The sequence below is a fragment of the Centropristis striata genome, chromosome 2 (assembly GCF_030273125.1).
Source record: "Centropristis striata isolate RG_2023a ecotype Rhode Island chromosome 2, C.striata_1.0, whole genome shotgun sequence".
Classification (NCBI taxonomy): domain Eukaryota; kingdom Metazoa; phylum Chordata; class Actinopteri; order Perciformes; family Serranidae; genus Centropristis; species Centropristis striata.
The window spans coordinates 22124151-22412508 of NC_081518.1; the positions used below are offsets into that span (position 1 = coordinate 22124151).

The 288358-nt window shown below is 39.3% G+C and overlaps 12 protein-coding genes and 2 long non-coding RNA genes across 16 annotated transcripts; 9 read left to right on the top strand and 5 right to left on the bottom strand.

The window, feature by feature from the left end:
* Positions 1-4391: 4391 nt before the first annotated feature.
* Positions 4392-9092, top strand: LOC131958931 (uncharacterized). The gene is made up of 3 exons (XR_009389360.1): positions 4392-4606; positions 6329-6367; positions 8042-9092. It is a non-coding gene; the product is annotated as an uncharacterized LOC131958931 (long non-coding RNA).
* A 2630-nt stretch (positions 9093-11722) lies between these two features.
* Positions 11723-60944, top strand: adamtsl5 (ADAMTS like 5). The gene is made up of 13 exons (XM_059323997.1): positions 11723-11829; positions 26135-26210; positions 36078-36247; positions 37029-37089; positions 37797-37902; positions 39521-39648; positions 43767-43890; positions 51453-51539; positions 53255-53418; positions 56259-56454; positions 59216-59338; positions 59571-59642; positions 60619-60944. The coding sequence occupies exons 1-13, from the start codon at positions 11807-11809 to the stop codon at positions 60942-60944; spliced, it is 1656 nt and encodes a 551-aa protein (XP_059179980.1). The 5' UTR covers positions 11723-11806.
* Positions 60945-66946: 6002 nt separating this feature from the next.
* Positions 66947-92340, bottom strand: serinc4 (serine incorporator 4). Its single transcript, XM_059346912.1, has 11 exons — positions 91995-92340; positions 85034-85201; positions 82843-83021; positions 80882-80961; positions 80483-80576; positions 76208-76419; positions 75398-75493; positions 69298-69424; positions 69063-69175; positions 68591-68744; positions 66947-67854 (listed from the first exon to the last, which is right to left on the bottom strand). Exons 1-11 carry the CDS (start codon positions 92112-92114, stop codon positions 67647-67649), a joined length of 1551 nt encoding a protein of 516 aa, XP_059202895.1. The 5' UTR covers positions 92115-92340; the 3' UTR covers positions 66947-67646.
* LOC131982301 (uncharacterized) lies at positions 90163-100113 on the top strand. Its single transcript, XR_009395371.1, has 3 exons — positions 90163-90209; positions 98150-98556; positions 100042-100113. It is a non-coding gene; the product is annotated as an uncharacterized LOC131982301 (long non-coding RNA).
* A 1453-nt stretch (positions 100114-101566) lies between these two features.
* Positions 101567-104296, top strand: hypk (huntingtin interacting protein K). The gene is made up of 4 exons (XM_059349670.1): positions 101567-101775; positions 102583-102638; positions 102861-102912; positions 104043-104296. The coding sequence occupies exons 1-4, from the start codon at positions 101614-101616 to the stop codon at positions 104136-104138; spliced, it is 366 nt and encodes a 121-aa protein (XP_059205653.1). The 5' UTR covers positions 101567-101613; the 3' UTR covers positions 104139-104296.
* Positions 103265-109097, bottom strand: mfap1 (microfibril associated protein 1). Its single transcript, XM_059349646.1, has 8 exons — positions 108919-109097; positions 107715-107931; positions 107477-107615; positions 107182-107369; positions 106820-107089; positions 106557-106716; positions 105292-105381; positions 103265-104963 (listed from the first exon to the last, which is right to left on the bottom strand). The coding sequence occupies exons 1-8, from the start codon at positions 108998-109000 to the stop codon at positions 104784-104786; spliced, it is 1326 nt and encodes a 441-aa protein (XP_059205629.1). The 5' UTR covers positions 109001-109097; the 3' UTR covers positions 103265-104783.
* A 1844-nt stretch (positions 109098-110941) lies between these two features.
* LOC131981804 (homeodomain-interacting protein kinase 1-like) lies at positions 110942-114037 on the top strand. Its single transcript, XM_059346284.1, has 9 exons — positions 110942-111047; positions 111560-111765; positions 111895-112086; positions 112248-112429; positions 112578-112701; positions 112797-112916; positions 113023-113106; positions 113207-113379; positions 113494-114037. The coding sequence occupies exons 1-9, from the start codon at positions 110963-110965 to the stop codon at positions 114035-114037; spliced, it is 1710 nt and encodes a 569-aa protein (XP_059202267.1). The 5' UTR covers positions 110942-110962.
* Positions 114038-116337: 2300 nt separating this feature from the next.
* On the bottom strand, positions 116338-119627 carry hddc3 (HD domain containing 3). Its single transcript, XM_059349658.1, has 4 exons — positions 119375-119627; positions 117644-117699; positions 117321-117561; positions 116338-116531 (listed from the first exon to the last, which is right to left on the bottom strand). Exons 1-4 carry the CDS (start codon positions 119484-119486, stop codon positions 116401-116403), a joined length of 540 nt encoding a protein of 179 aa, XP_059205641.1. The 5' UTR covers positions 119487-119627; the 3' UTR covers positions 116338-116400.
* On the top strand, positions 119511-133243 carry vps33b (VPS33B late endosome and lysosome associated). 2 transcript variants are annotated; one of them, XM_059349625.1, is made up of 24 exons: positions 119511-119648; positions 120006-120102; positions 121060-121140; positions 121257-121318; positions 121405-121454; positions 122406-122473; positions 122563-122608; positions 122705-122799; positions 123442-123546; positions 125365-125455; positions 125546-125623; positions 127010-127083; positions 127645-127731; positions 127812-127902; positions 127976-128050; positions 128133-128197; positions 128269-128323; positions 128418-128464; positions 129851-129983; positions 130168-130241; positions 130346-130447; positions 130540-130615; positions 132016-132135; positions 133017-133243. In XM_059349625.1, the coding sequence occupies exons 2-24, from the start codon at positions 120007-120009 to the stop codon at positions 133094-133096; spliced, it is 1851 nt and encodes a 616-aa protein (XP_059205608.1). In that variant the 5' UTR covers positions 119511-119648; position 120006; the 3' UTR covers positions 133097-133243. The 2 variants fall into 2 exon arrangements, with proteins under 2 accessions (XP_059205608.1, XP_059205616.1); XM_059349633.1 differs by lacking the exon at positions 119511-119648 and adding an exon at positions 119656-119845.
* Positions 133244-134196: 953 nt separating this feature from the next.
* prc1b (protein regulator of cytokinesis 1b) lies at positions 134197-145640 on the top strand. 2 transcript variants are annotated; one of them, XM_059352971.1, is made up of 15 exons: positions 134197-134305; positions 134527-134659; positions 135106-135228; positions 135486-135719; positions 136395-136565; positions 137267-137416; positions 137538-137685; positions 137778-137914; positions 138730-138825; positions 139894-140040; positions 140133-140243; positions 140585-140695; positions 142790-142969; positions 143094-143128; positions 144998-145640. In XM_059352971.1, exons 1-15 carry the CDS (start codon positions 134295-134297, stop codon positions 145044-145046), a joined length of 1836 nt encoding a protein of 611 aa, XP_059208954.1. In that variant the 5' UTR covers positions 134197-134294; the 3' UTR covers positions 145047-145640. The 2 variants fall into 2 exon arrangements, with proteins under 2 accessions (XP_059208954.1, XP_059208945.1); XM_059352962.1 differs by lacking the exon at positions 143094-143128.
* A 2298-nt stretch (positions 145641-147938) lies between these two features.
* Positions 147939-156721, top strand: ptpmt1 (protein tyrosine phosphatase mitochondrial 1). The gene is made up of 4 exons (XM_059359333.1): positions 147939-148281; positions 149894-149974; positions 155603-155794; positions 155953-156721. Exons 1-4 carry the CDS (start codon positions 148135-148137, stop codon positions 156079-156081), a joined length of 549 nt encoding a protein of 182 aa, XP_059215316.1. The 5' UTR covers positions 147939-148134; the 3' UTR covers positions 156082-156721.
* A 2059-nt stretch (positions 156722-158780) lies between these two features.
* ndufs3 (NADH:ubiquinone oxidoreductase core subunit S3) lies at positions 158781-164687 on the top strand. The gene is made up of 7 exons (XM_059345876.1): positions 158781-158917; positions 159323-159388; positions 160276-160373; positions 161107-161256; positions 162133-162258; positions 162360-162479; positions 164395-164687. Exons 1-7 carry the CDS (start codon positions 158863-158865, stop codon positions 164563-164565), a joined length of 786 nt encoding a protein of 261 aa, XP_059201859.1. The 5' UTR covers positions 158781-158862; the 3' UTR covers positions 164566-164687.
* Positions 164688-172897: 8210 nt separating this feature from the next.
* Positions 172898-227202, bottom strand: c1qtnf4 (C1q and TNF related 4). The gene is given in 5 exon segments (XM_059349013.1): positions 172898-175307; positions 175474-175512; positions 175515-175664; positions 178466-178827; positions 227090-227202. Coding segments are annotated over 4 exon segments (1020 nt in total). The 5' UTR covers positions 178823-178827; positions 227090-227202; the 3' UTR covers positions 172898-174833.
* LOC131984117 (general transcription factor II-I repeat domain-containing protein 2-like) lies at positions 193899-195329 on the bottom strand. Its single transcript, XM_059349002.1, has 2 exons — positions 194250-195329; positions 193899-193991 (listed from the first exon to the last, which is right to left on the bottom strand). The coding sequence occupies exon 1, from the start codon at positions 195194-195196 to the stop codon at positions 194273-194275; it is 924 nt and encodes a 307-aa protein (XP_059204985.1). The 5' UTR covers positions 195197-195329; the 3' UTR covers positions 193899-193991; positions 194250-194272.
* Positions 227203-288358: the final 61156 nt, after the last annotated feature.

The following is a 288358-nucleotide window of genomic DNA, read 5'->3' on the forward strand; positions in this document are numbered from 1 at the left end:
GCTTAAAGACGCAAAAATCTGAAACCACCCTCCAAAGTGGAAAAGTTAAATATGCTCCGCCGTATCGTGTCCGTCTACACTGCCAAGACGCAAAACTCTGCTCAGATCTGCTCACGTCACGTATGTGTTTACGTCACATACATGCTCCAGTACAGGAAAATAAACAAATGTGGGATTATTTCCATGCGTCGGACCTTCAAGCTGCTCTAGCAGCTCTAATAAACTTACAGGAGTCTTTCCACCAAATGTACAGGATATGTAGAGATAGTATTAGTGAACAGAGAAGGATCTGTAATTACCTCTATCACATTTTGGATGCAGCAATTCGTCGGAGGCGAGCCAGACGGCTGTGAACGAGACCTGGGAGATCTAGTGGATGGTGGATAACTTTGCGGAAGGAGAAGCTGAAAATGTGTGGCGTGAAAACTTCTGCATGCCCAAAGATGCTCTTATCGCTTTAAGTGATGCCGCCTGGCTGCATACAATCGAATTTCACACACTTTTGCGTCACCGTATGCAGCAGATTTCCTCCCGAAAATGCTCGTCTAAACGAGGAATAAAAAGTGAAGGCGCCACTTTTGCATCTTCTGTTCAGACCGTCCTCGTGTGAACGGGGCCATAGTATAAAAAAACATCTGTGTCTGGGAGGTCCAGTCTCTGGTTCATCACTATTCCTGCTACAACGACAACATGAAGACAAAGAACACTCCTAGCAACTCAGAGAACAGATCATTGAAATGTATAAGTCAAGAGATGGCTACAAAAAATGTCCAGCTCACTGGACATCCCACAGAGTTCAGTTAAACAATCATTCAATGAGCTGCATCAACTAGCTGGAACTGTTGAATTAGGTCAGTTACTTTAAAGGGGATGAATATGTATGCAATCATTTATTTTACCTTATATATTTTTAATTAATTTACATTATTTTGTAATCAAAATCAAGCCAACATGATTAAGTCAACTTAGGTCCTGAAATAAACAACATATGAAAGGTACATTATGCACCAATTCCAACAGTGGAAAAATCGTTTTTAAGTGAATTATTTAAAAAAAAATAGCTGCTACTGGCCCCTTATCTCACCTGAAGTCTAACCCCCATTTTGAATGTTACGATTGAATGGGTGTGATCAGAGGTTATTATTCCAATAGTTATATGGGCGATTAGCGGCCTACTGGCAGGTATAGAAGGTTGTTATCAGTCTATCACTTACTGGAAACAAAGCAATTATGTTTAGTTAAAAGGACACAGTTTCATTAGGAATCAAAACCACTTCTTTAAGGACAGTTTAAGGAGTAAATAAATGCTAAATGCCGTAAGTTAAGTCAAGTCAGTGAAGTGACATCATTATGTCGGTCATGTAAAAACGTGACACATGGATGTTAAGTGATGTTACTTTAAATCAATTTTTATTTTCACATGGGGCACAAACGTTGGTCCTTGTCCTGGTCCTGATCCTGGTCCTGGTCCTGGTCCTGTTGCTGGTGCTGGTCCTGGTGCTGGTCCTGGTGCTGGTCCTGGTCCTGGTCCTGGTGCTGGTCTTGGTCCTTGTCCTTGTCCTTGTCCTTGTCCTTGTCCTGGTCCTGGTCCTGGTCCTTGTCCTGGTCCTGGTCCTTGTCCTTGTCCTTGTCCTTGTACTGGTCCTTGTCCTTGTCCTTGTCCTGGTCCTGGTCCTGGTCCTGGTCCTGGTCCTGGTCCTTGTCCTGGTCCTTGTCCTGATCCTTGTACTGGTCCTTGTCCTTGTCCTGGTCCTGGTCCTTGTCCTGGTCCATGTCCTTGTTTGTTTGAGCCATCAACCTCCCACCCATAGAGCGACTTTTTTTCTTGCTTCCCTCGTTGCTTTTACGCTCCATAACGTAATTTCCTCCTTGGTATTGTCCATAATTACTACGGCCACTAGAGGGCGCCACTAAACAACACTCGCCCATACAGAACTTAAGGCCTGATGAGTGCCAATAAACGCCTGCTAATGAAATCTGTTCATCCTTGAGTCCAAGTGGAAAAACTGATATGCCTACTTTAACTAACTAAAGTCTAGTCCACACCTACTTTTCCCAATAGTTTTGTCTTTCCATCCACATGCAAACTGTGTTTAAAGTCACTGAAAATTAACCTTAAAACTCCTGGGTGTTGTTCAGAGACACACAGAAAAAAACTTTTCAAGGTTTTATCTTGTAACATCAGAGTGTGCTGCTGTCTCCTTTATGAGTGGTAAGAAAAGTCACAAAACAGGCAGCATCTTGAGTAATGGCGGGTGTAGCCAAAACAGTGCTGGTTGTAACCTGCACAAACTTCTTTGAAGCAACGTCCAAATTTGAACCGCAAGCTTGTAATTCCAGTTAATTTTATTTTATTGCTTTTGCTGTAATTTATTCGATTCAATTATCTGTACTTTTATTTGCTGGATTTTGTTCAATTGTGGTTTTCTTTCTGTTTTGTTTCAGTTTTTCCCTCGAAACACACATTATAACCTTGTTAAAAGGTGCTCTATGAATACATTTTATTATCATTATATTTTCATATTTCCATCCAATCATGTGATGCAGGAGATTAGCACTGTGCGGTTTGGTTTCATACTTAAAAATCCTTATAAGTATAATTATGTCATAAGTGATATCAAAACATCATGTTCACTTAACTTCACATTTCAAACAGTCAGTCCATTTTACCCACAAACCACTGCGACCACTTTGAGGTTTTCTTCACTGGGTCCAGTCCCGTCCCGTCCTGTGACTCTCCACACGCTGGTGTTGACATTGTTTTGCACAGAGCTCGCTGATTTACTGGTGCAGCAGGCTGAGAGCAGCGTGTGTCTGTTTGCTTTCTGAACATAAACTGCTGCTGCAGATGTTGAGGCTGTTTTACTGTATTCAGTAAATGCACTGCATGGTATTTACTGCAGGCTTTAAGTGGCTTTCTGCGTGTTATTTTCTGCTGTGGGAAAGCGGTTTGTAAAATGTAAATGGTGTTTGTGTAGCTCTGTGATGAGTTGGGTGACACATAGCTTCATGAGTTGTTTTGGAGGGTTTCTAACCTGCGTGTTACGCACTGTGTAATTCTCTCATACCTTCCTGCCAGCTGTAAATCAAACGTGTTGTTCTCTTTGTTCCACCTCCTTTTTTTAGTTTATGAACTTTATGAACCCCATTCATCAAACCTTCACGTCCTTTCCACACGATTCTGCTGCAGCCATTAAGCCCGGACACATCCACAACAAGTCGTAACATCACAGCGGTGATCAGGCCGCCGTGTCGCCAAGGTGACGGACCACAGCTTCACATGAGAGCAGGAAGTGCCTGCAGCACCTCCTGAAGACTTTCAGCCTCTCAGAACATAAAAGCTCATGTCATCCAGCGGGCACACACACCTCCACTTCAAATACCACCCATGATGCATGCTGGGATGCTGCCATGGTGTTGCATATGCCGACAATCAGAGAAAACTTGATTTCATACCCTTTTACTTCTTTTATCTTTTTTTTTTTGCTGAACCACATGTGTGGAATAAAATGAATTCAATCAATCTCCTCAGTCTCAGGATCCATTTTCTGCAGACACACACACATTCTGCGTTCACTAAACATGTGGCTCCAGACGATTACTATTTTCTCTGTGATGACACTTGTCCAGATTTTAATCACCCGTCTGAGCTGCCCAGACCTGCATGTTGTCTTGTTTTTAGACACTTTTCGCCTGCTGGGCAAACAGGCAAAGAGTAAAATGGCACTTAAAGAGCGCAGGTCTCTGCCAAGGATGCTCAGACTATGTTTTTGATGAATGATAGCATCTGCTTTCAGATCTGCATCAACAACAGAAAAGATAAAATCAGTTCAGAACACCTGTGAATGAAAAACACAGTATTGAAAAAGATAAAAAAATGAAATATTTCTACAGTTTACTCTTGCCAGAGAGACATAAATTAATCTTAGACATTGTGTTGGTAGACTCCATCTGTAGTTTAACCAGTAAATAAGTACAATTACTCAAGTACTGTACCTAAGTCCAATTTTGACGTACTTGTACTTAACTAGAGTATTTCCACATGTTACATTATATTCTAATTTACTACATTTTAGAGGCAAATATTGGACTTTTTACTCCATTACATTTAGCTGCCAGCTTAAGTTACTTTTCAGGTAGAGATTAAACATGAAACACCTGATACATTTAAAATGATTATGCATGTTTATAAATTAAACCACAAAGCAGTATTTCAAGTAGTTAAAATGAACCTAGTAAAATGCTGTTGAGCGGGATCATTCTGCATAAAGAGTACTTTTACTTTTGATACTTTAAGTACATTTTGATGCTTTTGTACTTTTACTTCAGTAAGTTTTGAAAGCAGGACTTTTACTGTCGTGTGTGTGTGTGTGTGTGTGTGTCTTTGTTTGTCTTTGTGTTATTTGTGAGACTTTCTCTACAGTGACCACTTCATGTCTCAGGTCTCTGCTCTTAATGAGCTTGTTAGTGTAAATGAGTGACAGCTGCTGGAGAGAGAACAGGAGTCTGAATATTCCAGTAAAACTTTGAAGCAGATCGTTAATACAGTGAAGCCTCTGAATGAGGAACAGCAGGAGCACAGCACAACAAAAAACATGCTGTCCTGGTAAGAATATTTAAAAAGTTGTTGTCCATGTTTGTCCACTAATACAACCCAGATTCCAAAGAAAATGGGTAAAAAGTGCCTCTTAAAGCCCACCTTTCAGGGTAGGGGAAGGGTTAGGATAGACCAAAACAAATGTGAGCCAAAGTTTACAACAGAAGAACTGCGAGGTCAAAACACATGAATGAGGCTGCATTTGAAAGGTCACATCGTCTAGTTTCTGCAGCTGTGTTTGTTTAGTATGTGGCTAAAATACAACAAAAATTACATCAGTTCAATAAAAACACAAAGTTGTTTTTATTCCTACTCTACCCTGACCTCTTACCTGCTGGCGGGTGAGTTTTAAGAGGTTAAATATTTTGTCTTTGTGCAGTTTTCAGTTGAATTTATGTCACAAAGGATATGCAAATGATCACATTCTGTTTCATTTACATTTAAGACAACTTTTTGTAACCAAGGTTGTTTATTTGTACCAATAACAAGCTCTCGAAGTGTGATTCGTAAGCACTGCTAATGTTATATTTTACAGAAAGTGAGTTCATATTTTCACAGAAGGTAACTGCAATATTTTATTCATAAATTTTCATATATAGGAGGTTTGGAATGCATGCTGTAAATGACCTTATCTTAATCAGTAAAAATCTATGCAGACCATACGTTTTTCTGTAGAATTTCTAATAATGAGATGAAAAACAACAGTTTTCTTCCTCATTGAGCCCACATAAACACAGAGTGAAGTACGGGGAGCTTCCTGCAGCAGCTGTGTTCAGGCTGCATGTAATGTATATGATTTTTCACACCACCACCGGCAGTCTTTCATCACTGCTGCTGTGTGAAACCCAGTCCGCCCATCAAGTTTCACCATCCACACTGGCAGGCTGCCAAGCTCAGTAAAAACCTGAGAGAGGAGGGGGAGTGGTGGACAGAACCTCCTCACTAATGTCTGAGAGGAGAGGTGAAGTGCCTCCTCAGCTCTGAAGCTTCTTATTACAGAGCTGCAGGCTGCAGCCAAACGCTCGCAGAAAGAGAGCGAGCGTACGTGCATGAATGTGCTGATTACTGTAAACACTTGGCTATCCGTTCCTCAGTAACCACACGCAGCACTCAACAGAGAAGTGTGCTCGGTAAAGATGGAGCTATAGGGAGGGCCGAGGGAAATGTCTCCACAAGCCGAGGCAAGCTCAGAGACCTCGGAGCACTTAACTAATCATTATTATATACATATATACAGAGGAGCCACTCACTGCTGACAGAAACATTTTCTATAAAATTCATGAGCTGATAGTCAGCTCACAGCTCTGTTGTTACACATCTGACTGCATTGATTTATAATAATTTCCAACTCTTGTCTAACTTTGGTGTCATAAAAAGCTGCAGCCAGACTCAACTGAACATTCCCCGTCACCCTAATGTTGATGGATCTCTTCAAAACACAACAGGGAGGTAGACGGAGAACTTTTACCTCCAAGAGCAAGAGACAATAACAAGACCAAACGTCTGACGGCTCCAAACTTTCAGTTGGACAAAACAAAAATACTTAAGTTCGCTTTAAGAAAAGTGTTTTTGTGGTGAAATTCATTTTTTTCTGTTTCACAGGATGGAGAATGGGCATCATGCAGACTGCAATATGGAAACAAATTTTGTCTTATTTGTTGTTTCTATTTTGTTAGTACCCATCGTTTTCTTTGTTTCACCAATGTTTTCTTATTTTCTCTCTTCTCTTAGGTAAGAAAAGTCTAAAAGTGGCCAAGAACACTCACCAAGGTAGACAAAAAACATCTAATTGTCATGGTCCATAAATTGTTTGTCTAATGCAAGGAAACATAAATTTTAAATGTGAGAAACACAAAAAAATGCATGAATATCATATCATATTAAAATTATATTTTATAATTATAGACTTCACTACTATAATACTTACTTACTTACGAGCTGGGTTTTGGATTTTCTTGTAAACACGCTTTAACCTCAGAGCCTGATAAGTGTAACCAAGTGTCTTAAACTTGCATTCTTTCTAATGTCCAGCAGGGGCCGACTCCACTGGCTGCACAAAGAAGTCAGATTGTATAAAAGTCAATAGGAAAATGATTCTGCTTCTCACATGATTTCTGACCTCAGTAAAGATTCTCATAATTAGTTAACAGTCTCGATCGTTAGTTTCAAGTCTTCTTCAATACAACATGATGTTCATTTAGTAAATTATGGTCCATTTAGAATGAAACAGACAATAAAGCAGGGGAGGGTTTAGAGCAGGACTACTGAATGATTGACAGGTCACTACTACAGTACACAAGTGTGTTATTTATCTAATAACTTTGACCCTTTCACAGTGTGTTTTCACTTCAGCAGTTAACTGAAACATTTTGGTTTTTACCCCTTTACCCCTTCAGACATGTACAACATATCTGTGGTTTGCAGAAATGTACAATGCCAACATTAATTCTGTCAACTGAATTGATTTACGTTATCAGTGCAAACTAATACAGGTTTGGGGTAAAGTGCCACGGATCTGCTGGGGAAATTGTGAAACAAAAATCAAGTATCTGGACATGTTGGTAACAATAAAAATATAGATATAGAATATTGCCAGCCTTATTTGTTAAAGATATGATTTGATATGAACATTTTGTCAAGCAACTATATTCAGGCGTGTCACGGTAGCTATTGTTTTTGAAATATTGACCCAGAAGTTATTATGCTGCTAATATAATGATAACATCATAGGAATATAATGCAGCCTTTCAAAGAGGAGTGAACTTTTAATTCTTAAGTATATTCACACATGAAAGTGAAAAAAAAAACCCTGAATAAATAAAAGAAGAGAGCAGAAAATATTTTGTATTTCTGTTCGCTGTTCCAGGTCATATTATAGTGGGTAAAAGCTCCTGTTTTGTCAAACATCATGTTGGATAAAGACAGTATGAAGTAAACAAACCTGCATTTAAACACAACAGGAGATATTGAGGTCTGACACAATTATTCTCATCATGTCCAGATATCAGACGATAAATCCAGAGTGTAATTACAGTGACAGGCCTTAATATACTTTATTCTAGTCTACCCTATGCCTGATAATTAACCCAAACCTGTGTGTTATTAAGCAGCCGAGGCCGCTGAGCACCTTGAGTGACACCCTGCCCTCTGTATCTCTCTGCTGAGTGCTGCTGCCTGTCTCATGCTGATTTACGGCTCTGCAGGCTCATGTTGTCTGCAACTCAACATTTGTTAGTTAGTAAATCACTTGTTTGGCATCTGTAACGGCTGAAACATCACATCCTGTGTACAGCTGAGTGGTCTGATACAGCATAATATTTACCCTAGCGACATGACCCCTGCGTGGTCACAAACAAGTTGACAAGATACTTCACAGATCAGAGGGAGACGGATCAGACTGCAGGAGAAACTAATGCTTCCTCTGTTTTGTCTGCACGGCTCCAGATGAAAGTTCAAGGTCGCGTGTTGCAGTCGGAGCATGGCTTTGGATGAATTGTCTCTGTCTTGGCTGAGCTTGAAGGGACTGTGACAGACTGAGGTGGAGACGGCACTCTGGGTTCACAGAGAGGCCATGTGGTCACTCAGTCATCCCTGTTTGTTCCGCGGCACCAGCAGAGGGAAACCGGAGATAAACCTGCATGTTACAGCCTCGTACATCACAAGATGTGCTCCAAACAAACCTGCTAAAAGAGAGGAGGTGGTACTTCAGAGACAAAAGAGAAGCCCGAGGGATACAGTTACATGTATACTGAAAAAGTAAAGCTGGTATGGAGTGATTAACACAGAAAGGTGTCCGGACATGTAGATGAAGGGGAGGTTTGTCTACTTAAAGCTTTGTTGAGTCACAGAGCAGCAGGAAGGTGAGGACAGGCTGACGGGAAGACATTAGGAAAGAGTGAGTAAGGTAGAAATAAAGGAGGGACTGAGATACAAAGAGCTATTATCATCAAGATCACCATTGTTACTGTTCTGTGCTGCACATTTCTCAAATTACTGGAAAAAAGCTGCAGTATTGCACAGAAAGAGCTGTAAACGGGGTTATTAGGGGCCCAGTGCGTCATGGACACAGAGCTCTGAGAAACCATTTAGTTTTTAATGCCTCTGCACTAAATAAGGCCCTTATAGGAATATTATAACATGACATCATAGCAAAATATGTGAGGTTTTAACTAATGTGACTGGAGGCCTACGTTATAATACACACCTTTTTACCTTTATGGAAATGTGTACAAACAAATAGAGCTGTATATGTTTCTACACTTTATTCGTCCATCTGTCGGAGCAAAGGAGACACAAACTGTCAGTATGTGAATCAATAAAAACCATTAAAGGCACATTGTGGGATGTTTGGATTCATCTAACAGACATCTGTCAGATAAGATTTCACATTCGTAGGCCTGATGGAAGATCATAAAATATTGATTCTGTCAAGTAAAAAAATGTCATATTTCCTAAATTTTAGGCGCTCCAAAACAGACATACTTCGGTCTCAAGTCTCAACCAAGTCACAAGTCATTTTGTCTTGTGCAAGTCAAAGCATAACATATAATTATACAAAGGCCACTTCATGCAGCATTAAATGCTCTATAAAACTTGTAAAAATTTGATCAACGCTGAATATACCTTTACTCAGAGTTTGAGTTTCAAGGTAAAGTAACAGTGCCAATATTTTATATTCCATTTATTGGATTGATTGGTAATATCAGTCATTATCATTATCAGCGCTAGCTACGGAGTTGTGAGAAAACACATTGTATCTGCCTAACATTAGGTAAAGAAAGAGTCTTCAAGTTTCAAGCTTGATTTTGAAATGACAGTTAACATTACACGGACACTTAATGTAATGTCAACATTAACAACATTGAAATTTTTTTTATATTTAATATTTAAACTGAAAACGTGACATTAACACTGAAAAGTAATTTGAGTTATGTCTTAAGTCAAGTCACGAGTCATTGACATCCAAGTTGGGTCTCAAGTCTTTTTTTTTTTTCTGAAGTCAAGTTGCAAGTTATCAAAACAGTGACTCAAGTCCAAGTCAATGACAATCTTCTCTGACCTAAAAATGTGAAAGCACAAAACAATGTTCAAAAAGAATCTCCTATTTTTTTTAATTCAGAGTTTATTAATTCTGGTATAAAACAATAAAGAACACAGCACGGTGTCAGTGGGGTACATGTTCTTAGAAATCATATTCAAATGTCACGGACATCCAAGTTTCCGTAGGTGCCTCTGCATCAAGATTTGCATTTTGTCCATTTTTTTTGCATTTTTTATCAAATTTTGCTTGCTGGAGTCTCACTATATGTGAGTCTGTCCGTGTTGAGTATCTCCTTGACTGTGTCCAGGCGCATCCTCATGGGAGAATCCTCTCTACACCATTTCCTGGTGATTGCCTTGGTGGCCGCAGCCAGCATAATTTTAACCACATAGCCTATCCATCTTCACATTGTACATTTTCCCCTGTCAGATTACACAAATATAACAGCCTACCTCACATGTCTTTGGTAGGTCATATCCGCGTATTGTTTTCAATTCTACACACACATCATTCCAAATACTTTCTCATTTTAGTACATTAGGGATCTCCAATATTGAGAGATTGTACTTAGATCTTGTGTACATTTTGCTATAAGGGTACAAAACACGTGGTTACTTTGAAGTTATGAATGCAGAGTTTTACTTGCACTGGACTATTAAAATAAATTAGTGATATCGTCACCCTGTTAAAATAATCGCCTAACTCATTTTTTCAAGTTTTGCAGGAAACACAAAGAAATTCACCAAAAGTGTAACATGTGACATTTATTGATCATTTCACTCAAAAAGGATGTAACAAAGGATGGCTATTGGCATAGTAATAACAATGTGTGTAAATGATGTAACTTAAGAGAAATAAATGACTTAGGCAATTTTTTGAACATGCCTTTGTGACTTAAGCAAGATATGGTAACACTTTATTTTGAAGGTGTCTACATAAGAGTCACACAAGCCTGTCAGAAACATGACATGACAAGTATCATGAGCAAAACGTGTTACCAATATTAGTGTCAACAATAAAACACTGATAAACTAAACTGATAACTAAATAATCTCCCTCTAGCTCTTCTTTGCTGGGTTCTTATCTGATGCCTATGAATGTGGCAATTTGTCAAAAAAGTGATGATCTTAAAGGGGTAAAATCACATGATCTGATCAACTGAGGATGTAGGTACCTATTTACCATAGGTGGCCGGCGTCATGACGAGATGATTTAGGCAAAGAAAACAAAACAATTTTGACAAAAAATGACTTAGGCGATTACTTTAACAGTGTGACGATATTTTAGATTGGTTTTAGAGTTTATCTAGCAGTGAGTTCAGTGCAGCAGCTTCTCTTCCCCTTTATACTCTCTGTATAAGAGCTGCTGGGCTCTGATTGGAGGAGAGAGGCGTGTTCACTGCAACGCTCAGGTGGAGAGAGAGAGAGAAAGAGAAAGAGGCGCGCGCGCGCGCGCGCACACACACACACACACACACACACACACACACACCGACTGCTCACACAGCCGGGGACGGAGGACGAGAGGAGCGCTGCCGGTGGCTCTCTGCGCTCTTTACTTTTCTGTCACACTGGAGCTGTTCGGACTGAGAGGGAGATCATAAAGAGGAGAGGAGAAACACCTCCCGGAGCTACCTGCTGAGACAGGAGTCTGATCCGTGCAGGACTGGGCACAAATGAGATCACCTGCCTGGAGGCGACGAGACTGAATACACACTCCAACGACAGAAAATTTATCTGGAATACTTTTTAGTACACGAGATTCACAGCAAAGTGATTTTTAACGCGCAGAATTGGAAACTTTTGCACCTAGACGTACAGCAGAAGATGCGCCTTTTTTTTACACTTTGAATGTCCCGAAAGACAAAAGTGATGTGATGTGTTTTGGGAGCTGAGTTACAGCTGTTTGGATGGAAGAGACCTGCAGCTGAGTGAGAGGAAAAAACAAAGTTCTTTGAAAGTTTCACCCAAAAAAATCTGAAGAATTGGAAGTTCCAGGAGAGAGAGAGAGGGGGTATGGATGGTGTTGAGTGTGAGAGCCGTGTGTCGGAGCCTGCAGCTGGGATGCACTGTGCATCTGAGCCGCGACGTTTCTCACCATGATACAGACACACAACTGCACCTGACAGCGAATGTAACAAACCTGAATCTAAGCCACAAGGATCCACCATGTCCTCCTCACTACTGACGAGGTAAGACTTTAAATTAAACGTGCTGCAGAAAGGATCGCTGAGAGCTCAGTTAAGATGATTCATAACAAGCGTTGAGCTTTGATGGGAGGTGATAAATTCCAGAGACAGGTTGACTGTTTGTGCTGTGATTGAGTTGCATTTCAGGGGAAGGAAATATGTGGTGTCCTTAAATATTTACCTTGAGTTATTTTGCTTGCAAGGAGCTGCAAAGCCTTGAACATTTCTTGCAGTACAGTGAAGGATGGGAAGTGATAAATTCCAGGGACAGTTGAGATTTATTGGAAGCTGTTTGTTTTGTGGTTGCAGGAAAAAGCGGTGGGGTTTCTTTGGTGCATATTTGCAACATGTCATGCACTATTTGATTTCTGCATGAAAGAAACTTGACTTGAAGCTGTTTAGATAATCCCTCAGTCGCCTGTGGTGTGTGAAGGTTTTCTCTGGGGGTAGAAGTCATATCTATTCTGCAGCCATATGACAAAGAAAAACTGCAGTGTTGCACAGAAAATGGAGTGAACAGGGGTTATTAGGGGCCAAGCGTATCATTTTTTGCCCCCCTAACATGTTGATGCAGAGCCATTCCTCTGCACTAAATGAGAACATGACATCATAGCAAAATAGGTGAGAATTTTGACTAAGATCTAGAGGCTGTGAAGGCACAGTTGAGGTTTTTGGAAGCTGTTTGTTTTGTTCTGCAGAAAATAGGTGGTGTTTTTTTTTGGTTGCATATTTACAACATGTCTTGCACTATTTGGTTTGTGTATGACAGAAAGTTGGCTTGAAATAGCCTGTGTGTGTTTTCTCTGGGGGCTGAAGTTATATCCATTGTGCAGCCAGGTATATGAGAAAGAAAAACTGCAATATTGCACAGAAAGTGGGGTGAACGGGGGTTATTAGGGGCCAAGTGCCTAATTGTTTGCCCCTTTAATATGTTAATCGGGCCATGGTTGCAGAGCTCTGAGAAGCCATTTAGTTTATTAATACATCTGCACTAAATAAGGCTCCTATAGGAATATTGTTACGTGACATCATTGCAAAATAGGTGAGGTTTTTGAAGTAAAGCCACAAGTTTTAGGAAGTTTGTGGTTTGTGGTTTCACTTCATCACAACAGCTGCAGGGAAAAGGTGCATATCTGAAACACATTAACAGAATTTGACTTGTGCATGAAAGACTAATAATCCTGCAGTGGCCTGTGGTGTGTGTGAAGGTTTTCAAAAGTCATATCCATTGTGCAGCCAGGTATATGGCATGGAAATGCTGCAATATTGCACAGAAAGTGGGGTAAACAGGTGTTATTAGGGACCAAGCATTATAAATATGAAGCAGCCATTTAGTTTATTTATGCCTCTGCACTAAAAAAGGCCATGCAGGAAGAAAAGTTGTGTTTTTTGGTGCATATTTGCAACATGCCATGCACTATTTGGTTTGTGCATGAGAAAAACTCGCCTTGAAGCAGTTAAGATAATCCTGCAGTCGCCTGTGGTGTGTGAAGGTTTTCTCTTGGGGCAGAAGTCATATCCATTCTGCTGTGAGCGACTTCCTGCCAGCGGGTGAGGTAATCCTGCTGCCATACAGTATCTGTGATATTGCGACTCCTGGCTCTGCATTCCACCCATCCTGCTACACTACGTTTATCTCTTAAATGTCATTGGCTATAAATACTCTGCTCATATTTATCTAATCCCATCCCTGCAGCAGAGAACACAAACACGGGGGGCCTGCAGAGGGTCTGAATCTTTCCTTTTAATCCTCTTAAATACCCCTCTTAATATCACAAACTTAAGTTTACCATGACCATGTCTGGTCCTCAGGATTACTTCTCTCATTGTAAACAATACAAGCCGACATTTCTGCACTCCGCACCCATGATGTTAAAGCGTGATTTTCCCTTTTATGGGCTGCATTCGATGTAAAGTGTCAGGAGAAATGTGTCGGCTGTCTGTCAGACGGACTTGACTGGTCTGCAGAGCGAGAGGGATTTGGCTCAGGGCACATTTTCTGTCTCTCTGATAACTCTTTGGAGGAATGTTTGTTTTTGGGAAGGAGCCCACCAGCCCCATGAACAGATTTAATCTACTTACCATGGAACACTGAGCATATAGCTTCAAAACGAGGACACTAATTTGGTGTTACATGCTATGATGTCACTCTCTCCCGCGGGGAGGAATTTCACTGCTTTTCCTTCCTGTGGGCTCTGAGCACAACACAGGGGCATCAGGATAAAAAACATTCTTCTATGTTTTACATGCAAAAAGATTATCCAAACTTGAGAAAACTATGAGAAAATAGTCTTTTTTTTCCACACTCGGTATTGAGGAAAAGTTCATTTTTTACAGATGTACCATCGCAGGCTCGCACTGTAATGGAGCCCAGATGCACACACAGCTTCTGATCCACAGTAAAGTTATAGAGCAGTAAAGTCCGCCTGGATTAAAGGTACAGTTACTGTGAGGAAAAAACTTAAGGTAGCACATTTATGGAGGGTCTTCACACATATGCCTCAAATTCAGAAAGTTCCGTTTCTGTCATTTTGGTATTTTTGAAGGCTCTAAATACAACAAAACCCCTGAGCCTCAGTTACAGTCACTGGAGTGAATTCAAAATGCTTTATTGTTTCATTTGAAGATGGCATTTAAATGTTTAAATCATTGCTAATAGATACAGTTCTGCCCCAGCAACAAGATGTTCTACACAAAAGGTTCTGAGTTTATATTCTGTGGAAGGATGCCAGTGTGTAACCCCAGATCACAGATTTCTCTCAACAGAAACAGCTTCAGGGATTGGAATCAGTAGCTTACTCATTTTTCCAATAATCCTTTCTTACAGAAGAGATTTAAGATGTCAAAATAGAAAAAGCACAGATGTAAATAGCAGGTCTGCCAATGACAACTGTTCTTGGTACAATTAGCTTCCCTCCAAGTAAACAAATTGATCATTCCATGTGGGGTAATTTTATTTTGAGAAAATGTATGTCACTGTATCATGCAGCACAAAACAATATAAACAACTCAAAGGAGAAGCTTGTCTCTACAATGACAATAGCTTTTTAAAATTTTATTTAGCAGTGTTATCGGTAATCGAGTACAGTTCACTTGTACACTAGCAAGTGTATCAACACAAGACATAGCAAACCAGCTAATAGCCCCACAGCAAGAAAACAAGCTTGGTGTCTGTCCCTCAGATTTTTATTTCACAAAGTTTTTACCACTTCTATCATAATGGCCCTGACTCTAATTAAGTAGTTTTGAAGCTTAAACCGGAAAAAAACTGCTGCCTTTTGATGTGCCCTACTTACGAAACGGAAAGTGAAATGTAACAAAACAGCAACTGGCCATTGGATGGGCTTATACCTTGTAAAGTAGACCCCTACTTGCTAATATTTAGTGCTGATAAACACACGTTCAATAGTCTGATAACTTTCAGATTGGGTTGCTTTTCCTACTGAGACGAGTCGAAACGTCTGCGGTGGAAAAGACTGATTGTTACTTTGGGTGCACACTGTAATTGTTCTATTTAAGCTAAAAATGATAAGGCTATAAACTCTTGACTTGTCCCAGCAACAACCTTTTATACTCAACAGGTGCACGTCTGCTCCACCTTTGTTTGAGTCTCTCCATCCTGGAAAGATTCCAGTCAGAGATTTACCTTTTTTTTTTAACCAAATCGGGAGTTACTCTGAGAATTGCACAACTTTTAAACAGTCGCTTCAGTTTTTTGCTCTGAAGAACATTTAGAAGAATCCCCCTCATGTCACGTCCCACTATAACATCCTGTACAGTCTTCAGGTTAGTTTGAACCAGGTCCTGAACTTGATACACTTGCACACACCAAACCCTGCTCTCTCTCAGAGAAAATAAAGAAGTCAGACAGTCTCAAGGTTCAGTCAGATAAGAGTTTACGGCTCCGTGTTTGTGTCTCTCTGCACGAACCTGATGAAAAGCCGTCCTTTACTGCTTCAGAGCAGGATTAGGGTTGTGTTTATTACACGGTTAGCGTGTTTCAGTGTCTGTCAGCAGGATGTTTAAAAGCCCTGTGATGGAATTTCCATGAAAAAATTTTGATGGACACGTCGGCGTTGTGCCAAGGAACAATTGATTTAGTTTTTGGTGGTGATCCAGATCTGGGACTTCTGCCACCGGACCATTAGTGTTTCTTAGCTGTAATTATAAAACGGATGGAGACAGAAACTCCCAGTCCTGCAGGCACATTTTCAGCTTCATGCAACTATTTGTATTTATGATTTAAGGGTTTGGATGAAGAGGTTGACAACTCTTTTTGGCATGCTCTTAGGAGAAGACATGAGTGTGTCTGCTTTTTAATTTTAAAAGTTTTTTTTTTTTTTTTACCACATTGTTCATCCTGTTATATGGTTATTCTTGGTCATATATGACTCTCATGCATCTCTGCATGTTTCCCATGTTACTACCATGACTGTAGATGACCTGTGAGGCTCTGCTTCAGTCAAAGTGGCTGTGAAAAGATAATCTCATAATCCCCGAGGTATGACAGTGTACAGAGTTTATTCTCCCCGTCATGGAAGGAGCCAGTTGAGCGCAGCTAAGCGGAGGGAAGGGAAGGGACCATAGTTGAGCAAGAAACTGAGTCTAGACATTTTGGCAACAGCAAAACCAACAACACAATCATAATGCCTGTCTTTCATTTAGTCATTTACCACAGCAGTCTCTGGGTGTTTTGTGTTGGTACACAATAGCGTTTGATTTCTTTTTGCTCAAATGTTTTACTGCGTCTTCAAGTGGAGCAGCTGCTGAGGCACAAAGACCCTCCACATGTCTTCAAAGAGGCTCGTTTTGTCAATGGCGTGCTGACCGAGGCCACTGAGTGTTCGATTGTTGCTGCCTCATTCATAGCCGACACAGATCCAGGGGTCAGAGCTGACCGCGGAGCCTCCACACTGAACATCTGTTCAGGGGTTGTGTCAATTCATTCAGCAGCGTGCTCCATATAGCCGTCAGACCCTCCACCGGGCTCGCCCACAACACTGGGTGGGTCACAGCTAAGTCTTCAGGCAGGTCAAAGGTTAAGACCGGCCCCTGATTGGAAGACGTATTGCTTTTGCAAACGTGGTGGGTGTGCGGAGGATTGTAAAAAGGGGGACACCTGCAGGTCACCATACAGAAACACTTAGAGTAAAGAGCCACACGAAGAAAACGAAGCAGCAGAGATCTTCAGTCAGGTGTCTGACACAGGTCAAAGGACACATTCTCACCTGCAACGCACTCTTAACTAGTGCACGGTAATAGCTTAAATGTAATTACATGATAACAGCATTGAGCTGCTGTTTATTTGTGCAGGGTGGGAATGTGAGAGCTACTGACTGTCAGGGTGTGTTCCAGCAAAGGTTCAGGGGAATTATCACGAGGGTGGGCAGCTTTTTACCTCTGCTGCTGAGGCTGTTAGGCCTGACACCATGACTGTTTTTGTTTGAGGATATATTGTCCCAGAAATTATTGTGATAAATGATATTGCTGTAATTTTGAGACCAATTCATGACACTGATATAATGATAATATAACAGGATTATAATGCAAGTACACCCTTTTAAAGAGCAATGAACCTGCAGGGAAACACAACGAGAGATATCGAGCTCAGACCCAATTATCACAGTCATGTCCACACATTTAGTGCTGATCTTCATCTGGGAGACTTTCATTATAAGACAACCAAAGTTTTAAAACTGACTGCTAGCATGTTCATGGGGCTGTCTTTAACGAAACAAATTCTAAGTTGACTATTGTTTTCAAGTAATTAATAATCAACCAATTATTTCACTAAGTTTTTACCAAATCTGTAATCTATTTTAAGACATATCCTGCTAACTAACAGTCAAACAGGTCTGTTAGTTATCATTATTGTACTGCATTTATGTGTGTGTGAGAAAATATGACATCTAATAAGCTTACTGCCATTATCTATTAGTCTGCTGATTCTTTTCTTGATTAACCGTTTAGGGCTGAATTCACTAAAGGATTATTCGAAGCATCCACAAAGGTTGAAAAGCATCTAACTACTGAGCAAACAATGTCTCGGTGCTCCCATGCTAGTTGCATGTATTTAAATAAGGTAATGTAGGAGCAGAATTGTCCTCTTTCTATGCAAATGAGCCTCACTGCAAAAACAGTCCAATTCACATAGGCACATCAGTGCCACAATCAGTTAGAGGACAATTATTGGTATCTTCAGAGAGCTGGTGGTAACTGAGCCCAGCTCCAGTATGCGTCCAAACTTTATGTGCCATGTTTGTGCAGTATTATCAATAGCGTAATATATTTTGTGAAAAGGTCCTTAAGACAGGGCAGATATCGCTCGCTATTCATGGTGCCTCTGGCCACTGCAACCATTCTTTTTTAATTCGCCCCTCAGTCTGTTAAATGTGAACAGGTAATTTGAAATGCCTATTGCATTTTCAGAGAGCTACACAGCAAATATGCCGGGAAAGTGTTCATATGTGTCCACTCTTTTGAGTGTTAATTTAACACTTTTCAAAGTGTCAATTATTTAACACTCAACCAGTGTTTTTCTAACACCACAAGCAGTTGAAAAGCAACACTGAGTAGTGTTGATAGTACTCAACATTGGTGTTAAGTGTTAGAAAATTAACTCTACCAGACAACACTGAACTCCAGTATATTAACACCAATAAGTGTAATAAAATTCACTCTGGAAAGTGTAGAATATTGTAGCCAACCACTGCCCCCTCCCACCCAAATATCTTCACTACATACCTCTACCTATTAATAATAAGAAATACAAGACATATGAATTGCACAAATAGTGAATTAAAAAAAGGTACACCACTTTCAACATCTTAATAGACAACAGATCAGCATGGTTTTATATTAAATTACAGCATGGAACAATGTACACCTGGTCATCAGTGTTTTCATATGAATACTGCCTATCATACGGTCTGTACTACACCAGGTCAGCTACACTGATCAAAGCGAAGACCTCTATGTTGTCCTTCATACAAAGGGCATTTAAGGGATCATCAAAATACATTGTTGAGACTTTACCAGTCAGATGATGACAGTTTTCATCTTGAACAATTACATGGATAATCCGGTTAAATATAGGCATCTCATTTCAACACCAGAACATATATACATTCCAACCTGATACAGTGTGCCAAAGCTTTTGACCCAGGAAGTTGTGGAAACATAGGACCACACATAAACTGAGAGAAAGTCAGGGAACAGACAAGGACTCAAAAAATGACTCAAACAATTATTTATTATTTAAATAGGTGCCAAATACTTTTAAAATATGTGACTTATTGATTACTTGACTCATTCTTTGAGCTCTGAGATGCTGTGAAGTCGTGCTGCATTCATGTGATGTTTACTGCGAAAAACAAACTCCGATAACAAAGAAGGACATTATTTTATGTTGAGATTTTAGGATCACCAACATGACACAGTTGGAACTTTTTATTCCACAACATATATTTAATTAGTCCTCCGTCTGCCTTTCTATAATAGCGTCATGTTTAGATGAAAGCTAATTGTCCTGATGGCTCCAGCCTCAGCCTGTTATTAGTTTAATGATAAGTGTTGTTTGTGTTGGGCGGGGCCGTCCTGTTTTCTCCTCGCTCCTGAGTCCTAATGTCAGTCAAAATAAACAACGCGTCTCGTATTGATTAAAGCCACTTCCCTCTCCTTGCCCCGGAGCTGCTCACTAATGTGCTGCTATAGTCTTAATGAGAGCAGGAGGAGGTGCTCTGACCCCTGCTCACCTCTCTGAGGGCCCCTGTAGGGAGGGGGCCAACCAGTCAGTGACCAGAGATGCTGTCTTTTCATGTTCAAAGACTGGAGCCAAAGATCAAGTGAAAGTGAGAGAAATGACTTCATCTTTGTGGATTACAGCAGTAATCATATGGATCGTTTTGCTTTTATGAAATTAAATCTCTGCTCTTTAACACTGATGTTTAACACTCAGTGGAAACATCTGCAACTATGTGCATCATTGAGAAAACAAACTTTATTAAGTGTTGGTCAACTCTGAGGGAAATATCTGTCTCTTTAGCTGCTAAATGCCTGATCAACACTTCCCCAACATATTTAGTTTGCAATGTTATAAAACAATGAGAAGCAGAAAGTTACGGTGGCCCTGAGAGTGCATAGCACTGCAACTTAAGAAAACACATGCAAATTCACAAAACACAAGCAAATTAAGAAAACATCTTCATCAATTTGACAACACAAGCGCAGCGTTTAGAAAACACGCTGCAAAAACGCGCTGCAAAAACGCGCTGCAAAAACCACAACACAACGGAAGTGTTTCCAGAGGACACGTAAAAGTGATGCACATGTCTGGACACGCATGTGATATTATCAAATTATTTAGAGATAATAATAATTTCACGTTATAACGTTATAAAGATCATCGCATGCTAACGTTAGCCAGTGATCGATAGCATGCTAGCGTGAGCGAGCTAGCAAGACCAAGAGCAACTCGGTGCCGTTGAGAGAGACCAACCAAGACGTGTATCATTCATTTATTTGATTTGTTTAACTGCAATGTGATTGATACGGGCTAGCGGGCTAACGCTATATATCACATGAAAATATCATCATGAAATAATGTGATAATATCACGTTATAACATGAAATAATCATTATCTTGAAATAATGTGATAATATCACATACGTGTCCAGACGTGCATCACTTTTAAGTGTCCTCTGGAAACTCTTCTGTTGTGTTGTGGTCTTTGCAGCGCATTTTTTAAATGCTGCGCTTGTGTTGTCTAATTGATGAAGATGTTTTCTCAATTTGCTCGTGTTTTGTGTATTTGCACATGCACATTAAAAGTCCACAGTTATTCTGGGTATGGCAGTATTCCCAGTTTCATACGGGTCATGTAAATAGCATATTCTGTTTGGATATTTCAAATTAGGCCTCATTCAGAATGGAGCATTTTCCAATGAATACATGTGGAATATGCTGATATTGTTCAGATTTTAGGAGCATTCAGAATATGCATGTCAGTTTGGGTTTTTGCAGCACTTTTGGCTGTTTACAGTCAGCTCAGTATGTTGTACACAAACCAACCAGCAAACAGTTTGCAAGGCTGGAGTAGAGATGCATGCACAAAAGAATAAAAGCCCACACCTTCTTTGAAAGGATATCAGCAGGTTTTGGATATGTGCAGATATCACAACACCAAGGTGGTTGAAGGAATGAAAGAGGGGAGCTGTGTTTGCACGGTCAAACAAGTCTGCTACCAGTGGAAAATTTTGACAAAATCCTATTTGCACAGCTTCTTGTCAATAGGAATTTAACTGTAATATTAATTTTCATTTATCATGTAAACAGCTTAGTAAGAATATTGTCTTTTTTTGCAGTAAGGGCTGAAACTGCAATATTGTGTGCATGTAAACATTTATGTTAAATAAGTTATCAATCAATGTCAAGAGATCTAACTTTATTATTTTTTAGAAATAAGACCAAGATTTACAATGCAGAGAGAGCCAAAATTTATGAGGTGTCTACATTGATGAAAAACTCTGTTGTGAATTTGTTTGTAAGAAGGTTTCAAAATCGTTGGGCATTATAAAAAGGGTTAAACACCATTTGAAAAACAGCACACTTCTAACACTGTATTACAGTTCAATTTATCCTTACATCTCTTACTGTAATATAATTTGGGCGAGCACTTACCATTCTTATTTGCAAGCAATCCATAAATTTCAGAAATCCATTGTAAAAACTGCCACCAACTCTTATTATTTAGCCCGAACTAAACCATTATTTAAACAAGTGCAGCAACTTACAATGAATGAGGTCAGTAAGTATCAAACAGGGGTTCTTGTGTATAAAGTAATTTGCCTTCCTGCATCTCTACCTATTTTTTTTCATTGAGTTTAATTCTCATTATCATGCACATCTTACAAGAAGAAAGAATGACTTACATATTCCTTTCTGTAGGACCTCTGTTGCTAAATTCTCATTTGTCTATCAAGGTGCTGTGGAATGACATAAAACCTCTAACAGAATCATTTTCCTCTTTAAATACTTTTAAGATCAAGCTCAAAAAATTCCTACAGATGTTCTAATCACCTTTGTATCGTTGTTTTGTTTGTATTTTTGTCTGTATTTTTTATTTTCATCTAGCTATGTAATTTAAGTAAAGTATAGGTATTTATAGGTTTAAGAGGGAGGTTCACTTATAAGCCCTTTGGGCTTTTTGATCTTTCCGGCACATTTTTATCTGTTTCTTGTACTGTTCTTTCTTCATGATATGAAACAACAATAAATAAACAACAAATACATGTCGTCAGTGATGGATTACAGGTTACAAATTTTTGCTAATTGTAGTAAAAATACACTCATCTGAAAATAATCAGGAGGTAAAACTACAAATACTGTGGTGCTTCAGCCGTGCAGCTAAGATGCTAGAGGTTAAATAAAGTCTGTGTGAAAATGAGACGGCCTCCTACATCCTTCAGGAGTTATGAGCCCATTACCTTTTCGGTCGAGGTGACCTTCCTCTGATATGAATTCCCCCATGTAAGGCGAAGACGGGAGCCGGGTCGCTGAAGGGAAGGGCAGCTCAGCCAAGTGTGAGGGAGATGTGTATCGTTAAATTGGACAGGGCAACTACTGACCTGGGACCGAGCCAAACGCCGACTCCAAAGAGCTCTGGAGCTGAGATAAAAAAGACAGAACAGACGGAGAGAGATAAACGACAGGCTGACTGGGAGTTAGGGAGGATGGAGTGAGATGTGGGAGAGAAGGTCAGGGAGAAAAGAGACAGATAAGTTGCTGTAACTTTCAAAATGCAACCCGTCTGATTTATTTTTCCTCTTTAAGTGTTGATGAAAATGACATGCTTCAGCACAAAGCAGATCATAAACGTATGACACACTGTCAGGAGAGCAGTGCCAGGAAGCAATCAAAGAGAGGGGCTTTCCAAGAATCTGCAGCACTTCTCAGAAAAGGCACTTGTCCTTTGATGAATCAGAGGGAGGAAAAGACGGAGAGTCACAGTTACCTCACTGTTTGCCCGGAGGTACAGAAGGAGAGGAGGCAGCTGGGAGAGCAAACACAGCACACAGGTTTTACCTGATAGCACCTCGGAAGTCTCACTGTGTCCGTATGTGTAATTGCTTTTGACTCAATGTGTAAAAATATGCTGCTTTTTTGTCTCAAAGTGAAGCCAGTGTTGTGGTGAAGCAGCAGATCACATATGAGGCATATTCTGTTGTGCAATAAGACGATTTACGAGTTACGAGATTTAAAATGGCAAATATGTGAGAAAAAAAGTAGAGTAAAGTAAAGTCTCATACTGTTGCACTTCTTCACTAACGTGTCCTTCGTGTGCCATCCCCTGCTTTCCGGGCGGCGTCTGTGGTGTGTTCAGGTTCCATGACAAAGACAAAACACAATTTTCTGACTTTTTTTTCTCATAAATCTGCTACTTTTTTTCTTGTAGATTTGCCACTTTTTTTCCTATAAATCTGCAACTTTTTTCTCGCAAAATTGCCACTTTTAATCTCGTAAATCTGCAATCTGCAATCTGCATATCATCCCCCAAAAGGTAAAACCTCATCACCTCACAGCTCTGGAGAGTCCATAAAGACAAACAATAGAAGAGAAAGTGATGAGTTGCTCCAGAGGAACGTCTTTGACTTTTAATCGAGCGTGCAGAAAGACACAGATTGTGCACAGTTAGAAGGTAATCGGAGAGAGTAAAGTATGTTACAATTATCATCATTTCAACACATTATAAAACGTTTAAACCAGTCAGTTCAAACAGAAGGGATCTGTTTTTGGAATTTCGTACCCTAGATTGGGTTGCACCAACTATATTTAAATTCATGACTAAGTTTGTGTGTAAAATCCTTCTGGTTGCACCATTAAAACCTAGAAAAAGTCAAAGCTAGTTATTGAATGTGTATCTAGCTTTTTGCATCAATGCAAACAGCAATCAGCTCCAGTATATATGCTATAGCATTAGGTAAAAAAAATACAGTTTTAATCAGACAAACCATCTAATAAATTTAAAGCTGTGGTAAACAGCAGAATTGTAAATCCCAGCCCTCCTCCAGCATCTCTCTCTGCCCTCAGCTCCTCTTAATAATCCTGATATTTCTGTGATCGTGGTGTTGTTATAAAGTGGCTAATTCTCTGATGATAGATTGTGATTCGAGACTCTAGCTTGCTTCATAAACGTGAACTTGAGAAACTTGGCTGCAGTTAACAAAAGTCTAAACTATTAGAAACATTTTCTCTCCAATACTGAAACGTTTTGGCCCAAATTGACACATTTATTTTTCGACTCATTGTCAGGTTGCTTTGCAGTGTAGACAGTTGCTGCAAGTGCAAGTTTTCTGCAGACTTTCCTGCCATTGAATCAGACTTTCACCATCTGAAGGGATGTGCAGACACATCTGCATTAGTAGAGCAACCAATAGGAACACCCTCTCTCTCAAATGACCTGTGATTGGACAAAGTCTCCTGTCACCAGCTAGATATTTTGAAGCCTGAAAACAGATCCAGGGGGAGGTATAGAAGCCTAGTTTTCTCTCAGACTGCTTAAATGAAAATTAGCAGTTTTTATAATATTATCATTATTATTATTATTATTATTATTATTATTATTATTATTATTATTATATAATTGTTATTAAGGAGGACAGAGAGGGTGGACAGGCTTTAACGAGGTTGGTAGGTAGTGGATCAAGCAGACAGGTGGATGATTTAGATTTTTGAGTTATTCTAGTAATTCATTGTAGAGGGAAACCAGTTCTTCGGGAGTGGAAAAGTTGTCTGTACTGGGGAGGTTGTCCAGTTTATTCGTGAGAGTGGGTAAATCAATGTTGTTGATGTTACGGAAGCAGATGGAACGAGGTGGGTTGGTTCTGGATGTTAAGTGGGCACCGAAAGACACCAGTTTATGATCAGAAATGGACAAATCGGATGGAACACAGTGAAGAGGATTGATACCAGAGCAGCAGATGAGATCCAGGATGTGGCCTTTGGTGTGAGTAGGAAAGTTAATGAATTGTTCTATTCCAAAACTGTCGAGGTAGGATGTGAAATCCCTTGTCAGTGGGCTGGTGGTATCGTCCAAGTGAATATTAAAATCACCAAGCAGGATAACATTAGGGGATAGGGAGCATAACACAGTTAAAAACGTTAAATTGAAATTATTTAAAAAGTTTATGTTAGCTTTGTGTGGACGGTAGACTGTGGTTCAAATAGTGGGCGTTGGCCCGTTAATTTGTAGTGAGATTGATTCAAAGGAGACATGGGGAGGTACAGTGACAGATCAGACCTTCCACTTCTCGTCGTAAATTATCGCGAGACCACTGCCCTGGCCAGCCGCACAAGGTTGACAGACAGTAAACTTACGATCGGTGATGAGATGGTACAGTAGCGGACCTTTGTTGGTGAGCGAGCTGGTGTTGAATAGCCCGAAGCTGGCGCTGACGCATTATCATGGAATTTTTTACCCAATGAACAGAAACTTCCTACCATAGCTTTAACTGCCAATCTACATAACATAGTTGATATTGTATTATTGTATATGAAAAAATATGTGTGTTGCTGAAGCTATTGGCTTATTTAGTAGCTAGCATAAAATGTTGTTTTTTGAGGCTTGTTTTTGTTATTTTTTTCTAGTATATTAGATCAGATGTGTCGAGCATGTGTGCTCTTCACCATCACAATATTTAGTACCATCTGATCACGACATGAGAACTAGTTTGTGGTTTAATCAGTGATACCTATTAAATCTCCACATAACAAACATGTTATTACAGTTTATTCTAATTGAGCTGTTGTTCAGATTATTAGTGAAATTAAAAGTCTTCATGTAAGTGCAGCAGGTGCTACAGATGCAGCAGCTTTCCTCCCATCTCTTTATATAACGCAGGTCAACAGTCTGACGGGGGGAGTGAGGGGGGAGGGGTCAGTCAGTCAGTTCCTCTCAGGCTGTGTGGGAGTTAATAAGGCCCTGTTGGGGCGGGGGCAGGGGGAATTAATGATACTTGCTGGATGGGGGGGCATTCCTGACCTTGGCTCCTGGCTGCAGGGGTTCTCAGCAGAGTGGCAGCTTATTTGTGGATATTATCAATGACCTAAAGACCTCTGTTGTTTGAAGTGTCAGTCGTGTCTTTTCTTTCTGTTTCCTCTTCTTTTTCTTCTTCTTCTTCTTGCCGCTGTAACAACTTCTGCGCCCTCGCTTCTGTGTTTGTGTGTTCTCCTGTGTGATATTTAAAAAAAAAACTGTGAAGGTGCCGTTCCCGACAGACTGACGGTGTTTGTTTCTCTCTCTGTCTGCAGGAAGCTGACTCTGTGCCAGGCCCTGACCTTTGTCCTGCTGCTGCTTGCTCCCGTCTGCCTGTCCGACCCGCAGAGTGTAAGTGCGACCCGCCCTCATCAGCACCGGTCCTCCCCTCACACTCTCACTCTACACACCTCTCACTATATCCACCCGGGATTGATTGATCAACTGCAGCTCCTCCAGTCGAAGCTTCTCAATCACAACTCACAGCTGGAATGTTGACCTGCTCATTATTTTTGGATTTTCTTCTTTCCACTCACATTAATCATCCCTCAGATTCATTATCTGTCCCTGTATACGAAACCGTATATGGCTCTACCTGCAGCAGCTCAAACACTGATGCTTCAGTATTAACCTCTTAACATTGAAGGAATTCATTGGTACAAAACATGTCTGATATCTTGTCAAAACTGGGGCTAAAAATGCTCTAAAGTTAGGCTGAAATTTAGCAAAAGAGAAAACTGGCATGTCCGTTTTCAAAGGGGTTCCTTGATGTCTGATCTTAAGATATCTGAATGAAAATTAGATTTATAGGGGTCTATAATGGCCTCCTTTTTACAGATATGCCCATTTTATGCTGAAACGAAGGGGCAGAAACCATGGAGATGCATGCACTACAAATTTGTTATTTTCGACTATTGTATTTGAACATTTCTACATCCTGGGGTCCCTAAACAGTGTGTGAGCTGCATAAATCGGGTCTGACTGGAAAGCTGAGACTCTTGAGGATTCAATGAGCCCAATGTTCTTCATGTGTGATGATGTTAGTCAGTGAAACTTGAGCTCAGTGTATAAAATGAGCTGCTGTGACCTCTAGGATAATCACAGCCTCATGAAACTTTACAACCACAATTTTTGACTGTTTTTAATAAATTCTCAAGTGTTAAATTTAGCACCAAATCGGCTTCTTTAAATGTGCTCCTAGAATTTAATTCAGCAGTCATACTATCAGCCTTTGTGTCATGTTGTGTAAAGAAACAACGGTAATAGCTGGAAGACTGTTTTATGTGCAGCACGCTGTAGTTACTCACGGGGCCCTGTAGTCCCCGTCTCTCGGGGCCTGAGGCCATTTCCCACAGCCTCCCCACTTTTCCTGCCTTTACTTCTTCTTCTCCTTACATGTGACAGAGTTAAATGTTGTGATTAAGGTAATTTGTGCAGAAAAAGACTGAGCTCTCAGGTTCCAGATAGGAAAATCCAGCTAATTTCGATAATAAACCAATCAGTGTCAGATGTGAGCAGGTCTAATGCTCGCTCAGGTCTGATTGGATTGTTTTTTCAGCGTGTTTGTCTTCTGGTAATGTTCCTGCAGCCTCTTGGTCTCTCCACGCTCTGAATGCAGCAGCACCTTTTCTCCTCAGTGTCCATCTTTCAGCAGTGTTTGTCTGGTTGTCAGACCCCCTGACCTTCAATCAGGCTGAGCTGAGTAACCAGACATCTCTGTCACATCACACACAGGAATGTAGAGGAGGGTCAACACACTGAAGATCAGCTTTTCATTTTCTGTTGTCAGGAAAAAATCCCAAGTCACTGTTTCACTGGTGTCACTTGTTGTTTTAGATGTTTTAGATTGCTGAAACGTTTTCTGCATTCAGTCATCTCTGCAGCTGCACTGGCAGCGTCTCTGCTGTCCACATTTGTCCAGTTAGAGATGAGAACAAAACAAATGGAGTAAATGGATCATGGAATGCAAAATACAAGTCTACAAGTTGGTTAAAACCAGGAGAAACTACGGGTGCAACAGAGTCAATACAAAGGTTGTAACGTGTGCACATTTTGGGCTTTGTTTTATACACTTGTCAAGTAAAGTCAGAGGTATTTATCGCCCCATTATCACAAAGCATGCCTCAAAACAGCAATGAGCAACATTACCATATCAGACAAAGTATGCAGAGTGAGATACATCCAAAGCATTATAAACTGAATATTTGACATATACAATAAAACAGGAATGAGCGGCTATAATAAAATATGCTAATGCATTTCAGAAGTAAGGCAGCACATATAAGAAGAGACATATATTTACAAAAACATGTAACAAACTATACATATACGAAACCATGTTCACATAGGCTGAGTATAAGTAGAATGACCATAGTTTAGTATTTAGGATGGAACAAGAAAAGTTGAAGGCTGACATGAAAGTAAATTTGTAATTTTGTTTGTTCTTGCAGGGAAATCAGGTTTAACCCTTTGTCGGGCGAAGAACCGTATTTGGTAACATCAGTGGATATCCAAAATGGGGTCCCCATGTCTCTCTGTGAGGTCGTAGAACCACATGGATTTCTTCCAGCTAATCAGCTTTTTTTTTCGAGAAATAAGTTGCAAATTTACTAGATTAAAGTGGCAAATCTACAAGAAAAAAAGTTGCAGATTTAAGAGATTTAAAGTGGCAAATCTGTGCAAAAAAGTCGCAGAGAAAAAAGTGGGAAAAAAACTTTTTTCTTGCAGATTCACCACTTTAAATCTCATAAATCTGTGCATTTTTTTCTCGTAGATTTGCCACTTTAATCTCATAAACTTTTTTCTCAAAAATATTACCCCCCTCCCCCGGGTCCGTATGTTTTTTTTACACATTCTGACAGTATGTAATATCCTCCAATATTCTCTAGGTTTGAGATTTGGAATTTGCAAGTATTTCAATGAGTGCCCTATTAAGGCTTAACCAGACAGATTAGAGTTTGAAGTTATGCCAGATAGGTCTGTGTTTTAAGTTTTTTAGGAGGATCCTGACGCCTGATTGATAGCATGAATGATCAGCAGTCAGTGACCACAGTGCACATGAATATAACTGCAAAAAGTGCATCACTAGTAACACTCATTCGCCACACACATTAACAAAAAGTTCTGCGACCATTATGGGCCCCATACTTCTGACTAACAGACAGGAAAACAAACAGAACTTGATACGTTTTGCAGTACAGAAAGGACAACATGTAGCGTGTTGTTCTGTGTATGATGTGGAAAATGATCATCTGACTGCAGGCACTCAAGAGTCATTTTAAGATGATAAGTCTGAGCTTTTTTGTGCACATAATTAGATCAGACTGTGGAAGTTAATGAGCTCTCTGTCTTCACCAGTTGCCCTTTTGTTGCCTTGGTGGTGGAAAGTTTTCCTAGCTGTGTGTGTCGGCTTAGACTGGGAGAACTGGTCTGCTGACAGACGGGAGGAGTGCTGGGAAAGTTCACCTGCACGTCCCTCTGTGGAGTCTGAGGCTCTTTACCTTCACCTTCATCTCTCTCACTGTCGGCAGTTTTCTTTCTCAGCTCATGTGTAGAGGAGGGGGGTGAGGGGGCGTTGTAAAGGTCAAAGGTCACTTTCATTAATCTAGAAAGCCAGCTCACCCCACCTCCAACTGTTATCAACGCTAATTTGACCGGTGGTAACACTAATGAGGGCAACCTCAGGTGACCCTGCCAGGGAAAATGATGGAGAGTCATAGCACAGGTCGCTCTCAGCTGAGTGTGTGTGTGTGTGTGTGTGTGTGTGTGTGTGTGTGTGTGTGTGTGTGAGAGAGAGAGAGAGAGAGAGAGAGAGAGAGAGAGAGAGAGAGAGAGAGAGAGAGAGAGAGTGTGTCTGACCAATCCAGGAGTCACAAAGTCAAAGAGCCTCAGGGTTTTTTGTCTCTTCCTGCTGAAACTACAGAAACAACATCATGTCGGCACATGCATGTCACTGCAGATAAACCGTTATAGAGTTTATTAGTTTTGAGGTTTTTTGGGGATGTGGAAGTTGTATCACAGACATTTATGGATATCAGCAATCAAAGCACCGCAGCCGCTGAGATACCACATGTATGGTGATGTTTTTATAAAGTGTTTCATGACGATGTTTGAATAAGCAGCATTTGGATTTGTTGAAGAACGAGAAAGAGAAACGAGTTACTGATTGAACTAAATGAAATAATTGAAGCACTCATTGTGTTTATTCTGCACAAGACTCCTTGTAGAAGGGAAACTATGCAAGGAAAACTCAACGTATGATGCTTTTTTGTCTCTTTTGTCACCACTGTAAATAAACAGACAGGCTTCTTTCCATGAGATAAACCTAAGATCAGATAGATTCTTCCATTGCAGCTATTTGTGACATAGTTTTTTATTTCCAATAACCTCTGCAGTCAGTCAGGGTGTTTTACATAAGGTTGCTATAAAAAAATTATTAGACCATTGTTTTCTTCAATTCCCTGTTCATTTTAATGCATGGTACAACTAAATGTTCATTTGTTTGGACAAATATAATGATAACAAGAAAAATAGCTGAAAAGAGTTTAATTTAAGAGCTGATATTTAGACATTTTCCATGGTTTTCTTTTTTTTTTTTAAACACACTTTATTGTTTTTAAACACATTAACAATACAAAACACAGAAACAGAAGCCCTCCCCCCCACCCCCCACCCCATCCCGACAGACAGCGCATGCTATACAAAGTTAGGCAAAAAATAAATAAATAAATACAGTTCTAGTTTGTCTCCAGTCCGCAATAGGCACTCATAATCGCCAGTCAGAAAACCGTCTACCCATCAACAGCAGATTTTTCAGATCTGCAGGTATATAATCAAGAAAGGGTGTCCAAACAATTAAAAACAATTCGTCCTTTCCCTTTACAGCAGCTTGTAACCTTTCATGAGGGAGGATATCAAAGATCTCCCTGTACCAAAGGGTGACACTAGGTGGAAGGGTTTTGATCCAATTTTTTAATATACACTTTCGAGCAACGACAAGGAGTTTATCAAGGAGCTTATGATGTGACACAGTGAGATGTAAGTCCCTAGAGGGAAGGCCTAGGAGGAAAACCCCAGGGTCTTTCTTAATTTGTATTTTAAATATCCCACTGACCACCTTTGAAATAAATGACCAAAATCTGGAGATTAGTTTACATTCCCAAAAGTAATGGAAATACGTCCCCCTTTCTAAGTTGCACTTGGTAGACAGAGGAGATATGGAGTGGTCAATTTTGTTTAAAATAACAGGAGTAATATGCAGCCTGTGAAGTATCTTGTACTGAGTTTCTCTCAGCTGGTTACAAGTAGATGTGGACCTTATCAGGCGTATAGTTGCCAGCCAATCATCTTCAATATATTCATTGTTCAAGTCTTTTTCCCATCTATAAGAGATGTCTGGTAAATGGTATGTAACGGAAGAACCCAGAAGTGAGTAAAATGATGCTATAAGATGTCCTCTGTCCTTGCGCTCCAGGAGAAATCTTTCAGCATCACTGTAAGGGGTGTTAGTAGAGAAAGAGGTGGTCAGTGAAGACACAAAATGTCTAATCTGTAAATACCCAAAAAATTGGTGCCTGGGAATATTAAATGTTTCCTGTAATTGCTGGAAGGACAGTAAAGTATGACCTCTCAATAAATCGCCAATTACATGAATTCCCTTGTCTCTCCAAGAGAGGAACGTGGGTGAGCTGACACCTGCAGGAAAGTCAGGATTTTGGGTTATGGGGGACAATGAGGACTTAACATTTTTTCTTCCAAGATATTTAGATATATCGTGCCATATCCTGACGCTGTTGTAAATAATAAGATTGCGTTTTACTTCTGGATTTATCTTCTTTGCCTCACATGTGATTAAGCTCCATGGGGAATAAGGGTGGCAGGCCCAGGAATCAATACAGTGCTTTCTCTCAACATACGAATGTAACCAAACCCAGAAGTGGCGCGCATGACAAGCCCAGTTATAAAACAACATATTAGGCATAGAAAGCCCACCCATGTCTGTAGACAATTGTAATATCTTAAGCCTCTGTCTAGGTTTTCTGCCTTGCCAAATAAATTTGGAAAATGCCTTCTCTAAGTCTAGGATGATTTCCCTTGATAAATATAACAGGAGCATTTGCAAAGGGTATAAGAGTCGAGGGAGTACATTCATCTTAACAAGACTGATTCGACCAAATAGGGAAATGGGTAAGTTCTGCCATCGATCCAAGTCTCTTTTGACTGAAGTACAGATTGGGGCAAAATTTAATTTTCGCAGATCCCTCAAGTCTCCCATGGTTTTCTTGATAATAATTTTGTTCAAAAACCATGGAAAATGTCTAGATATCAGCTCTTAAATTAAACTCTTATGAGCTATTTTTTGTTGTTATCATTATATTTGTCCAAACAAATGTACCTTTAGTTGTACCAGGCATTAAAATAAACAAGAAAGCAAGGAGAAAACAAGGGTGGTCTGATCATTTTTTCCATGACTGTAGATTTAACTGTAACCGGTGGAGTTGACCGAGGTTGCATGCAGAAACATGCAACAGTTTTGCGTCATGTAAACTACTCAGCAGTGGCAGTATAGATGTCACATAAATATAATTCTCTTTTCTTAATATTTGATCTTTCCAGCTGTTTAGAGCTCAGGTGAGACAGGTGCCCAGTGGGTGCAAACTGGCACTATTTAATAAATTATTTGCTGTTGGTTATGGACTTGTTGTGTAGCGTCTGCCTTCATTATGGTGACGAATAGTTCTGTCACGATATTCTGGATTTATCGTGTGATATGAACATGACCACGATCATTATGTCTGACCTCGATATCTCCCTTTGTGTTTCCTGCACGTTTGTTTACCTATTAATGTCATCAACACTGTAGCCAACATGATGTTTGACAAACAGCAGGTTTTACAGACTCTTATAAGAGCTGGGTGCAGCACCAAAACATGTTTCACAGTCAAGAGAAATAAAGCATAATTTCAGCTCTGTTCTTTTATTTATTTTAGTTTTTAAAAATATTTTTCTCACAGTCATGTTTAAATATTCTTAAGAATTAAAATGTAATTGAAGGGGTTTACTTTCATTATAATCCTGTTATATTATGATTATATCTGCGGTAGAATATCATCTAGTCGACCTAGTGACATCATTGCAGGACCGCTGTAGACAAAACCACCTACTATGGAAAATGTTTTTATCTTTTTTCACTTTTTTACAGACTTAAATCAATAATAACATGATTGGAAATATTCTTATGTATTCATTTGAGCTCTAGTCTTTTATTGCAAATCTAATAAATGCAAATAAAGTTCAGAACATGCCAGAAACATCCTACTCCTCTTTCTTTACAGTGTAGAATATCTGATTACACTGTGGCGAATCCTGCTGCATAAATCTGCATGATAATGAGAAAAATGGCGGGAAACAAGGACAAGAGCTTTAAGTTGTGTTTTGCACATATTTCCCATGTTCTTATTCCCCTCTGGGCTGCAGATTCTCCAGGTGACTCTGACTGGAACTCTTCTCCCTGACAGAGAGGTAGCTGCAGCACTGTGTGTGTGTGTGTGCGTGTGTGTGTGTGTGTGTGTGTGTGTGTGTGTGTGTGTGTGTGTGTGTGTGTGTGTGTGTGTGTTTGTGTGTGTGTGTGTGTGAAGAGTTAAAGAAGTGTGTGTGAGCTAGCTCCTGTATGAGAAACCGGTGGGAACGCTGCCAGTTTCTGTCCTCCTCCGGGGCGAGAACTGTGGAATGTGTTTGAGGAGCGCCATTGAGATTTCTCTAATCACTTTTATTGTTTGGCTCCGATGGTCCTGATCCTCCAGGCTCACAAGGTTGTTTTTTATTCCATCTACTCTTTCACTTTGTCTGCCTGTTGTCGGAGTCACGGCTATAAATAACGAGGGTTTTGTTCGGCGTCACACATGACTCCCCCTCACAAACTTTTCCCCTCTTACAAATGATATCCCATCATTCTGCCAACACTGTCTTTCTCACACACACACACACACACACACACACACACACACACACACACACACACACACACACATTCTTGTACTTCTATCTTTGTGAGGGCCCTCATTGGAATAGTGAATTCCCTAGCAAGGTTATAATAGTTTTGAATTTTTCATTAGTTTAGGTTTTTGTTTTCAATTTCAGTTAGTTTTAATTCGTTTTTAGAGTGAGTTTGCTAGTTTTAGTTTAGTATTTATTTTTTGAAATGCTTTAGTTTTAGTTTAGTTTTTATTATTAGTTTTAGTTTTTTGTAATGGGGTATTTGTTAGGTGGGAGATTAAAAGAGGTCACAGTAAATTTAGCCTTTATTTCCTTTGCCTTATCCATCTTCATTGTGTATGAAAAAACTTGACAAAGACGAAAATGAAAGACATTTCCACTATAATTTTAGTTAGTTTTGTAACCACACAATACAGTTTCAGTTAATTATCGTTATCATGTAACCTTAATCTTTAAAACAAAGTCTGAAATCTCAAAAAAGCCTTTAAAGAAGGCCGAAATGTCCTCACTTTGCAAAAATGTCCTCACTCTGTTAGTTAAAAACGTGTTGTAGTCCTCACTATGTAAGAAGTACAAGAACACACACACACACACACACACACACGCAGGGATTGTGAGCTGCTGACAGTTACCATTTGCCACCTGACAGCTCTGAACATGCAGGCCAACACAGCAGCTTGATGCTGCAGAGCGATCTCAGCAGAGAGCAGAGAGTCATGTTGTCTGTGCCTGCACGGCTCCACAGTGTCCCAGAGACACAAAATAAACAGAAACAAGCCGGCAGCATGATAGCAGCGTTTCCACTGGTCCTTAACAAATTCTTAAAAGTCCAAAATACAATTATCTAAATTATCTGGCCTTAAAATGTCTTATATACAATGATGTGTGGGCTAATCTCGTGTCATAAAAAAAATAGCTACTTCTAGGAATAATAAGTTACAAACATTACAATATACATAAACTGTATATACATTCATGGAAAAAAATGATTAGACCACCCTTGTTTTCTTCAATTTCTTGTTCATTTTAATGCCTGGTACAACTAAAGGTACATTTGTTTGGACAAATATAATGATACCAACAAAAATAGCTGATAAGAGTTTAATTTAAGAGCTGATATCTAGATATTTTCCATGGTTTTCTTGATAATAACCAAAATCATTATCAAGAAAACCATGGAAAATGTCTAGATATCAACTCTTAAATTAATTTCTTATGAGCGAGTTTTGTTCTTATCAATATATTTGTCCAATCAAATGTACCTTTAGTTGTACCAGGCATTAAAATGAACAAAGACATTGAAGAAAACAGGGGTGGTCTAATCATTTTTTCCATGACTGTACATAAACTGTATATATGCTTGGTTGCACCCTGTGCTTGAATTAGGAACTTTGGGTATAAAGGTATTTACGTTGTTTTGGAAGTTGAAAAACATGAAGTTGTCGTAAAAAGTCAGTAATTATTAGCAACAAAAAGTTCATAAAGTGTCAAAAGTAAAAGTACTCATTAGGAAGCAGAACGCCCCAGTCACTGTAATGTTACTGTAACTTATATTATCCAGTCGTTATTACTGTAACATTCATAGTAATGTTGTTGCTGGCTGAAGTGGAGCTTATTTTAACTACCATGCTTTGCAAACATTACTGTTTTGGTAGTTCAACTCTTAACAATAAATCATTATACAGTAGTTTTTTCTGTGTAATGTTTTATATTTTAAAAGTAACTAAATGTGTCATAGAAATGTAGTGGAGTACAACTATAAAGAAGCTTCAAATGGATCTACTAAACTAAAGTAAAGTAATACAGGTGCATCTCAATACATTAGAATATGATGGAAAAGTCCATTTCCAGTAGTTCAAGTCAAACAGCCCCAACCAAGTATTGAGACATATAGATGGACATACTTTTCAGAGGCCAACATTTATATATTAAACATACTTTTTAAAATCGGTCTTCTGTAATATTCACATTTTTTTGAGACACTGAATTTTAGGTCTTCATTAAATGTTAGCCATAATCATTATAATTTGAAGAAATTAAATAAATGAAGGCATGAAATGTTTCATTCTGGTTGTAATGGATCTATATAATGTGTTATTTCCACATTTTGAATTGAATTACTGACATAAACTTTTCTATGATATTCTAATGTTTTGAGATGCACCTGTAAGTATTTATATAAGATGTAAGTATTAATGTCTCTCTCTGTCCTTTGTGTCTCAGTCGTGGGTTTCTGCGTGGCATCCGTCCAGTGAGTCTTCATCGGGGCGTCTGGCCCGCGCCCGGCGGCAGCTGCACTTCAGGAACGAGTGGGCGGAGTGGAGCGGCTGGTCTGTCTGCTCACGCAGCTGTGGGGGCGGAGCCTCAGTGAGGACGCGCACCTGCATCACCAGGTAAACATCGGGAGTATCTTATTTAATTTAAATGCTTAAATGTATTCAAATGCTTTGCTAATAGACTTTAAAATGTATCCAAGTACAGGAATATTCTAATAAAATACCCTTTATTTTAATATCCATGTAAGGTTTAGTGCTTTACATCACAAAAACACTTTCTAAAAAAGTATCTACAGTCATGGAAAAAATGATTAAACCATTGTTTTCTCTAATATCTTGTTCATTTTAATGCCTGGTACAACTAAAGATACATTTGTACGGACAAATATAATGATAACAACAAAAATATCTCATTAGAGTTTAATTCAAGAGCTGGTGCCTTAAGTTGTACCAGGCATTAAAATGAACAAGTTATTAGAGAAAACAAGGGTGGTCTAATCATTTTTTCCATGACTTTATGTTTTTGATGAATATGTTATGCCACTATGCACCCAGAGGTTGTGAATTGGGCCTACTGTGATGTTCAACTATATTTAAATGTATTTATTTTGCACTTACTTTTGAATAGTAAGTAAGTAAATAAACTAACTACAGCATGGTTGCACTGTAAACACTATTTTTTAAATCAAATGTTCACTTGCTGTTGAGTAATCTAACTAATTATTAAAGTCCCATTTCAATAAAACAAATAATGGCACCTACATAGCTCAAATGTATGTTGTGTTTTTCGTTAAACCAGATATTACAGCAGCCTGCTACATAGTTACCATCAGATAATGAAAACTCTTTCCTGCTGTGTTTGTCGTTCATAGTCTCATAAATCTCTGTTTTTCTGCAGGAACCCAGTGGGTGGACCGTGCACAGGAGACCCCAGACAATACAAGATCTGCAACACCAAGGTCATTTCTGCATGAAGGTTTTCACACTGAATGAAAAAAAGACTTTCGATGCAAATGCTTTAGAACAATGGCTGATGTTTGCTCTGGAAGTTGGTCGTGTAGGTGTGTCCGGGGCAGGTGTTTCAGGGTGTGAGCTGGAATTTCACCAACTTATTAACTCGTCTGCACTGAACTCTGAGATTTAAAGTAACACAGTGGAGCTGCAGGTCAGAGACTGTGTGTCAGAATAGTTCCGCTGTGTGTGTGTGTGTGTGTGTGTGTGTGTGTGTGTGTGTGGGTGTGTTTGTACAGCCAGTCACTATAGTCCATATTGATTAAAGGAAAAACACACAGATGAGTTGCAGCGTGTTTAAGCACGCTTGAGTGTGTGTGTATGTGGCAGTTTGAACGCTGCGATTAGCTCATAGCTTCCAATGAATGGACACAAATCCCAGATTTCTCTCTCTGCTGCAAGTTTTCATTCCCAAACTATTCACACTGCAACATCTGGGCACTCACCACAAGGTCATTCATTTATTTAAGGGTTAAGATCAGAATAAGAACAGGATTAAAGATTAGAGCAGGAGTTGAGTTCAGGCATGAAGCTGTTATGGTCGACTTGGAGGTAAACTTTCAGGGAGTAAATACAGTGTTCTCACAGTGTGTGTGTGTGTGTGTGTGTGTGTGTGTGTGTGTGTGTGTGTGTATGTGTGCGTGCGCGTGCGCAGGAGTGTCCCCCCAGCTCGGAGGACTTCAGAGAGATGCAGTGTGCTGCCTTCAATGACCGACCGTTAGTGGCTGGAACTTCCTTCAGATGGACGACTTTTCATGGAGGTCAGTGAAGACAATTCACCTTTCAGCTACTGAGATACAAACATGACTTTTCTGGAATACAAAGTGCTTATAGTTCTTATTAATAAATTCTTATTATACATTTTAGTGGCAGTAGATATATTTAGACAGATTTAGCTGTGTAAAAGTCTGTTAAATGCCCAAAAAATTGTTTTGAGCGTCACAATTGCTGCAAAATGACTTGTTTCACTGTCAAAAGTTAATCTATTCTATTCACTAACATTTAGAAGGGCTACATCATTTGAAATATAGCATCTCTATTAAGTTAACAGAGGGCTAAACCGGAAGTTAGAAGGCTCTACTCACAGTAGTGAAACGTCCAAGAAGAAGGATGGACAAGAAAGTGTCAAAAAGTAGAGGAAGGGCTGAAAAATATAGAAAAAATGAAGCAGGTATAAGTAGCGCAGATTTGACAAACTGTTTCGGCGTCAACATCCTCAAGTGGCCAGCAACAACAACGCGGCAGTATGACTGTGGAATATACTGTACAAATGTAATCAACTCTCAACGACCCGACCGGAAAAGCTGAAAACTTGACTGTAAAGGCGCATCTTCAGTTTCTTGACGACAGGTGTGTCGGAGGAAATGTCCCCAAGCAAGAGAAGAGAAAATTCCTGCACAAATAATTGCTTATAAACTTATAGAGAGAAACAATGTTTTGGTGCTTTGGCCTTCATCACATGCAAGTAAAGAGACAGTGCTCAGTAAGTCTCTCTTCTCAAGTTTAAAAAGTAAAATCAAATCTCACTGCAGCCTGACGTTATAAATATACTCCAAAACTGATGTGGACAGTGAGATGTATCATCAGACAACACATGGGTATTTCCACACTACGTTGTATTTTTTCTATGCTGTTATGTTGCTCACATGTGTACAGTTTGCAGGCACACAGCACTTGTGTGTCCATACGGGATCAACATATAATAATAATAATAATAATAATAATAATAATAATAATAATAATAATAATAATGCATTTTATTTGATAGGCTGCCTTTCAAGGCACTCAAGGTCGCCTTACAGCATAGATAAAAGAAAACATCATACAATTTGTAAATGAAAATAAGAATAGAAATACATTAAACCAAGTACAATATACATTCAAATTTCATAGAAAACAATTACAAATAGATTACAATAAAGGGGGGTTGGTGCAGAGGATCAGATGGAGTGAGCCAGTCTGAACAGCTCTGCTCCCCATGGTAACCAGGCGGGCAAGGGGGGCAGAGAGGTGGGTGGAGGAAGATGATCTGAGTGGGTGGGTGGGTGTGGCAGTGTGGAGGAGGTCAGAGAGGTATTAATGGCCTTGAAGGTGAGCATATGGCCACTTTTCCTTGAGGCTCTGCAGACGGAGTGAAGTAAAATTTCAGTATGTGTTTCGGTTTGCTTGTTCGTCATGTGTAACTTTAGTTTCTGTGTTGTTGGCAGTCATGTGATAAACTTTCCATGCTGCCAGGTTCTCCTGTCCCCTGTGAGGCCTGCTGGGTGTTTAATATGACTTTTCTCAGCTCCTTCTCTTCACCTCCTCCTCTCTCCCTTTCTGTACTTTTTGCCTCGCCTGTTTTCCCACAATAAACGGCTGACTGATCTTCCCTGCCAGGCTCTAACCCCTGTGAGCTGAGCTGTCTGGCCCTCGGTCACAACTTCTACTACAACTTTGGCCGAGTGCTCGATGGCACCGCTTGCAACAAGGAGCCTGGAGCGGTGTGTGTCAACGGGCGCTGCCTGGTGAGTGGAGACAACACTGTGTGTGTGTGTGTGTGTGTGTGTGTGTGTGTGTGTGTGTGTGTGTGTGCGTGCATGCATGCATGCATGCATGCGTTCTTTCCATATGTGTTAGTTTATATTTCTTAGTTTTATTCATGTTTCTTCTAGTTTGGTATGGTGGCCAAAATGAATGCACCATAGTTGCTGAAATGTTCCAAAAGTGACCCACAATCTTGAAGTAAAGTGAAGGGATTTAACTCTCTGAACACCAAGCAGTTTCAGAAGTTTTTTTTTTTTTCATTTTGGCCATATTTTACTCACTGTGACACTGTTTTGTTTCTCACTGCAGTGTTGATCTCAGCTGAGTCATTCATGGATGACAGTGGTGGCATGTTATATTAAGAATTAAATTTTAGATAAGAAATGCAGAATGAAATAAGTTATTAAGTAATTGAAATATCTCTTTTTAATCTTAGATTTGTGTATTTTTTTCTAACGGAAGCGTTTGTCACACATGATTCCTTCAGGTCTGTCAGAATTGTAAAAATTCAAAGATAATTTATGTTTTTTCAGTTTCTGGCTATCATAAATTGTGTAATTTTGGAGCTATTTTAAAAAGGAAATCAAGCCTTTTAAATGTGATGGCTGGGTTCAGAGGGTTTACCTGTTGAATGTTTTACCATGTTTCTACAAAGTGTAAACTTCAGCTTCTGCTCACTGTGAGCAGCACAGTTGTTCATCTGTTGTACAGATGGTTCAGTTTCATGTCTGTCCAAGCCTTGAAAGTCCAATGCCCAGTTCACCCTATGCAATTTTAGGCCCGATTTTTCACTTGCTGACAGTTACTGGAGATCGCCAGCAAAACCCCAGACCACAGATATACCACCGCTTGCTCCAGTAAGCATTGATTGCTATGTGTACATTTTCAAATATAGAGACTCATCAATGGATCACAGAGATATCTAATAGTTTAAATATCTGAACCTGCCTGCAAGACCAGATCCTGTAAGATCGTTTTGAACGTCAATTACAGCAGCAACGACCAAAAGCCAATGAGAGGTCAAGATATGGAGTGGGAGAAATATCAGGGGGGGGAGTCAGAACACCTGCAACAGAACATCAGCAAGCAGAACAGACAATCCTTGATACTCACATTTCCCCAACCAGTTTCTTGTCTTTTTCTTTGTGGTTTTTCGCTGCCAAACAGTGCAGAACTTTGATTGCTCGCTTCTTGCAGACATCCAACTTTAGAGGAAAGAACTCATGTCTCATGCTTGATTTTGCATCTTTACCTGTAATACTTCTTACATATGTTATGTTGACAGACATGACTAGAATTCCTCCTGGTCAAACGTTGTGTCAAACGTTGTGTAAGGTGATCAGTTCAGCAATCTGACGACTCTGAAAGTGGTAAAGTGTGCAGGTGCCGTTACATCGTCTATGAGTGCATGACACTCCTCTGACTTCAGTTCTCCTGATGTTTATCGCAAATTGAGGCTTGATTTAGCTGATGTTTCTTCCTCTCCTCTCTTGATTCCTGCCCTGTTGCTGTATAAGTGATATTGACCACTCTGACTGCAGCTCTCTGCAGAACAGAACTCCATGCTGTGCGTTAGGACCACAGTGCACTCATCAGTGTGGACTGCAGCCTTCAGTTAGCATTATGGCTCTGCTTGGTCCTGAGTCCTGCTCCCACATTCCTCACCCTCTCACCCTCTCACCCTCACACAGATGGGGACGGTTGGAAATGAAGCTGTGTCCCTCTGGTCCTGCAGCACATGCAGAGTAATGAGATACACGTAATACTCAAGAGACACATCTGCTCCATGAGGTTAAACTCATAAGCAAAGTTATTTTTACACCACAGACAAAGGATTATTGCATGTCTATGTTTACATATGTCTATACATACGTGTGTGTGTGTGTGTGTGTGTGTGTGTGTGTGTGTGTGAGTGTGTGTGTATGTGTGTGTGCATACCAGCACGTGGTGTAAATAAGTGGATTTATAGGCCGCTGACTCGTCTGGCCGGGGTCAGCGCCGCACAGGGCCTGAAACAGGAAGCAGATGCAGCTGGTGTGGAGAGCTGCAGGTCACACGCTGAGATCAGACTGCAGAGCACATGGCTGCTTTGGATGCAGCACATGTGTATGTGCATGTGTGTGTGTGTGTGTGTGTGTGTGTGTGTGTGTGTGTGCGCGTGTGCGTGTGTGTATTGCATTTGTAGATGTGGTGTTAGTCTGTGTTTTTATTTGCAGTCGCTGAATTATGATCTGGGGGTTTATTTAGTTAATAATTATCTTTTGATCATCTATTTAAGTGTCAGAAAACAGTGAAAGATGCCCAGAATAAGTCTGGAAACGCCTTCCAATAGTTTGCTTTGCCCAGCCAACAGTCCAAAAAGGAAATATGGTTTTGTTTTTGCTCTGTTTACAATAATATAAAAAGTGACAGCTGCTCAAAACAACTACAATCCTACAATTCTACAATGTCATTTAGCAGATGCTTTTATCCAAAGAGATGTACAAATGACAGTTAATACAACACAAGCAAGGATGAAGTCAAGAAACATAGCAAGAGTAAGTGCCGTGGGTTAAGTTCGAGTCCATTAGGACACAAGTGCTTTATAGGTCGCAAGAGCGGTCAGTACAATGAACTAAAACTGATCAGTTAACCCTGAATGTTGCAGCCTGAATCAATCATCACTAAGTTTATTTCTGCACTCTCAAACTTACATTACCATGCGTGCTGCAGTGTTTCTGCAGGACTGCAGTTGCTCCCTTGGTGGGGCCCTCATGCACTTTGTCACCGAGGATTAATTTCCTGTTGTGCACAAAGATGCTTGGAGTGTTTTTGTGTTGGTAAGGGGCTTAGGGGGCCGATTATAGGTCCCTCAGATTGTTGCTCTCTTGCCTGGGAACCTCCCCGTTGATTGGTTTGCTCTGCAGAGCACAAGGTGACGGCCGCAGGAGAAAGAAAGCACTCACTGTAATCTGTCCACCGTAAACCATCCGGCTCGTCCTCCGTGCTCTTTGCTCTGGCATTTTAACGTTTACAGAGACAACTCGTCCTCCTCTTGAGGGCCCTGAGCTGCTATTTATCCCAAAGTCAATGTTTGTGAGAAGAGAATGACAGAATAAGAGGAGAGAGAGAGAGAAGGAGAGTTGAGGTGAATCATGCCAGAAGCTTTGACCCTCCAAACCCCAACAAGCTTTTTCAGGCCATTTTTGCTCTTTTTACATTTTACTTACTGTGGCCTTGTATCACTAAATCAAATATACACATCCTGCAATTCTATGGAATCAGCACAATCATGGCTAGAAGAACTCAAACATGTCTTTTGTGCAGGATAACACAGTTAGAATGAAAGAAATCATAACAAACAGGAAGAACACAAGTTGAATTTCTCTGATACATTTTTTAAAATTGGAATAAATGTTAGTGTCCACAAGCATCATGAATATTGGAGGGAAAGTGGCTTTCCACATGCTTTACATATCGAAGTATTTTCATGTTTCCAGGCTCTCCTGTCCGCTCCTCTTGGCTCTGTGTAAACAGCCTCTCCTGTCCTCTCCTCTCTGCTCTGTGTAAACAGATTTTCAGTGAATATTTGTCATGTGATCGTTCGTCTCATATCATGTCTTCACAGTGTCTCTGAGGAGCAGAGTTTAATGTTTTTAACAGGATCTGGTTAGTGTAAACACTTTATTTTAAATGAAACATGTAAAATAAAGAGATTCTGACACAAATATCAACATTTTTAGCTTTGTTTTGGTTTCTTTCTCCAATAGAAACTTCCGTAACCTCTGATCCTTTCAAGCACTATCAGAAAGTTCAAATTCTGACGATAATGCCTGTTTTCACTGTTTCTTGCTATGATAAACAGTGTATTTTTGGCAAAAATTGTAAAGAAAACATACTTGTCAGACTGCAGGAGTTCAGAAGGTTAAGCTGACTGTATAGCAGAGACAAAACAGAAAGAAAGGTCAGAGGTTTCCAGGGCTCACGTCAGAGAATGTGTCAAGTTTGAGTGCAAAGTCAAAACGCTGTCAGAGAAACAAGTTTCTGCAGACACTGAACCAGATCAAACTGTTTTCTAAACATCTGTGTAAGTGTGTGTGTGTGTTTGTGTGTCGTACAGAAGCCCGGCTGTGACTTCATCTTGGGTTCAAAGCAGCAGGAGGATGCCTGCATGGTGTGTGGAGGGCAAAACACCACCTGCCTGCACCACAAGAACGTGTACCAGAGCAACGGTCTGGAGGCAGGTAGGATACACACACACACACACACACACACACACACACACGCACACACACACACAATCATTGTATTATCTCCATGAGGAATCAATTTCAGACCAACACGACGTGTGGATATTTCCAGGCCCTCTTTGTGTTTTTCCCTCCTAAATGTTATTAGTCATTCAGGTTTAGTCAAGAGGTTATTGTTCTCTGTTGAAGTGAAAATTAACCATGGCAACAGTTTTGCCAAACAGAACCTGTTGGCAGCCGTCCAGAAAGAAATTCAGTTTAACAACATGTCCTGCGAAATTGCTGTTGTTAAGATTTCAGGAAGAACAGAGAGTTCTTGACTCTGGCTCCATGCCACCGAAACATTTCTACCTTCACTGATACCTGCAGTTCAGAGGCCAACACAGGGGCTGACTGTGACAACAAACATGTTGGAGGGGAGGTTTGCTTGTTTTATTCACTTTTCTCCCAATAAAAAGTGGAATATGAACACTATGTACCTGCAAATGAACAAACAAGTTTAACCAAATTGAATAAAATCGTCACCAGTAAACAATCTGACAAACAGGAGTTCATGTGATTTTCAGTTTGCTGAGAAATGTTGAGTGTAAACCAAAACAAACCAAACTAAAGAATGCAGCAAAGTAAACATCTATGAATTGTTTAGTGTTCAGGCAGTAAAGGCAAACATCCAAATAAATGGCACATATACAGTCATGGAATAAATTATCACACCACCATTGTTTTCTTTATTTTCTTGTTCATTTTAATGCCTGGTACAACTAAAAGTACATTTAGATCTGATATCTAGACATTTTCCACGTTTTTAAAATAATGATTTTGGTTATTATCAAGAAAACCATGGCAAATGTCTAGATATCAGCTCTTAAATTAAACTTTTATCAGCTATTTTTGTTGTTATCCAAACAAATGTACCTTTAGTCGTACCAGGTATTAAAATGAACAAGAAGATGAAGAAAACAAAGGTGGTTGAATAATTTTTTCCATGACTGTACATGAAAATCCCTCTGCACTGTGTGAGGATGTGATGATGCTGCAATGGTGCAATGTGTTTGTGGATCACTACGTTGGCTTCCAGTTTCTTACTTCAAAAATCGGCTTGATACCGTTTAGATGTCCTGAGGCAGCATGCACCTTCCAGACCTCTCAACAAGTTGTTAAACACTTAAGTTTGGGAGAAAAAGTGTTGTTCTTAGAGGCAGACCTGCAAACTTTCCCTCTGGACGGTGTGTGGATGCTCTGTTTTCTCCACACCTGCGTAAAACTCTTGCACAGTACTGTATTTGGACATTTTCTTTTGTCTTTTATCTACAAGTTGCATAAAACACATCATAGTAAATCACAGTGCATACAATAAATAGCACAACCTGAACAGTACAGACAACAATAACCAACATGGTTCCAGTGTGAATTGTGTTCATCACTTTAGCTTCAAAGTTATTGAAATTGGTATGGAGGACTTTTTGTTCTTGGTGGCTGCAGCGGATCTACAGCACCTGTAAAGTCTGCAGATGTGAGCTGAAAAACTGAGACAGAAGGCGATAAAGTGTTGGACCAGAATTTAGTTTTTAAGTGCTGTGAATAATATCTGAAGAGGAGAATATCAGTGTTGTTGGAGTGGAATCCATGTGTGTTATGTCCCTTTCTTCCAAGATTACAGATACAAACTGGAACAAAGTGCTTCTTGGCATGAAGTCGTGTGAATTAGGAATAATCATAGGTTGCTTATTTACACAAGCAAGCTGTTTGCTAGATTACAGAGTGTTAAAATCCCTTCAGCAGCAAGTGAGAAGTGTTGAAAAGTGATGTTGTGTGATTTGTTAACTTCAGATTGGTGTAAAATCCCACAAACCAGCAGGGTTATGACCTGTATTGGCCTGAAAGTGAAGTTACGACAGGTGAGGAGAGAGCCTACAGCCTGCAGAAACATCAAGACTTGTCTTCAGTCAACACAGTCAATAATCCCTCAGGTTGTGAACAGATAGAGGAATGTTGGCAGCGACGAAGAAGAAAGAAAATTGAATTAGGGACAAAAATGTCCTTTCGATCCTGTGTTGCCCTCTACAGAGAATTGAATCAAAGTGTGGGATTTAACACGTCACACACACACACACACACACACACACATAAAGAGAAAGTACCCAACACGTCGGGCGTGCGACTTGGCCCGGGCCTGGGCTCTGTAACAGAGGCTCCCTCTCAGCTCTGTGTGTAGGCCGAGCAGCCATGATGTCTCAGATTGAGCGAGAAGAAAACAGGCTGATAATGGACGCTTTGTTTGGGCGACTTTGCAGCCTTGGGAGGTTTTCTGCAGCTTTTCCCAACAGAGGAAGAAGTGATGCACAAAATCGCTCCACACAAGGTCAAACAGCGGCGGCCTCGGGCTCTCGCTGCCCGCCTGTAACTCTGATACGTCCTCCGTCACAGTGATACGTCTTCATGTAGCCGCAGCCCTGCAGATGAACCGTGTGCATGCTTCCTCTGTGACATGGGTAAGCAGGGGCAACCAGAGTTACGCTCTTCAGAGGTTTAATGAATGGAGTTCATCCTGCGGATACTTTTCTCTCCACAGCAGCAGGGGAACCATAGAGCTGTCCCTGCCTGCTTTTGTTTTGGCTCAGCAGTGAAATACACCTCTGTGGGGTGAATGGTTGTGGTTTGGACTGATTCATAAATCGTCTCTCTTTGTGCTCGTACACTGATCCTGTAAAACATTAATCAGAGTTAATCATTGCTCACATCATAGATTGTGATTGTTTTATAATGACAGACAATTTTACTTGCCAAAAGAACATAATTACCTGATTACTAATCCAGATTATTTGTCAGTTACTGATTACATATCAGTTAGTGATTACTTAGAAAAGGCACACACTGATTGTAGTGTGCTATTCAAAGATTAACTCTGAATATAAAGTGCACAGTACAAAGTGGAGGCCTGCAGCAATCTGTTTAAAGCACTTCTCCACTGAGCTGTAATAATGCTGCAGTAACAATGTTAAGAGGCGTGCAGCACTTGTTGGAATGTATCCACAACTCTTTAAAGGTCAACATGAGGAAGATCAGACTCTACCTGGCTGAGCATACAACACAACTGCTGGTACAGGCCCCTCAGACCAGTGTTGCAGTACTAGAGACCCGTCTTTGTCTTGAGACCACTTTTTGAAGGTCTTGGTCTCGTCTCGGAATCAACTGCATTTTTACTTGTCTCAGTCTAGGACAAAGCAGGCTCTGGATTTTATTTCAAGACCACAACTGTGCATTTTTGGATTTACTTGTTAATACCATTACTGTGATTTTGCGTAAATCACAATGCTTCGAGTACAACCAATAACATGACAACTTAAACGGCTGTCACTCCTCCCGCCTCCTTTCACACTGCCCGCTCAAAAGAGCATGTGATTGGGGTGGTCTGTAGCGTAGTGGGTTACACAGGTGCCCCATGTGCAGACGCTACAGTCCTCGCTGCGGCGGAGCCGGGTTCGAATCCAGCCTGAGCTCCCTTTGCCGCATGTCCTCCCCTCTGTCACCCCCTTTCTATCTGTCTCACTATCAATAAAGCCTTGAAAAATGGCCAAAAAAAATATCTTTAAAAAAAAAAAAAAAGAGCATGTGATTGACAGGAGAAGAGGCCGTGAGAAGATGTCAGCCAACTTGTCTGTAATAAAATTTGGTTACCTGAACCACAAAGATTTTTTGTGCACAGCTAAAAAAAAAAGAAAGAAAACACAGTAACTTGTAAATTCTGCAAAGCAACGCTAACAGAGACAGCTTGGCTGGTCTTGGTCTTGTCTCAGTCTCACCCTGCCTCGGTCTTGGTCTTGTCTTGGTCTTGATTCAACGTGGTCTTGGTATTGACTTGGTCTCGGTTTCGGTGGTCTTGACGACAACACTGCCTTAGACTACTGCAACTCTCTACTGGCAGGTCTGTCCTGCTGCACCGCCAAGCCTCTACAGATGATCCCGAACGTGGTGGAGTGTTAGGTCTTTAACCAGCCCAAGACAGCACTCCACTACTCCTCTCTCTGCAGTGGCTTCCAATTGCAGCCCGCATCAAATTCAAAACCCTGTCTCTCGCCTACAAAACAGCAACTGGCACAGCTCCTAACTACCCCGACTCTGACAGTGAAGGGCAGCTGCAGGGCTTGACGCCTCAAAGTAGACTCTTCTCCTCTGTAGTTCCCTCAAACTCCATCTTATCTGCTGAGTCCCTCTCAATTTTCATGAAAAGACTGAAGACCAGCTCTTTACTGAACACCTTCACACATAATCTAGTAAAAAGTAGTATTTGCATTGCCCTTATGCACTGTCTGACACTCAAACTGAACCCATGACACTGACTCATGTGTTGTTCTCGGACTTGATCTTTGCTTGTGTTGTATTATCTCTCAAATGTGCATCACTTCAGATAAAAGTGTCGATAAATGACATCCAACTTTTCTTAAATTATATATTATTAAATAAATATCCAGCATGTGCTGCAGGTTCTGAGCAGACCTGTCTGTTCACACCGACTGTGAACGTCTTTAAAAACATTAAAAGTAAATCTTAAAGTTCACTCAAAGAGTCTCTTAAATGCAGTGGTGGGCCGTCAGGGCCAGCAAGGCCTTCTCTGCTGGCCTAACATAACCAGAAATCATGATCATGATTATGATAAAGGTTAATTCAACTTTTCATTTACTTTCCCTAAATATCTAAAAGTATTCATATTCTCCTCATGTCATATTATGCTCCTTCCAGTGCTGTTGTTTTTACGTTAGAGTTTTTATCCAATCAGAATTCAGCTATCTCATGTTGCCAGGCTGTATGAAATCTGCCCGGGCCTTCAGAATCAACAATGCGGGCGTCTGTGCACTGTGAACGGGCAAATACAGATAGTTGCGATAGCCAATCAGATCACGAGTTGTGTCAGTAAGGCCCTCTAGCTGGCCTCAAGTTGAATGTGACATTTACGCGTCCTGTGATTGGATATGGATACTTACTAGTTTGAGCTACGGCAGTGCTATGCAGATCAACAGAGTCACACCCGGGACTGTTAACGGTATGTAAATAATCTCGCGCATTGGCGCAGCTGTGTGGTTGTACTCAAAGCAACAAGTCACAGAAAGTCGTGATACGTCACGTTTTGACATGAAAAAGTTTTTTCACAAAGAGACTTGTTTATTGTGTCGCTGTCGCCAAAGTATGACCGTCTTGTTAATGTCTTTCTGATATTATTTTATCTGATATTTATTATTATTATTATTATTTATATTATTATTTATATTATCTGATATTTGTGGACTCATTTAATAAAACTTTTTGGAAAGATAATTTTAAAGACCCTTTTATTTTTAAGTTTTGACAGTAGCATACCAGCGGTATTGTTGATTTTTAAAATGCGCCGGATAATAGCCCATTTTGTACACAACTGAGGTGATGCAATGCCTAGTAGTGCTTAAGTGTGTTTCTAACTACTGTCCAGTCCTGGTGTTATAAATGCTGGCATAATGAAAGGTATTTATTGACTAAGTTGGACATCACTGAAGGCCTAAGTGTGAAATGCACCGCCCGCCACTGCTTAAATGACATTGTAGATTAAAAAACATATACATCTAAAATATGTGCTCTTTCAGTAAAAGGTTTCTTCAGAGGTCACAATGAGCCATTTAAAACAAAAAGTTCTGTATTTTCATGCCAGAAAACTTCACATGTAAACTATAACCTTTTAAATATGTGTTTTGGTCCTGCTCATTGCATCTTTTGAATTATAATTACTGATGTTTACGTTGTGCAATCAAGTTAGCATAACATTGTAGTCATTATAGACGTATTGAACATGAGGATTCAGCTGGAAACAGCTTCACAGTCTGATGTAATCATGTAAATACAAGCCCACAAAACTTACATTTTGAAGTGGTGCTGCTGTGATTTATTACTGCAAAAGAATGGTTAATACGGATGAACTTTTTGCCACTTCACATGGCTCTGAACCAACTCATGTTTTGTAAATATTGAGTTCACATAGTGTTAAATAACATGAAGATACTTGTTGACTAATTAACTAAGTAATTATAATGTTATTCATAAATGCATGTCCTGCATCTGTAAACTCTGCAGATGTGTGCTTAGAAACTAAGAAAAAAAGTGATGTGTAGGGCTAGAAAGTTTAGTCTTTAAGTTCTGTGAATAAATGTGTGAAGAACAGAATATCAGTGTTGTCGTCCATGGGATCTCTGTGTTTTATGTGCCTTCCCTCTGAGAATACAGATACAAGCAGAAACAATGTGCTGCTCGGCATAAAGTCATGTGAATAGTTAGAAATAATCATAGGTTGCTTATTTAAACAATGTTTACTAACCAGCGAACTACCTGCCAGCTTATGAAGTGTTAAAACACATGTTAAAAATAAGTCAAAGACGGTAGAGTTCATGTTGTGGGAATTGTTAATTTTATGCCCTGATTACTGATGTTTACGTTGTGCAATCAAGTCAGCATAACATTACAGTCATTATAGACGTATTGAACACGAGGACTCAGCTGGAAACAGCTTCACAGTCTGATGTAATCACGTAAATACAAGCCCACAAAACCTCTCTTTTAAAATGTTACGTTCATAAAAGAATCTGCAATATGGATGCAGGTTTTGGTTTAGAGAGCTGTGTTAGTGCAACTTGTTGCCACTTCACATGGAACCGAAAAAAACATTTTTTTTTTAATATTAAGCACACATGAAGATACTTATCACAGTTTGTTTTGACTTATTGTGATTTAATTCAGTCAGTTATTCCGTCTGTTTTCTCTGAGCTTTTTGTTTTATCACTATTTGTTTGCCAAAGTGTCACAAACTTAGAGCCTGACGACTTCAGTGGTTGGCTGATTTTATCACCAGATTTTGGTGTATCACAGACATATCGGTATCTATTGTATCAGTGTCTATGTTTTCTGATATACACTGATTTGAAACTAATTTTCAGAACATGTGATGCAGAAAGTGATGCTTGGGGTCATTTAGAAATTGTTTCATATAGCTATTCATTGTATTTTTCAAATGTTAGCGATTGGCTTAAACTGACTGTATAGTAGTTACAGAGCAGCAGTTTAATTCTCCACAGGATGCCTTTAACAGAAGACATAATCAACCTGTAACAGGCTGTGTAGTTTACTTTGACATGTAGAATCAGTGGAGTGTCCCTTTAACAACAAAGAAATGCTTTTATTTTGCACTGTTAATATAACTTTTATTTTGTTTGACCCCTGAGTGATTTTAAGTCACATGCCAGCATCTCAGTGTAAATAAAACCCAGAGTTATCTCTACAATGCAACAGACGGTCTTAATGAATTATCTGACACTAACTTTTAATGTTATCCTTCATTTAGATTTAAATAGGTCGACTTTAAAAGCCCTCTGAGGCTTTTCTCTTCTTGGCTTCAGTTTGTTGTAAATCTGTTTTTGTGTATCCCCAGGTTGTAAAAAAAACCAACAACTTTTCTCTTTAATCATGTAAAGTAGTTAAAAAAAAGGGGAAAACTCGTATTAAAACCAAACCTCTGACTGAGTGTCTCTGTTTGCCAGGCGGACCTTTTGGATACAATGAAGTGGCCATGATACCAGCTGGAGCCACTCACATCAGAGTCACTGATAACAGCAGGAACTATCTAGGTAAGATTCACACACACACACACACACACACACACACACACACACACACACAGGGACACACACAGAACACCTGGCCTGCCGTGTATATCAGTTTCAGCTCTCTGCAGACACTTTGCGTCAGTGGCTCCATGGCTGCAGTGTAAATCAGGCAGTTAAATTAATTCCTAGAGTTGCTATCACTTCCTCTCCCCAGAGACAGGAGGGGCCCGGCGCTCCCATCTGGTCTCTGGACCCGCCGTGTGTTTTCCAGGCAACATAATAACCAAGGGCATCTATTCTCATGCTTGTTTATGGGACCAAAATAAAAACCGGCCTCGAATCGGCACACACTGTGGTCTTGAGAGGGGCGCTTGTAAAGGCTTTATCTGACCGCTGGGGCACGGCAGGTGAAGGTGCTTGTTTCCATTTCATGTCATGGAAAATCCTTCCAGTCCCACCGGCGAGCAGAGGCAGCTGCCATATATAGCCAGTCGGCATGTTTCTGTTTCTGAGCGCATCAACGTGACCCACTTATATAGAGAGATAATTGCTGGCATTTAGAAAAAAATGACCAACTTATCAACGCTGAATAACAACAAACAGGGCTGCAGGAGATATCGTTTCAGCTAATGTGTGATACTGATCGCAGGATGTGTGATGTCAGGTGGAAATTAACTCAAAAATATCATGCAACTTCTTTTTTGTCACTTGATCCAAAAAGGAAAACTCTACAGGATCTAATTTTCCAATCTAATCCAGTGTTTCCTATTAACTTCCTACCAGCCTTTCAGTGTTGGAGGATCCTCTTGTGGGACCTTTCCCTGCTGCTGACTGGCCCTCACACGGCCTTGAGCTTTACTCACCTCTTCTCTGGGCAGTAGACTTAATTTTATTTTGTAATTTTATTTATTTCAAAACAGGGACAGTGCACAATAAGACATTAATGTAGTACAACAAGAGAATATGCATTGTGCCAGGTTCTAGCAGATTGCTATTTTCCACCTGTAGTCCCTGGGCAGGTTGATGGAATAGTCCATAGAAAATGAGTATAGAAAAAGACAATTATTCAGTAAATTACAATTATATTATAATATATTATATTATTATTAATTATAAAAATATATAAAGTAGATAAATAGAAACATGACAGCAGATTCAACAGGACAGGACAGGTTCTTTTTCATGCATTGAAATCTGGAAATTGATTCAAATGACCAGCTATCTCGGAAATAATGCTGTCCTAGAAAATGTTCAATTGTATTTTAACCCCACACTTCCCTATGTAAACCAAGGTGCATAACAGAATTGCAGCAATGTTTTTGACGTCAAGTATGTCCTGTCCTGTATTGTCAAGAAAAATTCCCAGAAAATGTCATGGAAAAGTATTTCTTGGCAAGAGTTGGAACCCTGTTTAAGGATGGGACTTTTTTTTGCCATGTCTTCACCATTTATATCTATACTAGAAATGAGTTTATGATTAATTTCCAGAAAGTTCTTCCTAGATGTATCATCTTAATTTGCTGACAGAGTGCACCAAATTCATGCATTTAACTTGAAGACAAACTAAATTTTCTTCTGTGGAAGCAAGTCCTGTGAAATTCCTGCTGGCTATTTTTTCATTTTGCAATATATATTGCAGAAAAAAATTATTATTATTAGACATTATTGCAATGTAATTTTTCTCAATATTGTGCAGCTCTAACACCAATCTTCTCCTTCCTTCGTCCCTCATCCAGCCCTCCAGAACGGTCGCTCCCAGTTTGTGATCAACGGTAACTGGAAGATCAGCATTCCAGGCGAGTACAACGTAGCTGGGACGAAGCTGCTGTACCGGCGCTCTGCGGACACCTGGGAAAGCTTCGAGGTTCCCGGACCGACCCAGGAAGACCTCCATCTAATGGTGAGAGCTCCAAGATACTGGAGCAGAACAGTCCCGTCAACATCTGGTCTCAGGATCCGGGAATCTCTTTATGTTTTGTTGATTTTTACCTTCAAGTCAAGTCAGTTTTATCTATAACAACCAATATCACAAATCAAAAATTTGTCTTTGTCTTTAAAGGGTCTTTACAATCGTAGAGCCGTAAAACTCCCACAAAAAAAACTATTTTACAAGGAAATAGGGATCCCTATCCGGACATGCAATAAATTTCTTTGTTGTAAAACATCCTGAAGTTTCAGTAAAACCAGGTTTACTTTATTGAGGCTATTCTGGGATTCCTTGTTTCACTGCAATCCACATATGAAAGTATAAAACTAATGAGCCAGGCGGGCACCAAAACCAGTAAAAGACCCCTCTCTGCTTTCTTACATTGTATAATATACTGTTAAATTGAACCTGTTCTGCTCATCATTAAGTATTTCACAAGGTAAGAACAACATCTGCAGTGAATAAATAATGAATTGTTTCCATGCAGATCGTGTGCAGGTATTTCCCAACAGACCAGCTCAGCTACCAAACAGCTGTTAACTATTCCCCCTTCCTCCTGAGATGCTGTAAGAGTTCTGTTAGAGTCTGTCCTGAGTTCGGTGGTTTTAAGCATCCTCTGAACACTGGGTGCTATTTATTTCCTCTTGGCAACTTCTGCATAGCGAGTGTGAATGCAGCAGCACTCATCACTTCTTCCTGGGCGAGCGGAGCTTGGATTTATTACCTCCACCAACAATTTATGCTTTCAGTTTGGTTTGTGTGTTTGTAGGTAGAGCAGCAAAAATTATGGTCCAGTTTACTGTGAAACTGCGGAAGGGTGTAGCATGGGCCAAGTAAGAAACCATTACATATTGGAACACATCCTCGTCATGGTGTGCAAACACAAATTGTTTTACACTTTCATTAGACGTGTTTCGACTGAGTACTTTCTGAGTACTTTTTGGAAAGCGCCTAAGTGTTTTGGCCCACTAGTTACTTCCCCTCGGTCTCTGTTCCCATACAGGTACTTTTGTAGCGGCTAACCAACGGAGTCCAAATGTGATAACAGACTGACATGGCAAGCAGTGTTGCCACCTTAGCAACTTTGTCTCTATATTTAGTGATTATTCAGACCCCTCTTGAGACTTTTTTTCAAAAAAGTGACAAGCGACAAATCTAGCGACTTTTTCTGGTGTTATTGGAGACTTGTTCCTACTTTTCTTAACTAGTAGTGCCGTCCCAAAGCACTCACAAGCGGCCCAGTCCTCCTGCAGCAGTCTCTCCCAGCTGCAGTCAGAGTAGGAGATGTTAACCCCCTCAGCGTCCAGTTTGAACCAGTCTGCAAATGAATCACTGATGTATGAAATCACCTCTCAGTAGCGGTTCAGTAGCGGCTCAGAAAGTACCTGCGTCAGGTAGGTACTTTCTGAGCCGCTACCTGAGTCGCTAACCGGTGAAGTTGGGCGTATCTTGGGCATTCCTCTCTCCCAAGCCACACCAATAGCAGCTCACGAGAGGGAAACACGCTTATTGACATTATAGAACAGGGCATGGCCTTAGTGACGTCTTCATTTTCTGAGTGTCCTTACAGTTGGCTATAATTTCGCTAGACTGGTCTCCTCTCAAAAATGGTAATATAGAACGTTTGTACGGACAGCAAAATACAACTCATATTTATGTTTTTGGCTATTCTCTGTCGCCATCTTGCTGATGTAGTAGTAATGATTGATGATAATGTGGAGTTTAAATAGCGGATGCAAAACTCAGGAAGGGAGGAGAGGTGGGCAAGTCGACCAAATGGTTGACTTTCACCAGGAGAACAGGATTCATGTCACGTGTGAAACCAAAAGTAAACCATTTTTTACGTAACTTACATTTTTTATGTAACTTCCGTGGCTCACGTTTTGTGAATATAATTTTTTTTACGTAACTTACGTTGCTTACTTTCAGCATTAACCTTCTTTTATTTACTGTTTAAACTGTCTTTTATAACACCTAACCTGGAAGTTTTTTGCCCTAAACCTAGGTCAGTGGTTTTGTAACATAAATTCACAAAAACTTCACATTTTTTACAACCGCAAACTGTACGTGTATGTAAAATGACGTGTGTTATTTTTAGAACACTCCATGGTACTGTGAGCCACAAAATGCTGATATGTGCAGGGGGCATTGACAAGCAGCCTGTTCTGTTGTTTCGGTTGGAGATCTTGTACTCTTGTTACCATAAATCTAGAAGATTAACCCTAATCCGAAAGGGTTAAGACAACCTTGCTTTGTAAGGCACAAGGAAAATATATACTCCATTTAGTTGGCATGTTGTTTCATTCATCCTTGATCTACTTTAGTTTCCCTTGTAACTCTTACCCTAACCTTTAGGATTACTAGAGTTCAAGCACAAATTATGTCCTCACAAAAAGGTCTGGAGCACTGACGAAATAATTGAGATTCAAATGCAATATTAAAGGACCAACAAAAGGAAACATGAAGAACCAATTAAACTTGATGGGTTCATCCTTACCAGGGTTTAGCTCCAGTAAAAACAGGATTCTGGGAACATCCAAACTTTTCCAGTTTTTCTGAGACATATTACAGGAAAAATATAGGCACAAGCAATACGTATGACTACAGGGAAAAAAAGGAAAAAATCCTTTACAAAAGTCCTTTATGTCAACAGGAATGTAAAACTCAGCAGCACAACTGTAACTTCCTTTTTGCTCTCCACATTCATGTTTTGTCAGCTCTACCATCTATAACAACAACATGATATCAGGCAGCAGCTTTGGAAAGACTTCAGCCTAAACAATAAAGAGGTTACCATGCTGTTGTGTGTGCAGGTGCTGGCGACAGACAGAAACCCGGACATCGAGTATGAGTACTGGCTGCCCCCAGGCCAGTACGCCCTCCACCATGGGAGGAGTCCACTGCGTGAAGCCCACCACACGGCCAACTACCTCCCCTGGGACCAACCCACCACCACAACCACAACCACAACCACCCGGCCTCCTCCTGTCACCACCCGGCCACACTGGTGTAAGTCCTGTCTCCTGCTTCATTTAACCACCGTAAAGTGTATCCATAGAGGAATACTTCTCCAGATTTCACCTATCTTCATGTCCAAGTCCACTGGGGTTGGGAAGAACCTTAAGCTTGTGTTTAAAGAGATACTAGTGCCCCAAAAAAATGTAAAGGTGCCTTATTTATTTCCACTAAGCCAGTGCATTGGGTCCCCCAGGCTTCTGCAAAAAAAGAGAAAAACCCAGGGTCAACCGGCAAAAAAACGTTAAACCTGGCTCAACTTTTTGCCACAACACACACATGTTCCGGGAAGACTCTGTGTTCAATAATTAAATACACACAAACAACATTCCTGGTACATTACTGGTACTTTGTAATGAATTTCTGCTCTTGCCCCTGTTGCAGATTCTCAATGTTCCCTTAAACCCCCCTGAGGCATCTGTTTTACCAAAAACAGATACAGTTCTGCTAAAGTAGAATCATACAAACTGGATATTGTTTTCATGGCGCTGTGCATCATTTTTAGTCTACTGCTGAGATACGAGGACACCAACTTCACCACAAAACAAGTCTAACAGGTGATCAGGCAGGCCAAACTTACTTTAGCTTAATTTGCTTTTTTAAAAGAACCATATTAATAACCATTTAACCATAACCATTGTAAACATACATTACTTTTTCAGTTTTTAATTGCACTCACTTCTGCACTTTTACTGTGCAAGTAGTGGATAATTATTACAGTATTTCATAGTTTTCACTTTCAGTTTTACCTCCAAATAAAATATCTAGATGATTTCTTGCCCAATCAAACTTTATCGATGTTGTACTGATGTTGATGTGTTCCTTCCAAATGTTTTGTACCTAAACGATTGATTTTTGGTCCGAAATTCCATTTTTTAATACATTATTATGCTTAAGATGTTCCTCACTGAACTTTGTAACTGTGGCAAATATTAGGAGGTAATGAGGGAGATATTTGACTCTTGGACAAAGTGAAAAGCATGTAGTTAATGCAGCAGGATTGTGGAGAAGCTGCACTTTTATCATGAGTATTTTTGAAAAAATATTCTCAAATAACTTTCTTACAACCTTTAAAGACGTTTCAGCGGACATCAGTTTGATAGAGGATGTCTGAACCTTAATTTCAGGCTGAAAGACTCCTGTAGGAGAGAGAATATTAAGCCAAGATTAGTTTTTAATGAGGTTATTTTATTGCCTGTACATGAGCAGACATTGGCCCCGAATCCACAGCAGCAGTTTTGTGATATTTAAAGGAATTGAGTCAGGATTTTACCATCAGCATTGTATTTCTAATATTCTGCACACCCTCACAGGTGTTTTCTGTCATGCACTGATCAGAATGATTCAGAAGACTCACAGGTGCATCAAACTAACAGGCAGAGAAGGGAAGTGTCAATCAATCAGTTTGCACACGCCCCCAGAGTCCAGAGAGGAGATCCGATTGGGCACAATAAGTAGAAACACCTGTGTGGTGCATGGAAGGTTATAAATATTCCTTCTCCAGGTCACATTTGATTTAGAAGAGTGTATCTGCAGGCTGACCTGCTGGAGCAGAGGAATGCAGCTGGTTTATCTCATGATAAGCCTGCAATAAGCATGTGCTCAATCCCTACTATAAATGTTCACATTCACATGGAAATCTGCACACAGCCTGCAGGCTTCTGTCTTCTGTTAGAATCCATCCAACATGCTAATGAACCTGAGGATCCTCTCTGGAAACAGTTTCCACCCAACACAATCTGACTGCTTTTTGCCAGAAATGGTGCATTGATTATTTGTTGTGTAACAAGGTGAAATTTCCCGTCACTGGACATGATTTTTAATGTTGGGCTGGATAAAATAAGTTTAAAACAATCTAAAAGATGAGAACTGTGTGTGGTGTCCATGCAGGTTTTTCTATTTTACAAAACATTTGAATTGTGAGGACATTTTCACTGGAACAGTTTACACACCACAAGTCTGCTTTTTCATTACTATCGGACCAGTATATTTAAAAAGTATTTCCTATTTTCTATGTTCTATTGTGCAACATATTGAGCTGCTTTTTCTCCGTTTTTTAACATTTATTTTGACAGAAGGTCCACAGAGTTACTCATTAGTTCTGAAGTCAATGCACGGTCGGTAATTGAGTCCAGCTGTCTGCATTAACTGGTGATTTGCAGAACCAAAATGAGCAACAAGAAACAGGACAAAACTGACTGATACATTAAGCCAGAAAACAATTGAAAAAAAATGTTTTTTAGATTTTAACTAAGAAGTTAGAAGTTAGTTTTTTTAAAATCCAGAATTGTATATGATAATACGTCATTATTTCTGTTGAGTGTTTCATGAGGAAAAGTTCCCCACTTTCATCAATGAAATCATCACTATTTACACTCAATTTGCTCAATTTTGTACTCCATTTTCCTGCAATGGAAATGGAACAGATGCACAAAGATGAAAGAAAACAATCAAATTGTGGATGGTGTTGAGACAGCTTTAAAAACGTGAACATGATGTGTGTCAGTGCCCATGTTGCATTGCTCCTTGTTACAACAGAATAAATTAATTTGTCTCAAGACCATGTCACAGTGTCTTTCTAAATACCTAGTGGTTCCCAGACAAAGTCAGAAATGTTCAAATCCAACACAAGATGCTTTAAAATAATTAAACAGAAATCAAAGACATTAATTTCATTACAGCTTTCTTACTCAAAACTTAGCCAGCTGTTTATAATATTGTTTAAATCACCGTGTGTGTTATTTGTGTCGACTAGTTTTCAGACCTGTGAAGCCGCCACGCCAATCTCCTCATCACAACCCACGCCAGCGCCCTCACCCGCCACGCCAGGAGCGAGAGGAGAACCACAGAAACCTGCTGCCTCAGCCCTCACCTGGAAGTAAGTGTCAGTTTTCACAACTCGACCCACTTTATCCCCCCAAAACAGCAAAGCCTAGTCAATTCTTAGCCAACAAACGTTGAAGAGACGCTTTGATATTTCTGGAAATACAGTCATTTATATCAAACTTTTAATAGAACACAAGCAAACATGCATGTTTCTTAACATGTCAAACTTATTTTTTTGTACCATGACTATCTGTGAGCTTGTTTCTTCTTGATTTATCGTGCAGAGCATTGTGGGAAATGTCATCGAGTCAAAGGTCGCAGGGAACGCCAGAGACAGTACTGCAAGAAGGACTTTGGTGGGTCTCAAATTCTTCTCACTGTTAAAAATGAAGCCAAATATTTCAGATACAGGCGCTGCCATCTTGGGGTTGCAACATCATTTGGAGCCAGAGTTTGTGCATCAGAGATTGGCTTATATCGAATTACCACCCAAACACCCAATTTATTCATGCCATCACACCCCCATTTTAAAGCAAAAAAGATTTTAGAAAGATTAACATTTGTCAGACATCAGTTTAAAAAAACAACTACCTAAATTGAAAGAAGCCATCTTTGAGAAACTTTTTTTTAATGTATAATATATTATTTTTTAGTCTAACTCTATGGAGCATTGGGCTATTTTGTCCATCTTTGAATCCTTTTCGTGTCTTTTTGTGTCTTTGTAAGTCATTTTGTGTCTTTTTTGTCATTTTGTGTCTTCTGTGGGGTTTTTTTGGTCATTCTGTCTTCTCATTTTGTGTCTTTTTTGGACATTTTGTGTCTTTTTTAGTCCTTTAGTCCAACATAAAATATGATTTTGAATCTTTTTTTTAACTTTCTAAACACTATCATGCTCAATAAAAAAATGTAAATGTTGCAAATGTGAACAAAGGTTGCAAATATAACATATAAGACGGTTACATCCAGTTCTATATTTTTTTAATACATATATTTGACCTTGTCTCCAGTTTTACTTGGTTTATCATCATCAAATGAAACTGGCCTCATGGAGTTTACAGCCAGAACTTTAGCTGTAAATTTACAGTAGGGCTCCATGCTGCTTTGTTTTCTAGTCTGGATGTGATGAAGAAGTCATGCTTTGGCGCTTTTGGAAACTCCAGAGGGTTAAGGTTTAAGACCTGTACGACAGCCAGCCACCAGGGGGCGACCCAGCCGTTTTGGCTTCACTTTTCGGCTTTAGCTTTAGCTTGTAGCTTGGCTGTTTTTAAATAAAGTGTGACAGGATGCTAACACCTGCAAATTAACACATCTTACTGAACTGTTTCCTGTTAGTTTTCCGCGCCAGAGTCCTTGGGAAGCTGTACCGAGGAGAAGAGACGCGTTACGACGTCCAGATCATCCACACCTACAGGAACGCCTTCCGTCTGGAGCACCGGGAGTTCCTGTGGGCTCCCAATGTGTGCGACTGCCCCCAGCTGGAGGAGGGGAAGCAGTACATAATGATGGTGCGCCGCCACATTAACTATGAGCACACGCTGAACCGCATCCTGCTGGAGGAGGAGAGCTACGTGGTGCCGTACAGACCGAGAGAGGACGAGCAGCTGCGACCGCTTGAGAGACTCTGCAGCAACAGAGGACCCAAACAGCCGGCAGACTGACGGGATGAGACTGTGTGTGTGTGTGTGTGTGTGTGTGTGTGTGTGTGTGCAACCGAGAATGAAGCTCATACTGAAGCTTTATACACTTCCAGTGTTGAATTTCTGGACTTTTTAAAAACACCATCAGACACTCAGCGATGGCGTGATGGACTCCAGAGCGGCGTCACTGGAGGTAAAAGACACTTGGAGAATCGACGGACAGTTTCAGCCTCGTTTGAATCTCGCCACATTAAAAAAAACAAAAAGACGTTTGTTTATTTAAAAGCCTGACCAGCTAACTGTACCATATAGAGCACTTTAGGTGGGAGCCTCAGCCCACCTTTAAACACATACCAAAGAGAAGAACATTGACTGAAATGACCTTTTTGTTATTGCTGTTTTTCCACAGCTATCATTTAATTTTTTTATATTATCGTATTGTTGTTTGTGTGTGTGTGTGTGTGTGTGTGTGTGTGTAAACTTAAAGGAAAAATCCACCTCAAAACATGACGAAGAGTGACTTAAATCCCATCAAACACCATTTTCTGGAGATACTTCCCTCATTTCCTACTTTCTGGTTCAGTTGAACTAATTTTTGGTACCAGGTCTGATTTTGTTTCCACTGCAGATAGCACCTCTTCTGTGTAGGTGAGGTTCTCAACTCCTCACTATTGCAATGTCACATAAAACTGCCATGAAATCCTCTTCAATGTGACACTCGCTGGATCCTTACGACTGTGCTTGACGGTTGTACCACATCATTTTGCAGGCTGCTATTTTTTAACTTCTGGGTTACGTGATGAGAAAAGTTGCAGTTGCTATTGTCGGTAGCTTAGCTATTTAGAAATGGGCGAGCTGGTGCAATTCTTTCTGACGAACAGTGGTCTTCAGTGTTTAACTCCACCCTCTAGTATCAGCTCAGCTTGCTTGGAACCTTGATCAAGATGGTACCAAAAAAAGTACCAGGTATTATCCACTAACTTTTGCTTGTAGGTTATAAGTGGAGTTGAGTCAAGCTGTGTCATACTCTGTAGAAGAAATGGGGCGGTAGACTCCAGATGTTTCCAGCAGCTCAGTAAAGTTGTGATAACTGCAGATGTTTCAGTGATCTAACATTTTAATGGTAAGTGTTGGGTTTTGATTTCAGTCCCTCAAAATTGAAGCACAAGTCCATTTTTCAAGAGCTGCACAACAAAGCTGATAGCCATTACATAAACATAAACCTAATGTTTAATTAAATTATGCATGAGACACTGAGGATGTAATTTAAAGGAACTGTTGGAATAGCTTAAACCACTCCAGTGGAGGAAAATACACCAGAATGTAATGAATTTTCTGACTTTAACCATTTTAAATTAGATACTAACTATCACCTGTCATTAGCTGCAGTTACATTCATTTAATTTTCTTCTGATTAAACTCTTTCCAGTTCAAAACGTTGGGTTTAACTGTTTAGATGAGATACGATCTGATACAATCTGGTGTTTACATGCACTGATGCATTTAATCAAAACTGTGTTTATAAGCTCCATGGAGATGGGTGTCTTCCATGTGTTCTGCAGAGTTTTTGTCAACCAAGATTTAAAATCTAAGATGTCTCATACGACATCAAAAGTACTCTGATCACTATTTGTTATAATCTCTCTGGTCTGACTTACTTTAAGTTGCCTCTGCTTCACCTGCGTTACCAAAGCATCACTTCCAGAAGCTTTGTGATGCAGCATGGAACAGCGCGTCTTTTTAGAGACTTAGGCTACGTTCACACTGCAGGCAAATGTGACACAAATCCGATTTTTTGCTCACATGTGACTCAGATCCGATTTTTATGACAGTCTGAACAGCACTAATACGATTTTTTAAAATCTGATTGAGGCCTCTTTCATATGTGGTCCTAAATCAGATCTATATCTGATGTTTCCCGAATAATTCTGACCGCTCATGTCGCATTTCATATGGCTTTTACGTCACTCTAGCTCCTCGACTGTCAGAAAGCCCAGGGGAGATGTGTTTTCCTCCAGGGCTTACCCCCTTCACTTTTAACAACAGAAAGCAATATTACCTTATAACTGTGACTTGCACTGCACATACAGTCATGGAAAAAATTATGAGACCACCCTTGTTTTCTTCAATTTCTTGTTCATTTTAATGCCTGGTATTATAAGGCGCATTTGTTTGGACAAATATAATGATAACAACAAAAATAGATCATAAGAGTTTAATTTAAGAGCTGATATCTAGACTAGATTTTCCATGGTTTTCTTGATAATGATTTTGGTTATTATCAAGAAAACCATGAACAAGAAATTCAAGAAAACAATCGTCTAATCATTTTTCCATGACTGTAGTGTATACTGCTTCCGGCCCCGTTTACACAAAGGGAAAACGCAGATATTTCCAACCTTTTTTCTGTGATAAAAACCCAGTTTTTATCACAGAAAACGATTATGTGTTGTCGTGTCAACTGGGAGAAACATTGTTTTAGGTCCTCACGCTCATTCTATCTAGTTGTTTTGAAAGGAACAGGAAGTCACTCGTGTTATTCGTTGTTGTTGATTCTGAGGATTCTGATTGGCTTGCATGGCTTTATCTTTCTCCCTACACATAGGTTTGGCATAGTTATAATGGCGCTCGACGGCGTATTTATGCGGGTTGATGTAAATGACAACTTTTTTGAAAACGATGTTGTGTGCACGATGTTATTTTTGAAAACGGAGGGTTGGAAATATTTGTTTATCTAAATACCCTGCTATGTATAAACGTGGCCTAAGTGAGCATAGTTGTGAGGGGAACTCACCCACCATTCACTGAGTATGGATCAGTGATCTGTGCAGTGTCAGGTGTGTGTGTGTGTGTGTCTGATTGCCCTGATGTGGACCAGATGTGTGAGGTCTATATATGTAGGTGGGTTCAGTGCTCTGTGATGACTGTGTTGGCTGTATCCTAAAGTCAAGGATCCTTCCTTCTGAGTCAGGTCCTCCAGAGACGAGGCCAGAGTCCTTCCTTTCACTGTAATAACGCACAAATGGGACAGCCTTCAGTGTGCAGCTGTGCTTCATTGCATAACTGGACGTCCTGCTTAAATTCAGCGCCACAATTTCAAAACCAGTTCAGACATGGATGTGGCTTTGGCATCAGCACTTTTCCATATATTTGTGGAAATGGAAGAAGATGTTTTAAGGTTGAATCCTCATGATTTTGCAAAAAAAAAAAAACAGTCATAAAGTGGATTAAACCTGAACATTTCACTGATCCTGGATTAATTAGATTTTTCCATTTAGAAAGGAGTTGTCGTTGTCGTAGATAATCCAAACAAGACCAGACTAGATGCTATAATGGCGTCCTGCAGAGAGCATGCACAGAAGTAACGCAGCTGGAAAACTTTCATCGTTTACATGGTTCTTTTAATAATTTTATGAAAAGGTTTTAACTACCCCTCTGCAACTGATTGACATTTCAGTCGGTTTGGGCCTGTTTGTTTTCATCGAGGTGTTTATAAGGAGCATTTTGAGGCTTTTCAAAACATTTAAAATCTAAATATTTGGGCTCAATGTATACATCTTCTTTTCAAACAGCATGTAACTAGAAGCAACTACAGAATTCATGTGCATAATGCAACCAATCAGTACTTTGAGGTGGATTTTTCCTTTTTAATTTTAACTCAAGCTATAGTAACGACATATTGCTTCACAATATATTTATGTATAAAAGAAATAAGCTTAAACCATAACACATTAACGTGTGTGTCACTTGTCTTTTATAGTGTCCGTGGTATTCAGTTTTTATAGTGTGTAAAATCAGGTCTGCTTTGTGATACTTTACATGAAAGAGATTATGAAATATACAGTATTTTATTGCGTGGCACTGATTAGCTACAGATATACTAAAGTATGATTTGACTATAATTGTTTTGAGAAAACTTGCTGTTGAATAGTCAGTTAACGTCTGTGCCTTGTGTTGTACTTTTGATATATAACATTTTGTGTCATTATGTCACCTCATCTACATGTGCCAAAATGATGTCTTTGTACAGAGTGTATGAATGGTAATAATAAAGTTCTGAATATAAAGTTATTGTAGACATTCACAAACACAAACATTGTTATTGAATTTGGAATTAAAGCTGATTAAATATTAAACTTTTTTGGTTATTTATCACAAGAAACTCGACACAAGAGCTGCAGAGTTTGTATGAAAACAATTTATTTACAAAAAAAAAAGCTTCACATCTACAACAAAGGAAACACTACATTAAACTACAGATAATATAACAGTAAATATTTATTTTTTAACTGAGCCAGATTTCTGCTCATTAACTGAGAGGAAGTCATCACAGACACTGGGCTCGGTGTCCCTTCAGTGGAGAAACCAGGTTTCCAACATCAACATGAACATTTTGGGGAATAAAAAGGGGCTATTTAATATTCAAACACCTCAGCAGACTCGACTACTTCATCTGAAGGCATGAGACAGAAAGCATCCGTCCCGTCTGGAAGAGAGATTTAGTATTTTCTTGTTTTTTGAGCACTCTTGGTTTCAATTTTTTAAATAGAGTAACACATGCAAAACAAAATGTAAACAAGAATCAAGTGAATGATGTAACATAAAGCGACATGATGCGAGCAGTGAACAATGTTTCATTAGCTGTGCTGTCACTCACATGTTTTTATGCACATTTTGAAGAATCACATTAGAAAGCTGAAGGGAAATGGCAAAATCTGCTGAAACAAGTTGATGGAAACGCCTTAATTCACATTTCTTCTTCGTGACAAAAAATTGACAACTTGACAATCAAATGGAGAGAAACAACTCTTGTGAAGTATTTTTGCCTCGATTTAACAAACCTTTTGTGCTGATCTTTAAAGAACATCATATATTTGTGTTTAGCTGCCTCTCAGTCACTCCATCACGCTGTCTGTCCCGAACATTTCTGCATTAATCTTTGAGTAGAAAATCTGTTATCCTGGACCCTTCAGGTTTTTACGGCGGCATATTAGGGCCAAGAATGGGGGGTAATATTTCGAGAAAAAACATGCAGATTTCCGAGATTAAAAGTGGCAAATTTGCGAGAAAAAATCGCAGATTAAAAAAAAAAAAAAAGTGGTTCTGCTACTTTTTTCTCGTAGATTTGCCACTTTTTAAAAATAAATTTGCCACTTTAAATCTCGTAAATATACGACAATTTTCTTGTAGATTTTCCACTTTAATCTCGTAAATTTGCGACTTTTCTTTTTTTTTCATATTTGGCCCTAATACGCAACTGTAAGTTTTATTTTAACACATGAACAAATCTTTCTTTGGCTCTGGACTGGAAATAAACCAATAACCAACCCTGAAGCTGCCTCATTGGAGACAAAGTTCATTATTGACACATGGAAGGATGAAACGATGTGATTAAAGTGGTTCTATCTGTAAACACTAAAAAAAAGTGAATACCATTATTCTGGGTAACTGTTTTGTTTATTGTCATTCCAGCGGCTGATTTCAGATTTTTGAAATACTGATGCACAGTTGCATCTGTTCGTCTGTCTGCAGCTTATCTCTCACTACTGTCATTTGTTGTGCACATTTATGACTTTATGCTCAAGAACCTGGTGGTTTTGTGATAATAATTATTGAAGAAAATACATTTTTGACTGCTCTGGTGTTGATCTTCTCAGATATAAAACACTTTCATGTCTTTATATTATCTGTGGGGCTATAGCTAGGGATCAATTAGCTCTAACTTAGCTAAAAAAGCACAAAAATATGTCCAGCTGCACCTCAAAAACCTGCTTATTAGCATTTTATATCTGCAAACAAACAGAAATGTTAAATTGAGAAGTTGTTTTTTTTCTTAGGAGTTATGCGTTGAAATAATTCCTCTCCATGCACAGTGTAGTGAGTTTGAGTATTTTTATTCATGTATTTATTTTTTTAAAGATGATTTAGGTCTCTGAAAAACTTGAAAGAGAGAAAATTCCCAATCAATAACTACACAGAGACATCAGTTGTGTTTGATTAAAAAGAAGACCTTGGCTGCACAGTTATAGATGATCTGCTTTAATATTCAGTTCACTTCTTTGATTATAGTTTTAACAAAAACGTCCCCCATACAGAGCTGCTGAAACAGTCCGAGTGGAGCAATCTTTTGCATCATGTTTGAACTTTGAGAAAGATTTGTTCATGATGAAAACGGATCAGATGGGGACTGCCTGCTGAGATCAGAGGACAAACTGGACTTTCTTTCTTTCTTTTTTCGGGCAGATTCTTTTATCATAAAGAAAAAACAACATAACTGGGATGTTTGCTTCTGCAGCAATATTACAGCAAGTATCTAGAATTCTCCTCTGTTATAATATTAAAAGTCTAAATATAGCCATAAATTGAAAATAACACTAAAATTAAAGTTATAAATGTCTCCATCTTTATGCTACTTACTGTAATTCCCACATTAAACAGAGTGAGTTCACCCCGTCGGATCCCTTTGGCAATTCAAACTGTAAGTGTTTCTAGACCACAGTCCAGTCCTCGCTGCAGTGTGACATCAGGGCGTGATCCAGGTAGCGACAGGGCACAGAGCCCTTTGATTGGTCCTTCTCACCACAGTGTGAGTCTTTGACCCCTGACCCCTGTGACCTCCATTCCTAAAAGTCCCCCCCACAGGGCACGGCGGGGGGAGGCTAGGAGTCACCTGACCCGTCGTCCACACATCGCCCCGTCCGCCGCCCTCCCGCCTGGCGCCTGTCAGACAGTGACAGAGACGTGGCGGGAGGATCCCGAGCGCCGTTTGATGCGCGATCGGCGAGGTCTGGACTCGTTCTGACAGCTGCACAGAGGACCCAGCAGCAGCCAGAGGTAGAGGATCACACAGGCCCAGCAGGACGACATCTTCACCCAGAAGGTCGACCAGCAGCCGTGGGTGAACGTCGTCTCCAGCACGGCCGACTCGTAGCTGCAGGGGGACGACACGGTTCATCAAGCAGGAGAAAAGAAACTGGTCAAAATGTGCCAGGAGAGTGTGCAGACTTAGGGGAGGAGATAACTGGGCCTGAATGGCAAACTATTTGTGCCCAATCACAAACACAAACATCTAATTCAGGTTTCAGACTGTTGGTCCATGAGGCTATATATCACTCCAGAGCTTTTGAATCATTTCAGTGGTAATATTCCTCATGTATGTACTAAATGTGAAACACACAAAGGGACACTTCTCCATTGTTTATGGTCCTGTTCAAAAATACAAGAATTTTGGAGAGAGGTTGTTGAGGCACTCAAATACTTCAGAGGTGCCAAGAATGTGCGTTTTGGGACTCATACCAAAGGACATTAATCTTAGCAGAGCTATCAGGAGGATGGTTACCCTAAGCCTACTTCAAGCCAGACGGACTATTGCAAAATGTTGGAAATCTATACAGAAGCAGACAGCAAAAGGGTGGCTAGATGACATTGTACAAGTTATAGCCATGGAAAAAATAACATATTCATTGAAAGGAACTCCAAAGGTACTCCAATTTAAACCTTGCTGTGACTGGATTGTAACAAATGATGGACAGTAATATCCAATCAGTAAATCCCTTCAGCAAAATAAAAATACATAACCCTGCGCCTTTTCTGATCCCCTCTTGATCCTTATAACTTACTAACAATCCCTTAAAGATTACAAGACTGTGAATGTGTCATAAACTGACCTGAACCAGTTGGTGAGGGTCATCATGACGTACAGCGAGGCCAAGAAGAAGACGAAGTGGAAGAAGAAGTAGCTGTAGGCCACTCTCTGTGTCTCGTTGTGAATCACCTTCTGACAGCCTTTGTTCTCGTCTTCGATCTCAAACTCCTCCTCAGCTGAAAAACACACATTTATATTTAACATCTCTCATCAAAGTTCAGGCCTGCAGCCAAACTCATACAGCACTGAATTTATAGTTGCAGGGGTCAAAGCCAAATGAAGTTGAAACAATTTAAGTTTTTCATGTCTGAATTGCCTGGAAACTAAATCAGATTTCCCACCAAATACCTAATAACTGCATGCTAAACGTTGCTGCTTGTGAATACATGGCGTGTATGTTAATATTAGAGAGATGAGTGGTTTATTGCTGTAAAAACACAACTCAAAACACCTTAGAAAGACGATAATGAAATGTTAAGTGCATGAGTACAGACCTTCCTCTTCCTCGGGGCAGCAGAAGCAGCAGGTGGCTTTCTGGAACTCGTATTTGTAAACTTTGATCATCCAGAACGGGCCGAACACCTCCGCCAGGTACGAAGCCTCGTTACTGCAGGAGAGAAATACATATTAACACAGTATTCCTGCTTTTAGGGATGTAAAAGTAAAGATGATTTTGTTGATTGTAACATTTATATATATATTGTTTTAGAAGATAAAAAGTGAACTCACCATGCAAACAGGACGCAGCAGTACATGATGGCAGCTCCGATTATGGCCACAGCGTTGCCTTCGTTCTGGATGCCGTCTTGTCCCACACTGGGGTAACACACGGTCATGTTCATGCCCTGATACACAACTGACACACACACACACACACACACACACACACACACACACACACACACACACACACACACACACACACACACACACACACACACACACAACAGACACACAGAACAACACAACATGTTAACTTTCATCACAGTATCACTCTGGGAAAACATATTTTTAGTTCATCTTTCAGTGTTTCTCTATGGAAAACAATTAGTATCAGTTAGTACAAATAAAAAGTGAAACCAACAGACAATAGAAATGGAAACACAGCCCATATTATTGTTTAACACATGAGTATGATTGTGTATTATATTTTACTGACTCTGGAAAAGCTGCAAAGTGATGAAACCTCCTGACACGAGGCAAGTCATATTAGTGCTCTTTGGGGACAGGACACTGAGGCCTTTATTTGAACACCACACATGCACCACTTGTTTGTTTTTTTGAGGAGAAAATTAACCTGACAATAGACGTTAGAAAGGAATAAATAAATTAGGTGTTTTATCCCAAACCCAGTTACTGAAGTTATGTTGAAAAAAAGGCTTTGAAAAATAAATAAGTCAAGCATTCTTTAATACAGTTTTAGGAGAAGACACCACAAAATGTAGTAGACCAGAGTATGTTTTCGTGTAAAAAAAAACCCCAGAATGTCCTTCCATCCTTCTGTTTGTAATTTTGTTCAATTTTAAAGCAATTTCTGTTAAAATCTCCAAAAGCTTAATAAAAAATAAATCTGAAGATAAAATGACACAGCACTAACGCAGCAGTGCCACCACAAGCAGGTCAAGAGTCACTTTCCTCATTTCTTCTTTATTTCTCCCTCGTTTCATTTCCTGGGAAAAATTCCTTTCTTTCTTGTAAAAAAAAAAAAAAAAAAGGGTCTCTGCTGCACTTTCCCTTCTGGGACTTTCTCTGATAGACTCACCCTCTGGACACTCTCTGGGGTGAACAGAGTCCTCACAAATATGTTCTGTATGTTCACACATGTGCATGCATGTGCACAAGCTCCCACACACACACACACACACACACACACACACACACACACGCACGCACACACACACAAATCCAGGCCAACCTCCAGCCGACTGTGGATTCCTGAGAGAAGTTTTTTGTGTTTGTGTGTTCTGTGTGTGTGTGAGGAGGGGTTAAGGAACCTGAACTTAGTGAAAACACTGGCTAATTACAGGACTCAGACTGTATTATACACACACACACACACACAGTTCAAGTGTCGTCAGGGGAGAGAGAACATGTCCTGCACTTTGAGTTGTCGTTTCAATTGCTCTCCAGACTAATTCTTCCTCTCAGAAACATGAGGATTATTCTGTGTGTGTGTTCTTTTACTTCAAACATTGTGAGGACCAGGATACATTTTAAACCAACAGAGTGAGGACGTCTTTGTCTGGTCCTCACTTATTTTGTTCTTTTTTACAGTTGATTTTCTTTTATGGGGCATTTTTTAGCTTTATTAGAGAGTGACAGGGAGAATAGAAAGGGGAGACATGGAACAAAGGGACCTCAGGCTGGATTTGAAGCTGGGTCCACCACTGCAAGGACTCAGCCTCATGGTTTGCACTCTTGAGGGGTAAAACTTGGTGTCAAGGTTCAGGTTACAATCAGGTTTAGGTTAGGGTTAGAGTAAGGGCTGGGGTCAGCCATTCAGGGGTGATGGTTACGATTAGGGTAAGGGGTTACGGATTGCATTCTGTTAAGTGGGTCCCCACAAAGATAGAAGTACAAAGAGGTAGGTGTGTGTGTGTGTGTGTGTGTGTGTGTGTGTGTGTGTGTGTGTGTGTTTGTCATGGTGAGGTCATAGAGCAGAATAAGCCTTCCGGGGACAGACCAGGCAAACAAGGACCTAAGAAGACAGTAACGAGGATGGATCTCTTTGTCTAACACACACACACACACACACACACACACACACACACACACACACACAGCACGACAGGAGATGAACCCCTGAATTAAAGCAGCTGAGAAAGAAAACTCAGCAACAGTAGGTGGAAATTAAATATTACAGAGAAGTAGTGTGTGTGTGTGTGTGTGTGTGTGTGTGTGTCTGTGTGTCTATGTGTGTGTGTGTGTGTGTGCCTGTCTGTGTGTCTATGTGTGTGTGTGTGTGTGTGTGTGTGTCTGTGTGTGTGTGTGGTGAAAAGGTGTTTTTATAACAGACTCAGAGTGCATATTTTCTCAACAAGTTGCTACAATGTCCTGCACTGCCCCGGGACTCTGACACACACTACTGTACACACTCGTACTGTACACTCACATGTACAGTAACAAAGAGAATGAGGAGGCTTAAATTGCTTTCAAGATCTATTATTCATTAAAATACGCTTTACCAAAAACTGTAAGTGTGGACTACAGAGCACTAACTCTTTGTTGTGTTCCATGAAGGCCCATAAAAGTTGGTAACCTGCTCCCTCAAAGACCTTTAGTTAGCCGGCACTGGCCCCCATTCCAGCATAATTGGGCTGATTTTGGGTCTTTTTGGCTTCTCATCATCATTGGGTTGTTCCTAATTCTGAACTGATTATGCCAAATGATCCTGTAGTTTCAGGGGGTTTACAGTGATTATTTAAGGGGTAACAACTGGATTGGAGTCTCTCTAGTTTGTATCAGTTGCTCGTGCTGCAAAATATATACAGTCATGGAAAAAAATATTAGACCACCCTTGTTTTCTTCAGTTTATTGTTCATTTTTTAATGCCTGGAACAACTAAAGGTACATTTGTTTGGACAAATACAATGATAAAAACAAAAATAGCTGATAAGAGTTTAATTTAACAGCTGATATCTAGCCATTTTCTATTGTTTTCTTGATAATTATTTTGTTTATTATCAAGAAAACCATGGAAAATGTCTAGATATCAGCTCTTAAATTAAACTCTTATCAGCTATTTTGTTTTTATCATTATTTGTCCAAACAAATGTACCTTTATTTGTACCAGGCATTAAAATGAACAAGAAATTGAAAACAAGGGTGGTCTAATCCTTTTTTCCATGACTGTATAAAGGCTTTCAGAGACAACACGCCAATGGCACCACTGCTCTCTATAAAAAACATTGTTTCCAACGACTGGTGTTGCACCACAAGAAAACATAGAACACACAAATGCAACCAGCTGATGAGGACAGCCATCTGCTATCTTTGCTTTTATCTAAGTCATATTTAGAGTCAAGAGTTCCCAAGTCCCTGGAATCTCTGAAACTGTGTCTGCATCTTGACTGAATCATCCACTGTGTGCATTCTCTTCATTAAGATACTAAATATTGGTTAAACATGTTGGTACGTCTGCAGTAATTTATTTAATGGACTAAAGCTGAATGCACAGATTTGTGGCGGGCGTGGTTAGCTGTTAAGCTTTATGTTTATGTTGCAAAACTGGTTTGAGATGTTTCAAAATTTTTGCCGTGATTTTGGTTGATCAAAACAATTAACTTTTTGGAAAAACCTTTGAAGTCCAGTTGAGGGATATTCATTTATGTAATGAATTTCAATACATTTTCTCTTTTCATAGGAACAGAATCAAGATCTGATCTTCTTCAATCAGATACAACAGATGATCGTTTTTATATTCTTGGAATCTTTTGTGATTTCCTACATTGACATGAATTCTCCCAAAATGGAAATCCTCTTTAATGAATTTAGCATATGAGCATGCAAACAAGCCAGCTTCGATGTGAACACAGCCAAAGAATTTGCTCAAAACCCAACCTCATAGAAAGTAGCATTCCCTCTTTAAATCTGAATTTACAAACAAATTACTGCTTTTTTTTTTTACATCTCAGAAACATTTTTTTGCCATTGCAGCAGGTGGAAATATCTGCTCATGCCAAAAAAATCTACATTTTGTCTGTTAAAGTATCTACAAAATACACAAACAAACAATATCTGCAGCACAAACTGTTCTTCTTTAACCTCTGGTGTTTTCCTGCCTTTCCTCAGCTCTATAAAACTGACTGAGAAATCGACTTTACAGGATCCAAACAACACATCACACTTTATCAGCTCAGCATTCAACATATGTAATGACGCTGCCGGGCCGTGTTCCTGTGTTATTATGTTGTCAATGGATCCATGAGGAATGTGAAACAAATATCCTTCAGTCTGCCCTCACCACAGGCCACCGGCCCAGCAGGCAGCATGTCAGAGCACATCTCATCCCAGATTATCTGTGTGTGTGAGTGTGTGTGTGTGAGTGTGTGTGTACGTCTATATTTGCATGCGTGCCATTAAGATGTAAACCCCGGATAAGACGGGGCCTCTGACAAGCCTCTGCACTAGTGTCTCAGTCATGTGGAGGCTCTTTGTTTTACCTGGAGCCAACAGGTGAGTCATTATGAGCAAAGTAAAGGCAAATTATAGAGGATTTGAGAATACGAGAGTCTCTGTGTGTGTGGGCTTCAGTATTAAGTCGACAGGATGATGAGATGCAAACAAACACATTTTGAAACATTTCACAGTAAGAGGTAAAAATAAAGGAGAGGCTCAGATTTTTTCAAGTCTAGAACACTTGAAAACACATGTACACATCTGTCCTGACAGTGACTGGTAGCTGGTGTTATTCCTCCATTGGTTACTGGTAGTGAAAAGTCACAGTAAGAGATGGGAACAAAACCCACAGCTGTTGTTCTGTGCAGAAGTTCAAAAAGTTCAGCAAAAGCTAATTTGAGGCTTTATCAGTCTTTTCTGTTTCATTTTGTTCTTTGTGTCTTTATATCTCTACTGCAGCTCAGCAGGGAAACACTATCTGCAGATATATGAAATCAAGAAATAGAATTTTTCCTTGCAATTTGTCCTCAAACTTTTACTCTTGCAGCAAAAACAAATGTTTCAAAATTGAATTATTCATCACATCCACTGTATGAACGTCAATTTTAGTTTTAACAACAGCAATATAACATTTGCACATCCATACATTGCATAGGGAATGCGCAAAACCTGTTTTTTTGGCCACTTGATGGCAGAAAAACAAGCTGTAGACACAATATCGCCTCATTAAGTTGTTATGGTAAAATTGTTAAGGAGCAATTGACTATTTACTGTACACATCCAGCAGACACTGAGCAACAGTGACATTCATTCAGTCTTGTTTCGGTCATATCATGAATGTGTTTTCAGTATATGTGTTCTCATTGTAATGCATGTGACAACCATTACTTTAAATATGCTGCAAACATGTGACGACCACCTTAAAACACTATAAAAACACTTTTGTTTGACTTTTTAAAAAAATGCTACTTTGTGACAAATCTTACAGCAACCGGACACAAAAAATGGTCTCCTAATTTTTTGCTGGCTCTTTCTAGCTCTGTCTTTGGGCTCCACCACCTCTTAAGATATCTGATTCTTTAGCTGTTAAATTCTCGACTCTTCTTTCTCGATTCTGTTCACCAGCTAGTTGATAGATTTTTTTGTGTGTGTGTCTACTGTTTGGTGCTGGTCAGATGAATATCTGATGAATAATTTTATCATTGCATTGGATTTCCTACTGCACTTTGGCTCCAGAAACAATCAAAGCGGCAACCAAAATAATAAATGCTTTAAAAACAATATGCTATGAAAGGCTTAAACTCTCCAAAGAGCTGAGGGGAACTGCTGGGGCTGGTAGTTGGTTAATATTTATTAGTTAGTTTCTCACTATTAAGAGCCCCTTTGACATTACACATACAGTCATTTCACCCATTGTTAATATAAGAATATTAATAACTGCAGATTTAAAGAAAGAAAAACTCAGTGTTCAGTTCATTGTAATCATAAAAAGCTGTTATTAATAATATTTCAGAACAAAGAGGATTGCAAGTGAAGTTGGCTGCAGTCATTAACTGCTACATATGTTTGTCTTTTAACGGACGTATAGAAAATTACCATGAAAACTCCCTAAAAGTGTATCAGTGTTAACACTAGATAGAGACTGTGTGTTGAGTGTCTCTGCAGAGATGTGTCACTGAGCTTCTGCTCTGTGTCTCTTTAGTTAACGTACCTTTCTCTGGCGGGCGGCTGGACAGCGCAGAGAAAGTGAGGTACATGACGTAACAGCTGATGATGGAGGCCTGAAGGAGCCCCGACCGAGGCTGCTCTGCAGTGACACAGAGACAAAGGGTCAGGGTCAGAACAGTATACATACCATAATGTAAGTCATGGAAACAATTATTAGAACCTTTTTTTCTTCAATTTCTTGTTCATTTCAATGCCTGGTAACTAAAGGTACATGTGTTTGGACAAATATATATGATAACAACAAAAATAGCTCATAAGAGTTTAATTTAAGATGATATCTAGACATTTTCCATGGTTTGCTTGATAATAACCAAAATGTACCATGGACAGTGTACTCAAATCCTTTATCTTATCACAAGAAGTCCCTTCGATTTGGTCGTAACTTTTTAAGGAAAATTCAGGAATTTATCTGTATTTTTGTGAGAAAATCCAGATGAAAATCTTTACATTTTTATTTTTATTGGTTAAACCCAAAACAATTTTTCCCTCTGAGGTTTAGCGCAGTAGAAAGTGGTATAAAATATAACTTTTACTTTATATTTGAGTAAACGTATGTAGTTACTTCCACCTTCATATGCAGCTGTATGTTTTCATCATAAAACTCAGACGTGTGCAGACAGAGCAGCCTGCCATTAATGTTTGGTTCTTTCGGGGAGAAACAGATGATATTATCTTACATCTAATTATTATTATTATCTGCAGCAGCTCTGGTGTTTGCATAGCTGCGGAGGGACTAAGTGTTATTCCTCCGCTGAGAGTCGACGACAGACACACGAACGTCTCATCAACTCACTCTGCTTCACGCACGGCGTGACGGCAATGAAGGACATGAGGCCGCAGAGGCCCAGGTTGATCCACAGCAGTGCCTTGTTGAAGTGGCAGGCGATGGGGTGTGTGTAGTACTTGTACATGAAGGTGAAGGCCATGGTGGCGATAGTGTAGAAGAAGAGGGTGGCACACATCACCGCCAGATACCAACGCTTGTTCTCTGCTGCTCCAGTCAACCTGAGACACACAGAGCAGTTAGTTTCTGTCTGGATGCTGCACAGAGAAACACAGCTGGAGTGTGTATTCCTGCACAGCACACACACATCATACAACACCTCAAAACACTGTCACAGTGGCGGACTCAGACTGTTAGAAGGGCGGGGGCGAAAAAATAAAAGGGGCACATTCTGCACAACATTAGGCCCCACCAGCACGCAAAAAGCTATGATGCATCATGTATGATGAAATATTAGGATTAAGTTAAAAGGAGATCCAGATCAAAGTAATTAATGAAATGGTACTGACAATTAAAAGTATTGAACCAAACCATCTAGGGGGGTCTGGGGGCATGCCCCCCCGGTAGAAAATGTGTACATTTTTAAGTAAAACGCATCTATTTTGTGCACTTTGAGAGCTAAATGAGAGCAAACATCTCACATAACATCATTCACAGTTGGGTGATACCGTATTATAGAATCTCTAGAGGGCACATCATCATAATTTATTGTATAAAGGGGCACCCTAGAGGGCAATCAATACGTTTTTTCATGTGTAAAGGGCAGCCAATAGGGCACTTTCTCTCATTTTCACCACTCTAGAGGACACTTTCGCGCGCTTTTTCAACCACGGACGCACCAAACAGGAAAAAGGGCACTAGAGGGGCACTAGAAGGGCACTCATTAAGGCACATTATCGAATTTTCTTGCACTAGAGGGCACATCATCATAATTTATTATATGAATCAAATCATTTTTTGCACGTGTAAAGGGCAGCCAATAAGGAGCACTGGCTTTGTGAAGTTGAAGGGAAAAACTCAGATGTTCTCCAAGGGGAAAAGGTCAAGAATAAATAAAACAGCAATGACTGTCCATCTCACTTTTAGTGGAAGTCAATGGTGTTTGCAGTCTAAAGTAGAAAATGAGGCTTTATGATGGTCAATTAAAATATTTTCCTAAAATACCCTAACTTTTATTTTGAGTATTTCCAGTAGGCAACCTCAAAACCAAAAGTTGTAATAAAACTGAAGGAAAGTGAAGCAGCTCTGCAAGGTTGAAGCAGGAAATACGTTTTAATCATAAATTGATGCAGAAAATGCACAAATTAGTGCATAAATATTTCCCAGAATGCAGGAAACAAAGTGTTTGACACTCAAGATGTCTTGAGGGGTGACCCCCAAACTTCCTGCTTTATATGTCACCCCAAAAAAAAAAAAAAATAATAATAATAATAATAACCATGCCCTTTATTATTTGTGGTGTTAAAATGGGGACAGTAGAGGTTATCATTGCAGACTTTTGCAAATCTTACACCCTTTAATCTCATAACGGCTAAAATAAAGAAAAAAAAAATGATCTAATTTCACCTTTGCAACAGCCCATGCATTAAAAATTTCAAATACTTCTGCTTTGTGGGTCTAAATTTCTAGTTTTTCTCACTAAAAATGACTTCAGCATATGAAGTAACACAGTGCACAAACAGCACTGAAGCTGATGAGATGAGATGAGAAAAATGTTGCATTTTTGTTACTACATGTGGCTTCCAGCTGCAAATGTGACATTTTAGTGCTGATGCTGTGAATATTAACAGCATGTATAGAGACGTAGGAACAGGTTGTCTTCTGGCCTGCAGACCCAGCAGAGAGACACTTTGTAACCACTGCAAAGGGAATAAAAGGATTGTAATCTGTGTGTGTGTGTGTGTGTGTATGTGTGTGTGTGTGTGTGTGTGTGTGTGTGTGTGTGTGTGTGTGTGTGTGTGTGTTTGCTTTGGAAAAGGTCCTGAATGAGCAAATCCTCTTAGTTACCGCGGCTACAACTCCCTGCAGAGTTCAGAGGTGACTGTGAGAGACAGCAACAGCTGGACTCAGTAAGTAACATCTGGGACTCGCTGGCTGTCTGGGGACGAGTCTGACTGGATGGACGAGGACACGATGGGGACGAGGCAGAGACGTCAACAAACGTAAAACAAACAGCAAACAGACAATAAAGCAACAAACGATGATCGAGATCGATGAAGTCATGTTTGTTTTATCTGATTCATCAGCTGTGTGACGACCAGCTGACCAGCAACAGCCAATCAGATCCAAGCAGGTGTACACTGAGATCATTTCATTTAAAAATATTGAATAAGTGCTGCAATGACAAGTTCATTAATTGAATAGTTGATTGACATAAAATAAATGCCCTTTTTTAATTATTACAGTACAGTATTTTTTTTTCTTTTTACAGTTTTCCAATTATTTTCCAAGCAAAAATGTCAAACATCTGCATTCACCATACATTATATTAAAAGTTAACTATGATGCATGATCAAGAAAAGTGTTATCTAACTAAACTGAATCATTTTGGGGAGTTTGGACCAAAAATTTTAATTTTAAGACATTATCTTGGCCCGATTTTACTGGTTTCTAATGTTTTATAGACAAATGATTGTTCCATTCAGAGAGCAAAAGCTTTCTGCCAAATCTGTATGTTTTATACAATTTATAAAATATGTGCACAATAAAAATCACCCCAGGGTACCAAAGAATAAAACTGCAACCCAGCAAATAAAAAAATGAATTTCACAAACTAGATAAAGTAAATGAATTAGAAACAAAGTTCCAGATGTTTGGATGGAGGGACAGATGTTTGGATGATCTACAACACGAGATGTATCCATCATCAGCAGAGAAGAGCAGAGACTCTTTCCTCCAGATGTGAACCAGCCTGAGTCTGTACGTTTATATGTACAGTTACAGTATATAAGAAGCAGTGAGGGAGCTGAAACAATGTGTTATCACTGTCCTGTGAGGAATGTCAACAGTCCACCGCTCTGTTTTGTGACGATGTTTTGATTCAGATAATTAATGTGGTCATGGGATGAAACTGTGAATCAGTGTGAAAATGGATCTGGTTTCCCTTTTTTAAATGTCTGATATAGACTGCTGCCTCTAAATCACAAATTTCAGAGAATTTTTTATTCTATTTTTATCTAATACATTTGTGATTTTTTTCTCTTAAATTTACCACTTTGATCTGAATTTTTTTTTTGCAAATGTATTAATCCCAGAGAATATTTAAGTTTTTTTCTCTTATAAATGTGTGATTGGTTTCTTGTAAACTTAATAAAAAAGCTTTTTTGACATTTTTTCACCCTATTTTTTAATTTTGTAAATTTGTGAGGGGTTTTTTTCGAATAAATGTACCATTTTAATCTCTGAGAATTTTTTTTTTTTATTCCAAATGTATTACTTTATAATCTCAGAAAATATTCAAGTTTCTTCTTGTAACTTTGCCACCTCCCCCAGCTTCATGATTATTATTATTTCTCATTTTCAATGCCCCAAATACGTCATCTTTGGGGTGAGATTAAAGAAGCTTGACAGTGTAACAGATGTTACAAAACAAACACAACACTTTGTGGAGGCAAAAATCTCCCAGTCTCAACAAACAATGCTTCCTCATGCTGTTCTGTTGACAAAAAGACAAAAACTGAACATTTAAAGTATATTTGTATTGTATTTAAGTCCAGTAGTTAAATAGTTAACGTTTGTGCAGTTAGTTTAGTCTAGTTTTTTTTTTTTTTTTCAGCAAACTAAAATTCTTTTTCCACTTGTAGTTGTAGTTTTCAGTTTAGTTTTTATGAACTATAATAAGCCAGTTTACCTCTACATCTTTACCTTTAGCCTCTTTTTTATTTGAATAATTTTCTGTAAAGGCGTAAAAGTGTCAAATAACTCAGATGAGAAAAAGCAGCAAAAAGTATGATTTCTGCAGCAGTGTGATGGAGTCAGGTACACTATGGGGTCAAAAGTATGTGGACATCGGAAACATTACAGCCATATGTGGTCAGACGACATCTCATTCCAAAACTATGAGCATTAATCTGTTCCCCTAACAGCCTCCACGCTTCTGGTTTCAGTCTTTCCTCCAGATGTTGATCTGCTGCAGGATTGACTCCAGTCAGACACTGATGCTGGTGATAAAGTCTGCCTGGCTCCAGCTCAGTGTTTCATCCATCAGCAGTCTGTCTTTGCTTGGTTTCTCAATATGAAATTACACATACAAAAGTATAATATTTATACGATCCTTTCACTCACCAGTTCTTGTTCCAGGTGTGTGCGAAAGCTGTGATGAGGATGAGTTGGATGAGGATGAAGGCAAATCCTCCCACCACACCAACATAATGCCAAGCTGAGAGAGAGAGAGCGAAAAGAGAGAGAAAACAATGTAGTTTGATTTATTTCAGAGGACTCAGCCAGAAAGAAAGAAAGAAAGAAAGAACGAGAACAAGCTGTAAATCATAAATCATCTCTGATATCTGATTTGTATCAACATTAGATTAATTGTTTCCAAACAAAGTGAAATCAAGCTGCAGATTTATGGTTTGGGAGTTCAGGAGCAGATCTCTGCTGCCCTCTGGCAGGACTGAGGAGGAGGTGCACTGACTCTTTCATCACCTCCATGTATATTATTATGACAGAGTTTCAGGGTCTCACCGTGCAGGAAGGACTCTGTGGGGATGAAGAAGGCAGCGGTGCACATCCCGAGCAGAGTGATCAACTTCAGGAACCAGAAGCTGCAGGCGCACACACAAAACACAAAAATAACACAAAACACAGAATTAAAAGTTAGCAGTTTAAACCACTTTAAAATTGTCATTCTCGCTCTTTTTGGTTGCACACATTTTGACTTTAGATAATCTCTACTGTTTGACACATCTACCATAGCCAAAGAAGCATTTCATCGTTCTGCTGTAGAATAAAAAATATTATACAGTCATGGAAAAAATGATTAGACCATTTTTTTCTTCAATTTCACAGTTCATTTTAATGCCTGGTACAACTAAAAGTAAAAGGTGTGTGTGTGTGTGTGTGTGTGTGTGTGTGTGTGTGTGTGTGTGTATCAAAATAAATCTAGCAGGAAAAAAGTCATTTTTCAAGCAAAAATGACAAACATTAATTGCTTCCTGCTCCAAAAAAATGTGAATTTACTTGCATACCAGTTCAACACAATATTTGGGTATTCTACTTGTCAGAAAAATAATCTTTCACATTTTTCTGACATTTTATACATGAAACAAGTTTTTTTTTTTTTTAAAGATATTCAGCTAATCAACTATATAAATACACAGTACACTATACTTGCTTGTGAGTTTTATGTACTGCAACATGACTACTGATTTTGTCCATATTAAATCATTTTTGAAGCATCTCAAAGAATAAGTGTGTAACACTTTGAAGGTACAACCAGTGAAGTAAAATCAACAAAATGTACCAGAAGCTCGTTTCACTCATCACTGAACAACTAGATCTCTTGTGCATACTTAAATAAACTAAATATTGCATATCTTCAATGAACTTGTCAATGCCATATGAATATTTTAAAATAGAATCAGCTGAGAAATAGATAAATGGTTATTTTTCATTTCAAGAGTTCAAATACAATAACAGATCAAAGCAATTTGATTGATATTCCTCTGAGAACAGCACATAAAAAGCAACATCATTTGTGAAAGAGAGAAATATTTAATCAAAACGAACTCTTCTTTTAAATGTATGACACCTCAGTGACATATGTGAAAACTCTATAATTACAGATTAAGGCTTGGATTAAATCCCTACGTGTCTCTGTCTGGTCTCTAAGAGGTCACTGGGTCACTCCCTGACCCCTGCAGACCACTTAGAGCAGTAACCTTTGCCAAAGACCCTGAAACCTTTCACTGAGGCTCTGATAAGACTCTTGTGAGTAGATTTATACTAGCAGCGAGGAGCAGCAATCCAGGCTGTCAAATCCTAATCTGAGCGACGTCACGGCTCTAATCGACTGCAATGGAAAGTGTGTGACAACAGAGAGCTTTAAATAGACGAGCAGGGCCGGGTCAGGTGAACAATATTGAGCCCTTCAAGACCAGAGCGAAGTATTTAAAGACGTGGTGTAATTAAAGAAAAGTCTGGAAACTTCTTTAGCCTTAAAATTCTGATTCAGGGAAGTGACATAAAGATCTTTGCAGCCTAATTTAGAGAAAATTCCCAGACTTCATTAGGATTTTAAGAAAGGAAGGAGGTGATGTCTGTTACCTAATTTAATGACTTACATTTAAACTTTACATCATAAAAAAAACATTATATTTGCAGAATTTGCATGTTTGTTAATGTTTTAATTTTAATTTAATAAAAAATAATTAATGTCTTTCTTTTGTCAGCAGGGTCAATAAAAAAACATGCAAATTCTGCAAAATGTAATGATCTTTTTATGACATAATGATTGAATTTAAGTCATTTAATCAGTTGTTTTTGAATTATGTTGCATAATGTGCAGACACAAAAGTCCTGGATTTCCAAAAATTATCCTTACTACGTTCATTATTTTCTGATAATCCAACACAGAACGACTAAAATTTGAGATGCACTAGAAAAAATAGTCGCCGACAGTCTGGAGTGACCTCTGCGGCACTGACCCATTGTGTATGAGCGCTCTGAAGTCCTGACTGGACTTCACGTCTATGAGGAAGATCGCCATCATCAGGTAGAAACAGGAAGTGCCAAAGCAGACTCTGTAGACGGCCGAGTAGCCCACCAGCATCTCACAGTGGCCCCCGCCGTGTGCCTGGTCACACACCATGTTGAAGAAAGGCACCTGAAACACACACACACACACACACACACACACATTTTGGAAGAAATTGTCATGAAAATCATAGAACAGGAATATACAGGTTCATCTCAATAAATAATAATATCATAGAAAAGTTTATTTATGTCAGTAATTAAATTCAAAAAGTGGAAATAACACATTATATAGATTTATTACACATAGAATGAAACATTTCATGTCTTAATTTATTTAATTTCTTCTAATCATAAAGATCATGACTTACATTTAATAAAGACCTAAAATTCAGTGTCTCAAAAAAAAAGACCAATTTTAAAAAGTATGTTTAATATGGAAATGTTGTCCTCTGAAAAGTATGTCCATCTATATGACTCAATACTTGGTTGAAGCTATTTGACTTGAACTACTGGAAATTGACTTTTCCATCATATTCTAATTTATTGAGATGCTCTCTGTATATTGATCTGTTTTTTATGAGTAGATCATGAATCACTGACAAAATAACCAATCTCCAAACCCTGACTTAAAGGACACAGATACGTTTTATTATTATTTTAGTAGGTCAGCATTTTCAGACACCAGTTTAAAGTATTTCTATATTTTATTTGTATTATATTGTGCCCATTAGCTTTGAATATATCATAAACAAGGAAGCATCAGCAAGCAAGCAAGTGGTTAAACTGATATGAAGGTTTCATTTGCATGTTGCATAAACATTTTCCTAAATCATGTTTTTTGCAGGTTGGGGGATATCTGTCAAACTGGCATTTTGTTTCGGAAAGATAACTCTCTCTCCTTTTTAAATGTTCATAAGTTGTGTTTTTATGTTGTGTACTCAATGGAATATCCATCAAACTGGCGTTTTGTTTTGATAACACAGGCTTTTATCTTTTTTTATCTTCATAAATAATGTTTTTCATTGTGCACACAAAGGAATATCCATCAAACCAGTGTTGGTTTATTAATTTTAAGAATGTATCTGATTTTGCAGATGTGAGATGCATACGATTGTACTTCTGCATCATGAAATATAATGTCACAAGTCCATGTTGCTAGTAAAGCTTACTGAAGGTCAAAAGATCACTTTAAGGCATTTTTGTCTGGATTTGATGGCTGATAGGAACAAATTCAGACGGACAGTATGGCAGAGAAACATTCTACTTGTAAGCAGGTAAGCATCTTACCTCAAGTTTCCCTCAATGTAAAACAATATCAGGTCATAAAGTAATGTGATAGATTTTTTCCTATCCTGAATTCTCTTAAGCTTTCAAAAGTCACATTACAACATAACTATTGATGTGTTTTGTTTCATTTTGCTGATTTATTTAAAAAAAATCTAAACTTTAAAAAATTGTATTTGTCTTTTTGCTTCATGTTTGCTCATTTGAAATGACTGTGTTTGCATTTTCTCTGTTAAAAATGAAATGTAGAGGTGTCATTATTCTCTGACTGAATTTTTTTATTGAAACCTTTAGTTTATTGCACTGACAGCTGCACCTTTGTTAGACTAATGTGCAGCTGTAGTAATCAAGAGTAGAAGTCTTGATTCCACATTGTTGGTTTTATACCCTGACAACTGTCATTCTCATTTTAACCATTTTCTTTAAGAAGATATGCAACACATGGTCGAATTCTGACATTTGCCAATTCTGGTTTTGATTCCAGTAATTTAAATGAAACCTCATTTGGATCAGTTTTGGATCTAGAATTGAAACTGTGACACCCCTGATGAAGTATCAGCTGTTTATCTTTGTCTTTGTTGTCTGGTTTATCTGTCATCCTGCAGCCGATCACAAACCATCTTTGGGTGTATAAGGAGCTGAACAGCTACATCAGATCCTTAAGCTTAGAGTCTTGACCACTCTGCTCCCTCCTTACTCCATATGTGTTATTTTAGTAAGACATTTTGTACAGAATGAATATATAGTTCTTGTGTTCTGTTTCAAGCTGTGAAGGAGATTATTAGTTGTTATATTTCACTACATTTCTCTGATGTGTCATGGACTGTGTGATGGAGGATGAGGTCCAGTGCTCACATTTTCCCTGACGAGCTCGGAGACGGTGCGGGACAGCATGAGGCAGGAGACAGCACAGCTCATGATGTGGAACAGGGTGTACATGACCCGCGTGCTGGTGGACGATTTGACCGGAGGACAGAAGGCACAGCAGAGTGAGCAGGGCGCCGGTCCACAGCAACAACATATCTGAGGGGACAGAGACACAGAGACACGTCAGCATCTCAGACTAACATGGAGGAGGAGTCTGGGCTTTCTATGATGATGAACTTATTTACTTTAAACTTATTTACTTTACTTTATGCATCATGTACAAATGAAAACATGTATTACAAGTTGCAAAAAGTCCACATTTGTGTTAGTCATCTAAACATCCCATGTAAAGTAAAAGGTTGGAGGTAGAACTTTCAACTGTCAATTCTTTACAGTAAGTACAGTAATATCCAAACAGTTATATCATGTAGGTCAGGGGTGGTCAACCTGTGGCTCCAGAGCCTCATGTGGCTCTTTAGGCCCCCTGCAGGGGCTCCCCGTGACTGAGACAAAAAAATTATATATATATTTTTACATTAAAATTTTCATTTATCAAAAACTATTTGTATTCTTCAATTGTAAAAAATTGTATAGCCTTTTCTTTTTTTTTACAGCATATTAAAAAAAGTTTTGACATTTAAGTCAACTAAAATGTGCTTCATAGCTTACGAAAGTCTCCGGCCCGGCGCCTTAACATATAAGTTATGCCAACTTTGAGTTTAGTTTTGAGTTCCCCTAGATAACTAGTTTTCAAAATCATATTACTAAATGCTCAATATGACTATTAATAATGTTGGTAGGCTAATTTAGACTTATTAGGCTGTTTACTTTTCATTTTAGCCTCAAAATAAGGTTTGGCTTTTTTTTGGCTTTTTGCAACTACCGAATCTAACCGAACAATGCCTTATTACTTGTTAATGAATGGTTATTAAGGACCTTATTATAAAGCGTTACCAAATATTTAAATGCAGTTTTTCCAAATTATTTCCAGGCTTCAGTGACAGGTTGAAGAAGTAAGTTCTGGGAGCAAAGACAGTAACTTCCCATGATTTTATGAAGATCTGTAGGTAAAGATGGAATCAGACCAAGGATAGCCTTATAAATAAGAATATACAAGGCAGACTATCCAGCCTGATTATACAGAGACCAACAGTGGGCAAAGGATTTAAACTTTGTAATAAATCTCAGACCTCCATGGTCGACAGTATCCAGCATGTTTAAGCATTGTGAAGAAGAATGCATGTATCAAACATCATCATCATCATCCAACTCAGACATAAAGGCAGCACCAACACATTTCCTTTTGGGTTTAAAGAAATATCAAGACTTATTTAACCTCATTATTTCTTCCTGTCGGCCATGCAACTTTTGTCCTCCTAAATCAAAACTGACCCGCTCTGGTTTGACAGTTAGTTTTACATAAAATATCACCAAATTGTGCGTTACACCTTTTAGGCCATCTTTATTGCATCTCATTACCATGTTTACAAGTTTTTAACATTTCCTTTTGAAATCACTGGTCAGCAGACTTAATTTCCATGAAATTATACCTTGTTTGTAATTCTACCTCTTGTTTTTTTTAGTAAATAAGCAAAAATTGTGAGCTCCCTTGTTCATTCTTGGCCATTCTCAGCTGCTGTATGCATGTTTGATGCTATAAATTTGAATAAAACATGCCAAATTCAATAAAAGTAGTGATCATTAACTTTTGTTGTTGTTGCATGCAGCATGGTAAGGAACCATCCATGTTTTTTTGAGGCAACAACATACCTGGAACCACTATTTCTGATATAAAACATGTGAAAACAGGTAAAATTTGACCCAAGGACGACAGGTTTTTATCTGTTCCTCAAAAAAATATATAATTAAATTTGAACCAATCTGTGGATAGAAGAGCCCAATTGTATTTCAGGTTGCAGACTGCAGTTTATATCACAAAAGGCTACTTAATGCATATGTGATTTGTGATTTTTTTTTTGCAGGTTCAGGAACTCAGACGTGCGCTGTCTGAAGACAGTTGGAAGTCACTGTGACAGACAACTTACAGGGGCAGAGAGTTTGGCAGCAGGATGCTCGGTGGCAGATTAATCTAATGAGTCCAGCAGCATCTGTCTGGTTCTGATTCTGGTAAATGAGGGCTGCGAGCGACTGGACGTAAGCCCATCACCGCTGATCCTGAACTAAATCTAAGGAGGAAAAACCTGCACGCACATCTGTCTGATGCTTCAGCGAACTCTGCAGATTACAGGCTGGAGGTCTGACTGCAGCAGCAGGGCCACAACATCATGTATGGGAGGAAAACAAAAAAATTTAAAGCAAAAATCATTCTAGTAAGTGTAGGCTGAGAATTGTCCTCATACTGCACTGTGTTCCTGCACGCACTGAATGCAGAAATATTATTCTGTATCACATGCAGGATCATAATCTGATGGATAGTGCAGAGAAGATTATCTAACATCTTCTCATTGATGGGAAGACCAAAAACAAACAGAGTTCTAATCATGTACAGTAGAACTGAATCATAAATATTTGATCCCATAACATGATAAACGGACAGTTTGAACAAATTCTCTCTCCATACATCGAGAAATGTTTTCTTCATCTTGTTTGAACTGTTTTGCAGCTGAGTGCTCACACTGCTGCATCAGATCCTTCAGCATCTCAAAAAGAGGAGAGATCATACAATGTTTGATGATCTCGAAAGCCTCCCTTTATTTTTGATTGCCTTTGTATGTACTTATTATTAATCAAATATGTTTCTTCTGGTTTAACTGTTTTTTTCTTGACATTATTGTTTTGTTGCTCCTTGTTTTTATCTCATGTTTTTGCAGCAGTATGTGCTTTGCAGGCTCTTTTTTTCTGTAAAGCTTTTTTTTCTAACAAAAGTGCTTCACAAATGTTTTAATATTTTAATTATTTATAATGTGCACTCTGAGAAGCAGAGTTATTTAAAAGTTTCTATTGTGACTGTCACCGCCACAAACCACCCTATGAGTCGAACAAATATAACCTACTTTCTGACTTGAAAGGACGCTGCCAGCATCCCTCACCACGCAGAAAAAGATTAAATACACAAGATTTAGTGGACCAATTTGTACTCATTCTGTATCTTTCCAACCTAAAACAAAACTGATTATTCAACATTTCAAAGTAATCCTTAAATCCTGGGTCAAATCATATTTATTTTATATGTTTTAATCTCTCGTTTATAGACCCTTCGGCTGAATGCACAACCAGAACTATGATCAACAATACAATTTTCTTTTTTGTTGAATAAACTTTAAAATTTGCAGACTGTGCTGAATATCGGTGCTTTGAAACCTTTTATCAAGCCCTCTAACAGACAGCCAGGTGTTTTATCGTCGCTGTAGCCGCTGCAGCCACTGCAGCCGCTGCAGCCTCTGTCTGTGCTCTGGCCTAGTTTAAGCTTCATAATGCAGGATTATTAGGTCCTGAGTGAAGTTGTTGCAGTAAGCGAGGGGGCTCAGAATTGGTATAAACACAGAATAATTACTTTGATTTAAAAAGCCACTGAGGCTAAATGGTACAGTGGGTCATACAGTATAAACAGGTCAAAGATCAGTGTGTCGGGTCTGATGTGAAAACCACGTGTTGAGGAATAATCAATGAGCAGAGCATGCATCAATTTTAGTGATGTGGTCTTTCTACATGATGAATGGGACAGTCATATTTCCCAGACCGACATGCATAGCAGGACTCACTCCAGTTGTTTGTTCATATGATTATAAGGTCACGTGCATCTTTTCAAGTATTAAAGATGCTAATCTGAGAGCTAATCCTGCATAAATCACACGCACCAGTGAACTCCTTTACCTTCCATTATATATAGCAGCATTAACTAGCTGACAATCTTACAGTAGCCCCTGCTTTTTTGTCTATTTTACTACAAATGGGACTATTACTTACTAAATGAGCATCATGCTGTATTAAAGAAGACTTGTAACTAACAATTGAGACCATGAACTTATTATGAGAATGTTTACTGATGTCACAAATCAAGTGAAAAGTAGGGCCATTTTACGAATAGATTTCTTTACAATCTGACTTCTTTTTGCAACCGGTGGAGTCGCCCCCTGCTGGAAATAGGAAGAAGGCAGGTTTAAGAATGACAATGACAATACGTGCTTATGTTTAGCAGATATTATGTTAACATTTAAAATCTTGCACATACCACCATGTAGCTACAGCTGAGGCTGATTGGAATACATTAATTTTGCAGGCGTCTGGTTAAGTTTATACCTCATGATAGTGCTAGATGAAAATTCAGTCGCTCACCAAAGTATTTAAAATTCCTCGTGAGGTAAACGTGAAGGTCTGAACCAAATGTGATGCAGTTTATCCAACAGCTGTTGAAACGTTTCAGTCTGGACCAAAGCAGAGGACCAACTGACCACCCATACATCCACACAACTAGCATCGCGTGTGTGTATCAAAGCCTGATATATCTTCTTCCTCTGTGCCATAGAGCTCAATTATTGTCCATAAACTATTAAAAACAGATCAGTGAACACACATTCTGTAGTTTATTTTGACTCAATCCAATACACACTGTCCTGCTGCCACAAAAACTCACTAAAGCATGGAATTGATTGACCTGCGGCTGAAAATAGTCCCCAACAAATGCACTATTTTCTTTGTTGTTTCATAAAAACTAACGTAAGAAGATATTTTAGGAAATAATTGTTTAATAACACATTGTTTTGCTTTTTTCGCCATCGTGTTTTGTTTGACAACTAAACCAACTCTCTACAAACAACTCACGAGCTCCCAATGAATTAATCTACATTTCTGAGCACTTGCGACTGAAATTAAAATGTGAAACTGTGTTCAATAACACATTTTTCTATGTCGTTTTTGTCCTTTGCTTGGCATCGCCAGACTGAGTCACTAATATGTTGTAGCTACTAGTGTAGAACCTCAGTTAATTTTTTATTTCCAACGGGCCGTTTTATTTGGACAAAAATGCCTCTGAACAAACCTACAACCAATCAGAACAACGAAATGTTACTCCCAACCAATCAGAACAACGAGGTGTATGACGTAGCACTGAGTGACCCATGCAGGTTGGGCAGTGGGCGGGGCTTGGCCTGTTTTGGAGAAGAACGAACATGGCGGCCGGATGACGAACTTTCTCAAATCACAGGTAAAAAGTCACTAATATCCGTTTCTAAAAACATTTGAGGCGAAAAATAGGCAACCTAGTACCATAATCTCGATTTATATTTGATCAGTTTGACAGTCTGATGTGAGTTTTGTAAGTTTTGTTGGACTAACGGCTGGAAATCTCTCTGAATGAGTGTAGATGCTTAGTGTGCATATCAGTGACCATCAGTCTCTCAAACATTTAACCAAATGAAGTCATGGAAAAAATATTAGACCATTGTTTTCATCAATTTCTTGTTCATTTTAATGCCTGGTACAACTAAAAGTACATTTGTGTGGACAAAGAAAATGATAACAACAAAAATAGCTCATAAGAGTTTAATTTAAGAGCTGATATCTAGACATTTTCCATGGTTTTCTTGATAATGATTTTGGTTATTATCAAGCAAACCATGATATTAGAGAAACCAAGGGTGGTCTAATAATTTTTTTAATGATACTTTCTGTCAGAATAGTCTATAAAATATAGACATTTAAGATAAATATATTTTTTACAGTGTCAAAAACCCGTAGATGAGTATTCCTGGTGATCAAGATAATACAACCACCCATAAGTCACTTAACTTCCATGCATCAAGTTCAACTGTCACTTCGGATATGTTGTCCTCATAACAACGTCACTCCCGACATATATATGCAATTATTTCACTTTTTAAACTATCTTTTGTAACGCCTAACCCGTAGATTCTTGCCCTAACCTTAGAGAAGTGGTTTTGTAGCATAATTGTAACAAAACTGCAGCCTTTTGACTAAACATAGCCGCTTAATTTTAAGTAACCAGCCATTAAATGGGCTGATAACCACTGGACCTACTAGAAAGTAGAGCAGACCTCTACTCGCCCATTCTTGTGGGAATGATATCCACTGATAACAAACTTATTTGCCTTTGTCATAATTACAACGGCCACAAAAGATCACCCTAACAATAAACGTAAATATGGGTCACAATAATTATACAGTCTATGGTCGCAATACCAGTTCCTGTATGAATGGGCTTGTTTTGAGGGGGAAGACAAAAATAAGCACAAAAATAAAATAGGGCCCCAAGTTGGAATTAACAGCTCTTTGACTTCAACAAAATAAGAAAAAAAATATTACAAGCTTCATAAAGTGTTTAGTGCAGAATTAGATTGTGCAGGTGTTCTTGATGCTTCAAGTGAAAACATGAAACCACAACAAAATAAAAGTGACAGAAACAAATCTTACCAGTGATAAATACAGTAGTGGAACAGTACTTCTACTCCAATATGTTTCAGAGGGGAATAATACTTTTTACACTGATACATTTGTTTAACAGCTTTAGTACAAGTAGTTTTGCAGATTATAAGATGTGATGCATTGTTATAGATTTGCCTTCAAAATAGTATTTTTAACTGTTAAAGAAATAGCTCCATCCCAAGCCACAACATCAAAATGCTGCTTATATCCTAAATTATTAGTGATAATAATATAGCAATATAAGTGTACATTCTGCATAAATAAGTACTTTAATCTGTGATACTTAGGTATATTTTTGTACTTATACTTATTTACTTTTATTTTGAGAGCAGGACATGTACTTATAATGAAGTATTTTAACACTGTGGTATTGGTAAAGCAATTTAAATATTATATTCTCTCTACCATTGTTCTAATCAATAAAATCGTCTTCAGAGTTAATAAATAATCAATCAGGAAAATGACACTTTTGTCTTACAATCAGAGCTAAAGTGGCAGACTCCAGCTGCAGTGTCTGCCTCGTGTGCTGCAGCTCGTCAGCTCTCACCTGATAGGCCACCATGTTGAGGAAGTAGTTGTAGACGCCGCTGCGGTTCATCCCCTGAGTGGCCGACATTGTGCCTCTAAACTGCTTTTCATCGGCCACGGCGACTCCACATTTGGCCATGAACTTCCAGCACAAAGAGGTTTCTCTCAGCGTGCCTGCGAAGATGGCATCCTTACATCGTCAGAGAGGCCAGAACTCAACTTCTAACAGGCCTGACAGCGAAAAGAAAAGTAAAAATCCCAGCAGGTCGTCCCTACATGCTGCTCCTTACGCTGGATTAGCAGTAAATCTAGTCCGGCTGGGCTCCCCGTAGCCGAGAGCCTCAGCATGAGCACCAGGTCCGGCTGCTCTCAGTCCAGCCTCACTGGGGAAGAAGTTGTTTTTTTGCCCATGTCCTGCGTGCTTTGGCTCTGCGGCTGTGTTGGGTGCTGCCAGAAAAGAGGGAGAGGTGGTGGCGAATGCCCGGTGCCCTCCCCCATCCTCCCCCGTCCTACCCGGTCAGATTAGGCAAAGAGTCTGAGAGGGGGAGGAGGGGTGAGGAGGAGGAGGAGGAGGAGGAGGTCGACAGGGACCATGTGTCAATCCCATCTGTCCCTCCCTTCCCTTCCCCCAGTGCTCTACAATGTACAATGGGATTGGGCAATACTCTTCTTTAATCCAGATTTACTAAATTAAACAATTAACCCCGTGTGATTTCTAGATGCTGATGCCTGACACCTTACAGCCCCCCCGACCTTCACTACAGACCCCCCCTTCCCTCCCCACAGACCTGGTCCCAGTATCTGAGTCTGTGTGTCACTCCCAGAAAGAGGCCACGTCCATAATCCCAACAAGTTATCACGACTGCATTACGACCCAGAAACAGTGAAGTGGGACGGACTGGGTGAGAGCTGTCTGTGATGGGCCGACATTGGCGGCCTGCATTAGTACATGTACTCACAGATTAATAATAGACGGGATGATGGATTTTTTTTAGGGCTCTAATGGAAAGCGGAAAAGGCTCCAGGCAGAGAATAAAGAGTTGCATCTAATATTTTAGCTGCATTTTTAATCTATTATCATGGAAGGACAGTTAATATTTAATTTATTCTGTTATTATTATTATTATTATTGGAATAATCTACTTGAAAGAGTTATGGACATTTTGAAAACATTTCTTATTTTGTACAAGAATGTTTAATTTATTTCCCACATTTTTCTTAATTTTATCTGATTTGTATTGTTTGTTTAAAGTTTTAAGTCTGACTTCAGTGGTGAAAGAAGAATTCAAACAATTCACTCAAGTAAAAGTATTAATACCACAGTATAAAAACACTCTTTTTCAAATAACACTTGTGCATTCAAAACTTAAAAGTATCAAAAGTAAAAGTACTCATAGTGCAGAGTGTAAGTTGATCACTTGTATCAGCGGCACTTTCAGGTTGTAGTTTGTCAAAGTGAAGTTAATTTGTACTCTTTCTGCATTTTCTTTCATTGTAGTTGTAGTCAAGATTCTTCAGTTTTTCAAATGTTGGTCACATCTCGACTGATTTTGCTTTTTTTTGTCAGCTGTTTGTAGTTGAAGAATTGAAAATTGGAAATTTCTCAGCATTTGAATGAAAATACTGAATGACTTAGTGATTCCTGATATATGTAGTAAAGTAATGATGTTTTGTGTTGTATGGATTGAATTTCTGCAGCTCTAAACAGAGTAAATTGCTTGTGATTATTTGGCTGGTTGTTCTCTCTCAGTCTTAAGTTTGCACATGTTCTTATTTTATGTCTTTTATTGTGATTTTTCGCTGTCGATGCAGCATTTCCCTTTCACCAAGACAGTTTTCTGCCATGGGAGACACCAGCAACAGTTGGTCAGACGGTGTGTCAGTAGAAACACTGAGGTCGTTTTCTGACTGGTGCTGCAGCAGTGAAATGAAATGAGGTGTCTGGTAGCTGTAAAAAAAAAAGCGCTGAGTGCACGAGGAGAGAGTCAGATCAGATTTGGGTTAGTGCGCAGGGCGGAGCGCTGGGATAATCCTGTCGTTGTTCAGCCCTCCTCTCGGTCAGGTTGACCTTCACCGGCACAGACAGGACGTTAGTATCTGAGGCCTGTTACGCTCCGAGTGGCTGCAGAGACTGAGCCAGAGTCACTGTCCAATCAAACTGCAGGGATTTATCACTGACCTGCATCTCACCTGCATCTTGCCCCTACATAGAACTGTAATTAATGCTGTTTTTGCCATGAAATGATAAATTACATGACTCAATTCAGTAAAGAGCAGGTGATGCACCGGAGTTAACCGACTGCACCAATAATAATAATTCTGATATGAGGCGACAACAGCTCTTAGAGAGATTAAACACTTCTTAAAAATGTCAGAAGTCTCAGAATAACATTTTTATCTATACTCTTATTGTTTTCATTGTTTTGTGTTGATGTAGGAAAAAACAAGATAAGAAATTGAAAAGGTTTGTTTCTTTTAAAGAGACTGATACACAGGAGATTAATGTCAGATAAAATTTATGTTTAAGTTTACTTAAGTAAAACTAGTAATCTCACAGCGTATAAATACTCTGTTACAAGTGAAATTCCTTCATTAAATTGTACTTAAGGTACATATGCGTTTGCATCAAAATGTATTTAGAATATTAAAAGTAAAAGTATTTGTACAAAATGGCCTTTATCAGAATAATATATATCATTGTATTATAATTATTGTTGCATTATAGTATTTAATGTTGCAGCTGTTATGGATGAAGCTGATTTATGCTGCTGGGTAACTTGTGAATTTTTGTAATAATGCACCATAATTAATTTGTTTATTATATTTTGTATTATTACTTTTGATACATTTCCCTCTGAAATCGAGTGGAGTAGCAGTATAAATAGCATTATATCCTCAGTACAGTACTTGTACTGTAATGTACTTAGTTACTTCATCACTGGATACAATTTTCTGAACATTAATCTAAATCAATACTTTATTATTATTATTATTATTATTATTATTATTATTATTATTATTATTATTATTATTAATAATAATAATAATAATAAAACATGAAAAAAAATATGTGTCAAGTATGTGTGTGTCAAACTGCAAAGGAAACATTGAAAACTGAAAACAAAAGTAATATTAAATAAGGTGGAGCGTTCTAATGTATATGCTCACTTTATTAACATTAACATGTCTATAATTTAGACCAAAAGTCTTTATCTTGTCAATAGATGACATGCAGTATTCCTATTATTTAATTTGGTAGTAATAAAGGGTTTCTGAAGCAATGGCTACAGAGAAAAAGTGTTGACAGAAATAATCCAGAGGAGTTATCATGTCTGTCTGCAGTTAGACTGTTTCAGCAGGATGACTTGTCTTTAGAACCTGCATGTTGGAAAACAAACCAACCTGTGCCAAAATCTTGTACTGTACTTTTTCAGAAGAGCGACAGTCTGTCCAGGTTCACTTTCTAGGAACTTAGAAACAAACGAGAGGTTAAATAAGAGGTTGGCTAGGCTCTCAGCTAAGAGGCTTGAACTTAGAAACCCTCCGGGTGAATGAAGACTCTCAGGACACTGTGAGTAAACCAACAGTTGTAGGATTATTAGTCTGTGGAGCCGACAGCAGCCGAGTCACAGTAGAAGAAGTGTGAGCTCCAAGACACCAGACTGTTAAATACAGAGAGCTTTCCCTGGTCAGCAGGGCTTCAATGTAACGCATATTCACCATTTTCCACTTTGAAAATGACTGAGTGCTTGACAACATGAAAACACTGCTGTGTGTTTTCCTTTCAGGCCCACATCCTCTGGAATAACCTACCTGCTGATATCTGACAGTCTGACTCTATTGAGGCCTTTAAACCCAAACTTTAAACTCTTCTTTTTGCTGAAACTTTCAGGCAAGAACTCTGCAAACTTTCTTTTGCCTGTCTCGTCTCGTCTCTTTGTCTCTCTCTGTCTCTCTCTCTCCCTATCTATCCTCTCTCGGATACTCAGCCTCTCCTCTGCTCTCCTCTCCTCTCCTCTCCTCTCCTCTCCTCTCCTCTCTGCCTCTGTGTGTGTTTTTTTTTTCTACTACATGAAGGAATGATGTGCTCGAGCGTTGCCTGGTGTGTTTGTGCAGCCTCTTTTCTAGGTCTTCTTTCCAAGTCATGTTGCTCAGATAATCCTAATTGTCTTTACTTTAATTTTATTTGTCGGTCTGTTCTGTATTTCCCTCCTCAGTTATATTACATCCAGAGTTTCTCCTTATCTGAATAGAGAATCTAAGGACAGAGGGTGTCATAGGCTGTGCAGATTGCAAAGGCATTTTTTTAGGATACAAATTGTAAACTAAAATAACCGTTATAAGGATAAGACAAATTGCGTAATCTGAACTTGCATTTAAATATTTGTCCTCCTGCAGAAATTATATTGGTAAAACAACCAGAAATAAACACATTAGGGGCACAAAAACTGAAAACAACAATTGTTTCACATCCTTAATCTCACTTTGGATTATTCCCTCCAACATGAGCGGGTGTAAACCAGCCAGTCCCTGTGATAAACACGTGTTGCTGCGAGCGGGCATTCCTGGGGGCCCCTTTCACTCTCAGATAATTGCTGCTGCCTTGTGGGAGAGGAGGACGTGCCAAGGGGAACAAACAAAAGCAAACAGGCGGATGCAAATAGCCGCTTGAGTGAGAGCGCTCAATCTATGGTTTCAATAGGCTTGCGCAATAACAGTGGGCTGAGGTCCAAGCTTATTTACAAAAAAAAAGGCAATCCATTCATTGCACATTTAGGACTCTTTCTGAGAGAAACAATGGGGTAACGGTTTGTGACCAGCATTGTTCCTGAAAGCTGATTTAGATGTAGGTGAATGAAAAGCCGGGTGTTGTAAATGATGTAGCTGGAAACAACAGGAGTCATCCTTCCCATACAAACACAATGTGTCCATTCATAACTGAGCCTGACTCGTATTCTGAGGAACTGATGACAGATTGTTAAGAGTCTAAATCTGTAACACGTTTGTTAAAGGTTCAGTAGGTAACCTTTATAAAAATAACTTTCTGACATATTTGCTGGAGCTGTCACTACACCCTGTAGGACATGAGACAGATAATGTGAGAAATCACCAGCTTCCTCCTTCTCCTCCTCATGCTCCTAATGATGTTTTCCAGAAGCCATTGGCCCCCAATTAAAAACAACCAATCAGAGCCAGGAGGAGTCATAACACAGTTTCAATCACTGCTTGTGTGATGGTTATGGACGGCTGGCTAACCAGCTATTTTCAGGCTGCTCAGAAGCCAAATTTTTGGGATGCAAGCTAAATGTAGCCCAGTCGACAGAAAAATTGGCATTGTTTATTTCTGCAGAGCAAAGATACAGTCATGGAAAAAATTATTAGACCACCCTTGTTTTCTCCTTGCTTCCTTCTTCATTTAATGCCTAGTACAACTAAAGGTACATTTGTTTAGACAAATCTAATGATAACAACAAAAATAGCTCATGAGAGTTAATGAGAACAAACTATTCTCCTCTTGAATGTAGCTGTTTTAACTGCTTTCTGTAGTTGAATGTTTAGAACAACAATATCTGCATATTGCCAGTTGATGGGATCTAGCATCTACTGTAAATGTACTTCATTGCTTAAATGTGTCATGTTCTACGTAACCTCTGTGTCAAGTATTTTGTTTCTGATCTTTTCTGAAACTGTCCCATTGTTATTTACAGAAGTTGCTTTTTTTAACCTAAAGCCTTGATTTCCCCCCCAACTTTAACCATTAGTAAAGACCTTTAATGCAATAGTTAAATGCAAGAGTTCCAAGATGTTAGTTTTTTCCCAAAATACCATTTTAAGTAACATTTATGTGCAGTGCATACATTTTTGTGTGATTAACTTTCTTACCTTTGCTTATTTTTTCGAAGGAGGATCACCGTTTAATTCTAAATTGAAAATATGGGCTTTTGATTTCAATTATTGTTTGAAACCGAGCTTAAAACCAATCATCTTTTGATCTTTATGAATCAAGACTCGATATTCTAACAATGGCATGGCATTCAGAGCTGAAGAACCAAGGAAAAAATGTTTAAATTAAAAAATTGAATCAAACCGTCGCCCTAAAATCAAAAGTCAATCATGCTTTTCTCATCTCAGCATCATCTTACATTCACCATAAACACCTGTTGCCTCCTGCAGAGTCTCACCTGAGTCCGCAGCCAGCGTCCCGACATCACGTCCCCCGGGGCCTCAGAGCTGCTGAGAGGGTCAAACAGTCAGACGGCCGTCAGTCGTACAGCAGGATGAACGGGTTAGCACGACGACAGAGATGTCTCTCCCATCGCGTTGCCATTCCTCTGACTCCTCTCAGCCTCACACATCTTCTGAAGGGTGAACCGGTGGAGCCACAGAGACCTGATGGGTGTTTTCACTCCTCTTTCCTTTAATGAGATTATTGTGAGGTGCACTGAAAAAAGCTCAAAGGCCTGGAGAAGTCTGGAGATGCAGGGAATCTGTGACTGTGTTGAAGGACAATTAAACCTCTTACAACAGACAGGAATAGAAGGAGGAGGAGCAGCAGCAGAGTGATTTAGTAATCCGGACAGGTACACGTCCACATAATCCAGTTATTACCTTTTTCTCGTAGTCTCTCACACAACAACAACATAGTAGATAAATCAGATGAAAAGAAATGTCTTAATGTCTTAAACATGATGATTAATCATCCGATCAGAAATAGAGTACTTAACTTTAAGTAGAAAAAATAACAAACATTTGAAATAATCCATTTTTTTGTTTAATATAGGAAGTTGTTTTGAGACCAAAGATTGTTCTGATTTTATAGTTTGATTGCAATTCTAAATACAACCTAAATACCTTATGTCCAACTCCTTAATGAAATAGTTGGTGAGTTTTCTCCAAAATGTTTTTCACAGGCTGCAGATACAATAAAGTATAAGTGTGGGGAAAATAGTAATATTAAAGTTTACAACATAATAAAGTGTGGGGGAAATAGAAATAGTCCTGTAAAATACTTGACTACTAGTAGAGAATTCTTTGGATGTGTCTTTGCATTCTCCTCCAGTTCACTTCAGATTATTGCAAACAAATTTTCTTTACTGTATATTCAGTCTAAACATTCTCAGAGTTTAATTTCAGTATGGCATTGGAGTCAACTAGCAGAATATTGACATTTATCAGCTATTATGGTCGTTAAAGATACACAATCCTGGATCAGCAGAGCTTCAGGCTCTCTGAGTGTCAGCTGGTTTATGGTGATTTGAATAATTGCCAATTTTTTAAGGAGTTTGCACCACTATAATCTGTGGATCTGCAGATTCCAGGTACTTCGTCAAGTAAGGCGGGAGCTGCATTAACACCTAAATCTTTGGCAATGAGAGATTAAATGGATGCTAAATGGACTGAATAGTGCTTTTCTTGTCTTGTAGACCCCTCAAAGCACTTTACAAAACAATTTAAAAAAACAACATTATTATTTCACATTAAATGTATGTGTGTGCAACAGAAACCTAAATAATGTGTCATTTAATCAAATTACGAATAACTAATTGACACACATGCAGCCAGTTAATATCATTGGAGTTTTGGTTAGCATGGGCAGATGTACATTTACATTCACATTTAATCATTTAGCAGACGCTTTTATCCAAAGCGACTTACAGGAAGAGTAAAAACAAACAATCAAGGTATAGTGCGATAATAATTAGTGCATCAATAAGTGCTAGTGACAATTCTTTGAGGAGTAGAATTATTGTGTGGTGCTAGGAAGAAGATGCTCTCTGAAGAGCTGGGTCTTCAGTAGTTTTTTAAAGGTAGAGAGGGACGACCCTGCTCTGGTTGGAACTGGTAGTGTGTTCCACCAGCGGGGAACAAGAAATGCAAAGAGTCTGGATTGCCTTGGACCAACGGGGGGTAGAGCCAGGCGCCGTTCATTGGAAGAGCGCAACGGTCGTGAGGTAGCATATGTCTGAATCAGGGCGTTCAGGTAGGTAGGAGCAGTAGGAGATGTAATGACTTGAATTTACTGTCGTCACTTTAACAAAGTCAGTTTTTATTGTACTTGTACTTAGGGTCCTGATAAACTGTCACAACAGAACAAAGGACTGGAGATTAATCAGCAGCTGCAGCAGAGAAGAAGCTGCAGGTGTGTTTTCACCTGTCTGGAGCTCCAGAGAGGTGAGTGGAGTGAAGTGTGTGTGTGTGTGGCTTCCCATAAATACCTCACAACAAAGAGAGGCTCTGGTATCTATTTAATATGATTTGATTTGATTTTATGTTAAAGTCTGTGTCTGTCAGATGATATGTTTTAGCTTAATGCAGGATAAATCTCCCTTTGGGGGCAATAAACTTCATCATGTTAGTCTTGTAAACACAGAGATCTTCTGTCCTTCTTGAGGTTATGATGAAGCTCTTGAGTCATAATTGTGAACTTGGGTCTCATCTCGATATGAACGTGAATTGAAGATAAGATAGAAATGTATTTATCTTAAGAAATTGTTGCACACTATTTATATATTTTCATGTATGAGGAAACAGTGTCAACCATTTTCCCTCCACAAAGCAAAAATAATTAATGCAATTAATATCTTGAACGTTACTATGGGATGTTATTGTCATACTCGTATCTTTATTTCTACCTTATTTATTTAATGTTAGATTTGTTGTTGTTTTTTGTCCCCTGGTTGATAACACTTTTGTTTCCTAAATAATCCTATGTTTTTCCTTAAAGAAAATACACCATGTTTGTTGACAGAAAGAAAAGTGCAATAAAAATGTAAACAAAGATTCATCAATATTCAAATGCACGCAAGGCCAGTAATGTACCCTAGTTAACAAAAAAATGTATATTTATTAACAAATTCACCAAATCGTCACACTGTTAAAATAATCGCCTTAGTCATTTTTTTAATCAAAATGATTATTTTTTGCCTAATTCATCTCCTAATGAAGCCGGCCGTCTATGGTAAAATTGCCTACATCCTCAGTTGATCAGATCGTGTGATTTTACCCCTTTAAGATAATGGCCTATGTCAAGCATATTTATTATGCCTAAGTCAAAATAAAATGTGACTTAGGCATTTTTTTGAACATGACAACGTGACTTAAGCAAGATATGGTAACACTTTACTCTAATGTGTCTACATAAGAGTGACATGAGTGTGTCATAAACATGACATGGGATGTGTCATGAACATTAATGACACTTTGAAGTAACATTAATGCACATTATACTTGTCATGTCATGTTTCTGACAGGCTTGTGTTACCATATCTTGCTGAAGTCACAAAGGCATGTTCAAAAAATTGGCTAAGTCATTTATTTCTCTTAAGTTACATAATTTACACACAGTGTTATTACTATGCCAATAGCCATCCTTTGTTACATCCTTTTTGAGTTAAATGATCAATAAATGTTATATGTTACACTTTTGGTGAAGTTTTTTGTTTCCTGCAAAACTTGAAAAAATGAGTTAAGTGATTATTTTAACAGGGCGACGAAATTATACTTGATTAAAATCTTAATATTCGCAAATATTCGACGGGTTTCTCCTTTAAATTGTCCTTCGTTTCCGGTACTACCCCCGTATTCCCTCCGACGGTTCTAGGAACCTTTCTTTTTGTTCCGGCCTCACTGGAGCAATCATGGCGGCCGAGGGAGACGTTGATCTGGACCTGGAAGCGGAGGAGAACTGCACGGGAAAACCGGCAGAGAAGCCTCGGAAACATGACAGCGGGGCCGCCGACCTGGAGAGAGTCACGGACTACGCGGAGGAGAAAGAAATCTCCAGCTCCGACCTGGAAACGGTGAGAGCTCCGGGCTACCGGCAGTGTTAGCAGGGAACATGCGGCCACTGCTGGCTTCACGGTCGGCACACCGTTACCGAGACCGACCTGACGTTAAGTGTGAAAGATGAGTGTTTTATATCATAATTAATCGTTAAAAAATTTAGTTTAGCTTAATCGCAAAATGCTAAAATGTTATCAACGTTTACTTGGTGAACGGTTAGCTCGGTGGCTAACTGTCTCAGAGCTAACTAGCTAAAGCTGCTTTTCCCCTTCATTGAACCAACATGTTCACCTGAAATCAGTCGTTTAATCTACACACATATGTTAGTTGTACTTTAGCTGAGTTATTTCCATGTTATGTCACTTTATACTTCTTCTCCACTACATCTGAGAGGTAAAAATTGTACTTTTAACTGCACTACATTAGTTAACTTTTTAGATGGCTTGCCAAGGTAACTATTTTTGTTACGATATATTGTCCCAGAAATTATTTTTACATTTATTTGAGGGTTGACTTCCTTTCAAAGTCTTTAAATTTCCTTCTCTAGCTTTATGATGGATAAGGAATGAAATGTATGGTTTTTTGTTTAGATTTTCAGAGCAACCATGTCATAGAAACTATTGTGGCCCTTTTTCATTACTCAAATGATGGTTGAATAATGTGCTGTACAAAAGAATCCCTTGTTTCACTGATAAAACAAGACTTTAAAAAAACTTGCAGGGCTTTAATGCTCATCAGATTTTTGTTGTGATGTTATAGTTATAACATTTATTTTTGAAACTGGGTAAAAATGAATAAATATGAATGTTTTTCATTTCTTTCAGGCTATGTCAGTGATTGGAGACAGAAGGTCACGAGAACAGAAAGCCAAACAAGAGAGGTAAGATCAGTGTTTCTAGTCTTTATATGTGGATATAACGGCAACAAAAATGTGTTTAACAGCAGCATCAGCTCCATATATTTCTTTATTTTTTAAGTACATGGATTGTAGTTAGCAGGTTGATGGTGTTTGTCCAATTGATTAATCTTCTACTGACCTGACACTCAGTCTAGACCTTTCTGTGAGCTGTTGACTTTTCTTACAGAGTGTTTTTGCTTTCAGAGAAAAAGAGTTGGCCAAAGTCACCATCAAGAAGGAGGACGTGGAACTAATTGTAAGTTTTTCACTCCATCATTCTGAGATGTTTGTATTCATAATCGGGTGATGTTTTAGGTGCAATGTGTAGGGGGCAGTATTTCACCTCCTCACACCCAGATTGTGTTAAGTTACACAAATGTAACAGACCTTGAAATGTTCCCAAATATATAATTAATTTACAAAACTTCTAATCCCACATCATCTCATATCTTGAAACTCCAAGTGGTTACAATGTGTTGAACCAATCAACTAGTACTGGGTTCATACATTCTCTAAATTTACGGTCATCAGCTTTTTAAAAGAAAAGAACAAAAAAAATGTGACCAAACTGCTGAAACCTCAGAACAAAAGATCCAGAGATCCAGAGACATTATTTCTGATAACTGCTTGTTTTATACATGACACATGGTTAAACAGCAAGTTTATCTCCAGCCTTAGAAAGAAAACATCCACAATTTAGAATGTTGTTTTTTGCATGGTCTGTTGTCATTGGCTGCACTAAAGATGCATTTCGCTAAATAGACAAAAAATAGTAACTTTCATACAATAATGTGAGTTCCATGTTTAAAAAAAAATACTGAAATTTCCCTCATAGTCTTACAGTGGCATCGCAATAATTAGAAAATCATGGAAAAGTCCATTTCTATTAGTTCAAGTCAAATAGCTCCAACCAAGTACTGAGTGCATATAGATGGACATACTTTTCAGGCCAATATTTCGATTTTTTTGCATGCTTAAAATTGATCTTTTAAACATTTTTTGGAGACTGAATTTTAGGTCTTCATTAAATGTAAGCCATAATCATAATAATTAGAAGAAATTAAATAAATGAATACAATTAAGGAATGTTTCATTCTGTATGTAATGGATCTGTGTTATTTCCACTTTTTAAATTTAATTACTGACATAAACTTTCCTATGATATTCTAATTTATTAACATGCATCTGTACATTCACTGAAGCAAAGGAGCCTATAAATTAAAACAAACCAGGCTGATGACATGCATCATGATTTTTAAACATGGACATTGTTTTGAATGTAACTGCATCCCACTTGTTGATCATCATTTTTTAAAAATGTGTAATGTACTCAGTACTTGTGTCCACTAGCTGTAATTATTACATCTGGTTGATGTTCTCATGCAGATGTCAGAGATGGAGATTTCGAGAGCGGTGGCGGAGCGCAGTCTGAGGGAACACATGGGGAACGTGGTGGAGGCTCTGGTGGCTCTGACCAATTGAACAAACATTTACACACTGGACTGCTTCAATTAGGTTGTTTTGTTTTTTTAACCAGAGTTCATCACGATGACGAGGCTGAACTGAACTCAGTGGTCAAACTGGTTCAATATTTACCCTGAATTATTTTTTTTCTTTTATAAAATAAAAGTTGACCTGCCTCCTTTTGTGCCTGTGATTTAAATCGTTCTAATGCTTGTTTTGCTGTCTGGAAAAGTTTCAAAAATGATCAATTGAAAATACAAGTTTTATTGAGCACAAAGTTACAACACCTGTACTTTCACAAAAAAAGGTAATGCAGGACAAGAATCTGCATAATCAAGTTCTAGTTGAATTTGTACAAAATTAAAAATGCTGCTTAAAAAAACAGGTGATTTAACTTATTTTCCCTGCATCTCATCGAAATGCAGCAATCCTCAAATGTCATATTTTAGCTAATTACATTTTTATAGCCATGTGTTATTAGCCTTTTGACAAGTTGAAAACCAGCTGCATCTTTAGGGTTTGTGGAGCCAACATTTTCTTTCAAAATGATGGCTCACCTTCCTGGTTGATGAGCATTTCAAAGTGATGGAATCAGTCCATTTGCTGCTTTCCTTCCACAACCTAAATGCAGTCTGAACAGTCTAAAGCTCCAGTTGTGAAGTCTTAGGTCTTCCTCTTCTTCACTGTGGGCCGGTCGAACACGTCCCTCACGCCCGCCGCCTTCTGCTTGAAGAACTTGCTGTTCTGAGCGCTCTCCTGGGCCCAGGCCGAGTCGAACGACGTGGTGTCCTGGTCCACCAAGTGGGTGTACTTTGTGCGTCCAGAGCGACCAAAGTTTTTGACCTTGGGAGGGAAAACAAACAGACCGATCAAATCAGAGAATTGAGAAACTATATATTTACCTCAAAACCAAATATGGATGAGTTTACTCGTAAATATTTATACACAAGCAGGTGCAAAAAAAGTGATTATGGTATCTAATCTTTTCCCCACAAAAGTGCAATTTTAAGGGGGGAAATTTTGGCAAGAAATAGCCAAATTAATTTCATCCACACCCAAATGTTGAAACTGTTTAGCTGCAAACTTTATAGTCCCACAAGATTTCCCGCCATAGTGTAAACATACTGATAATGATTTTAATACCATATGAGTGAAAAGCCACAAAACTGACCTGCATGACTTTGGGTAAGATGGTTTTGTTGAAGTGATCCTCCAGAGTCGGTGCGCTGAAGTCTCTCTTGTACACGTCCTCCTCCTCATCCTGGAACACAAACCATGTTCACAGTTAGACAGCTGATGAGTCACTGAGTGCAACTACATCAACTCAAACTTTATGAGCTGCTTTTATTTAGTTAACTTTTCACCAACATATGTACTGAGGCTCTAATATTTAACTTTCAAAAAGACAGATTTGTCTGACAATCTATCTGAATGTTAAGCCACGTAGTTACATCTTTAGATTTATGTTTTAGGCTACATTTAAAGTTATTAAGTTAAAATAAAACAGAATAATGACTCAACAATACAAATAGAAACAAAGAAAATGGTAATTGATAACAACCAATAAATGTACCATGCTAATACTTCTGTTAAAAAGGCAGAAATGTTATTCAGACATTAGAAAAGCAGCTCTACACTTCTTATATGTTGCCACTGTGTTTGGAATCTGGTGTGTTTTAACATATATAACTGTGGCCTACAGTTGCATTAAATCAGAAGTGTCACACTGATCCACGACAGGGCCGGTGTGGCAGCAGATTTTTCTTTTAACCAAGCAGGAGTATACCTGATACAACATGAGTTGGTTGTTGATTGTCCGGTTAATGATAGTAAGCTCAGTCCTAAAGGACAGGTAAGGAGACCCAGTTAAAACGTATAAATAAATATATAGCCTACATAAATAAGTGATAAATAATAGATGACTAATGTATGATTAACTAAAAGAAATTAGATAGAGCTGATGCATATAATTCTTCAATTAAACAAATTATAATTAAATAGGACAAATGTATGTAAACTTTCCTGTTTTACTTTAAAATAGTCAACTTTTCATGTCAGAAAAACAGAAACCCCTTTTCAGCTTTGTGAGGGGCATTTTGTGACGTCTTCTCTTTTATTTTTCAACACAAACCACTGCACACACTAGAGCAGCTGGAGCCAAAAGCTGCTTCTCCTCCTGGTAAGTTTTTACTAAGAGCCTGATGGGAAAAAATTGCATGGTAGCAAAAAAATGCTAAAAGAATCTAGTTGTAGTCTTGTAAATCGTGACCCTGCACTGTCTTTCTAAAATCTCAGTGTGAGACTAAAAACTAAACACTTCTCTTTAGATGTGAGCAGGTGTGAGCAGATAGTTTTCCTGGAGTCTTTTCCAAATGTTTTCAGAGTCTTCTGATGTAGCATAAGGTGAGACTGAAGTTCAGCTCTGTGTTGACTCACCATGAAGAAGGCTCCTCTGTGGTAGTACTTCTGGAGGAACTTGTATTTTCCTTTGCTGGCTTTGTTGGTGACTTGTTTGGCGCTGTTTCGCAGCTCGGCCCGGCGCTCCTCCTCCGTCATGTTGTGGAATCTCTCGATTTCAGACTTCTCCTTCTCCATGCTGAGGACAAAACACCACTCATTAGGAAGGTCCTAAATATGTCAAGTTAATTTCATCACAAAGTCAAAAGTCATTTTAAGGAGTCATATCTGTGTTGACTCACGCTTCTCGGGACTCTCTGTCCCTCTTGATGCGTTTCAGCTCTCTGACTTTCCATCCTTCATATTCCTCCTCCTCGTTCTCTCCGTCAGTGTCCAAAGCATCCAGGGCAGCCAGCGTGCGTCGGTTCTCCTCAAACTCTTTCTTTGCCTCCTCCTCCACAATCTTGAGGGTGTAGCGCCGTCGCTCTTCTGTCTGCTTCTTGGCCTCGGCCTCCAGCTCTCTCTGCCTCTGCTCCTCTGCTTCACGCTCCGCCACTGTGACTCTGTCCTTCCTGTAGCGCAACCAGACAAAGAGGATACAGATCAAACGTCCTAATTTGTGTTTTACTGTTGTACTACAGTTGGGAAGAAAAAGTGTTCATACTTGCGAATGAAGACAGGTTTGAGTCGAGGCTCTGCTTCATCCTCGCTGTCTGTGTATTCTTCATATTCAGACTCAGACTCTGACTCCTCCCCCGACTTCCCTTCCTCCTCCACCTCCATGACCTCCATCTCCTCATTCTTCCGTTCGGTGGCTCGCTGCCGCATCATCGCTCGTCTCCTCTCAATTTCCTGCACAGAAAGACAAAGTACGCCATAACAACTTCTCCAAATATGATTTGAAAGAGGAAACACTGACAAAATGTTATTAAATTTAAACAGTATAGATAGTTGCGTACCTCATCATCCACTTCTTCCTCCTCCTCCTCTTCCTCCTCGCTGCTCTCCTCATGCTGCGGGTGCCACGTGCCTTCATCAGAGTCTTCGCTGCTCTCGGCCACAACTTCAGGCTCTGCAATCTGTCTGTGTCTCGCAAGCCTGGGGACAAAGAAACCCAAAGTGATGTGGTTAAAGAAGCATTTCAAGAGCAAACATTTAATGATTATCCCAGTCAACTTGAACCAAAAGTTGGGATACCTCTCCTCCACGTCCTCCGAGACACGGTTGAGTAAACGTTTCAGACGAGGGTCAGAGACCTCCTCTTCCTCCAGCTCCACCTCTGCCTCCATCTCTTTTCCCTTCTTCGCAAACTGGAAGTCCTCTTCTTCCTCATCGGACGACTCCATTGGTGCATAGTCAGGACGTTTACCGGACACGTACCTCTTCACCTTCACCTTCTCCATGGAGAGCTCACCTGGGAAATGTACAGACAATTATGAAGCTTTCCTGACACTGAAGGTCTACATGTTTTTATTTAATATACTTAAATTAGGATAAATCATCCAGCAGATGCAAAAAACAACAACAACTAATTCTGTCATGTTTACAATGTTACATTTTGTTGACATTAAAAAGGTGATGATTCATGACTTAAACAGGAATTAGCTTTTTGAAGCTGACACTAAAATGTAATGTTAGTTCAATCAAAAATACAAACAATCAGTGATCAATGATCGATCAGTAATGGAAATAAATGTAAGCTGCAGCTTTAAAAATTCAATATTTTTCTATATTTTGCTTGATTAATAAAATGTTTGTTGAGATGTAGATGTCATGCATACTTAGATTAAACGTGAATCAATTTGAGTTTAACACAACTCTGAGTTTTTTAAAATCTAATATCTGACATTACACTACAATCCTGATTCAAAACATTTGGGACATTGTCGTAATTATTGTAAGTATTGTCTTTTTGTAAAAAAATACACTCGGAAATTATGTTTGCACTCTGTTTTACTTGTACATTAGCCAAAGTCCTAACTTTTTATGATAACAAAATAATGAATGTTGATGTTGTTTACCAGAGTTTTAGATGATTCAACTGCACTATACATTTTGAGACCATAGTCACTGTTTTTTATACCGGATCCGGTTTAGTTTATTGACATACTTTTGCTCCTCCAGCTGCACAAAACGGCCATAAGTATGTGGATACCAAAACATCGACTCATATTGAACTATTTAGCATTATATTCATAAACAATATGTATAAATAAACTACTGTGGCCTACATAAATTGGATTACATTTATATTAGTACCTTTAGTTATGTTTTATTGTGTCATAATAACGTAGTAACTACTGCCATTTAGAAAGAATATTTGTGTGACTTGATGGCTTTAAGCTAAGCTAGGTGGCTAACCAGCCGCTAGCCGCCTGTTAGCTAACGTTAACGGTCTCACCTTTGTCGTTCCGGACCGGCACGGCTCCGGCCGTCGACTGGATCGGAGGGAGCTTCATGTTGAGGGCCTCGCGACTCGACATGGCTGCCTGATGGACAGAAAAACAACTAAATACAAGTAAAAATCTGTATTTTTACTGGGGACGAAACGAGCTCTTCCCTGCAAGAGACAAACGGAAGTTTCACTGTAGAGCGACGGACCGGAAGCAAGTTTGTTCCGGCCGAAAAGGTTCTGACATAATAGTTCCTCCGCAAAATAAACTTGTTTTATTTATTGACAGATACACATAATAGAGTATAATTCAAATTAAAAATTGTCAAGTAAAAAGACAATATACAAAACAACTCTCTGATCATTTCCTTAGTCTTTGAGGTGTTCAGTAGGAGACAGTTCTTGTGACTCCAGTCACTGAAGGCTTTTATCAGATCCCTATATTCAGATCCCTGTCCATTCCTGAAAGCACCAGTTTCCTCCAGATGAGCAAGGGCACAAATATTTTTTAAAAATATGACCATTTTTGACAAAAGTCCACATACTATAGGATGACTTCTTTTTGGACGTCCCATAATATGGTGGGGGTTTTTTTTTAAACTATTGGACAAACTATACCGCCACATGTATCAACAGAGTATAACTGAGCCATTTCTAGCATTTTTAGGCATCTTAAAATTTGAGCATTTTTGACAAAAATCGACATACTATAGTGTGACTTTGTTTAAGGAGGGCATTTTTGGACATCCTGTAATATGGTATTTTTTCTGTACTTTTGGACAAACTATACTACTACATGTATCAATAGAGTACAATCAGGCCACTTCTGCATTTTAAAATTTGACATTTTTGATAAAAATGGTCAAATTTTAAAATGCCTAACAATACTTTAAATTGGTCAAATATAGTTTGTTGATGCATATAAGAGCATAATATGGCCAGAAATGACAGAAAAACACCATATTATGGGATATCCAAAAATGACCAAAGTCATACTATATAGTATGTCAATTTGTGTCAAAAATGGTACAATTTTAAAGTGCTAGAAATGGCCCAATTATCCTCTTTTGATACATGGAGCGACGCCCGGAGCTAGTTCAGGCAGCCCCACCACCACCCCAGCATCCACCTGCCTGCTCCGACGGGGGATTTTACTACATCATTCTCAATACCTGATGTAACTGCCTGAGGAGTGATGAGGTCGGAGCCTAGACGCCAACTCTAATATGTTCTGCTGTTGCAATAAACATACACTGCATCACGTGAGTTGTCTGACTGAAATGTAGTAGTATACTTTGTCCAGAAATAGAGAAAAAAAACACCATATTACAGGATGTCAAAAAATGACCCCCTCAAAAAAAGTCATAATATAGTATGTCGATTTTTGTTAAAAATGCTCAAATTTTTAAATACCTAAAAATTCTTGAAATGGGTCCATCATAGTCTGTTGATACATGTTAGAGCATAATATGGCCAGAAATGACAGAAAAACACCATAAACACCATATCCCATAATATGGTGTTTTTCTGTCATTTCTGATTTTTAACATCATACTATACTATGACTTTTTTTGTGACATTTGGAATGAAATACTATATACAATCCTTTTTGATTGAAATTTTGTATGGATACTATATTATGGCTGGTTTGAATGGATTTCAGTGGGCACATTTTTTGTCCTTAAGGGTCTCAATTTTTTTTACTACACAGTTGATTATTCACATTGGAACAATATACAGTTAACAGTATAACAATAACAATATACAGCTACAGTAAATGGGCTTCATTATATTCCCCATGTTTCTGATAGAAAGTGGTCAACTGCATAAAAAATACATTAAAAATGAGCTTGTCCCAAACAAAAAAACCCATAGAATCTTCTGTCCTTCTCTAGAACGGAACTGCCTTTAGAATGGAACTGGTGCCGTATGATGTAATTAAGAATTCTTAGATATGGCCTATATATCTGGACCTCTGGTCAGTTTACCTTCAGTTGCAAACCGTTCACTACCTACAAGCCAAGTTGGTTAACAGTTAGTCGAAGAAGTTACAATGAAGCGCTTTTGGAAAAAACTTTTTTCTTGCATAATGCCATCAAGTTCAAGTCCAGCCACCTGTTTGACAGCAGATAAAACTGGTAAGAAAAACTGCTAAAACACACACAGTCGTGGGAAGTAACTTGTACTACTTAGTACATTGATTTAAGTACTGTACTTACTTGTATTATGAGTATCTGAATGGTATGCTACTTACTGTGATAACTGAATCGATGATTAAGTTACATTCTGTGCAATTAGTACTTTTGACTTTTGAAACTTTGTTAATTCTTTAAAATGTCAATGCAATACTTGTAATTGAGTACTTTAACACTGTGGTATTGCATCTTTTAATAAAGTAAAGGAACAAAATACTGACCATCAATGTAGTTTAGTGCATATTTCTTCTTGTTAAGTGTATTTGCTCTAATTATTCTACACTCAATGAAATGCTCATATTCAGTATGTGACACATTAGTCTTTTCATGTGGTCATAAAATGATAACCATGCATGTATTTATTTACATGAGCATAGACAGGGTTTTACCTATATATTTGTGTATTTCGTGTTTACTGAATGACCCCCACTAACTCTGTATTGCTTCTTTGTTAGCTGTTGCAGATGAGCAGAAGAAATCAGAGGTCTTTGAGGTGAAAAAAAGTGATGTAGTGTGTGGTGACACAGGTCGCTACCTAGTAAAGAACTTCATTGCTATTGGGAGCTTTGGCAAAGTTGCCAAGTGTGTGAATCTAAACACATCACAGGAAGTAGCCCTCAAGATCCTAAAAGCTGAGGACAGTGCAGCCACCACAAGAGAGGTAGATAACGTCATTCTTTTGGATAATCATCTTTTTTCACACATTTTCTTACTTCGATTGAATTAAATGAACTGCTGACACCGTGCTGTGTCACTTAACCTGGGTATTTTTTTTCTCTTTTCTCCACAGATGAAAATGCTGGAAGCAGTGAGCATTCTTGATTCAGAGAAGAAGAATGTGGCCCAGTTCTTTGAAAAGTTTGAACACAATGGTCAAACCTGTCTAGCTTTTGAACTGCTGGACAGGAGTCTTCACGATCTGCTCAATGACAGAGACTGCATGCCACTGTCTCTCACTGAGATACGGCCAATAGCACAGCAGGTAAGCACTGTGTGACTTTGAACAAGGTGTTAACAAACAATGACAATATATTCAATCAGATAGGGAAGAGGTTAGATATGTAAAACACATTTATTAAAACAGAAAACTGAACTGAAGATTCTGGTCTTTAATCGTCCACATCTTACCCTTTATCTCTGCAGTTGCTGACGGCCTTTGTTGCTCTAAAGCGCATTGGTGTGGTTCACTCAGACCTGAAGCCAGACAACATAATGCTGGTAAACCACCCAGCTGAGCCCTTCAGAGTGAAATTGATAGATTTCGGTGTGTCCTTCTACACCTCGGAGAAGCTACGTGGGTGTTCAATCCAGCCTCTGGGCTACAGGTAGGTTCAATCTGCAAAGCTCCTCTTTGAACTTGTTTGCGGCCGTGTGTTTAAGAAGTGAATTATCCAACAGATGTCATCTCAAGCACATGTTTTAAATTTGAGAAAGTACTTAACATCTTTTGTGATTCTTGTATGTTACACACAGGGCGCCTGAAGTCACCCTTGGTCTCCCTGTCTGCGAGGCCATCGACATGTGGGGTCTAGGCTGTGTGCTTGTTTTGTTGTACATCGGCAACCACGCCTTTTCGATCAAGTGCGAGTACCAGGGTGTAAGTATCCAAACAAAACAGGCTGTTGCATAATGCCACAAACCCAGAAAAGGGACTTGTGTTGGCTGACATGGTTCTTAATATTCTCTCTCCAGATGAAAGCCATTGTTGAGATCCTGGGCCAGCCCGCTGACCACCTCCTCAGTGCTGGTTACTACACCAAAAAGTACTTCAAGGCAAGTCAGCACTTGGAAAACCCAAAATGGTCGCTGAAGGTATGTTAATCAGCTTTGATTTTGCATCCCAATGACAAAACATCTCTTTGAAATAGTTAACAGAACTGAGGAAAAAGTATCTGATTTCTATATTTTTTTCTTGCAGACTCCAGAGGAGTACCAGCTCGACACTGGCATGAAGCCTAAAGGATGGGAGCAGTCTTTTGATAGCCTGGATGGCCTGATCACAGTAAGTGGTCCATTTCATGAGTAAATATTGCATTCATAAAATTCAATGTGTTGCTAAGAGACAGGAAGAAAATAAACAGAATACTTTATTTCAAATTCAGTTTGACACAGACATGCAGGAAATCATTGAGCTGGAGGACCAAATAGGGTTTGTGAGCCTCCTGAAATGCCTCCTCCATACGGACGCTAAGGAGAGGATCACGCCTGAGAAAGCTCTCAAACACCTGTTTATCACAATGTCCCATCTGGAGCATGGCATGAACTCCAGCTTGTAGTAAGTCACTATGTTTCTGGTATCAGTACAGTTGGATAGATTCATGATTGGATGAATGGTCAGATTTATATTCTGACTGACTGGTTTACTCATTGATTGTCTTGATTTATTCAGTGTGGAAGATTCCTTTGATGCAATGCACGTCTGTCTGCTGGATGACTCAGAAGAGGAACTTCCTTCTGATGACCAAGCTGATGAAAGACCTGAAGATGATGGACCTTCAGACAGAACTCAAACACATTGTGAAGTCACCCCTTGCTCCGATGACGGCGTTACGAACATGCCTTGCTCAAATGATGGAGCAGCAGTTGTAGAAGTTACTGGGGCAGCTGAGGAGGAACCAACCATTAACAACAGTGCAGCCAGGCCAGTAGAGCAGGAACTAGCTGTGAGCCACAGTGCAGCCAGTCCAGCTGATGAGGAACCACCTGTGAGCCCCGGTGGAGCCATTCCAGCTGATGAGGAACCACCTGTGAGCCAAGGTGAAGCCATTCCAGCTGATGAGGAACCACCTGTGAGCCCCGGTGAAGCCAGTCTAGCTGAGGAGACGATCTCCACTGACAGGTCCCCTGACGAAGCTCCACCTGCGAAAGCGAAACAGAGTCGGCTGAAGAGGATCCGAAAATTCTTTGGCAGGGCAATAAGGACTCTTTTTTAGGAAGAAGACATGCTAAACTTCAAACATCAAATGGAGTTTTTGTATGTGAAGCCTTTAATGCCTATGTAAATATGTACATTTATTTTTTTCATGCATTTCAATAAATCATCTAATTACATATTTATTTGGTTTCCTGGACATATTTCATGACACAAGCTATGCCATGGTTTTATTCTTATATTCATATAAGCTAATGCAATGCATGGTTCTATGTATCACCCTCATATCACCTACCAATTATCAATTAAGTTGTTTTGTGTTATTATCAGCAGGTAAATGTTGCCTTCCTACTACTTATTATTGCCTGTTATGTGTCAGCATGTCATTCAAAATTAATCCAAATCAAAACTACTTCATCCCTGAGGGGAAATTCAGTTCGTCTGGTAACTCTGGAAGAATCAGACAGCCTGATGGCTGTAGGAGCGAAGGATCTTTTGTATCTGTCCGTCCTGCAACGGAGAGAGAGGAACCATCCACTGCTGTTTTTTGGTCCATTCAGGTTTTGTGTAGTGGATGATCCGGGTATTTTAAGCTTCTTTAAGAAAAAGAAGATGCTCTGCCCCTTTTTGTAGAGAGCGTCTGTGTTTAGGGACCAGTCCAACTTATTATCCAGGTATACACCTAGATACTTAGAACTTGGCACCACCTCCATGTCCATCCCACAGGTATTCACTGGCTGAAGGGGTGGCTTGAGCCTGCGGAAATCTCTGTTCATTTCCTTAGTCTTTGAGGTGTTCAGTAGGAAATAGTTCTTGTGACTCCAGTCACTGAACGCTTTTATCAGTTCCCCATATTCAGATTCCTGTCCATTCCTGATACATGGCATAATAGCAGTGTTGTCCGAGTACTTCTGGATGTGCCAGGACTCAGAGTTGTATTTGAAGTCCGCTGTGTACAGTGTGAACAGGAATGGAGCCACAACAGTCCCTTGTGGAGCCCCTGTGCTGCTCATTAATGTCCCAGAAACACAGTTCCCCAACCTGACATACTGTGGTCTTCCTGTCAGGTAATCTGTGATCCAGGAGATGAAGGAAAGATCCCCTCCCATCTCTGTGAGCTTGTTTTTGAGTATGTTGGTGTTGAATGCGTTTGAAAAATCAAATAACATGATTCTCACATAAGTACCAGTTTCTTCCAGATGAGCAAGGGCACGGCGAAGCATGTAGAGGACAGCATCGTTCACTCCCATGTGTTGTTTGTATGCAAACTGCAGTCTTTGACTTCAGCTCTCAGTAGGCGTAGAATCAGCCGATCCAAGGTCTTCAAGATGTGAGAAGTGAGGGCTACTGGTCTGTAGTCGTTAAGTTCAGCTGGACATTTTATTTTTGGTACCGGCACAACACAGGAAATTTTCCCCTCGCCCCAACTGTAGACTGAGGTTGAAGATCTTGTGGAGAGGTTGACATAGTTGGGCAGCACAGTCCTTGAGCAGCCTTCAGATCATTTAGAAGGTGCGTATCAAAACTAAGAAAAAAAGGAGCAAAGACTTCAAATAAAGAAATAAAGAAGAATAAAGCAAAACAGCAGGAAGAAAACACAAACACAACAAACATTTGCTAATCAACACACACTGATTTATTTTATTTTTAACATTTATATAATAATGTTTACTTGTTATCACCATATCATTTTATTCCCAAAATAAATATTGTTTGTGATTTATATTGTAAAAAAATGAATGAGACATTTTTTAATATTAAGAAAAATGCACTTTTTGCAAGTTTTGAATGTAAAAGTACTCATTGTGAAGAAAAAATGTCCCTTTCTGTGACTGTTATACTATTATATATAATTAGTTTAATATAAACATGCATTCATGTAAAAGCAGAATTTGACTGTAGTTGATTGAGCTGGAGCTCATTTTGAACAATGCTTTTTTGCATTATGCTTAATCTGCTGATTATTTTCATCATTACTCGATTGTTTGGTTTGTAAATTACAGTCAAAACCTCAACATTAATACTGATAAATTAAATAATTAAAAGAAAAAGCAGCAAATCTTCACATTTGTGAATCTAGAACCATGACTTTTTTTCTATTTAAAATAAATTAAAAATGAATCATAAATATACTTAAATATTTAAGCAATTATCAAAATAGTTGAGAATAGATTTTCTGTCAATCTGTGACTTCACTTATTGTTTCAGCTGTAAGTTGTATGTGCAAAATCTTAATTTATAAGTAATTAATAACTAAAAAATTCCAATAATAACTATCAACATCCCTTCAATTAATCTATACAACCAAAATATGAAAAATAAAAAAATAAAAATGAAAGTCCACACAAATGTATATGAAATATGATTTATTTCAATAATCTGCAAATGAAAATGTATTATATGAGTAATTTGAACGCTCTGTCGTCAGAGCTGAACTCCTCTCTGTCGGAACATTTCCTCCAGCTGCTCCTCCAGAGCCGAGCTCGTCCCCTTCAGACCTTTCACCACCTCAGAAGCCCAAACAAAATACTCCTGCACCCGCTCCGCTGTCCACCCTAACACACAAAGAACAAAAGCAAAAATTAATTAATGTCATTAATAAGTATTGTTTGTGTTTCTGAAGCCCGATTTAACTGAAAATAGTTCTCCAAATGTATTATATCTTTGTGATTGAATACCCTACAGTTTTAGGAAATCATTTAGCAATCATTTTAAAAAGAACTAGATATTAAATATAAGATCAGAGATATAAGATATCTCTACTTTCAATAAAAAACAGCAGGTTTTTGGGTGGACTTTTACTATCTCACAAGCTAAATTATACAAACACAATCTGTTTTTACAATAAAGATATAGGTGTGCATAAAAAAACAGGTATATTTTAAGTCTGTGTTTAGTTTTTTAGAGGCTAGAATGTGGATGTGGCTATAAAAGAAAAATGGGTAATTTTTTTCAACATGATTTTACTTTTTTTTACTTTTCTGTCCAGATATTTTTTCTAATTTTAATTTCTTTTAGTATACTTTTTAATTTATCTTTTATTTATACAGGTAATCCCATTAGGATGTGTTGTCTCTTTCTTTAAGTGAGACATGTTGGAGACATACATCAACAGAACCAGGACATTTTCAGAGGACACAGGTGTTAAAGTGATAGAAATAACAATTTGGCACTGCACCTAACAGCTTAAAACTAATAAATGACTATACATTAGATTAAGAGCAGATTTCACATTCAATTGTGTATTAACTATTATATAAAAATGTATGTATATAATGTCAGGTAATGTGAAGGATAAGTTAAATGAATAATAGGAGCAGTGACAGCGTGTGAGAGGAGCTGACCGGCCGGTGTGCAGCGGTTCAGGTCCCGTAGGTTGTACAGTTTATCAGCCAGTTTGACCAGTTTGGCTTGGCGGCTGCAGTGCGGCGCATGCTCCACCTGCTGACGCTTCCTCTCCTGTTTGGGCAGACTTTTATCATCTGTCACCTCCTGAACGATGCGAGCCACAATCGCTCCAAACTTTGCTTCGAGCTCTGCGGGAGTCGTGTCCGTGTCCTCCACCGTGTCGTGCAGCAGAGCAGCCTGCAGGGAAGACCACACACACCATCAGAAATACACCAAAAACTGACAGCAACTCACTCACTGATAATATCTGGTGACAAACCTGCAAAACCTCGATGTCTGTGACGCCTGCTTCATGGCTGAGGATTCTGGCTACTCCTTAAAAGTACACACACACAGCTGTGAGTATCAGAGAGAAGGAAGTCAACAAGAAACATCAGGAGAATTATCACAGCTCACATTAAACAGAGTCTGACACACTAAACTCAGCTGTCCGTCAGCTTCAGGTGTTTAAGATAAAACAGTAATTATTGGTAAAGATGTTCAACATTTTATGAACAGATATACTTCTTTAACCCACACATTACTATTATTTACTACAGTGTTAGGCCTTATGTCAGCCTGTATGTTTATGTTTCATTAACCAAAATTCAAACTGATTTCATTCACTGACACTTTAGCATCAAACTCAATCAGGACAGGTGAAGCTGGAAACATGCAAATAGTTCAATATGTAAAATATGTCGAGACCCAATTCTTTTTTTTCTTCCAATAGTCGTGACACTTGTGGGCACTTGGAAACGTGTTTATGTATAAATTCCATTTAATTACAATTTTTAAAAAAAATGTATCAGAAATTCAATACTTGTTTTTTTTTATGATTTCTGTCTTTCTAACTGTGTTATTCTGCACAAAATGCATGTTTAAATTGTTCCCACTTCTGGCCATGATTGTGCTGATTCCACAGAGCTGCAGGGTTGTTTTTTTTTAAATGGGTGGGGTCGGGCGGGATGAGTAAGAACTAACTCAACATTCATGTTTTTGTTTTTCAATAAAATAATTTAAATTTGACGTTGAATTTGAAGTTCTACTTCCAAATAAATCTGTTGAAATGTGTTTTCATTGTATTATTTTGCATCAATGTCTGCTTATGACATAACAAAATGTTTTATTTATGTTTGGCTATGATACAGTTTGTTTAAATTACCCCCAATTTCCATAATTCCTGTGGAAAGTTTCCAATTTGGAATATTTCCAAAATTCTCCAGTTTAACTTTCCATAGAAAGTTTCTGGAAATTTACTGTAAATCAGTGGTGGAATGTATGTTCAGTTACTCAAAACTTGTACTTAAGTAAGATTTTGAGATACTTGTTCTTTACTTGGGTATTTCAATTTTATGTAACTTTATACTTAACTTTATACTATTCCACTACATTTAGCTGACAGCTTGAGTTACTTTTCAGGTCGAGTTTAAAATGAAAAACATGATCAATCTAAAGATTTCTTTAAAATGAAACCTCATAACAGTATATTAAGTAGTTAAAATTAGCCCTATCTTCACAAAATTTAAACGCTGCTTACATAAATGCATCAATAATATTAATCCAATAATATATTTGGAATATTTAAAACAATCTGAATAGGTCCATTCTGCAGAATGAGTACTTTTACTTTTGATTCTTAGAGTACATTTTGATGCCAATACTTTTGTATTTCAGTAAGTTTTGAATGCAGGACTTGTACTTGTAGTTGAGTAATTTCACAGTGTGGTATTAGTACTTTCACTGCAGTAAGGGATCTTAATACTTTCAACTGGAGATTTGCAAACCTAATCTTTAATAAAACATCATTTATTTTTTGATTATAAACTTTTATTACTATAACGAGTAACTAAAGCTGTCAGATAAACGCAGTATTCCCCTCGTAATGGAGTATAAATTGCAGGAAATGTTACTTGTATGCAATAACTTGAGTAAATGTCCTAAATGATTCTCAGTTCTGAGTTCACCTGCAGCACCTGAAGGCATCACAACAAAGTGAAAGGACTCGTACCGATCGGATGGTTAATATACGGTGTCTCCTCCGGATCTTTACGTCGCTGGTTCCGATGTTTCTCTGCGGCGAAATTAACGGTCTCCAACAACAACACCGCGTCTGAATTCATGTTGAATAAATATCAGAAAATATCACAAAACAGCGACAAGTAACCTGAACTCCGTCTCTCTGAGAAACCCAAACACAGTGCACCGGTCCGTTCCTTTTCGTGTCCGGGTGGAAACGGCACATGATGATGGGGTCGATTCCGCTTTTTTAGCTACGGAAGCAGGTAGCTTTTAATATCGGATAAACGCCCTTTTGTTGATAATGTGACAGTTATTCACTGCTTACGTCATTTTGTTTATTAAGTATATTTTGTGAATGTGGTTCTATACAACTGTCAGCATGTTTACGCTAGTCTTAGCCTTTAATATTCGGGAGATGTGAAGGATGTGTTTTTAGCCTCCCAGCTAACGCAGCTAGCAGGTCAACTACAGTGCATATGTTTGTCATTTCTGTCTGTTTCTGTTGGTTGTAGCCTCTTTGTTACTATATATCATGCTTCAGGAATAATAACACTATATGATATTTCCCCCCTGTGTGTAGGGAATGAGTATTTATTGTCCTGTCCTTATTGTTGACCCAGCATGGCTCATAGTGCCAGGAGAGACTCCCCGGAGCCCCCTGACTTCTCTCTGCTCAAGAGGCTGGCCAGAGATCAGCTCATCTACCTGCTGGAACAGGTAGGAACGAATCACAATGTGTAAATTATTAGTTTGGCTTGGCTGGCTGCCACCTGGCTCCAGCTACAGACACACGGCATGACATGGCATGAATGGCATGTGAACACTGCATATATTAAGGTTTTAATGATGAGTACCCAAATGTCAAAATAGAAAAAATAAGGGACACTTTTACAGGGAATTATAGGGACTATTTGTGTAATTATGAAGTAGCTGCTGCAAAGCAGATGTTGCACTGATGACCACACCCAATGTGTCATCAACCAATTTTTTTTCCCAAAAAATCAAGTACTTATCTATGTTTTGTTATTGAAAAACATCCCTAAGAAGTAATGTCTTTATTTACAAAGTCTGACCTTCCTCTCTGTTATAGAGCTCCAGTGTTCATGGATGAATGAATGAGCCACACTGTTGCACTGCTCCTTCATCACCATTAACATACACACTTATTTTTACTGATTCCCACAACAAATACAAACTAAAAGCACCAAATGTGATTAATTCACAGTTGAAAACAGTCCCCCAAAATGCAAATTCCTTCAGTCACAGTACTCCTGTTTGCAAATAATTAATAATTAATGCCAAGCTGTTTTCGAAAATTAATTTTCCTTTCATAGTATAGTGTTTTTGTGACCAAAGAGATAAGCTGCCAGCTGAGTGCCACAAACTGGCAGAGTAGGTTTTAATATTTTCATAGAATTTATTAGCAATAGAAAAAAAGAAATGCTGAGAACCAACATTGATGAATGTGTTGAATGATTCCAACACACAATCATTGAATTTTACTATACAAACTCTCTTTTTTGCATGTTCTGTGTCACACCTTTGGCAAAGACTGAACATATATGCTTTTACTCTGCAAAGTTACAAAATAGATAAATTTAATAGCCAGAGAATCCTGTTTGTGTTGCACACAGTAACCTGAATCTCTTCCATCACCGTCTCTTTGTCACACAGCTACCGGGGAAGAAGGACCTCTTTATCGAGTCGGACTTGATGAGTCCGCTGGATCGTATTGCCAATGTATCAACACTAAAGGTGAACCTAATCAGCTGTCACTCATCTGACTCTTTAGATAAAAGAAGAAACTCTAAAGAACAGCTGCAGTTTCAAAATCCTTTCAAAACATTCTGCCTCTTCTTTTTTTTTTACAGCAACATGAAGTCGATAAACTCTACAAAGTGGAATATAAACCTATTGTCAGCACCTCAGATCAGTGAGTCCTGCACCGTTTATACATCGTTTAACACACACACACACACACACACACACTGTCCTGATGTGAATGTTCCTCTCTTACAGGTTGTGTTTTCTGATCCGGCCAAGAATACAAACTGTCAAATGGATATGTGGTAAGAAGAATCTTTTCACAGACTTTTAATGTGACTTTTAATAACATTTTATGAAACTGAAACATTACAAATTATGTTTGAGTGTGTATTTATATGATGATGGTGATGATAATAATAATAATAGTAATAATAATAAACTGTATGTTTACAGCATCTTTCTAAACAAAGTTACAAAGTGTTTTTTATGGTTGAAACTGGAAGAAAAAACATTTCAGAACTCGAAAAAAACAAAACAACAGTAGAGATTAAAATTGAATTAAAATACCCCAAATAGTTTAAAAAAAATAGCAACCAATATAATTAAAACGAATAAGATGTGTTGGAAATAATCTGATGTACTTGCACTGATATATAGCTTTATGTAAGCTGGATGGATAGATTAGTAAAAGACTCAAATCTTATAAACATCACCGAAACAAATGCAGAATGATATTTGTTTGAAAAAGCACTTAAAGCTTTGTTCTGTTTACATCAAGTATTCATTGTTGGGTTCTTTACTGTTTTAGTCGAGTAAAATTTAGAATACCTGCAAATCCTGTAGCTGAAGTTAGAACATGAAAAACATAAAAAAGTGGAGATCCAGTTGTGTGACAGTGTTGGTTGGTTGTATCAGTGTTTTCACTGTAACAGATCATCAAATCATACATTTAGAGCCGGTACTTTATTGGCACCAACACAAATGTGTATTGAAATGTATTGAAACTGTACAAAAGGTAGCATTACATCTCTTGTTAGACTCATAATCTAATGAACTCATTTGTTCATCACACATATTCTGTTTTAAAATGAAAATGTTGGAATGTTTTTTGGTGAAAAGTCTGTTTATATAAAAGGTTCATAATTGCGCTTGAATTAAAAGCGTGACACAGTAATATCAAACTGCAGTATTCCTTGATTCCTGTAAATGAGCCTAATGCTAAATAATTAATGCTGTATTCCTTGTTGTTGCAGATGTGGCCAACGCAGACAAGGCAGTAGGAAAGTTTAGGAGATACAAGATCATTTTTACCCCTCAGAAGGTATTTCTGCTCAGCTGATGTGCACACACTCTACTTTATTTTGAAAGAAGTTGTTGATATTAACCTGCCAACACTCATGTGTTGTCCAGTTTTATGCGTGTGAGGCGGTGCTGGAGGAGAAGGGAATCTTTGGAGGTGAGCCTCCTCCTCTCTCTTCACCTTTCTGTTTTAGTGGCAGTAATCAGTGTTGGTGAGAAGAAGAGTTAACAAAGTGTTTCTGTTTCCTGGCAGACGTGACGACTGACGAGTGGTCGTTCTACCTCCTTCCTCTGGACGATGACATCATCAGTCTGGAGCTGCCGGAGTTCTTCAGAGACAACTTCCTGGTAAATAATGTTTAGTTGATTAATTATTTAGACTTTGAGTCAATTCTTTGGTTCCAGCTTTTATAATGTGATCCAGGAAATACAGTCATGCTTTCTTGTTAATTTTAATGCCTGGTACAACTAAAGGTACATTTGTTTGGACAAATATAATGATAACAAGAAAAATAGCTCATAAGAGTTTAATTTAAAAACTGATATCTAGACATTTTCCTTTTTTTTAAATTATGATTTTGGTTATTATCAAGAAAACCATGGAAAATGTCTAGATACCAGCTCTTAACTTAAAGTCTTATCAGCTATTTTTGTTGTGATCATTATATTTGTCCAAATAAATGTACCTTTAGTTGTACCAGGCGTTAAAATGAAGAATGATGAAAGAAATTGAAGAAAACAATGGTCTAATATTTTTTTTCATGACTCTATGTAGTGATTCAGTCAGCATGTCTTTTAATGCTTCACTAACAAAAATAATCAACAATATAATAATAATATTTATTAATAAAGGTTGCAGAACGCTTAATGCCCGATTTTAGTGATTCATCTTCTTTTAAAAGGTCCGACACAGTCGTTTATAATTAATTGATTAATAATTTATCTTGATATCAGTACGTTAAATGTAATTGGAGCTCACACTTTGTTCAGGCTGGCGACCAGCGCTGGGTGAGGACGGCTGGCAGCGCTCTTCACCTGCTGCACTCGCTCTACGGCCCGTTCTCTAAGGTCTACGGCATCGGACGATGTTCCAAGGTGAGACCAAGAACAAGTTTAACTCTCAGATCTATCATGAAGTGATTTAGCTTCACCTGAATTCTGGTCACTTTACTGCTTTATAATTCGCTTAATGGTCTTAGTCCAGCCTGTTATTCTGATTTACTTTCATCCTATGAACCCTCGAGGACCCTCAGGTCTTCTGGGAGTCTTTTAATAAAACCAAAAGTTAGAATGAAACTCCTGAAGACCTGAGGGCCTCAGAGACGCTTCAGATGTTTTTTTTTATTTTTATCCCATGATTTTGTAACCCATTTTATTTATCACCCAGTTTTTCCTATCATGATCCTGGGCGCTACCTCGTCCCTGTCGGTCTGGGGAGAGCCCTGAACTGGCCACATGCTTCCTCCGATACATGCGGAGTTAGCAGACCGCTTCTTGTCACCCATCAGGCGCCCCGACCGACCAGAGGGAGGCTGCATAGCGACCAGGATCAATGCATGTTTTTGTGAGAGGTCCCTGTAAGGGGATCCTCGGGGGACACGGGGAGAACATGCAAACTCCACACAGAAAGGCCCTTTTTGCCGACACTAGCTTTATTACTTTTTATTGCTATTATTCTTATTATTTATTTTTGTTTTTATTTTATTTTATTTTATTTTATCTTGTCTTACCTTACTTTATTTTTCATTTATTTTATCTAATTAATTTCTAAGCTGCCTCCAGTGTTTCCTCACTGCTCCACGTTGAGATGGATCTTCCTCAGTCTGTGCTTTGTTTATAATGGGGTGGAGGGTTACATTACATTACTTTACATGTAATTTAGCTGATTTTAGCTTTTGTCCAAAGCGACTTACAATAAGTGCATTCAACCTGATGGTACTAGACATAGACCACAGGAATCAAGTAAGTACATAACTTTAAGAGCCAACTGTCATTGCAACAGGAGTGCTATATGTTAAAGAAGAGAAGAAGAGAAAAAGGAGCATTAAAAAAAAAAGAAAATTCTATTTTTTTTATTAAAAAAAAAAAAAAAAAAAAAAAAAATATATATATATATATATATATATATATATATATATATATATATGTTAGGTGACCATGACTTAACCGAGGTATTGTTGGAAGAGGTAGGTCTTGAGCCTGCGGAGGAAGATGTACAGGCTGTCTGAGGTCCTGATGTCGGTGGGGAGCTCGTTCCACCATTTGGGAGCCAGGACAGAGAAAAGTCTGGAAGTGGTTTTGAGGCGAGTTGACCCACGCAGGGTGGGAGTCGCCAGCTGTTTGGCTGATGCAGAGCATAGAGGAAGGACAGGGGTGTAGAGTTTGACAAGGTCCTGGATGTAAGTAGGACCTGAGCCATTAGCAGCGGAGCTAGAGAGAGCTAGTCTTGAGCTCTAAGAGCTAGAGTCTTGAAGCGTATCCGCGCAGCCACCGGTAGCCAGTGGAGGGAGCGGAGGAGGGTGTTGTGTGGGAAAATTTGGGAAGATTGAAGACCAATCGAGCAGCTGCATTCTGGATGATTCTGGGTTGGGGCTGGATGGAGGGTGTTTGCTTGTTTTTATGTTTTATAATAATTATAATTTTTAAATTATTAAATTAAAAAAAAAATTTCATGTGAAGCACTTTGTGTTATATTTCTCTTGTATGAGAAGTCCTGAACATATAAAGTTTGATTGATTGATTGATTGTTTCTGCTGTGAGCTGCCTTCATCCTGTGTGTGTGTGTGTGTGTGTGTGTGTGTGTGTGTGTGTGTGTGTGTGTGTGTGTGTGTGTGTGTGTGTGTGTGTGTGTGTGTGTGTGTGTGTGTGTGTGTGTGTGTGTGTGCGTGCGTGTGTGTGCGCGCGCGCTGTCAGATGGCGTACGAGTCGTGGAGGGAGCAGGTGGAAGAGGGAGAACAGAGAGCTCGTCAGGCTGAAATAGGAAAAGTTTTTCTCATCGACAGAGGTGAGAACACCTGAAGCATTAATGACTGTGTGAGTGTGTGAGACGCTGAGCTGATTTCTGTCCTCACCAACATGTTCTTTGTGTTTGCAGATGTGGACTTTGTCACTCCTCTGTGCTCACAAGTCGTCTATGAAGGATTGGTGGACGATATATTTAGAATCAAATGTGGTGAGTTTTAGAGCAGTCTGTGGAGAGTTGACTGTGTTTCTCTGCTCGCACTAAAACACCTGAATGAAAGAGAAATGTCTAAATCTGCTGCTTCTTAGATAGTTAAACATCTGTTCAGTCCACCAGTTTCAAATATTGTTTTCCCCATTTGTCTCTCAGACACAAAAACATATAAAATTGGATGCAGGTCCAAAAATACAAAAGTTTAAATAAAATAATAATTTGATTGCAGATCATAAATACTGGCTGTTAACCAGGACGTTTTACTTAGAGGTTAATCAACTCACAATTTTATGATATATTTCTCAATGTCCTTTGACAAAGTAATAGTTTTATTATTGAGATTTTAAAAATGTATTTGCTATTATTTTTGCAAAATAACTACTTTTTCTTGGATGATATGTTGTCCCAAAATTCATTGCCATAAACAATATTATTGTCATTTTATGCCACTGATATAATGATAATATATAATTGCATAATAATGTAAGAAGTTATTAAGAATATTTATTAAACATTGGAATTGGAATGTAAATAATTATTATAATATCTTATATTCATTAAAAAATTAAAATAAAACTGCACAACTAAAGCAATAAATTAAATGGACTCTTTTAACCAAAAATGCACTTAAATATGACAAAATATTGTTGATATTGTACGATTATATGGACATGACCTCGATCATTTTTGCAGAGCTCGATAAACTGATATTGTAATTATTGTGCAAGGCTTGAAATATAAATGAAAATATGTATATTTTGAGACTTTTTCTCAGACAAGGACATTTTAAGAGGGCTAATAGAGTTTTATATTTATACTATACTTATACTTACTTATACTGCACTGTGTATATCTGCATATATTTAAATATATTTATTTTTGATGTTCATACTACTATATGCAACAACCTATTTAACCTATTTAACATGCTAAAATATATTTTCTCCAATGTGCAATATCTGTAAAAATGCAAAGTACTTAAAGGAATCAAACAAACACAAAAAATATATATTATTAATCAATGCCAAATAGCGGAAATGAATGTATAGAATGTGTAAAGAACGTATGTCTTTTTTAAATATTCTTTATTCTGTCTTCTATGTCTATGTGTCTGTATCGTGAGCTGGTGTGAGGACTAAATTTCCCCACTGCGGGATAAATAAAGTGTTATAATTACAGTCTTATAAATCTCACACTGTGAGAAAGTGTGAATGATGAACTGTGGAATAAATAATAATAAAAGTAGTATGAATACTCAAAGCTGCAGCTCAGACTTCATGTTTTCCTGCAGAGTTCAAACTTCTCAGTTGTGTAATGAATCTCTGGTGGCAGATCTGTTGTCTCACGTTTGTGAGTTGTCTCATCACTTGGTCTGTTCTGCAGGATGTGTGGAGTTCGGTCCTGACGTTACCTCCTCTGACAAAAGTATTAAAGTGATGCTGAACGCTCAGGATAAGGTGGGTTTGGTTCTGCTGATATTAGAAATACAGTGAAGGAAATAATTATTTGGTCCCTTGCCGATTTTTGCAAAATTTTTCCTCTGACAAATAAATATACAGTCTAGAATTTAATGGTAGGTTTATTTAAACAATGAGAGACAGAATATTAAAAAAAGAAGAAAATCACATTCTAAAATGTATTTGCTTTTGATTGAGTGAAACAACTATTTGTACTCTACCAACCAGCAAGAATTCTGGCTCCCACAGACTAATTTTGCGCCCATGAGGCCCACAAATTAATCCTCTCACTTTAATAAAATACTCCTAATCTCAATTTGTTACCTGTATAAAAACACCTGTCCACAGAATCATTCAACCAGATTCCAACCTCTCCACCATGGGCAATTGTTAGAATAAACCTACCATTTAAATTAAAGACCATTCATTTATTTGTCAGTGGGAAAATTTAGCAAAAATCGCAAAATCGGCAGGGGATCAAATCATTATTTCCCTCACTGTATATTTCACTGTACACACTTTTAAATTAAATCTCTGTCTGAACTCTCAAACGTCTCGTAGGTCTTCAATGAAATCAGAAACGAGCATTTCTCCAACGTCTTCGGCTTCCTCAGTCAGAAAGCCAGGAATCTGCAGACTGCATATGATGTGAGTGAATGTTTATTATTACCCTTAAATTCTCAGTGATTTGAACAAGCTAAGACTCTATTAAACTTAATTCTCTGCAGAAGCGCCGGGGGATGGACATAAAACAGATGAAGACGTTTGTATCAGAGGAACTAAAAGGATTAAAACAGGAACATCGTCTGTTGAGCCTGCGTGAGTGTTGCTGCAGAATAATGTTTATGATGTGTATCAACTAATATTTGCTGATGAGCTCATGTTCTTTCAGACATCGGAGCTTCTGAATCGATCATGAAGAAGAAGACGAGGCAGGATTTTCAGGAGCTGCTGAAGACAGAACACTGTGAGAATCCCATGCAGATATTAGAGTCAGGTTTCAGTTCAACGTGTCCCTTCATCATTAATGTTCCTGCTTTCTCTTCCAGCTTTACTTGAAGGATTCGAAATCCGTGAAAGCATTTCTTACATAGAGGAGCACATCAACAGACAGGTGCGTTAGAAACGGGTGAAATAATAATGGTTTAATGCTGGAAACTCATTTATTCTTTTATTATTTTTAAGGTTTCCATGATAGAAAGTCTGCGGCTGCTTTGTCTTCTGTCTATCACAGAAAACGGTGAGTCGTCTTCATGTATAATTATATAATTTCAAAGACAGATTCAGTTTATTCTCACGCTGTGTTAATACCTGTGTGATGTGTTTTCTTTCAGGACTTCTGCCAAAAGATTTCCGCTCATTAAAAGCACAATATCTACAGGTGAGATTTTTAGAGGTTCATAAATAAACTGTAACTTTTTTAACTAAACACAGAAAATATTTGCCTTAAAAAACAAATTCTTATGTTTGTCTTGATAGAAGTAGATTTTTTTTTTACACATGCTCTCCATAACCATAAGTTTCAATTTTTGATGGAAACCACTTCATCAGGATCGGCTGCCATATAAAATCTATGAGAACCAATATATCTTCCAAACCACTCAGAAGGTCAATCTTGGTGTCAAAATATACATTTTCTGGGTCAAGGAATCACTTAAAGCTATTGAGAATATCACTAGCTGATTATTTGATCAAATAGATATGGATCATGTATTTCCGTAATTTCCAAATCAGTTCCTTAGCGGTAGGACATGTTACTGAAACTAGCAGCTTCCTCTTTTTTTTTTTTTTTTTTTTAAAGATTATTTTTTTGGCATTTTGTTGCTTTATTGATAGTGAGAGATAGAAAGGGGGTGATAGAGGGGAAGACATGCGGCAAAGGGAGCTCAGGCCGGATTCGAACCCGGCTCCGCCACAGCACACGGCATACATGGTTAGCGCTCTACCGGTGTGAGCCACCGGGACGCCCCCAGCTTCCTCTTTTTTAAAGAAAAAGAAAAAATATATATATATATTTTCTGTGGAATATTTTCTGAACTTTGTATTTCTCATGTGGTGCCAATTAGCTTAGGATATTTTTTTTACCCTAACATAGGCTGTTTTGTGTTTGTTTCTTTACCTACAAATGATTCAAGTATTCAGACGGATGGATGATCAGAGAAAAGACAGATTTGTGTGCTGTAAACACTCTCACACTTTCGTACCTGGTGAAAATGTTTTATATTTTCTGGGTATGTTGTTGTCTTCAGGATCATGTTTGCTTTGTTGATGAAACAACAGGAATATAAAAGAGAATAGAGATAGAGTGCATAATAACACAGTTATCATAATCGCACCTTTAACACGAGACAGACGACAACAGAACAGATTCTGTAAATATATCAAAATAAATGCTGTTGGCTGTTTAGTGTATTTAGAGGTACACATACTGTTTTCTTCTTGATTTGTGCGTGTGTTGCCCTGCACCTAGTTAGGTAAAGTAACAAGTAAAAAAGGAGAATTTACCATAAATACCCACAAGAGGCCAAAATATTTGTCCAACAATGTGCTATTTCCATCTGTTTCAGTGGCGGTTTGCTAAAAACTGAAACACCCAGCTCTTATAAGAAAGAAGTCTGTTTGAACAAAGTATTGAAAGTATTGAAAAAATGGATGAACACACATTGTTTTTGGTCTTTTAGACTTGTAGACAATGAGTTAAATCTAAAATTGTCTCCAGGAGCTTCTGGTCCTAATGTAAAGCATTTTCTCCATTTGCCCTCTTCAGAGCTACGGAGTGAACCACCTGTTCACATTTGCCAACCTGAAGCAGCTGGGTCTGCTGGTGGAGCAGCAGCCGGGGGAAACGCTGACTGTGATGGAAAGCAAAGTGGGAAAACTGGTCAACGACAAAACTGCAGGTGAAAAAAAGTCATCGTTTTGTGTTTGAAGTCCAGTTAAATCACAATCTCTCCCTCCTCTTCTCTCCATATGCACGAGCCCAATGAGTAGTTTTATGAATGTTAGAAGACAGATCTCAAAATGGCATTAAATTGGTCTAATTCTCTCTATTTTTATTGATTTTATTCTTTCTTTTTCCCCCAGGAAAGCTGACTGACGCCTTCTCTTCTCTGGCCAAGAAGAGTCATTTCAGAGCCCTGAGCAGAAAGCTCAACCTGGTAACTTATCATCATCTTATTATTGTTTCATTATGTCACAGAATGCCACTCAGAATGATATTTTGTCCTCATTATGCTAAATAATGATTATATTTTGTTCAAAGGTGCCAAAGTCAGATGAAGAATATGACCTGCGAGTCCCACGAGACATGGCCTACATCTTCAGCGGCGCCTACGTCCCTCTGAGCTGCAAACTCATCGAGCAGGTACGCAAACACAATTCCCTTTTTTTCCCTTTAGTGTCATTAAGGTGAAACTTTAATTTCCTCAATATTATTCCTGCTGTGGTGATGTGCAGGTGTTGGAGCGTGATGGCTGGACGGGGCTTGAAGAAGTCACCAGGCTGCTGAATGGACATGAATTTGCTGTTACAGGTCAGATCACAAGGAGATATTAATATAATATTGTCAGCGAATTAGCTGTTTTAGTGTAATTAGAGGTACACTTCAATTGTATTTTAGATGCATTTATGGATAGATCTTCCTCTCACCCACTCAATCCTCTAAACTCTACGGTTGTGCTAAACAATTTAATGAAACCACTGGATCTTGTCAATGTCTGGAAGCTTCAGCATCCCACAGAGAGAGTATTCTTTCTTCTCGCAAGTCAACAGCACCTACAGGTGCATCTCAATTAATTAGCATATCATAGAAAAGTTTATTTATGTCAGTAATTCAACTCAAAAAGTGGAAATTACACATTATATAAATTTAGATCCATTACACACAGAATGAAACATTTCCTGTCTTAATTTATTTTACATTTACATTTAATGAAGACCTAAAATTCAGTGTCTTAAAAAAGTTTTAATATTACAAAAGACCAATTTTAAAAAGTATGTTTAATATGGAAATGTTGGCCTCTGAAAAGTATGTATGTATGTATGTATGTATGTATGTATACTTGGTTGGGGCTGTTTGACTTGAACTACTGGAAATAGACTTTTCCATCATATTCTGATGTATTGAGATGCACCTGTATACTAGGATTGATTACTTTTTAACTGACTCTAAACTAACGCCAGCAATATCCTCAACAAAGTATTTGAGGCTGTAGAAACCCAATTAATGTCAGCTTTCTACAGTAAATTAAATCTTTAATGTAAACAACAAACCTTCTTTCTGTTTTCCTGCTTTCATGGTAGGGGATTACAGAAACCTGATTTCCTCAGCTAGCTGGAGGAAGATGGCCATGTATTAGTGTAAATGGGTTTCTTATTGGCTGTTTTCTTGTAAAAATGACTTCAGACAGCTGATGACAGAACAGTGGCAGGATGAAAGGAAATATCATTACAGTAGTGATTCATCCTGAAGAAAGTCTGACTGAATTCTGAAACTAAGAAAATCACCTCTAGAAGTCTAAATCAGTTGTTTTCTGTCACTTTTAGTCCAATTCAGACACATTTGCATTGTGAACTTTTCCTGCAATGTTTAATCTCCCAGTTAAAGTTCAATTTCTCTGCAAATGTCTAATATTTTAGTAAGTATCTATCTATCTATCTATCTATCTATCTATCTATCTATCTATCTATCTATCTATCTATCTATCTACTTGTTGAAAACTGCGGAAAAAAGGGCAGAACATCAGGAAAAATAACTTCATAACTTTTATCATTACAACACAGTTAAAAGTCAGTGACTGTCAAACCTACTGCATGTGTGTGTGTGTGTGTCTATACAGTGTATGTGTAGTCAGATATGTTGTGTAACCTGTTTTCTCAGAGTCTCACTCACTGTTTAAACATCACGAGTATAAACTGTTCGTCTCTTGTCAGGTAACAACGGAGCGGATCTGAAAGCGAAGAACGACGCTCAGCGCATCGTCCTCGTCATGTTCCTCGGCGGCTGCACCTTCTCTGAGATCTCAGCTCTGCGTTTCCTCGGCAGAGAGAAAGGTAAACATCACCTGAGTGCTGATGTTGCAGGAGGATACTTGTAGTTTTCATTTCCAAGAGTGAACCAATCATCAAGACCTCCACACCCACCCCCCAACTTCATTTAGTTTCAGTGTACGGTCACTTTAGTACTGTATCTGTACTGTACTTGATTATAAATTAGTATTAATTATATTAATTGGAACTTTCCATTTTATGTAACTTTATACTTCTACTCCACTACAAAGAAAAGCTCTATTTCAACTCAAGTAAATATTGATTTGTCATTTATGTATTACTGGAAACTTTAAAATACATATACAGTCATGGAAAAAAATATTAGACCATTGTTTTCTACAATTTCTTGTCCATTTTAATGCCTGGTACAACTAAAGGTACATTTGTTTGGACAAATATAATGATAACAACAAAAATAGATATTAACCAAAATCATTATCAAGAAAACCTTAGAAAATGTCTAGATATCCGCTCTTAAATTAAACTCTAATCAGCTATTTTTGGTGTTATCATTATATTTGTCCAAACAAATTTACCTTTAATTGTACCAGGCATTAAAATGTGAAAGAAAGCAAGGAGAATACAAGGTTGGTCTAATATTTTTTTCCATGACTGTATGAAGTGTATATATGTATGATTGTCTGATTTTCTGCAGACAAATTTCCAATTTCAGACTGTTAAGCGGACTGAAAGACTTCCAGATTACCCCAACAGTGAATTGTAATGTATTAACTGAAAGTGTACCAATGCCAAAAATGCAATCCTTTCTATGCAACTACGTGTACTTTATTTAATTAATGATGCACTTGTTGCATCATGTAAAAAAGACCTGAAAGTGGGTCTAAGAATGTAACTAATAAACCTCACTGTTTTCTCTTCTGCAGGTTGTAAATTCATTGTGGTAACGACTGCAATTACAAACAGTTCAAGGCTCCTCGAGACTTTGCTTGACAACCACGTTTGAATCCCGTCATGATAACAGAAACTGAGACATTCCTGCAGCAGCTCGTCACGCATTCCCTCCAGCACACAGATGGAAAATGTTCACTTCCGGTCTGTGTCTCACAACGAAGCAACTGTAAACATGTACAAAGTCAATAAATGTTTTTAACTCATTGGTTGCTTGTTTTCTTCCCTTTATTTGGGTCCTGGGTACTTTACTTCAGTATTTCCCTTTTATGTAGCTTCATACTCTACTGGATCTCATAGACAAACACTGTATTTTTTACTCCACTTTCAGATTACAATTGTTCATACCCTTCCTGTTTAGTGAAAACAAACAAATAGATTTGAATGTTTGTAATAAACTGAAAGTCTTTTTTATATTGACAAACTCCTACTTCTTCATCTCAAATTATTTTAAAACCATCTTGGCCTCAGGTGGAAAATGCATCATCACAAAGCTAAAAACGTCTCTTTTTCTGACTTTTTAGATATGTGTGGTTCTCACAGGACAGCCACACCACAAACATGATTATCTTATAGAATATGATGCATTGCTGTAGAAAAAACTACCCAATATACAATATATAAAAAATGAAAATAAACAAAACCTTCAACATCTACAGCAGTAAAATACCACATGCATATTAATCAAAAACATCACACATCATAATAAAACCCTGACATGGAACATTTTACTGCACATTAAGTCCTTTTTTAAATATATTGGGTACATTTGCTCTTGGTATTTACATACTTTTTCTTCAATAAAGTTGAAATGGATAGTTTTACTCATAGTTGAGTATTAATTACAGTGTGGTATTTATAAATGCATTCTGAATACTTCTTCCTAGTCTGGCATGAAGTGAATTCTTCAGTCAAATATTAACAGCAGCTCCATTGTTGCATGAAGTGTCAAACTGCTGCTAAACTTCACCACACCCTCTATGAAACTAGTTTGTTTGTTTTTAATCATGAGGTCTCCTGTGGTGGGCGGATCACTTCCATGATCCAAACCAGCAGCCACTAACGGCCGGCATTGGTTTAACACAACAAGCGCTCTCACAGAGCGAGCCAATCAGAGAGCAGAAAGCCGCGGTACGCGTATTTTGAAAGTGTGTCCAAACGGCCCGCAGTGAGAGCATCAGAGAGGCTCCGCTCCGCTCCGGAATAGTGGTTTTAACTGTTCACCGATCATTAAAACAGAGTGGAATACAACCATGAGGAAGAGGTGAGGTGTAAAATTATGTTTGCTGTGGAATACTTTAGTTAAACACAATTTAACTTTAGATATTAACTTAAATAGGAGTCAACTGTTGATCAGATTAAGCTAGCTAACACTGACGCCTAACGAACTAACGTCTGTTAGCTCGATCACACGAGTTTAATTTGTGTTTTCTTTGATTTAAATGTCACTGATCGTACCATAACTAAGTCTGTTCGTCCTTGTAGCGAGGTGCTCGCAGCAGAGTCTGTTTCGTGCCTAAATAAAGCACTGTGTCACCTGAAGGACATCTGGGAAGAGATCGGTATCCCCGAGGACCAGAGACTGCAGAGGACTAATGTAGTCAAGAACCACATTAAGGTGAGACACAAAGATCCACATGGGACATCACATGTCTGGAAACTTGTAGTGATACCTGTGATCACTGTCAACCTAGCCCACTACTTTCTTAGTTCGGTTCAGTAAATGTATACATTTGTACCTGAGGGGAATCACCTGTCCCAAAAACAGGTTTCGACAGAGCAGGGTGGGGGCTTTTAAGTGAGTGAAACTGCACAACACTGGTAGTCAACTCGGTAGAGATTTTTTATTTTGGCTTGCAAACACAATCAGGTTTATTACCAAGTAGGTTTTCACATATGAAAGAATTGGTGAGAGAAACAAAAAATAGTTCTGCAAAGTCAAGAAACATAAACTTAAAACAGAAAAAAGTACAATAAAATATGTTCAATATCCGTTTTAGGATGAAAGAGTTGTAGTTTCAGCAGGAATTTGCAATTTCACACATTTTTGTCTTTATCCACCAGAGTTTACTAGATATGATGATCAAAGAAGAGGAATCTCTGAGACAGAGGCTCATAAGCAGCATTCAAAAATGCAGGACAGAGATGGAGAAACTCTGCCTGGATCTACAGCTGCCTGTGTTTGAGGTAACAACAACTGTAACATCTGCTAAAGACACAACATGTTTTGTTAACAGCACCAGTAGATTGAACACTCTTCTGTTAATTACCATTTTAACTTGCTACTAGCTATGTTTCATTTTGTTCTAATTACATTTATAACTTCAGTTAATATAAAATATCTCTCAGTCATTGCAGTTATTAGTTGGTAGCTAATAAAAGCTTGAATGGCTCAAGGATCATCTTGTGTTTGTGTGTGTGTGTGTGTGTGTGTGTGTGTTCAGGAGGAGGGTGGTGTCAGCATGCTGCAGCAGGAGAAGAACATCCGCACGCAGGTGGAGGCTCTGATAAAGGAGAAGACGCGGCGGATGCAGCAGCTAAAGGCTCTGCTGGAGCAGGACCAGGACCTTTGTGATATCCTGTGCTCCATGCCGTATGGCATCTCTGCAGACTCTGTCCCCACACCAGAACAGCTGGAGAGCTTCAGCCAGCACATCGCTAACCAGAACATAGAGAAGGTATCAGCTCACCTTGTTAAAACTATGCCTGAGACTATCTGCTAAATGTTTTTTTGACACAGTAATCTTGTGTAATCTGTCAGAAAGCCTCTTTTTAAACTCTTCCTTTGTGTATGGAGGAACCCTTTTGGAAAGCAGTTGCATATGATTAAAACACATGGTTGAAAATGGAGAGAAGGCTGATTCACACACATACTCATACAGGTGCATCTAAATAAATTAGAATATCATAGAAAAGTTTATGTCAGTAATTCAATTCAAAAAGTGGAAATAACACATTATATAAATCCATTACACACAGAATGAAACATTTTATGTCTTAATTTATTTAATTTATTCTAATTATAATGATCATGGCTTACATTTAATGAAGACCTAAAATTCAGTGTCTCAAATTTTTTTGAATATTACAAAAGACCAATTTTAAAAAGTATGTTTAATATGGAAATGTTGGCCTTTATATGTACTCAATACTTGGTTGGGGCTATTTGACTTGAACTACTGGAAATGGACCTTTCCATCATATTCTAATGTGTTGAGATGCACCTGTACATATCTGGCATGTAACAACAAATAGCTGGTTACAACAAAGCATTACAAGGTCTCAACACGTAAACTTTGGTCACAACAACAACTTAATCTTGACGAAAATCGGCTCTGCTCTCATGTTTTCAGGCGAAGCGGTATGCTGAGTTCATGGACCTTAAAAAGCAGATCATCCTGTACATGGAGGAGCTGGACCACATCCCTGAGACCAGCTTCGAGAAGGACGTCGTCTGTGAGGACGAGGACTCTTTTTGTCTTTCAAGAGACAATATCACAGCACTCAAACTGCTCGTTTGTCATGTAAGATGCTTTTTATATATCATAATGTTTTGTGAACTTTGAGCCCTTTAGGGATAAAACAGTATTTTTTTCAACATACAATAATAAGGCCCTGTTTGATGTTTTGATATGGTCCAGTAAAGTATATATAATATAATATATATAATAAGTGAGTACAGTACTTTATTCAGGGTACGTGTGCTTGAAATCCTTGAAAATGCTTGAATTTAAATGTTGTATTTTTAACGTTTAAAAAGTGCTTGGATTTTGGATAAAGTGCTTGTAAATGCTTGAAATTCTTACTGTATTTCTCTTGCAATCTTATCTGACTATATCCCTCTATAGACTATAGATAATCACATGTTCAATGTTAAAAATAACGAGTAGCCTATCTGAAATGAAGAGCGTTCCTACTAAAAGTGTAATACCATCACTGTTGGTATGATTACCGGTAAGTGAAATCTCCCCCTTTTAGTATGTAAGTACTCATCTAAAACATGCAATTTACAACAGGTGTAAGATACTGGAAAAGCTCTTTTTCAAGGACTTTCAATGTCAATTTTCACATTGAAAGTCCTTGAAAAATGCTTGAATTTTGACCACGGCTAAAGTGTACAAACCCTGTTTATTAAGGTTTCATTAACTGAAACCTTAATAAACTGTGGTAACAGATGAAGCAGCCGTGTTAGTAAGTTTTCCTTGGTGTTGTGTTGATGCTGCAGCTGGAGGAGCGTAAGGCGGAGAACGAGGTGACGTGTGAGGCTCACAGAGAGAAGATCCAGCGGCTGTGGGACAGACTGCAGGTGCCCCAGGAGGAGAGAGAGGCCTTCAACGAGCACATGGTCTCATCCAGGAAGAGGAACCTGGAAGCGGTGAGAAACTTTGAATGTGACTTTTATTTAATTCATCCACTTTACTAGATTATTTATTTCAGTTGTTGTCAGTACTGTGGCTGCTTCTTTTAGTTTACACTTTGTTCCCCTTTCCCTACAGCTCCAATCAGAAGTTCAGCGTCTGGAGGAGCTCAAACTGCTAAACATCCGTAATGTCACCGACGCCATCCGCTCTGAGGTCGCTGTGTTTTGGGAGAAGTGCTTCTTCAGCATTGACCAGCGGCAGGATTTCACTCCATATTTCAGCGGTGAGTTCTCTTGTTTTTACATCTTAGTTGTCTCAATTTGGAACAATGCTGGCGTTTAGAAAAGTGCTAAGACTTTAATTGTCTATGTTTAGAGGACTTCACTGAAGAGCTGTTGAGTCTGCATGACGCTGAGATCCAACGCTTGAAGCAGCATTATGAGGATCACAAAGAGCTTTTCGACGGCGTTCACCAGTGGGAAGAAAGCTGGAGGCTCTATCTGGAGCTGGAGGTGAGTACGCTCTGACTGGGAGAGGAACCTGATGGACTTACTGTGAACAAATAATGTCATGAAAATAATAAATGGTCAAAACAGAACTTTCAATCCATCTGAAGGAGAGTTAGAATAGTGGGACTAAAGCAGAACCAATTACAGTCATGGAAAAAATTATTAGACCACTCTTGTTTTCTTCAATTTCTTGGTTTTGGTTATTATAAAGAAAACCATTGAAAAAGTCTAGATATCAGCTCTTAAATTAAACTCTTATGAGCTATTTGTTGTTATCATATTTGTTCAAACAAATGTACCTTTAGTTTTACCAGGCATTACAATTAATAAGAAATTGAAGAAAACAATGGTCTAATATTTTTTCATGACTGTAGGTTTTACAGATGGCCTTCTGTGATTTCTCAATGGAAAAAAAATCTTTGAAGTTGCAAATGAAATAAACTAGAAATTGAAGGTAAAACTGAACTAAATTAAGCATTGCAGCATTACTCTAAATTGCTGCTATTTTGCAAATCAGTGTTTTTATCAGTATTTTTAATAGATGTACAAAATTGGAAATACAAATAGGAAAGAAAATAGGAACACTAAAAACACCAGTTTTTCTCACTGTGTGGATTTGATTGCATTTTACAAGCAGCCTATGGTTCAGCTGAGGAAACAGACTTCATCAGCTTTTTACTTCATTACAGGAATAATCAGTCAAATGTTTAAAATTTTAGTTGGAATTATTTCATAAGTTTTTGTTATTGATAATGCAGCATGTTAAAGAATTGTTTTATTGAGGTTGTAAACTGTTAACTGTCATCTTTCTCTCTCAGAAAAAAGCCAACGATCCGACAAGATTCACCAACAGAGGAGGGAATCTTCTCAAAGAGGAGAAACAGAGATCTGAGCTGCATAAAAGCCTTCCCAAGGTAAGACATGAAGGCTGCTCGTTATTTTTTTTAAACTAAACATATTTTGTTGCAATTCTTAAGCATTTGACAGCAACTCACTGTGAAGTAACGAATGGATGGTCTGTTTATTTGCTTTCTTTTTATGGGTTTGCTTTGTAGAGAGAGAGAGAGATGTGATTATTTTTGTAACATTTGTAGAAATGAATTCATGCCTTATGCTGCAGGTAATTTTGAGTTTGTGGGGTATAAATAGTGACCATATTCATAAGGTAGTTTGAGTTGTGGATTAGGTTGGGAAATTGCATTAGGGACATTGTTTGTCTCAGTTACATTTGATGATACATTTAAAATGACAGTTTTCATTTGACAAGATACTGTAAAATGAAGTTTGTTCAGTGGAAATATTTTGATTATATTTAGAGTGATTGGTAGAAATGATTTATTGTTGAAGTTTGATTTAAATCAGATTTTTAGTTTAAAAATTGGATTAAAAGTAATTTCATAGATGGTTAAAACACATAAAATGAAATAAATGAATCATAAAATGTATAAACCTGTTTAAAAGAGTAAATGGTATTAAATTAATAATAATTAATTAAATTATAATTTAAACATTGTAAGTGCAATGAATATATTTAAAAATATAAGTTAGCCCAGTTTAACTTTGACATAATTGAGATTTCATGAAATTGCTAAAATTAATTGAAAGTTGTACAATTGGTTATAGGTGGTTATAGTATGATTTGGGTTGGTTATAGTATGATTTGTCTTTAATCTGCAGAATTAACGTTAATTACTAAGTTTTGATTATTGACTGGAGAGATTTTAGTTATTGACTGCATTGGTTTAGTTCTCATGTTTCTCTTTATTCTTCAATGTTATCAAACTATACTATACTGTACCTATAACTATATCTATAACTTGCCATCCTGGTTCAATAAAATGAAAGGAACTGTATGAGTTGTTCAGCGTCCTCTGTGGTCCTCTATGCTGACTTGAGTTAAGGCAGGCATTGATATGAGAGGCTACTAACTCAACACTCATAATAGTGTGTCTGCGTTTTATTTTATTTTCTTTTCTTTAAAGCTTGAGAAGAAACTAAAAGCCCAGATCGATGCGTGGGAAAGTGAACAGAACCGTGAGTTTCTAGTGAACGGCCAGAAGTTTCTGCAGTACGTGGAGGAGCAGTGGGAGCTGCACCGGATAGAGAAAGAGAAGGAGAAACAAGAGAGGGTAAACAAGCTGCCGGGTTGTTTTTATAGGTTAATCATCTGTATGTTTGCAGGGAAATGTTTAACACTTTTCTCTTTACAAACTCTTAACAGCATCTGAAGAAGAGCAAACAGACTGAGGCGGACATGCTGTACGGAACAGCAGTACGAACTCCAACCAAACGCAGATTCCTTGGAACTACCACTCCAAATAAATCACGAAAGGTGCTAAACCCAGCTCACTTTTGAATAGTTTTTATTAAGGGAATTATTGGAAATAAGTCATTCAGCATTAAATAAGTACAAAAAAAAACTTGATGAAGGAAATCTTGGTCGACTAAGACCTAAAGAATCAATTAGTCGACTAATCAACTAAGAAGGGTGATGGAATTTTTATATTTTGTGGGAGAATAGAGATTCAAGGCTATGCCCATAACTATGCTGTGTTGGGTTCTTGAATTTGAGGGAATTAGACCTGGAAAGTCCTTAACAAAGTACTTGAATTTGATGTTGAAGAAGGTATTGGAACTCTAAAATTTAGTGTCTTTGTCTCAATCTCTCTTCAGTTTAACGCGACTTCCAGCATCTCTAGCGCCACCTCCAACAGCAGCCGCTCGGTCTTTGGTGGAACCGTCTGTCGCTCACCCGTGCCCCGCCCACCTCTCTCTGCAAATAAGGTCGGTTTCATTGTCAAGGTGGAAGAAGTAGAAAAATACACACATGTAAGCCGAGGAAAAAGTTAAGACAAAACCAGCATGTTTAGTTCCCAATTTATGGAAAACATTTGCCACCCATGTGAATGAAATGGGATTATATTGTGTATTATAATATTTAATTATGATACTATTTGACTCTAAAAAACAATTGCTGTGTTTTTAAAGAGTTGGTCACACCTATCTATATAGATACACACATACACACACAGTCATGGAAAAATTATAAGACCACCTTTTTTTAAAATTTCTTCATTTTGATGCCTGGTACAACTAGAGGTACATTTGTTTGGACAACTATAATGATAACAACAAAAGAGAAAAAAAATAAGAGTTGATATCTAGACATTTTTCATTGTTTTCTTGATAATAACCAAAATCATTATCAAATCCAAAAGGGAGTTTTGCATGGTGTGATTCATACAGTCATGGGAAAAATGATTAGACCACCCTTGTTTTCCTTTTGCTTTCTTGTTCATTTTAATGGCTGGTACAACTAAAGGTACATTTGTTTGGACAAATGTAATGATAACAAAATATCTAGACTTTTTCTATGGTTTTCTTGATAATAATTTTGGTTATTAGCAAGAAAACCAATGGAAATGTCTAGATATCGGCTCTTAAATTAAACTGTTATGAGCTATTTTTGTTATCATCATTTGTCCAAACAATATCAAACCTGCTCCTGCCATTCCCAACACAAATGTACCTTTAGTTGTACCAGGCATTAAAATGAACAATAAAGTGAAGAAAACAAGGGTGGTCTAATAATTTTATCCATGACTATATATATGATTCTCTCCAGGTACTCCGGCTTCCTCCCACAGTCCAAAAACATGCACTTAGGTTTAATTAGTGACTCTCAATTTCCCACAGGTGTGAGTGAGAGCGTGTTTGTCTGTCTCTATGTGTCAGCCCTGTGACCTGTCCAGGGTGTACTCCCCCTCTCACCCAATGTCAGCTGGGATCGGCTCCAGCAACCCGAGTGCAGATAAGCAGTTAAGAATAATGAATGAATATAGCCTATATTTAACCAAGTGAAAGACTCATTGAGATTAAAAATCTCTTTTCCAAGAGAGACCTGACCTAGAATGCAGCATAAAAGAGACAAGTTACAACATAAATCAGTTGTCACAAACATTAAATTCAAATCCAGCCATCACAACAACACTGAGTGAGCATCGGTAGCCAACTTGTATGGAGCAGTCACACTGACCAAGGGAGGCAATTTCTTTGTCCTCTATAATCTATTTGAATTCCCCGATAGTGATCAGCTCAGACAGTTTCAAGTCCTTTTGCAAATTATTCCAGGACAAAGGGGCGGCATAATTACAGTATTTCCTCAATTTAAAGCCGGGCCCCTATTAATGACCGGCCTCATTTAGTAACCGGGTGTAAAAACAATTTTTAGTAAATAAAAGCCGGCCTCTTTTATAAGGGTGTCTTACCGGTGTTATGTCAAAGTCTGTTCCACCCCTTAATCTGCACCCATCCATATCCCTGACCCCAACCAGTCCTCCTTTAAGTTGCTTAACTTGAGCCCAAGTTTACCTTAACCCCAAACAGTTCTCTCTACAAGGCCTAACCTTAAACTTAAATCCTAACTCCAACCGCGGAGGTGATGCTACGGAGAACACCATTCAGGAAACATCATTTACCGGGGTAACAGATTTCGACACAACACCTGTATTTTGAAGTTTCGCCACACGAGTTAGTATTGTAGGTAAATATGGTTGTTTCTCCTGCTGTCCTAGTCATTCTCTCTCATATTGTTTGTTTACATCCGAGTACTTCCAATATGGCCCACATCCGGGTAACTGGCTACAATGCGCTGTGTAAAACACTCTAAAAAGTGCCGGTCAGAGCTGCTCTGATTTTTTTTTTTTTTTTTTTTTTAAATAAAAGCCTCCTTCAAATTATAGCCTGCCCCTATTATTAGCCGGGTCCCAAACTGATTTTTTATTAATAGAAGCCCCGGCTACTATTTGAGGAAATACGGTAAAAGCTTTCTTACCTAACTCAGTTCTCACTCTTGTCCAATGTGATTCTCTCCTCCAGACTCCAACAGCAGGAAGGCCAGCTGGAGGTAAGCCGCCCAACCCTCGGGTGCTGGGCTGCAACAAGGAGAACGAGGCCCAGCTGAGGGGGAGCCCTGTGAGCGGTGCGTTGCTGACCCCCGCTAGTCCACAGCGTAACTTCAGCATAGCCTCTGTTGCCAGCACGTATTCAGAGTTTGTGGTAATTTACACTTTTCTCTCTAATCCTTTGTTCCTCTGCTTCTCTTTCCTCAATTCTGTGCAATTACACATTTAAGCGTATTGTAGACAATGAACAAATGCTAATGATGTAATTTGTATTTTAGAGGGACTTGGTCAACACTGAATCTGTTCAGGCAAGGTGTGTTTGGATCCTAAAGCCTGCTGTAACTCTAACTAATCCCTTTTGTGCAGTGATTGTGCAGCATGCCTCTAATCAAAGAGCAACTTAATATGCAAAGCTTTTAGCACTAACACACACATCCACAGTAGACGTTCAGGCTCTCAGATTGAAATCAATGCTGTTCAAAAACAAAACACAGACATGGCAGGCTGTGGTCCCTTCAGGTCACATGATCCAGAAAGTCCAGTTAGTTATAGAGCTATAATCTATAGTTATAGAGCTATGAATCTGAGGGATTTTCTAGATGCCAAAACACTGAGATGCAACTTACAACTGTGGAAACTATTCATGGTGACAGTCCTGAACTTGCAAAGTAATCACAATGTGCACTTGCCTTGACAGATTAAGTTATTCTACATTGCAGCAAAAGTTAAGACAGGTTCAACTTTGCTGCACAGATGGACTGGTCTCATTCGGGCATCACCTGCATTAGAGCAGAACAAAGCATTGTTATTTTGTTTCTTGAAGTACGAGGCAGTTTAACCATTATTTTAAAGCATCAAATTTCTGGATTTACTCATTTAAGAAAGGTATCACACAGCTGTTATAATAAACGCTGTAGACTAGAATCAATGTATAGTCCAAAAGGGAGTTTTGCATGTTGTGATTCATACAGTCATAGTAAAAAAATGATTAGACCACCCTTGTTTTCTCTTTGTTTTCTTTTTCATTTTAATGCCTGGGACAACTAAAGCTACATATGTTTGGATAAATGTAATGATAACAAAATATCTTGCCATTCTCCATGGTTTTCTTGATAATGATTTTGGTTATTAGCAAGAAAATCATGGGAAATAGTTAGATATCAGCTCTTAAATTAAACTCTCATCAGCTATTTTTGTTGTTATCATTGTATTTGTCCAAACAAATGTACCTTTAGTTGTACCAGGCATTAAACTGAACAAGACATTTAAGAAAATAATGGTCTAATAAATTTTTCCATGACTGTATATGGAAACTCACAACAGAAGGATTCAGGTTTCGGTGTAAAAATGCAGTGTATGACAGAAAGAAGAAAGAAAAGTGCATTTTGTTACTGTTACTGCTCTCAGACTACACTCAATTACACAGAAGTTTTAAATACATTTTGAGGAAGTTTGTCAAATAGCATCCTGATAAATATAGGAATTGTTGAGTAAAAGCAGATGGTGTTTCAGAATGAATGGCTACACCAATATAGACTAAAAACACTGCAGAAAAATGTTTGGTGCAGATAACTTGGTGATGCTTTATAGTGTTTAAACAAGAATGAATTTCTGCAGTGAGAAGCTCATGTCATTGTTTAAAACTTGTTTGTCTGTTTTTCCTCTTTAATTCACACTTACAGCCTTCATAGTGTGTCATTTCATAATGATAAAAAAAAATGTTAAGCTCCTGTCTGTTGGCTTCTACGGTCATGGAAAAAAATATTAGACCACCCTTGTTTTCTTCAATTTCTTGTTCATTATAATTCCTGGTACAACTAAAGGTACATTTGTTTGGACAAATATAATGATAACAAGAAAAATAGCTGATAAGAGTTTAATTTAAGAGCTGATATCTAGAAATTTTCCATTGTTTTCTTGATAATGATTTTGGTTATTTTCAAGAAAACCATGGAAAATGTCTAGATATCAGCTCTTAAATTAAACTCTTATGAGCTATCTTTCTTATCTTTATATTTGTCCAAACAAATGTACCTTTAGTTGTACCGGTTATTAAAATGAACAAGAAATTGAAGAAAACATGGGTGGTTTCATAATTTTTTTTCATGATTGCAAGTGTCGTCTCTTCCTTATACATCACTTTACGTGTGAGGACTTAACGTCTGCATCTCTGTCTCCGCAGCGAGACCTGTCCAAGACCTCTAACACCAAGATCCAGCACGGCATCCTGAACTCCACCACCGCCAACCTCTGACCTCTGACTCCTTCCAATGAAGTTCTGATCTGCTCCAGAAAGGATCACTGCTACCTGCTTTTATATGTATATGAAGGTAATAATGTATAGTGTTAAGTGATGAAGCAGGACTCTGTTGGTTGCTGAGCGTGTCGTCTTCAGCGGTCTGTCACTGTTTGTAAGAGGAAAATTATACGTTTGTATCATAAGTTAAACTAACACTACTTTGGCTCTCTAAATTCTGACAGTTAAAATGTATTTTATGTTGTCTGCATTTTTTTTAAAAAGAGAAATGAAAGTAATTTTAGATTTTTGATATGCAATCTGGGGTTACAGGCCAAATGTATTATGAATACTTTGCACTTTTATTTTAGAAAATATATTGCAGCGCATTGTGTAATTGTACACACACTCACACTGTTCCCTCCGAACCTGTTTATATACATGTATGATATGTATTTGTGTATATATTTCTGTATCTGCTGTTTGCTTCATAGAAACACCTGTTTGACACAGATGGTAGTTGTTTAAACGGGCTGTTAGTCTGTCATGTTTTGGTGCTGCACAGCAATAAAAATGGAGTGAAATCGCATGGATTCAGTACACTATCATGGCTGATTTAGAAAAGCTTGTCAAAATATATTAAATGCATTTTTTTACTTAAGTACAGACTCATAGTTTTTAAGATTGCAATTTGTTTTTTGTGCCTGAGGTAATGTGTTTTTACATTGTCCATACGTCCGTCCCACTCTTGTAAGTGTGCTGCATCAGGAACAGCTGAGGGGAATTTCTTCAAAGTTGGGACAAAAGTCCACTTCAACTCAGGGCTGATTAGATTTTGGTGGTCAAAGGTCATTGTGACTTCATAAGACACGTTGTGGGCCTCAATTATGAAAAAAATGCACATTTAACACGTTTGTACAAAGTCTTGGAAGTTTGGAAAATGTTTCATCTAGGTAAGAAACATGCTTGAATTATAATATATTCCTTATTTTCAACATAATCTGTTTTTGTCTATGCAGTCACTCAATTATTCTTTTAATGCTCATTATCAAAACATACAAAGTAATGATGAAATGATGTGTGTGAATATACATTTATTGCTGTGGGTATAAATTAACTCCTTTTTTTGCAATCAATCTGTGCTGATAAAGGCTTCTAGAGTCTTAAATAGTTGATTTAGGTGGCCTGAAAGTCTCTTAAAAGACTGATGAACCCGGGATAAAATGAAGCAATGACATCTTGCAGCAAAGGGCTGTGGGACGGAATCAAACGCTTACTGCCTATTATTTACAATAACTAAGAAATACAGTGGAATAAAGATTTGCACAAACTGCTGTGACCTTCAATTATATCAGACCGTTTCAGCCTCAAAACACATCATAGGTTTGACAGGTGTGAACCCAACAGTGTAGAAAGTTTTCACAATCAACCCTGGTGTTTTGTCTGGTTTTCTCTTTGAAAAAAAAAATCGGATCAGGAACCATACTTCTTATTAGCGTAAAGCATTTGTGTCTCCTCTGTGACCAGGAGAATATATTCAATAAAACAAAAGAGATAAGACAACAAATTGTGCAGTAGACAGATGTTTAACTTTTGTATCAGCAGATTCCTCAGAAAAAATCATTCCTGCATGACACTGATCACAACAATCTGTGGATTATCTCGAGTAACTGGCTCATTATTGCTCTTGAGTTGATGTAATTTTACTGCACATTAAGCAACACAAGCGAAGTGCCATATAGTTCATCAAACCAAAACAGGGTTGACAGATAAATAGCACTTCACATAGAAGGGAAATATGTATTTTGATTTGGGGTGAACTGTCCCTTTAACCTTGTTTGCCTGTGTAATTCAATCAGAGTTGATGAAACATCAACTGATGTTATCTCGTGTTATTATCTCAGTGGGCTCCGACTCTGTTGTGACATGAACTGGACTTCTGGCTGCTTTTAGACCAGCCTGTGTTCACCTTCATTCCACAATGCACTCATTACATAACAGTAACAGCATATTGTTCTGCTTGTAGAATTTCTTTACCTTTTAACAATATGTTGCCAGTTTCCTATGAAAAAAAAAGTAATATACAATATGTTCCAAGATAGAAGTGGTGCTAAAGTAAAGGGTAAAATTATGTTTTTAATATATTTTTTTCTGCATTACCAATCAAAGATAAAGTGGGACTTGTATAGTTCATTTATGTTTTTTATTTATTTGATTGTATATTTTTTAACACCTCATATTATTTCTTTCTTTATCTTTATTAATACCCCTTTTTTGGACGCTAGCCAATGTTATAAAAAAAAATTAAGTACAACTTGAGACAAATTGATTAACTGTCACAAATAAACAATTGCTGTTTTTTGGTCAGTTGTAGAATGTAAATAAGTACATTTAATCAAGTACAATTTTGCGCTTTACTTGAGTATTTCTATTTTAACTTAACATTATACTTCTACTCCACTATATTTTAAGCTAAATATTTTCATTTTACTCCACTACATTTAACTGCAAGCTTGAGTTACTTTTCAGGTAAAAATTTACCATGAAAAACATTATCAATTTAAAGTGATTCATTAAAAAAAAAAAATTAAACCTCATAACAGTAGTTAAAATCTGTTATATCTTTACATAATTAAAACACTGCTTGAAAATGCATATAAAACTTATAATCAAATGATATATTTGGAATAGATACTTAGTACTTTTACTTTTTATACTTTAAATACATTTTTATGATGACACTTGCATTTTTACTGAAGTAAGTTTTGAATGCAGGTATAGTATAGTCATTTCACAGTGTAGTATTAGTACTTTTACTTATGTAAGGGATCTGAATACTTTTACTGCTTTTATTGTGAACCTCTCTGCCTTTAGATGACATAGAGGTCACGGATATTACTCTGAAGGGATCGCGCCGGAAGTCTTATTGTTACCGGAGCATCCTGCCGTTGGAGGAACTTTACATCTTTGCGTAGAAGAAGACATGCTAACGGCTGACAGGTCAGACTACACGGTGTGTGAATCAACACACGGGGAATTAATAACACGTTAAGTTTTGATATAACTTATTTAACAGTTTAGCCATGTCCGGAGCGTTAGCCAGGCTGCTCTTCTACCCGACGTTAGCCTACAATGTTGTCATGGAGAAGGTTTCGTCCAGACGGTGGTTCGACCGAGTGGACGAGACGGTGATCCTCGGAGCTCTGCCGTTCAGATCCAGCACCAAACAGGTCCGACCGACAACACCAGCCTCCACAACTCACTCTGAAGTCTGTCTGTCGCTTTGTTTTCTCATTTACAATGTTGGAACAAGTGTTCAGCATCTCTACTTAACGCTATGGAGTTTTGGGCTATTTTGTCCATTTCTGAATCATATTCATCCTGCCTGTTTACACCTCTTAAAAATGTTTAAATGCCATGTTGGTATATATTTTTTCACATATATGACCTAGTAATAACTGATGTTTTATTCTGACTTACTGGACCAACATTTTGAACCAAAAAGAAACAAAGAAAAAACAACATAAATGTGATTGTGTGATTGTGTGTGATCCTGTCATCCAACTCTGTTTTTTTGTTCTAGTGTGACTTTATCTTATTTGTGTCTTGTGTGTTTAGTGTGACAATTTTGGTCATTTTGTGTATTTTTTTGGTCATTTTGTGTCTTTTTTTGTGTCTTGTGTTGCTCATTTTGTCTTTTTTGTTCATTTTGTGTGTGTTTTTAGTCATTTTGTGTCTACAAGTAAAAGTCCTGCAGGTATGCGTCAGCTAAATGCATTGGTGGAATGTAACAAAGTATATTTACTCAAGTACTGTTAAGTAAAATTTTGAGGTATGTGTACTTAAGTTTATCCATTTTATGTACCCTTATACTTCTACTCCAATACATTTTGAGAAAATGATAGTACTTTGTACTCCACTACAATTAGTCGACAGCTTTAGTTACTTTTCAGGTCGAGATGAACATGAAAAACATGATACATTTAAAAATATTATTTTTTTTTAAATTTATTTATTTATTTATTTTACAGTTAAACCTCATACCACACTGAAAATACCCCACTACAAGTAAAAGTTCTTCAAGTAGGTGTCAGTTAAATGCAGTGCTGGAATGTATTTATACTTATTTTTTCTCAAAGTTGTAAAACTTCTGAGGATATTTAACAAAATACCAGCGTGAGCAGTTCTTAATGTGGCTAAATTATTGATAATGAGAAATTATATCTCTGAATTCTCAAACTGAGCATCTTACTGTTTTTGAGTTAAAACAGTGGTGGAGCTACTGTAAGTTCATTTACTCAAGTATTGTACTGAAGTAAAAATTTTAAGGTATGTGTACTTGAGTATTTCCATTTTATGTACACTTATACTTCTGATGGTTTAGTTACTTTTCAGGTCAAGATTAACATGAAACACATGATTGATTCAAATCGATGTCAGACTTTGTGTTTATAAATTTTTATTTTTTGTTTTACAGTAATTGATTGTTGATTGATTTTAGTCTGTGTGAATTATTTTTTAGTCTACATTTCATTTCACATTTACACTTACTTTAAATTAATCCTCAATGTAAATCCTGTTTTGATTGTAGTGCTAAAATAGTAAGATGCAACTCAGCTAACGTACATGCTTACAACATGCATAACATACATAGTTAGGGAAAAACAAATAAACAGGAGCTGCTCAGAAAGTATGTCATTGTAATCCAAAGCTAAATTCCTATGTTGGGAAATACATCGGAAGTTGTACACTCTTGAACGTTTTTCAATCACTACTGAAAGTGTGTAAATATTGTATATTAGTTTGTATTAAAGTTGACTGTTGCCATTTCTTGTGTTGCAGCTCATAGAAACAGAAAATGTTCGAGGGGTTATCACCATGAATGAAGAGTATGAGACTAAATATTTCTGCAACTCTGCTGAGGTGAGTTTGATTTAATTCCACTCAGCCAGGTGAACATTGTATGTGTGTGTGTTTGCAATAGAAAATTATCAAAAGAATCCCAGCAATGTTGCAGCACACAGTTTTTAAAAGGTTAATTATTGTTGACCTAACTGACTGCAAATTAAAAATCATCATTTCAAATAAAAATGCCAAACATTTACTAAGTCCTGTATGGATTCTTTTCTTTTTCTTTTCTTTTTTTGTTTTGGGACGGTGGGTTGGACAAAGCAAGTAATCTGAAGCAATTTGGGCCTTGAATCCATTAACACTGCTAAGCCCCACCAGCTTATTTTCTTTTTCCTCAAATTATTATTATTATTATTATTAATAATAATAATAATAATATAATAATTATTATTATTAATAATAAAAATAATAATAATAATAATATTTGATAGGCTTTGCTATGCAGATAAATTAATTTGGGCTCATTTTGTTCACATCAAGAAATAATAGTAGCAACTAGTTTTAGTATAAAAATAGTGAAAGTTTAAAAATAAAAATAAATTCTTCCCCCATTTGTGGCGCTTTTTAGCTTTGGAGACATTTTGGCAATAAGAGACCACAATAGGAGGTTTTTATCTTATGCCAGAGAAATAGGTGGAGTGCCATTAGGGGCCAGACAGAAGAGGAGGAAATGAGAGCTCCAAAATTTTTATTCAGCACGGCAAAATCATGGATATAACTTACACACATGTGAACACACCTTGATTAGAGATAATGGGGAAAAATTAGTATAATAAATGTACAGGGCAGAGCTTAACTCTTAGAGACCCAACAGAGACCCACTTTTGTCTTTTTTGGGGGGTCAGAGGATCTTTAAGGGGAGAAAGCAGGTCAACAGTAGAAGTGGTGTATGTCATCTGAAAGCTAGAACATGAAGATTAATTTGAGATGCAGCTCAGCACTGTGTGTCAAGTTTGTCTACTCATAAATAAACATGTTTTGATTAGAGTCTATTTAACTTGTTTTTAAATATAGATAGTGAAAGGGCTAACAACTATATGATGAATACTATTCTCTTTAACAATTTAGTTGTTGTTGCAGCAATTTTTTGGGTTGATGCCATTCATTATATGGATTTGTTGCAGATTTTTACTATCTAAATTAAAATGTTCAAAAGTCCCTCCAAAACACCACGATGTAGACAACAGGACCTTGAGGAACACTATAGAAAAAGGCCATGCATGATTTGGTGTCAAAATCCATTGACGTTTTAGAGATTTCTGCAAGAATTGCATTAGATTGTATAGCAACCACTTGTGTTGTGTTGCCTGCTGACAAACCCCCTTATTGTCAATATAGTGAGGAAAGCTCATTTTATACACTGAGCTCAAGTTTCACTCACTAACATCATCACACATGAAGAAAATCAGGCTCATTTAAACCACAAGAGTCTCAGATTTCCAGTCAGACCAGATTTATGAAGCTCACAGACTACTGGGCATGTCTGTAAATGGGAGATGTGTGGGTACTGTTAAAAAAATTGCATGAGGAAACCTTGAAAATTGATAATCTGTCACCAACAGAAAAAACCTCACCATTTTTCTGCGCAGTTCGTTGATCGGGAAATAAAGAGCTGGAGACGTCCGAGTTCTCAGTTTAACATAGTTTTATTACAATACGTCAAAAAATGTGCACTCTACAGAGAATCTCTGGGTTCAAAAACTCATGTCCCTGAATACAAACAGACGTGTTTCAGTTTGTGAAGTCTGAACCACGTCCCTCTCCCTGAACCCATTAAAATACTAACATTCGTTTACAAAACATGCTGGTTGATTTCCTCCAGGAAGTTCCGCCCTCTTGATCGCTGATTCGCCAGTTTAAATTAATACAACGGCACGTCAATGCCACCTGGTTGCTTGCTGCCCCGGACAAGGCCATCCTGCCCTGGCCTCTTCTCCAGAACATTCAACAAAAACCTCCTGTCTTGTTATGACTTCCAAAGATAGTATGTCAAAAGGATTTTTACTGTCTCACATAGATTCTAAAAGTCTAAAAAATATGAAACAGACAATGAAATATATGTAAACAAAGTTTCTAAACCAACATTAACACACAAACATAATAATTGTGTCAAAATCATATTGCCTGATTTAATATAAATGCACAGAGATATTTATTACACTCAAGTTTTGACCTTTGATAGTGACCTGCGTCACTCACAGAGACAGACAACAGAGACAGACAACAGAGGAGCAGAAATCAAGCATCAAATAATTTACCAATATAGAAAATAATCAGTTATTTTAACAGTACCCATAGAACCCACTTTCATTGGGGTCAGAGGTCAAGGGACCCATTTAAAAACAACCATGCAAGTTTTTACCTTGATAAAATTGACCCTAACTTTGGGGGCCTTATTTTGCCCGCTTTCCAACAATATATTACGACATGGTTGGAACCAATAGATGCCTTAGGTCATCTCGTTTCATATGCTTCAGTGTCTTAGCTTTAAAACTGAGTCCTCGTAAAGACAGAAACATCGGCCAAATCATCAGCGCTCCCTCAGGTCTCTTAAGGTTAAACTAATGAACCTGACGATAGCTCTGTCTTCTAGTTAACTGCTCTGATAAGGAAATTAACTGTTTATTGGTCTACATTTTATAGCAAAGAGCATACATTCAATCTGGGTTTCTGATAAGCCAAAGCAAAGCTGAAGTTAGATTATGATTTCAGAGCTCTGTCTTTTTTCTTTGTTTCTTCTGAGAACTTTCTCCTTCCTTGTGGAAGACTTTCCCATCAGGCTGCTCTCTCCACTTCAGGGTGACTCCACTCCCTGCCACCTTCTGCATTCTGTCCTGGAGCTGGGAAACACAAACGGTAGCCATTTTAATAGACATGTTAGGAAACCCAGAGAGGACATGGATGATTTCTATATTGTATCAACAGCCCATACAAAGAACCCAACAAAAGATTTTGATTCTAGCAAGACAAAATGTTTTGCCTAAATCAATTACATTGACATTTTTTTGCTGTCGCATCATATTTTAGCTATCTGTTGTTATTTAGAGGTCATGTCCACAGTTCTCGTCGGGTCACATTTCGTAGGAAATCATACAAACACCTTCATGACAATCAGCTGATTATTGTGACATTTTTCTTGTTATGGCTGCAAACAACAAAATATCAACAGAAAACCAGTCATATAAAGTGTTTTGGGGGATTTCAGAGACTTGCCTTTTTCAGGATGCCTGCTTTCACAGCAGGGTCATTTGGGTCCACAGAGCGATCCCCCAGCTTTATCTTCAGCTTCACCATCTGCCTTGTTACTGGTGCTTTGACACAGAATGAGAAGAGAAATTGAACATGAGTTTGCTGTGGTTTACTTTTCTCATAACTAAGTGTAACGCAGCACTCTCTCTCTTGTGCTGAGAGACAGTAGAGCTCTCACCAGGTTGAGGGAGGCCGTAGCAGACAAACGGTACTCTCACATCACAGGACCTCAACTTCCATTTTCCTTGTGTCTGCAAAGATGCAGTACATGCGACTGTCATCGAGCCAAGTGGGTTTAACCAGGATCCCCAAAATCTGAAAGAGTAGTTGCTTCCATCAGACCAATTATAAAGGGGCTCTCTAAATAGGCCAATCCATGCCCAGTCCCCACTCGGCACCAAGCTCTGGATCTCCTGGTTCTCGGTGTTGTCCCTCACAGTGGCCAGGTCTGTGAAGTTTTTCCTGCAGAACCTCTGAGCGCTGGACCAACTCATTCTCTCATTCACAAAAACAAATTCAGGATTCAACTGTGTTCCTGCAGTAAGAGGAAAGACGGAAGTATTGTCACATCCTGAAATTTAAATTAATGCTATTTCAAGATCAAAATATGCCTCACTATGTCCTCACCTTGGTAACAGATAAATGGGTATTCAATTTCACAACCATCATCCCACCACCCTCCACCTTCTCCAATGTCCACACAAAACTGAGCAGCTGAATTAAATTCTGGTTGACTTTCAGCACGTTCCCAGTTCCTGTAGTCAGTCCCGCTCCCTCTGTAGTCATCAGACCACCTCCACTTGATTTCACTGTAGAGGCCGATCCAGAGCTCAGATCTGTAACCAGAAGATGAAACTTTGTTGTTAAGTTGGTTCATTTCTTGAGTGCTTTCGATGGTGGCCAGGTCTGTGTATCTCTCTCTGCAGTAGGTCCGAGCATCATTCCAAGTCTTCAACTCATTAACAAAGTGGTACTGACGGGGAAGGCACGTGGAGAGGAAGATCCACCCTGTCAGGGAAAATACAAATATAGTTTTACTTTATTGTTTTTTTTGTAAATATATGCATATTATGAGATTGATTCGAGCAACACATTTAAAAAAAAAAAAAGTCGGGACAAGGAACAACAAAAGACTGGGAAAGTCTATGTACTCCACAGGTAAACAGGTTGCTTGGTAACAAGTGATTACCAAATAGTTTAAGAACGTTTAAGAATCTGGAGAAATCTCTGCATGTATGCGATGAAAACCAACATTAAAAAGTGTCATGATTTTATAAGCCCTCTCTCTATTGTATTCTAGAGTAATAATCACTGTTAGACATCATGAGAATCAAATAATTCACCTACCAGAGAGAAAGATGACCCCCAACAGGATCCTGTCCATCTTCATGCTGCTCTGTGGAGTGTACGTCTCAATGTGCACAACTAACAAGAAACTCAAGCTCTGTTATTACAGTTCTAAGGCAAATCAAGGGAAATTAAACCACCCTCTTCTCCCTGTCACTGACGTTGTCTACCTGCCCATTTACAGTATCCAAAGGTACTGCAATGGATCCTTTCATGGAAATAAATTCTCCCATACAATTCAGATTTGAAATACGTCTTGTATTGTTATTGTACTGAGACACTAATATGGTAGGTACAATTTGAATTGCAAACATGACCGCAAGAAAGAACAAATGCTGCTGTTATTTCTTGTTTCCAACTGGCTGTAAACAAAGAAGTTTGTTAGAAGCATGACCTAAAAATTGTAACCAAGACAACAAAGGTCTTGGTAAGGTTAACATTGGCCTTTTTTAATCCTAAACATGATGTTTCCACAACCAGTAGTGATGTGTGGACTGATTGGTGGTGGAGAGATGCGCTGTAAAGATGTTCGAGGCCATCTTGAAATACCCAGATCATCTGCTACACAAAACCTTTATGGCTCCTCTCTCTCCGAGTTGATTTCAACGCGGTTGTTTCTGCCAGACTGGCTGGTCTGGAGTATTTCACAAACTGCTGATCTACTGGGATCTTCACACACAACCGTCTGTAGGGTTTACAGAGGATGGTCCGAGAAAGAGACAATATCCAGTGAACTGCAGTTATCAGGGCCAAAACGCCTTGATGATGCCAGAGGTCAGAGCAGGATGGCCAGACTGGTTTGAGATGATAGAAAGGCAACAGTAACTCACAAAGCCACTCGTAACAGCCAAGGTTTGAACACACAACACGTCCAGCCTTGAAGCAGATGGGCTAAAGAAACAGAAGACAGCACCGGGTGCCACTTTATTAGGTACACTTTGCTAGCTAATAAAGTGGCCGGTGAGTGTACATGTAGCAGGCTTTACTCATCTCAGTGATATATGAATACCTGGTTTGATTCAATGTGTTTTATGCTGGCTGCAGGAGTGGCGAGCTGTCGGGGTGGAGCAGCTCCGGTTGAGCACGGTTGACCTCACCGGTGTCCCCAGCCTGGAGAACCTGTGTCGAGGCGTGGAGTTCGCCCTGCGGCACCGAGAGCGGGGAAGCAGCGTGTACGTCCACTGCAAGGCCGGACGCTCCCGCAGCGCCACACTGGCTGCTGCGTACCTCATACGGGTCAGTACAAACTGTGGTGGGGGACAAATTCATAAGAGGGCTAAAATCACAGAGACACTGGAAGGTTCCTGTTGATTTAATGGGGTCATATTCTGCTCATTTTCAGATTTTTGTTTTCTACTCGAACATGTTCATGTTTTGACATTATCTGTCTACAGTTACACTGCTGGACTCCAGAGGAAGCCTGTGAGAAGCTGGCATCTGCTCGACCACACATCTTGGTGCGCTCGGCACAGCTGGAGATGCTGAGGGAATACTACCAGCAGGTGTGTGGACAGAGCAGCTGAGAGAGCAGGACGGCAGCTCAGACCTCATTATGTTCCTGCAGCTGCTGGAAGACTGGACTCAGAGCTCTGGACAATCCTGCATATCAGAATGTTCGCCCACTGAAAAAATAAGTATTTTCCCGACTTTTCCCCAACATTTTAAATTCCAATTCTCAAGATTTTTTCACTGAAAATTGGTACATTTTTAGTTGCTAATTCACAATATTAATAAACAAAAAAAGCCATTTCTATGGGTAATATCATAGATGTTTTTCTAACCCATATCACATCAAACCTGCACCTTACCTTTCACTCCCAGACTATATGGTTTCTTGCTTGTGGCTGAAAAATATTCAAATATTTGAAAAGTCCTTTTTTTTGGTTTTTGTAACCTGCAAGTCAACTTTGCAATACTGTTTTGTTTGTGCCTGCAATAATAAAAAAAAACAAACTCCACTTCCTCAAATTGTTTAGTGCTTGTTGCGCTTAGGCTGCAGTGGTTCAACAAGAAGAGGGCATTTGAGTTCATTATTCTGCAATGAAGTGGTTACTGTGTTTACTGGAAAATGTTTCATCTTGTTTTATTATATTTTCCGATGGTGCCTCATAACTTAAAAAATACTGACAGTGATGTCAAAATAAAACATTTGTGTGATGAAAACCGTCTAATGTGGTTTATGCTTCTTTATTTTCAGCATCTATTTATCACCGGTTAATACATGCACATCTGTATAATCTTTGTGCATAAAATACATATGTTTTAGTACTGACACATGATTAGCATTCAGCCAGTATACTCAGGGAACACTTACACTGTTTGTCCATATTTCATTTATGGAAAATGGCAAAATAAAAAAATAACTCAATAATTGAATTAATATGCCATGAAATTAACCAAATATAATGTTGCACAGAAATGTGGGCAATAATTAATTGATTAAATGTGACCTAAATTGATGTCTGTTTCAATTTGCCCTCTTCATTTATTTAGAAATACATAAATGACTCAAACTGACTAAATAATTTCAGAATAAATTGAAAAGAAACCAAACATTTGAAATGTATAAAAACAAGATAAATCTTAGTGTGTGTGTGTGTATATATAATTATTATATATATTATATATAATTAAATATATATATATATATATATATATATATTTAATTAATTTGCCATTACATTTTGTATTTATTAGGGCCTCAAGGCAATCGCAACGAGCACTGGTCCCATACAGCACTACCCCGAGCACTACTGTTATACTGTGGATTTTTTCTTCTTCCTCTTCCGGATGCAATTTCGTCCCGCTACTAGTCCTACAACTTGAAGAGTTGCAGGACAAATTATATATCAAAACGTGCGGTTTGATCGGGATCGGTGTGCTATTACTTTTCTCTACAGAAAACGAATTTGGGCGAAAAACTGCCCAAAATTTTGCATTGAAATGAATGGGACAGCCGACAAAAAATGAGCGAAAAAGAACAATAATTAGAGATTTTTAAACGTCTACTTCTCCGGCATAATTTCACCTAGAGACTCCATTTAAACTTTAAACAGTAGACACAAGTCTTGTGTATCGGTGTATTAATCCAAGTTTCAATAGGTCATATAGTTTTTTATCAATCCCTGTTCAATGACCATGATCATTTTTGGAGAAATTCTGAGATTATAATGGGTGTGTATTGCACAGAATGTTCGTGTCACAGTGTGTGACATCATCGCCAGAGTGTAGAGGGAGAGGAAAAAATAAATTTGAAAACTGCGCTCCAGGCCGCAAATTCCACTCTACAGAAATAATTTATACATAGAAACGTGAGAAAATTTGTCTTCTCCCTCACAATCCTCTGGTAAAGCTGTCAGAGTTATAGTTTGGGCGAAAGACGCATAGATGCTCCACCAACACGCACCAACAGCTCATTGGCTCCCATATTAAAAACGCAGGGAGATTTCTAAAAGAAGGGAGGTGTAACAGTTTTTTTAGATCGCTCTAACAAAGCTATTTTTTCATTTTTCTTAAAAAAAACCATATGTAGACGTTCAGGAAGAACTCGGGACGCTCAAAGGGAAGTCGGATCAATGATAGGTATTATGGTTTTGCCAAAAATGCTTTCTGTTCAAGGCCAGAAATTCCAGTCCACCTCTGGCTGCTGTCACTCTTTCATTAACAGGTGATGTCAGTTAATTCTGTTGATTGCTTTGATCTGATTGCCTTTGATCTTTGATGTGATTACAGTTACAGATACACACACACACACACATGCGCGTAAGCACGCACACTCCTCACACATGCATGCACATGCTTCAAACACACACACACACACACACACACACACAGGTAACTTTATGTGATTTTAATTACACACACACACACACACACACACACACACACATATATTTTGAGGTTAAAGGGCATAGTTTGAAATCTCTGAAGAATCTCATCATAGTGGCCCTTTCAGAATTTCCCCAGAGGAAATTTTCTAGTTATAATTTTAAAATACATTATGCTCGTTTCTAAATTAATAAATATGTAAATCTAGCAATTAGTTAATGCCTACGTTTTTAATAATTATTTTTGGTACATTTAATGGCTTATTAATTGATGTATTTATTTATGATTTAGGCAATTTCTGTCCTCCATATTGATTTATTTTTTATTGATGTTATGATGTATTTTTACTATTTTTTGACTACCCTGTTAACACCTTGTGTCTCCCCGCAGAGAGCGCTTCTCCTCCGGCCCATTAGGAGGCGACAGCCCGCTAACTGTCTCCTCTCCGCCCCAAGACAAACGACTGGAGAACAAACATGGCGGCTTCGTTGGTGCGGTTTGTCCGCGGAGGTCTTGGAAGGAGTTACAATCGTAAGTTCTCTCGAAACTGACATTATTTTACACACCGTGTTTGCTGCAGCAATCCTCCAAGTCCTCTGTGCCTTTACCTGTCACTGAAAACAACACTGTTTCATTTTAAAGCGTCAAATGTGTCAGGTTTGACCTTCGAGCTAGCTAATGCTAACGTTAGCCTGCACCGAGTTGAATAACAACCATGAACATTTAGCTTAACGGGAACATTTGACTTAATGTGACGGATAAAGCAACATGAACGATCCTAAACAAGTGTCATGAGTGACACTCTTGTCGTGATGCTCGTGTTGTTCCAGCTCCTCCGCAGCCCTGCTGGTTCACTCCTCAGTGTCTGTTAATATATATATATATATAGATAGATAGATAGATATTGACAACTTCCTCCTCTTTTATTTGTTCCAGTTGCAAGGACTTCGTGTCTCCTCCAGCAGCAGACCAGACTGCAGAGCTCCAGCTCCGAGAACAGCCGTGAGTACACAATAATAATTATAATAATCAGTGGTGGAAAAAGCATTCAGATCAATTACTTAAGTAAAAGTACTCATACCACACTTTGCCATGACTCCACTACAAGTTAAAGTCCTGCATTGAAAACTTAATGAAGTAAAAGAACAAAAGTAGCAACATCAAAATGCACCTGAAGTATCAAAAGTAAAAGTACTCGTTTTGCAGAATGGCCCCACTCAGATTGTTTTATATATTCTAAACATGTTGTTGGATTATTATTATTATTGATGCATTTTTGAAAGCCGTAAATTGACAGATTCTGCATGAGATCAAAGGTGGAAGAAGTCGTCAGATCTTTCACTTAAAAAAAAAAAAAAAGATTCTACAGTGTAGAAATACTACGTAAAATTCCTCCACTCAAAATCTTGTGCAAGTAAAAGTACTAAAGTATATGCATCAAAATACACACATTGGACCCTTTGTGAGGTACACCTGTACAATGTAATGCAATACAATACACCAGCCCTGCCATCATTAAGAGTTTTCCAAAACTTATAATAGGTAAGGGTCTTTAAAAAAAAAAAATTTGGAATAGTCATTAAATCGTAAAAGAAAATCTGTTAAATTTGGCTCTTATCTCACTAAGTGCAAATCCTAATCAACAGACCTTCAAAATAACGAGTGCTTGCTGAGCTCTGTGAATGAGGTGTAATAATGCATATTAGCTAGAGCTAAACTGATAAAATGTTGACCACAGAAGAGTTTTTACATGAAACCAGAGATGTCACACATGATGCACAATGTCTTGCTGCAGCCTGGTTTGCATGTAAATGATGTGGTGTGAGTACAGGACAGTGATGCATTGTTCTCTTGTTCTTAACCTCTCGTCTCCTCTGTCTTTCATGCAGCGACTGTCAGGCCAAAGGATGCCGTCACTCACAACCAGCTGGCAGCGTTTGGGGAGTATGTGGCTGAGATTATGCCCAAATATATCCAGCAGGCCCAGGTCAGTTCATATCAGCCTCGGAGTTCTTCCTCTGCTTGTACTGCTTGAATTCAATTCCATTAAATTCAAATGTATTTGTAAAAGCTGCATTCTCTAGATGCATAAATACTGAATGTCATCTTACCGGACTTATAAATAGCAAATGGAGTCCGTCCTGGGAGGGGGATCCCTCCTCCGTTGTTCTCCCTGAGCTTTCTTTTTTCCCCCTGGTAAAAGGGTTTTTTAAGGAGTTTATCCCTATGTGAGGGTCTAAGGACAGAGGGTGATTTTGGGCTGTATAAATAAAATTGACTTGACTTGACTTGACTTAAACTGGCAGCATGTCTAAGATGTCCTGTTAATGACCTATAGACTTCAAATGTGCTGTTTGTGTTCAAGCATTAAAGTCATAATGTGCTGCCTTTTATATATTTAAATCAGCCAAGATGGCAATAGTGTTGTTTCTGATTTTGTAAATATGCTCTATAACAGCAAAGCTGCTGTGCAAATAATTGGAGGAAATTGCATGAAAACAGGCAGGCTGGTGTCAGATTAGGTACTGGTGCAGCAGAAGGGAATCCTCCAGGTGACAGTAGTTGCTATGCACAAAGGATGAGTGTAATCTATCAAAAATGCATGAGTAGACCTCTAATATTGAAATAACAGTTTAAACTTGGCTTACTCAAAAGACTGTATTTAGATTTAAAAAATATACAGATGGCTTGAAAGTGTGTGTGTGTGTGTGTGTGTGTAGGTGACCTGTTTTAACGAGCTGGAGTTGATGATCCATCCTGACGGAGTGATCCCTGTGCTGACCTTCCTGAGGGACCACACCAACGCCCAGTTCAGGAACATGATCGATCTGACTGCTGTCGATGTCCCGTCACGACAGAACCGCTTTGAGGTAGCTGACACACAAACACACTAACACACACTACTTCAAACACATCATTATAGTGAACCGTAAGACTGATAAAACTGCTACCACATTTCCTACCTGCGTAATAAAGCTCAAACTTTTTGGACTGAAGTCACCAAAGTGAAATAAATAAATAAATGTCTGTTTTTGAATACATCTTCTGATGCACCTGAACACATCATCAGTGATGTAACCTGGTGTCCTCAGGTGTTTCGGGTCTATCAACATCATACACCCTCTTCCAGGCGACCCCACCACTGTTGATCAGTGTGTTTTCAGGTGGCATTCGTTGTCCCCATGGACCTTCTCTCTGAATCCAGAGCCATCTTGAGACTTTCTCAGCCGCCTCGGTGATGTTATTGATGGCTCTGGTCCTTAATAAGTAAACAGATATGTCATTAAATTTACCAAAACAAATGAAGAAATGCATTTGTAAAATGTGACATACATTTTATAATGATAAATACAATTAAGAATAGATTTAAAATAAATGCAACATAAATACTAAAAAAACAACAAATACCATTAAATAAATACATACATGTTATTATATTATTGTTATTTATAAATGTAATACAGAAGCAAATTAAAACAGACATCAATTTATGTCACATAAATTGATATCTACTTCATTTTTGTACGTTTAATGACACATTCATTTTTTGAGACATTTATTTATTCATTTGAATTGTATTTTGGCTGCTTCCATCCTCCATTGTTTTGATGTCCATGTACAATACAAATACTTCATAAATAACAACAACATCTATCTAGCAAAGACCATTTAAATCGAATTCTCCTCTAAGAGTAATTATTTTATTGTTGGAATTGGTGATAATGTGTTTGTGTGCTGTTCCACAGATTGTGTACAACCTGCTGTCGCTGCGCTACAACTCTCGTATCCGCTTGAAGACTTACACAGACGAGTTGACACCGCTGGACTCTTCGGTCCCGGTCCATAAGGCCGCCAACTGGTACGAGAGGGAGGTGAGTCACCAGCTGGAGAGTCATTACAATGTTTATTTAATATCGCTGACTTTCAGACACGCTGAGAGTAAAAATGTGTGTCTGTGTGTGTGTTTCTGCAGATATGGGACATGTTCGGCGTGTTTTTTTCCAACCACCCAGACCTGAGACGTATTCTGACAGACTACGGCTTCGAGGGTCACCCCTTCAGGAAGGACTTCCCTCTCTCAGGATACGTAGAGGTGAGTTCTGCCTGAGTCATCAGCTTCATCCACGACTGATTCATTTATTCCAGTTGTGGGCAGGATGGAAGCTGTTAAACCCTCGAACTCTGCTGGATCCTCAGATTTCCATTAATTTATTTATTGAGCTCTTGATAAATAATCCAGGGTTCCCTCAAGCCTTAAACATCTGTGATAGTTTGTGCTGAGAAAGAATAAATTATGGCCTAAACACTTCCTGAAATTAAATTGGTTTCCTTGAAAGAATGAATTATTCATTTGAGCCAATTATGAATTAACCCAAACTCATATTTGTCTTTGTGAGGATACAGCATGTGTACAAATTATTATTTTAAGTTTTCCAAAATACAATAAAATCAAATGAGGAAGGAAATATTAAATATTAAAAAGCCTTAATTCTAGGGTTCAATTCAGTTAAAACAGCCAACATGTTTTGACCACCAGGTCTTCTTCAGGGCTTTAAAACAGACCTTACCTGTCACATGACCACGATATTAACATGACAGGTGAAAAAAATTGAAGACAATGAAAACAACAAAACAAGATAAGATTTTTCTTTATTAGTGCCACAACGGGGAAATTTCCAGTGTTACAGAAGCAAAGTGGATAGCAAGATAGAGAGGAGCTTCAATAAAAGTAACAATAAATAGTAAACAAGCAGTTTAATCTAGAAATATAAGAAGGGTCTTAGTAATTAAACAAGTAAAAATAAAAGTATTTACAATTTGAACAAGTAGAAATATAAAAAGAATTAACAATTTAGACGTATAGAAATACAAAAAGTATTAACACATTAAACAAAAGGAAAATATAATTTATAAACATTATATACAATGTAGTCAACAGTTGAAGATGCACCATTGCATGGAGAATGTTGCACATGAAATGAATTGCATAAAAATGGAAAAACAAATGGCATACATAGGTATAATAGGTACATGAATATGTGTTTAGCTGATAAAATAAAATAGTTATTTCCTGAAAATGAGTAGATTCTCTTGAAATGGATATTAATTTATTCCAATTACCCAAATGCATACCACTGTCCAATGATCAAGTCTTTCTCAGGGTTCATAATAAGTCTGGAAAGTTTAGAAAATGCTTAATTTTAACAGTTACATTTTCAAGTTTAGGGATATAGTTGAATTTGAATATAGTATAAAAAATGCCATTTTCAACATAATCTGGTGTTGCATCTATACCATCACTCATGTAAACAGAAAATCTTTTAGTATTTGAAATGATTCTGGTGTGTGTGTGTATATGTATATGTATATATATATATATATATATACAGTCATGGAAAAATGATTAGACCACCCTTGTTTTCTCCAATTTCTTGTTCATTTTAATAATAATAACCAAAATCATTATCAAGAAAACCATGGAAAATGTCTAGATATCAGCTCTTAAATTAAACTCTTATGAGCTATTTTTGTTATTATATTTGTCCAAACAAATGTACCTTTAGTTGTACCAGGCATTAAAATGAACAAGAAATTTAAGAAAATAAAGGTGGTCTAATCATTTTTCCATGACTGTTTGTTACTGGTTGTTCATTTAAACAGATATATACAAAGTGTTAATATGTATTGATTACTGTAGGTTAAAATAAAATTATTTTAATTTTATTTTTTACTGATGTATTTATAGTAAAAATATAATGATGAAAGGCTTTAAGAGTCTTGGAAATATTCGGTTAAGGTACCTAAAAAAGCTGTACTTAAAAATTCATACTTTAATCAGGATGTCTCTGCAACGAATGCTTCGCATGTAGTTTTGTTTTCATATTTTCCACCAATATGTGACAGTTTTTAGTCCCTGATATGAATCAGCTGGCAACTAAAATGCTGCCTGACATTTAGATAAAATGCAAACCTTTATTCAAATGGCATGGACTTGTTTCCCTGTGCAGGTGCGTTATGATGATGAGTTGAAGCGTGTGGTGGCGGAGCCTGTCGAGCTGTCACAGGAGTTCAGGAAGTTTGACCTGAACACACCCTGGGAGGTGTTCCCCGCCTACAGAGAGCCCAAAGAGGCGGCACCCAAACTGGAGGCTGGAGACGCTGCTCCTGAGAAGAAATGATCCTCTCTGTCTCATCAACATGTTCTGTCTGCTAGTGTCATTTTGGGAGTCAAACCACCCTGAAGAAACCCACCTGAAATACTTATGTAAATAAAAATACTAATAAAACCAACCTCAAAAGAGTTTTTGTGGAGCCGGTGTTTTTTGCAAGACATTTGAGACATTTTCAAGGTTTTTTTAAGAGGAAACTTTGTTTTAATTTCTCACTCTTCTGTAGAACACTGAACATAAATGTTGATTATGGCACATTACATCTAATTCAATGAGTTTAATTGAAATAAATATATAAAATGTATTTTCTGCAGCTGTCAGGTGCTGGGAAAGCTTGAAATGACATCACAGCTTTTCTAAAAGTTTACAGCTCTGTGTCACTCTGGTGAAGTTTTATTCTGCTGCTGAAGAAGTGATGGTTACTTTTTAATGTTTGTTTCACCCGCCGAGGTGTCCAGTTGTCATTTAGCTTAATTTTGACCGTCGGTTAAGATATATACAACTTTTTACCCCAAAGACCTTGTGATGGTAGTGACCTAGTCTGAAGTTGATCGGATGAAATCTGTAGGAGGAGTTTGTTAAAGTATGGGGCCTGGAAATGACGGAAAAGGCTGGATTGGATTGAAGATGGCTGACTTCCTGTTGGGTTTGAGGTATGGGTCCAAGAGGCTTTTTGGTGCGTCTCCACATGATTCATGTGTGTACCAAATTTCGTGTCTCTACGTGAAGCCTACTGCTAGGGCTAAGTATAAAACATGTGACTACCTGTTGCCAGCGGGGGGCGCTCTGACTGTGTCAATATTGATATGTGTGTGTGTTCAGGGCTGGACCCTCATCACGTATGAGAAATTTGGGACGGATTGGACAATGTATGGTCAAGTTATACAGTCTCGTGTGTTGTGGCGAGACGGCATAATTTGCCGCCATGCCACGCCCACATAGTGGGACGGTCAGTAAAGCTTTTGATTACTTTTGATCCCAAAGGCCTTGTGATGGTTCTGACCAAGTTTGAAGTCAATCAGGTTAAATCTGTAGGAGGAGTTCATTAAAATATGAAATGTGGTAATTTAATGAAAGTGGGCGTGGGTATAGCATAAGGGGCAGAGCTTTATGAATTATTATGATTTAGAAGTGTTAAGGGCTGGACTCTGATGAAGCATGAGAAGTTTGGAGCAGATCGGACAAAGAATGGAGAAGTTATAACGATCTCGTGTTTTATGACGAGATGCCATATTTTGGCGCCATGCCACGCCCACATAGTGGGACGGTCAGTAAAGCTTTTGATTACTTTTGATCCCAAAGGCCTTGTGATGGTTCTGACCAAGTTTGAAGTCAATCAGGTTAAATCTGTAGGAGGAGTTCATTAAAATATGAAATGTGGTCATTTAATGAAAGGGGGCGTGGATATAGCATAAGGGGCGGGGCTTTATGAAATATTATGATTTAGAAGTGTTAAGGGCTGGACTCTGATGAAGCATGAGAAGTTTGGAGCAGATCGGACAAAGAATGGAGAAGTTATAACGATCTCGTGTTTTATGATGAGATGCCATATTTTGGCGCCATGCCACGCCCACATAGTGTGACTGTCGGTAAAGATTTGAATAGCTTTAGATCCCAAAGGCCTTGTGATGGTACTGACCAACTTTGAAGTCAATCAGGTTAAATCTGTAGGAGGAGTTCATTAAAATATGAAATGTGGTCATTTAATGAAAGGGGGTGTGGATATAGCATAAGGGGCGGGGCTTTATGAAATATTATGATTTAGAAGTGTTAAGGGCTGGACTCTGATGAAGCATGAGAAGTTTGGAGCAGATGGGATAAAGTATGGAAAAGTTATGACGCGCTCGTGTTTTATGGCGAGACGCCATATTTTGGCGTCATGCCACATAGTGTGACTGTCGGTAAAGATTTATACAACTTTTGATCCCAAAGGCCTTTTGATGCTACTGACCGGTTTGAAGTCAATGGGATTAAATCTGTTGGAGGAGTTATGTAAAGTATGCAACATGGTCATTTTATGAAAGGGGGCGTGGATAAAGCATAAGGGGCGGGGCTTTATGAAATATTATGATTTAGAAGTGTTAAGGGCTGGACTCTGATGAAGCTTGACAAGTTTGGACCAGTTGGGACAAAGAATGGGAACGTTATAAGGATCTCGTGTTTTATGGCATATTTTGGCGGCATGCCACGCCCACATAGTGTGACCGTCGGTAAAGCTTTGAATAACTTTTGATCCCAAAGGCCTTGTGACGGTACTGACGAAGTTTGAAGTTGCTCGCGTAAAATCTGTATGAGGAGTTCATTAAAGTATGCGAGCTAGAAATGGCAAAAAACGCTGAATATTGCGATATTCAAACCAAGATGGCGGACTTCCAGTTGGGTTTGAGGTATGGCTCCAAGAGGCTTTTTGGTGCGTCTCCACATGATTCATATGTGTACCAAATTGCGTGTCTCTACGTGAAGCCTACTGCTTGGGCTAGGTGTAAAACATGTTAGTTGCTGTTGCCAGCAGGGGGCGCTATGACTGTGTGTCAATATTGACATGTAGGTGTTAGACCCTAATCACGTGTGTGACATTTGTGACAGATTGGACAATGTATGGTCAAGTTATCCATTCTGGTGTTAAATAACACCAACAATCCCAAACAAGCCCAACCATCACGCCAGCTGTCACACATGTGATTAACGCCTCACTGTCCTCCGGCACTTTTCCCACTGCATTCAAAGCAGCTCGGGTAACACCTTTTCTCAAGAAACCCTCTCTCAACCCTGCTGAAGTCGAGAACTATCGTCCTGTCTCACTTCTTCCATTCTTATCCAAAACTATTGAACGGGCGGTTGCTAAGCAACTTTCAGAATTCCTCCTACAGAACAATCTTCTTGATCTAAATCAATCTGGTTTCAAAAGCGGTCACTCAACTGAAACTGCTCTGCTGTCTGTGACAGAAGCCTTAAAAGAAGCAAGAACAGCAGCAAAGTCCTCAGTTCTCATTCTACTTGACTTGTCAGCTGCATTTGACACAGTTAACCATCGCATCCTCCTCTCTACTCTCTCTAAAATGGGCATCTCTGGCTTGGCTCTGTCCTGGTTCGATTCCTACCTCAAAGGACGCTCATTCAGTGTATCCTTGCATGGACAGTTGTCTACTTTGTCTTGCCTCACCACAGGGGTTCCCCAGGGCTCAGTGCTGGGACCCCTGCTATTCGCTATCTACACCACCTCTCTGGGTCAGGTTATCCGCTCACATGGCTTTTCCTATCACTGCTATGCAGATGACACTCAGCTCTATCTGTCATTTCCTCCTGATGACCCATCGGTCTCTGCACGGGTCTCTGACTGCCTCTCTGACATTGCCACTTGGATGAAGGCACATCACCTCCAGCTGAACCTTTCAAAAACTGAACTGCTGGTCCTCCCTGCTAAACCCACAATACACCACAACATCAACATCAAGATTGACTCCCTGTGTCTTGCACCCACCAAGGTGGTGCAAAACGTAGGGTTGATGATTGATGACCAACTCACCTTTTCCAGTCATGTCGCCTCAGTTGCCCGGTCTTGCCGCTTTGCACTTTACAACATCAGAAAAATCAGACCTTACCTAACTCAACATGCCACTCAAGTCCTGACACAAGCTGTTGTCATCTCAAAACTTGACTACTGTAATGCCCTCCTGACAGGCCTGCCAGCCTGCACAGTAAAACCGCTTCAGATGATCCAGAACGCGGCGGCGCGCCTGGTCTACAACCAGCCAAAAAGGTCACATGTCACACCGCTGCTCATTGAGCTCCACTGGCTACCTGTTGCAGCCCGCATCAAATTCAAATCTCTAATGCTGGCCTACAAAGTTGTCTCTGGTACTGCTCCTACCTACCTGAACGCCCTGATTCAGACATATGCTACCTCAAGACCGTTGCGCTCTTCCAATGAACGGCGCCTGGCTCTACCCCCCGTTGGTCCAAGGCAATCCAGACTCTTTGCACTTCTTGTTCCCCGCTGGTGGAACACACTACCAGTTCCTACCAGAGCAGGGGCGTCCCTCTCTACCTTTAAAAAACTCCTGAAGACCCATCTCTTCAGAGAGCATCTTCTCTCCTAGCTCCACACGATAATTCTACTCCTCAAAGAATTGTCACTAGCACTTATTGATGCACTAATAGCTCTTATTGCACTATACCTTGATTGTTTTTACTCTTCCTGTAAGTCGCTTTGGATAAAAGCGTCTGCTAAATGACTAAATGTAAATGTAAATAACACAGTCTTTACAACCAGAAACACAAATTATGATCAGTAAAATCACCTCCACATTATACCACAAAAAATACATAAATCATAAACATAAACAATACCTGGACGGTCCGGATGAGCCTAGGCCCCGCCTTTTCTACCTCCTCCCGAAGATCCACAACCCTAACCCACAACTTGCCATCTAACACCAGACTGGATAAATTGACCATACATTGTCCAATCTGTCCCACATTTCACACATGTGATAAGGGTCCAGCCCGGAACACACCCACGTGTCTATATTGACACACAGTCATAGCGCCCCCTGCTGGCAAAAGGAAGTAACATGTTTTACACCTACCCTGAGCACAGTGGTAGGAGATACGCCATTCGGTACGCATAGGGGCTGAGCCCAGAGCGCCGCGCCCAACGTGGCCTCCCCCGACGGCTCCACTCTGCTCGGTCCCGTTCAGTCCTTGCAGGCCTAGTCTTATTTACATTTTCATGTATTTTCAAATGTATTATCGATATTTTTTATTTAATTATTTTTTAGTATTTATTACTTAATTGTATTGTATTATTATTTGTTATTATGTGTGTGTGTGTGTGTGTGTGTGTGTATATATTTATTTATTTATTTTTTCTCCTTTGCATTTCCGGCCTTTTTATTTCCCCAAATATATTGGTTTCTGTATTATTTTCTTTATACATGTTTTTATATAATTCTTCATGATGCACATCACGGGGCTGTTTTTCTACTGCAGGCTGACTATAAGTAAATAAGTAAACTTTGATTATGAAAGTCTGAATTAATAATTTGCTGCCATGCAGACATCCTGTAGTCACCCAGCAGGTGGCGCTGCAGGACACAATATAAAGTCAATAATAAAGATGAAATCTCTGTCAGAGCTGCTACTGTTATCTGAGTTTACATCACGGGTGCAAGAAGAGTTCAAGCTGAACATTTCCTATTTTTTTTTATTTTGTCAAACATTTTCATTGAAGCATTCATTTTACATGTAAGAAATACTGAAAACATTTCAAAGAGTCAACATGAGCCGGACTACTGGAAACCAGACACGGGCCAAAATGTTTTCTTTTTCTGTTTCTGTGCTTTTCTTTTTCTTTTTCTTTTTCTTTTTAGTTTATTCATTTTTTCATCATGGTTGTATTTGTGCTTTTGTATGGAAGCCCATTTCCGCCAGTTATAAAAATAAAAATGAAAACTTGCCTTTTTACCCCTGTCCACATTAATTCATAATTATGAGATAAAAGTTTAAATGATGAAAAAAGGCAATTATGACTTTGTATCTCATAATTAAGACTTTTTATCTCATAATTATGACTTTGTATCTCATAATTTTGACTTTTTATCTCATAATTATGACTTTTTATCTCATAATTATGACTTTGTATCTCATAATTTCTAATTTTTATCTCATAATTATGACTTTATATCTCACAATTTTGACTTTTTATCTCATAATTTCGAATTTTTTATCTCATAATTATGACTTGATATCTCATAATTTTGACTTTTTATCTCATAAGGGAAATTTTTTTTAATTTTTTATAACTGTTGGAAATGGGCTTCCATACTTTTGGGACACATTTACGAATTTTGGAAAAATGTTCATCCCCATTTTGACTCATGTCTGCTTGACATAATTTCTAATACACGATGATCGATCTTCCGTCAGGATTATCAGGAAGAAGGACCAGAAACATCCAACATATGGTCAGTCACTGTACAGAGAATTCACTTAATAAAAATCGACAGTAAACAGGCATCGGCGGGGCCTGTGAAGCTGCTCAGCAGTCATAAGAACGTTTCTTTTTAATTCAGTTACATGCATGCATCACACAAAGTGCTTCAGATGAGTTTTGCTCGACATTCACACACCAACAAGCTCTGATCATGACTCGGTGAAGTGGGTCAGTTCTGTCTCAGGGAAACAGAGACAGCACCTCTGAGGGTCACACCGGGACAGAATACATTATTATCTGAAATGAGGCACACTCGCAGTGTAATTTCATACTGTGGAAAAAGAAAATTAGCATCTCATTGTCCAAAACTGTGTCACTTTCTTAGAAGTCAGTGCAGCCGTGGAGGACAGGAAATTGTCGATTAGTAACAGTGCGGCAGGGAGAGGAGCCGGCTGCAGAGAGCGTGCAGCCTGCAACTCACCCGCTCTTATTAGTTTTCAGAGGAGGTGTGAGGTCACTTTCTCCTGGTGCCAAAGAGAGCGCTGTGAGCTTTTCACCACTCTGAGGTTATTTTCAGCTCGATTGTGATGGTATTTTCTATTTCATAGTAAATATATCAGGAGAAATCTTCATTTTAATGTGGCATTTTGCTGCTCAGTTCCACTGCTTACAAACAAGACTTTTATTAATCACATCACTGTCACTTTATCTTGTAATTATGTATTTATTTTTATTTCTAATCTTATTTTAGTTGTATATGCCTCTCATTATAATTATTTCTTTTATATTCTGTGTTTATTTGTACTTATTTCTTTACTGAATTTCCCATCTGTGGACATTTTTTTTTACGTTAGAGTGAAGCTTTGCTGCTTTTAACTGTTTTTGTGAGCAGAATTTCCCACTCAGGATAAGTAGAAGCTTATAGTGAACCTTTGCTGATTTTAGCCAGTTTTATGTTGTTGCAGTGCAGTGTGGGTAGTGTGTATATATGCAGATGAACAGTGTTTGGCTTGCCTCCGAGCTCACCGCTCATATGCCAGCAAAAGTCCATCAGATGAAACATTTTGGGTTGCCAATAATGCATGTTCTGTCCTCTGGTGGACTTGTAGCCACACACTGGCTGCCACTATTATTTATTGTTTTTCCCCCCAAGATATTTCCCATTGTCCTTGTCATGTTAACAGCATGAAAAGTTTCACATAAAAGCACAAATAGCAGACTTATATTCAGTGTTGTTTTACCTTGTGGCCTATTAAAATATCAACTCGTTTTGTTCCTGCGGGGCATGATTTCAGTGCGGACATAAGAGAGATTTTTGAACATATCCATAATCACACAAGAAAATGCTGAACAGATTTGTTTTCCTTCTTCTTGTTTATACGATTACTCATCTTGACATCCTTCAGATGTATCTTGGATTTATTCTGACGCTCAAGTTTGGAACCAGTGCCCAAAGTGCCTGTTTATGTTCTGCGTGCTGTATGTGTGTTAGCTGCAGGCAGGTAAACCACAGAGTGATGTTCCCTCCTCAGTGAGATTGTTTTGGTCACTTGGAGCCAACAGAACAAGCTGTTAACACTTCTGTATTATCACTGATCTTTTCTTATGTCAAAAGCAAACTGTTGCTCATTTACTCACGAAGCTGCAAAACGCAACAATTAATTCTGAGTTGTATGCAAGAGATGAATTTAGTCCAATATTCAATCTCCTTTTAGCTCTGTGTTTGGTCCTCACCAACTCCTGAGGGAAACATTTGTCTCTTTAGCTCCAAAATGCTCCAAAATGTTTACCAACTAGTCTGTAACTGAGTCTGTTGTGGTGATTTCAAGTGTATTTTTGGCTGGAAAGTTGAACCAAAACGTTTAAATTCTTGGCTGTAAATTGAACACATTGAGCTAAAAGATGCAGAAATGCTCCACAGAGCTGAGGAGAATGTGTCAATGCTTTGAGCAGCAAACACAATTGGCAGTAGAAATTCATAAAACTCATATCGGTGCTCTCTCTTGCTGACCTTTTTCTTATACGGGTTTGAAACTTTCCATGAATTAAACCGGCCTGCCTGCAGTACACTGGTGTCACTTAGTTTATATCACAACTTCACTTGTCACAGCTTCACCTCCATTTAACTGTAGTAAAAAATAAAATGTAAATGTTCAATCACAGCGAAGCATCACTTCACACGCTGCCTCTCCAGCAGAGAGGGTGATTTCATAAAGTCAAGGTTCATCACAATATGAACAGCGTCATCTTTCTCCCGGCGGTGTGAAATTAAACAGACATGCATATTACAGCGGCCTGGGAGAAGAAGCTGTTCAATTTTCCCCACAGTGGTCGCCATCTGATGGAATGAATTAAACTGCTGCTAGAATTAGAAATCAAATTATGGTCCGGATCCCCGCAGGCCCAGAGGTGGCATGTGGTCAACAGTCGGCGTGGGGTGGATATGAAGTCTTTTTTTTTCTTTTTCTTTTTTCTTTTCCAGTTTTTGTCCTGTTGTCCCCTGCTCCCTCTGCGGCCGAGTAACGGAGCGAGAAACGCTCCAAAATGAAGAAAAGAGAGACTCATTTTGACACAAAACACACTGTTCATATCAGATTCACATGCCTCTAAAGACATACACAAAGTAACATACAAGCAGAAACACGAGTCTTTGACGAGGAGAACAAATGCACTTACAGAAACATTTCACTACAGAATGAAACTGTGGTTACCTCCTCAGCTTTGTGTCTGAAGAACACCAGATTTGTTTTCCACTACATGCAAAAAAGAGCTTAAAATGCATTAAATGTATTTTATTTGAGCCTGATAATCAGACTGAATCTGCATTTTGTTTTCACTTTTTTCCACAAGAGGATATGTGCCAACTTCTGCACCCACAGGGCAATTATTTGAGTATAAAATGCTTCAATCACAGAGTACTAACAGTGGACTCAGGAGAGTTATTTTGAGCTGCAATGTACAGATTTCAACATAGAAGTACAGTTTCTAACTCCTTATGGTGCTTGAATGAACTTTAAGGAAAACTTTGCTATTTTTCATCCTTGGTCCTTTTATTCCTCATGTTTTTGGTTCTAAGTAACTACTTGGGAGAACAATTTTTGGTCCAGTATTGAGTGAGAGTACTAGAGCTGCAAAACAGGCTGCAACTGCAATTGTGCATCATCAATGTACGTCCACTTAAAGAGCTTGTTGTTGTCACTGACAGGCTCAGATTGTTATTATGAGTGTCTGAGAATATAATGGGAAGAACCCGGCAGAGAAGGAGGTGAGGAGAAATCTTGACTTGTTGCCGGGAGACAGAGGTTAGCAGAGAGGCGTGCTGGGAAGAGTTTGTTGTGAAGCTAACAGATTTTTAATGTCATGACTGAATATTTAGCTGATTCTAACCGTGTGGATAAAGTTTTTGCATTCAGTGGCAATCTGTGTTTATTTGAACCAGAGTTTACAGATGAAGAGCTTAAATTAAAGAGCAGATGAGGAGAGAGAAGAGAGCAGCTGCTGCAATGCCACGAAGCTCGGAAGACTGATGTTCCTGATGGTGCTGTGAGGAAGAGGTTGTAAAGAGTTGGAGCTGCTGCTGCCCAAAGTTCAGAGTTTAGAAGACACTTCTCCTTGAGTGAGACTTGGACAGAATAACAAACACACCGCATCAAGCAAAAGCTAAAGAAAAACTTTCTCTGTAGGGTTCTTTCCATGATGTTGGCAGACTGGGACAGATCTGTGGCACTGGGTTCGAATCTGGCTCAGAGCCCTTTCATGCATCCCTACCACTATCCATAAAGCTGAAAAAAGGACAAAAAAACACACCTTAAAGTAATAGCAATCTGAGCCTGCCAGTGGCAAAAACAAGCACTTTTAGTGGACTGTGCACAATTGCCCTTGCAGCCCGTTCCCGCTCAATACTCGACCACTTTCAAAAATTGTTGTCCCCATTAGCCACTTATTCACACAAACTAGGGGTGGAAATAGGTTTGAGATTGAAAAAAAAAGTTTTCCTGTTAAAAAAAAGAGGCTGTCTGACACAGAGGGAATCAGGTAACGACTGTGTTTTCATTATAGAGCGAAATATTCAATTAGAGTTCACATTACTGTCATTCATGGTTCCACGTTTGAGTGCGATGGAGTCATTTCCCGGGAAGCCATTAGCTTGAAATTGAAGAGATGTTCTCTTTAAGCTGTGCACTCAGTCCAAGGTCCCTGTGACTTTGTGAGGGAATTATGAAGGGGAGACGTCAGAGAGACAAGCGCTCTGCACACCAACCACTAACTGCTGCCGAGACTTTTCCACTTTGCATGAATTCCTCCCACAATGTTCAGTCCCTCGCTCTGCAGTGTGCTGCAGCTAGGGCTTCTTGTCTGCGTATGATTGGCTGGTGGTGGTTGTGGCGGTGGTGTTGGGGAAGTCTGGGTAAACCAGGAAGCCAGTGAAGGTGATGTACTTGGCGTGGTTGCTGTAGGCGCCGAAGCCATCCCTCTGGTGGGAGTAGAGCCAGACGGTGTCGCCCGGCTTCAGCGACAGCATCAGGCTCTGGCTCTGCAGAGCTTTCTCGCCCTGGCTGTCGTCGTAGATCATCGCCTGCACCTCCAGGTGGTTCTTCATCAGCTTGACGGACAGCGTCTTCTGCGGCAGCTTGCCCACGTTGAAGGAGAAGTAGTACGCTCCGGGGACGCGGCAGGTGAACACCCCCTCCGTCACGTTGAAGTCTTCTCCGATGTTGACGAACGCTGTGTCGAAGCTGACCGGCTGGTGCTGCGGCAGGCCCACCTGGTCCACTCCCACGATGCTCTGGGTGCGCCCCACGGAGAAGGCGGATCTCTGGTCGTCCTCTTCGTCCTCATCCTCCTCCTCGTCCTCTTCTTCCTCCCTTTGCTGCACCACCTTCTCTTCCTCCACCACCACCGCGGCATGTCTTGTCTCAGACCTGGCGTGCTCCGTGGCCTGGTTGCTCGTCAGCAGCGGGGTGTTGTCCTGCTGCGGCTGCTGGGAGTTGGAGTCCGGGTGGTGCTGGTGGTGGTGCGTCTGGAAGCCGTAGGTGTCGGGGTAGACGAGGTAGCCGTTGAAGGTGGTGTAGTGTCCGGTGTTGCTGTAGAGGGCGTAGCGAGGGTCACCGTGCAGACGCAGCCAGACGGTGTCGCCGAACTCCAGCTGCAGCATGACGCTCTGGCTCTGCACCTGAGGAGGGAAGCAACCTTTAGTACCCCAGTTTTACATCGACACTGTGCATAATCCCATCATCTACCTCACGCAGCTCTTCATTCACAGGAATCCAGTGTGTAATCCCCTCTGCTCTGCTTTCAGTCCCCACCACAACACAAACACACCCTCTGACATAATGAGCCACGCTGCTCTGTGAGACAGTCGGAGAGCTTTGACGTGATGAAGACCTAGTTTCATATGATACCAGTATCTCCAGTATATTCCTAAAAGTTAACCCACTGTGGCCTCCGAAAAAAACAAAAACAGCAAAAAAAACTGACTATACTGACTACTGACTATACTGAATATTGATACTTGGCGGCCATGAATCGATGTAATATTGTCATGCAAAATATCGCAATGCTATGCTGTAACAATTTTCCCCCCCCACCTCTAGTTTTAACCTGATATAAGGTTTTAGTAATCAGATGTCTGGATTTAACTACACAGCCCGACCTCTGGGGACAGCAAAGCAGTTTGTTTTAGTGTTTTTAGCAAATGGACTCCAGATGTCAACTGTCTTGACGAGCGATGTAACTGTTTTCATTGTGTTCCATTATCTCCTGTTGCAGTGCTTGTTCTACACTCACCTCCAGTTTCTGAACTTTGTATTTTCTCGGTGAAGCACTTTGAACCTAGGTTTTGAAAATAAATTTACTCACTGAAAAAAACATTTTTTGTTATGGCTCTGCTGTGAATGAATAATTCAAAAACTGGGAAAATTCTTGATAAAATTAAGTAAATGGGAACAACATTTAACATCAAAACATTTACAAACATAGACAAGTATCTTGTCTGCGTAAGTGTGAGATGGATAATGTTGTTTAGAGGGTAAAAACTCCATCCTGGAGGAGAATTCTGCCTTTATTTGAACCAGAGGCTTACTTTACTGAGAAAATAAAGGCTTAAAGGAAGACTATGCCTGCAAAATTACCATTTCTATATAAATTATATGCCTGAATTCTTGAACAAAACGTTTTTTCCTTGAATGCCTTCATGGTAAAAGAAGAATTGTAAAAGTAGAAAATTCATAATGAATTGAAGTAAATAGAGTTGTTAAAGATCAGTTTGCAAACTCTCACATAACTCTTGCAGTATAATACAGATCTCATCTATCCAGTGGTAAGCTCACAACTTACAAACATGTGCATTTTTCTTCAAATCTCACTATTTAAAACACTTGTGCATAAACCGTCTCACACTTACGCAGACAAGATACTTGTCTACATTTGTAAATGTTTTGATGTTAAATGTGGTTCCCATTTACTTCATTTTATCAAGAATTTTCCCAGTTTTTGAATTATTCATTCACAGCAGAGCCATTACAAAAAACATGTTTTTTTCGGTGAGTAAAGCTTAATTTATTTTCAAAACCTAGGTTCAAAGTGCTTCACTGAGAAAACACAAAGTTCAGAAACTAGAGGTAAGTGTAGAACAAGCATTGCAACAGGAGATAATGGCACAATGAAAACAGTTACATCACTCGTCAAGACAGTTGACATCTGGAGTTCATTTGCTAAAAACACTAAAACAAACTGGCTTTGCTGTCCCCAGAGATCGGGCTGTGTAGTTAAAAATCCAGACATCTAATAACTAAAACCTTTATATCAGGTTAAAACTAGAGGTGGGGGAAAAAATCAATACAGCATAGCATTGCGATATTTTGCATGGCAATATAACACTGATTCATGTCTGCCAAGTATCAATATTTAGTGTTCCAAAGGCTGGTGGACCATCAGTTGTTTTTTTTGTTTTTTTTGTTATTTTCGAAGGCCACAGTGGGTTAACTTTTAGGAATATACTGAAGATACTGGTATCATATGAAACTAGAAGATCTAAGGAATCGTCACGATATCGAGTCGGGAAGTTGTCGAAATAATGCTGCAAAGTTAGGTTTTTTTGTTTCTTTCAAAAAAATTCAGAGCAGTGAAGCTTGTTGTTTGTGAAAGTTTGATAAAATGCTGCAGTTGTTGTCGTCCATACATGTTTGATATCAGTTCAGTTCAGTTTGACTGAATACTTTGTTGGTCAGTCTGTGGGTTTGACTCTCATTGTGGAGAAATAAAAATATTGAAGTGAGATGAATAGACTGAGAATTTTCTCTTATTTGACTTCACAATACTCACCATATCGCAAAATGCTTAAAATCACAAAAATAATCGTATCGTGGAGCCGATACGTTCACACCTCTAGTTAAAACATATACATAAAATGGCAAGATTCTAAAAAGTGAATCACAATCTTTTCTTTAAACTGGATAAAAAAAAATAATAACTTAGCTGTTGTTAAGAGTTCCACCCTTATTTTATAAATGTTAAAAAGTGTATTATAACTTTAAAAGCTGAATCGAGAGCTTCTGACAGTCCAACACAATACTGACACATATGCACGAAATCTTCAAGAATTCAAGGTAACACATGGTAAGTAATTAATATTCCAATGTTTATTTTGCAGTTGAAGTTTTCCTTTAAAGGAATTCTGTAGTTTGACATTTTGGAAATATGCTTGTACTGTATACTGCAGCCTCTAACAAATAATACAAAATAGTGCATTTCTTGGGGACTATTTTTAGCGGTGTAGTAATCCTCATTTGGTGCCGTAGTGAGTATTAATGGCAGCAGGATGGTTTGAGTTAAAATAAAGTGTTCATGGTGATGAACACTGGTGTGTTTTTAATAGTTTTTGGACAACATCAGAGATCTGTTAAACAGAGACTGGCTTTGATACACATGATATTTGTTGGTAGATTCATGTCTTTGCTTGGAGAGATGACCTACCTTCCTCTCCTCGCCGGCGTTCTCCTCGTACACGATGGCCTGCACTTCATTCCTGTTCTTCATCAGCATCACCGACAGGTCTTTGTGTGGGAACTTCCCCACCGTGAAGGAGAAGTAGTACGCCCCGGTGATCCTGCAGCGGAACAAGCCGGCTTTGGGGTCGAAATCTCCGCCGATGTTCACGTAAACCGTGTCGAAGGTCACGGTCATCTTGGGCCCGCCCTCCATGCTGTTGGTGCGTGAGACGGAGAAGGCCGAGCGCAGCTCCACGTCGTCCAGCAGACGGGCGAAACCCCACGCACCGCCGGTGTGACTCAGGCACAGCAGGCCAATCAGAACGCTCGCTGGGAGCAGCATTGTATCTGCAGGAAGAGAGAGTTTATTTCCAAAAAATATTAAAGAAAATGTACTTTCAATACACAATAATGCTCAATGAAAAATGTTAAATGTTGCAAATGTGAATACAGGTCGCACATATAACATATAAGAGGTAAAATGAGGATAACATCTAGTTCTATATTTCTATACTAAATATATTTACCTTATCTCCAGTTTTACTTGATCGATAATCATCAAACAAAAACTGACATGGAGTTACAGCCAGTACTTTAGATGGAAGTTGGCAGCAGGGCTCAAATTTGTTTTGTTTTTTTAAATTGTGAAAAAAAATCCAATCTCTGTTTTGTAGAAAGAGTGAAGGAGCCTACAGCAGCAACTCTTTGATCGCCTGGAAAAACCAGGCATGAAGTGTCAAACCATAAGTAAAGCCACATAGAAGTCCAACATAAGGTCTTTGAAGGGGACATAGCATGCTCATTTTCTTACTTTCTTTAAACTTTTATGTTTTTTTTCATCCCATCTGCCTGAATAAACTCCAAAACTCCATTTAACAACCTGTCCCCTAAAGCCCACCTCCTGAAAAAGCCCAGTCTGCTCTGATTGGTCAGTGTTTCTGCGCTCTCTGTGTCTCTGCACCATCATTGCAGCTGGGAAATGACTATGACAGCACTGTAGTGAAACTTTCTACCTACAGTTGTAACTTTACAACCTTAAAGAAGTCTGACGGCTCATTTAAAGGGAAACAGTCTCTGAATACTGGCTGTGAGTCTGCTGGGTCTCGAGCATTTTGATACTCCCAGTATCTATTCTAGAATATTAATCATTTATATAATAAAACATAAATTCTTGGCGTTTATGAACAATATTACCATGCAAAACACTGCAGTACTATTCTGTATTGATCCCCCCCACCGTCAGGTTGATTGTAACTTTTGTTATTAATCTAATTTCCAGGATCATCACGTCATGTAACACGTCACTTTTCATCATTACAGATCAGTTAATTTATTTGTAATCACTGCTCCAGTTTAATTAATTATTATTAATGCTTAAAATGTAAACCATACACTGGTGTTTCTTTTTTACCTTTATAACCTACAATTTCATCTTTCATCACCACCTGAAGCTTCTTATTTTAATTTTTACAAAATTAACCAAAATAGAGACGAAGAGGAAGAATAATGAGACTAAACATGAACAAAAATGGAACAAAAACAAAAAATTGTTTTAACCACCTTCTCTTACAATGACTTTTAGTTCAGCAACCCATTATTACTACACTGCAGCCCATCACCGTTAACCTGTAAGATTTTAATGATCCATACTGTTATACTGTATATGTTGTATGCAGTATAGTTTTTATTTGCCCCTTAATGTTATCTCAGATTTTTTATATGTGTACTCTTTCCATTTTTTTTATTGCAGCTGCTGCACTGTAATTTCCCTTTGGATAAATACAGTTTTATTGTTTTAGATTTAATTGGCTAACTGGAGACTAAACCCTGCTTTGGTGGATCTCATTTGAAATATTTATACTTTTGTGTCATTGCAACACATTGCAAGTTTCTGCATTGATACCATTTTGCATTTATTAAACTGTTTGGCAGGAGAAACTGACAGAACATGTGGAGGATTTACATGTCACAACAATTAAAACAATGTTTGCAAACTTTTAATCAGGAATGTTATGATTTAAGAAGTCAAAAAAATTGTAAAGATTACAAATGCTTGGTAGTTTTTATATAATAGAAACATTTTAGTCCAGTAGTACAGAAAAAATGTCATCTGGGAGAAATGTGGAGCATCAACAACAGACAGAGCTTCACCTTGAGTGAAAACACAATTTTAGAGATAAAAAAAAACATTTAAACCACACAGAGAAATGGACAATACTCAGATAATGCAGTAGGCACACATTTGCACATCACAAAAACACACAAAACAGGCTTCAACACACACACTCGCCATGCTGCGTTTGGAGCCATTCAAGCAGAACACTCTCAGCAGAGGAGGTATTAATGTATCTTTTATTAGCAGAGACAAGCGCTCTCATTGTTTCATTGTCCTCCTCTAATGAACCAACAGGAAGCAGACACACACAGGTGGAGCCTTCAGCAACCGAGCAACAAAAGGACTCGTGGTATCAGGAACAGAGCTACCTGACCCCGAGGAGCTGCCTCCATGTTCACTGAGCACCTCAGTTTATCAACGTACACCAGGATAATGTGACGGGAATGAACAATTTCTAAAGGTGGAGCTGTTCCTTAATCTCCTTAAACGTGCTCTGAGGAGAATATCCTTATGTGTCACAGTTCCTTTAAATCCACAATTTAATTAGTTGTTCGATGATTTTAAACTTTTTTTCAGCACTGACAGTTCTGACAGCCATTCTTAGACCATCCAGTCTAGATTTGTAAAGACCAACAGAAGATTTGTATTGCCCTGAAAGCTTGGAGCAATGTACTTCACTGAATGTGTTTACAATAGGCATGTTTCCATTAGGTACTTTTCCCTCTAGTGAGCCGCTATGGGTGTGGCTTGGGAGAAAGGATCCACCCAACTTCACCAGGTAGCGGCTCAGGTAGCGGCTCAGAAAGTACCTGCCTGTGTTTCCCCTCTTTTTGTGACCGTCACTGTTCCACGATCGATTAATATGGGCTGCGCAGTTAGTTGTTACGGCTTTAGCCTCAAGTGAAACCTGGTGTTAGACCTAACCAGGCTTTTTCTATGAAGCCGCGGTTTGTTTAGCCACGTTGATGGAACATCCCTCAGGTTTTCACTGGACACGAAAAGGATGAAAAACATAATCTGAAAAGCAGCGAAAGCTACATGTGGTGCGGAAAAAGTACAATATTTACCTCTGAGATGCAGTGGAGTAGAGGTATTTTGCACTGGCTACCCATTTTATTCAGAATTTATTTTAAAATGATTTTACTCACGTTTAAAGCTTTAAATGGCCTTGCCCCTATTTATATGTCTGATCTTCTGGTCCCCTATGTCCCAATGCGTACATTGAGATCTGTGGATGGGGCTCTACTGGTGGTCCCTAGATCCCGGCTGGTGACAAAGGGTGACCAGGCATTTGCTGTTAGGGCCCCGAGTCTGGAACTCTCTACCCCTTGAGGTCAGACAGGCTTCATCACTAGCCTCTTTTAAATCCCTACTGAAAACTTTCTTTTATTGCAAAGCCTTTTTAACTACTTAATCTCTTGGTTGTTTTCTCCCCCAGCTCTTGCCACTTTCTATGTTTTGACATTTGTGATTCCAACTTGTCTGCATTGCACTTTATTTTGCTTTGTTGTTTTATTGTAATTTTTCTGTCTTCCACTATGTTTTTATCTCTTGCCTGTAAAACACTTTGTAACTTTGTTAAAAAAAAGGCTATACAATTTAAGTTTATTATTATTATTATTATTATTATTATTATTAAAGGAGCCCAGTCTAATACTAGAGCTACTGAGGTATTTGAGTCCGGAATAACCTGGTTGATCCGCCTCGCCTTGGCTGATGCTCTCCTACGGCATTGAATAAATGTCAACGCTGTTCCACAACACAGTGCGTTTATTGCTGTACAATGTAAACAAAGAAAACAAACAAACAAACAAATTACCGGCATGATGAGCCTCCGCGCCACATCGGTCAAAAAACTGTTTGCCCTTCCGGGTCAAACCCTGCCCAAAGAGAGTGAACAATCCCACCTATATGCACCTGAGCTCCTCAGGTAACAGCACAGCAACCCCACACACACATTGAGTGAATTACACCACACATCAAAACTCAACCAAACACATTCAGCTCCTACCTCCTACAGAGGTATGAAGCTGCATAAAATGGAAATACTCAAGTAAAGTATAAGTACCTCCAATTAGCATCTCAGTCCAGTACCAGTAGTAATTGGTATGAATCTCACACCAGGTTTGGTTCTTCTTCACCCCTGAACGAGTTCATCATCACTGCATGATGGAACATTTGAGCCAGCGTGCAGATATCAGACTTCTCTCTCATGTGCTGTAAAGTTAAGTCTTTATTTTGCACCTCATCTGTACTCACAGTCGCAGTGCAACACCACCAAAGCCTCGAAGTTATTTACTCTTGAAAGTAAATGTTCTGCTTGTATGTTTATACTGAATCGACCTCTTTAAATGGAAACTAATTATAGCAGTTAATTGTACTTAAGGCACTGAGGCGCGACGGATCGTTTGTCTGATTACTCGTCCCGCTGCAGCGTGGCCAGGAATCCATTCTGCCACAGCTCAAGATGCAGCAGCAGCAGCTCACTGCAGATATTATAATGCTCCTTTATGAATCCGAGCACACTTTCCCGTAGCTTGAAATAATAAAAAGACAGCAAAATTGACAGTGTAGCAGTTAGGCGTGTTTGTATAACGGCAGCTTGCACTAAGAGATACTGTTTGTTTGTGTGTGTAATGGCAGCAGTTTTAACGAGTCATGTCGACAGACCGCACTCCTTAGAGAACGTGATGCTTCAGGTTCAAACAGCAATGAAAGAATAGATCAAACAAACCTCTTCCATAATGAGCACCCATGGGAGTAAAGCACAGAGAGGAGCAACAGAACTGAGCTGAGCAGGAAGAGAGGAGCAGAATTAGTCCACACGAGTAGAAACGGTACACAGTCAGGCTTTTTATTAATTTGACTTCTTCTACAGTTAAATTAACCATTTTAAATTAGTATTCTTGGTTTATTTTTGATTTGTCCCATTGTGTTTTAACAGGGCAAATGTGTCTTTATGAACAGTTCATATGATATTTTACTGAATATGATCGATCTATTTTACTTGAACTACATGTTTAGGAGAAAGATCACGGTTTGGGTTGCAACATATATTTCCTTATTTAACTTCTGGATGCAGTTATGAAGGTGACAAGTACAGACGTTCATTTACAGGATGACTTGGTTGACTTTTGGTTTCACAGGGACATGTACAGCGCTCTCTTGGGTCAAAGTCGAGGGTTTGTCCGTTTCTATTCGAGGTGAGGGAAAAGCAGGATTACAGAAAACCTACCAGCCTGATTTTCATGAATCTTGGTAGAAGTGTGTGTGTTGGCTCATGTAAGAAGCCTTTAACCCTTTATCGGGCGAAGAACCGTATTTGGTAACTTCAGTGGATATCAAAACTGGGTCCCCATGTCTCTCTGTTTGGTCGTAAAACCTCATGGATTTCTCCCAGCAAAGATCAGGCTACGTCACAGACGATGACACCATGACATCTGAACAATCAGTATGATAATAATATAATAATATTAACTTTATTGACCTGGACCGCCAATGTAAAAATGAAAAATTTAGAAAAAAAATCTACAAGAAACAGTCGTACAAACAAAGAGTTATTCTTCAATGACTTTGCAAATTTACTAGATAAAAGTGGCAAATCTACAAGAAAAAAAGTTGCGGATTTAAGAGATTTAAAGTGGCAAATCTGCATGAAAAAAGTTGCAGATTTACAAGAAAAAAGTGGGGAAAAACAACTCTTTTCGCGCAGATTCACCACTTTAAATCTCATAAATCTGCACATTTTTTGCTCGTAGATTTGCCACTTTAATCTCATAAACTTTTTTCTCAAAATATTACCCCCCTCCTCCGGGTCTGTATGTTTTTGTTTGGACCGGATCTGAATCACAGCGACAGATACACAAATTATTCTTCACTTTTGTTAACATTGAAAGATTTGTGCTGTATTCATGTGATGTCATAATCATCGGATATATGAGTTTCCTAATCGCCTGATCCATTTCCTCTGCCCTTTTTTTTCTGCAAACACTGGCAACAGCTATCAACATGCATCACGCATCATCAACACATCTTCTTTTGGAGCAAAAAACATCCTAAAGCTCACAAACACACAAGTATGGAACAGGACCACCTGAGGATCAGATTAATGCACCGTTGGCCTTTGCAGAGGTCTGAGCTCCTTGACTGACAATCTAGTTAAGATATTTTCCTCTTAACTGGACCAAACTAGCTGCGACAAAAAATCCAAACATGTTAAACATGTTTACTACATAGTCACAGACTAACGATGCCAGTGTTTTCCACAGGATTTTATGAGACTATAGTGGGGGGAGCCGAACTATTAAGGCAGGTCCGGGGGCATGCTCCACCTAAATGTGTCAAGTAAACTGCATCAATTTTGTGCACTTTGAGACCTAAACATGACACCTCACCTAAACCTTTTCACAGATGGGAGATACTGTAACATAGAGTTTTATTGTTATCTTACTATGACATTTTAATTGCTGTTAACATGCTTTCCACTCAGACATGGATCAGAGATTTTTTTTTGCTGTAAAACCACTCTCTTGGGTCAAAGTCGAGGGTTTGTCTCTTTCTATTAGAGGTGGGGGAAAAAAATGGATACAGCATACTATCGCGATATTTTGCATGGCAATATTATATCAATTCATGGCCACCAAATATCGAAATAGCGTTCTGACGACTGTCAGTATTTTTTCGCCATTCAGGAGGCCATAATGGACTCACTTTTAGGAACATACTGGATATATGTGAAACTAGAAGATCTCTATGAACCTATAGGCACCAGTATGTCAGGATATCGTATGAGGAAATAGTTGAAATAACGCTGCAAAGGCTAATTTTTGATGTTTCATGGTGATTTTCAAAGCAGATTGAGAGCTAAACATGACACCTCACCTAACACTTTTCACAGACGGGAGATACTGTAACATAGAATTTTATTGTTATCTTACTATGAAATTTTAATTGCTGTTAACATGCTTTCCACTCAGACATGGATCAGAGAATTTTTGTTGCTTTTGTTGTCCCAAATTTGGTGGCCTTACTATATTCCATCAAATACTATCATATAATCTATGGCAGGCCGCCACAGTCTCTTTAATGAATGGGAAACACTGGATGCTCTCCAGACTTCAGCTTCACCTAAACTCTCCATCAATCACAGACAACTTGTTCTGCATCAATCAATCAGAAGGTGGAACTGACTGAGACTGTTGTTGGTCCTTCATTAAATATTACAGATTTTCTCTTTTCTATGAGTGGCTCAATCTTTTCTATGAGTGGCTCAAACAAAACTCCATTACCTTGTTTTGTTTCCTCTTAAATCCAAGTATTGAGTGAAACATTATACTTTCATGAGTCCCTCAGTGAAATCACAGTTTTCTGCTGAGCAGCTTCACTGGATCCTGCACAAGTTAATTACCTTAACAAGAGCTGTTGATGGTACTTGTTTCAAGAGGAGAAGATGCTATATTTTACTCTTTCCCTCATTACGGTGCTACTCCCACTCAGCAGTAACCTTCCAGTAAATTATAGCTTCCGTAAACTTACTGTAACCAGCAGCACTTCATCAGGAAAACATGCAAACACAGAGAAGGAAATTATCAGATTTACTTCATTTTTGATGGATATAAAAAGCGGAAATGGATTATGTTAATTGATTTGATTTATGGATTATGTTATTCAGCATTTATTTGCTTATAATTATTAATCTCCTTCACACAGTCTCTCACTTCTTATCTGGGTCAGAACCTCCCGGCCCGGCTGGACTCCTTGAGGTTTGAGTGGACTTTGAGATCCCGTCCCCCCGGTGAGTCCTGGATCTGCTCTGGGGTCTCCTCGCTGTTGGTCCTACTGTTTAAACATTTAGACAAAGGCGGTTTGTGTCCTTGCTGCAGCCTCAGTCAGGATGTTGACACACTGGATTTACTTTGATCTGCTGCAGGATTCTCCCCTGTCACACTCATTCCTCTTTGACATGCTTTTTCTTACTTTTCATTTTGTTTTCTGCCAGTTTAATTTAATACCAAAGCACGGAATGGAAATGTTATCCTGAAGATGAGGGGGTCGCTCGCCTCAGTGACTCTGGCAGCCGCGTTATCAGGAGGACTCTGATCTTAGGGGGGTCATCTGAGGAGAACTGGTCTTAGGCGAGCAGTCACTGTCTGCATGGACGGCTGACTCCTCACAGCGCTGCTGAGTGATGCCTGAAGTGTGTGTGTGTGTGTGTGTGTTCGCCACACATGACGTGAGGGGTGGAGGGCTGCTGCAGAGCCTGGAGGGTGAAACAAAAGGCAGCTTGAAGATGATTCTGCTCCTTTTACACCCATTGCTAATGGATTGTAGGGGTGTGTCCTTTTCGGGGGTGGAAGTATTCACATCCTTTTCTTCAGTAAAAGTACAAGAGGTCGGGGAAAAAATTGATTCAGCATAGTATTGCAATATTTGGCGATATCGATTCATGGCCTCCAAGTATCGATATTTAGAGTTCCGACAGCCAGCGGGCAGTCAGTATTTTCTCAGGGTTTTTTTTTCTGGTGGCTGTAGCGGGCTCATCATATGAAACTAAAAGATCTAAGGAATCTATAATAACACTGCAACGTTAGGCTTTTTTTATGTTTCATTCAAAAAAAGTGAAGCTTAATGTTTTTGAAAGTTTGATAAAATGCTGCAGTTGTTGTCGTCCATACATGTTTGATATCAGTTCAGTTCAGTTTGACTGAATACGTGTTGTCTGTGGGTTTGACTCTCATTGTGGAGAAAAAAAAAGACTGAAGTAAGATGAATAGACTGAGAATTTCTCTAAATCTCAATTTATTCTATCACAATAGATACTACTATAATATCGAATCGTGACTCAAGTGTTGGGTTAAAATCACAAAATCATCAATCTTGATATTCACACCTCGAAAAAGTACTGATATCACACTAAAACTAGAAACTATCGTGTAATCGAATCACACCAGTCATTATGGGTGAAATAAGGGCAGAAAGTAGGGTGACAGTGGCTCTTTCCCCACCTCCTACCCTCCTACTTTCAGCGCCCTTGCTCGGACCAAACTCTTCTTCAGCCTTCATTTTCATCTCAACAACTAAAGTATTCAAAACTGCTTTTGGCATACTTCCCACTACATTAGGTGTGCCAGGACAAGCTTTTGCCATGATGACACCCACAAGGTGAAAACATTAAGGTGATGTTGCATCTGGTAAAAGAAAAACATTGCTACAAGTAAAAATGGTTGAAAATGGTTCTTAGGTAAAAAATATAAATATTATCAGGTAAATCTACTTAAAGAATTAAACTAACAAATATTTGAAAAGGAACAAGCAGAAACTACTTACATTTATGCTTTTGTAATATTTAATATTTAATATAATAAAACTTATAACAAAATAGTTAAATGAGTCATCATATTAGTTGCCTAACTGTCAGCTGTACTTGTATGAACTGTTGGATGGTTAAATTTACATCACACAACACAAACCTCATGTTCTATCAGCTCTTTGTCTGTTTTTTGTGACAAAATCTTATTTTACATGGAGTAAAAAGTTTAAAGTTTTTTTCTTCTGATGTTATGGAAGTAAAAAAATACTCAAGTAAAGTACCTCAAACTTACACTTAAGTACAGTATTACAGAGTAAATGTACTTGTGCTGCACCACTGATAATTATTTGGTAAATTGTAGAGAGTGCAGTTTCCTTGTTTTCACAAATCTCTCCGACGGCTGAGCGAGAGTTAAATTATCACGACCCATTGAGCTGCAATGACCATGTTTATGGGAAATGCACAAGGCTGATAAATGCATGATTTGTTGCCATGCAGAGATTTTGCAGAGATTTTTAAAAAACTGGCAGTGATTGTAGTCAGAGGTTTTTGCAGAATGTGTGATTGATGTTGTTGTCAGGTGACAGAGTTCAGAGTGACAGACTTTGACGTTTTCAAAGCAGACGTCCCTGTTTGGAAGGTCTAATGACAGTTCTGTAGCATGAAGCCTAAGTAGAGTATCAGACTCTCCTCTTTTCATCATGCAACAGTCGTCTCTCCTTCCACAGCGGTGCAATTATTTCAGCCATCAAACACTGTCGTCTGATAGTATCTACAGAACCTGTATGACTGTGATTATTACAGTGTTTGACATTCAGAGGCGGTCTGCTCGGGCTTAAAGGATTGATGTGCCCTTCGAAAGAGAAAGACGGAGAGTGAAAGAAGGAGGCCGTGTCTGAACACACCATCAGTTATTTTGTGTGTTTTCAAGGCAGAGAAGCTGTCAGCTGGAGCCGCTTTTGTCTCCAAAAGGTCGTGGATTTCAAAACCAAACTGGCCTTATTTTCAGTTTGACCTTCATGCATTTTTCAAATTATAGGATGCATTGTGAAAGAGCCTTGTAGACTCGAGGCCTGCAGCTACATCTACCACTTTTAAGTTTAAGTAAAAATGCAGAAGCACATTTGGTCTTCATGTGTCAGTGGGTGCAGCTGAACATCGGCAGGTTCAACACTTTACAGGCTGCCTCTTTATTCTCCTCTTCTACTATCAGATCACAGATGAATCTGAGCTTCTGCTCCAGTCTCAGGTTGTGGCACTCCCTGAGATCTGCCCTACTGTACGGCTAAAAATAGAGGAGGAGAAAGGCTGATTTCTGCTCCCTGGAGACGGATCAATAACTGATGATTAAGACTGGAGAGAAAAGCAGGACAGGAGGAGGAAGAGGAGATGGAAGTGGAAGAAGGAGAGGGAGTAGATGAACAAATGTGGCAAGATTTCATGCGAGAGTGGATTTATAAAAGGAGCGTGAAGATGTGGGAAGTTGTTTGGCTGCGTTGTTGTTATTTATGGGGGAGTGGATGTACAGTAAACGTGTGTGTGGCCTATATAAGTTTGTTGTGTGGGAGGGAACGTGTGTAGCTGCGTAGGTTGCTGTTGGTGTCTCCGTTTGAAGAAATGTGCGACTGTGTATGCTGAAGAAAAGTCCATCTCTGTTCTTATGAGACTTCATGAATTGTGTCCTATATAAGAGTAGAGCATGTAGATGAGTTATTGTGAGTATTGTAAAATTGGGACAGTTCAGCTTTGCAATGAATGTCTTTCCAAGGAAAACACAAAATAATTCAATATGCATTACTGAAGAGGCTTCTGAGAAGAAAAAAGCATCCCATGCATGTGACATCATATAAGTGGGTTTGCGTGCAGTGACTCCAGAATCACCAGAGGCCAGATGCATAAATGATTAGTATGCACAAAAACCATGCATTTTCCCAACACAAAAACTGCACATTATAAGTGCACCATTGTTTTCTTCAATTTCCATGTTTTTTTTTTTGGTTAATGATTTTGATTATTTTAAAGAAAATCATGGAAAATGTCATGATAAATTGACCATTCCAGAACATTGATCCTCTGTATTTTAAAGAAAATTGACCAAGGGTAGTACGATAGTGAGTCAGGTGGAATGCATATTTGGTATATGTTGATCTGAAAAATTGTCATTATTTTGAGTTTTTGGAAAAGGGGAGCAGAAGGATTGAAAATGTCGTTTTGAAAATGTGGCAGTTCTAAAAAATCTTTTCTGAACTAGATAAATACTGTGGAGGTTGGAGACGTACTGGCCAAAACAATGTTGCAGTATATAAGGTGTGGATAAATCACGCTATAATATAAAGTAAGTAGACAGTTCTGATTAACCAGGTCACAAATTTTCCTAATGAAAATAAGGAAATTATTCCAGATAACAAATGTTCAGAAAGTGTTACATTTTTAACACTCCTATTAATGTGCACTTGCATGTATGGAGACATGTTGAAATCTGTGCTCATATGTGTATGTAGCCGTGCACTGTCTGTGTGTGTGCTTGGTATGCATGTGTGATGGTGCTTTTAGTGGATCTCTCCTCGCTGCTCGACCATCTGCTGTAGGTGATAACAAACACATTATAGGCCTCAGACTGAAGAGAAACAAGCGCTCTCTGACTCTCAGCAGCTGCCTGAAGATTTCTGCTGTATATTACCTTTAGGTCTGCTCCGAGAACGTGTTAATATGTTTTCACATGTCCTGCTGCTGCAGTGCAGACACGGCAGCCACTTCGTCTAAATGTCCCAGGAGGTCTTTAACCCTCAACCAGGAGCTCCTAATTTCATCCAACAGTTTATAAGACTGCAGTTAGAGGAGGTTTGGCACCAACTCTGCAGCTCTGTGGAGATTTTAGCCTGTTTTAGCTTTTTTTAATTTTTTTTTATGGCACATTGTTATTAAATAAAAAAACAAGTTTAACAGCAAAATTAATTGGAGAATGAAAAGCAAAAGTATTTACTGTGCAGCAAAATATTCCCGGCTAGTGTTTTTTCTTTCTCTGATCTTTTTGGATTAATATTCCTGCTGCATTAATGTGTGTGAAATAAAAGTAGATCCTCAGAAACTAATCAGTACTTAAAATTAGTATCAGATTAGATACTCATTTGTCATTTATGGTTCTTACACTCCGTCACAACCTAAAATAATTGTTGTCATTGTTGCTGGTTGGTATTTGTTTAGTGGGGATCATTTTTTACACTATCTTAGAGTCGGACAACACATTTTTTTTGTATATATATATTTTTTTTTCTCCATCATACCTTATGTTGCTCTCATTTTTGCACTATGTTGTCATTGATGTAATTGTTCTTATGTTTATATAAAAAAGCCTCTCTAATTTTTTGTAATTTCCTCCCCATGATATTAAAAATGATATCGAGTTTGAAATCCTATGTATTGTGACAACCCAAGTGCATTTTCCTGCTGTAGATGTTTCAGCTTTCTGCTCATTTTAACTCCTTTATATCCTGTTGGGTAGTTTAATCTGTAGCTATGTATCATATTCTATAAGATCATCATATGTTCGTAGCTTGTTGCTCCTGATTCGTTCTCACAGCTTATAAGACTGCAGTTAGAGGAGGTTTGGCACCAACTCTGCAGCTCTGTGGAGATTTTAGCCTCTTTTAGCTCATGTTTTGGTTTTATGGCTCATTATTATTAAATGATTCAGACTGAGCCAGTTGTAAATGTATAAGTTATATCAGCAAAATGAAATCCCCTTTTGGGATTAATATCTCTGCTGCATTCATGTGTATGAAATATAAGTAGATACTCAGAAACTCATCTATATACTCATTTGCAACAGTATCAATACCAACAGTTCTCTCTTCACCTCCTCCAGTTGACACACAACTTCACACACACAACAGCACCGGATGCAGGAGGCCCACGCAGACCTTCTCCTCTTGTTTCAGCAACCATGTATTAAACAGTTATCATAAACACTAACCTGGTCGGCGGCACGCGTTCATTTTAGCTGTTCAACTGTTAGTAATTAGCCGGTAGCGTTTTGCTGTGTGTTAACTTATCAGCCAATAATATAGCAACTAACGTAAATGTGGGAGCAATGCAGCAAATTTCATCATTCCTGTCTGTCTGTAATGTTAGAAAGAAACTCTTATGTAAGTTCATTTTACTGTTATTTTTTATCTGACCTGCTTACTTTAGTCTTAAAGGGGTAATTCATGGTTCTTAGACTCCCTCACACAACCTAAAATAACTGTTGTCATTGTTGCTGGTTGTTATTTGTTTATTCAGGATTTTTATTTTTACACTACCTCAGAGTCAGACAACATAAATATTGTCTTTTATATATTTATATACAATATTGCCTCTACCTTTTTATATATTTATGTCACCTTACAATTGCATTTTCCTGCTGTATATTTAAGGTTTTGTTCATCCTGTTGGGTAGTTTAATCTGCAGCGATGCATCATATTCTATAAAATCATCATATGAGATTTTAGCCTCTTTCTAGCCAATGTTTTGGCACATTAGTGAGCCATTAATAGGTATTTTAGTATTATCAGCAAATGTAATTAAAGTATGAAAAGCAAAAGTATTTAAAGTGCAATAAAATGTGTTTTGCTGTTAGATTTGACGTTTTTGGATTTATATTCCTGCTGCATTCATGTGAATGTAGCATTTTCCTGCTGTAGATGTTTCAGTTTTCTGCTCATTTTAACTCCTTTATATCCTATTGGGTAGTTTAATCTGCAGCAATACATCATATTCTATAAGATCTTCCTATAGTTTATACTTTATAGTGTGCCTTTCCTGTTAAAATAAAGGGAGACTTTTTTTTTTAGCTTTGTGACGGGGACTTTTCAAGTTGATCTAAAAGGATTTTAAAAGAATGTTACTATTTCAGTGGTTAAATTACCTTAAACAGGCTATGATATAAATCAAATGCTTTATTTCTGGAGGGAAACTAGCTATTGTTGACCTTTATAACAGCTAGCAAGCTTAATACAAACTATATAATGAATAGAATAAGGTTTGTTATTTTTGGTTTTGTTTCAGTTTATATTCATAACATTTCTACAGTAACAGCAACAGGTATAGGTGTAATCATTACACATAGAGGAAGTGATGTCATGGTGGGTGGCTGCAGGGTTTTCCCAGTGGAGAGATTTAGTGGAGGGACATTCACTGAGCTTCCCCTTCTCATTGTGCAGCTCCAGCAGTGTGTGTTGCTAATTGTTTTCATTCTGTTTATTAAATGAAATGAGCAAATGAAATGAGGAACATTTTCAGCTCCGGCGAGCATCGAGACTGCGATTAGAAAACACTTGTTGCTCCGCTGCTGAGTGAGGTGAACTGGATTAGATTATCTTTGGAAGAGTCGATCGTGTCGCGACTGTAAACAAGTTTGAGTGGAGGCGAGCCAGGAGCAGCCAGGAGCAGCCTCTCTGAGCTCAGACAACTGTGAGATTACTGTGATCAAATACAAACGGACCAAACCTGCAGGTGAATGCTCCGTGTTTCCAAACAACTCCTCTTACAACAAGCTCTCCAACATGTGGTTCGCATGCTCGCTGTGCAGGAAATAACACACGTCATTATACATATAAAAAAGCTGCAGTTTCATTGAATTTAGGCTACAAAACCACTGACCTAGGTTTAGGGCAAAAACGGCCTGGTTAGACATTATAAAAGACGGTTTAAACGTTAAGTAAATGCACATAAGTCCCAGAAGTGAAGCAGTTATGAGGTTGACGTGACTACCGTAAGTGATGTAGTTATGGAAAAATGTGATGCACAAAACTTGAGAAATGTAACTAAGTGCTTGACCATTTCCAATTATGTAACTTTATACTTCTGCTAAACCAGGGGTGTCCAAACATATCGCCTCACCTCTAGTGTATTAAAGTTAACAAAATCAATCAAATGTAGGTAAATTATGCTTGATAATTGAATATGCTTAAAGAAAAAAAAAACAGCACAACTTTCCATTAATGTTTTTTTTTTCATTTATTTTTTTAACAAATAGGGTTGGCAGCTCATTCTCAAAACAGCTTCAGATTGCTTCTTAGTCAGGATCGTGATCCCCCTTCACAGCCCTGTATAAAGAGGGGAAAATAAGGGGACAAGGGGATGGGCATATTTAAGCTAGTTATGCAAATTATTATTGAATTATTATAAGTTATTGGGGTTAACACATAAACTAACGTTTGTTAGAAAATGTTATCAACTTTAATTGCCTGAATTTATTAAGTAATTGGGTTTGTGAACACATGAATACTGTGTAATATAATAGTAATAAAGTAGTATAATAATATAATATAATATAAATAATGTGTAATATATTTTTAACTCACCTATAATGGGATCAGCGCTGCACTTAGTGGGAGCAGTGATGCTGCGCTTTGGACTGAAGGATTGCTGGCAGGTCAGGAGTAAGTTTGGTGGTTGAGATGCGAAGGACATCACAGAGATGGCTGTCGGTCATTTTGGTTCTCAGTCTGCTTTTGTTCAGAGTTAACAGAGAAAATGTTTGCTCACATATGTATGTTGAGCCGAAAAAACTCGTCATTCTTTTTGCGTGGCGGCGCATCAGAGGAAACTTGGCCTTTTCCAAGCTCCAGTAGAAGTCGGGTAGGGAGAGAAGCTGATGTTGATTCTTCAGAGAATCATCACACTGCATTTCGATAAGTTCTAATTGCAGACTCTCTTCCACTTCTTCTGCATCCATCAGGAAGGGAGTCGAGAACAGCTTGATTTCTTTCTCAATGACAGAAAAATCTTGGAAGCGCTGACTGAATTCTGTCATAAGAGACGTGATCACAGACACATATTTCCCCTTTTTAGCAGAAATGTTGGCCTTTGGAAAAGCACATTTGATTTCGGACAGCATGGGGAAGTGCGCAACATTGAAGTTGCGTAGTTGTGTCTCAAAGAGACGAAGCTTCACACAGAATGCTTTCGTGTGTGCATACAGTTGTGGTACAAGCTGGTCTTTGCCTTGCAGGCTCTTGTTCAGTGTGTTAAGATGATCAGTAAGATCAACTAAAAATGCCAGGTCTGCCAACCACAGAGGGTCACTCAGTTCATGAAGAGGTCGGTCCTTCTCTTTCAAAAACTGGTCAATTTCTGACCTCAGGGAATAAAACCGCTTCAGCACAGAGCCACGACTAAGCCAGCGCACATCAGAATGATAGAGTACATCGCCGTATTCAGCATCAACATCACATAGGAAAGCTTGAAATTCTCTGTGATAGAGCCCTCGTGCTCGAATTATGTTGACAGTTTTCACAACTGTGTTCATCACATCCTCAAGCTGGACTGTCTACTTGGCACAGAGGACTTCTTGGTGGATAATGCAGTGCATTTTAACAGCCTCACCTCCGCTCTCTCGCACCTTGGCGCACACCATAGAGGCCATTCCTTTACGCTCGCCTGTCATTGCTGGAGCTCCATCCGTTGTAACTCCACACAGTTTGTCCCATTTAAGTTCCATCTTGTCAATTGCAACTGACACAGCTTCAAAAATGTCCTTACCCGTTGTTGTGCCCTTTAGACTCATAACATCAAGCAGCTCCTCCGTAATGCAAAAGTTATCGTCAACTCCCTGCAAAAAAATGAACACCTGTGCGGTGTCTGTGGCATCTGTGCTCTCATCACATGCAATCGAGTAAACAGTGACACTTGATGTTGTAAGTTAGCTGACAAGTCTTCGATTCGCCGCACAATTGTGTTTCTGGACATGCTCACGTTGTTGAATTCCTGCATCTTTTCCGGGCACATTATTCCTGCGACTTTAGTGAGGCACTGTTTTATGAAGTCGCCATCTGAGAAAGGTTTCCCGTGTCGCGCGATGAGTTGAGCTACCTCGTAGCTGGCTACTGTAGCATTTTCTTGTGTTTTGTTAGCACGGAAAAAATACTGTTGTTGAGCTAGCAGGCTAGCTGCCATTTGCTTAACTTTCTCTTCTCGCTCAGCACCAGTGTAGGACGTGTAGGTCTGATGTTTCGTTTCATAGTGTCTTCGTAAATTATACTCTTTCATCACTGCAACAGTTTCATTGCAAACCAAACAGACACACTTCCCCTTGACTTCTTTGAAGAAATATTCATTTTCCCACCGTGTCTGAAATTTTCTGCACTCACTTGCTATCTTGCGTTTCTTTCGTTCTGCCATTTTTGGTCATCTGTGGCAAAATTTTTTATTTGCTTAATTTTGTTTTGTGGAGAACCTGCCTTGTTGAAGACAGTCGCTCCACCTAGTGTTAAAACTAAGAACTACAATACACTCAAGTGCAAGTTTCATGTGTGGGCCATATTCCATTATATTTTTAGAATTTGCTGCGGGCCAATTAAAAATGGTCCACGGGCCGCAGTTGGCCCACGGGCCGTAGTTTGGACACACCTGTGCTAAACTACATTTTTGAGGTTAATATTGTACTTTCACTCCACTACATTTAGCTGACAGCTTTAGTTACTTTTCAAGTTGAGATTTAACATAAAAAAACATGATTAAATTAAAATTACACTTTTTTTTTTTTTTTTTTACAAATTAAACCACATAACAGTATACTAAGTAGTTAAAATCAACCCTGCTTTGACGACATTTAAAAACTGCTTACAGAAATGCATCACTAATTATAATCCAATAATATATTCATAATATATAAAACAATCTGAGTCCATTCTGCATAACAAGTACTTTTACTTTTGATACTTTGAGTGCATTTTGTACTTTCTTCCACCACTGACTGCATTAGTCTGAGAGCTTTGGTTACTTTTCAGACAGAAAGACAAACAATTTCTTGCACCACTGGCTGTGCACATAAACATGCATGTAGAAAATGCATTTCTCATGAACTCAACCAGCTTTAATATAGTGTAAATGAGAAGTCCATAGCTCTAATTTGCTCTAAAAATAGCACTTGTATCACTCTTTAAAGCCACATGGTTCAGTTTCTATTCTCAGCTGAAATAAAATCAGTTCATGGCGTCTCTGTTGTTCTACCAGCATCTATCTGCTCCCCCCCACTTCCACCCATCTCTCTCTCACTAGATCAAAGCCACACAGAGAGAACTATTGTTGAGCTGTGTGGTGGAGCACGGCTGCCCGCCTGCACCGGAGCCAACACAACAAACACTCGGTGCACATATGCATGGCTGCACACACATTCACACACACTCTACTTATTGTTTTTTACGTGCTTTTATTTGCATAGAACAAGGACGTTTCAGCTGTTTGTTTTAAACAAAGCATTTGGGATAAACAGTATGTTTTTTTGTAACTTTGATGATATAAACCTCATCTGTATGCAGCTAGAAATAGTAAGTATTTAGCCTAGCCTAGCATAAATAATGAAGCCACAGGGAAATGGAAACCAACACCTCTAAAGCTTCTAATTAACACATTGTTCGGTGCTCAAACTGTTTCTCAAACAGCTGATATCAATGACTTCCACGCTGCGCCCAAAGTCACTCAATAATGCACACATTTACAACTCTTTATACAGCACCAACTACACAAAGGTTTGGACACAAAACATAATGCATCAGATTTAGAGTTCACTGTATATTTACAAAAGAAATGTGTCAGTTTAAACTAGGGATGGGCGTCTGGAAGAAACCTGCCAACACCAGCATCTATAACATTAATGATAAACTAATCGCTATGTTTTTATACATACTCCAGTATGTATAGAAACCATAGAAACATGCGTACATGAGCGCAATAAAAGATATACAGTGCTATGTACAAGCCTGTTTTGAGAACGGACTCTTTTATTTTGAAAGATCAAAAAAAGACTTCCTGATGATCGTAAGACCAACTCGTGTGAGATTAAACTGTAAAGATAACGTCAAGGAGTTCAGTGTTTTTATGTTTTAGCCCCTGAAGAGGCTTGAGGTTAGTTTTCACAGTCATCTTTCATATATAAGTGTGTTTTGTGTTTTAAAGTTATTATTTATTATTGGATCAAATGAAACCTAGTAATTAATGCTAGCAAGGTTTGTATTTCTGCGTGTTTTATAATTGTTATTGCAACTTTCAGTTTGCAAACTGTAGCTTTATCCAACTTAATTCTCAGTTCATTGGCTTATTTTTTTTTTTTAAAGATTATTTTTTTGGCATTTTACATGCTTTATTGTAAGTGAGAGACAGATAGAAAGGGGGTGACAGAGGGGAGGACATGCGGCAAAGGGAGCTCAGGCCGGATTCGAACCCGGCTCCACCACAGCGAGGACTGTAGCCTCTATACATGGGGCGCCTGTGTAACCCACTACGCTACAGACCACCCAGTTCGTTGGCTTATTGACATACGGCCGCAGAACTAAACCCTCGGCGTATTTCAGTTCAGTGATACTGATACAGTCATAGTTAAAATTAAAAAATTCACAGTTCAATTGAAAATTCCATATGATCGACCAAATTCTTGACAACCATTAATTGGTCATCAATTCATTATACCCATCCCTAGTTTTAACATTAAAAATATTTTAATTATATATGCCACAATATATTGCATTCTGTTTTATTAATATTTTAAGCTACATCCAATTTTTTTGCAGTCAGAGTTGTATAATAGATTACAATAAAGTTCAATGAAATGCATGCATGTTATCCATTCTTCAGAACATGTGTATATGACCTACAATAGTCATGGAAAAGACCATTGTTTTCTTGTTTTTAACAACAAAATAGCTCATAAGAGTTTAATTTAACCCATTTAGGCCTAAAACGCCTGGAAAAAATGCCTGGAAAACCTCTGGGCGATTTTGAAAGAACACTGGTTTTCTTTTCACCCTTAGAATGAAATTGTGATGATGATACAGTGCAATGTGCAGTAAACAGTGAGTGATTTTGGACAGTCTTATCATCACTGCAGAGAGGTTGCACTGAAGTGCTGGAATTGGAAAAACTGTAATTTTTCGAGAAATAATAAGACCCTGTGAGTCTGTCAAAAACCACAAATTGTCTTTTTTACATTTCTGATTGTGTCCAGAGGAGATAAAACATGTTTATTTATGAGCTTTGGAGGCTTTGGTAGGTGGATTTTGGGACTTTTCAAACACATAATGCACCATGAAACTAGAAATTACTTTTATGTTTTTTGTTCGTATGTAAAAATAGGATACACTGTGTAAATGAGTGATCTATAGAGGCGGTCAGAACCAGGTGCACATGTTGCCTGTTTTCTGTCTTTATGCTAAGATAGGCTAAACAGCACTTTAGTAGATTAATTTGATCCTATCATGTCACTTTAGGTAAGAAAGCAGATTTTTTTCCTTTTATAAGTTGTATAAAATGTTCATCTGCACTAAATTCATGACTAAAATATGAAATATTATTATGTATTCCACTATTTTTTCACAGAAGGTTTAACTAATAATCTCAAAGATTTTCACTTAAGAAATGTCTTCAAATGAGGTATCACACTGAGTTGAGTTGTGATTGAGCCTATGGGCCACTGATGAAAGCTTTTGTGTGTGTGTGTGTGTGTGTGTGTGTGTGTGTGTGTGTGTGTGGCGACGTTCCCGGGAAAAATCAAAAGTTGGCAGCCTTCAGCTCACTTTAGTGAAGCAGCTTACAGTTATTCTCTGGTTTCTGCAAGAAAAGAGTGATGTTTTCAAACTAGAGACTGAAGGATATGGGATTTTTGAAGCTGATGGTACTGAATTTAGAGCAGGAAAATTAATTGATAACTGATATGGTGGCTGATTATAGTATTACCTGAAATGAAATTGTGCACTGATTTATCACGACTCTGCAAATAAACCCAGACAGCTCCTTTCTCAAACATAAAACGTTATTAAATAATATTTTAACATTGTTATACAATTATAATACAAATACAAACAATGCGTTACATTGTCGTAAAATTCTCTAAATGATAACTGAGAAAATAACAAATAATTACGAATAAAATAAATAGCTGTGTGTGTGTGTCTAGGGCATAACTCTCTGAACGTTAGTCAGACTGACCTCAGATTTCGTATGTGTCTTGCGCATGGCATGAAGGTGTTCATCCTTGATTTTGAAGATTTTTGAATACATTTTTCAAAATATCATTATTTACTTAGGACGTGTTGCACTGTTTCCGATCGGACACCTTTTAGGGGAGCTTCGCTCCACCAACTAAGAACGGCCATGCACCACCACCCACAGAATCAAGAAAGAGCTATCAATCTGTCAATCCTTTCCGTGTACGGGCCGGGTGAGGTTTCCCGTGTTGAGTCAAATTAAGCCGCAGGCTCCACTTCGCTCTGGATTTCCACCCTGACTCATCTCATCTGTAAGTCTATTTAGCTATCTTTCAGAGTTTTAAAGTGTGCTACAAGGTTCAATTTTCCAATAATATTCGAATAGTTTCCAGCGAATATCAATGTTCAATGTGTATGTGCTGGATGGTGTGGTACCTTATGAAAAGTAAGTGTTTTATGGAGTTACAGACGTTGTAGTGGTCTGCATGTAATGTATGAATACATACTTCCTACGGGCAATGCACTAGTAAACATAATTACGGTTCAGTTTCAGTCAATTCCTGATTATGAAAAAAAAGAAAAGATATTATTATTATATCTGCATTATATATTGTCTAAAAAAAAGGTGTACACCGATACAGATATCTGCTGATAATATCTATCAACTGATATATCTGTCAGGCTCTCGTACAAATGATGAAACTTAAAAAAACAAGTTTAAATTTGATACAAAAACACACCTGCAATTACTGTTTATTGCCTAAGTTGCTGCCAAAAGGGACCAAATGGAGATTATACCTTTTCAAAAATCCAACTTTCAGAGCTGTCATGTTTACAAAAGCTCCATCATGCATCTTTTTCCCATCGCCGTCCAGGCTCCAGAAAGCTTGCAGGCATACATCCCCATTTAAGGCCATGTTTACCCACACACAAAGGATGAAACATCTTTTGCTTTATGAGTTCAGACAAACATCCATTGTGAAGCTCCAGCTCAGGGCCAACCACCCCCATCTCCCAACAACAAAAGGGGAGGGAGCGGTGGGGGCCGCGCTTCTCCTCTCCCACTGCCATCTGAAGTGAAAGCGCCTTTGAAAATGACTTTTGTTAGATTTTCAGCACGCAGCCTTGAAAGTCCCACAGACACGAAATCAGTGCGAGCAAGTCCAAATCCTCCTCTGCTGAGAGGAGAGGAGCTGGATCCTGATGAGAAAATAATCGCTGCCTTTGACACTTTGTCTTAAGCAGCTCATCAAACCAAATGAATAAGCAACAACATGAGACGCTGCAGGCCACAGAAACTGACTTTGTGCTTATTCATGACAATGGTTTCCATCTCTGCTTATTTGTAATGTCATCAACAAGGATGGTAATGCAGATTAAAGCCGAATCTGTCCTCTCTCGCTGTCAGGCAGCTTCAAACGGAGTTATTTTGTGATGAAGTGTTCACATTTTCTCTCCCAGAATCTCCAGCGCTGTCAGAAAGTTTCAGCACAGTGATGTTTGCATCATGTTGGGAGGTTAAAACGCTGACTTTCAGCTTGTGTTCACGTCCCTGATGGCCTGACGGTGCCAGACTTTCAGCACTTTAACTTTAAAACAGCTAAAGTCAATGTTTTTATGACAAAGCATTAAATTGCAGGGATTGCTTGAACCTTCAGAAGATTACTACCGAAATTAGCAGACCAATAAACTGTATATGTGTATTTAATTGTATTGTTGACTGATTCGGGTCCAAGGCTCAACACTTTCCAGCAACGTATTTGCCTATTTTGTTATAAATATGCAAAGCGACTTTATGGGTTAAAACCTCAAATCAAGGCAGGTTTTTGGCAGCTTTCAAGATCTCAAATCACATGACTTCTTCATGACATCACAACATAAAAACATCAGCAGTGTGTTTCCTGCCGTCAGTTTCTCTCTAAAGTTCTGGCTTCAAGCTCCATGAGGCCAGTTTTTGTTTGATGATGATCGGCCAAGTAAAACTAGAGATAATGTCAAATATATTTAGTGTAAAAATATAGAACTAGATGTTCTCCTCATTTTACCTCTTGTATGTTCCTTTGAATTTGCAAAATCTGATTTTATGTTTCTTTTTTGTGTATTTTGGGTTCAAAATGTTGATCCAGTAAGTCAAACTGAAAAAAATATTGATCAGGTCATATAGGTGAGGTTGTGCTGGAAAAAAATTTTTTAAAGTGGTATAAATGAATGAAAAGGATTCACACTACACAAAATGGCTAAAAACTACAACCACCACCCCCAACAAGCTGGACAACAAACTTTTTTTTTGCCTGAACACCAACCTGCACAATTCACCTATGGCTAAGCCCCGCCCCCTCCACTCACTCGGACAAACTGTCAGCATTCGGTGACAGGCGCTATGGCAGCTGTGACAGTCGGAGAAATTTCACAGGAGGCAATTAATCATTTTTGGAGACAGAAAGATGAAATATCATCTCGAAGTCACCAAAAGGGCCTTCATTAACAGGTTAGAGGTTTTCACTCGTCTTTTCACCCCACTGACACCGCTCATTCCGGTGCTTGTTGTAAACAAACAGAGATCGCTAAGTGAACACCTCCTGCAGCAGCACATACACACTCGTTAAGACGGAGTCGCTGGATTTGTCTCCAGTCATTAATGAGGAGCTATTGATTCTCTTCCGGTTATATCACTTGATTATGCGTGAATTCGCGAGATTCGCTGATACACTGCACTCTGTTGGAAGAGCATTTAATTGTTCTGCCTCTCACTTCACGCCGCTCACTTAGAGTACCAATCAGGTGAAATTGGATAATCTTCCACGGTACACCTGATGATTTCTTACGGCACACTTGTGTGCCGCGGAACATCGGTTGGGAATCACTGCCATAGGGAACCGGGTTACTGCTCCCATATTATTGGACTTTACCTTGTGTTAGAGTTGCATGTACCCCATGAACACCGTTTGACCATTTTAAACTTAAAATCTCAAGAAAAAACATTTCATTTCATACATTTCACTGGATGTGGAAGACGAGAATGTCCGAGTGTATTGAGTTAGCTATGCGCACTGTGATTGGCTCATCGCGTTTGGGGGTGTGGCTTAGCCATAGGTGAATTAGGCTCATCAGAAGACCACAAACATCTCCCCCTCATGCATGACTGCAAAACCTTCCATGTTTCCAACATCATAGTGAAGTTTGTGGATGTCTTCAGAGGTTTGAGTTTCTGAAGAGAGCAGAACTTCATCAGCAGCTGCTGCTTCATTTCTTCAGGTCCATCATCACAGACTGTATCACCGCGTGGTACTCTGCTTTTCCTCTGAGAACAGGAAGCTCATCATCAGAAAAACGTCTCAGAGACTCATCAGCTCACAGCTTCTCACACTGAAGAGCTCTACAGAACCTGCAGCTTCTGCAAAGACATGAACCTCTGCAGAGATGTGACCCACAGCCGGAGCTTCTGGGCCCCTCAGGCCCACAAGACCAGAAGGACAGTTTGCACCTTAGTGCTGTCAGACTGAATACACAGGGATAATAATGTTGCTATGCAGCTGCTGCATGTTTAAAGAAGCAATTGGTTGCAAACAGATTTGTCATATCAACTTAAAACGGTATAATATGTCAATACACACCTTGTTTCTGCTGCCCCTAAGTACATTTTGGACTAAATCTGCAGGTGAAAGTCAGCAGCACTTTAACCACATAGTCATTGTTCCACTCAGATCCAATCCAGGAGCAGAGACCTGCTGTGCTCTCCCTCAGTGTGTTCCTTCCCTCAGACACCCACCTCTGCATGGATGTGCGATTCTGTACTTTTTGCAGAATGCATTTCAGCAATTTCTCATTTTGACCTTGATTCACATTATTCCGTTAAGCTGAAACTGTTGTGATAGCAACAGTAACAAGAGAGTGAGGTTACTGCTACTGTGTGTGAAAAGATGCTCTGCAGTTGTTTGGAACATTGGTGTATAAAAAAGATCTTTTATGCATAATGCAATATGCATGTGTCTCATTTTGGGAAGTTATTTGCAGAAAATGCACAGAAATGTTCCAAGATTTATTACATTCTGGTTTATAGCTTCAGGCTTATTTTCATAATTTTGATTGTTGTTGCTACGGGTAATAACTAAACTGTCACCACAGATTTAGCTGCTGAGAAAGAAGTCAGACAGCGCAGGAAGCAAATCAGCAGGTCAGACAAACTGGAGAGAACAGGAACATTATTTCCTAACGTGTTGGTTGTCACAGTCTGAGTTTACAGATAAACGTTGACTTACTGGACTTTGTTTTTGTTATATTTTTAACATTTGCAGCCACACTACTTTTTTGTCCACCGGTGGCGTGTCCAGAGATGATTTCTGTCTTCCCACCTCAAGATATTTGAATGAATCTGTTGAATTGCTGAAAATGTTTGGGGCAAAATGTAATTCCTGGAGAGATCTCAAAATAGAAATTTAGACTAAATCACAGAATGTTTGTTCCCTGTTTCTCAAGGTCTTGGTGTCTTAATGTGGTATTTTGTCAGGATTTCTGGCCATTTTTATAATTTCTGTAGTGGTCAAAATTTGTTAAATTTTGCAACAAATCTATCCAAAAAAAAAAACTGCTTCAACAACTTATGAGACATAACTGAGGATGGGAATGAGCTTCATGAACTTCCATCAAAATGTTGTCAGCCCTTGTATACTCAGAACCTTCAAACCTTCAAAAAGGGTTCAGGTTGCAGCTTTCAGATGATGTGCACCACCTCTACTGTTGACCTGCTATCTCCCCATAAAAATACACTTTACCCAAACTTAAAAAGGCAAATCTGGGTTTTCAGAGTTAAAGTAGATATCAGTAGTTGAGACAGATATGGTGTTTGCTTGCACATAGTTCTTGCCAACCTTGCACAAACCACTTCGGTTTCAGACTAAAATATCTCAACAACTATTGGATGGACTACCAGGAAATGTAGCACAGACATTAATGATCACCAGCACATTAAGGCTCCTCACTTTAGCGATCACCTGACTCTTCTTCTAGTGCCACCAGCAGGTCACAGTTTTTACTCGTCCAGTTGAAATACGGCTACATTTAAAACACAAGTTGGTGCAGATTTTGGTGCGGCAAACATTCACGGCTCCCAGAGGAAAAATTGGTTTGAAGGAATTTGAATTCAGAAGGTGTATGGTTGTATTTTTATGTTCAATAAGGAAATGGGGTTAACAGTGTTTCCTTCCTTGACATTTTGTGAGTTTATTTTGTTCATTTATTAGCTTTAAAAAGCTGAGAGAGCTTTAAGAGCGTAGCTTGAACACATCTCCCAGCTGACCTCTGAAGCTTTGAAGCAGCTCTGTTAATAGATGAAAATAAGACCTGAGTTGTGAAAAGTGAGAATAATTAACATATGCATCAAAATGTTAGTTATAATTTTTACTCAGAGAACCATGAGAAACAGTTAAGACTGCACCATAACCTGCCGTCATTTACCTCAGTTTGGAAATAAAAGTCAATATAGGTCAGTACATTGTGGACACACATAGTAACCACACTACCCTCCCAGTAGACTTCCGTGGCCTTTCACATCTATCGAGCATTGCCGGTTTGAAAAAGAATAAAAATCAATATGTGTTTTAACTGGATCTCTCAGAGGGCCGAGTGATTCATTCCAACTCCTGAAACCTCCCAGGGCTGATTAGAGAGAGCACAAAACCAGCTCTTTCTTTTTAAAATTCCTCCAATCAATTTGATGCAAAACCAAAGAAATGAACATTGCTCACATCTGCATGCGCTCGCAGAAAAATCAGACCACATGAAGGTTTCAGTGACGATCAATACTGCGGCTGTGTTGTGCACGAAGGCTGGAGGGTGTGACTGATGCTCTGCTACCTGCTGCGTGGCCAAATCAAAGCTGCAGCTTGAGAGGGAGGCTGGGTGGAGAAGTTAATATTAAAATGTACACTTTGACTGAGGATGGACTTCAAAGTGCACAGCCTTGTGTTTTCACCGTGTCCATTATCAGAATTGTCTTTACTGACACGTCTTATAAACAGGCGTGTGTGCCGACAGCAGCCCAGAGGAGTGTGAGCTTTCTGGGCAGCAGAGCTGACAGCGAGCACCTGCAGTCTGCACTAAAATCCCCTTTGTGCCTCTTAAAGTTTGTATTTATAAATATTTAATGCTCTACTTTACTCTGCCAGGTTTTGAGATATAAAAAGGACAAACTTTCTTAAGAAAACAGCAGTTGTTTTATCTGGGACGGACTGAAAAAAAAAGGATTTAAATTTTGTGTTTTCAGCGTTGACTAAAACTGTCATCTTTAAAAAGCTTTTGAAGAGATCACTGGGATTTCAGTCAGGGACTTGTCTTGCATGAAATCCGTGGAGGGTCCTTTTTTTCCCCTTTTTCACCCGTCGCACTCTGCAGACAATACAGAGACATGCAGACACCATTAGTGCCCCGACCACCACCCAAGACAATGAGGACACACTGGTGGCTGTGAGAGGTGTCTTTCTCTCTGTAATGTGCTAGAAGTAGAAGAGTTCTCCTGGTTTCTAAAAACAGAGCATCAGACTGACACTGAGAGTTTTACTCCAAACAGAAAAATGTAGCTTATGTGGTGAAGAGTGGCTTGCTTAATAATTTTCCTGCAGCCTGGAGATGATTTCAGGCGGGAAGAAAGTCTTTGTAAGATGGGTCAACGTGTCACAGGAGGCACGGGACTCCATTTACTAGTTGGCTGCAGGATATTCTCTGGCTGGGATTCGCTGCAAAAAAGGATTTCATTTGGCTGCACATCGCAGCAGAATCCCATTGCTGCAGCCTTCCCTGGGTATTACAGAACGGCTCACTGCACACAAATAACTTAAATAATATTAATGCAAGTTGAAGCTACCTGTTCATTTAAGATGTTATGTTACCATGGTGCCGAGCGGGGTTAATATTGTAACCTTAAATTTAATCAAAAGTGAAAATAAGCAGTGAAAAATGTCTTAAACTGAAATTAAGTAAAATATAATATCGTAAAAAAAAATCAAACTGAAACAGTATTGCCTGGTTGAAATAATAATAATAACTAGAAAATTTCCTCTGGGGGAAATTTTGAAAGGGCCACGGAGGCTACTGCCGGTGTGTGTACACTATGATGAGATTCTTCAGAGATTTCAAACAATTAATACTAGTAATGTTATGATACTATTCCTCTTCAAGTATTTATTTATACAGCAACCTATGCCCTTTAACTTCAAAATGTGTGTGTGTGAAACATTTGTATCTGGAGGAGTGTGCGCGCTTAAGCGCATATGTGTGTGTGTGTGTGTGCGTGCGTGCGTGTATCTTTAACTGTTATTACATTAAATGACCAGTGTGTGTGTGTGTGTGCGTGCGTGTATCTTTAACTGATATTACATTAAATGACCAGTGTGTGTGTGCGTGCGTGTATCTTTAACTGTTATTACATTAAATGACCAGTGTGTGTGTGCGTGCGTGTATCTTTAATTGTTATTACATTAAATGACCAGTATCTTTAACTGTTATTACATTAAATGACCAGTGTGTGTGTGTGCGTGAAAGCAGCCAGAGGTGGGCAGAGTGAAATTTCTGGCCTCGAACAGAAAGCATTTTTGGCAAAACCATAATACCTATCATTGATCCGACTTCACTTTGAGCGTCCTGAGTTCTTCCTGAACCTCTACATATGTTTTTTTTTTAAGAAAAATGAAAAAATAGCTTTGTTAGAGCGATCTAAAAAAACAGTTAAAAATCTTTTTCCGAAATCTTCCTGCGTTTTTAATATGGGACCCAATGAGGCTGTTGGTGGTTTTGGTGGCGCATCTTTGCGTCGTACGCCCAAACTATAACTCTGACAGCTTTACCAGAGGATTGTGAGTGAGAAGACAAATTTTCCTACGTTTCTATGTATAAATTATTTCTGTAGAGTGGAATTTGCGGCCTGGAGTGCAGTTTTCAAATTTATTTTTTGACAGTTTTACCTCTCCCTCTACACTCTGAGCGATGACATCACACACTCTGACATGAACATTCCGTGCAATACACACCCATTATAATCTCAGAATTTCTCCAAGTGATGATTTGCATGTTAAGATGTCTTGAAATTAGGTGTTTACTAAGTGTAATAAGATATATATTTTTACAAGGAATTAGAAACATACTTAGGAAGATTTTGTTTTTTTGTTGTGTGGTTGCAAAGTGACACAAATTACACACAAGTGAGCGTGATGAATTAGTGAATTTGATTGTTTACAGGCTAAATGTTCAGTGTTTTAGAGGTAATAAAGCTACTCTCTGTGGATCAGATGTATACTGGACTGAATTTATACGACACACTCACCTATAAACACACACACACACACACACACACACAAGCACGCACACACACACACACACACACACACACACCGGTGTCAGCAGAGCTGCCGTCAGGATCAATCTGAGGTTCAGTGTCTCGCTCGGACAACCTGCTGAGTCACAACAAGCTCAGCTGTCAAGATAATCGGAATGGAGAAGCATATTGATGAGTCTGTTTTCTACAATAGTGGACAAAAGCAATTTGTCACGAGCTCAGCCAGTTTTAGACACTCTTACCTTTTCTGAAATGCAAACATTGATATTTGTTCTTTACATCCAGTCCACCCTATGTGACCTCTGAACTCTGTGGCTCCTGTTGATTGATGTGTTGACCAATCAGAAAAACACTGCACTCTGCATGCTTCTGACTCTATAAATCTAAAGGTTTCTGGATGTATACAGTATAATTATATTCTTTAATTATACAGGTTGTTTGGAAACGTCTTTAGCTGTGAAACATAACTACATTATTTATTTATTTATTTATTTATGGGGTTGTAATATTATATTGAAGGCTTGGGGAGCCTTTTCCACAATCATATTAATATACATTAAGGAATGTGTTTAAACTTTAATGTGTAATATAGAAGATACTATAGCCTACTTACAATATATAGCAGGATGTACCAAATCTTACAAAACAGCATGTGTGTATTTATCACAAGGAAAATGTGATTTTCAGAAGTTTCCTCATACCTAAATGACAGAATATGACGTTTACTGGTGATTCTCTAAACAATATACAGTCATGTAAAAATGTATTAGACCACCCCTGTTTTCTTCCATTTCTTGTTCATTTTAATGCCTTGTACAACTAGAGGTACATTTGTTTGGACAAATATAATGATAACAACAAAAATAGCTCATAGCTCAATAGCCATAGCTGCTGATATCTAGCCATTTTCCATGTTTTTTTCTATAATAACCAAATTCTTACCAAGAAAACCATGGAAAATGTCTAGATATCAGCTCTTAAATTAAACTCTTGTGAGCTATTTTTGTTGTTGCAACTCATTCTCAAACTAATACAATAGAAAAACAAGATATCTAATGCTGAAATTAGGGACGTTTTTTTTTTTTTGTAAATGTATATACTCACAATGCATTCAGGTACAGCATCCAGACCACTTTTGAATTGGCTTTGTATAATCCATGTATTTAAAACATACTATATTCAGCACATAAGCTATAAATAAACATAAATGCATCTCAGCAAAATTAGAATATCATAGAAATGTTTATTTATGTCAGTAATTCAATTCAGAAAGTGGAAATAACACATTATATAGATCCATTACACACAGAATGAAACATTTCATGTCTTAATTTAATTTCTTCTAATTATAATGATTGTGGCTTACATTTAATGAAGACCTAAAATTCAGTATCTTAAAGTTTTAATATCACAAAAGACCAATTTTAAAATGTATGTTTAATATGGAAATGTATGTCCATCTATATGACTCAATACTTGGTTGGGGCTGTTTGACTTGAACTACTGGAAAAGGACTTTTCCATCATATTCTAATGTATTAAGATGCACCTGTACTGTATCTGAATTTAAGAAAGACTGACAGTGTGTGTGTGCCTGTTGCAGCCTCCTGCAGCTTCTCATGCACATCAGCCTGCATTTTTCATAAAATACCCAGTGGGGGGAGAATGTATTGGGTGGAGTCAGTAATCCTCTAAAATAAACAATTTCACCTTCGCATTCATTCTCATCTTTGAATCGTCTTTCAGTTCTGCTTTTGGCTTTTTGATCCGTGCGAGCCCTGACACCAGCCTCCTCTGCTTCTCCTCCTCCTCCCTTTTACAAGTGCACAAAGGATGAAAGAAAAGAAAAAGAGTGGCTAATAAGCACCCCACCCCCACCTCCCTGCTACAAGCTGGAGATGGAGCAACCTGGTCACTTGGGACAAGATATCAAAGAGAGTCGGGGGGCTGTTATCTGGAGGTGCAGTGACAGACCCCTGCTGCTGCTGCTGTCCCTCTCATTAGTCCCCCTTCCTCCCTCTCTCTCCATCCCTCCGCTGCCTCTCATCCTCCCATCCTCAACACTTGTCACTGTGCTGTCAGCTGCCTGCTCGACTGTAGACACAGGACCAGCCTGGGGACCGGATGGATGGCACGGATGGAGAGAGAACGAAAGAAAACAAAAAGATTCTGAGGTGTGAGCCAGGCTTGTCAGCTGAAACAAACAACAGAGGAAGATCCGTTTCTATGAACTCTAATCCGTGCTGTAAACGTCTTCTTTCTGCGAGTACAAAGAAAAACCTGCAGCAGAAAGACGGGTTCTCTCAGTGCTGTCAGTTCAGCTGCAGAGAGACAGAAAGAGAAAAGGAACAGAGAGAGAAGTGTAGCAGCACTGGCAGCAACCTGATGTCTTGCCAGGAAACATGTGACAGTGACAGACGAGGCACGAGCACGGCAGCAGAGAGGCCTCATTATGACGACCAAATACACAAATGTCACTCATGTAAGGAGCCGGTTCAGGATTATAATGTGAGTGGAGGGTTTCAGCACAAATCTCACAGCGAGATTTAAACACAAATAAACATATTTAAGAGGAACAAGTGATTGTTGACACATTGAGATATTTGCTGCCCAGCTGGACGAGTTGCTATGATCTTAAACATCATCACTTCCCCTCAGGTTTGCTGTCAGTTCCTTTGAATCAAAGTGCTTCTTTTCAGAGACGCCATTTTACTTTCATGCTGATATTCAACAATCCTACAGAGAGAAATCCATCAGAGGAGGAACAGAGAGAGATTTATCTTCTTATTTATGGTTTTATCAATTTAGTTCTTAAAATTAATCTGGTTTTATCGCCCTCACTCTTATCATTCTCTGCTGCACGGCTTCAGATTCTCTGATTAACTCGAGGTGTTCATGAATAAACACATTTTAAATCCTCGAGATGAACTGAGTGTGTGAATCATAGTGTCCCTGAATAAGCTGCTTCAAGCTAAATGCTAATCTTATCATGCAAAGGAGCTCACAAAGACGATGGGGCGTCGTGTGTCATTGCTGCTTATGCACAAAATTTGTTTTGCACACACCACATGTATGAAAAGTAAACTTGACTTGAAAATGTGCATTCTACACCCATGACTCTTGGCTGATAGAAACTACAGTATTTTATACTTGAAACCATATTGCAAATAAACTAAACTAGAACTAAAACTTAACATAACTACCATTGTTATATCCAAGTATCCCTAACACTGAAGGAAATTGCATTTTATCCCCCACAACATATTGCGTCCTAGCAGTACTTAGTATGGAGTGACATGTAAACCTAATAAAAAGCTAATTTCCAACAGAAAATCACAATCGCTGATACTTTTGCAGATTCAAATGACATGGATGTAGACTTGAATTGTGAAATGGATGCTATAAATCAATCACAACCCACACATTAAGGTCAGATAACACTTGAAAAGTCGAGAAGAGCTGCATGAATAAATTATTTTATCCCCAAGATTGTCCATAAGTTAGCGAAGTGCGATAGCATTTGTTCTATCGGCCGCACAGTGCAGAAGATCCAAAGAAAATCTGGATAACTTTATATATTAAAAGTATAAACTTTGTTTGGCTTCATGCACCACTGAGCAACTTTCATAGGAATGAACAAAGCCCCGCCTCTTAAAGCTGTATGCAGCTCTCTTCAACCTTGACACCATAGATGCCACTAAATCCTGCACACTGCTTTAATCAATCTGATTTATGGGCCAAGGTAACTTTGCACCATCATTGCAGAAATTTGGGAAACATAGACTTGTTTAAAATGTGGCATCAAGACAACCATCCTAAAGCTTTCCAACTTGAATTTACTGAAGTCATTTCAAACGCTTGAGTCTGACTAAAAGTAATCACAGAAATGAGCCGCCTGGACTTTTACCTGCAGGACTCCAGGACAACTTGCACGTCCTAATTATCTGCACAATATGCACAAAGTCAATGTGTCATAAACGTATTGGGATCACTTACCTTCTACCTGAGCTGATCATAATGATATGCATCATCTGGGCTATTTATGATATATATCTATATAATTTCCACTTCTGTGATCAACTACGTCACTAAATGAATTCAGTCAGGTGTTCAGTTCTCACCTTCCATGCTTTTACATTTCAGTGCTGTCTGCAGCTCATTCACACCCTTCCTCACTCTGCTGGAAATAGAAACACAAACTCATCATCATTAACTCACTGTATTGATCTTCACGGGGTGATGGTGCATAAAAATGCAGAGTAGAAGAACCCCTGAGAGGATTTTTTAAAGATTAAAGTAAAGGTTAAGTTTTGATACATGAAGGATAAAGTTCAGGTTTGGTTTTGAGGAATGTGTGTGTGTGTGTGTGTGTGTGTGAGAGCGAGAGACAGAGAGAGAGAGAGAGAGGAATCTTACGGATGTAGCAGGAGTCAGATGAGTGCAGCACCAGAGGGATTATATCAGATGATGACTCCCTATAATGTAAAGACATCCTCTGCTGCTGTTCTGTCATGTTCCTCAGCTCAGGGTTTATTTTATGACTTGTTTATAACAGTAATCCGAGCCGCTGGCTGTGAAGTGAATGCTTAAAAATAATTTGACTGCTTCCCTCACATCGTACTTTGTTTTCACACAGTTGTGCCTGCGGTCCCAAAACACGCTCACCTGCTGCCGGTCAATAATCTCACTTGGTTGATTGCATCCTGTTTTCTGTGTCCTGAGTGGGATGCATGTTGTGGTTTTAAGGACTGGCAAGCTCAGAACCAACAGTCCTCCATCTGCTTGGATGATTCTGGTTGTTGCTTGCAGAGGTGTATCTGACAGCAGCTAAACTGCCTTTGCAAATTGCTCACATTCAGTTTTATTTGAAACATAATGCTGGTTGTTTCTCATCAGTCCAACAGCAGCAGCAGCAGTGTTGTGCAAGTTCAAACTGCACAAAAGCTAGTTTAAAGTTCACTTCACACAGATTAAAATGAACTTGTTTACGATCATCGTTCATGTTATGTATTGACAGCCTAAGTCTGTCCCTCCAGGGATACGGTTACGCCCCCCTGTGTTATGTGTTGTGAAGTGACGTCTTGAGTTCTGTGTCCTGAGTTGAAGAGCAATACATGCAGATGCGAAATTCATCTTGGTCTCCCGTTTCCTCATTAATAGTTATAATACTAAAAGTATAGGTATATAACAAAACTGGCGACGAGGTACGGCCTCACGTTTGTTGTTTTTCGGCGGAAAGTCTGAGTTAATGAGTTTAATTGGCGCGCGTATGTCGCGACGCTGTGGCTACCTGCGGTGCTAGCTAGCTGCTCCGGTGAGGACAGGTTCGTGCTGTGTCGGAGGACAGCGCTGCTACAGGGGAAGGAGAAATCTCCGCGGTGGAAAGGAGACTGGAGTAAACGGTTAAAGGAAGGACTGTGTGGCACAACATAAAGACATTAAAGCAGTAAGTCAAAGAAGAAGAAAAACAAAACGACAATAAGAGCTGACGAACAGGAGAAAGTTAGCACAAGGATAAGCAGAATGGCTGCACTGGTCGGAAATATTGGACCATTTGAAGAAAATACATAACAATGGAGCTCATACACAGAAAGGTTTGAGTATTTTGCCCTTGCTAACAACATCAAGGCTAATGTTATTGTTCCAACGTTTTTAAGTGTCATGGGAGGAAAAACTTTCAACCTACTGCGCAGTCTAGTGCAACCCGCCAAGCCAGGAGACAAGTCCTATGACGAAATAGTGAAAATATTAAAGGATCACTATTCACCGAAGCCACTGATCATTGCAGAGAGATTCAGATTCCACAAAAGGAACCAGGACGATGGTGAATCTGTTTCACAGTTTGTAGCTGTACTTAAACAGTTATCTGAATATTGTGAATTTGGACTTTCACTCAATGACACCATACGTGACCGGCTGGTGTGTGGTCTACGCAGTGAGGCTATTCAGAAACGGTTACTGACTGAAGCTAACCTGAGACTGGATAAGGCCATTGAGATCAGCACATCTATGGAGATGGCTAACAGAGAAGCACAGCAGCTAAGTGCATCAACCCAAGTGCATAAGGTGTTCACTGAATCCACCAAGAAATCAGCACCAGGCCAGCTATGCTACCGTTGTGGGAAAGCGGGGCACCAGGCACCAGAGTGTTGGTGTAAGGACTTAGACTGCAGGAATTGTGGTAAGAAAGGCCACATCGAACGTGCCTGTAGAAACAAGAAGACACAGACACACAAACAGTTCAATGAGAAAAAGAGAGGTGGCTTTTACAGAAACAAAAAGAAACACGTGAACAAGATGGAACATGAACAGGATGAGCAGAGTGATTGTGAGTCTGATGAAGATACTGTGCATGTTTTATCTGTCATGGACAACGATGATGATGGATACTGGGTCACACCACTACTTGAGAATAAACCAGTGCGGATGCAGGTGGACACTGGTACACGTGTGTCCATGGTGTCAGAAGTTGTGTACAAAGAGAAACTGCAACACCTTGCTCTCCGAAAGACCAAGCTGAAGTTACGGACATACACTGGTGAGTCTGTTCCAGTGTTAGGAGCTGTGAATGTGACAGTGGAACACAACAAGCAAAAAGAGACTCTTCCACACCTCTCACATACATCATCTCAGGAAACCGTCCAGCTCTGCTAGGTCGCCGGTGGCTTAAAAAGATCAAGCTGAACTGGCAAGAAGTGTTCATGGTTATGGACAGAGAAACAAGCCCCCTGCAGGAGATCTTAAAGAAGTATCCCAAGGTTTTTGATGGAGAACTTGGCAGCATGAAAGACATCATGGTTAAGCTGACAGTTAAACCCGGCAGCACACCAAAGTGCCTAAAAGCTAGACCTGTCCCATATGCCATCAAACCGAAAGTTGAGGCAGAACTAGACAGGTTGGTGAAGAGTGGGGTTCTGGAACCTGTAAGCACAAGTGAATGGGCTACACCCATTGTCCCCGTCATGAAAAAGGACGGGGCTCCAAGGATCTGCGGTGATTTTAAAGTAACTGTGAATCCGGTCTTGACAACAGAAAAGTATCCATTACCCCTCATTGATGACCTCTTCTCATGTTTGGCTGGAGGACAGAAGTTTAGTAAGATAGATTTATCTCAAGCATATCTTCAGATGCATGTGGAACGTGAGTCACAGGAGTTGCTGACTATTGTGACACACAAAGGACTGTACAGGTACCAGAGGCTCCCTTTTGGGATCACCTCTGCTCCAGCACTGTTCCAAAGAGCAATGGACCAGATCCTCAGTGGTCTTTCAGGCGTTCAGTGCTACCTGGATGACCTACTCATCACAGGACCAGATGAGCAGTCGCACTTAAGGAATCTGGATGCGACACTACAACGGCTGGAGGAGTATGGTTTGAAAGTCCGGAAAGACAAGTGTGAGTTTTTCAGACCATCTGTTGAGTATTTGGGACATGTTATTGACTGCACAGGTCTCCACAAGGCACCATCTAAAGTAAAGGCTATTGTGGAGGTTCCATCTCCCAAAAATGTGGGTCAGCTGAGGTCTTTCCTTGGCCTGCTGACATACTATGCAAGATTTGTGTCTAACCTCGCCAACAAGCTAAAGCCACTACATGAGCTGCTTAACAAAACAACAACATGGAAATGGACAGACAAATGTGAGACAGCTTTCAAAGATGTAAAGACAGCCCTCGCCAAATCAGAGGCTCTCGCCCACTTTGACCCCAAGTTGCCACTTCAGCTGGCATGTGATGCCTCAGCTTATGGGGTGGGTGCAGTCGTGTCTCACATCATGCCATCTGGAGAAGAGAGACCGATTGCCTTTGCATCAAGGACGCTGAGCAAAGCGGAAAGCAATTACGCACAGATTGAGCGTGAAGCACTGTCTATAGTGTTTGGAGTTAAGAAATTCCATCAGTATCTCTTCGGCAGGAAATTCACGCTACTGACTGACCATCGACCTCTGACCTCCATCTTTGGTCCTCACACTGGCATTCCATCGCTGGCAGCCAGCCGCATGCAGCGATGGGCTCTGCTGTTATCTGCCCACCAGTATGAGATCAAGTATAGGAAGTCAGACCAACATCAGAATGCTGACGGGCTCTCAAGACTCCCTTTGCCTGTCACACACTCTGAGCCCGCACAAGCTGAGATATTTTACTTCAAGGAGGTGACGGCTGCTCCAGTCACCTCAGCTCACGTGAAGAAACACACACGCACTGACCCAGTTTTGTCTGAGGTCATGGATATCATCACTCGGGGAAGAGGAGGAGAGATGACACCCAGCCTTAAGCCTTATCTGGTGAGACGAGATGAGCTTTCAGTCCAGTCTGGATGCTTATTGTGGGGCTACCGTGTCATCATTCCACCACCACTAAGAGAAAAAGTGCTTGCTGAGCTGCATACTGGACACTGTGGTGTGGTGCGGATGAAAGAAATAGCACGCAGCTATTTCTGGTGGCCGGGACTGGATGCTGCTATAGAGGAGAAAGCAAGGTCCTGCTCTGACTGTCAGAAATTGAGAAATCTCCCACAGCTGGCGCCATTACATCCGTGGGACTGGCCTGAAGAACCGTGGCAAAGAGTCCACATAGACTTTGCTGGACCGCTGGAGAACCACATGTTCTTAGTGGTAATCGATGCTCATAGCAAATGGCCAGAGGTTGCTGTGATGAAGAGCACCTCTTCACCTTCAGAGAAAACCATTGAAGAGCTAAGGTCTATCTTCAGCCGTTTTGGTCTACCACAACAACTTGTCAGTGATAACGGCCCACAGCTAGTGTCTGAAGAGTTCAAGACATTCATGGAAGAGAATGGTATTCAGCACATTATGTCTGCGCCTTATCACCCAGCTACCAACGGGCTCGCTGAAAGATTTGTACAAACTATGAAGCAAGCTCTCAAGTCCTCTCAAGGCAAACAGTCCATCAACCGACGCCTCAGTGCATTTTTGTTGTCATATAGAAACACACCTCATACTACAACAAAAGTGTCTCCTGCTTCAGCTATGCTCAAGAGACAGCTCCGCACTCGACTTGATCTTCTGAGACCACAGAAGACTAAACAGGTTGTTCACCTTCAACAGAGAGCTCAAATGGAAAGACGAGCTAAGGCAAAGTTCCGAAGATTCGCAGCTGGAGATAAGGTGCTCGCCCGGAACTACACCAGTGGTGTTAAGTGGACACCTGCAACAGTCGTTGCACAAACAGGTCCTGTCTCTTATACAGTGGAAACCAGTGATCATCTTATCTGGAAAAGACATGTCGATCAACTACTCCACACTTCTGTTTCATGTGATGACTCATCTCAGAGACCACTTCTTGTTCCCGAGCTGGAGGTCCATCTGGAACAAACTCAACCACCAGAAGAGCCACAGAAGCAACCTTCAGGAATGGACAGTGTTCCAGGCCCACCTAAGCCTGCTCAGGTGCCTATGCCAGGCATCACTCCCAGCCCAGGACTCATTCAGTCCTCACCAAGAGACACCGTGACTGATTCACCCACAGGTCGTACTTACCCCAGAAGAAACAGACGACCTCCTGATAGACTGTTATTTTAGTATAGTGACTAACCCATCACATTGGGGCAGAATAATCCCCAGGGTTCAGTCCGGATTGAGGTAGTCTACCCTCTCTCCGTAGTTAAGACAAAAGTTCTATAGCCATGACATGTTGATTAAAAGTTTATTATAGATTGTGTATTTGAAGCAGAGACTTTAAATGAGAAAGCAGAGCTAGTAAGATGCTTGACTTTTATTAAGGGAACGTCAAAGTAAAGGGGGAGGGATATGTTATGTATTGACAGCCTAAGTCTGTCCCTCCAGGGATACGGTTACGCCCCCCTGTGTTATGTGTTGTGAAGTGACGTCTTGAGTTCTGTGTCCTGAGTTGAAGAGCAATACATGCAGATGCGAAATTCATCTTGGTCTCCCGTTTCCTCATTAATAGTTATAATACTAAACGTATAGGTATATAACAGTTCACAATTAAAATTTAATTTCACAGTCCCCGTAAATGAACTAGTTCACGTTAATTTCTCTCGATGTGTTGCTTCAAATTCATCGCTTATGTGGCAGATGTTAAGACTTGTTTTTTCACTTCAATTTGCATAAAAATGTAGGCTTCTCTCTGCTGGAATCTGCCATACTGATATGTTCATAAAACTTCTTCAAATATTCTTATTAACTGGCTTCAGCAGTGCTGGTGTTTAAGTTTAATGAGTGACCCTGTTAACTGGTGACCTTCGTCTTCTATAGGTGCTATTTGTATTTTATTTTGTACTATTTTCTTCTGATTGTTGGAACTTAATGTCAATCACTGTCATTTTGTTTAGACTGAGCTACGATTGGTTTATCAGATGATGCAGACTTCTGATTGGAAAAGGGAAATTAAGTTCCTCCCCCTTCATATGAGTCTGACAGCATGAACAGGAGAGAGATGAGCGATTGAGAATAAAACGTGTCAGAAACGTGACAGTAAAAGTGAATGATTTAGTTATCAGCACAGTCTGAGATGTGTTTGTGTAGGGTTTGTGTACCAGGAGCTATTTACTTTTGCACCTTCTTGGCTAGGTTTTTGAGATTCCGCGGAAAACCACCAAAAAATGGACTTGGATCAGTTTGCAAATGTCAAAATACTTGAAGAGGTCATGTTGCCTTATGCTGAAGAGGACATGCCCTTGAAATGGGTGTTTCAACAAGACAATGACCCCAAACACACTAGTAAATGAGCAAATGAGGTTCCAAACCAACAACATTGATGTTATGGAGTGGCCAGCCCAATCCCCGGACCGTAATCCAATTGAGAACTTGTGGGGTGACATCAAAAATTATGTTTCTGAAGCAAAACCAAGAAATGTAAATAGATTGTGGAATGTTGTTAAAGAATCTTGGAGTGGAATAACAGCTGAAAGGTGCCACAAGTTGGTTGACTCCATATCACACAGATGTGAAGCAGTTATAAAAAACTGTGGTCATACAACTAAATATTAGTTTAGTGATTCACAGGATTGATAAATCCTAGAAACAAAAAAGTTTGTACAAAGTAGTTTTGAGTTTGTAAAGTCAACGGCAGACACTGCTATTTTTAACACATCCCTTTGAACTAACTGTCCAATTGCACAGCCTTAAGAGCGTGCATATCACGAATGCTGGGTCTTGTTGGTTTTCTGAGAATTTACTTAAAAAATATACTTAAAACCTGGATTAATCTGGTTAATCACATTGGACTGCTATTATTTTGAACACTATTGTATATTTGAGTATTCTGTAATCCTCATGTGGATTACACTGTCAACAGCTGCTGTCACTACGAGCAAGCATCTCCGTTGGGGATAGGCGCTTAAGGGCTCACGCCGCTGATGTGTGTTCAAGCTACATTTGTTGTGTTTTCGGCCGACAATTCGAGTAAGTATGGCAGCATTTGATTTAGGTAAATTTGTGGCTGATCCATCTTTAGAGCAGCTTGACAACTGTCGCAAGTGTGATTTATGTGATATTGCTAAGTGTTACGGCATTCCAGTGGTGAGTTCACTTGTTAAAAAGGAGCTCAAGGCAGCTGTGCTAGATGGGTTAGTTGTGAAGGGGATTTTAAACATGTCAGTAGATCCTGTGTTGCCTGCTCTAGCGGCCGGGGTTTTGACAGCCGTGTCCCCAGGCGAGGACCGCTCCGACACGGCGGAGCCCTCAGGTGAGAGCCGGTCTGATGCTCCTGTCGGAGGAGCGACCGAGCCGCAGTTGACTACCCTAACTCCAGATGTGAAAGGTAAGCCCTTTACGCTGCCGCGTTTTGACCCTTTGTCTGTTGAGTCCTCAGTTAATTCTAGAATTGACGCCCGATTAAAGATGCGTGAGCGTGAGTTTGAGCTTCATGTCACAGTGTGAAGAGCGTCTGCATCGTGCTACTTCCTTGGCAAGGGAAGCTCTCGTCCCAAGGAAATATGAAAAGGTGGTATGACAGGAAAGCAGTTGAGAGGCAGTTTCAGCCTGGTGACCAAGTGTTGGTCTTGCTACCACTGCCTGGCTCTGCTCTCGCAGCTCGTTTTTCTGGTCCATATGTGGTGAAAAACAAGGTATCTGACACAGACTATGTTATCAGCACCCCTGAGCGCAGGCGAAAAGTTCGGCTGTGTCATATTAACATGCTGAAGTCTTATCATTCCAGAGACGTTGTCCAGGCGAGGCCAAAACTGGCTCCGGAGAATGCCACCCCTGTTAAGACTTCTGCGTCCATGGTGTGTGTTGGAAGTGCACATGATGATGGTCTCAGACTAGCTGATCTACAGTGTGGTAGGCTACTGAACTCTGAAATATTGTCTGACATTGATGCACATTTGTCCTACCTCCATGTGAGTAAAAGAAACGAGGTAGTTAATTTACTACGGTCGCATCCTATGCTGTTTGGCGACGTGCCTTCACGCACTAATGTGTTAGAGCATGATATTGAAGTTGGTTCTGCTCTTCCCATTAAGCAGCACGCCTATCGTTGCCCTCTAGATAAGCGTCAGATGATGAAGAAAGAGGCAGAGTATTTGTTGGACAATGGCCTAGTGAATCTTAGTCATAGTCCTTGGAGTTCCCCTTGCTTATTAGCTCCCAAATCTGATGGTACCCCACCTTTCTGTACAGATTTTTCGAAAGGATAATGCTGTAACTGTACCTGACTCTTTTCCTCTACCTCGCATGGAGGACTGCATAGATGGTATTGGCCCAGCAGCCTATATTTCTAAACTTGACTTGCTAAAGGGTTACTGGCAGGTACCTTTAGTATCCAGAGCCTCCGAAATCTCAGCTTTTGTTACTCCTGATTACTTCCTCCAGTACACGGTTATGCCATTTGGCCTCAAGAATGCCCCAGCTACTTTTCAGCGTCTTATGCAGATTGTGCTAGGGGACGTTCCCCAATGCAAGGTATATCTTGATGATGTTGTTGTGTTCTCAGATAGTTGGGAAGACCATCTTGCCACTCTGATTACAGTGTTTGAACAACTTGCTAAGGCATCGTTAACCCTTAATCTGGCCAAGTATGAGTTTGGTAAGGCTACTGTTACTTATTTGGGGAAACAGGTTGGGCATGGGCAGGTCCACCCAGTTGAGGCTAAAGTTGCGGCAATACTGTGTTATCTAGTCCCGACCACCAGACGTGAGCTGCGTTGTTTTCTTGGCATGACTGGATTATAGATGTTTCTGTTAAAATTTTTCAGTGGTGGTTGCTCCCCTGACTAAGCTGTGTAGCCCATCTGTTCCTTTTGTGTGGAATGAGGATTGTCAGCATGCATTTGAAGCTGCTAAGTCTCTCCTTTGCAGTGCTCCTGTTCTTGCAGCACCCAATTTTACCATCCCTTTTAAGCTGGAAGTGGATGCCAGTGCTATTGGGGCTGGTGCAGTATTGTTGCAAGATGGTGGGGGGAATATTAGTCACCCTGTGTGCTACTTCTCAACCAAATTTAAGCGTCATCAGTTAAACTACTCTACCATTGAGAAAGAGACGTTGGCCATGCTGCTGGCCCTCCAACACTTTGAGGTCTATGCGGGTTCCACAAGAGTGAGAGAAACAAACTTTTCAAAGGGGGAACAAACTTTGACGCAACACCAGCACACCCTCAATCACAGCATGTGGATGTCATTAACTGTAAGGAAAATTACAGTCGTTAGTTGTGAATAAATGCGTTCAGTTCACCAAAAACATGCATTCAAGGTTCGTACGTGACACTGAGCAACAGCATTGTGTGCCGACTTTGTGGACTGTAAAGAAGCCGTTCAATTTATATCGTCTCCTGACTCTTTAAGATCTGATCTGCAGCAGGCAGAGTATTCCTTGTGGCTAACAAACCATTCTTGCCTTTAAATATTCTTTTTGCAAAACACTTTGTGACTTTATGTTGTACAGCTATTCCATCTGCAGCTTGGAAGCATTTCAAAGATCAAAACCCTGCTGTCCTCCGCTGGTTCACTGAAGGTCGTCCGTGTAATTAGTTGCTCCCGACTCACTCTGGAGCCTTGTTCAAAACACCAGCATGGCTCCACTCTGATGAAAAATGTAGAAATGATCCGTTTCAGTTTTTACCCTCCCTGCACCGGCTTGCTATTCAGCTTTGAATCATTTGGTTACCATGGAGGTGCACTGCATTTAAAATCTGAGATGCATTTTTGTAATTGTCATGCCCTGACCCATAGTACTTCAGATTTGTGAAATATGGATCTCATTATTAAGTCTTAATTACAAGTTACAATTATTTCTGTTATCACTGGTTAATATTTTGCATTTAAGTACCTTAAAATGGTCTAGTCCAGATCTGCACTACATCACCAGGACCTCTTAAAGAGCTGAGATTTCTACAGTCTGCAGTCTGTGCACCATCACTCTATATTTGGTATGCATTGTTTTGCATTTGTTAATGGAAATATCTGTTAAAACAGTGATTTAGAGCACTGCATGAGGCTGAAGGAGACTTTCTGTGGAACATAACGGTGTGGGAGAAGAGAAACCAGAACTAAAAATAATTGCAGCATGAAAAAGAGGAAGTGGGAGGCTTTGACCCCCCTTTAAAAAAAAATAAAAATCTAATTGACTATTATTAACTTTACACTTAAATTGAAAGTGACTCATCCCTGAAAATGTTTATCAGAAGAATTTCCTCTGGGAAAAGTAACACCTGTCACTGTTTTAACAGCGAGCAGCAGAGTGATCATCTTCCTAGTTAAAGCTGCTAAAAAACTTCAGCAGTAAACGAGAGACAATGAGAGCATCAGAGCCTGGACTTTAAGGCGTGTAGTGGACTGATCTGTGGTGCTGAATATCTGAGTGGGGTCACTGCCCCTGTGTCTCTGTCATAAGATGTGTGCTAGGTGGCCGTAGTGCAGCTTTCTCCTCACATCCTGTCACCTGCACTACTTAAAGGAAGCCTCGTGTTTTAAATATTCAGTATTGAATTTTCAGCTTGTAAGCTTTCCTTTGTTGAATGCATGTTTGTTTAGGGGTAAGAAATGTTTGCTTATCCTGCATAAATGAAATAGACATCCTTCCAGCCACATTCCTGCCTCCCCAGGCCTCATTATCATTCTTCTCCTGTCCTTCAGATGCTCTCAGACCTGTCCTCTGGTCCCAGTCACCTCACCCTCTCTCAGCTCACCTATCTCCACGTTCTCGTTCAGCACTGCAGTAAATATACCGTCTCCTTTTCCTCGTCAGCTGTCAGATTGTCTTTCTTGCTTCGTGCCATTTCCACTTATACCTTGTAGAACCTGATCATGTAATAAATTCCCGATAATGTAATAACCCCGATAATGTAATAAAAATCTGCACTTGAGTCCATTGAAAATCTAATAAAACCTGATAATGTAATGACTTCCCGATAATGTAATAAAGTGCATTTCCCAATAATGTAATACACTTTTTACAAATAATGTAATAAAGTATAACATTAATGGAAGGTTTTTGATCAAATCAAAGATGGCGAAAAACCCCATTGAGGATGCATTGAGCTCGGATTGGCCCAAGGGTTCATATAGTTCAAATATCAACTTCAAGTAAAATTGTAGAGAATTAGAGACATTTGAGTTATGCATTAACTTCCAGTTTAGATGACATGAATGTAATTGTCTATCATAATATCTCTATTTCATCACAACATGATGCCATCGAAAGACGATAAATAACCACATTGTATTATCACTATAACCTAATGACTCAGTAAACTTTTGTTCCCCCATTTTGGTCAATAAATCCCAGAATTCTTCCAGTCTGCTTTTGCACATCCTGCTTCGTTCCTTTCTTTGTGCTCACATGCATGACAGGTTTTTGATGAAAATCATTTTCTGTTTTGGCTGCAGGAACTTGCAAGAATTTATGTTTTTACAAAGGTGTGGACTGACAGCTGGAGAGGTGCCAGACGCAGCCCCCTCACTTTGTCTTCTTTCCATACATTAATGCTAATGTGTAGGTCCTGTTTGTGCGTGTGTGTGTGTCAGGCCTGTATGTGGGTAAAAAATAAAAACCCAGCACAGTGAAAAAATTGCATTTCTCCTTGAGGGATTAATAAAGTAAGCCCTCTTCTTCTGTTCCTTCTGTATTTGCTCGTCACTGATATGTGCTGCTTTCAGACTGTCAGGGCTAAAAACATATATACTGTATGTTGGTGGAAGCAGTCATTATGTGTGTCGTCTATTTGCAGCCCAGTCCCTGAAAAAAAAAAATGCTGACATTGTACATTTCTACAAACCACATATACATTGATATGAAACCTGTCGTCGTAGTATAACGAGCGTTTCACTATTCAGCAGCAGGAGGAGGTCAGGGTGAACAGGAGGCTGCTCCTTTTGAATGTCATCAGGTGATTAAATGGCCATTGTTAGCGGTAATCAGCACATACGTATGGGTGAGTAGGGCCTGCTCCACCTGCTGGCAGGTGGAGAAGGTCGTTATCAGCCCATGCAATCAGCACTCACACTACAAAACTACTTTTCTAGGTTAGGGAAAAAACATTCTGGTCAGGTGTTATAAAAGATCATTTTAAAAGTAAAATACATGCAGGTAAATTCTAAAGATGGGGTAAAAAATCAATACAGCATAGTATCGCAATATTTGCATGGCAATATTATATGGCCGCCAAGTATTTATATTAGCGTTCCGACGGCCATTATTATTTTTGCTGTTTTTTTCTTTCAGTTTTATACTGAAGATACTGGTATCATATGAAACTCGAAGATCTAAGGACTCTATAGGATCCATGTGCATCAGAATATTGTGTCAGAAAGTTAACACTGCAAAGTTAGGCTATTTTTTGATGTTTCATGGTGAAAGTTTGATAAAATGCTGCAGTTGTTGTCGACCATACATGTTTGATATCAGTTCAGTTTGACTGAATACTTTGTTGGTCAGTCTGTGGGTTTGACTCTCATTGTGGAGAAATAAAAAGACTGAAGTGAGATGAAAAGACTGAGAATTTTCTCTTATTTTGCAAAAAAGTTGCAATCGCAATACTCACCATATCACAAAATAGTGAAAATCGCAATAATATCATATCTTGAGTCAAGTATCGGGATGAAAATGCATCGTGAGGCCTCTGCTGATTCACACCTCTGATAAATGCCTGAAGTTAAGGTGTTACAATGACGACATGTGCACCTGGAGTGACATAGTTAGTAGGTCACATAAACACATGGCACACAGACGTTAACTGGCGTTACTTTAAAAAACCATCATCGACATGGGACATGAACCCCTGAGTCCTGGGTTAAAGTCCTAAATTTGTTTGAGCCATACTCCTAAAGAGCGTTATTTTCGTGGTTTCTACTCAAATTTTCAACGTCTGATAATATTTTAATTGGGTGCCTGTGTGGAAGTGAAACTTAAGTTGCGCAAAAAACATACTACCAAACCAAGTTTTTTTTTTTACTAAACTTAACCATGTAGTTATGTTTTCTAAACCTAACTATTTTTTTGCTTGAATTGAACATTGACCTTGTGTTTAAAACTGCAACCCAGTGCATCAAAAAGTGACGCCAAGCGATCCTTACAAAGGAAATTATTGCAGGTTGCTGAAACGTCAAGATTCAACATATCCGCTCTACAGAAACGTACAATGGCAGCATTTTATTCTTGCGACTGAGTTGCTATTTCCAGCTTTCTGTTGGTCAGGAACAGCATAAAGTGCTGTAGTGACACATGAGAGGTGTGTATTTAGCCACACTTTGGCAAGAAAAACAGACAGCAGAGAAGCGGAGGACTCTGCAGCAGTCATTCGGTAGGTTTGCATAAATGTTTAGGTTTCTTTTCACCCTTGGAATTTATTCAAATGTAAGTCTAAGCTTCAATCACCCACATCAGCTCAAAACTTTTCAGCACCACCTTCCGAGCCTACAGGGGGCAAGTGTCAGTGGAGCATTCCTTCACCTGTCATTACTGTGTGTATGTGCTGCAAGAAAGCCTTAATATGATATTGATCAATCTATAAATGGAGCAAAATAACCGTCTTTCTAACTGCTGCTTTCTTTCTTTGCCCTCCACATCGGGAGCTGCCTTAAGTCTCCAGTAAAACAGGGCAGAAGCAGCTGGAAGCAGCCACATAAACACACTCACACAGATGCTGTAAATAACACGAGCATATGCCCCAACAAAAATGTGTAATCTGCACACAAACTGAGTCACAAGATGAATCTGTTGCCTGCAGCAGCCGTGGTTTACACCGATGTGGATTAAGATAGTGTATCTGCAGACAAAAGGAGTCCACCTCCTCAGTGTGGGGAAAGCCATCTAAAGATAAGAGAAATCTCATCACCTCAGCTTTATTCACAGCCTCCTGCAGCCTCTGGGCTCTCCGCTATCTCCAGCACAGATAATGACAGATAAATAAACCATAGGATATCCATGCATGCACTGTGAGATGTTACAAACAAGACAAAGCAAGTGTGCCACAGCTGAAACACATAAAAGATGCAGGTTGTCCCTTTTTTCCTCCTCTCACACGGCACATAATATCACTGCAGCTATCACATGTGATATTAACACGCTACGGTCTATACATCCCTGCCTGTGCCCCCGCTGAGGTATCGCTGCTTCTGGAGATCAGTGCAGATAAATAATGCATGCTGCTAAGACGCGGCACGACTACTGAATGCACTCGCACAGTATAGAGCCGTTCCAGCAGCACTTGCTCGGCATGCAACACTTCGGGAGAGCAGCCGTTAATATTACAGCAAACACTTGAACCCAGAGAGGTCACAACACACTCTTTCTCTTTTGTTGACATTGGTCCCTCCGGACGCAGCAGAAACCCCCCACTGATGCTCCGGCGTTCACGCTGCATGCCTGCACACTCACACAACTTGAAGTTCATCGCTTTCACGCTGCATCCACCTTCACATCTTAATGTCACAGTGTGCAGAAAGGCTGCAGAAATACAATAAGAGTTCTCTCACCTGTATGTATCTGTGCGTGTTATCTTCTGTCTTGCTCTTTGTGAAGCGCAGAGCTGAAACTTCTGTCTCACTAGCGCTGTTGGATAAACCTCCCCTCCCTCTTTACTCACTCTCTCTCTCTCTCCTCCCTCTGTACTCCCCTCCTCCTCCTCCTCCTCCTCCTCCTTCTGCTCTCTCCCACCCTTCTTACTCGCCCTTCTTGCTCTTTTTCCCCCGTCACTCGCTGTTTTTTTCCCCTCCATCTGCTTCTTTTTTCATCCTTCAGCGTCTCCCTTCAACCTGCTGCTGTCTTTGAAGGTGCATTAGGCGTCCCCCCTCCACCCATCACCACCTTCTCACACACACACACACACACACACACACACACAAACACGCACACACACACACACACACACACACACACACAGTATCTATATGCAGAGGGGGGGTTGTTATCTGATGAGGTTTTGGAGGTGCAATGCGTACCACTGCAGACGAGCTGCTGGTGAGATGCTCTGTAAAATTAGATCTGTGTGTGTGTGTGTGTGTGTGTGTACGCGTGCATGTGCACAAATGTTTGCTAGTGTGTGTGAGTGTGTGTGTGCGCGTGCATGTGCACAAGTGTTTGCTAGTGTGTGTGTGTGTGTGTGTGTGTGTTTACACAGATAAATAGGAGGGGAGGAGCAGCCCTGCCATATTAACTGTTGGGCTTCGCTATGTGGCGACATCGCTGCCAACTTCCTCCCTCTTGCTCATTGTTGGGAGTCATTATCTCACCTCTGGGAGGGAGGCGGGTGAGGCAGGGGAGACACAGAGAGAGAATACATGTAATGCTCTCAAATTGAAATTCATCCTACCCCGTCTCCCTTTATAATCTCATTCAAATTCCACAGTCTGTTGCTCGCTCATATTTAAATGAGCACTTGACTAAATCCCTCCTGTGCTTTTGCTTTTCTTGGCCGGCGTTTGGCGGGCTGCCGCGCTCTGTTGCTTCCCAGCATCCTGGACGCTTGTCGGCAAACTGGCACGCTCTTTGTGTGTTAGCCAACACACAGAAATAGAATTAAAAGAGTGGGAAGCAACGGCCGTGCAATGAGGCTAAACAGGTCTAATGGGCAGGCTGGGCGGCATGCGTCCGCTCTGACCGGGGGAAGGTAATGGACTGTGGAGCTACCGGGAGCCGACAGGAGCTTCTGTTTACTCCTCTCATGTTCTGATGACAGTTTGTTGTGCACACAGAACCACAGAGACACTGGAAAGGTTGTGACTGCAAGCAGCCCAATGATAAAATCTGTCATGTAGAAATGGTTTTGGTTTGAAGCTGTTTCAGCTCAACAAGTTGTGATGATGATGGTCTTATGTCAGGTTGAGCCGAGTGCTTGATTGTATGATTGATTGATGAGAGTATCCAGTACAGAAAATCCTCATTAGTTTCTGTGTTTTGTTGAGAGTTTTCTACGGTGGCCCTGAAGTGCAAACAACACCAGCAATTCACACAACACAACAGCAATTCACACAACACACCAGCAATTCACACAACGCGCCAGCAATTAGCCACATCCCACCAGCAATTCACACAACGCGCCAGCAATTCACATAACGCACCAGCAATTTGCCACAACGCACCAGCAATTCATCAAAAACGGAAAGGGTAGGTACATATTGGACACTGATCCTCCTCCTGATTGGTTCCTGCTGTCATTCGCTTCTCCTTGGTCAAACCAGTCGCCCATATGTAGTGCGCCCGTATTGTGATATTTATGGTAAATTCATTAAGCTTGTTCAGAGAGAGCTGACATGAAGGATAAACTTTCATTCTTTCTCACTTTGCAGTACAAAACTCTTACCTGCAGAGAGGAGATGAAGTATTAACTTTACATGGACACGTGATATAATCAAATTGCGTCGCGCCGAAAATGTATTTGTTTTGTAGGCGAAATTCATGATAAAATGCGCTTGGATAATTACTGTACAGTAAACATCAAAGGGCATTTTATTCTGATATTCCACAGTGACACGTTCTGTAAGTTTGTGAGTGAGATGATACCCGAGGTCCTCCGGTATTAGACTGGAATTATTGATTGGAAACAGATTATTTTTTAATATAATGTAATATTTACTGGGCTACACGGTGGTGTAGTGGTTAGCACTCTTGCCCCACAGCAAGAGGGTCGCCAGTTCAGCGGCTCCTGCTCAGGGTGTACCCTGCTTCTTGCCCAACGTCAGCTGGGATCGGCTCCAGCCCCCAGCGGCCTGAGCATAAAGGCATAGAAGTATAATGAATGAATGAATATACAAGGGCATTGTATTGTGAATTTCGCCAACACAACAAATACATTTTCGGCACAAAATTGCTGGTGTGTTGTGTGAATTGCTGGTGTGTTGTGTGAATTGTTGGCGTGTTGTGTGAATTGTTGGCGTGTTGTGTGAATTGCTGGTGTGTTTTGCACTTCTGGGCCACCGTAGTTTTCTTACACTTATTGATCTGAATCTCAAGTTAAGTCTTTAGGTCTGTTCTGTAAATAGTTTTCTAATAAATATAGCAACTTCTGATCAACCAGTCTCTATTTTTGGCTTAAAATATTAACTTTCAGTTCAGTCCCACCCTTTTCGTGGTAAAGGCACACCTGCTGCCAGTTTAAATTCCGCCCATTCTTGATGTTGATACATTCATTCATTCATTTTCCTTAACTGCTTATCCAAACTTTCCGTAAAGAGAGAACCCACGCTGACACAGGGAGAACTGACTGCAAACAACCAAACAAAATAAATCTCTGATGTAGAAATGTTTGTAGAAATCTGTTGTGTTGATTTCTGTTGTAGAGTTGAGCCGAATATCCGGTACAAATAATGTACTTTTTAAGTCCATCCATTCATCCATTTTCCTCCGCTTATCCAGGGCCGGGTCCCGGGGGCAGCAGGCTTAGCAGGGCATTCCAGACGTCCCTCTCCCCAGCCACAACGTCCAGCTCCTCCTGGGTGTCCCCGAGGCGTTCCCAGGCCAGGAGAGAGTCATCTGCGTAATATGTGCCAATATTGGTGTTGTAATAAATAATTAATAAATAAAGCAACTTATGATAAACAATATTAGGAGTGCAACGGATCACAAAACTCTGTCCTCGGTTGGGATCAGTGTCACAGTCACAGTCTTCTCAAGTTCTTCTCCTCCGCATGACTGTAACTGCACTCGTCGGGATAAAACATGCAGCTTTCACATAATCCCATACAACTTGCTTTTTCCCGGCCCAGACTAAAACAGAACCCATGTCACTTTTCTCTGTATTTTTCCTGCAACTCTGCATCGAGATTTAGAGAATTATTACTTCGGGCGTGAGGGAGGGGTCAACAGGTTGCATGATTTATTGAGTTATGTAAAAAATCTACAAATATATATGATCATATTGTGTTTCCAGTTAATTAAGTGGTGTGAAACTACAGTTATGGAAAACATTATTAGACCTTTTTCTTCAGTTTCTAATGATTTTGGTTATCATCAAGAAAACCTTGGAAAATGTCTATATATCAGCTCTTAAATTAAACTCTTATGAGATATTTTTGTTGTTATCATTATATTTGTCCTAACAAATGTACCTTTAGTTGTATCAGGAATTAAAATGAACAATAAAGTGAGGAAAACAGAAAAAAGTGGTCTAATAATTTTTTCCATGACTGTGGAGTCTAACTTCTTATCTTTCAAACCTTATATCGTTTTAACCGTGTGTTAGTCTTGGGTTTACCAGATTTGGTAAAAGGACGCTAACATTGGTGAATTAATATGTTAATAAATTTCACACATTGATTGTTAAATACTGTATGTATAAATCAATTTTACTGACACTGGTGATGGCGATCTTATTTGAAGTGACAGTAAAACATCATAAAGTAACGAACAGAGGCCGACGTGACATAGTTACTATACTTCACTTCCGGCATTTACGTACATTTATTTACTGTTTAAACTGTCTTTTATAACACCTAACCAGGACGTGTTTTGCCCTAAACTTAGTTCAGTGGTTTTGTAGCAGAAATTCAAAGATATTGCAGCTTTTTTCACAACTGCGAACCGTACGTGTGTTTAACCCTCGAGGCACCTTAGGGACCAAACATGTACATTCAGCTAATTTTATGTTTTTGATTCTCAATATATCGGTCAGTTTAAAGGCTAGTTCTATGAACTTGGCCAAAGTTTTTTTTTTGTTATAATTTTAAAAAATCCAAAATTTCTCTTTTGCAAGGTGATAGAATAGGAGATACACATAACACTCACAATTTGACCCTTGAGGCCCATTTTGATCCAATTGACTCACATTATAAACACATCTTTTTGATACACTGTAATCCTGACATAATATAATACTTGAATGCATGAATACCTAATAAAGCTAAGCCTCTCCCTTTAAAAATACATGGAAAATAGGTTTTAGGTCTGATGACCCCCCTGAAACCACCAGGGGCAGCAGAACTAAATCACATACAGTTTCAATGGAGGTTCTCTTATCTTGCAAAATGCATGGCAATGAAAAAGCTGAACACCATAAAAATGTTCTTGGTGTGTTGGGTTTAATATAAAGGAGTTAGCAATTATTCACCTATTCAAGGCTGTAATAACCTCACCACAAATATTCCACTTTATTCCAACTTTAAGGACATTAAAACATAAAAAATGAAAAAATAAATAAAAACATTTTAATATCTATCGTTAGGTCGGAAGCTGCTAAAAGGTTTGATGCAGTGAAAGTGAAAAAATATATATTTATTACTTTTTTATGACACTTGTATGAGAGGGACAGTTTCGGGACCTTAAGGTGTAAAGTGTAAGGTAATTTTAAAGAGGCCTCGAGGGTTAATGACGTGTGTGCTATTTCTAGAACACTCCGCTCTGTACCGATAGCCACAAAACACTTATATAAGTCATTATTATTAAGACTGTTATTGACAAACAGTCTTTTCTGTTGTTTAGGTTGGAGATCTTGTTGGAGCCACACAACACGAGCATAGAAGAGGTCATGAATAGAGAGGATAGAGGTCATGAAGAGAAAGGCAGTGGTAGCGAGACAAAGTTCTGAAGGAGCTCTGACAGGATGTGTCTTAGTTTGGGTGTTAAGTTTAAATACCAATAATCTTTTTCCATAACTAACTCCATAAATAATACAGACTCTGACTTTAAACATTTATATAAAATCCACACAACAATGCATGTCTTTCTATGCTAATGAGTTTGGTAAAAAATTTAAATCAAACTGAGTTATTCTGCCAATCTGTCACACCCTTGTGTATTTTTGTGCTTGAATTAGAGCGGTATATGCTCTTTTTATCTTTGTTGATTTTCGTTGGTTGCAGCAGCCTGTCTCCGTCTTAAAGAAACTCACAGCAAACTGTCTCTGGAGTTAATCAGAAGAATTTTGAATGTTTTAGAGAAGCTCACATCAAAGGCTTTTCATTTGGATAAAGACAAAGATGGTGGGAAATAAGTGTGGGCTTGGCACGAGTCGAAACACCAGAAACAAAAACAAACTTTGTATTGCAAAAAAGTTTTTCACACTTGGTTGAGATGGAAAAGGAGAAAATGAAATTGACGCCACAGATCTCATCTCATGTCATCTTGTCACGCCTGCTTGAATTCATTTGCATAAATAAGGCAGATAGAAACAGGCATTCTCTTATATTTCCCAACATTTAATAATGCATTTTGCTTTCATTCGCATTTACATTTAGTCATTTAGCAGATCCTTTTATCCAAAGTGACTTACAGGAAGAATAAAAGCAAACAATAAAGGGATAGTGCAAAAAGAGCTATTAGTGCATCAATAAGTGCTAGTGACAATTCTTTAAGGAGTAGAATTATCGTGTGGTGCTAGGAAAGAAGATGCTCTCTGAAGAGCGCAGCGGTCGTGAGGTAGCATATGTCTGAATCAGGGCGTTCAGGTAGGTAGGAGCAATACTGGAGACAACTTTGTAGGCCAGCGTGAGAGATTTGAATTTGATGCGGGCTGAAACAGGTAGCTAGTGGAGCTGGATGAGCAGCGGTGTGACATGTGACCTTTTTGGCTGGTTGTAGACCAGGCGCGCCGCCGCGTTCTGGATCATCTGAATCGGTTTTGGTTTGCAGGCTGGCAGGCCTGTCAGGAGGGCATTACAGTAGTCGAGTTTTGAGATGACAACAGCTTGTGTTAAGCGTTGAGTGACATGTTGAGTTAGATAAGGTCTGATTTTTCTGATGTTGTAAAGTGCAAAGCAGCATGACCGGGTAACTGAGGTGACATGACTGGAAAAGGTGAGTTGGTCATCAATCATGACACCTAAGTTTGTCACCACCCTGGCGGGGGCGAGACACAGGGAGTCAATTTTGAAGTTGATGTTGTGGTGTATTGTAGGTTTAGCAGAGAGGACCAGCAGTTCAGTTTTTGAAAGGTTCAGCTGGAGGTGGTGTGCCTTCATCCAAGTGGCTATGTCAGAGAGGCAGTCAGAGACGGATGGGTCATCAGGAGGAAATGACAGATAGAGCTGAGTGTCATCTGCATAGCAGTGATAGGAAAAGCCATGTGAGCGGATAACCTGACCCAGAGAGGTGGTGTAGATAGCGAATAGCAGGGGTCCCAGCACTGAGCCCTGGGGAACCCCTGTGGAGAAGTAATGCAAATTAGACAACTGTCCATGCCAGGATACACTGAATGAGCGTCCTTTGAGGTAGGAATCAAGCCAGGACAGAGCCAAGCCAGAGATGTCCATTTTAGAGAGAGTAGAGAGGAGGATGTGATGGTTAACTGTGTCAAACGCAGCTGACAAGTCAAGCAGAATGAGAACTGAGGACTTTGCTGCTGTTCTTGAGGGTTGAGTAGTGATTTGAGTAGTTGAGTGTTGAGTAGTGATTTTGAAGAGTTTCCGGGTGTCAGTGACACTGTTGACTTTGTCGTTGTAAAAAGCAGTCTTTGCATCAGTGATGCTGCCTGAGAAGGAGGACAATAGTGTCTGATAGTTTATGAGATCGTCAGCAAGTTTGGATTTGAGCCATTTTCTTGATCGAAGGGTATCAGTCTACCATGGGTGGGATTGGTTGGGTCGAGCAGGCCTTGTAGATAAAGGACAAAGCCTGTTCAGACATGAGTTCAGAGTAGAGCAGAGTGAGTCAGTGGCATCATTAGCCTTCAGAGAGGAGAATGTGCTGAGCGGAGGTAGGGCAGAGGCGACAATAGAGGAGAAGTGGGCTGGGGAGGAGTTCCGGAGGTTATGGCGGAACTTAACCATTGGTGCAGGAGCAGATCGTTGTTCTGATAGAGTGACATTAAACTGGATAAAATAGTGATCTGACAGGTGGAGAGGCGTTACCACCAGTGCATCTGTGGCACAGTTACGGATGAGAATGAAGTCAAGGTTCTTGCCAGCTTTGTGAGTAGGAGGACTTTGGACCAGCTGGAGGTCAAAGGAATGAATTAATGACATGAAGTTATTAGAGTCTGGACTGTCGAAGTGGATGTTCATGTCGCCCACGACAAGCAGCGGACAGTCATGATCAGGTATGGAAGAGAGCAGGGTATCTAGCTCATCTGTAAAGCCTCCCAGCTGGCCTGGTGGACGGTAAATGACAACAACGTAGGCTTTAACAGGAGCAGTTACTGTAATGGCATGGTATTCGAAAGTGTCATATCTGATGGAATGTAGCAGAGGGGTGACATTCCATTTATTGGAAATTAGCAGGCCAGTCCCACCTCCTCGCCCAGAAGGACGGGGGGTGTGGGAGAGGGTGTAATTAGTGGAGAGTGCAGCTGGGGTGGCTGTGTTCTCAGGTTTGATCCAGGTCTCAGTGAGAGCAAGGAGCTGAAGAGAAAGGTGGTTGGTGTAAGCCGTAATAAAATTGCTTGTTTACTGCAGATTGGCAGTTCCACAGGCCCATGGAAAAGGAAGTGACAGTGTGTGAGGACTGTTTGAGGGGCCGAAGGTTAGTTAGGTTTCTGCACCTTTTGGCAAGATATCTGCGTGGACCGGAGATAACAACAGGAATGGAGTGGCACATATTGTAAGACTGGGGAGGGAATAGGACTGGTTCCCTTTGCTCGGGGAACTTGCACAGGTAAACTTGCTTGTCTTAGCCTCGTCCGTCTACCCAAGGGCGGCTGCCGCTGCTGCTTGAGCAAACGCCCCTGTTATTATACTGTGATTGGAATTGAATGCAGCTGTTCTCGCATTCAGGCTGATTGTGACAAGCGTAGACTGCCCTCTGCCAGAGCTGTGATTGGTTGGAATTTCCAATTGAAGTGCAAAATTGCTCACACCTGGGGGTTGTTACCAACCATAGATGCTCACTTGGCCTCACAGAGATGAATTCTCAGAATTCAGAAAGGAATGCAGATTTAGGCTAATCACAGAAAATATTCAGAGAGATTCAGACCGCCCCAGCTGAAAAACTTTTACTGCCCAGTCAGTATAGGTTTTTAGTGAATTCTGTATATGTTGCCAGTATATAATTCACTTCTCTCAACGCAACCAGAGGACTTTTGTCCGAATTGGGTAGACGACACTCTGATATTTAAAGGGTTCAGCCTTGTCTTTGGATCCCGCCCTCTGCCAGAGCTGTGAATGGTTGGAATTTCCAATTGAAGTGCAAAATTGCTCACACCTGGGGGTTGTTCCCAACCCTAGATGGCTTTCAGCGTGTTTACCTCAGTGTATAGTTAAGGTGGTGGACAGGTTATTGAGGTGCACTGCTGTCTGTCAGAGGGTCTCTTTTGACTGACGTGGAAAAGTTAGAAAAGGAAAATGTGACAAAGTGCAAACAAACTGAGTGAATAAATCATGAAATATCCTCTAAAGCTTTGTGTCCACTGAGGAGTGGTGTGGAGCCATAAGCAGACTGTTATCTTCTTCAAATGAATTTACAGAAAAAAACACAAAAGCAATATTTCCATCAGGTTTAATACATTCTTTCTTCTGCAGTGGTTAAAATGCATCTCCACCAGATTTTAAGCATCTCTTGTGCAGCATAACTCTGATCGATCTCCGCTCAGAAAACAAATATTTCAAAAGTTGCTTGCTTGTTGTCCTGCAGACAGAACTGACAAAGCATGAATTCAGACTTGTTATACATGTGTATCATGATATAGTGGTTTTGGCATCCTTTTGATTCATCTATTGCGTTTATATCATGGCAAAATCAGTTGATTTGGGTTACATACTGCTGTGGTAGCAGCAGTCGGCAAAGCCCTTGTCATCAAGAGTTTTAAAGCTGTTTGCTTGTGGTTTTGCAGACGAAATGACTGATAAGATGCATTTTTGTTGTTATTTGATGAATGAGGAGAACAAGCGGAGAGGTGGTTGTTCAGTGCACATTTAATCCACACAATGAGTTCTGGCAGCTTCAGAATGAATGCAAAGGTTGCAGAGACTGAAAGTTCTCATATACTTGTGGTGGCACGCAGCCAGTTAATCTAGTACATTGAAGGTTGCTTAACATTGTGCTAACATGGTAAAGTTGTCAACAGATGTAATTGAGTCATGGAAAAAATTATTAGCCCACTTTTTTTCTTCAATTTCTTGTTCATTTTAATGCAATTAAAGGTTCATTTGTTTGGACAAATATAATGATAACAACAATAATAGCTGATAAGAGTTTAATTTAAGAGCTGATATCTAGACATTTCCCATGGTTTCCTTGATAATGGTTTGGTTATTATCAAGAAAACCATGGAAATGTCTAGATATGGTTGTACCAGGCATTAAAAATGAACAATAAAGTGAAGAAAACAAGGGTCTAATCATTTTCCATGACTGCATATGTGGTCAGCCTGAAACTACATACTCAAGTGGCCAGAGACGACACAAGTCTTGTTCCTGAAATAAACATTCCTAAGGATCAAGCTTATGCTGAGCTTATGAATACATGCTGTGCAAAATTACAAAGAATGCATCCTAACACTGACAAAGTATGAATGGATTCAGACTTTTTGCAAATCGACATCATGACACAGTTATTTCAGCATCCTTTTGATCAGTTTACTGCAGTTTACAGCATACAGTAATGAGTTTACTTTGGATTCTTATGGTTGTACAGTGCTGTACGGGCAGTCATCCAGACACAGTTTGTGAGATTAGCTGCAGATACACAGAACAGACAGACGGGCAGGCGGACAGAGTCAGTGCACTGACATGCAGCCAAACTCATGATCTCCTCCAGGTGGGGATAATAAGGAACTCACAGAACAGTAAATAATGACAAATATGCAATAATTAGCGTTTTCTTTTGCAGATTTTCTGGAAATCTGGTTAAGTTTGTACAATATTTGGATGGAAACTTGGTATCTGACTTGTAAGGAACAGAAACAGCCGTGTGTGTGAGTTTAAGGGTATGTGTTTTGACAAACTCCACATTTCTTGAATGAATGATTGGGAAATAAGTCAGGAAGGGAATCATGTACCATTCCCCCTCTCGGAGGTCTATTTCTGGGCTCTTTATTCTGCCATCTGCCACCTTCAGCAGGTGTTTCTCATCCGGCGCCATGAGACCGGCATGCAGGACAGACTCGGCTAATGACCCGCCCTGGCTTTCAGTTAATGATGGGAGAAGACCGCAAATTGGTCCCAATGTCCCCCTCATTTTCTCTTTCCCCCTTGCCTTTTTTCTCTGTGTCTCTAACCTCGCTGTCAGTCTTTTTACCGTTTCTCCCCCTGCCTCTCCGTGGCCATCAATCCCTGCACACACTCGGGATTAGCCAATTAACCTATAGCCAGTGTAAATGTGCCAAGCGGAGAGATGAACAGTGCCAGTGCCTCGCTCGCTTGCTTGCTCTATTTGCGAGTGTGGGGGAAGAGAGCGCTTGTGTTTCTGTTGCTCTTGGTGAGTGAATGTCAGAGTTGTCTTCGCTGCCATTAATTAGTGAGAAAAGCATCTGCTGCAATGGAACTGCGAGTCCAAAATCCTTTGAAATGTCATCTCTTAGAATACAGATTTAAGAGTAAAAGGATGTGGAAAAACAACAAGAGCAGATATGGGAATATTTCATCATAAACACCAACGGCTGAGTTGGATTTTTTTTCTTTTTTCCCCAGTGTTAAAATTAAGACTTGTGTTAAGATAGAAGGTGACGCGGTGCGTAGGCAGCTCCAGGCAACCTTGTTAATAACAAAGCAGCATCTCATGTGTGGAAACGGGGATACGGGGATACGGTGATAAGCCTGCGACATGACATCTTCATCCTCGCTGACATTATGTTTTATTACTGATCCATGCCTCCCAGAGAGACAGATGGATGGAGGGAGAGCTGGATGGCTGCATGGATAGGGTGAGAATAGATATGAGGGGACACGATAACAGGGTGAGAAAGGTTGAGGGAAAACACTTTACTCCGGCCGCAGTTTGCATTAAACCTCTAATCTCTGTAATTTAGGATGAATTCAGTGTGTTCATGGCTGTAAGGATCATTGACGCCTTGTTTTTTAACACTGCAGTATTTTTTTGTGTTTATAAACTCTCTGAGCTTGAAAAAAAAAATCCAACTTTACAGCAGATATAAACATTTCCAGCACGGTTATCTAACTCAACATGCCACTCAACGCTTGACACAAGCTGTTGTCATCTCAAAACTCGACTACTGTAATGCCCTCCTGACAGGCCTGCCAGCCGGCACAACAAAACCGCTTCAGATGATCCAGAACGCGGCGGCGCGCCTGGTCTACAACCAGCTAAAAAGGTCACATGTCACACCGCTGCTCATTGAGCTCCACTGGCTACCTGTTTCAGCCCGCATCAAATTAAAATCTCTAATGCTCGCCTACAAAGTTGTCTCCGGTATTGCTCCTACCTACCTGAACGCCCTGATTCAGGCATATGCTACCTCACGACCGATGCGCTCTTCCAATGAACGGCGCCTGGCTCTACCCCCCCGTTGGTCCAAGGCAATCCAGACTCTTTGCACTTCTTGTTCTCCGCTGGTGAAACACACTACCAGTTCCTACCAGAGCAGGGTCGTCCCTCTCTACCTTTAAAAACCTCCTGAAGACCCAGCTCTTCAGAGAGCATCTTCTCCCCTAGCACCACATGATAATTCCTTGATTGTTTGCTTTTATTCTTCCTGTAAGTCGCTTTGGATAAAAGCGTCTGCTAAATGACAAAATGTAAATGTAATGTAAAATAAAAAGGTTTTGGTCCAAGGTGGAGTCTGGTCTCCCCTCGAAAAAAGATAATATAGAGCGTTTATACAGGCAGCAAAATATGACTCATATTTACATTTTAGAGTTTAAATGGTGGATGTCACACTCAGAGGTGGATGGGTCATACAAACGGCGGACTTTCACCATGAAAACGGGTTCATGTCCCATGTGAAAACAAAAGTAAACACATTTTAAGTAACTTCCGTGGCTTACGTCACCCTTGTAACTACTTCACTTCCAGCATTTACATAATTTACTTCCTGTTTAAATATGAAAGAAATGCTCACATTTCTTCTTCTTGGACACAAACATTTCGCTCACACTCAAATATGATCTGCTCGCTCAAATCCAAAGTCTGCGCTCTCAAAACGTATGTGCTCGAACTCAGAACAAGTACATCCTCTCAGGTCGAGGTAACTGCTCAGACTGAAGATGTCCCTCCCCTGCATGTTTCACCAGCCAATAGGGAGACAGCTAGAGTGTGGACCAATCAAATGATGGATGATGTGTCTTGGGTGCGTTCCTTCACCCTTTTTGATCGCTCTGTAGGGGCCGGTAGTGTATCGTCTCTGTGTAAAACTGCTTCTCTCTTAAAATACACCAATTTACCATAATAGCCAGCTATATAAATCGTCACCTATTTAAGACGCCAGCATATTTATGTATAATTAATCTTAAGTAATCCTAAAAAAGAGTTATCTTAGGTTTTTTTTGTAATTTTATATTAGTGGGATATATTTTATATAATATAAATACTCTTTGTGGCATAGCAATGTAACGAAAGTCAAATGGTTAAGCGCATTGCATCCCGGCCCCCACACTCTTGCTGCATGTCATATTATGATCTTAAATTTGAATTAATACATTTCTATTACAGTTATAGAATCTGGATATGGGTTTCTTCCATATTTAAACTGTCTTTTAGAGCCTAAATTCAGAGAAACTGAAGAAAAAAACTTTTTTACAACCGCGAACCATATGTGTTTGTATATTGACGTGTGTCTATTTTGTCTGTGGAGTTCTTGTTGGAACTGTGAAGGAGGTGATTTTATCATATAACTCATCTGTTCAAAGGCTTAAAATTATAGAAAATTTAGGATGTAGCTGCTTTGAATGCTTTGAAGGTTGAGTGCTGTTAGGGTGTATTTGGCCCGCCTCATCTCATCCATGCTCCACCAGTATATATATAAAGTAAACTGGTGCATGATGTCAAAAAATGCATGTATGCATAAAAAGCTCTTCTGCATCCACTTGGCCTATGAAGCAAGTGCACTACTGACTTCTGCCGACCGAGTTTTCTACTTCTTGTTTAGTTCTCCTTGAATGTGAATAAAACGATTAATCTTACAGCTCTTTCTTATTTTCCAAATGCTTTTGGACCGAATGGATCAGTCTGACAGTTCAATTAGTAACTTTGTGGGGGTTGTTCGAACAATAAGATCTGCTGATTTACACCATAGACTCGATATAAATAATGGACGTAGTCACCGTGACGTTGCCCGTTGGTTTGTGGCCCATTGGAAGCATCGAGTTCAGCATTACACTCGTCGCCATCTTGTTTCTGATACGGGGAACAGACCATATCTGGACTGTGGAGGAGTGAGAGGGATCTGATCACTGACTACAGCCTCTCTACACCTCAACCTGACTGAGAGAAGTTGCTGCTAATTCATGTTAGCATTAACTGGAGCATTAACTTGGATGTTCGTTTTGGCAAAAAACAAAAACGAAATGTCCGTTACTTACCTCAAAAAAGTGAGCAGGGACTCCTTGGAGTGTCTGTTAGTCCAACCAAACGCTGAACAAGACATTTTTACTGAACAAAATGTTCAAATAAACTGTCATTAAGTGAAAATACAGTGAAAGGGTCAAAGTTATGAGACCAAACTGGTAAACGTCCTTTTTTATATCTGTATAATGTTATATATAACTCTATTGACTCGTTGCCGTGGATACGCACTGTTCTGCTTCTCTCCTGATGACGGCTCGCCTTGTTAGTGATCTGTCAATCAAAGGTAGCCATGTTCCCAAATCATTTTATTCTTTATCTTCTGTTTTCTTCTAAATGGGGCCTTTATTAGAACTATTGACATCAAATTGTCTTGAAGATTTTTTACTAGCGATTGAGACCATAGTGTTGTTCTAAAAAAAAATTCTGAGGTAATAAATCAAGTGAGAAGTTTTCTCATTTTGCACTGAAATGAATGGACAGATTTTTTTTGCAGCCCCTGCTGGAATTTTCGGTAAAATGCAGCTTAAGGCACTTCCTTGTTTGCCTCCATGCTCAGACATGGAGATTGCCGCCTGATTTACACACGTTTCTCTCCCAGTGTAAGATGTCCCATGTCTGTGGGGAAAAGTCTTTCCGTCACACTTGGGGCTTGTGCTCCATGCTTCATTTTTGGATTAGCCAGGAGAGGGTATGGCAACAGCTGGAGCCACTCACCTTGAGATTCATTGGCTGTTCTACAAATACAGATGTGCATGCATATCCCGTCTGCTTACCGTAGGCAAAGGCTCATAGCTGCAGGTACTTCTAAAACCTAAATTCCAGCAATTATAATAAAGATTGAGCACTGTTTTGTCCGCTGCTCATGCCTAAACCCGCCTTCATCTGAGGGGAGTGCTCAGGATTTTCTTTTGGCTTTGCAGGTTTCTTCCTGTGCCTATACTGTAAGTGCTGAATTGTGTTTAGTGCCCGCCCCCACAGCCATCAGTCTTTGTTGGTAATGACAGTAAGTCAAAACAAAGACCGACAGCCTTTCACTGTGATGCTGTTTGTAGCTGCTGTATGTTGCTTACAAATTGTCTTTTATCACTCTGTGAAAAATGTGAAACTGAGTGAAAGTTAATCAGTAAATGACTGAGTATTCCTCCACAGCAGTGATGTAACAGGCTGGTTTCATTAAAAGGATCCTGGCTTCCCTGCGGTTAATTATTCATCAATCACTGCGCTCACTGTCTTCAGACTCAACCTCTGCGGACCGAGTCGTGCTTCCACTTTACTGAATCTTTCTAATATTTGAATATGTTTAAAGCATATTGAGTTGCTGTGGTGATTTGTTGCATTAAATATTTGATGATTCTGTATCTATATATCCATCTAGAATCATTTTAATATCTTAAATTGTCTTGGATCCATATCTCTCTTTCCAAACACAGATGGCGGCCTGCATGGCGTGCACTGTTTGCATACTAACCAGTCGCCTTCCTGCAGACATAAATCATAAATCATCTGTCTTGCACATCTTGAAAACTCAATTAAACAGAGATCAAGTGTTTAGATGAACCTTCTGCTTACTAACATAGTGCAGAGAAATGATTACGGTGTTGGGTTTATCTTCCCCGGCAGAATATGTTGTCTGGAAATGAATTTCTCAGGTTCTTGGCGTCGTTATTATTAACATCAAGGGCTTGGGAGAGCGTTGCTTCAGGTTGCAAGGGGCTCTGTCACTGTGGGCTGCCCTAGTTTCATCATTAGGTCTGTTTTTATGGAGCAGGCTGGCAAACTAAATATAGCCGCTCAGTGGGCTCAGTCACACTACAGAAAGAACAAAACCAGCGCTGGTTGTTGTTGTTGATGGTGATAAACGGAGAGGATGTAGATGAGTCACAAACAGAAGCTTTCCTCAACTCCAACTTACTTAGAAAGAATTCATCACGGATGTGTTGTTGAGATCCCTCTGCACACTTTACGCTGTGATGAGGGCAACAAGAACAAGACATACAGTTAAGTTTGTGTTATAAAATACTGAATAACATATATAAGAGTTTCCATAACTCATTGGACCAAATGAAAGTCCACCAGCGTCAGATGCATCAAACTTTAACTGCGGTTCTCCTATAATTTGCAAAACTTCAGTCTGAGTCACACGTATAGTTATGCAGCAAAAATAAGATTTCAACACTGATTGAATTTAGAACTGTATGTTTTCTTGAAGAGATCGCCAAAAATACACCACTTATCATAGGAAGAAACTGTAAAAACAGGCATTATCATCCGAGCTTGAATTTTCAGACAGTCCTTGAATTGATCATATGTTAGGAAAGTTTCTGTTAGAAAATGTAACCAAAATGAAGCTTAAAATGTTGATATTTCTGTCAGAATCTCTTTATTCTTCACATGTCGTTTAAAATAAAGCATTTGCACTAACCAGATCCTGTTAAAAACATTAAAGTCTGCTCCTCAGAGACACTGTGAAGACATGATTGATTCTACTGAGACCAACGGTCACGTGACAAATATTCACTGAGAATCTGTTTACACAGAGCAGAGAGGAGAGGACAGGAAAGGCGGTTTACACAGAGCAGAGAGGAAAGGACAGGAGAGCTTGTTTAAACAGAGCAGAGAGGAGAGGACAGGACAGGCTGTTTACACAGAGCAGAGAGGAGAGGACAGGAGAGGTTGTTTACACAGAGCAGAGAGGAGAGAACAGGAGAGGCTGGAAACATGGAACTAATTCTATATGTAAACTACGTATGTGGAGACCGAATTCTTTTTTCCAACATTTGTGACACTTGTGGGAACTTGGAAAAGTGTTGTGCATATATAAATTACACTTTATTCAAGTTTAAAAACAATAATTTATCTTAGAAATTCAACTTGCGGCTTCTTAAAAAAATGATTTATGTCATAATAACTGTTCTATTCTGCACAAAGACATGTTTGAGTTGTTCCCACCTCTAGCCATGATTGTGCTGATTCCACAGAGCTGCAGAACTTATAGATTTGATATAATAAATTATATACTGTAGTGAAGAACAAGGTCACAGTGAGTAAAATATGGAAAGAGTGAAAACATCCTGAAACGGTTTGTTGGGGTTCAGATGGTTTACCAGCTAAACTTCAGTCTGAGTTATGTATTTATGCAGCAAATCATACTGAAAGTGGAATTTCATAACAAAGTGAATTAAGATGTTTTTAAATTATCATTTTTATCAGATTTAAATTGTTGTTGAGGGCTGCTCTTCTTCTTCTTTGGTGTCAAGTGTCTTTTTAGCGTCTAAACCAATGGATCCTGTGACAGCAGGTTCATATGGACTGCACTGCACAGATCCATCTGCACCACCATGACTGTATGTGTATGTGGCAGCCGCTTGGCCTCACAACAGCGTCAGAGCCATGATCATCTCTCTGCATCATCTCCTGTTGCAATCTGGTCGACCAGTTGAGTTAAGTTCTTGTCAAACACTTGAGGAATCCTTGTGTTTTCAAGGATTTCCAGAAACCGTACGAAGCCTGACAGTTTGTCCGGCTCCTGTACTTCACCATGCTGCAGCTTCAGCAGCTTCCTGTCTGGCAGCCGGCTCTTCAGCTCTTCAGTGACGGCAGCTGGTGCAGCTTCAAACACTTCGACAGGTGTCAGTGTCACGCTGTCTCACTGAGGGTCCCTCTGTTGGAGCTGGCACTCTTACAGCCGCTCCCTCCGTCATCATGAGGTCTGCTTGAGCCTGTTCCACAGCAGCTTCATGAAACAGGTTGCTGTTGTCTGAATGTCCAACACATCCTGCCTCTTCTGCCAGCTCTCAGATGATGGTAGACATCATCACCCAGCTACTGAGCACTGATTTTGTTATGAAACAATTTGAGTTCTTCAGTAATCGCCTTCACACTCTACTGATGATGCAGCACCTGTTGTATCCCTCATCTAAAATATCATCACTATGTTCCATTTCTGCTCTTCAAGCATCTGCTTGACAGCTTCAGTCGTTGAAACAACAGAGCACCCATCAGAAGATTTTCTAGTCTTCCTTTTCTGTAGATTTCCAGCATCTAACATTGTCTTGGCTGTATTAGACTTTGCTGACCTTTCCAAAAAGATTGCAAAAGAGTTGAAAATTTCCAAAAACTTTCCATTGGAAGGTTAGCTCAAATCAATCAAATAATCTTTATTGTCATTATATAGTTCATTATACAACAAAATTTAAATTGCCACTGCATAAGGTGCATAGTTATGACAATCATAACACAAAACAACATGAGTAAAAACATTTAAAAAATACCAAGCTAAACAAGGACAAAAACAAGAACAAGGACATGTGATGTAATAAATAAGTATAAAAATAAATAAACGGCTACTGAAAATGCTATAATTTATAGATGAGGTGGGGAATTTTGGAAATATTCCAAATTTAAAAAACATGACATTTCAACAGATTGAATTGTAAGTAGAACTTTATCAAGTTTTTATTATTTTATTCAACAATTCAGTAAGGTAAAAAATTATCTGGGAATTTAAGATAGGGAATTTTGGAAATATTCCAAATCTGGAACTTTCCATGGGAATTATGGAAATTCATGTAAATTAACTGGAACTTGGGGGTAATTTGAACAAACTCTATCATATCCAAACATGAATATAAACATTCTTTGTCACAAGCAGACATCCAAAATAATACAATTAAAATGTCAACAGATTTATTTGTGAGTAGAACTATTGAGGACTTGAATGATATGATTATGCTATAATATTTTCCCCAACTATATTTAAGTTCCCTGTTAAGGGCCACCTTCAATTTAGTAAATTTATTGTTTATTCCTGTTCATTCCCATAAATTCTTGTTAATTTCCATGGAAAGTTTCCAACTTTTCCCAGAATTTTGTCACCCTACTATCCAATCATCTTCTTAGCTCTGCATGCAGTAGTTTTTTTCCAAACCACCTTGACTCTCACCTTATCAGTTTAATAAAGGAAGAATACTCTTTGCATAACAGAGTTTGTTACAAGCAACAATCAGTGTTGCATCTTGACAACTTTCTTGCTAGATTTAGTGACTTTTTAGACCCTTTTTTTATTTTTATAAAGCTACTTACATCAAATTTAGGGACTTATTCAGAGATCATCGTGGGGAATGCAAGACATATATTGCAATTAATTTCTTTGCATGCTGCTCAGTGTAATCACAAAGGTCTCTCCTCTTGAGCCAATCATTAAGCTTTATGCAAATTATGTTTGCTTATGACATTGATATGCAAATGAGTACATGAAATCATCTGGCTACTTTAGCGACCTTTGGAGCTAGCTACTTCTATTAGAAAAGAGATCACAACTCAAACAAAACCTTTAAACCCATATGGACAAAACATGAAAACAACAAACCGGAGAACAAGATTACATGTGTTAAAACATTAGTACAATATTCAATTTGTAGATATTCAAAAAGAAAATAACAGATCATTAACACCATTGTAATATCCTCCATTTGCTCAGAATTGAACCAATAAAAAATGAGACATTGCCTTAATGATTTTAATTTCACCTGGTTCTCATTTTGAATTACTTTTTAGGGTTTAAAACAATTTAACAAATCAATCCTAGACAAAGAATATGTATATGAGTGTTTGGAGCCTTCTCACTCTGATGTGTGAATATGATATTTGCCCATAATTATTATAAGAATAGCAAAAGCAGGTATGTTAGAAGGCTGATTGTCTAAAAATAATCTCATGTGAGAATAACTCAAAAAACTGGAATCTTCTCAGTCTTTAAAGATAGAACCCTGGAATGGGTGTTTATTTATTTTTAAATTATACTTTAATTGCTGATTTTGTGAAAAAAGGTGTTCAAAGTTTCCGAGGTGCAAAAAGGAAATGGTTCATATCTAAATCTGATTCAAACCCAGGCAAGAATAAATGTGTTTCTTCAACTTTAGGTAGCGAGTAAAGGTGTTTCATACCTGAACTCCAGTTTCATTTTCTCCCAAAAATACTCCTGTTGATAACACCTGAAAACGAGTCTGTCAATTTTTTCTGTGAAACAAATTCAGCTCGAGTAACAGCCGAGTCTGTCACAGAGTCTCCGTCACCTCTTCCACCACAGCTCTGTCAGCGCCTCTGTGCTCTTTAACATCCATCACCTCTGCAAAAGGTAGTGATATTTCACCACCCGGGCTCTCATGGACTCATCCTTTGCTGTGACTCATCAGATTCAAGAGAGCTTTTAGGTGATCAGGGAGAACTTACAATAAACCCATTATATCATGAAGGAAACAAGCAAATATTCGGCATTTTAACCTACATTTTTGCTAAAATTATCATTCAGCTATCAAAATAGTTGCAGATTAATTTTTTGTTGATCTTTTATTGCAGCTCTGGGATCAATCATTTTTTAATGGTTTAAACCTGTTTAGAAACACTTTTATTTGTCTCTGTCTACAAAATAAGTATCTATTTGACCATCATGTATGATAATTTGTCTTTTAAAATGAATAGATGACAATGAAAGTGACTTTTTAAATAAGGTACTACTAATACTCCAGACTTGGTTTGAAGGTTACAGTTAGGTTTGGGGTAGAGTTAGGGTTGGGGTTTGGCATTTAGTTGTGATGGTTACGGTCTAACGAGTGCATTATTTGAATTAGGGTCCTCAAAAAGACAGACATACAACGATGTGTGTGTTTTTGATAATTTCAGCTCATAGTTGTGTCTTTTTAAATGAATTTAATTGAATTAAGAACATTTATTAATTGTTCCATATATATTTTGCATTGTCTTGGTTGTTTATCTAATTGTTAATCAACTTTTGGAAATAAAGGATAAAATAGTTTGTAAGGTAGTGCTCTAATTTTACAGTAAATTAAGCCACCATCCATTAGAAATGTGCATATCCCTGTATAGGATTGCAAAGGGGTGGAAAGTTTCCAGAAAACTTTCCATGGGATGTTAAACTGGGGAATTTGGGAAATATTCCAAATCTCAAACTTTCCATGGGAATTATGGAAGTTCATGTGAATTAACTGGAACATGCGGGTAATTTAAACAAACTGTATCATATCCAAACATAAATATAAACATTTTGTTTTGTCATAAGCAGGCATCCTACAAATTAATGCAATAAAAACACATTTCAACAGATTTATTTGTAAGTAGAACTATTGAATACTTGAACAATAGTTTAGTGTACTTGCGTGAAAAATGGTTGTTTTAGTCAAGATTATGCTAAAATATGTTTTTCCCAACTATATTTAAGTTCCCTGATGAGGGCAACCTTCAATTTTGTAAATTCCCTGTTTATTACAGTGTATTCCCATTCATTCCTGTTAATTCCCATTACATAGAAAGTTTCCAAATTTGAAAATTCCCAGAATTTGGCAGCCCTATATCTGTGAATGCAGGTGTGACAAGTGATCACATATAGTCAAAATACAGTTTATTCTGGTAGTTTTCCTCCAGGTTCACAATATTAGAAAAGTACTTCAAGCACATAAAACACGTCTGTCAGCTCATAATCACACACTCAAAAGTTTATTCAAATTCAATTAAAATCAAATTCAAAATTGCTTCTTTTGTCCCTGAGGGGAAATTCAGTTAGTCTGGTAACTCTGGAAGAAGTAAAGGATCTTTTGTATCTGTCCGTACTGCAACGGAGAGAGAGGAGCTGTCCACTGCTGTTTTTTGGTCCATAAAGGTTTTGTGTAGTGGATGATCTGGGTATTTCAGGATGGCCTGGAACATGTTGACAGGTCATCTCTCCACCACCTCCTCCAGTGTGTCCAACCTGGCTCCAACCACAGAACCAGCTCTTTAGACCAGTCTGTCCAACCGCCTTGCATCTCTGTGTCTGATGCTGCCTCCCCAGCAGACTGCAGCATAAAACAACACACTACCACCACAGACTGATAAAACATCTGCAGCATCTTACTACAGATGTCCAGAGATCTGAGCTTCCTTAAGAAAAAGAGGCGGCTCTGACCCTTTTTGTAGAGAGCATCTTTGTTTAGGGACTAGTCCAACTTATTATCCAGGTATACACCTAGATACTTATAACTTGGCACCACCTCCATGTCCAGCTCACAGGTATTCACTGGCTGAAGGGGGGCTTGAACCTCCGGAAATCTCTGATCATTTCCTTAGTCTTTGAGGTGTTCGGTAGGAGATAGTTCTTGTGACTCCAGTCACTGAAGCCTTTTTAGGTCTGGTAAAGAGACAGAAGCTGTTGGGTCTTCCTGGAATGATATTTCAGTGTACTTTTGACTCTAGTAGACAAAGTAGTGGATGAAAGCCTGATCACCTCTTTATCCAATTTCCCTTTTAGAACTAATGGACTGTTGAAGGACATCTCAATCACAACAGCAGCTCGCTGTATGAAAGAGAAAAAGAAACCTAAACTAGTCACATTTTCTGAAGGGAATATAAGATACACAGAACTCCTGGTGAAATCAGTCTGCTGTATTTCTCACACACACATATCCTTTCTGCTGTCAGTTAAGGACCGCAAACAAAAATATGGTGAAATTTTGCATCATTTTCAGACTGAATCAGGAGGAGATTTCATGTAGTTCCGCCTTTAATTTGACATAGCTTTGATCAGCTCCTGTTGCATTTAAAGTTGCTCAACAAGTAAACGTGACTTTAATTTTAAAACAAAGTGCCTGGAGGTGCAGCAGAGGCGATGTGAGACAGATGGGAGCCCACATGAGACATAAATGACATCAGAGAACAGACAATACGTTTGAAACATTCACATGCAGTCTGCTGTTCATCAAACTTCAGGAGGTATTTTTATACTCTAAATGTGTAAAATAAGACCAGATCACCTGGGCTCTTATTTTCTGTTTCTGCTAGATGATGAATGTGGGACAGGGGATAGCATGACTGCTGAGAGTCAGTTTCCAAATTGGTTCAATGTGACTTTGACTTTTTTTCATTTTTTTTTCATGATGGATTCAGAGCTGCGAGTCCTCACACAGACCTGTGCCGGCTGCAGCTATAATCCTGTTAGTACATGTTGACGGCGTTTCAGCTGGAAATCCAGACAATGAAAAAGTGTGTATGTGTATAACCTGTCCTTCCTACAAACTGAGGACCATAACATGTTTTGAACCATCAATGTGAGGACTCTTTTGAATAGTGAGGATATTTTGCCTTCAAAGGCCTGTTTGAGGGTTAAAGGGACAGTTTGATGTTTTGAAGTGAGGCTGTATGAGGTACTGACCCACAGTCAGTGTATTACCAGCAGTAGATGATGGTCTGCTCGTTCCCAGTTTGGAGAACCAGACGTGTGCACCAGACAGGAAACAAATGAATGTATTGCTGCAGACGGGGACTGACACAAAACACATTTAACCACAGACGTTTTATTTGGCACTCCTTGTTCTCAACCGTATTCTTCTGATCTGTGGCAGTGTGTGAAACATATATGTGCACTTATACCAAGTAACTTGGACGTTCTACGTTTAAGAAGAAGTAGTGCCAAAAGAAATGGCTGTGGATAGCAAAACATATTGGTGGACATATTCTTAATATAATGTACATATAAACAGGCATGACATTTTTAGGGTGGGCCTTTGTCTTGTCCAGTGGCTCCCTGTGACTGTGGAAATTATACAAAAGGAAACGGTTATGTCTTTACATTTTCATTTATCATTGGTGTAGGCCCGAAGCGGTTTGTATTCTTCAGTTGTAACAATGAGTAGCTTATATACAGCACTCAAAAAATGTTATTGTGTAGATGTAGTTTTAGTCAACTAAAATGTGCATAAAAGCTTACAAAAGTCTAGGCCCAGTGCCTTTTTAATTATTATTATTATATTCGTTAAGAATTTGAGCAAGATTGAGTCGAAGTAGCACAATCCTCCTGCAGCAGTCTCTCCCAGCTGCAGTCACAGCGCCGGCTAACAGCTAGCTCTGTATCAGTACAGTGTGTATGTGCTGCTGCTGCAGGAGGTGTTCACTTAGCGATCTCTGTTTGTTTACAACAAGCAGCGGACACTCTGCACAGTTAGTGATGCTGGTTAATTCACGATCACTATGTTTATGATCAGCGGAGAAGCTGTGCTTAATTAACCATGCTGGTTTGTTTATGATCAGCTGCTGACGTTTCCCGCGTCTCCCGTGTTTAATCTGCACGTCGATCGAAAACCACATGTCATCTCCAAGTCTCGTGAATCCCTCTGGGGCCTTTTTGTAGTGGAGACACGCAGAGTGAGCGGACTTTTGAGAGGATGTGGCCTGAGACTTTCCCGGTGGACACTCTTCCCCCTAAAGGAAACACGGCTATAAGCATCTCATGTCCTAATGAATTTATTCAAACATTAACTGAAATCATACTGACGTTTTTTTGTTTTTTTTTTACATTAATAGACTCTTATCATTACCCACACCTTTACAATCAAAAACAGATTGAATGATTGAACCAAACAAAATCTAATTAAATTGTTCTTGGCAGTGATTATTCACATGCCGACACTGTTGCAGACAGCCAAGAGGTCATGAAAAATATTTTTGAGGGGTTTGTGAGCACATGAAGCCTTTTGAAATTAACCTTTTTTTTAACCAATTGGATGGAAAGGTTCAAGGCTAGGTTCAGGTCACAAATAGCTTTAGGTCTGGGTTTCAATAGGAGTTGGCTTTAGACATTTAGCTGAGGTGGTTACAGATAGGGTAGAGGCTTGGGAACGCATTATGGCAATGAAGGTCCTCACAAAGATAGAAATACAAGAATGTGTGTGTGTGTGTGCGCCTTTTCCTTCACCTCAAAGATGGGCGGAGTGGCTGTCACAGTGTGAGCTCGAATATCCTTGTGTAAGATTTGAAGACGGTGATGGCAAGCAATCATCATACACACACACACACACACACACACACACACACGCAGGTGGCAGTAATCTCTCGGCACTGACATGACCGTCTCAATCTGTCTCTCTGCCCTGAGGCCTCCATTGCAGAGCTGATTCAATTTGCCTCCATCAAAATGCAATTTTTCTGCTTCACCGTCACCGCTCACCACCTCCTCCTCCTCCTCTTCCCCTTCTCCTTGAACCTCCTTTTCCTGTTCTTATCCGACACCTTCACTCTCTTGTGCTTCATCTCATCTGTGTTTTCATCTCTCTGACTTTTCTTCCTTACAGGTTGGATCCTGATATTTCCCTGGGGTTCCTTGCCAGCCTGTCTTGTGTTGTTTCTCCCCAGATGAAGAGGAGGAGGATGAGTAGGAGGAAGAGGAGGGCTGCGATGGGGGAGTCGGGAGGCGGAGGTAACTTCATTCCCTCACAGCCGGGCCGATAGATTCTCTCACATCAGAGGTTAGGGATGATGGGGTATAAAAGGAGATCGGGGGCGGCGTGAAGGTTTCATGGCCTGGAGCCGCTCCCAGGCTCTCTGCTGGTAAATAAGCTCTGCACCGGCCGGCTGACGGCTTCATAAAAGATGATAATATGCATGTAAAACGGTTTAAAGTGGAGCTCTTTAAGGCAGACTGCAGTCTGAGTTTCATCAGACAGAGATTTCAATGATCCTGCTCGCAGAGAAATGGAAAGGAATGGGTGTGAATATATATTGTAAGTAGAGGAGAATAAGATACAGAACAATACAGCCATGCAGAGTCTCTGTACGTGACCAACCTGTAAAAAGACTTGTCCTCCTTGCCCAGCCCAGGCTGCAGCTTTATTCACTCCTTGCATACACACATGCTTTCTTTAACTGTGTGTACCAACATTTTCTGGATTCATCATTATCATTATGTTAATGAGCCACACTGCATATATTTTTTCATATTTTTTGACATAACTTTCTTGCTCAAGGTTGAAAAAAGACAGTTGTTGCTAATATAAAGGAAGATGATGTATAAATAAAGTAGTTCTTCAAGTCATATGTCATCATCCAAGCCTGTGAAAGTCAGTCAATGCTACCTCATTGCATCAGTTAACAGATGCTCTTCATTTTAGTTTTCTCCATCTCAGAGTCTTATCTTTCTTATTTACACAGTGGCAGTTGTGTATGTGGTGAATGGATGCAATTAACACTGGAATAATGTCATTAAATTACACAAAATCCAACAACACACTGACTGTCTCTCACTCCTTCTCTTCGCCGTGTGTCCTACCAGCTGTTGTTTGAAATGCAGAGTCGAGCAGTTTTCAATGTTAACTGGTCGGCAACTGGATCATTTTTTACCATCGTCATTCCAGAGGAAACACTTCATAAAAGTGTCCCTTTCAGGGCTTCTATCTTGGGCACTGTAGTTTAAATTTCTTCTGACAAATAGGCAGTACACACCTATCATTCTATGATTCACAGACATAAGCATCATGGTAAGAACAAAATTGGCCAGTCCATGTGACATGAATCCGGCTGCAATTTTCCACAGGCATTTAATTTGTGTGCTGAGTAGGAACCATTCCGGTCTGAATCACACCTCATTATATACTGGAGTTTTGTCACGGCCCTCAGTGTGTGACACTGACATACAGGGAACACTTTAGCATGTGAACAAGATGTACTGGGCTTTTTATTAAAGGTTATGTAAACCCATCCGCAGCAGGATGATACACCTTGGGTAAATTGAAAAATATAAGTAGGCCCAAGCTCTGCTCAGGATGGGAGCATCATGAGGTCGAACCAAGAGTCGGTGTTTGTAATCAAGCTGTGTAATTGTGACTGGTAGTTAATTAGAAAATAGCATAGACTGTATAAATAATGAACTGTGACCCATTGGTTTGTGGACTGCCTGTTTGAAGCGTTGAGCTCCGTGTTACAGCTGTCGCCATCTTGCTTTACATCCATCGCCATCTTTGTTTTTTGAAACCGGGAGGGACCATATTTGGACTGTGGAGGAGTAAGGACAGGTGTACAGCGACTCCTCTGAGTTTCTTTTAGTGCAACCAAACGTGAAAAATACATTTTCAAAGGTATCGAAGGTAGCCACGTCCCAAATCATAAGCTTCTTTATCATCCATTTTCTTCGAAATGGAACCATTATTTACACATAATCATCATATTGTCTTGAAGAAGATATAAAACTAGAGATTGAGACCATAGTGTTGCCACAAGAATTTTTTTCTGAGATAATAAATCAAGTGAGAAGTTGTCTCATGTTATATTGAGATAGATAGGACCGGAGTTCTTTACAACCACCGTTGGACTTTTTGAAAGAATGCAGGCTGAAGGCACTTCCGGGTTTGCTTCACTGCTCAGAACCAGAGGTTTCCGTCTGGGAAGTAGCCCAGCTCTGCACAATAAAACTTCTTGATTGAGGTTAGGAGAAAAGAACGTTAAAGTTAAACCCTTTCTGCGAACATGAAAGTTTATTTTTGAAAAGCCAATATGCATGTAACTAGAGAAAAGTGACTCTCCATCCCAGACATGAACTGAAATCAAATCAAAGGGGTTCCATGTGTGTCTGTCTGACATAAAGTCTTTTATATCTTTTATATTTGATCTGTATTTGTATGTTTCATTCAAATTACGTGCAATTATGTGCAATATTATATATACCATGGCCATTTTGTGTTTTAGTTCTTGTCTTGCTCGTCTTTGCACTTGTTTGTTACTTGTAGATGTTGAAGGACATTTCTCTCTGTTCGTTGTGTTTGACCTTTTATTTCTTTTCTTTTCTTCCTGTAATTTTTCATCACACCTTTTGCTTCTGTTTTTGCTGCTGTGACAAGTGAATTTTCCCATTGTGCGATCAATAAAGTATACTCTAATCTAAAGTGACGAGTAAGGATGATTATGTGATGTTTCTACACTTGTGTTAGTGAATGAGGCCAAAGGTGAACACTGTTTTAATTCTCTTGTTGCGCTACCAGCTTGGTCCGCCTGTTTCCCAGCATGATTTGTGTAGCAAATAAGTAATTTAATGAGTTTGTCACTAGACAGTTTGCATACAGAGAGCCTGCAAAGGAACTGTGGGAGTCTAAATAATTGCATGCATGCCCAGTTCTACAAAGACTGAGTCAGGCGATCGCAGAGGTTTATAGATCTGCTGAAAAGATTTCATATGCACGTTTAAGTCTTGGAGAGAGTTTAAGTTGTGGTGCCAGATGTTTATTGCTGCTGGGTCATGCATCTAAAACACCTGGTTTTACATCTGTCTTTCCAGCTGATTTTTTGGAGGTGAAACACCAGAACATTTAGAATGGAGCAGGTATTTAACAACAGAGTAAATAGAGGGGTGCAACCCTGAAACCCCACAGGAACAATTGTTGTACTGGTACAGTCGGTTCCATTACCCAAGCAGAAATGGCAGCTTTGCTGTGAATCTGCCCAGAAAGAAAATAAAGCAAAGGTAAAATGTGTTCAGATGAAAAGCTGTGTGGTGAGGAGAGGACAACAGCTTTGAGTGAAGCAGTAACTTCGACTGGCATGATGTGTTATTATTAGCAGCTTTCAGTACTTTTGTAGCTTGAACATCAATCTCTTGTGTTGGAGTTTGTTGGATCCTCTGTTCCTGTTCTTACTTTCATCCAACAGATTTTAGCATCACTGTCCAGAGGAAACTAATTGGACCAGAACCCCCTCAGGCAGGCCAAGTGTTTTTCTTTGTTTCCTCCAATTAAGCTTAAAAACTGTTCATTATTCATAAAAAAAAATGCTATTTCCATTTTATTTCAACACTGTCGGGCAGAATATATTGATGAATTATATCCTTTAAATGCAGTGAGGAGCTGCTAATGCAAGAAACCTGACAGGATTAGAAAGATAAATTGATGTGCACTGAGATGTGATAGTTTACAGGTCAGATGATTCATTAATTGCTCCTTTGGTGCACACATAGTGTCACACAAGTGTCCTCATGCATGCCTTTAAAATGGAGAAAAAAATGATGCATTGCCACATAGCTGGTCCTGCCTGCTAGAAAGCTTGTGCTCAACCGCAAGCAGCTTTGTCTTTCACCTCTGCTCCTCAGACGGCCTGAAGCTGCCACTAACCTGAAGTCCTTATCGCTCCAGACTCGGTTCAGTTCCACATCTGTACTGGAAACTCACTGTCAAAAGAAAAACAAAAAGAATGAATTTGCTTAATTTTATTATTTTTTATTTAAATATTTTCATTCATTTACATCAGATTTAAAGGCACAGACTTAAAGCAAATATGAGGAGCTTTTATTTTGTGTTGATTTTGGCGCCCCCCCGTGGACATGTCTAATGGTTTTACCCTCACCGGCAACTTTATTAGGTGAAGTGTTTCTCTAATAAAGTGGCGGTGTGGTTTTCATCTGCTTCAAAGTTGGACGTGTTGTGCGTTCAGAGATGCTCTTCTGCAGACCTTGATTATAACGAGTGGTTATTTGAGCTCCTGTTGAACCAGTCTTCCCATTCTCCTCTGACCTCTGGCATCAACAAGGCATCAAGGCTCACTGGATATTTTCTCTTTTTTTGGACCGTTCTCTGTAAACCCTAGTAACGGTTGTTCGATGAGCAGTTTGTGAAATACTCAGACCAACGACCATGCCACATTTAAAGTCACTTATATCATCTTTCTTCCCCATTCTAATGCTGCTTTGAACTTCAGCAGCTCGTATTCACCATGTCTACATGTCTAAATTAGTTGCTGCCACGTGATTCATATTTTTTAGAGCAAACTTAAGACTTCCCTTTTGAATTTGCCTATTTTTCTGCTCATGCATCTAAGTATTACAACATCTTCTCTTTTATTTAGTTATTTATTTGCTATTATTTATTAGTCTAATATATATTTAAATTATCATGCTTTACTTTTTAATTATTTATTTATTATTTTCATTTCTTTTTTATCTAGATTTATTACTTTTCATTGTTATTACTGTTATTTTGTATTATTATTACTTACTTTTGTTTTTTTTTATTTTATCTTACCTTACTTTATTCTTATTTTTATTTATTTTTTCCTTTTTTATGTGGAGCACTTTGTGTTACATTTCTCTTGTATGAAAAGTGCTATACAAAAAGTCTGATTGATTGATTGATTGATTGATTGATTGATTAGATATTTGCATTAACAAGCAGTTAAACAGGTTTATCTGATAAAGTGGCAGGTGAGTGTTTAACATTGAAAATAAAATAATCTAAAGAAAACTCTCCTCTCCATTTTTAACAGACTGCTCATTGCCAAACTGGGAACATGTAAACATATGCTCTTCCAGTCTGCATGCCATAAATCATTTCATCTGATTTGGCGAGGAGTCAGACCCAGGGACAGGCGTTAAGAATAAAACTGCCAATCTTCTCTCTAATGGTCTTGTCTGCTTATCTAGGTCACATAGAGGCATCAGTGTTAAACTGAGACTGTTTCATAATCAGATATCCTGTCCTTTAAGCGGATTGTAAAATAACAAAAACAATAAAATCATCATAGAAACGTAGATTTTTGTGAAAGAGTGTGAAAGATGCACTCGTTAATCTAAAATAATTTCTAACAGCGTCTTAAGTTAGGATACTTTTGTGAAAAACCTCTTAAGCTTAAGAAGGTTTGTGAAATGGATTTTATGATCATCTTACCTTGAAGATGTATTATTGAGGCAGTGAGCAGGAAACCAGCTTGTACAGTGACAAAGATCTGCTGCAACATCTAAATGAATGCAGCTATTATGTTATTGATTTCACCTCTGTCACATTCAATGCCTGCTGAGAGAAACATCCATTTATCTGATTTCCATTTGATTTCACTGAACTTTAAACTGGATATGAGAGGAGGAGGAGAAGGTGGTGTAAAATGATGAGCGAAAGGACAGGGAAGTAGAAAATAAATGTTGGATTTTTATCCTGTGGAATTTGGTTGTATGGGTGTAGAAACTGGATTGTGTGTTTGTATATAAGTTGAAGATTTCACTGAACCTGAAACAGTTGTAAACACTATTTATCAATAATTCAAAATCTCTATTTTTGACCTTAAACCAGGCATTTGAAGCAGGGTTATTTTTTTCCTACAGCTAATTTAATCTTGCAGGTTCATTAATGACTTTCCATAATAAACATTGGTGCATGGGCATTTTCTTCAAGAGTAAACAAAGAAGCAGATAGCTAATAGCTTTCAGCTTTAATAGGACACCCTCTGCTCCCTCTGGAGAAAGAAATATCTGCAGTATGAAGAGACAGAAGGAGAATTTCGAGCTATTAATACCTGCTGTTAGCAATGAGTCACCTTGGTACAGTATTTTAATACATTTTCCACACTGCTGGGTATTGACAAAACATGTTGACTAAACGGGTGTGTGTGTGTGTCTTTAGTAGAAAACCTTCCTGACGAATTCCAACATGCATTTCAGAAAATGATTCTTTCAGTTTTGATAGAAATGAACAAAATGTAAACAGAATTTAAACACTGTGTCATTTTAAGTGGCCTGCTAATGTGCACAATTACACCGAGTCACTGTAATTACTGACTGAATCCAAATTAGTTAGGGATATAAAACAAATAGCTGTTTAAATAGCTGAATAGAGGAGGTTTATTACTATGTTCAATTAAACAGAGTCATTTAAAAAGAAACGCTGAGACACGGTTGGTAGAACGGTCTCCCACTGATTGGAATGTCGGAGGTTCGATCCCCGACCATGGCAGCTACATGTTGAAGTATCCTTGGGCAAGATACTGAACCCCAAATGTCTCCGATGCTGCGTCCATCGGTGTGTGAATGAATTCCTGATGGTGGCAGGTGGCACCAGTGTGCCCTGGTAGCCTCGGCAACCAGTATGAATGTGTGTGAACTGTTAAATGAGCGTAGTCTGTAATGTAAAGTGCTTTGGATAAAAGCTCTATACAAGTGCAGTCCATTTACCTTTTACCAATTACACACAGCAAAAAAGGTGTGTCTAAAAACAAGATAAAAACACTAATTCTCAGGGAAATTATTTCTTGAATTAAGATTATTCAATCTAGAAATAAGCATGTTGAACACTTAAAATAAGAAATTAACTCTTAAAACAAGATAAATTATCTAAGACTTCTAAATCTAAGTGAATTTATCTTGGTAAGAAACAAATAATTTTCAGTGCATCAGATTCCTCTGCAGCCGTGCTTTAACCCTTGTGTTGTCTTAGGGATCAAAAATAACCCACCACTATGTTTCACAGCAGAGGAAAGCCCCAATGATCATTTCTTAAATTTAAATTTGATGACTTTTCCTAGAATAACCCCAACATGAGAAAAAGTCAAACATGCCCTTTGCCAATATTTCCATTAAGCTCTACACTAACAGGGTACAAATCTTGTCTAAGGGGTCATTTTTACGGAGCCCCTAAAGGGACATGGAGAAAAAAAAAAAAAAAACTTTGGTATCTCGTGAGCACGAGATACTTTTCTCGTGAGCACGAGATAGTTTCTCGTGAGCACGAGATACTTTTCTCGTGAGCACGAGACACTTTTCTCGTGAGCACGAGATGCATATTGCATGCGCGCATGGTGTCTGTAAAAACACCCTCTGCATTTCAGCTTGTTCCTGTATGAAAATGACATTACAGGAGTTAGTTCGGCTATATTTTGACCTGGGGCTTCATTATAAGGACATTGCTGCTTTACTTGAAAAAAAAACAACGTTTTCCCAAGATAACGATATTATATTATCCTCTTTAAATTTAAAGAGTATTATTAAGATGGCGCCCCTGTGTTTGGCTGGCCGTCTCCCTCTGCTGAGCATGTTACTGTTTTACCTGTATCTGCTGTTTGTTGTACGGAGTGTGTCACCGCTGCAGGTGTATGATCGCCTGACACTTCTTGATATCCGTGAGTCTCTGGAAAAACTGCCGATCTGCGGCTTTGCTGGGCACTCAAAGAGGCTTCCGCCTTTCCTGGAGTCTATACCGCCGCATCTACGGCGGTTTTCCTGCTGGTTACCTCGCCACAGACGCCGCAGAAAACGCGGAAAGCGAGGCGGAGTCCTCATTAAACTGAAGGTGTCCCTGGCCTCCTCTTTCCACGATCCCTGTCGTCCACCAGCCGGATCCTTCACTGTCTACAGGGGCTACGATCTGCGGAGTTCCTCGGAGTACAGATATCGGTGGCTCCGACCGGTTCTCTACGACACCGGGGTGCTGCTTCCGTGTTGTCGGCTGGTGCGGACTTCCCAGCGGGGCTGTGTGCCGGCGAATCTCCGCTTCCTCAGTCGCTTTCCTCGCCAGACTGATCGATGTGCAATCCACACGGCGCTGATAAATAGCAGGTCTCTTACAAATAAGAAATTTATTTTAAACGACTTTTTTAAAACTCAGCTGCCGGTCGCGGTGGCGGTCTGGCCGCTATATTTAAGGAGCGTTTCAGATGCCGGGCGATCAGCGCTACTAATTATTCCAGCTTCGAACTGCAGCTGTTCGTGATTGACCTCACCTGCCCTGTGCTGTGTGCCACAGTTTACCGCCCACCCAGATTTGATAAGGACTTCCTTCAAGAGTTCTCTGAGTTCTTGTCTGAGTTTATCCCGAAGTTTGATAAGCTGTTGATTTGTGGCGATTTTAATATTCATGTTTGTTGTGCAGCAAATCAACTGGCCAACGAATTCAAAGGCCTTATAGATTCTTTTAATCTCACTCAATCTGTTAATGCACCAACACATGAGCATGGACACACCCTTGACCTGGTAATTTCTCATGGGCTTTCGGTTTCCCTCGGAGAAATAGTTGATACTGCTATCTCGGATCACCTCCCTGTTGTTTTTGACTTTGCTGCCCCCCCATCTGCCAATAAGCCAGTCTCCTCAGCTCGCAGACGCCGAATCTTCTCTCCATCAACAGCCGGGGAGTTTGCTGCTGCCTTCAGGGACTCTCAGCTGCTTGATGACTGTGGGCTGGTTCCTCCCCTTTGTCCAGACAACCTACTCTCCACCTTCCACTCAACATGTTCTGCGATCCTTGACTCTGTTGCACCTTTTCGGCAAAAATCTTCAAAAACTAAGCCAGATCCCTGGTTCGACGACCACACCCGTCTGCTCAGACAACGTTGCAGACAGGCTGAACGGCGCTGGAAGAAGGACAAATTGCATGTATCCCTGGGTTGCTTAAGGGACAGTCTGGCTGCCTACCAGAGAGCTCTAAAGGAAGCCAAGGCAAAATATCTGTCCTCCATCATAGCTCAGAGCTCTCATCATTCCAGATTGCTATTTAGCACTATTGACTCTGTCATTAACCCACGCCCCACTGTCCTGTCTGATGCCTCCACTGCAACCTGTGAAGAGTTCATGTCTTTTTTCACTGATAAAGTGGCATCTGTTAGGCAAACCATTTGTAACTTGAACTTGTCCCTTGTTGAAGTCTGTGCTCCTCTGGAACAGACTGCTGTTTTCGAGCAGTTTGAGACCATTTCCCTGTCATCTCTTTCTAAGGTGGTTAGTGGCATGAAACCCACTAACTGTCCTTTAGATATTATTCCAGCTAAGTTTTTGAAGGAGGTTCTGAGTTCTGTTGGGTCAAGTCTGCTTGTTTTTATAAACACTTGTCTTAGCTTAGGGTCTGTTCCAGCTGCCTTCAAACACGCCATGGTTAGGCCCCTTTTAAAAAAGCCGCATCTTGACCCCTCTGTGCTCTCCAATTTTAGACCCGTCTCCCACCTGCCTTTCCAAGGTTCTAGAAAAAGTTGTTTTTATTCAATTACAGGCATTTTTGGAGCTCAATTCTACCTTTGAAAAATTTCAGTCTGGTTTTAGATCCCGACATAGCACAGAGACTGCACTGTTAAAGGTGCACAATGATATTTCTTTGTCTGTGGACGCTGGTAATCCTGCTGTGCTGGTGCTGCTGGACCTCACGGTGGCCTTCGATAGTCGACCACGCAGTCCTTGTATCTCGCCTAGAGCAGCACATTGGTATCCGTGGCACTGCTCTTCAATGGTTCAAGTCATACCTGGCAGACAGGAGCTTCTCTGTCGTCATTGGCGACCACTGCTCCTCAGCCGCATCCCTGCCCTGTGGTGTGCCACAGGGTTCCATTCTCGGCCCTATTCTGTTTTCTTTGTACATGCTTCCCCTGGGATCAATTATAAAACAACACAATTTGTCTTTTCACTTTTATGCAGACGATTTGCAGATATATCTGCCCATGTGTCCTAACGATAACACTGCATTCACTAAGCTCCTGGACTGCATTTCTGATATAAAGCGGTGGCTGGCACAGAACTTTTTGCATTTAAACGACAGCAAAACTGAATGCATTTTGTTTGGTTCACCATCTTCGTCGATTGTTTCCGCCACAAACTCTGGCACTCTGGCCCCCTTTTTTAAAGCACGTTAAAAACCTTGGTGTAATATTTGACAATAGACTCAAATTCGACAAACAGATTAGTTCTGTTGTCAGCACAAGCTTCTTTCAGCTCCGTCTCTTGGCCAAAGTGAAATCTTTCCTCAGTCGGCCGGATCTCGAGAAGGCAATCCATGCTTTTATCAGTTCGAGACTCGATTACTGCAATGCCCTCTACGTTGGCCTCAGCCAGTCTTCCATCTCTCGTCTTCAACTTGTACAGAACGCCGCTGCCCGATTTTTAACAGGCACATCGAGACGGGAACACATTACCCCTGTGCTGTCATCACTCCACTGGCTTCCAGTCCGTTTTAGAATTGATTTTAAACTTTTGTTATTTGTTTTTCAGGCCGTTAATGGACTGGCCCCATCTTATCTGTCAGAGATTTTAACTGTTCGCAATTGTGGCAGAGCCCTGCACTCTTCGGGTCAACTTCTCTTAGAGGTCCCGAGGACACGGCTTAAACAGTGGGGCGATCTGTCTTTTGCCGTCGCTGCTCCAAGGCTGTGGAACAAACTGCCCCCTGACATTCGTTTCACTTCTGATCTCAGCCTTTTTAAATCAAAGTTGAAGACCCAATTTTTTAGGTTGGCATTTAATTCTGCCAACTCTGTTTCTTAGGTCTACTCATTTTGTTTGTTCCTTTCTATGTATGGCTATGGTCTATGGCTCGTACTACCTTGCAGCACTGCAGCACTTTTATTTTGTACTTATATGTTATGCATGTGTTATGTATTGTTTTTATGGATTTCCTGTGAAGCACTTTGGGTACCTTCTGGCTACTGTAAAGGGCTATACAAATAAACTTGATTTGATTTGATTTGATAATTAATTTGAGATCTTGAGAAAACAAAACAATAGTGTAGTCCAGACGCGTTGCCAGTAATGTAATGTATTTGTAACCCGGCCCTTGTGGGACGAGCCTCTCCACACCCTGGGACTCTGCGTTGTGTTGTTTATGATGATGAAGGGCGGAGGAGGGACCAGTCGGACACGGTGGTCGTTATATTGCGGCTCGGACCGCGTCGTGCTTTATTTCTCACAACGGCTGGCAGCTCAACCTTAAACAGTACAAGTAAACACTGGCGTGAGACAACAGAAAGATTAAAGGCTTGTGTTGTGTCCTTACTGGTTTCCACACTAACTGGTTGCCGTAGGCTATGATCTGCGCAGTTTCTGTTACGCGTGAGCTGTCCGTGGTACTGAAAAAACAATCGCCGTTAATGTGATAATTTTCTGTCTGATGCAGGTCTATGTTATGCTATACGTTAACACTTTATCGAGCCTACTGATTGGGTACATCTGTAGTGGCACTTTGTGCAATAAAATGATTTATTGTGCCGTGCGATAGAGCCGATACGCATGTTTTGTCTTTACTGTTGTATTGTGTACAGCCTTTATAAAGCTCTGTTGGGAGAGCTTGTGTTATAGGCAGTGTTTTGCTGTCATTTCCTTTGTAATGCATAATGTTGCAAAGTAAAATAGTCACTATTTTTCCAGTTTGTCTATATTTGTCATTTTTATAGTTCTACATTTTTACGAGTCCTTTTTCTGGGAAAAGATGGCCCATCCACTTTTGTACTGGCCCACCCGAAATATTATTTCTGCCTTCGCCACCGGGTGTCTCCATGGATACCAGATGATGACTGAGAGATGCAGATCAGCAGGATTGCGGGTCACTAGAAACTTTGTGTATGTAGTGCAATCCGTTTTGGACCCAGAGGGTATACTACCAGTGGCCAAGGCAGAAATAATATTTCACACAAGCTCTCCCAACAGAGCTTTATAAAGGCTGTACACAATACAACAGTAAAGACAAAACATGCGTATCGGCTCTATCGCACGGCATAATAAATCATTTTATTGCACAAAGTGCCGACTACAGATGTACCCAATCAGTAGGCTCGCTAAAGTGTTAACGTACAGCATAACATAGACCTGCATCAGACAGAAAATGATCACATTAACGGTGATTGTTTTTTCAGTACCACGGACAGCTCATGCGTAACAGAAACTGCGCAGATCATAGCCTACGGCAACCAGTTAGTGTGGAAACTAGTAAGGACACAACACAAGCCTTCAATCTTTCTGTTGTCTCACTCCAGTGTTTACTTGTACTGTTTAAGGTTGAGCTGCCAGCCGTTGTGAGAAATAAAGCACGACGCGGTCCGAGCAGCAATATAACGACCACCGTGTCCGATTGGTCCCTCCTCCGCCCTTCATCATCATAAACAACACAACGCAGAGTCCCAGGGTGTGGAGAGGCTCGTCCCACACGGGCCGGGTTACAAATACATTACATTACTGGCTATGCGTCTGGACTACACTATTGTTTTGTTTTCTCAAGATCTCGAATTAATTATATCGTTATCTTGGGAAAACGTTGTTTTTTTTCAAGTAAAGCAGCAATGTCCTTATAATGAAGCCCCAGGTCAAAATATAGCCGAACTAACTCCTGTAATGTCGTTTTCATACAGAAACAAGCTGAAATGCAGAGGGTGTTCTTACAGACACCATGCGCGCATGCAATATGCATCTCGTGAGCACGAGAAATGTTTCTCGTGCTCACGAGATACCAAAGTTTTTTTTTATTTTCACCATGTCCCTTTAGGGCAGGGGTGTCAAACTCTGGCCCGCGGGCCAAATTTGGCCCGCAGTGTAATTTTATTTGGCCCGCGAGGCAATACCAAATTATTATATTATTATTGTACTATAAAAGCTGACCTGCCGGTATTATACGCGCATTTACCGCTAATACTAGATTTATTATTATTTTATTTTTAAATGTATTAACCTGTTGAAAAACTTTATTTTGATATTTAAATCAGAAGGATGCAAATAGAAAAGAGGCATACGATTTTTATTTAATTTTTATTTAATAAATTAATGACATTGATGTGTTTTTTATTTGAAATTTGATTTTGCATGTCTGCACTATTTAGTTATATATTGTATGTTTATAAGCGTTGCTGGTTCCATATTTAATGTTAAAGCAAAACATGTTTGGTATATATTAAAAGGTTTATTTGTTCAATGTTGGCCCGCGATTTTATTCAAGTTTAAAATTTTGGCCCGTTGTGTATTTGAGTTTGACACCCCTGCTTTAGGGGCTCCGTACATTTTTAACGTGGTAGCTATAAAATCATTTTCATACCATAAAAAAACATAAAAACCATGCACGCAGGTATGCATGCATGCATGCTTGCTAAATAATTACATTACAAAAATCCATAATAACCACGCACACTTGTTAAAAAAATGTTGTACCTTTAGCAATAAAAGTAATACTTTAGTAAAACAACCAATAATGACAGGTGTGCTGTAATAAAAACGAGTGGATTCCACTGATTAAATCCAGTTTTTCTGCACTGTAAAGAGGGAAAACCTCGATATTCACAAAGTTTGTGATGAATAACAGGTTGTTTCTTTTTTTTTTTTTAATGTGTTTATTCATTTTTCCTTTTCAACACAGAAGAGCAAACACAAAACTTCAACACAACAACGCTTAAGCAACAAACAGTGACTCAGTTACACACAAACAGTATTCATATTGACAAAGTACATAAATAAGAAAATAAAAGGAAATCCCATTATTATGACCTTCCAGGGAATCCCTGTAACAAAATGGAAGATACATCGTATTCCAAATAATTCAAATAAGGTTCCCAAACTTTATAAAATTGGTTTGAGTTTGAATGTAATGCACAAGTCAAGTATTCCAAAGGCACTAAATCAAACAGCACTTTATGCCATCCCCTAACATTTGGTTCCTTATTGCTAATCCACTGCAACAAAATATTCTTTCTAGCTGCAAATGTAAGAATACAGAACAGTCTTGGATTTGTTAACCTTACACCTCTAGCAGGTAAGCCTAATATAAGAGACACTGGGTCCATCTCCAACTTTAATCCCAGTATCTTTTCAATTTCTGTTAAGACATTAGACCAGTATTTCTGCAGCTTACAGCATGACCAAAGACAATGTGTTAGAGTGCCAATTTCAGTTTTACATTTAAGACACATTGGAGACAAACTATGGTCGAACTTATGTCTGCGATTAGGGGATATATGCATTCTATGCAAAATCTTAACCTGTATTGATTTAGCACGATTACAAACTGAGATTGATTTAGCATGGGTCCATATATTTTCCCACTCAACAGCATTGATTGTGACAGATAGTTCTTTTTCCCACTTTTCTCTAAACTCTTGCAAAGCCCTGAATGGAACAGCACACATAGCTCCATAAAGTAGACTAATAGACATCTTATTAACTGTTCCAAACAACACCTTCTCAAGTGGAGATATGTCAGGGTTATCAATTAAGGTTGTGCTGTGTACTATATAATGTCTTATCTGTAAATATCGAAAAAAGTCACGCCTGGGGATTTTGTATTTCTCAATGATCTGTTCAAATGACATTAATGTATTATCAGTAAATAAATCTTTTAACATTATAATACCACAATTACCCCAGTGTCTAAAGCCAGCATCAAGTAGTCCTGGCTGGAAATCAGGATTATTCCGAACAGGTTGTTTCTTAATGCAAAATAGATTTGGTTTTTAAAATTCAATCAAGCTGCTTTATTTAAGGGGTTAAGTGAAGGTGGGTAATTTCAGAAAGTTAAGACAACACAAGGGTTAAATCCACACAGTCCCTGGACATGGACGGGGATGTTGTGTCCCCTGTGAGACAGTATGCCCCGAACACATTCAGAGACGGTCAGACGTCTCCGAGGACGCAAGAATGATTAACACTTGCTGCAAGTGATAATGAACATCCACAAACAGGACAACTGTTTCTGTAAACACATGAGGAAACACCACCACTCGTCTCTCTCTCTCTGTTAAATCAGAAGCAGAAATACATCACACTTTATCACATTTACATCACAATAACTGTATAATCACTAAATGGAACAAACACCTCTTAGTTACTGAAGCAAATCAGCAAGAAATAAAATCTCTAGGATGCTTGTAAAAGTATCTTAAAGTTACAATAATCATAAGCTCCATTTCACGAACCTTAAGAGGTTTTTCACAAGAGTAACCTGACTTTAGACGCTATTAGAAATTATTTTAGATTAATCTGTGCATAGGTCTGATCGATCCAAACTCCACTCAGAAAACAAACATTTTGAATGTTGTTTTGTTGTTGTCTTGCAGACAAAGCATGAATTCACACATTTTTTTACACATCAACATCCTGTTGTTGTTAATTCTGCATCCTTTTGATCCGTTTATTGCAATCAAAGATAAGATTTTCCTTTCATTCTTTTCACAACGAGGAAGGCCACGTTGGGCGTGGCCGCTCTGGGCTCAGTCCCTATGTGTCCCAAATGGCGTGTTTGTGGAAAACATGTTACTTCCTGTATCCAGCGTAGTTTTGTGTAGTTTTGTGTAGTTTTGTGACAAGACGCCATATTTGGCCGCCATGCCACGCCCACATAGTGTGACAGTCGGTAAAGCTTTCAATAACTTTGGATCCCAAAGTACAAAGCCCTTGTGATACTGATCAAGTTTGAAGTCCATGGGGTGAAATCTGTCTGAGGAGTTTGTTAAAGTATGCGAGGTGGAAATGGGAAAAAACGATTTTGTGCGATATTCAAACCAAGATGGCAGACTTCCAGTTGGGTTTGAGGTATAGGTCCAAGAGGCTTTTTGGTGCGTCTCCACATGATTCATGTGTGTACCAAATTTCGTGTCTCTAAGTGAAGCCTACTGCTAGGGCTAAGTATGAAACGTGACTACCTGTTGCCAGTGGGGGGCGCTGTCACTGAGTGTCAATATTGATATGTGGGTGTGTTCAGGGCTGGACCCTCATCACGTATGAGAAAGTTGGGACAGATTGGAGAATGTATGGTCAAGTTATACGGTCTCGTGCGTTGTTGAATAACTTTTGATCCCAAAGGCCTTGTGATGGTACTGACCAACTTTGAAGTCAATCAGGTTAAATCTGTAGGAGGAGTTCATTAAAATATGAAATGTGGTCATTTAATGAAAGGGGGCGTGGATATAGCATAAGGGGCGGGGCTTTATGAAATATTATGATTTAGAAGTGTTAAGGGCTGGACTCTAATGAAGCATGAGAAGTTTGGAGCAGATCGGACAAAGAATGGAGAAGTTATAACGATCTCGTGTTTTATGGCGAGAGGCCAAATTTTGGCGCCATGCCACGCCCACATAATGTGACTGTCGGTAAAGATTTGAATAACTTTTGATCCCAAAGGCCTTGTGATGGTACTGACCAACTTTGAAGTCCGACTTTGAAGGGACCAAGCACTGAAGGTGCGAGGACCCTATTGTAATTGGTCCGTTTCTTCTTCTTATTATTCATACCAAAAGTAAATCGCTAATTTGGAGCCTTTATCATATTCAAAAACTCACCATTTTGGGAATATACGTCAATCTCCCGTGAAATTTACATATTCTGGTATTCTCGGGAATGGACCTTGCAAAGTGACTCACTAGCGCCCCATTGAAATATTCAAAAGAGCCTCACAATATAGGATTTTTTCACCTAGAGACACAACATTTGGTACATACATGTATCATGAGAAGACGCACCAAAAAGTCTCAAGAACCCATACCCGAAAACGAACAGGAAGTCGGCCATCTTGGATTGAATATCGCACTTTTCATTGTTTTTGGCCAATTCCATGCCGCATACTTTAACCAACTCCTCCTACAGATTTCACCCAATTCTCTTCAAACTTGGTCAGTAGCATCACAAGGCCTTTGGGATCAAAAGCTATTGAAAGCTTTACTGCCGGTCACACTATGTGGGTGTGGCATGGCGGCAAAATATGGCGTCTCGCCATAAAACAACAGATCTTTATAACTTTTACAGACTTTGTCCCATCTGCTCCAAACTTCTCATGCTTCATCAGAATCCAGGCCTTAACACTTCTAAATAACCATCTTTCATCAAGCCCCGCCCCTTATGCTTTATCCACGCCCCCTTTCATAAAATGACCACCTTGCATACTTTACATAACTCCTCCAACAGATTTATTCAATTTAAACCAAGATGGCACACTTCCTATTGGGTTTGAGGTATGGCTCCAAGAGGCTTTTTGGTGCGTCTCCACATGATTCATATGTGTACCAAATTTTGTGTCTCTACATGAAACCTACTGCTCGGGCTAGGCGTAAAACATGTGACTTCCTGTTGCCAGCGGGGGGCGTTATCACTGTGTGTCAATATTGACACGTGGGTGTGTTCAGGGCTGGCCTCATCACGTGTGAGAAATTTGGGACAGATTGGACAATGTATGGTGAAGTTATCCAGTCTGGTGATAGATGGCGAGACGCCATGTTTTGCCGCCATGCCACACCCACATATTGTGAAGGTCAGTAAAGGTGTTGATAAGTTGTGTTCCCCAAAGCCTTGTGATGGTACTGACCGAGTTTGAAGTCAATGGGATTAAATCTGTTGGAGAAGTTATGTAAAGTATGCAACATGGTCATTTTATGAAAGGGGGCGTGGTTAAAGCATAAGGGGCGGGGCTTTATGAAAAAATTGTTATGTAGAAGTGTTAAGGGCTGTACTCTGATGAAGCATGAGAAGTTTGGAGCAGATGGGACAAAGAATGGAAAAGTTATAACGATCTCGTGTTTTAAGGCGAGGCGCCATATTTTGGCGCCATGCAATGCCCACATAGTGTGACTGTCGGTAAAGATTTGAATAACTTTTGATCCCAAAGGCCTTGTCATGGTACTGACCAACTTTGAAGTCAATCAGGTTAAATCTGTAGGAGGAGTTCATTAAAATATGAAATGTGGTCATTTAATGAAAGGGGGCGTGGATATAGCATAAGGGGCGGGGCTTTATGAAATATTATGATTTAGAAGTGTTAAGGGCTGGACTCTGATGAAGCATGAGAAGTTTGGAGCAGATCGGACAAAGAATGGAGAAGTTATAAAGATCTCGTGTTTTATGGCGAGACGCCATATTTTGGCGACATGCCACGCCCACATCGTGTGACTGTCGGTAAAGATTTGAATAACTTTTGATCCCAAAGGCCTTGTGATGGGACTGACCAAGTTTGAAGTAAACTAACCCTAGCCCTAACCCTAACCCTAATTAGGGTTAGCCCTAGGGTTAGGGTTAGGGTTAGGACTAGGGTTAGGGTTAGGGTTAGGGTTAGGGTTAGCCCTAACCCTAACCCTAACCCTAACCCTAACCCTAACTAGGGTTAGCCCTAGGGTTAGGGCTAACCCTAACCCTGACCCTAACCCTAACCCTAGTCCTAACCCTAATCCTAGTCCTAACCCTAACCCTAACCCTAACCCTAGGGCTAACCCTAATTAGGGTTAGGGTTAGGGTTAGGGCTAGGGTTAGTTTACTTCAAACTTGGTCAGTCCCATCACAAGGCCTTTGGGATCAAAAGTTATTCAAATCTTTACCGACAGTCACACGATATGGGCGTGGCATGTCGCCAAAATATGGCGTCTCGCCATAAAACACGAGATGGTTATAACTTCTCCATTCTTTGTCCGATCTGCTCCAAATTTCTCATGCTTCATCAGAGTCCAGCCGTTAACATTTCTAAATCATAATATTTCATAAAGCCCCGCCCCTTATGCTATATCCACGCCCCCTTTCATTAAATGACCACATTTCATATTTTAATGAACTCCTCCTACAGATTTCACCTGATTGACTTCAAAGTTGGTCAGTACCATGACAAGGCCTTTGGGATCAAAAGTTATTCAAATCTTTACCGACAGTCACACTATGTGGGCGTGGCATGGTGCCAAAATATGGTGCCTCGCCTTAAAACACGAGATCGTTATAACTTTTCCATTCTTTGTCCCATCTGCTCCAAACTTCTCATGCTTCATCAGAGTACAGCCCTTAACACTTTTACATAACAATTTTTTCATAAAGCCCCGCCCCTTATGCTTTATCCACGCCCCCTTTCATAAAATGACCACGTTGCATACTTTACATAACTTCTCCAACAGATTTAATCCCATTGACTTCAAACTCAGGTTCATGGTGATGGTCAGTACCATCACAAGGCTTTGGGGAACACAACTTATCAACACCTTTACTGACCTTCACAATATGTGGGTGTGGCATGGCAGCAAAATATGTTGTCTCGCCATCTATCACCAGACTGGATAACTTCACCATACATTGTCCAATCTGTCCCAAATTTCTCACACGTGATGAGGGGCCAGCCCTGAACACACCCACGTGTCAATATTGACACACAGTGATAACGCCCCCCGCTGGCAACAGGAAGTCACATGTTTTACGCCTAGCCCGAGCAGTAGGTTTCATGTAGAGACACAAAATTTGGTACACATATGAATCATGTGGAGACGCACCAAAAAGCCTCTTGGAGCCATACCTCAAACCCAATAGGAAGTGTGCCATCTTGGTTTAAATTGATTAAATCTGTTGGAGGAGTTATGTAAAGTATGCAAAGTGGTCATTTTATGAAAGGGGGCGTGGATAAAGCATAAGGGGCGGGGCTTGATGAAAGATGGTTATTTAGAAGTGTTAAGGCCTGGATTCTGATGAAGCATGAGAAGTTTGGAGCAGATGGGACAAAGTCTGTAAAAGTTATAAAGATCTGTTGTTTTATGGCGAGACGCCATATTTTGCCGTCATGCCATGCCCACATAGTGTGACCGGCAGTAAAGCTTTCAATAGCTTTTGATCCCAAAGGCCTTGTGATGCTACTGACCAAGTTTGAAGAGAATTGGGTGAAATCTGTAGGAGGAGTTCGTTAAAGTATGCGGCATGGAATTGGCCAAAAACAATGACAAGTGCGATATTCAATCCAAGATGGCCGACTTCCTGTTCGTTTTCGGGTATGGGTTCTTGAGACTTTTTGGTGCGTCTTCCCATGATACATGTATGTACCGAATGTCGTGTCTCTAGGTGAAAAAATCCTATATTGTGAGGCTCTTTTGAATATTTCAATGGGGCGCTAGTGAGTCATTTTGCAAGGTCCATTCCCGCGAATACCAGAATATGTAAATTTCATGGGAGATTGACGTATATTCCCAAAATGGTGAGTTTTTGAATATGATAAAGGCTCCAAATTAGCGATTTACTTTTGGTATGAATAATAAGAAGAAGAAACAGACCAATTACAATAGGGTCCTTGCACCTTCAGTGCTCGGTCCCTAATAAAACATGTATTAGCAATTAAACAAGTAAAAAATATAATAAAGTATTTACAATTTACAATTTAAACAAGTAGAAATATTAATCATCAATTGAATCAAAAGGAAAATAAAATTTAAGATAATATATACAATGTAAACAGAGTCAACAGTTGAAGATGCACCATTGCATGGAGAATATTGCACATATAGATTAAATTGAAAAAGTAACCTGAGTGAAATATTGTACAGTCTTTATAATGCAGTGATTGTGGTCTACTGGGAGCACGACTGCTGCAAGAAGGAAGAACCTGCGAAATCTCAGCATATTATGTTTATTTTGGCGACATGCTGCTGTAAAAGCGGTAGTCAGCGTAGCCCTGATTGTCCTGAACTCCATTTTAACAATGTCATTTTATTGTCGTCTTGCAGACAAACCTGATAAAACATGAAATCAGACTTTTTACACTTTGCCACTTTGTCGTAGTTATTTCTCCATACTTTTGATCATTTTATTGCAAATAAATCACAGCAATCAGTTTATTTTGGTTTCGTTCTGCTGTAGTAGCGATGTATAATCCAGTTGCAGTTCCTGTAGGAGGCAATGCAATTCACTGAGCTGTGTGCACCAACGATTGTTTTTAAACATCCAGACATGAATGCATTTCGTTTTCTGACGTATCTGGGACTTGCAGCACTTTTGCTGTATTTGTTTGGCTTTCTGTTTCATGCTTTTCATTTGCAGCTTGTTTCGTTTGTTTCTGAAGCTGCAGCACATTTCTCCTAATGGAAATGTTTTAGGCTCTTGTAATTCATTTGCTTTTGTTGGCCACTGAAGAACAGGTTTTGACTAAACTAAAAAAAAATCCTGATCCAAGTCACCCGTAACTCAAATATGAATAAAGTTACCTAATAATATGTTAATTATTTGGCTTTGAGGTGAGGTTAGATACTTAATGAGACATGCTTCCTTCCATGATTCCTTAAACTGTTGATCTTGTATTTCTTGTTTAAGACAGGTCAAACAGCATTTTAAGAATCCCAAACTTCAACCTGACATGCCTGATTGTAGTCGCTCAGCTGTGATTGGACAGTCACCGTTTGGGGGAGGGATCAGTCGGTTCCCTGCTGACTAAAATATGCAGTTATGTGCCAAGATTATCACACTTCTACTTCCACTTTAACATTTATATTGTAATTTTTTTGTGATATCCAAAATAGACCATAGAGAAAATGTCAGCCCCACAGCGTGTTTTAAATAAAAGCATATCAGTGAAAAATAAAATCTCCAGGATGCCTTTTGATCTGCATTAAAATGTGCAGAGAACAGATACAGGAAGAAGAAAAAGGAGAAGAAGAAGCGGAGAAAAACACATTTTCTCAAGGTCAGTGGAGTGTGCACGTCTCTGCTGTTATTGAGTAAAGGCAGAGCTCCCACGCCGCTCTCCAGGGGCTCTCTGATAGGCTGGCTCGCTGCCAACATGTTACCATGTGAATTAATGATAACAAAGACCGATCGCTTCAGACACCACACAACACATGGTGCATCTGAGGGCCGCTTCACTTCGCCAGGATGGTGCACCAAGGACAATGCAGATTGCATGATAACTGTTAAATATGGCAGCGAAGGAAAACTGTGACAGGAATAGTTTTTTTATTTTTCATGAGGTTGTTTTACACCAACAAGCTAAATTAATGTGGACGGTTGGCGGTGGTTATTTTGTCTTAATTTAGCAGCAAAGAAAAATAACTATTCATCTTTGAAGTTAAAGCCAAGGTTTAAAATATAACTACTATAACGTCACATAGACAGATGGTTTGTTATACAGAGACAACTAAAAAGCCGTCATTGGAAACTGTTTAACTTTAAAAAAATACCTGGCAGGTGATTGGATTAACTATCTGTCAATCACCTTCACACAGCTTCAGTGCTAGAGTCAGGAGAAGAGCAAAAGCATTCCGTTCTTGTCTCTGCTCTTCTTTCGATGAATAAATAATCTCTAGTTGATAACTAAGTTGATAAGCTGCCAGTATCTCCTCACAGGACGTTCATCAGTGGAAATGCTTGTTGTTTGGACACATTCTCACGTTATCCCTTAATATCATGAGAATCCAGCTGCTATGCAAGATAAAGAGTATATGAAATGATGTGCACATTCAGCTCACACAGACTAGATCCAGTTCATGCTTGCCATGAACGTCTAAGTTGATAACTTTCTGGCTTTTTTATTCTTGAATTTGATGTGTCTATTCAAATGTGATGCCAATTTGGCTGCAGATGTCCTGAGTTGTTTGTTCAGACCCAGCAGCTACAATTTCCATAACAAATTTAAGCCGAAAGTGTCAGTGGTTGCTCCTTATAATTTAATTGTTGCCATTGATAATAAACATGTATAAAATATGTTTGTGTTTCAGATTGAAGTACAATTGAAGGCTTTTACAAGGACACTTACATGTTGTTTGTGCAGCCACAGTGCATTCACCAGTTAGCAAGGTCACTCGTTAAACCATTTTAAGAGGAAGAAAGCATGCATAAGCATCGTTAACCATTGTAAAAGTTAACAACGCTCAGTAGTTGCACAATGATGCATTCATTTCAGTGCTTAGCAACAGTGTGCATGCAAAATGTGATTCTTTTTCCAGCTATTGTAGGTGCAGACATTTTGTTAAAATTTATCAGGTGCAATTGAATGTTTTTTTCACACCGTGGTATCTGTTTTTTGTTTTTCGAGTCGACCTGCAGCAGAGCACAGCTCCAGCTGATATAACATGAAGATGACCCAAACACAGAGCAGTTAAAAGAGTTTCCCAGGAGAGCAGCAATATATTCCTGAGCTGAGTCTTACCAAAGACAGATATTGGTTTTCCTGATACTGCAGTAGCCCTTGTGGCACACTGTCGGCCTGTTCGCCTGTGTTCTGCTCCATCACACTGATCAGAGCTGACAGGAGCATCTAAAGCTGCTGAGCCTCGGCTCCTCGACCTGCAACTATCGACTGGCTGCTCATCAAGGCTCTCAGGCACCTTAAATTGATCTTAATGCATAAACGCACGGACACAGAAGCAGACAATTCCTGCAGTGGAATCCTCATTAAAGAGTAAATCAACTCTAACTCAGCGCTGCACTCCGACACCCGGCCGCACCCCGAGTCACCAATATCAAAGCAGCGGTTTCCAATTAGCCGTCAAATGCAAAACACCTGCTGTGAAATTAAAGAAAATCATCACCCCAGGAGTTATTTTATGATGAAGTGTTTTTGCTCAATTCAATTCCCCTCAACCCCCTCGTCTGCTTCTACATGATTAGATTAAACCCCGCATTTATCAGGATCCGTTGTTGTTAAACACTGTTGGGCTTCACATCGAGGTTGAGGCAGGGAGAAAAAGTTTGCAGCTAAGAGAGAGACTGTTGTCAAGTTTTTCAAATTACTCAAATGTCACTGGAGAGGTCATCGTATTTCACACACTATCAACAACACGTTCTGGCTGCAGCCCCGTTGCATTCTGGTCCTTTTCCTCAGCCTCCTGTGGGAGTAGAAATTGGTTTCTGTTGGTCCTGTCAGACAGAGTTCTCTCAGTGTGATGTGACATACAGAAGAGAGAAGCCACTGGCTCTTTGATCTGAACCAGCCGATATCCAGATGTTTATCACTGAAGTTTCAGATCCCTGAAAAGCGTCTCATCGCTGCAGTGCAGGTGCTGTGTGTCATGCTGTAATTTAGGTTGTTCTCTGTGGTGGAAGGGATAATCTCATCCTTTACGTCGAGGTGGTGTCTGTGATTCTGTGAACAGATTGTTCATGTAGTGACCCGATTGCTACTCAAAAAAGATGCCACTAACATGATGAGATCCTGTTTATAGTATTTTAAGTGCACAAATGAAATGTCCAGTTTCCGTATATCAGTTAACAAATAAACGTATATTTCCAACATCACATTTCTGCGGTCAAAAAACTTTGTGCCTCTTGGGCATCTCACCACAATCAGTTATACACCGGTGCCTTCTCCACCCACAAACAAACAAACAAACAAATAAGCAATCAAAGCAAAATGGCTCTTACAGTTCATATCTGTTAACAAATAGACTCCGCCCATCAGTGCGCCTTTCGTGACTGTCCTCCCCCTCAATACGACCCCATGGGTGCAGCTGTTTATTAAGAACCATATTCATATATCATATACATATTTTTGATTTATTTATAATTGTTTTGTTTGCTCAAACAGTTGGCTATAGGTTCGAGACTGTCCTCTCCCCAAAAAAACATTTGCACTAGTGATGTGTCCTTCTGTGTCGAGGCCTTGAAGCGTGTGTAGAGTAATTCAAGCTAGATTTTTGTGACGCGTGTATTGAGGCTTGTGTTGATGACGTTTGTGGAGACGTTTGTAGCCTGGTGAGCCAGCCGCACCACGTGACTGATACAGGAATTGGCTCACGCGTATTGGTGTGTGATTCAATATATAAGGGGCAACAAAATGTGGACTTGATGCATCACTGCACATTTATTTGCTGCAGAACTGCGGAAGTCCAGAAATACCTTGGTGAACTAAACATTGAAAGACTGGAGAACCACCTGGAGTATTGGTAAAGGTAGAAAAGTGTATCCAAATCTGTACAAACTTGCTGTTATATTCCTCTATACTCCAGCATCATCTGTGCCCTATGTAAATACCAAAGGTATTTTCAAAAGCAGGGGAAATTATCTCAAAGACGCGGTGGAAAAGTTCTTGTTTTTAAATAAAAGTGAATAATGAAAGTTCCAAATAACAAGCACATCCAAATCACAACCCACCCCCCAATTTGTTTCAACTTTTCCTTCTGTCCCTGCCATGATTCAATCAGAAAAACATACACTATATTAATAAGTATATTTGTTTATTGGCATTCCTTTCATTTCATAATTTAAGGGCAATTTGATTCAAAGCTTCACATACCAAAGCCATGTTGTCGTTATAATCACCGCCTGGTTCACTCATGGACCGAAGCTTCATGGTGCTTCATTTGCTCTACTGCGCCATCAAGTGGACAATGGATGGAAAGCTTCGATGCTTCACCAGGCTTCGTCTCGCCATCACTAATTTGAATTACAGCTTAAAACAACACATATTAATGTTTGTGGATAGCATTTGTGGTTAGCAGCTGTTAGTGGCCGTTAGTGGCTGTAGGAGTTATGAGGAAAGGCCAAGGATTTTGTGGTGTGTTGGTATGTAAAAGCAAAGGCAGAAATGAGGATACTGAGGTATAAAGAATGACAAGGTCCGCCTTAAGAGGCCTGGACTGGTGAACGATGAGTCAAACAAACACAGACTTTGACCCAGACGACCAGAGTTGTCCTGTGTGAAACCATGATGTTATTTGACCGTTACATAACTGAAAGTACGGTTTATATTTCATTTTTTTGCATCATCAACAAAACTCACTCCCAGTATTTACATCCATATATTTCAACTTTTTCAACCAAACCTGAGCCTAACCATGTATTTTGTTTCTATAATCTTGAATAAGGTTTCTCTCCCTGAATTTTTCTCTCTCTTTTTTTCCCTAATAAAAGGGTTTTTTGAGAAGTTTTTCCCTGACGGCTGTGAGGGTCAAATTACAGAGGGTGTCGTACCCTGTACAGTCTATAAAGCCCTTTGAGGCAAATTTAATTTAATTGTCTAAACCAAATGAAACTTCAACGGTTTGACAACTTTAACTAAGTGTTTAAAATGGAAACTGTTTAGTTATGAAGATCTTTGATCTCCTGACACCTATAGGGGCACTCATTTTGAAACAAAGGGGAGAAGAAACAAACAACCTATGTGGTGGTATAGTTCGGAGGAATTGTTGCTCCCTTCAAATGTTAACTTGGCAGATTCACCATCCCTCTCGTTAGCACTGCAGCTAACAAATCAGACAGAACTATTTATGGTTTATAGAGCAGAAGAGCCAATGTTTACATTTTCCAAGGCAAGTCTGGCAATGCGTCATATATTAGCCACTTAAAAGGAAGCCAAACAAGCTTAAAGTTATCTTTTATGTATTATTTTGTGGTTAAGGCTGATACTGGGGCAGGAACAAAAGTTTCAGAGAAAATAATTGACCCAAGATTAAAAAACAGCTGCAGGAGCCAACCTTGGCCGCTCATCCAACAGATTTGGGGGATTTGAAAGAATTCAAACTGATCTTGAATTATTTTTTGTAAACTCAATGCATTGTTTTTCTTTTTGTTTAATCTTACTCTCTATAGAAACAATGAACTTGTAAACTGCATTTTTAGCTTCATATTATCTGAGTTGAGCTGATGTTTAATGCAGGAAGTGAAGCAGCTTTCAAATCAATGCAGCTGTAGTGCTGTTCCCCTCTGAACTGTTGCAGAAAAAACGAAATGCATCCCCTCTGGTTGCTGATGTTTGATCAGTTAATGAGGAATAAAAAATACACTGACTAATAAAATGTTGAGAGAAATATTTCAGCCATAAATTATTTAGTTTTATACTATTTTTCTAGCACAAATGGCCATGAGTCCACTCTGTATGTTTGCTATATTTCCATGAGTATATTTTACACTATATCGTCTTTTAACAGTTTGGTTGTGAGGTAAGCTGCAGAGTCCTCCACCCCTCGTGGCTTTCAAGAGGAGAAACTCTCATTACCTTCATCTGAGACTCTGCTAATGACAGCCAGCCCACCTCAGCCACATAATGAGCTCCAGTGAATTGTGCTCTCTTCCATGGCAACACTCTGCATCCCATAACAAAGAGTGAACACACAAACACACAGAGACACACATACACCGCTGCCATTCACGTTCAAACAAATTAATGGACAAAACAAGCACACGAGTTGAATTTTAAGCGAAAGGCCGGATGTGATGGAGAGCGAGCTGCTCACACATCAAACACCTGGCGGTTCAGTTTGTGCAGCTTCACCGTATGAATCCACTCAGACATTAACATCACGTCAAATGGATTAGACAAGGACATGCGCTCTAATTTGTTCATATTATATCAGGTGTGTTGACTAGAACTGAATAGATAATAACAACAGTAGGCTTCTTTTTTTTTTTTATAAAATGTTGGTTCAGCCTTCATGAAACCATGAAACTCAGACTTGGGATGTGAAGATCAACAAGTTGTTGAGCTGTTTAGGTTTCAAGATTTTACTATTTTACATTTTACAGTGTTTCATTTGCATTCACATCAACTTCACATTGAAAGGGACAAAAACAGTCAAGGAAAAATTTATTAGACCATTTTTTTCTTCAATTTCTTGTTCTTTTTAATGCCTGGTACAACTAAAGGTACATTTGTTTGAACAAATATAATGATAACAACAATAGCTCATAAGAGCTTAATTTAAGAGCTGATATCTAGACATTTTCCATGGTTTTCTTAATAGTAACCAAAATAATTATCAATAAAACCATGGAAAATGTCTAGATATCAGCTCTTAAATTAAACTCTTATCAGCTATTTTTGTTGTTGTTTGTCCAAACAAATGTACATTTAGTTGTACCAGGCATTAAAATCAACAGGAAATGGAAGAAAACAAGGGTGGTCTAATAATTTTTTCCATGACTGTAGGCTTCTATCACAGCACCAGGTGACTCCTGTGTGTTTATTGAGTTCATACCACTGAGGCGTTTTAGACCAGGCTGATGTCATGAATGATTATTCCCTTCGAGAAATAATGCACTGAAATTTTTTTTAAACTTTCCCACAAAGTGTTGTCAAGTGACATCGTATCAAAGGCAAGCAGGACCCTAAAGGGAGGCAGATGGATAGATCCAACAAACCTCAGCTTTTCTTAAGTTAAACTTTGAATGCAGCCCAGTGTGTGTCTACTCTTTGATATTGCTATCCTTGTAATTGTAAGTATTAGCCTCAAAGTATACTTAAAGAGTACAAAAAATACTCTATCAGTGGTGGAAGAAGTATTCAGATCCTTTACGTCAGTAAAAGTACTAATATCACACTGTGAAATTACTCCACTACAAGTAAAAGTCCTGCATTCAAAACTTACTGAAGTAAAAGTTTCAGCATCAAAATGTACTTAAAGTATCAAAAGTTAAAATATCCATTCGTTATGCAGAATGGCCGCTTTCAGATTGTTTTATATATTCAAAATATATTATTAGATTATTTGTATTGAGGCATTTATATAATTTTGTAAAGATAGGGCTCATTTTAACTACTATATATACTGTTATGTGGTTTAATTTATTTTAAAAAAAGGCATAACCATTCTATAATTATCATGTTTTTTATGTTAAATCTCAAACTGAAAAGTAACTAAAGCTGTCAACTAATGTAGTGAATTAAAAAGTAAATTTTTTTCTTAAAATGTAGTGGAGTAGAAGTATAAAGTTACATAAAATGGAAATACTCAAATAAGAACAAGTACTTCAAAATTATGCTTAAGTGCAGTACTTGAGTTAATGTACCTAGTTACATTCACCAGTGCTTTTTATGCAGAATGGGCTGTTTAAGAAGTTATTGCCCTGAGTGAAAAAATAGCTAAAAAGGCAAAATGGAAGGGTAAAATAATAATTATAAAAATAATCAAATCACATACAAATATATTAATTAAAATAATAACAATAATTGTTATTATTATTATTATTATTATTATTATTATTATTATTATTAATAATAATAATAATAATAATGATAACATTATTAAGCCAACTATATATTGATCATACAGTACTATGAAACTATGAAATACGTATTCATGTTCAAATACTACATAATAAAAATCACAATATACAAGTAGAAAAAGTTATCTGATAGTAAATATTATACCATCATGTTGGAGGTAAAACAGTAAAAACAGAACTTTTATAGTTTTCTGTCAGTGGCTGTGAGGCCTGAGTGCAGAATATAAAAGATTAGAAACTTCTAGTAACAGTGCGATTAATCCTAAAACTCGAGTCAAACAGCATAATTATTTTATTGTTATTCAGTCCTTTTTAAACATTCAGTTCACTCGACTCGACTTTCGTTTATTCATTAATTGAAATAATTTTTGATTCATTCAGCTTCCTAGCAACACTGACACTTCTGCAACTTGTGTTTCCTAAAAGCTGTTTTGATTGTGAGTGAAGATGACGGGAAATCTAAATCAATTGTCTGTGATAAGTGATTTGTAAATCAACCCTTTTAAGTGTGTGACTGAGACTGTTTGGCCCCGGAGGAGAGATCTACTGTTTGATAAGTCAACTCGTGTCAAGACGCCCAGATCTGCTGTGACGTGACAGCTGGCCCCGACGCTCTGCAGACTCTCTTTCTACTCTCCTTTTCTTTTCACCCTGCCGGTGTACTAACTGCAGGCTAACAATAGAGCCAGATATGAGATAGGAATGTTAGCATGGCAATATATGCCATATATCAGCATAATCCGAAGCCTGCGGGCGGATCTCCTTGCTCCTCTGAGTCCAATTATAGAGTGTGTGTTGTGTGAGCAGACAGACTGTTGCAGATCGAGCCCCAGATCCAGCCAGCACCAGCCACCTCCTCTCATCCTCGCTGTGACACCTACGCACACACACACACACACACACACACACACACACACACACACACACACACATATACACCAAATGCATGGTCACACACACACACACGGTAGATGATTTGTACAATTGTAACGAGGCATGCTGTGCCGCTGCATTGTTATTTACCCAGTCACATTTCCCCTGTATAGTTAACAAGGCAGAATTTATTTAATGGTGTGAGCAAAGGGAGCAATATCACCACCTCACACTCTCTTTCTTTCACTTATTCATCAACCCTGCCTCTGCAAAAATGTATTCATATACTTATAATCTGATTTGATCTGCTGTTGCCAGCATCACATTCACTGTGACAGCCTATAAATCAGTAAGTCATCCAAATTAAATGACAAAATACCAACAAGAACGACCCGTTTTTCTGATCTAAAGCCTGCCAAAACTGTTACAAATCACTGCTGCAAAAAAAATAAAAGCGTTTTCTAGTCTGACAACACAGAGATTCATTTGGGGTGAAAACAAAAAAACAGCTCAGTGAGGGAGAGATCCTGAAGAAGAAACCAGCTATGAAAGTGTTGGATAATGGCAAATCCATCCACCTTGACCTCCTGATTAAGTTTTTAGACCATTGCTGTTGAGTCCAGTTAAATTAGTCTCCTATTTGTTTGGGCAGGTGTGAACACAGTAATCACACTCCACAACAATCTCATTTGTGATTAGTCTGGCGTTAGCCAGGCTACCTGTTGCCAGGTGTGCTTTGCAGTCTGGGATGCAACAGACTACGGCAACTGTAGCAGTGTGCATGATACTAGTAGCAGCTATTTGGAGAGTTACGTAGCATGCACAGAACTATGCACCTATGCACCAAAACAAGACCCTCTCCCTGACTTTACTGTCTTATTCCCGCTCCAGACACATTTGACCAATAAGCAAATTTAGGTCTTGTGTTGTTTGTCAGCATGCATTTTGCTTTATCTGGATATTTTTTATGTGTGATAGGAACCAAAAAAGGGGAAAAAGCTCCAAGTTTACAAAACTTGCAACCTGTTTTGGACCAGAGCAAGCAAGCTATAGGTGTAAAACTGTCCTCAGAGTCTATGTCATGGGTGCTGCTCTTCTGTGCATAAAAGATACTGTTGCTCTTTTTCATCAATTGGACCCATAGGACTTGCACACTAAAGACTTCCAGTTAAGCATTCTGCAAACTTGAATGTGAAATAATTGTTTTCAGTATACGGCTCTTCTAGACTTTCCAAATGTTATTGAACTGAATGGATCAAAGACAGTGGGATGAATCATTTTGCAGGTTTTGATCATGTAATCCTTTTTTCAGACTCTTCTTTACCGATGGAACCCTGTTTGGGAAAAGTCATTCTCGGCCCAACGGTGTCACGTGATGCATCTAGAATTGTTCCCGGTGCTCGTATTGGGTGCTTGCTCGTAACTCATCAGCAACCGATGGTTTTGTCACAGCCGTCACAGTTTGGATTGTGGATCGTATACATCGCCAGAAATTAACGGCACGTGTCCACAAGATGCAACACACATGAACAGAAGAGGCAGTGTAGGAGTAATACGCACCATTTTCACAATGTTTTTGATTTAACGGCCTTAAATATCATCAACAAAGGCGCTGCTCTCACTTCTTCTGTTGTGATCTCAGGATTAAAATAGCAGTTTAGAAGCTTCTTTCTAGTATCTTGAATGGAATAACTTCCTGGGGTGTTGCTGTGTTTGTTATTCCAAATCCAGTATTTCTATACGGCCTGACTTCTAACATCTGTGTTGTATAAAGGCAAGTATGCAAACATGATTCTCTGTATGTTTATTTGCAGCCTCAGCGTGTGCATTGTCTTTGACTGTAATCTATTAAAAAAAGTGAATTGTCCTTTGAAGTGAACCATATCTTTGTTCTGCTCCTGTGTGTTTGTTAAATGCATCAGCAGACAGCACGGTGAAGGTTGGAGGTTGTATCTGTGAGCCGCAGTGGTTGAAAGAAAACAAAAATGATGTGTTTTAATACCGGTTTCATTATGGTTGTGATCATGTCCGACTTAGTGCTGTGTGGCCCTGCGGAGCCTTTTAAAGCCACTGATCAGAGGCTCTGAGTCTGTAATGGCACCCAGTGGGAGAAGGATATTGCTCAGTGCCAAGGACCTTCCTCCTCTGTGAACACATGTGAGTCTCATCCTCCCTCCTCACCTTCCCACCTCCCTTTGATATATCTTTTACAAGATCTGCCACTCCGTCCTTCACCCTCCATCTCCCTCAGCATCCCTTCCTCTCTAACATATTCCTCCTCCTCCTCCTCCTCTCTTCCTCCTTCTCCTCCTCCTCTCTCCCTATGCCTCCTCCATCTCCTCCTCCTCTCTCCCTCCTTCTCCTTCCTCTTCTCCTCCTCCTCCTCTCTCCCTCCTCCTCTTTCTCTCCTCCACCTAACCTCCTCCTCCTCTCTTGTCTCTCTCTCCTTTCTTCTCTCTCTTCTCCTCCTCCTCCTCCTCCTCTTTTTCTTCCACCCCCTCTTCTTCTTCCTCTTCCTCCTCCCTCTCCTCATCCTTGTCCTCCTCCTCCTACTCTTCCTCCCTCTCCTCCTCCTCTTCCTCTTCCTCCTCCTCCTCCTCCCTGTTCACCGATTCCTCAGACATCAATTTTCTTCCCAGGCATAAAAACTTATTTTTGCAACACGGCATATCTTCCAGCAGCACATCCAGTTCTACTGTTGGTGCGGAGAAGCACAGACATCTTTCAGAGAAGAAGCTTCTTGGTTTTATATTTATTAAATCAGTATATCAGTCTTTCAATACATGCATGTGTCTTTAAAGCAGGTCTGTCTATAAGGTGTCAGAATGCTTTGAACAACGTTCTTACAACAGTGTCTGAATCCAATCTTTTGTGCAGAGATTGATTTGATATATGAAAGGTGGCTGTGACTTGGAGAGCAGTGAGTCTCTGGAGAAGCACAGAGATGTAGAATGACTGTTTGCTCTTCTCTGAACCTCCCTCCCTGCTGCTGCTGCTGCTGCTGTGGCTTCTGCTGCTGCTGCAGGTGGAGGAGCAGTGAAAAGACCACAACATGAAAATGTGAAAGGTTTTTGCGAGCTGACTTTAAAAAACACACTGCTCCAGCCTTTGATACTGCTCCATTAGCTACCAAGGTCAAGTGCCATTTTATAGGATGTTAATGGTCAGCTGATCCCTCCAAATCATATTTGATTTATTTATAAAGTATAGCTAAAACTGTTGTAAAGGTCATGAGTTACCTCTGCCAAATAGGTAATGCTTTTGGTTCAGTTTGTGTTAGTATTGTAGAGAGTGCAGGTCTATTTTCATGAAATTCAGTTCCTACACATTGGTGGTTGGCGTGTGCAAAAGCAGAGCCCATTACATTTTGGAGTGGATCTGAATCACAGGACAGGCATTTGCACAACTGCCATGATTTTAGTTAGATGGTTAGAACTACATTTACATTTACATTTAGTCATTTAGCAGACGCTTTTATCCAAAGCGACTTACAGAAAAAGGGAAACAATCAAGATTTAGTGCAGTAAGAGCCATTAGTGCATCAATAAGTGCTAGTGACAATTCTTTAAGGAGTAGAATTATTGTGTGCTGCTAGGAAAGAAGATGCTCTCTGAAGAGTTGGGTCCTCAGGAGGTTTTAAAGGTAGAGAGGGACGCCCCTGCTCTGGTAGGAACTGGTAGTGGTTCCACCAACAGGGAACAAGAAATGCAAAGAGTCTGGATTGCTTTGGACAAACGGGGGGCAGAGCCAGGCGCCGTTCATTGGTAGAGCGCAACGGTCGTGGGGTAGCATATGCCTGAATCAGGGCGTTCAGGTAGGTAGGAGCAGTACCGGAGACAACTTTACTAATGCTCAGTTCAGTGAGCATCAGAGATTTTAATTTGATGCGGGCTGCAACAGGTAGCCAGTGGAGCTCGATGAGCAGACCAGGCCTACTCGTATTGGGACACACTTGAACGCAAGATAATACATCACAAGTGTTTATCCTGTCATAAATCTGAAATATACTGTGGAAAAATGTCCAAATGTGGACGTTTACTGTGCGGATTTATAGTATTTCATGATGGGAAGTCTCGGTTCATTGTTTTTTAACTCGACTCATAAGAGACTTATAGTAGATGTTCTTAATAATATTAAAAAATCTGCCCAGTGCAATACAGCAGAAATATGTGCTTTAAAGAGATTTTTTTTTTTTAAATCACTGCTTTCATCATCATCATCTTTCCCTACAAAGTTGTGTAAAGTAAGTTCAGTGGGTGAGATGCATTTCATATTATTTAAATAAACACAGCACCAGTGGACAGTTGTTCTTGATTTAGTGGAAGCTACAGTGTTGTAACGAAGAACTCAGCATTGTTTGAGTGGAGTGAAATATTTTTGCTTTTTCTTCTTGTTCCTTTCTACTTCTTTCTTCATCATGTCTGAGTTTCAGAGGTGTATTGGTGGTTCAGACTCAGGTCAGATCTCTCTTTCTCTCTCCCTCCCTCACCTCGCCTCCATCTCTCCATCACTCTCCTCCGTCCTCCGTCATCTTTCAGTTTATCCATCCACCCGTATGTACATACATCTCTTCTGGTCCCTGGTGAGGCTAATCCCATTCACACCGTGGAGGAGAGAAACACCTCTCAGAAGTGTGTGTGTGAAGGTGTGAGATGAAGAAAGTGAGACAGACGGCAAGAAAAGAGGCATCATCAAAACACGACGTGGCAAAAGGTGAACATTCAGATCTGACAGCGCTTCAGGGAAACACGGAGAGAAGACGACAATGGGAGGAAAAAAGAGAAGATGTCGGACTCAATTTTAAATAGCAGTTGGGGCCTTTTTCTCTCCGTGGGACCAAAGACTGACTGATATTGGCCAGTCAGTGCTGTTGTTCATCACCTGGATGAGTTCAGAGAGAAGAATTAACACGAGCCTTCGACAGCACTGACACACAACCTCAGGAGCAAACAGCAATCACGCAAACTTTTTTTAAATAAATGTAAACAAGGAAACAAATTGAATGAAATATACATCACATACCTTCTCTTAAATTGAGATCTTTTTACTCATTTACAATAAAAATAACCACGTGAAGTTACGAAAAAGGAGAAAAAAAAAACAAAATCTATAAATTACTGTGAAAAGAACACACACTCCACTTTATGAAGATTATTAATGAATGATCATAATTTAAAAACAAAAGAATATGGATCTATTGCTTCAGTATGGACACTAATTACCAATGTAGCCTATACTTTAACAAGATAATATATAAGCTAAATGGTCCATAGCCATAGTTATGCACAGCAATATAAATCACTCAAAAACAGCTAATATATATACATATATATTTAGACAAACTACAAAAGTGTTAACGAGACCATGTCCATAAAAAACAGATTTTTTTTTACATTTTTGATTGGGAAGTAGAACAAAAATTAGGATAAAACTCAGTGAGCTTTCCTCTGCTAGCTCTAGTTTGTTGTATGAATCTTCTCTCTTACTTTCAAAAAAGCCAACAAGAAAGCATATTTCCAAAATGTAATATAATAATTACATAAGGTAAAATAATAATTATAATCCAATTTTAATGCCTAAACATGAGTACATCCATGCTTCTTCTTCTCAGACACTGCTGATCATGTTTCTGTCATTTCTCTATTGAATATTTATGGATAATCTCCCGTGGTGCAGTAACGATGCTGCTTTTACATTTGCCATGGAATGTCTTTTAATGTCCACCACATGACCCATTTTAAGGCTCAACACAGAGTTTGGAGACTGATGGCAATAAGCCGCGGAGGGTGTTCGTGTCTCCTGATGATCGTAACAAGAGATCAGTCAGTCCGGCCCGGTCTCAGTCCTAACTTGTTAGATAGTGATGCTTTGTCTCGGCCCTCGGCGTCTGATACAGACTCACAACCTTAAGTGTGTGTTAAAGATGCATTAGGCTCTCCGTTAAAACCTCTGTGTGTCATTATTAGATGCTTAGAGTAGTAAAAGTGCAGAGAGATCCATTTAGGGTGGTGAATGGGTTTAACAAAGCACAGATTCTGTCCCAGGAGATGAGTCTTCATGTGTCAGTGTTGTTATTTGGAGTCAACTTGTGTAACTCTAAGTGCAGATTTTTTTAAGTCAACCGCTGTTCTTTCGCTTTCTGTGAACAGAAAGTGAACTTTTTCCATGCATGTAAATAGCAGAAACTGACACACCATCCATTTCAAAATCAATGCTAAAGAGTTAGAGTGCATTTAGTTTACACAGATGTTAACCAAATTTCCAGAAAATCTGCAAAAACAAAACACAAATAATGTATAGACGACCCAACTACTATTTAGCGGTTTAATTCAAATTAATTCATTAATTCTCCAGAGGGATGTAGAAAACATGCTGTAATGTGTTTTTATGTTTATTTTATGTACAGGTGCATCTCAATAAATTAGAATTTCATAGAAAGTTTATTTATGTCAGTAATTCAATTCAAAAAGTGGAAATAACATATATATATATATAGATCCATTAAACACAGAATGAAACATTTCATGTCTTAATTTATTTAACTTCTTCAATTATAATGATCATGGCTTACATTTATTGAAGATCTAAAATT

What these genes read in the sequence shown, in the direction of transcription:
- mfap1 (XM_059349646.1), bottom strand. Translation starts at nt 109,000, where the DNA reads ATGTCGAGTCGCGAGGCCCTCAACATGAAGCTCCCTCCGATCCAGTCG. An exon ending in GCCGGTCCGGAACGACAAAG is followed by an intron (nt 107,932 to 108,918) that starts GTGAGACCGTTA and finishes TACATTTCCCAG; the next exon opens with GTGAGCTCTCCATGGAGAAG. An exon ending in TCGGAGGACGTGGAGGAGAG is followed by an intron (nt 107,616 to 107,714) that starts GTATCCCAACTT and finishes CTTTGTCCCCAG; the next exon opens with GCTTGCGAGACACAGACAGA.
- ndufs3 (XM_059345876.1), top strand. Translation starts at nt 158,863, where the DNA reads ATGGCGGCTTCGTTGGTGCGGTTTGTCCGCGGAGGTCTTGGAAGGAGT. An exon ending in CTCCAGCTCCGAGAACAGCC is followed by an intron (nt 159,389 to 160,275) that starts GTGAGTACACAA and finishes TCTTTCATGCAG; the next exon opens with CGACTGTCAGGCCAAAGGAT. An exon ending in CTCTCTCAGGATACGTAGAG is followed by an intron (nt 162,480 to 164,394) that starts GTGAGTTCTGCC and finishes TTCCCTGTGCAG; the next exon opens with GTGCGTTATGATGATGAGTT.
- hddc3 (XM_059349658.1), bottom strand. Translation starts at nt 119,486, where the DNA reads ATGAATTCAGACGCGGTGTTGTTGTTGGAGACCGTTAATTTCGCCGCA. An exon ending in GTATATTAACCATCCGATCG is followed by an intron (nt 117,700 to 119,374) that starts GTACGAGTCCTT and finishes TGTACTTTTAAG; the next exon opens with GAGTAGCCAGAATCCTCAGC. An exon ending in CAGACATCGAGGTTTTGCAG is followed by an intron (nt 117,562 to 117,643) that starts GTTTGTCACCAG and finishes TCTTCCCTGCAG; the next exon opens with GCTGCTCTGCTGCACGACAC.
- hypk (XM_059349670.1), top strand. Translation starts at nt 101,614, where the DNA reads ATGGCGGCCGAGGGAGACGTTGATCTGGACCTGGAAGCGGAGGAGAAC. An exon ending in CCAGCTCCGACCTGGAAACG is followed by an intron (nt 101,776 to 102,582) that starts GTGAGAGCTCCG and finishes CATTTCTTTCAG; the next exon opens with GCTATGTCAGTGATTGGAGA. An exon ending in AGGAGGACGTGGAACTAATT is followed by an intron (nt 102,913 to 104,042) that starts GTAAGTTTTTCA and finishes GTTCTCATGCAG; the next exon opens with ATGTCAGAGATGGAGATTTC.
- ptpmt1 (XM_059359333.1), top strand. Translation starts at nt 148,135, where the DNA reads ATGTCCGGAGCGTTAGCCAGGCTGCTCTTCTACCCGACGTTAGCCTAC. An exon ending in TCAGATCCAGCACCAAACAG is followed by an intron (nt 148,282 to 149,893) that starts GTCCGACCGACA and finishes CTTGTGTTGCAG; the next exon opens with CTCATAGAAACAGAAAATGT. An exon ending in CTGCTGCGTACCTCATACGG is followed by an intron (nt 155,795 to 155,952) that starts GTCAGTACAAAC and finishes ATCTGTCTACAG; the next exon opens with TTACACTGCTGGACTCCAGA.
- serinc4 (XM_059346912.1), bottom strand. Translation starts at nt 92,114, where the DNA reads ATGGCCAAATGTGGAGTCGCCGTGGCCGATGAAAAGCAGTTTAGAGGC. An exon ending in TCAACATGGTGGCCTATCAG is followed by an intron (nt 85,202 to 91,994) that starts GTGAGAGCTGAC and finishes CTGTCCCCTCAG; the next exon opens with ATATGTTGTTGCTGTGGACC. An exon ending in TGCTGCGTCCTGTTTGCATG is followed by an intron (nt 69,176 to 69,297) that starts GTGAGTTCACTT and finishes TCTCTCCTGCAG; the next exon opens with TAACGAGGCTTCGTACCTGG.
- LOC131984117 (XM_059349002.1), bottom strand. Translation starts at nt 195,196, where the DNA reads ATGAACACAGTTGTGAAAACTGTCAACATAATTCGAGCACGAGGGCTC.
- vps33b (XM_059349625.1), top strand. Translation starts at nt 120,007, where the DNA reads ATGGCTCATAGTGCCAGGAGAGACTCCCCGGAGCCCCCTGACTTCTCT. An exon ending in GGAGAAGGGAATCTTTGGAG is followed by an intron (nt 122,609 to 122,704) that starts GTGAGCCTCCTC and finishes GTTTCCTGGCAG; the next exon opens with ACGTGACGACTGACGAGTGG. An exon ending in TTTCCTCGGCAGAGAGAAAG is followed by an intron (nt 132,136 to 133,016) that starts GTAAACATCACC and finishes TCTCTTCTGCAG; the next exon opens with GTTGTAAATTCATTGTGGTA.
- LOC131981804 (XM_059346284.1), top strand. Translation starts at nt 110,963, where the DNA reads ATGAAGCGCTTTTGGAAAAAACTTTTTTCTTGCATAATGCCATCAAGT. An exon ending in TCAAGTGCGAGTACCAGGGT is followed by an intron (nt 112,702 to 112,796) that starts GTAAGTATCCAA and finishes TTCTCTCTCCAG; the next exon opens with ATGAAAGCCATTGTTGAGAT. An exon ending in ACCCAAAATGGTCGCTGAAG is followed by an intron (nt 112,917 to 113,022) that starts GTATGTTAATCA and finishes TTTTTCTTGCAG; the next exon opens with ACTCCAGAGGAGTACCAGCT.
- prc1b (XM_059352971.1), top strand. An exon ending in GGCTCTATCTGGAGCTGGAG is followed by an intron (nt 137,915 to 138,729) that starts GTGAGTACGCTC and finishes TTTCTCTCTCAG; the next exon opens with AAAAAAGCCAACGATCCGAC. An exon ending in CTCCAAATAAATCACGAAAG is followed by an intron (nt 140,244 to 140,584) that starts GTGCTAAACCCA and finishes ATCTCTCTTCAG; the next exon opens with TTTAACGCGACTTCCAGCAT.
- adamtsl5 (XM_059323997.1), top strand. Translation starts at nt 11,807, where the DNA reads ATGTCCTCCTCACTACTGACGAG. An exon ending in ACAAGATCTGCAACACCAAG is followed by an intron (nt 37,090 to 37,796) that starts GTCATTTCTGCA and finishes GCGCGTGCGCAG; the next exon opens with GAGTGTCCCCCCAGCTCGGA. An exon ending in GAGCAACGGTCTGGAGGCAG is followed by an intron (nt 43,891 to 51,452) that starts GTAGGATACACA and finishes TCTGTTTGCCAG; the next exon opens with GCGGACCTTTTGGATACAAT.